The sequence below is a fragment of the Helicoverpa armigera genome, chromosome 21, assembly GCF_030705265.1.
Source record: "Helicoverpa armigera isolate CAAS_96S chromosome 21, ASM3070526v1, whole genome shotgun sequence".
Lineage (NCBI taxonomy): Eukaryota > Metazoa > Arthropoda > Insecta > Lepidoptera > Noctuidae > Helicoverpa > Helicoverpa armigera.
Window position 1 is genome coordinate 4,783,266 of NC_087140.1, and position 288,358 is coordinate 5,071,623.

The following is a 288,358-nucleotide window of genomic DNA, read 5'->3' on the forward strand; positions in this document are numbered from 1 at the left end:
TCAAAGTTCGATACAATACTTATGTTGCGTGGGGGTTATATTTGTTTATGTTTTGTATGAAGCTATACTAAAGATATAATGTTGTTTCCATATTTGATTATAACCACTTTTGTATACCAGTATAAAAAGTAACCTATAGCCTCCCTTGCTAAATAGGCTATCTATCACTGAACGGGTTTTTTCAAAAATCAAAAATCAAAATCAAAACTTATTTATTCAAACTTGGCTGCAAAACAGCACTTTTCGAACGTCAGAAAAAAATTACATAAGACAGTCCCCAAAACGCCCACCCTTCACCACTTCCTATGTGTTTTTGCTGGGAAGAAGAAGTGGCGCAACAAACTCCCCAGCAACACATGTCTGTCTGTAGGTTAAAAGAACCTTTCAACAAAGTACAGTGAGTATATTGCAGTATGCAATACGCAATATTGTCATAAAATAAAATTACATTTAAAAATGATTTACAAAATCGACCACATGCTAGCTAGCACTCACCCTACGTAACTTGTCTAACTCAAGCATTGAATAAATATGTGAAAAAAAAAATAAAAATTGTATAGCCTCCAATATTTATAATAGTTTATGAGGGAGTGCCCACCTTCATGTGATATTCTATTGCAACCTTATGTCATGTACAACATACATAGGTAAGTAATGAATCTAGTAAATTGGACCGCTCAGCCAGAAAAAAAAAGAAGTATAAGAAAAGAGTTTACAAAATTATATAATACTACTTATAGTATAGTCAGTAAGACGACCTGGCACCACAAGCAGCACCCGTTCAAATCGGAAATTTAGTTTCTGAGATTAGCGCGTCCAAGCAAACGAACAAACTTGTCATCTTTATATCATTACTTCCCGCACCTGGACAAGAACTATTCTAAAAGTTATTTTAATTCATTCCTATAGTCGTATCTTACTTTAATTTAGAATCCTTTTTTTTCTGATATGTATCTTGTTTCAAATGACCAGTGTTAACCTTTCCGTGAGTGATAGCCTGCAGACTCGTGTAATCTCACAGCGACTATAAAAAGTTAACCCGTCATCGCTCTCAGTTACACACATTACTCAGACACTTGAAACTGAGTTCAGAATGAAGAACGCGTCAAAAACATCAATATTAAGTAGGAACGGTTCCGTAAATTGTATTTATTATAATTTATTTTTTCTTATATTTCTTTTTGATATATTGTCATTGCTTAAAACACAGTATGAAACCGATAGATTTAACGGTTATTCACAATTTACTGACACAACACAGCAGATAAAAAGTAGATAATGTGTCGTGTCATTGTCTGAAAAAATTGCGGGAGAATTGTAACTACATTAGCAATTAATGATCTCCAAACTAGTGTCTAATTTTAAGTCAAAAGCCACACATATAACGAGACACGTACATATAAATTAAACGTAATATATGTATTTACTGCGTCCCTCATACATCATGACAAAAGCCTAAGTATATCAAATAGGTATACTATGTCCCAAAGTCGTGCTCCTTGAAATCTCGTAGGAATTCTAACGTGAATGATTTATTTGTTTGTATAGAAAGTTCGTAAGTATAGGTAAATCTGCCTTGTCGTATTAGCGAAGTTTTTTATGTGAATTACATGAATATTAAAACAGGTTGTGATGGGATGTTTTTCGCCAATATCCTGAATTGGTTATATTGATATATTTTTGGTTTAATTTATTTATTAAGCACTAAAGGGAAGTCCTCCGTACTCTTCCAAAATAAGTGTGACCTCATGACCTATCAAAGAACATTGAAAACTCAGATCGATTACTTAAAGCTAGCCATGAAATGTCCCAAAATGAATCATCATGAAGTTACGGACCCCTGAAATGTGAAGTTCCCAAAAATATGTTAGACAAATGATCTTTATGTCGTAGGAGTAAATACCTATAGGTAAACCTATTGAACGTGTTGTTCAAGAGAATAGCAATTTATTCCAGTGGCAACCTGCCAAGAAACATGCTGTCAGAACCTATAATAATTAAGGTTTTTAAAAATTCGGGAAAAATATGAGACTGATCACTGAATAAAGAAAAATTGGGGCAAAATTTACTGATTCAAAACTTACTCCAAAGTAGTCCAAAGTCACAACTAACTGCAAAGTTATTCGATGTGAATCATCTATTTTGGGATGAAGAAATGATGGCAAGACCAATGGCGTAAGGAAATACAGGCGTTCTATCAACGATCATTCCAAGTCATAGAACAAATTGCCATTATTTAAAATCGATTCAGAAGTTTTGTACTATTTTGGATACAAACACTTAACAGTTAAACAACTGTAAACAAGGTACTAGCTAGAGTTACCACATTATTTACAAAAATGCTACCACCATGATGTCTCCCTTTCTATCAACTCTCACATTTTTTCGTACACGAACCAGTTTCATTTCGGATATATGTAGTCGTGACGCGTCGAGATTGCGAACCAAACTCGATTCCCGAACAGTTTGTGAACGTCACAATAGGGTTCGTTTCCGATACTCGTGAAGGAAAACTCTGATTTCGCTAAATACACCAATAAGCGAAGGGTTTTGTTTAGTTGGACGACGGACGAAGATATAGTTACAACATCGATTACAACTGGTTCAAATGCATCTAAATATATATCTACGTCTGTACTTATGTACCAACGTGTTTCGTTCGTAAATTTTATAGGGCACTTCGTAGATTGTATAGAGCATATTTATCGAGTGAGCTGCAGGCAAGTTTAATCACCTAACAAGCTATATCAGAGTTTTATCAAACCCAGCCTCTGATGTGGAATTGTAATAAGAGTAGGTACTACTGAGCACCTAGCATTCGGCGTTACCTGCCCTCCTAAATAAGCTTGTAGAACTCAAAGCAATAAAAACAAGCGTACTTGTGAACACATGAATATGCTGACTCAACTTTCTAACCTATTTAGCATGGAAATGCATTCCTCTATTATAAAATTTATGAAACTCCATGAAGTTACAGGGAACTTTAAGCATTAATAAGACTACAGTACCTACGACTTACTCTTCCGGTACTTACATACCCAATAATGGACCTTTTCTATCACAATTGCTCATTTTTTGCATTTTTTTCCGTCTATAGAAAATGTTCGACAAATTAAATGAAGTGTTAACGATTCCATTATAAGAAAACAGACATCAATGTTAAAAACAAATTTCTTTTCGAAAGTGATATCAATATGAGACATTGGAAGCTGTCTCCATTATATTGTGTCCTATAAGGGATGTAAAGATTTTCGATGCGACAGATACAGATGGGAGAACCACTTTAAATATACCGAGTTTTTACCTTAGAAAAGTCAAGGTACTCGCTAGCATTCTATCATGTTACCTACTGCACAAAATCTTTTTTATTTTTTCTAAAGTATCGCCCACAATATCGTCACATCGCTTCACAAAACCACCTAGGACATCGCCTCAGCCATTAACACAATCATTGTTGTAATTTATCTTCCTTCTCCGCTATTGATTCTCTAAGCAGTATTCTTTATCGGGAACTCTTTATACGTATTGAGTTTTGTGGCTTAAATGTAACACTTTTATCTCCATTGAATGTTGGAAGTTGTGTACCTACTTTTCTTTGTTCTTTAAATGTCAGACAGGATATTTGATGTCAGAACCAAGAACCAATGGCAAGTATAGATTTTTGTCTTGATACCTTAGTATACTTACTTAGTGCTTTTTTGTACCTTCGTGTGTAGGTGTAGTAGATACCTAATACTCTGGTACTCTTTGTGGTGTTGTGTAGCCACTGGCACTTTATTGAAAGAAATTGAATTCACAAATAGGTTTTCTTGTTCATTCATTTGTTTTCTTCCTCAACATGTTGTAAAATTACGTTCCCTACTTATTGCATGATTGCCCTATTAATTATATACTCATATTCCCTTCTACGTTAATCTATACAAATATTATACTTGTGACTGAATCCGGAATTACTAGCCTGATTTGAAACGGTCTTTCAGTGTTAGATAGCCCATTAATCGAGTAAGACTATCAGCTAATTTATATCCGAGTGCACGAAGTAGTTTCGAGTGGTAGAAACTAAGTTAGTTATGCCATCGTATATACTTATTCGCTACACTTATGCTCGTCTGAGTAAAAATGTCTATATGTTGTAGACCTATGATGGATAATTTATAAAGGATGAGCAGGTATGCTCGTTTTAACAGAAAAATATTCCTGTTTTACACCAATACCGCATCACGAAATATCGGTACACTTCAGAAGCGTTGAATAAATACAATTTGGAGGTCAAAATTGGGTCAAGTTTATTACTGACTTGGAGTTTTATTATAAAACCGATATGACCGATCGTTCGTATTTAAGTGTTTCATTTTATTTCGTACATCGAACGACCCTAATCGGCTTCAACACGTAAAAAGAAAATAGAGGTCTTGAGTTAGAAGCACTTTATTCTGCGCTCCAGTGTAACCACATTAAATGTAACACCTAGTAAATAAATCCGACGAAGTGCGAATCGTTCTCTAAAACAAGCAAAGTTGTAAAGAAGTAAAACATTTATTTTGAAAACGATCAACTGATTTACTATCACGGTTTATGAGACACCTATAGTCTGTTTTTTAATCTCGTAGACTAAATTGACGCTTGCAAAATGTCAAACTTTCTAATAATTTTGCTAGCTCTGTGGTGCAGTGTTGTACTTACGATGCCGGTTCGTTGAATCGTAACTTTTTATCTATAATAGACGAATTTAATATTTATTCAAAGTTTTATATTTAAAATTCACGTACGTACACATGGCTGTACGACGTGCTACAAACTGCCAGGGATATCTGACCACGCAAAGCCTTGCGTAATCATCAAGGATAAGCCCATTATTTCAGGATGACTTATTGTAAAAAGTTACGATTCAACGAACCGGTATCGTAAGTACAACACTGCACCACGGAGCTAGCAAAATTATTAGAAAGTTTGACATTTTGCAAGTGTCAATTTAGTCTACGAGATTAAAAAACAGACTATAAGTCTGGTGACAAACAGACAACGAAGTCTGAATAATGTGGTCCTATTTTACCCTTTAGGTACCTACTGCACCGTAAAAAAACAAAGATCCGACGAACTGAGAACCTCCTCCTTTTTGGGAAATCGGTTGAAAAGGTTTTTAATATTATTTTGTACGTAAATGTATTTTTAATTATTAAAAAAAAAATATTATATTAGCAGCCTTACTAAAAAACTTTAAATGACAAATTATGACGTTGCAATAAGGTCCGTTTTGCACCCACACTTTTTTTAGACAAGTGTTCAACAGATGTTTAAGTTTTTGTAGTAAGGGGGTAAATGTTTAATGAGCAAACTGATGCATGCTCATTTATTATGCACGACAGTGTAAGCGTATAAAGCATTGTCACTATTACAATCGCGTGCAAAATTAACGACCCAGTCCACATGGTATTACACTGTCGTTCAATTTTATAGTTATTGCCTGTTACTGTTACCTAGGTACATAATTGGAATTTTAACTGCAGTTTAGTTAAATGAGAATGTTTTTCATACTTTGTTGAAGCGTTAATGACATGCATCAATGTTTTTTATAGGTACCTATACCTTTTGTTTTAACTTTCTTTTTCAAATATTAGTGATTCCTGAGATTAACGCGTTCGAGCCAAAGAATCACCCATAATAAGTAACTTATAATAAAGGCATATTCTATTTAAAAAAAAACACTTCTCAATTCGAATATCTAGCCACTCTTTTATACAATCTAAAACACCACGAAATCAATTCACCCACTCACAACAAAAATCTCGATACACCAAACGTTCAAAACATTTCCTATCATAGGTAATCAGGAATAACATTCCTTTTTCAAAAGTCTTCTTAAATCTGGCAACACGGTTTAATCAAAGCCCAGTGGAACTGTAAAAGCTTTCTTGCTTCGTTCTAAACATGTACAATTTCATTTTGTGTTTGTACAATTGTGAGTGGATCGCCGCTCATCGAATTAAGTCCACAGAAAAGGTAGGAATAGGGAAGCGAATGAGTTAGTCGATTTTTTCACTTTGCATTTGCAAACGAGTGAATATATCGATTCTTTTTTTCTGGTATTCGATTTTGGAGTTACTTGAAACGAATAGGTTTTTAAAGCATTTTTGTAAATGTTTTCAACCATGTCCCGTGTTGAAATTACTAAGTGCACGCGGATAAAAAGCGTAGACCTCGTTAAATGGGATATCTAACACTGTCAGAATTTTCCAAAAATCTTAAGCTTATAAAACTTATATTAGTTCACTGGTAATTTTACTGACACACTTTGACCATTACCGTTAACCTACTTACCTCTGACCGCACAATATAAAGCCAATATCATCAAAATACCCGCTGTCAAACTTTAGTGCTAAGTTGCACCTACCCGGGCTCAGCTGGTGCCATTAATACATTGCGTAAGTGTAGGTGCACATTAGCCGTTATAAATGACGTAATGGTAGTGACGTTTAGTGGTCATCAAGATGTGGATAAGTGTCAATGTATTTATGTAATGTGCAACTGTCTTGATGGAGGTATCGATTAGTGACCAATCGATACATAAAATAATTTCTGAGAGTTATCTTTTGGCTTTAAATCATTTATTATTTGGTAGTGGTAGTGAGCACATAATTATACCTCAGGTAGGTATCGAATAGGTACATACCTACTTAATTTAAAACATTTGCTCAGTAGGTACCGTAAATTGCCTCCAAATAATCTTATATCATGACTATGAAGCATCAAAAAAAAGTGGCACTAGAAAGTGTTTAAATTACCTACATATCTATCGTTAAAACAAAGCAAATAAAAAGACACAAAAACCAGAGCTACTCGATACCCGATTCAACCTAAAGGCGATTCACAAAACGAACACGATGTATCGATACTCGGATATCTGATATCGATAGCCAACACTATTTGGTCCGAAGATTTTGTGGGTAATCCACAGTGTAATTTAAGATGAAACTTCTCTATTTAACGTTTTATGTCGTCGCAAATCGACAAATGCATTTTCTTTAACGTTGAAAGCAATTTAGTGCTCATTGACTTTCAATCAGTCGATATTAAAGTATTTTATTGATTCTACTAGCTTCTGCCAGCAGTTTTACTCATGCAGTGAGAAATACTTCAGGCACTCCGATAAAATGTTTCACGTAGTAGTCTTCCTCGATAAATGGGCAATTTGATATTGATTTTTCTTTTATCCAGAGGTTCCTGAGATTGGCGTGTTCGAACAAACACTTCAGTTTAAAATATTTTAGCAGATCGGAAGGTATAACCGTTAAGATAATTATGCAAATATGTTTAAATAGCGAAATTTTTTTTTTAAGCTTTTACAGAGTCTGGGCATTACAAACACTTATCAAGTAGATTTTTTAAGTTATTAGGATTAGGAGTAGGAATGTGCAAGCCAATAGGAATAAAATTCGGTTTATATCAATTGTGTATTTTATAATAAAAGTTCTAGCGAGGGGAGTCGCATTTCGTCTTCTAAAAGTGAGCCGCTGTCCTGTTCTCCATTCCTTAAGGCCTCCACTTTATGATCTGAAACAGAATATAATAATCAATTACCTATTAAATTAACACTGGGTAATTTAATTTTGAATAGAGATTGTAATTATGAACATGTTTTTTTTTTTATAAGACAGACCGACGTGACTTTTGTTGCTAGGGAGTTTGTTGCGCCACTTCTTCTTCCTCACAATAACACATAGGAAGTGGCATTTTTGGAGCTGTCTCATGTAATTTTGACGTTCGAAAATTGCTGTTTTGCGGCCTATTTTGAAACGATATACTAATTAAGTAGGTAAGAAATTATTGTAGGTATTCTTTTTCAGCGGCTTTCGTGGACTTTCGTATAAAAAGTATGCGTAGCTGAAAGTGTCCAGGGCTCGCGTTTCTATAGCAAAACTCAGGGTTTTTTTGCGGTTTCACCCACGTACTGCTATTTCCCGCACCAGAATAAAAGTAGTATATTTTGATTTATTTATATGTTATGATATATCGGTTCAATAGGTTTGTTGCGGTCTGATAGAGAGAGTAATGCCCATTTTCACTAACAAATACCTAAATTTAGGGATCCCCTAAGCGCATTTAGGGAACACTTAATATGAATTTCGGGCACGGGCATAACTCTCGCATTTAGGTAAAATATTACCCAGTAAAATATACCCACCCAAAACAAAAATGTGAAAGACTGCCAAGTTCGATAATATGGGAATGCTTCGCCTATAAAAGAAGTGAGATCTGAATAAGTACCAAGTTCCATACACATACCTCAGTTAAAAATAGTTACTTTTTAATGATGTTACTTGGCAAGTTTTCATACACCTTGTTATAAACCTACTAAACGCAATGAATCAAGTATTTAATTTTCTATTAAAACTTGCCAAGTAATCATCATTAAAAAGTAACTATTTTTAACTGAGGTATGTGTATGGAACTTGGTACTTATTCAGATCTCACTTCTTTATAGGCGAAGCATTCCCATATTATCGAACTTGGCAGTCTTTCACATTTTTGTTTTGGGTGGGATTTCATTTATTTTTGTAAGGTTGTTTATTTTATTTTTTTCTTATGATGAAGTTAGTTAAAGAAATGTCTCATTTATACTATCTTTTAGATTTTTTAATATGCACTATGTTTCTTACAAAGAAATGAACTAGATTAACTATGACTAGATTTACCAACTGACTGACATGACATGTTATCATATATTATGTTCGTGGATCAAAGTTACACATTCGTTATTTTCGAAAGTGATTCACACTTGGCCGTTTTCAGATTTTTACTTTACTTTGACTAAATACAAACCTTTGTACCATTCGAAGATATATTATATAAATATAGATAAATTTAGTTCGTTTTAGTTCCGTATAAATTTACACCGGGTATAAAACACCTTCATTACTTTGAAACCGACTCACACTTGGCCATTTTCAGATTTTTCCCTTTACCTTGACATAAAGACCTACCTCCATGCCAAATTTCAAGTCAATACGACCATTGGAAGTGGTCTAGGTTTTTGATGAGTGAGTCAGTGAATCAGTGAATCAGTCAGTGAGTGTATAGTAAAAATAGCGATTTTCTGACGTCAATATCTCAAGACCTACAATAGGTATATTAATGAAATTTTGTATTTTAGATAAGTGATGGGGTTTCAACAGATACTAGAAATTTGATATGCGTAAATAAAATAGATTTTGAGTTACAGGGGGGTCGAATTTGGCCCGAAATGGTTCGTGTAATATAACCCACGGCCGGTGTGTCGCCTTTTTTGCTCGAACTTGGCGGACACACTGCCGTGTGTCTAGATATAGAGGTAAAGAATTGAAGTCCGGTCCTAATAGTGATAAGATTGACTAAAACAAATGAGCATCTAAGCTAATTTGGTGAACGTTGCCGCGTTCGTTACTTGCCTTTACTTGATTTCTTCTTTTTCTTTTCCTTCTTTTCTTTCTTTAATTCAGTGTAGTTTATTGATATTTCACCTATACCAAAACATTTTTATTGTCATCAAATAAGTAGGTATACCATAAACCAATAGATATAACATTATCTGTCTAGCCTTTTCCCAACAATGTTGGGGTCGACTTCCAGTCTGAAGGGATACAGCTGAGTATAATCATCGGCAAGGATATTGAGCCCTGACCTTCACCTGCGCAGAAGTGTTAGAGTTTATTGCCATAAGTGTACAGTGCGCAAAGCGATCCCCACTCTTCCGCCGAGAGCTCATTATCCGTGCCGATAACTATACCAGGGTTTTACATGGAGCTTCCGCCTAACTGACTTCTTCAAACAAGTTACCCGGGCAACCCAATATCACTTGGTATGTAGGCGGCGGGCGTTCGAAATGCGGAGACACTGATACGGTTACCCATCCATTAAACGACCGCTCCAAGAGTTGCGTAACCTTATGATGATTAAACTGAATTGTGAAATTAAATCTTACCATATTGATCCACTACAAAACAAACAAAAATAATGTTAAAATGTTGTTATGAATAGAGCCTGACAATTAGTTTTTTTTAACATTAAGATTTTTTGAAAGTTAACAATATTAATACGTTACCATCAATATCGTTTATTTTCACATCATGTTTCTTTTCTATTGCTGAAATGAATACATTTTCTAATTAGTATTCTTCTTTCATACAAAAACTACTGGTTGGATTTTGATGAAACTTGGCAGTAGTGTCGGTAGGTAGATTATAGGTTGGCAATGGTTCCTTCAGAATGCGTGGGGAATCTCGGGGAACAGCCTGTCCTGTAGGAGTAATGTTATATTTTTAGGAACTAGTAGAAGTATATTATTATGAAATAGCCTTACATGCAATAATAGGATTCGTGTAACTTGCTATATCTTGCTGTTTGAAGCGTGTGGTGAGGTCCTTTAAGTAATCTTTGAGTTCCCTTACCCAAACAGGGTCCGAATTGTTTGCTTAAAAATAAAGGTATATGAGATTGCCGGTAAATCTGCAAAGCTAAAACGTGAGTATAAGCATCGAAAAATTTATACTTACGTTTCTTTTCCTTAGAGTTTTCTAAAAAAATGCATTAAAGTAAGTAACTTTAATTCAAGTATATTATTGAATTTATTCTATTGAATATTACATACTTTTCTTGTGTTTTTTATGTGGCTTTTCTCCTTCCGCTGGAATAAACATAAAATCGTTATTAAATTACAGACACTCAAGAATTTAGAAATATGTAGCTCGAAAACGTATAGCTTACACGTCAGAATAACTTATAGCTACTTTTTAGGCATATGCGGGAAGCAGTTAAGTCTGACACCAGTCTAACCAAGGGGTATTGAGTTGCCCGGGTAACTGGGTTGAGGGGGTCAGATAGGGCAGTCGCTCCTTGTAAAGCACTGGTACTCAGCTACATCCGGTTAGACTGGAAGCCGACCCCAACATAGTCGGGAAAAAGGCTCGGAGGATGATGGGAAGCTGTTCTCTTAGGAAGGGGGTGAAACCTATGTCGGAATATAGTAATAAAATAAAACAAACGCACTGTTATGCTTCCTGGCTGTCGCCAGGTCATATCCGAAGTTATCTTCAAGCCATTCAATAAGGATTCCCACGTCTTTCACCATCTTTGCATCTTCTCTATTAGTTTGGCTTGGAGGAAGATCTTCTTCTGGTTCTAATAAATTAAAATATTTTTAAACAATTTAAATATCGATAAAAAAGGCGAGGTCACTTCACTACGACCGACTAAGTTTAGGTACAGAAAACCAAAGTTATGATTATAATGTAGGTAGGTATAGTACACATACAAAGACAGATACATAGGTACGTATTGAATACTTGGAATTTTTCCAAGGCTATTCTTTATACCACTACAACACATCCTTCACACCTACCTTTTAAATGCCAACAATACCGAAATAAGTAGTCCCGGAATCTAGGCTCTGAAACCTGGTGTGGTGACGTCACAGTAGTATCAAGGTACATACAATCTACTATTTCGCACAACACTTTCAAGTTTCCGTAGTGTAGCGGTTATCACGTGTGCTTCACACGCACAAGGCCCCCGGTTCGATCCCGGGCGGAAACAGGTTGCTTTTTGCTCATCATTATTATTTCAATATTTATTACTTAACTTTTTTTTTGTACTTTTATTTTTAAAGAATATGCTAATATGTATATGATAGTAGGACAAACCTGATTCTGAATTAGGGGGCATCCGAAGTATCGGCTTATCTCCATCCATGACACCTATATAAAAATAATTAAATTAGTGATGTGGTTCAATCATTGTTACAAAAGAAATAAGCATCAACTAATTTTAATCATTAAAAGAAGTACATAAACAATCCCACGGACTTTCGTCTTTCATCATCACAGTAAAGAACATTTTGGTTATTAAAAATGTATTAGAAAAAAACAACTCACTAGATCGATAACTGGGTGCATAATTATCACTTGCTTTAATTAATGGTATCTACAACAAAATATAAAATATTCTTTATGTCTTTTCCTTAATTAAGGAAAAAAATATAATAATTAAGTACACTTAAAAAAGGTGCAGGTTAGCTTTCTCACCAAAACAAAAATATAAAATAAAAACATATTTTTAAGATATAAAACACAAACACGACTTTATCCCCTCATTTTTATTTTCAAATACAATTTGAAATTAAATTAAAATTCAATTTAAAAGTTACCCATCTGTTGGATTGCCATTTGCTATAAAATCGATATTCACGTGAAGTCACAATTTTTATGTACGTACATTGGCCATTTTTATATTTTTTCTTCATCCAAAACGGTTGTTTGGAAATAATTTTTTTTTTATGTGACAAGATGCAAACGTCCCCAAAAAATTTACGTCAAATTTCATAAAAAAACGCGTTTTTGGTACTTTAAGAGGGGTATATCTCTAAATCCCGACGTGCAAGTGCAACTTTATGTTCTGGATTTCGATTACGTATCAAATATTCTACAAGAAACGTAGTTTAATTATGAGCGTATTAATAATAATAAAACAAAAGATTTCTCATCACATTTTCTATATAATACAAACATTCTTATCAACAACTATGTATAAAATGTAAAATATTACATAAATCTATACAAAAACAAAAAGCACCTTCTAAAAAAGAAATAAAAAAAAATCTGCTTCGTTTAAATTAACATTTGACGAATCATATCTTTGAAAAATAAATACATCTCCTATTGTCGATAAAGCGCCTATTTTGTGACAATCAGGCTTCGTGAAAAAGGTTATATTTTTAGTTGAGTTTTCAAGAGAGAAAAAAACGATGTGATTATGATATTGAACACTGTATTTCACCAGGCATATCTATCACAAAAAAACATTCACTTGATAACCAAATCAAATATTCTACGTCTTTTCAAATCCGATATTTTTGTCGATAATCAGCCGTGCATCACTAGTGTAGGTACATAAGTAGTATACACCAAAAAGAAACATTCTGTATACACTGTATAGAGAATATTTTTTATATAGTAATAACAGAGTGAGCAATATCTTACAATTACATATTTGCACCACTGGCATATAGATACAGGTGTTTATTTATAACATTTGACTATCCTTGTTAACAGTTTCTAGAAGATATTTCTATCAGTGTAGTTCTGGTGTAACTGTGAGCGCGATTCGCTGGCGCCCTCTAACGACTTCTATGCGTAAACTGCCGCTAGTGTTCTCTAGTAACATGTAGATGTCGCTAGCTGTCCTCACTGGTTTGTTGTTTATACTTGTCACTATGTCGCCGGGTTGGAGACCACCACTGGAAAATAGAGTTGACTGTTTTACAAAAAAGTTCAGTTTTAAAGACCTTAGTACAGTCAATTTATATTCTTATGCTACTTGAGATCGTTATTACACTTGGTGATTATGTCTCAATATTAGTCAGTAAAAGTAGAACTCACTTGTAAGCTGGTGATCCGATGATAACTTTCCACACTAATATTCCGTGTTCAATGTCTGTCGGCATCTGAAAATTATAAAACAACACATTCATTAATAAAGTAACTACACATAATAACAGTCGATTTTTATTTACTAACTCTGAATACAATATTTAATATTTTTTACATTTGATGACAACAATAAAGCGTTCATTTTTTTTCTCATCACATACTACTTGACCTTAAACTAATAAACAACTAGTTTACGTACCTCAGGATTCCTCATTCTCAACTCCATCAGTATATTGGGCGTGAGTGAGAGCATCGTGATGCCGAGGTACCGCCGCGACACTTGCGGAGACTTCGTCGTCCCTGTTGAACGTTCTAAATTACCCATTTGTATTATTATAAAGTAAAAAAAATGTGGAGGACAATTACAGTGTAAAAGGTTATAGGAATAGTAAAAAGTATGATTTCATTGAATAAAATCAATATGCAATTAAAAAAATATAGAAAAAATAGAATATTACAATATGATTGTTTAAAATAGAATAACTTAACAATATCTTAAAACGGAAAACTCTGACAGATACCTAAGGATTAAGTAATAGAAAAATTATACAAACAAAAGCAACACAAGCAAACATACAAACATATTAGTTACAAATTATGCAGTTATTCATAATTTTCCAGTTTATCAAAAATATTAAAAAACCCACTTATCAAGATAATCCTTCAATTTAACATACTTATTACGATAAGGTACAAAGCTGACTAAGGACAATGCTCATGAAGTATGAGAAAAAAACCCAGGCCCGGCGCAAAAGAAATGTAACTCAAAATATAGGTAAAAATAAGTAATTAAATATTACATAGGGGGCATCATCGAAATCAGTGGCTATATGTGTGAAATTGCTATTTTAATTTTGAAATCTGCGGTACATTGCTACGCAAGATTTTAGAGGTAACATAATGTATTAGTAAAAGGAACAGCAAACAGATACAGTTGTGGTTTAAGAGTGTACATAATGACATGTTTATAGCAACTTCTCCACTATTCTACCTACTTTTACAAGATAATAGGATGATAGAACTAAAACAGGATATGGATGTACTTTTCATTTTAATAATAACGCTTAAAAGTCATCGATTCTTTATTTCTAACACGACGAGATCCAAAAATGTTACGGGATGCGCGAACTGTTCCTCATGTCTAGCCCACCCTAAGTAATGTAAAACGCTCATGACGCGATGACGTGGGCGCTGCAGCCTGTACTTCGGTATTGATTTATCTTTTTGGAGAAGCTTATTACTTGTTTGTTGTTTCAGATAGCACTTTAATTAAACTATAAGCCCCAGCTGCTCATGTTACCCCTTTAAAAAATCAAATAGCAATTTCACACATATAGCCACTGATTTCGATGATGCCTCCTATGCAGTATTTCATTACTTATTATTACCTATAATTTGAGTTACTTTTCGTTTGCGCCGGGCTTGGGTTTTTTTTGAGCATTGTCCTTTGTTGTAACAATCTTCTTAAGTAAATTACATAAAACAACTTCAGTAGAATTCAAATGAACACCACATACACAGAAAAACACCACTCAACCTTAATTAATTTAAGTTGACTTGTAATTAGGACTTTAAAATGCATCAATATTCAGTTCTGATGACAATACATAATACAAACCTGATGTTAGACCATTTGTTAACATTCAACATTGACCGTTAGTTGCACCATTTAACTTAAACAATATGTACGAGCAAAGCCGTACATTATACTAGTATTAGTTTTATGCTGACATCGACGCGCAGCGAAATACATAAAAACGTGTAATCGAGCAGTAATCGAGCAGTAGTTGCATTTCGTTGGTTCTATTGGGCATTTTTTCCGGCCCTTTTCGCCGCGGGTCTATCATTTTTATCATTATTAATTGTGTAACTGAGTGTAAGTGAACAGACAATATAAGACATTATCATTTCTATCAGTTTATCATTTCTAAATGTACCTTACCCGTACACAATAACCAAACCTATTTCAGTTGTCAACTCGCCGATGGGCGGAGAGTATACAACTTGTTATCATTATAGTCAAATCATGCACCTGGATATTAGTAGCATTCACATAAACACAAAATTTTACACAGCTCATTAAAAATAAAAAAACAAAAACTTACTCTTAGCCAGAAACTCCTTGACGTAATCAATGGGTATAGCAAACGATATACCGGATGTGACCTTCATACTATTGATGCCTATCGCTTCACCGTCCAAGTTCACTAGTGGACCGCCGCTGTTACCAAATGTGATCGGAGCATCTGTTTGTATGTATACCATGTCTTTTCCTGGAATTTAAGATATTGTTATGATTAACTTTAATTTTTTAAACACACGTTTATTAGGTCAAACTCTTATGCGACTATGTAATGTGAATCTTAGGTACAGGCAATAAGTAATTTAACCATCTTTCAAGGATTGCAGCATCCTGATATTGCCTTTTGCATTTAGTATTGATAACAATACACTAATATGATAAAATATTAACTGGAATTTGTTGGTTTTGTGTGTGCAGTAATAAAAGCATGATATGGAGTATACAATGAAATCATATCTTACCTCTTAAACCAAGTTCTTCACTGGCTCTCTGAGTGGAACTCACAACTCCAGCGGTCACTGTGTTACTGAGGGCTAGAGGACTACCCATCGCCACTACCTGAAATTATATTGAACAAAATATAGGGATTTTTTATATATAATAGGAATTATATTAAGATTTTCAGTCTTTTAGTGAAATTACTGGCAGGAAGTAGTTAATAAATTATTGTTTCTGAATGCCAACATTATGACAGTATCACAAATCATTAGAAATTAACACTTGGTCTTCTGCCAAATCTAAAGCAGCAAAGGATTCAAACTATACTTCGAACTCTTAATTATTAAAATAAATTAACCAGATTGCAACATGGCATTTTATATCCCTTTCTATACACCAAGACATAGTTTACCATTTAGCTTCTGGCATATGAGGATTAAAATAATTTTGAAATTAATATCTGCAACGATGAGTGATAGACAAGGAAAATGCAATACAAACCCACTCGCCAGGCTGTATATCTGATGATGAACCTAATTTCATAACAGGTAACCCCTTCACGGGGATGCGAAGTGTTGCTAAATCCGATTTGAGGTCCACATCTTCAACAAAACCAGTGTGAATGGATCCATCCTGAAAACATAGTAAAAAAATAATCAGAAAAATTTACGCAGAAACCAAATAAACATAAAAATTTGCTACATGTCGGTACTTTTAGATAAAACTGTGTGCAAGAATGTATACCTAAGTATCACATGACAGAATTTACCAAAACATAGTCGAATTGAAGCTACAAATCATTTCTTTCGTCATATTACATCAGTATCTGACAACTCTTATAATGAAAATTATCTCTGAAAACATGACTTACATATAACCGCACGTTCACTATAGCGTTAGGCTTGTTCACCACAACGTGAGCATTCGTCAATATGAGCCCATCTTCCTTCACGATGAAGCCTGAGCCATTCGACAGAGTCACGGGCTGACCAGAAAACAAGTCCAAACGACGACCGTCTTTTATCTCTATATACACCACGGACGGCGCCGACACAGCAACCACATCAGCTATAAAGTTAAACTGCTCTCTCCTACCTTTTAAATCATTATTTATTACAGTCGCAGCTAACAATTTTTCTTTCAAACTAATATAACCTATCACCCCGGCCGCCACTGCCAATATTCCACTATAATAACTGTTCTTGGTATCATTTCTATTGTTATGGCTATTAGGAGCTTCTATTGCACGGCTAGAACATCTAAGGTTTTTAATTATAACGGGTTTTATCTGAAATATACGAGAAAATCTCGAAATATTCATTGTTGATGATCAAATTGTCAAAACGACGGTGTTGAATGATTGAATGAAAAGTTTTGTGTCAAAGTTTGACAGTCAAACTGACACTAGCGCAATAGTGGTGTGGCAAATAAACGTGATAAATAACTAGTTACAACTACTTTGTAACGGTTACTTGTTACAGATAATAAAGATTGATTGAATGGAATTAAACGCGGCCAATATCTTAGGCCTTAAAAAAAAAAACAAAATACTATCCCGATTTAGATGAACTTTCCCGGCTGCTGCATCTCTCATTGTGTACGGCATGGATTTACAATGGCAAGGGCTTAATAGCATAATGGTCACATTAAAACTGCGTGATAAAACCAAATAGTGAAAAACATTTACAAGTTCCTGTCTCGTGAGTAGCTTATGGGCTGCGAGTGGTTTCTCACTAGGTACCTAATCGAAAGCGCGAGCGCGAGGCGTCGCATAGCTAATTTCAGATCTTCAAAGTTACAAGAACCGTAGAAGAGTAGGTATACATACATACTGATACCTACCTACTAGTTTGTTTACTTTTCCATTTTAAATGACCTTGCTTACTCTCAACTTGACCGAAGGCGGGAACTGAATCAATATTGAACTGGTTTGTCAACTTTGTTTAATTTATTAGATACTAAAACAACAAAACGGGATAAAAATGTAGGTTTTACCACGTTTAAAACTACCTACTTACTAAAATTGTATTTAAATGTTCTAGTTTTTGTTATATAATTTTTATTACATTAAAATGCTTAGAACCAGTTTCCTTATTTGTGATACTACTTATGCAGGTGAATTTAAAACGGAATATGATTATAATAGTTTTGTAGATATATTGCACCTAATTGTTACAGGGAACAACTACAAAGAAAAATATCGAATAGGTATGGATAAAAGGTATATTCATAATAATTGTATAAGTATATTTTTTAATGATTATTACAATATTTTGCATTACCTTACCAATTGATTCTATCATAAACAAATGAAACTTACCTCTAAATAAAAAATAGGAACTATATCTATTTACATGGACTTATTTTTTATATACAATATTATTTATATCTAACAAAGACTTAGTGAAATGACCCATGGATTTTTAACTGGAATGACTAATTTACCTTTTGATTGCTAAACGTGACTATTAAGTACCTAGGTATTGAAAATAGTCATACACACAGCATACAGCTAATGCTATGTATTCACATTTCATTAAAATATACAAGTAGTAAATTATATTAATGATCTTTAAGGTGCTTATTAGAAGCGAGCTACCGACTGTACTTGCAGCGACTGCACGAAATCGATCGGTAGATGAGGGCGACTGCACATGCTGCTGCTACGATCCTATCGGCGTTTGCAGTCGTCAGATCGCTTCTAAAACGTACCTTAACACATCCTGTTTTAATATTTCTTGATCTGTATTTTCATATTATGGGTCATTAAACATAAAGAGCTATAAACAATATTTCCCGCCTTTTCAAAGTCAATCAGATCGATATGTATGTGCTGTGGCAAATGTCAGATCGTTCTGCAACCGCTATTTCTAGATTATAAATATTACATTATATTAATACGCTTTCATAATATTCTCTTGCCAAATATTTAAGTCTATCGAATTGGTTTATTGTATAAATCTTTTAGAGTATATTTTTCTAATGTAGACACGTATTTAGTCATTGTATATTTAGTAGATAATTACGTCCTTACAGGTCGTCTAAAAGGTTGTCAAATATGTTGACATCGAAATCATTGTTGTTTTTGCCGCTTCGATGTTAGTCATTAGACGCCTATGGTTACACATAAGTATTTACGTGTAATAGTATTAATTCGTACATTTTGACCATCGTGAAGTCACTGTTAGCCAACTTCGGAGCGGCAAAATTACACTTCGCGTGAAATAACTTTTCATTTTTGAAGTTAGCCATTTGTCTCTTTGCGAATTGATCCGTATAGATGGCTAACTTCACAAAGTAAATATACCTGTATTGTGTTTGAAACTCATTGTAAACAGTTACATTAAAACAAAAATGTGAATTTTGCGACTAGCATTGGCAGAATTATCACAAATTCCTACTACCATCACTATATTCTTGGTCAACATTCCATTTGGTATATTAAATTCATTAAGGTAACTTAACATTAAACTATACTTAAAACGTAGTTTTCACAAAAATCTGTACCTTAAATAACGGTCCAAAATAAGTAGATATGTCAATACAATTTTAGGTAGGTACTTTGAATATTCTTTTTGGGAATACTACGTATATTTTCACAGCTCGGCAAAAAGAATAGAAACAAAACAAATCTTTTTGAGACTTCTTTATGAATGAACTGGAGTTCATTTAAAAATCAATAGTCGCCAGGCATATAGGATATAGTCTGTGTTGCCAGCCCTCACAAAATGTTACCAGAAAAAATAAGCTATACAAATCCTAATCTTTTTGGCAAGCTGTACTATAACTAAGCCTATCATTAGCTCCAATCTTCGGCAAGAATGCTGCCATTACCATTGGCAATGCCATTGCCATTAAGTTTGCCGTTCAGGGTTTTGCCATTAACGACATTGCCATTGCCGTTGACGATTTCTTCAGGGTGGTAAGTGTAGAAAACTTTGCAGAATGCCGTGTCATCTCTGGGTAACTCGAAACCCACGTGTTTGGCGGCTAGCCAAGCTGCCCCCATTGCACTTGATACTCGAAGTGTTACAAGTTCGAGCTCGGTTTTAACCTGTAAAAAATAATGATAGTTTTGATTATTAAATATTCTACCCACTGTGTGATTAAGAACTATACGAAACCTATATCTTTTACTTTGCAAGTTGGTCAGTACATCGCTTTTATAGGTCAAGTTATTTTAAGAACGTTGGGACCGGCATTTCCTGACTATCCCTGTGAAGAAATGCCGGAACTGTAGGTGGCCTTTTAGAGTTCAAACAATGTCAAAATATAAAATGAATTTCATGTGATTGTAACTGTATACCACTTCAGGTCTTTTTAACCACTTGAGCTGGTTTAAAATACTAACCTTCCTATGCTTCAACTGCTTCAAGAACCCAGGTTTCAATATATCCCAGCTCTTCCACACCGATCCAACGCAGACGACGCGAATACGTCGGGTCTCACAGTGCACGGCGAGCGCAGCTACGTGCGAAGCTAGTGTAACTCCGGCTTGAGAGAATAAGTGGCGGGAGAGCTCGTCGCCTTTGTAAGCTAGGGACGACAGTTTTGATGTTACTCCTGTGGACAATGAAGAAATAAATTATGTCTACCTCTGTGATAGTTGTGCCTAATTCCTTTTGTTTAAAAAATATTTTTTTTATATATATATTTTTTTGTTAATTGATATTTTTAGTGTCAGGTTACATACATTTCAGTAAATATCAAGAACTTTAATAAAAAAAGGTTTGTCTCTTGAATTCGTGATTTCTCCACCGTTATTGTAAATGTAAAGGCAACATTCCACCGGTGTGTAGCAATGTGACGCACACAAATGTTTCTTGTGATCTACTCGTTCTAACGAATAGTAACAAATTGCGAGTGAATAGTATTTCTAAAATGTTAGCAAAGTTGCAATTTTTGAGTGGGCACGTTTTTTTGATCGCGATCAAATGTGCGCTGAAACTGTTTGGCACATCGTAAAACGTTCCACTACCAATTTTAGAAATATTTTAAAAATAAAACTTACCAGCAAACATGGACTTGTCGAAGTGTTTATAAGCATGTGGCAGTAGATCAGCTCTCGTGTCAGCATCAAAATGTTCCCGTATTACCTCCCAAACCCTGTCAGTTGGGTATGGTGAAGGATTTAAGCCGTCTACGTCGTCGAAGACCGTTTTCACTGCTTTGTGGGCTATCCAGTATGCTAGAAAATAGATTAAGGTTATTTTGGTAGCTAGGAAGACATATGTTAAAAAATATTCATAAAAAACCATGTTTTGACTGGTTGTGCATTTTTTAAACGCTAACGAAACGTTTTTTATATTTTTTTTATTGAGTATTTTAGAGCCGAGAAAAAGTTATGCCACTGCAGATTGTGAACAAGAGATCGATATCAGAGATAAGTTTGTTAAACCAGTACTCAAAATTAAAACTGGATAATTCTGATTCCTTTGTTGAAGTAGATCACTAGATTTTAGTTTTTGGAAAGGCAGATTACGAACTAAAATGATACATACCACCGCCTTCGTCTCCCAGAAGGTATCCCCAGCCTCCACAACCGTGTTGCTCTCCATTAGGAGTTCTCAGCAGAGCGTTGGAGCCAGTTCCTGGAATCAAAATTACCATAAAATGTTTAATGATAATGGACAATGAGCAGATTTCAATGGCCGGTGGTCCAAAAAGCTGCAATTGTGAGCAAAAATATCCCATAAGATTCATTTATTTTCCACTAGCTGTTCTTTAAGGTTCTACCTATGTCCCGAGGGAACTACTTCCCGCACTCGAATAAAAGTAACCTGTGTTCTTTTTCAGGTTGTACTGCTACAAAAAATTTAAAACAGTTTTGGTTTGAAAGCGCGACAGACAGGCGGGGGTCTAAGTTTGTTCAGAGTTAATTTACTAGTTTAACTGTTCTAAATATAAACAGCAAATATTTAATCCTAATAATACATTCTTATCAGGTCTGCTTTTATAATTCAAACTGATAACTATAAGCTCGACATAAAACATTAATATTCATACAACATAACTAAGTAGGTCAGTACATTAATAACAATGAAAGAATGCGTAATTATTTTTTGGTACATATTGTTTATGAGTGCACACACATAGCCTTGCCTAAGTCCCGTGAGAATGGATTATCATTGAAGAATTGAGGACTTGCCAGCAGTTACCAAAGCCTTCGGGGACCATATCATAAAGATGAAGATCAGAAACTACCGGTCCTATTTCAAAATATATTTCAGTGTTAGACAGCCCATTTAATAGTTTAATCCAGGTGCATGGAGTAGTTCCCATGGGTAAAAAGCCAGTAATTAATATTAGTCTAGTGTAGAAATAGTAACTTTAAAATTCAGTTTTCTCATTTCACTCTCGGTAAGAAATCGTCTTTTTAACTATTTAAACTACAAGTCAATATTTAATACTTTATTTTCAAACGAATTCGTTATTTTCCATTAAACAGTGTGCATTGTCAACAATCAAGGCTAATAAAGTGGGCGTGCTTGATAAACAGGTTTCATACTACAATTTAACATTCCATTACAATTTACTATTTTTATCGATACCTATGTATTGAAAAGAAAGAATTACAGTTGGACCTTGCTATTTTCCGGTACATTCAATATTTTATAGACCAGAAATCTAGACGAAATTTTAACTTAGGCATTTGGATGACCTTCACAAACCGGTCGACACGATAGAAAACAAATCACCGTTTCAATTATTTTTTTCTTCTTTAAAGTCATATTTTAAGTCCAGGTTTCCTCATCCTCAAATATCTTTTGCTTTGCCATCAGTCATTGATATACATAAGTTATATTTAGAAAGAACACAACAATTTGACGTTTGAAAAGTTACACTGGTTATTATCTAACCCGGAATCGAACCCTATTGTACTGAACAGAGTCATCTATGCATGCTAACCGAAGTTTTCAAAAGAGTTACGGGGGCCCTGATTCATAAAGGGCTTAAGAAGGAACATGGTGGGTTTTTATAAGACACACCCCTTTACGCTGCACCCACAGCGGGGTCATTTGATGAATTCCAATAAAATAAAAAGAGGATGACACAAACTTTGCAGGACTTGCGTTTGAACTCCCTGTATAATCAGCATTGTTGACGCACTGTTAGCATGAAGGTCAAGGGTTATCTACCAGCCTCGTTGGACGTCCTATTTCAATACGACCTACTTCTATATCATAACATTACCACAGACAAGATGGCGATCAATCTAAGAGAATGCCATTGGTCATTGACTGATAGCCAAGAAATATTTTCAAAATAAGGAAAAAATACCACAAAATATTGTTTATACAAAAACAAAAATATGATAATAAAATTATACTGATTTTGAAGACAGCAACTTTGTGGATCGCAATGGATCAGTAGAAACAATTGAAAGTAGATAGGGGTTAAGAATACTTTTTATCTGACTTCCCAAAAAGAGGGATGTTCTCAATTCAACCACGAACTTTTTTCTGCATGTTTCGCATTCCATGATCCATGCATAGTCATCCAGAAACAAGTTCGAGCAAAATTAGAATAAGCCTGTAGGCTACTTATAACGAGAATGATTCACAAAATAATCATAAAAAGTTGCATCATCATATTCATAACACATTATTTATTACTTTGTAACCAAAAGGAGAACTCGTTATTTTGATGAAAAAATCTGCATTAATTTAAATTAATTTACACGTCAAATATTTGCACGTATTCAAAGCATGAAAGATGACTGCTTGACCGATATATTTTTTTTTATACATTGGAAATATGTTATACGCGAAATACTTATGGCATTTTCAATTTCATTTGTATTGAAAAGAGAGTCTATGGAGTTTCTTACTGGTTCCTCTCCATGAGACCCACACTTTGGAACCATGCACCTAGCTATTGACGTTCTGCAGGAACTTTTAATAGGTCTACATGAAAAACGAATTATTTTAAAGTTAATAAAAATCATTGCATTGTACATGGACGAGAAAATCCAAAACATAAAAATACCGCCATGCGAACTAGGCAATAATAAGTGATTACAATTTGACTGGTGAACTGGTCGCCGTGATTGAAATTAACTGTGTCAGGGTCTAACTAGCTTCCTCGTGTAAATACGTACATTCTTATTAAGTAATCCACAACTAGTATTTGTGAAACTATATATTTCAAAGCCTAAATAGAAGTAATGAGAATTTAGTGCGTAATTAAGAACCTGATTTCTCATTGTTTAGCTAATGGCTGTCTGTTTTGCGTATTTTTTGGTTAATTAGAAACTATTGCAGTTTAAGTAAAATTGATACTTACATTTCATCAATTCATAACATTGTCAATCGTAAATCAGGTAACACTATACAATGCATCTAGTTTCAAAACCACTTTATTCTATTAATACAGTCGCAAAGACTAGATAAAAGATCTTCAAAAAGCTTTTAATCTCAGAGACTCAATGCTAATCACTTGTAGATTTGCCTTTACTGCATTCAATAGTAGGTGTTCGCTTGTAATCTATTTTGTAACGTTATGGCGAGTTTCCACCAAATTGTTCGCGCACATTTGTTCGCGAACCAAAAGAATGTACGCGTCCACTGCTAGCATGCGTTCGCAAATAAAGGTTGCAATTTCGCGGTCATTTTGGAATGGTACGCAATGTGTTACTGTTTGCTAGAGCGAGTAGACCAGAAGAAACATTGATATGCGTCACAGTGCTGCACATCGGTGGAATCTCGCCTTCAGAGGTCCTTAACCTTTTCCATTTAACCTTTTATATTTGTGTTTGATAAATAATATCTGTTTAATGTCATCCGTACTTAAATGCCATTTTGAAACTTGTCTATCTTCATTTGGCAGTAGGTAGGTACATCGATATATTCGTATTTTACTAGGTATTGAGTAATCTGGTTCTTAGGTTTTCTCAACTAAATGAAGCACTTCCTTAGGCATTTAGGTGTCATCTCTCTCCCTGTGTCCTGCTATTTATCCCATATGGTAGTGTAAGCTTCAGGAGATTTCTTCTCTATATCTCATCTCTTCTCTATCTCATATTTTAATAATACAGGGTTTTGTTCAATAAGGAATGCAATTCCGAACAAAAACATTTTTTACTAGTAAGTACTGTCACTCATAAAATATTATTTACTCTGCTAGTGTAAAATATACTTACAACAGCTGTTTACAATCTAATCGCAAAAAGAAAAACATCCGATCGATGAATCACAATGTTTTTATGCACTCGAAAATTAATTATTTTTATACATTTTATGTATTGGTGTCTATCGTGGCTCTTAATATGTTTTATAAAAAATAATCAATGATTAAATTTTATTATTTTTTTCATTTTTCCCCATAATGGTTTACTCATTTAATCCTATAAGGAAAATGTTTTATTCCACTTTCTGGCACAAATTAAACCTCAACTCCGTGCCTATAATAATTTCCTATCTATTGTTAAGTTAGTTCTATTACCCTGCAACACGAAACCTTTATAGGACCTTTATATTTTCACAATAGCAATAGGCCAATGTTCAACAGTTAGGTACAGTTATTGTTCCTAACAGCTAGAGTTCAATAGCAGCCAATTAGGTACGTACTCTCAATTGAAAAGGAAAGTAAGAAACCGTTATACAAACCGTTCGTTTAAGTTTATTGTACTAGCATTTGTGACTGAGGATGACTAGATGTGACTAAGCAGCCACGCAATTCGATCCTTCTTAAGGTTAAGCAACGCTTGGCTCGATTGGTCCTCGGATGGGTGGCCATATTGAGATGTATGTTCTTCAGTTGCGAAGGAACTTATTTTTTTTTTTACTTTTGCACTCGTAGTCAGTCAGTAGAAGCCACAAAATGTGAAAACCAGTCTTACCTAGAGTTATCGGGTTGGCCGGGTAACTGAGAGGTCAAATATACAGTCACTCCATGTAAACACTACCAGTGTTACTCGTCCGTATGCGGTAAGACTAGAAGCCGACCCCAGCATCGTTGGGAAAAGGCTAGAATGTGACTCACCAGCAATAAGCACCATTCCTCCATTAGTGGCTCCCGTAAACAAGGACCCAGCAGTATCAGAGCCAACATAAATCTCTTTCGCAGCAGTTGCATCCTTTTCTCTAACACGGGTAGCCAGTTCTGCATTACTGCTCTCTTGCTCGCAGCCAGACAAAGTCAGGCCCTGCAAGTGAAGGTTGAATTAATAATTGGCGATAGAAACTGATTGAATGAATGGGGTATTTAGTTTACCAAGAATTGATGACCACTCCTAGAATGTTCGCGCTATTTTTAAGTAGCTTTATTGTTATTAATGGGCACGTTTATTCTGTGTGACAATATGCCTTTGCTTGTCAGTTGTAGGTCACTTTTTTGTAACTGTCAGTTAGGTAGACTAATTACTGAAAGGGAATGCAAAAAACAAACCACTTTAAGCTTTCTGTTTGTTATCAAACTGGACTCTGCCTAATTACTGTTTTTTTAACTCAAAACCTTCTTTATTTTCAATTAGATTTTTCATAATTATCTTGGATTCTTTTCTGTATCTCCAATATGACTTTCCAGCATTATCATCAGCGTTTGTGACGATATCTAAAACTGTTGATTCTGCCTATTACCTATATAGTAATAAATTGGACCAACTTAAGGATCTGTTTGTATTAAGCTAAGCATGTAACTGTTTTTTGTCCCAAATAAATAAAATATCTTACCAAAGAATCCAAAGGCTGGTCCTTCGGTATACCAGCTTCTTCCTTAGCAGATTGCACCATAGCTATGATGCGTCTTGCACACTCCTCGATACCCAGTGTCCAATGATTCGTGCCTGGCCCCTCGGCCCTGCCCACGACTCTGCCGAGCTGGTCGCATATCACGAGATTTGAATGTGTCGCACCCCTGGAAAAAGTAATGATTTTTGTTACTAGACAATTTTGACCGTTACATAGGTATTACTTCGAATAACTTGCTAGTCCAAAGTTGGAAAATGTATAAACAGACGCCCAATGGCTAACTTCGGTGAAAAATAGCTTTGCCGGAAATTGTAACTAACATTTAGGCCGTACGCAGAAAGAACACTAGTAGCGATGCCTATCTACATTGCATAGTTACATACCAGCTTTCTTTCTTTCTGTATGCTGTCTTACGTGGGATTGTAGGTGAACAAGCATCTTTCATAAGTCATATGTAACTCTATTGTTACATATTATATTACAGCTATGGTTATGATTAGTATGAATGTACCTTACTATGTAGTTATTGAGTTCTAGGTTTTGTCCTCAATACTGATAGTATTATATTATATTTCCTTATTACACTCTAACAGCATATATTCAAATCTTACAATTGACCTGACAGGCAAGACAATAATCTTCAACGCATCATCATTTGGGGGCACGGCAGTGGAACCTGCCAAGTTCGGGGCAGATAAAATTCTACAAGAACAACGTCGGTTTCATTTATGACGCATCAGACCTCTTTGCAGGTATTTCATAAGCCTTTTTAAGTATTTTTTCACATAACGTTTGTATCGTTTTTTATTGTATGTGGGGGTCACGGTCATTTAATTCGGTATACATTCAAACTGGCAGATGGGCCGAAAACCAACTAAGGGTTATATTTAGCGCTTGATTAATCAACCGTTTAAGGTTCATTGGATATTTAAGTTTTCAATATTTTGAACCAGGTGTGTTCAACACCTGTAGGTATACTTCCAAAAATGTAAACTAGAGGTACACTTCATTTGCTGTTTAGTACATATGTGTCACAATACTAGTGAATTCGATTGAGAAGTCCTAGGTTGGATTTTAGAACCGAGTTTGCAAATGATCCACTTTACGCGACTGATCAAGACTGGATTATTTCAACTACGAAGTTCAAACAAACCTTGGTCTACGTCACTAAGTTATATCTTGTGAATCGAGTGTGTAATTTTTAGAAACGTAATCATTGTAGAACTAGGGGTTAAAATATCATCATCCTCCTGCCCTTATCCCAATTTTATTTGGGGTCGGCGCAGCATGTTTTCTTCTTCCATACGCTTCTATCTGCCGTCATCTCACAAGTAACATTCTTTCTTACCATATCTACTTTCACACAGTCCATCCATCGTATAACTTACAATTGCTGCACAAATAGTAGGTACGTCTTTTTAATTCAATTGTCAATATCGATAAGCACATGTTATTACTGCCTACATAATTGTTACCTGCATTATATAATAATAACAAGTACTTATTAAGTGCATGTGCATATTGTTTATGCAAAACGATTCGTAGTCATCATTTAAGTCTAACAGCTGTTTGCCTGTTTTGCCATTGCCAAGGACGAAATGACAACGGCCGTTGTTATTATCATGCATGTTAGACGTCATAGATAAAAACAGTACATTTTGTACTCATATGGGAAAGTTGCTTAATATTCGGTACTGATGCTTCATGTAAATTGAAGTGTGGGCGTTTGTATATTGTTTTCGAGATTATGAGGTGCACTTCAGAGCACTTTAGTTTGGGTGCATATTACTGAAGTACATGTGGTACCTGTATACTTTTTTGTTTGGACAGTTTCTGAGTTCCATAGTCTAATTATTTTTATGGCGATAGAATACATATGGTTGGTTGATACAAAGCATGTACCATTTAATTGAAGGGCTTCTGCTTAGTACCTACTTAGGTACTTACCTAAATTAGTTTTTAACGTCTCAGAAACCGACATCTTTTTCAGAAATATTCACATGCTGAAAATTATATACCATATACCTAGCTAGATATTGTTTCTTTCTCAATTTGCACACTTTATCTTCGTGATAACTGATAATGATAATACTATCATCAAATAAGAAAACTGCAAAACAGACTAAGTTCAATAGAGAACAGTGTTATCGGGAAACTAAAGAAATAGGTAAGTGGCAAAATTTTTATTATTTTGAAAATGATAGTGTAAAATGTCCCTTTCCCGATAAGCATGGGGACTTCCCTGTCCAATCTTTATGAGATATGACTTAGGTAGGTATACCTACATAAACCTATGAAAAGTGTAAACAACAATCATTCACTTTGTAGCGAATTGTGATTGAAACCATAATAGCTGCATAGTTTTTAAACGTCCATAACAAAAAAATATTCAGATTGTAAAATGATTGATTAAATGTCAGTATGTAGCGGATTTGATTGTATCATTTGCTGATATGCCCATTGTGCACGTTCCATACACTCAACAGCTGATTGTATCAAGTTACTCAGGCCATTGACATTCATATCACTTAACAATAACATTTTTCACTTAGCCACAAAACAATTTTCCTCTACATGTGTAAAATGTACCATGAAGAACAAAATGAGTAGCGGAGATGTCACAATGCAAAATCTCCTAAGAAAGTAGTGCGTCAAAATGCGGGCTTTCAGGAGACGAGGAACGTTACTAGCTCCAGCCACATGCGCCTTCTTTAGAACCAAAGCTTTTCTTTAAGCCGAATCTTTAAAGCCAAATTTTTGACAGATTCGTCTTGATCCGAAAAGGAACTTGAACGCCTCGTTAGATCACGTTGCGTACGTTGCTTGACCAACAAGGTGTCTGACCTACCTGCCTTATGGCATCTCCGCTCGTCTTTCCGTCCTCCGTGAAAATGTACCTACACGTGTGCATGACGCATGCGCACACACACATTCAACATCAGTTACTTAGTACACAATACAGGTAGGATTTCATGTCGAATCGTGAGTCGATTTTTAAGCCTGCATTTTATCTCCTAGATGGAATGTTTCTTTGGTATTTTAACCTTTCACTGTGTTATTCGTAATTACAGTTTTGTCTGGGTATTTGAGAATCTCGATTTATCGTTTAATCGATTTCGTTCCACTCTAGTTTAAATGCTTGTTTGTCCTTTTTATTTTCGCGAAGACGGTCTGACAAGAGATAGGTTTCTGAGTTTTTGGTTTTTAGATCCAGATGCAGCAGTAGACTTTATAAAATGAAAAAGAACTATATAAGAAAATAAATGCAGCCAGGAAAACTTTTCGACAATGCTTTATGGAACAATAACAATGTTATTGGATCTATCATATCGTAGGTACACAACACTTCAAATGGAGTGGACGTGTACGATAGCGAAAACAATTGCACTACTTAAAGGAAGAGGAAATCGTTTTCAAGTGAATTATTACTCATATGAACCAGACTACCTAATTTAAGAAAAATATTTAGTTCTAGTAATTCATCACGCACATAATGTAGCAAGACAAAAACTGTGGGCAAGACAAAAACTGCAGTTCACTCGATAAGAAGTAGGTATCTTCTGTTCGAAGTTGAACGAACGATATTGCTGCACAAGTTTGTATCCTTAAGTACAACTACACTATAACCAGTCTACGATTGGACAACTTTCTGTTTCACTAACTTGTTTTCATTGCCTATAGACTACTTTACTTACGGAGAAACGTATTGATTGATAGGTAGGAACCTACTTTAAAACAGAACCATACAGGTGGTTTAAAAAATATTTTTTGATAGGTATTTTAAACAATATTATTTGAGATAATACCTAATACCATTACACAACTCATTACTTAACAACAAGTTAAAGATTTTACTTTGATTTAGTATGGTTCTAGCTGCCTGAAATAAATACATCTATACTAATATTATAAAGAGGAAAACTTTGTTTGTTTGTTTGGTTGTAATGGATAAACTCAAAAACTACTGGACCGATTTTAAATATTCTTTCACCATTAGAAAGCTATATTATCTGCGAGTAACATAGGCCATATTTTATCCCGGTGCGGGCGGTAGCTCCCACGGGACGCGGGTGAAACCGCGAGAAAACGGCTAGTAAATAATAAATTCCACAGCTAAGTTACCAGACGCCCAGCCTTCAAGTTTGGCGCAATGACAGATAACAAACAGACAGTTTTAATTGTATCAAGGATATTATTGTGGCTTATCGTATTATCATGCGGGTGATTCACGGAAACAACCTCCAAATTGGCGAAATCAACATGACCTATATTGGTTGAAATAAGTATAAAATGACTGAAAAATGTACATGGTGTATTTTCTGTAACGCTAGTTTCTAACAAGCAAAATGGCTCACTGATTAGAACCATTTTCTTTGTCCGGGGTGCTCCCCAATAGGTATTCAGTTTATCCTGTTTTTTTTTTGCGAGTTACTTAAGATGTCTATGGAATAATAAATCCCCCAATCCTCTCGACTTAATGAATATCTGAAGTTTAGTTTTAGTAATTTTATCCTTGTATGAAATACTTGATGATCCAAGTACCCATACATCAGAAATAGCTCTTAGTATGCGTGAGCCAAAGTAATGTCGGGCGACTGAAAAAACAAACAAGGCTTGGTCCGATTAAAGTAGGGTAAGACTCATTTGTTGACCGACAATAAAACATACGTAAGACGTTTCTTTTCAATCGAAAGCAACTTAAACTGTGGACATAACCTTATTTGAATTGATGAATGAACTTGGCGCTATTTTTACTAGTGTTATTTATTTTCGTAGTTTGTCAGATCAGAAAGTTTCCGTTCATCCGCTAAACTACTGCGCGACCTAATTTTGTCACTCACTCACATTTTACGCGAAAAATATGTTTATGTCAGTTCTGGCGTTTGTGTTATTAAGCAATTTATTTTCGCTTCGTTGTTTAAGTTTTGGGGATGTGTTCATCGACTTTTGGGGTTGACTGTACTTACATACTTTCCAATTACTCGACTAGGCTCAATTTATGCATGCAATACTCGCTCTGATAAACAGGTTGCATGTATTGTAATCTCGCATGTTATTATTTTGTATCTACAGGTAATACAATATCATTATCTTATCTGGTTATTCAGTTCGATGTTTAATTACTTTCATGATGACCGCGTAAACATCGAAAGTCAACAAGGAGTAGTAAAAGTTTATCCTATCAGACCCCCTTTATGGCTTTATTTGATGAAAACACCATAGGTGGCCATAGAATGATGATAACGCTCTATGTACTTAGGTATTATTTATTGAAACTAGTGTTATGAAGTGTTTTTTCATTTAGTTTTTTTTTATATACCTAGGTAGGTAAATAAAAAAATCTTTCACTTTTGGAAAGCAGTTTACAAGAATAGGATAGCAGGAATATTAATCTGCTACTTCCAAATACTTACGAAAAGAAGTTTAAGAAGAATACTGCATTCAGAAAAAAAAGTTTTAAATAGGAACTTGGCTTGTTTAGGTACACACACTCTAAGTGAATAAGTGAAGTGGATTTAATTCCTGCCAGTATTGTTGGAGGTGTGTCTGCAATTATTTTTAGCCTTTCAATAGTTGCTTATTTACCTCTTTCAAGTCTCGAGAACTGCATCAAAACCAGTTGACATTTATAACAATTTCAATCAAAAGTAAGCGTTATAAAAATTCAAGGCCGTCCACGGATGGGGATAATGAAATAACTTGAATTCCTTAACGCAGGACAATTGCAAATTATAACGTAATTGCTTGCAATAAAGTTAAATTTTGCATGCTGATATTTTGTCGGCGTGGCTGACGAGCCGATTGAATGCTGATCTCTGATTGGTTGTTAGTTATGCTCGTGAATGTAGGCATGTGAAATGCATTGTTTGTTTTTTACACACTAAGGACGAAGTTTTTCGTGTGAATTTGGTTTTGGCGCATTTTTTTGTGAACAAAATATAGCCGAAAATTATTTTAAAAAAATGCATAGGATATAGAATACCTCCCTACTTATAGGTACATAAATAAAAATGTATGCCCCTAAAATTTAAACAATTCGGTAAAATTGGAAAAGTGAAACTTGTTGATACAATTTTTAGATAGGCAAGGAATTAGTGCAAAAAATTGCGATATGATATGATACTAGAAACACTACAAGGCTCCTAAATTTAATTAATATACATTTAGCATTGAAATTAGATTTTAGTTTTAAAGATTTTGCATTACTAACATCGGCATTGACATTTCGACGGCCGGAAATATTTCAACGAAATTAGGCAAAGTTGACGTTTTTGTAAATTAAATACTTAGTACCTAATTATTAGCTTGTACCAACGCATTATTATGGACTGTTACGAAACATAAGAATTCTATATTCTCAAGGCGAGCCTTTCAACTTTCGATATTAACAGCAGCCCGTGGAATAAACATTCAGGCAAATACAACAAAAACTCACCCTTCTACGCCTCCGAAAAACATTTTGATATCACTGATAAGTAATATTCCACAGGAAATTATAAGTGATTAGTGTAGCACAATAAATAATTGACGATTTATTACTTTCTCGATAAAATAATACGTCGCGTATTCTATTCACAAATACATCCCAGCGCAGCGAAAGCGGGCGCTCAACTGAATGAAATTAACATAATTGAACGAATGAAGGTTCTGGCCTGTTGAATGAATGGCAATAAGAACCATAGACTATATTCGGTAATCGATGACGATAGTGCTGTACAACGCTCTTGCGTGTTCGTTACGATAACCGTTGCTGAATAACCGTTATTTTATAATAATAAATATAATAACGTGTAACATTTATATACACTTTATACAGAATCAGAATCAGAATCAGAATGCTTTATTTGTAAACATAGGTCAAATTACAGCAATGTGAGATGTTACAGTAACAAGTACTATTTTATTCACATAACATAAATAATTACACACACTTAACGAGTGGTAACGTATTTTTCCCGTTCTTTTATATTTTGCTTTGACGACCATATATTAATTTTAAAAACTTTAGCGTTCTTATATCAGTGTAGCTAAAACTGAAATGTATTTTTTTTTTACTGTTTTTATCCTTTCTTGTTTTCAAAAAAAGTACCTACTGCTGATCACATATTTCTTTGTGTCAATTTAGTGTGGCTTCCAAACATTTTTGATCAATTTCCAACTTACTTGGTTTTTTATATTAAACTAGCTTCTGCCAGCGGTTTCACCCGCATCCCGTGGGAACCTCTGCATGAACCCGTAAAAAGTAGCCTATAGCCTTCCTCGATAAATGGGCTATCTAACACTGAAAGAATTGTTTAAATTGGACCAGTAGTTCCTGAGATTAGCGCGTTCAAACAAACAAACGAACTCTTCAGCTTTATAATATTAGTTTAGATTAAGCGATAATATTATTTTTGTAGGGATTTGGAAAGTAAAAAAAAATCTTTTTTGCAGAGATAGGGAAAATAAAACAACAAATAGGTAACATCTCATATATTAATTCATAGTAATGTTGATATCGCTCACACATAAACATACAACTCTCGCCTAACGAATATAATGTTAAAACATCGAATACACAATCGAATAAACTTGAGGAACGTTGAGATCTTTATTTATTTATTAATACTTTCCACGATTTAAATACCCGTTTATACTAATCGTAAGTTGGTAGGCAAGTCATTAGTTAGTAGAATGAGAAATTTTATATGAAGACTAGGCTTTTCCCGCTCTGGCGGCTTTTTCATGCGTTTTTTGGGAACTGTTTTACGCCCTAAGATTGTTTCTACATTTTTATCTCCAGGTAAGCTGTCCAACTGAAAGCATGACCAACTTCCGCATTTATATGATTAGTTATGACTGACTAAGGTATACTAGTTGAAAAGCCGAATGAGTTACTAACTCGATCAGCCTATCCTATGTAATCTCTCTAGAAGTTTTGTACATTTGCCTTATATAAGTAATCTTTGATTTATATTTTCTTTTATTTCACAGTATAGTATAAGTCCAAAGATACAGTTTACTTACAAAAAACAGGCACTGTCGACCACCGATATATGGTAAGTTTTCAAACTACAAGTACAGCTTAGTATATTGACTTACTTTGAATATTAGTATTAGATCGAATATTGCTTACTTGCATATGCCTATGTCTATTAAATATTTTATAACAAAACCTGTTTTTCTTTGTCAATAAGGCATTACATAATATTGATCCTGTTTAAATAACCTCTTTGTTTAAGGGTAATACAATTAACTTTTATTGTATTTGTAGTCTGAACAGCTTAAAATAGATTGATGAATGATCAGAATTGAAGAAGGGTAAGGTATTTTTGAAGAACTAAAAATGCCTTGACCAAGATTTTGTTTCTGTCTATTCTTCACTGGTTACGGGCAACAAGTACAACATGGATACAATAATTGACTTGGCCAAAGTCATTTGATTTTCAGAGACATAAATAATTAGGTATTCAATAGTTTGAAGGGATCAATGTAGGGGTCCGAATCATTAGCCTTAAAGGGCCTCTAGCTTAACTACTTATGGGAAAGGTAGGTACATGTCTATTCGTAGGCATTAGGCAATAATGTACTAGGTAGGTACTCTTTAGAGTAAAGTGAGGAAAAACTAACTAGGACAAGTAGGTACTAAGATTGTATCAGTTATAAGCGTTTTAATTTTGGAGTTACTAGAGTCGACTCAGAGCGTAAATAAACACGAATATTACAATATCCTTTAAAGTTCACGCTCATAAGTCAAATTAGATCTACCTTATTTACCTAACTTAATATTTTAAAGTTCCTCATTATAACAAGATATTGGTTATTTGACATCATTTATTACATAATATTAGGTACAATTAAGTTCTGACAGTCTTTTCAATAAATAAATTCACTTTTAAAAAACATACACTGAAGTACACACATTAATATTTTTTAAATAGCTCTTTTAAGCTATCCCTTACATTATAACGATCAAACAACTAAGTTATTTATACGTTACAACAATACACACATTTAATGCTAACAATTATTTTGACTTTTCTACAGTAGGACGCGTTTAGTAACAATATACAGATAAAAAACGGTTTCATAGACTGTATTGCGTTACATTAACGGTTATTATATCGTTATTTCAGATATTTGCTATACACACGCGACGGTTGACTGGAACTGTGGGTTCTGCCGTCGCATAGCTTGCCGTCACCTGTAAAACAAATAAAACGTAAGTAATTTAATACCTTCACAATTCAATATCTGACTAAAACAACATTGAACGCCATCTGTTGAAGAAATAATGCAGCTAAGTTAAAGATAACCAAGGAGGTTGCAAAGCGCAAAGTAGATAGTAATCGAAAATAAATAAAGATGGCGCTATTTCGTATTACGTGATATGTAGTTTTTTCTCAATAATTAATTTGAGAAAGTTATTAGTCATATTTTTATAAACAATGAAAAGAACTCAATCATCCAAATAAAAACAAAGAGAACGTAAGCGTAACACCAAGAAATAACAAGAAGGCAATTTCTTGACTTGCATCCGATAGTGACTGTCATGCATTTCTGCTATAAAATCACGCGACAAAAAATCGCTAGGCCTAATAAACATCATCAAAAGTAGTTTTTACCTGTCTGCAGCAGTGGTAGTCGTAGTAGTGGTATGGTTGTTAGCGTCATGTTCTTCTAAAGAGTGAGAGTGAGTGGGCCGATTGTTCTGCCGCCGTGAGCCTTCGCCGTCTGACTCTCGTCTCGGACCTCCACCGCCGCAGAAGCACTTGCAGATTATGCGTTTGAATGCAAATCTGGAGATAGAATATGCAAAGGATTAATAGGCTTTTAAGAAAATATTTAACGGTGTGAAGTTGTTACTTTGAACCCACAACAAAATAATTAGGTAGATAATTATATTGGTGTCAACCTAGTCTTTTTCTCCTCCGTGTGTCAACTAACAGATATTTTTGTCGAGCAATCGAGTATACGGATATAAACGCCCATGGTCACATTGCTTTCAAAAAGGCTTATACTTTGCTGTAACTTCAGTCTGCTCATACTATGCGGTGGAAGATTTTGCTTCCTAATTCCTAATCTCATAAAAAATCCGGAAAAAGATGCTCACCTAAAGTCCTTAGAAAACAGCGCATAAATCAGCGGGTTGATAGCAGAATTGCAGTACCCCAACCAGAAGAGAACTGAGAAGACTATAGGGCTGACACACTCGCCACAGAACGCTCTCACGACGTACACGCTGAAGAATGGAAGCCAGCAGAAGACGAACCCTCCTACGATGATGCCGAGGGTCTTGGCAGCTTTGGTTTCCATGCGGAAACGTTTCACCTGGAATCAAGTACATGAACCATTAAGAAAATGGCAAGAAAATCTGCTACGCGTTTGAGATTACCCGGAAAGCAAAATAACCCATATGCCTATTTAAATTGTGTATTTTTTATATTTACCTTTATTGAAGTTTAAGGAAAACGACGAATTTTCTTTAGATGGAATAAAATGTGATCGGAATTGAAAAGAATTCTAACAAGGATAAATATGGCCAATTTAAACAAAAACTGCATCTATTACCTGAGCCTTAATATTCCGTTTCCCCATCCTCCTGGTAGTTCTAGGCTTATCATCGTACTCATCATACAAAGGTCCTGGCGCCAAATGATGAGAAGGTCGCACCCTCAACCTGCTTTCCGTCAGCTCCCTCCCATCTCTTTCATAATGTACAGCATAGAGGGAAGGACTGGGGGATCTACTTGAAGACCTGGAGTTCTCGTGGGCAGGACAGATCTGCTCTGATGAGGGGTAACTCACGGAGATCTTAACTTTTTCATGAGCTCTTCTTGCACTTGAATGTCTGGAATATTTAGGGTTGGCTTGGAATCACATTTAACAAAAGCTTAAAATATGACACGAATTAACGATAAATGAATTAGATGATACAATAGAGTAGTAAAATACGTGTCCATCTCCAGCTTGGTCTAAAACACTCCAACCAAATTCAAGTAAAATTGTCCTTTGTTTTTGAAGTCGGATAAAAACATAGACGTACCTTCGTAATCTTTCAGGAGAAGCGCTAAGAGAAGTGCTAGTTGAGTGGTTGGAAGCATTTGACAGTGGAGAGCCATGGGGCCGGTTAGACCCTCGACCCCTATGTATTCGGAGCGTCAGTCGGTTGTCGTCGAAACGACTACCCATGCCTTTGCCTGCAAATTGAGAACAAGCTGATAATACAAATTACATTGCTCTCGGACAGAAATATTGTGAATTTTACTAAAGAGAATTTTGATCACTGATTAATTTTATATATTTTAGTCCAGATTTAATAAAATACCAACGACTGCTGACAGTAATAAAGTGATGATTAACAGCTGCCATTTAAACATCTTTGGTAGTCGTTACGGGTAGTCAGAAGCCAGAAAGTCTGACAACCAGTCTTACCAAGGGGTATCGGGTTGCCCAGGTAACTGGGTTGAGGAGGTCAGATAGGCAGTCGCTCCTTGTAAAACCCTGGAACTCAGCTGCATCCGGTTAGACTGGAAGCCGACCCCAACATAGTTGGGAAAAGGCTAGGCAGGCAGATGATGCCATAGCATATTACTATACCCTACTGAAAAATCACTATGTATGTAACATGTGCATACGATAAATCAATATCCTCACCTTTTGTAGTCCTAAAACCCTGATTAATAGCTTTGGTAGTTCTGACAGCAGCTTTGTATATCCTCCAATAGAAGAACAGCATGACAAACATGGGTATGTAGAAGGACCCGAGGGCTGAGTAGACGACGTAACCAGCATCGTTGGTCAGCTCGCAGGTCCATTCACAGGGGGGGTTGGGCACCCAACCGTCTTTCATGTCTGCTTCTTCAGGCTGAAAGAATAAAACAATTAAAGGGTTATTGGGTTATTGGTCGTCATGGTCTTGTGTTAAAAGTACCTACTAGCCTCTTAAGTACCAGCCTTAAACACAATAATAAATAGACAATAAAAATCATAAAATTAGCAACAACTTATCGAACAAAAGTCACGTTCATTTTACACCTATAAATAGCGCACAATGACCAAGCCAAACAAAGCAAAATCTTTCAATCATAAAAATAATATACCCATCAATTAATACGCCATTTCATCAACCATAGTTGACCTCAAGATCCCAATAGACAGTAATTAATTAGCGTTTAATAAAAGACGAATCGGAACCGGAACGCGTATGAACGGAACAGAAGTTAACAAAGGGACTTCAAACAAGACATGTGCGTTACGTCCCGGAACCCGGTCGCCGCATCGGACAAGCAGAAAATGATGCCTTTTGTGATACACCCTTTTGCTTCAATGCTCGGGCAATTTCCATTTTTCGAATGGAAATTGTGGTCGGCCTTTATGGTCCTGATCTTTTGTTTTCATTCCAGAGTTTTCTCCAATATCACATTGGAACTTGGAACCATAATTTTACATGCTGCAATTTTCTTAGGACCGTATTATAACTGAAAGCGCTAATTTATCCGTAGTTGTTGGACAGTAGGTATCACATTGTCATAAACTCGACCGTCTAGTACTATAAAGTCTTCTAAGACTCCTTTCCAAGCACGAAAGGGCTAATTAAAATGAAGCTGGTTGCAAACTTTGAAAACCAAATCTATTCAGAGTAAACGATGTAGACATAGACGTGTAGGTACAAATAGCTTTTTGAAACGTCGATAACGAGAGACTTCATTTCAAGTATTATCTGACTTTCTAAGTACTTTTTTTTTTTTTTTTATATTTAAAAGCACTCGAAAACCAATTTCTTATAAGAAACCACTACAGTTTATTATTTCTTGGGTATTTGAATCCCGCAAATCTATCTCCTTTTTTCAATGTACTAAGTGACAAGTAGCTTCGCATTTAAATAGCTGAATCGATCTGGGACAGCAATTAATTAACATTTGAATTACATAGATAGGTATCACAAATATCCAAAAAGGTAAAACATTTCCCTCAGTATACAGAACTGAAAGAACCAACAAGCCATTTAAAACTCACCTTTTTATCCTTCCACCCAACTAGAGGTGGGAAGCAGATGACGAAAGACAAGACCCACAGACCAGCAATTAGGGCTTTAGCTCTTTTCCTACTCATGATGCTAGGATAGCTGACAGGTCTGGTGACAGCTACGTAGCGGTCCAGGGAGATGGCGCACAGGTTCAGGATCGAAGCTGTGCACATCCACACGTCGACAGCCAGCCATACTGAGCACCAGACGTCTCCGAATATCCATACCTGGAATTAAGAGTATTTTTGGTCGTTAGATAGGTAATTATTATTTCAATATTTGATATTTTTTTGGTGACATTTTGGTACTGATGAAAATTCTGCCGAAGTGTTTGAAATAATTGGGAGTCAATAATACCTAATATTTTTAATGTGGTCGTGGCAAAACTTTTTTAAATACTTCTGAAAAAATAAAATTATTTTCTGTAGAAGTTTAGATTAGATTAGATTATTCTTTATTGTACACCAAGACACAACACAGGACATCACAACATACAAAAACACAGTACAATCGGCGGTCTTATTGCTAAATAGCAATTTCTTCCAGACAACCTTTGGATGGAGTTTATCTGTAGAATACAGTGAAAAACGGGCAGTTTGGGGTGTACATACATATAGGTTATATATAATTGACAAATACCAAAGATATAAACAAAAAGAAAGAATAAAAAAAATAAATAAAAATAAATAATAGTCAATAAACGGAAAGTAAAGATAGAAGATTAAAGATAAAAGAATAACAATACAGCGATAGTAGTCAATGAGCCAAGTAGTGATCCTTGACCATTTTTTTAAATACTGCAATCGACTGCGCTCGCCTTATTGCCACTGGCAGTGCATTCCACAGACGAGTGGCCTGTACAACAAACGATTTATCATAAAATGATGTGGAATGCACTGGCATCTTAAGTTTTAGGTTTTCTGATGACCTGAGTGATCTTGAATGCGTATCACAAACAAACTCAAAACGACTCTTAAGATAAGAAGGGGAAGTAGGGTGAAAAAGAATACTATATAGCAAGGAGAGTATGTGAGCGTTCCGACGAAGTCTTATTGGAAGCCACTTGAGCTTAACACGAAATTCTGACACATGATCATATTTGCGTAATCCAAATATGAATCTTATACAAACATTCTGAAGGCGCTCAAGTTTATTTAGCTGGTCCTCTCTGAGATCAAGATAGCTGGCGTCAGCATAGTCAAGAATAGGAAGAAGAAGAGACTGTGCAAGCGCAATTTTTGTGGCAATGGGTAAGAAATTTCGCAGCCGTCTTAAGGATCCTGCAGATGCAAATAACCGTCGACTGGTTTCCTGAATCTGCGGCTCCCAGGACATTCGGCTATCAAAGTATACACCCAAGTTCTTAACCTTAGTGCTAAAGGGAATTTGGACACCGTCATACATGACTTGAGGGAGTTCAAACCAATCAATTTTAGAAACCATCCGAGAGCTGCCGATGACAATCAGCTGAGTTTTTAACGGGTTGATTTGAAGCCCGTAGAACCTGCTCCACTCAGCTATTTGGGAAAGGTCTTTATTAATTTTTTCGATAGCTAGTTTAGTTAACGGAACGAACATCAGCCCTAACTTAACAATACTACTTGAAAAGCCATCAAAAATTCACTAAAGAAACTAGGAAGTACTTCAACTTACATCTACGATATTGGTTGGCGCTATGCAAATAAAAAAAGTTCTCAAACTTTTCCTGTATTACCGTCGTTCGATGAAAAAACTCCAGCTAATATTACGAGGTACGAGAACCGGAGGCATCGTAAAGTCGAAGTGAAGTTTCAAAATTGCAATATAAATGGTGACAGGTTGCAAAGTTCAGCGATGTATCATCTTAACGACCCATTTCCCTCATCTGGTCCTTATTGCTTTTTAGGGATAAAAAAAACTGTTGTGTTGAATGTTTTTGTGTTTTGTAAGGAGCTTACGCCATTTTTTCCCTCAAGGGTATAAGCTAAAAGGGTACAGGTCAGGATTAACATTTGTTATAGCCATGTGGGTTTTGTTAAGAATACTTAGGTGCAGCCTTTATCATAGTTACGTCAACTGCCCTTTGATAAATGCATCAAACTACGAGCCTTTAAGAATATTGAGTAATTCTGGAGTTTAACATCATTACCACAAAAAGACAGTGTCCAAAACGTAACTAATTAACGAGTGGGTAATGTTTAATCATGCAAATCGTTATTGAATCCCGGCCGTTCAATCTGTCGTCCAACACACCTCTTTACTGCCTCTGGGGAATATCAATGAGCTGTGACGTCAACCTATACTAGTTGTATTTTGTCATATATACGGACTGTAGTAGGCGAAATAGGTTACAAAAATATAAACGCAAGTGCAAACCTCCTCCTTTTTAGGAATTCTGTTAAAAATATAAGTTGTAAACCAGGAGAAACAGTAAAATAAAAAGCCTTATGTAGGTGTAAGTATAATTAGTCCAATCAGGTTCAATCGCCATTCTTTTCCAGACGTATAGGAATAGAGGGTGCATCTGTGTCTGCGCAAATTGGAATAGATAAGGCACATGGGAAAGATGTCATGTGATCTCCCATGTGCGATATCAATGCCAGTAATAAAAATATCCTAGTATCTAATCTTAAAAATACCTATTTCATTGGGTGGGCCCGGATTCATTGAGTGTATTTCAGCCAAGTTCTTCTATCAAGAAAGGTTTTGCAATTGTGCGTTCTGTACAATAAATAAAGCATTGTATACTTTTTACAGTACTTATTAGCTCTTGAATGTAAATGAAAAGTTCCGTGCAATCGTAACAGAACTACGTAAATAAGAATCGATTGTGCGCAGGTAAGTATTGTGGTATCTAGGGTTGTCACTGAAAAAATATATTCATAAACGTTTTATTTTTATGGAAGAAATGAATCTCGAGGAAACTTGGATTACGCATAAGCATAAGCGTCCTTCTCTGTGTGAGAGGAAGCCTGTGCCCAGCAGTGGGACGATATAAATATGATCAAAATGAATTAATTTATCTGGATTGCATGAAAGCGATCATAAATAAAAAGGGAGTGAATAATTCTGAATAAGGCAGGAAGAGTTATTTTAATTTAATGCTGAACACAGTTTGCATTAAAAAGTTTTATTTTACTAAGACTTCGGTCAACCCTAGCAATGAACATAGTTAAAACCCCCAATAGTCAATATTTAACTACTGTTGCATTTTTTAAAGCTAATACCTTATTGTTCTGAGCTAAGCTGAGCAAAAGGTTTAGTAAGGTGTATCACACACTACATTGTAAAAAAACGCGTCGACCCATATTGTTAGTACCTAATGTATTGCACTAAGTGACTTTTGCGCATGTCTTGTATATAGCAACAGCAAATTGCATCGCTCCGTTACGTTCATAATTTTCTTAAATCTTTGTTAAAAAATCGTGCTTTTCACGATCTTTAAGTTTCATAAAAACAACACAAATCAGTTTTAAGCAGGATAAAATCATTAAATCATTAAATAGCCAATTTAAACTTCCATAACGTATGGAATAAAAGTAGATACTTACCTACTAACAAAGCGTTCCGAACAGACTGACCTGTGGTAGTGTGTGAAACTCCTAAAGCTGAATACCAACAACGCATTCTGAGGCTACATTAAAAATTTCGAAGATTTTCGTCGAGCAGGCGAATTGGTTTTTAGAAATACGATTGCCTCAGTAAAGTCAGGTAAATTGTCGCACTGGTTTTGGGTTGTTTATTGTACTGAAGTTCGAAAAGCAATTTGGTTTTCGATTTCAATTGTGGGGATTGGAAAAAAGGCTATTGGCATTCCAAAGATAGATACGACACGAAATATTATTAGAATTTTAGATTGACCTGCTCAACTTTCAACTGTTTTGGATTAGATGTTAGGTAGATTTGGAAGATATACCTGAATAATAAGACCACCTTTATCATTTTGCGATTATTAATTATACATAGAAATCAAAATTAGGAGCCGAGGATTACAATGAGAATTATTTTGGCATAATTCAGTGTTAAAGAAAAACTATTTTAGACCTTCCCATAAAACTCTAGTCCACATTAATATTCAGCCACATCTGCTTAGACTAGAATACAATCCTACATTTCTAGGAAAAGGTTCGAAGGCAAGTAATCTCTCACTATACAGATAGTGTAGTTACTATAATAAATTACCAAGTACTTACCATTAGTAGAGATTAATCATAATTACGACGGCAACAGATGTACAGATTAAATTTAATTGCCACTAATTAAAGTTAATGCGACGTAAATATAATATGAACTGTTGATATAATTAGTGGTTTATATAATTTTGTGACGTCATGGCAAAGACACCTGGATTTACTCATTAAACAGATGTATGTATAAATAAAATACTCTTTCTTTCCTACTTTCTTGTTTATTTTGCTTTCAATAGATTTGTAAATTAACAGATACGATAACGTTAAGTTAATCAATATAATCCTTTATGGCATTTTCCCTTTCTCATTATTTAATATCGAATGGTAAATTTACCCCACATCTAATCATCTGCTTAGCCTTTTTCCAATTATTTGGGGTCAGCTTTTAGTTCAACCGGATACACCTGAATACCAGTGTTTTACATGGAGCACCTGCCTCTCTCACCCTAATATGTCTTGATAAGACTGGTTGTCAGACTTTCTGGATTCTGACTACCCTTAATCGACTGCCAAAGATGTTCAAATGATAGCTGGTTCCTACCGATTTCTCGAGCCCTTTGGAACACGGAAGAACAAGAACCCATCAACGGACTGCGCCAAGCGTTACTTAACCTTTTCCATTTTAATCGATCCACACGGCTTTGACTAAACCACGAGCCCTTGTGTACCCATATCTCCCTCTCTAATGACTATAAGTCGCCAACAAAACTAATAGTCCACTTCAGCACAAAGCGTAAAATGTCAAATAAATCGCGTTACTGTACCAAATTAACCCTTGTCATGCTGACACCTTATTTCCGTGTGTTTATAGCTGACAAAGTATCAAGTGTAAGGGGTCTAAAGGGCCTGCTTTACGATTGGCGCGAGACGACATACCTCGGCATTTATAGGGTTAACATCTCTTATTTAATTGGTCAGTACATAATGGGTTACTTTGGGAATTAAAGTTTAAAAACTGAATGTAACTTTTCAGAACCGAAGGAATTCAGGCACAAATCTATGCCTATAACGTATCCAGTACCTAGGATTGTGTCTAGGACTTAGCGCTTCAATAAGTCTATCATAAATCAAGCGACATGAAAATGTCAACGCAAAAGTCAAATGTCAACTAAGTTAGGGTGTGTCTGACCTATGGATTTTTAATTACCTACGTCTATTGTTTTGTAATACAGTGTTTTTTAACCTGTGAACCGAACCCTTGCCTATTAGGAAGGAAAACACCATCATGAAAAAAGTTTCTCAATACGGATTACATACAGCTCAAGGTAGCTCTCTTATTTAATTCTTACTCATTAAAAGAGTAAAAACTGTGACTATTTTAATTAAGGTAAAGATAAAAAGCTAGCCACAGAAATACTATCTTACAAATGGAAAAAAAAAACTGGAAAAAAGTAAGAAATAAAATCTTTTTATATCGCGAACATAAAGTTGGACAATTTTGTACCTCAACATTGAAATTAAACATTATGAAAAGCTGACACGGCTCCTAGGAGTGTAGTCATAAATTACTGAGAATAGGCTTTTTATAACGTGAGAACATTACTAAGCTAGGTCGCCTAGGTGAAGATAATATTAATGTTCTTAGTGAACCACTCAGCTAGTTGACGGATTTCACACTACCACTTGCCGCGTCAAGGAACGTTACGTTGAATGTACATAGATAAGTTTAAGTTCTTTAGTTTATATTCATGAAATGCATGGTGTGATGGTTCGGTAGCTAGTGAACGTGGTAGTGTGTTATCCGCCTTAGCTGCTGATATAATGTGTTTACGATTTCTCCAGAAACGTGTTTGTGTAAGAAAAACATATATATTTATTTATGGAAGATAACCTAAAAATAAATCTTTTTCTAGAGCTTGTGCTAGAGCATGTAATGTAATGATGACACCTTTGAACAATTCATTAATATGTAGGAAAATATAACTCTTACGTACCTACTAAACATTATGTTAAATTATTAACAAAAGTCCTTTTTAATCTGTAAACTAATTAAAGATACCAGTTAATTAACACAGAGGACGGTAGTTTCAAAGTCTTAACTTGACTACAGTATGCCAACTATTTCAATCTTAGTTGTTACATACGGTAGGATCGCATTATGTATGTAAAAGGAACGTTAGGTTTCCCCTAAATTTGCCTACGTAGGCACTTATTATATTTGAGCTAAATATCTTTTGGTTTTCGTAGGTGTCAGGTATAGAAAAGGGTTTGGTTTGAAGGTATTTTGGGGTTATTGAAATTATTGATTTAATTTGAATTAACAATACTGTTTTTACACTGAGATATGGGGCTGAGAGATTAAGTACAAATAAAAAGTAACATTTTTAGTCATTCGTTTTATTTATTTTTACAACTGGTACAACAATTTGGTACATAGTATTGTATGTGTTTTAATTAATCAATAGTCAAACATTAAAATCTGAACAAAAATTATTTCGTTTTTTTGATAAGTGAAAAGATTCATTTTAATATGAATTCAATAAAGAATATGTACACTACTTTATACGGACCTATATAGTAAAATACAACTTACACCACAAAATATTAAATTAAGAAACATGATACACAGGGAAGTAGGTGCAAATATTTCTGTAACAAATAGAAGCCTGATATTTTGGACATAGACACAAGATATCCGGATATCAAGAACCTTCACTGAAGCCCTGTAAATAAGCTCTTGTTACGTTATCCAATAGAAGCCTTACTTATATGTTTCAGAGCTTTGCCATATTTAGGAACTATATTTCCCTGTTTTGGTTTGATTTTGTGAAATTGGTGGGTCCAGGTTGTCATTTGAACAATTTTGGCAGTCATTATGGGTATCTAGTCAGAAGCCAGAAAATTAGACAACCAGTTTTGCCAAGGGGTACCCGGGTAACTAGGTGGGCTGATAAGGTCAGATATGCAGTCACTCCATGTAAAACATGAGTACTTCGCTGCATTCAGTCACATTGGAAGCTGACATCAATGTGGTCAGGAAAATGACTGGAGAGATTATGATGCCTACATATTAAAGCAGTAAAATTAAACTGAATAAAATTGAATAATCTAGAAAAAACTGTACTGCACTGTTGACCTACTTAAGACCTTACCTACCTTTGTATATCTTTTATACCTACACCAAAGATAATATTAAGTTATCTTTTACAAACCTAAGTCTATTGCCAGCGGCCTAGTTTCGCGGGGGCTATGCAAATTCAGGTAGCTATGTCGGAACAAATGTTTAGAATAGTTCTGTAAACACAAGTTTTGTGAATGCCTGCACGATTCAACGGTTGGACTGAGGTTCTCAAAGTATTTGCGTAAAAATGTTTGCCGGTTCAACTATTTCAGTGGCTGCTTGAAAGGTCACATTGAAGTCAGAAGTAAAGCTACTTATTTTATGTGCTAATGCTTATTTTGGGAAATTATACGTAAAAAAAGCTTCTGAAAATAAGCTACAGAATATTATTACGTAAAATTCACAAGAGTGCCTAAGAGTGTAATCATTCTGCCATAAATCTTTTTACGTATTTCAATTCGACCACACAATACCAGGAATCTTGAAATCAATTTGCTATTTTGAGAAATGTAGGTTATTCCTAAAAAAACGTGTATAACTTTGGGTCACGTGATGCAATTATTTCGCTCCACGTGTTTTCCCTAATCTGAGTTGCTCGATTTTTGTTCGGTTTTACTAATCTGATTTCAGCTTAGAGCGATTAACCTACTAGAGACGGTCCTTGCTGTACCTTGTCAGCCAAAGGTATAAAAGCTCTGCATAAATTTAAATATGTGCGTCAAGTTCATGCTTTTGTTAAGCTGAAATCTTCATAAAAACGAGTTATTCCCAATTTGTCATTAGTACCGATTGGTCACCAACTATTTCTTCCATACACCAAATCCCGATTGGTCATTCGAGCAAAATAAATAATTTAACACATTCACTGCGGCAGCGTTAAATCTAAACTTTCTACTAGTGCGATACGAGACAAATGCTGCCCGTATCTATATTTCCTGATATGCGTTACGGCTTCTATTTTGCCGTACCAGAACCTGACTTTCAAAGCCTATACAGACGTGGAAACCACCTATATCAATGGTTTTTATCAACAAATCGATAGACTATATCCTTGTATACACCTAGCTGCAGTCGCCCCGGGTTCTCTGTTATACTTTGAAAGATACAGAGATTTTTCAAAATCTTTCATTCGCGGCAATATATATGCCGTACAGCGTAGAAGTGAAAAAATGCTAGGGATGGGGTTTACTTCTGGAATGATAGTCGATAGTTTAAAAATATTTTTTATTGTAGATAAAATATTCATATTTATCAGTGTTATATTATTATATAAATCAACATAATTATGTAACCTAATTATATAATATGTATAAATATGTATTTATATTCTACCACAATCACACTATAGCGCTACCTAGTCACAAAAACATATAATGCATATTATAGTTAGAAAATACACCCAGACCAAGACAACTAGACAAAGAATGTTTGATTTGTGTGGGAATCGAACCCACAACCACTACGCCAACAGACCAATTTAAAAAAAAACTAAAAACTATTAAAGGACGTGTATGAAACTTAGTAAGTAGGTAGTTATTCCACTGAATTATTTTCACACTTGACATCTTTGGTGGCATCAAGATGATGATTTCCCCTCTCTCTCTCTACTCAAATCCAGTTTTTTATGTGAACGTCTCATTGTAGCAGAACCGCGTAATATTTTTCACAAAAAATATTGTTACGTCTTGCTTACGGCCAGCACTAGCGCACACTGAACCGCCGCGCGGACGCATACAGTGTGGTGCGGGGTTGGGGGGGTACGGCAAGATATTCGCCGTACCGCACTGAATGAAAATAATTATTTTACTGTGCGTTACGGCAACTATTTTGCCGTATATTTTTAGTGTACAATATTATTATATTAAAAGCAACAATATTGAAAATATCACTATCTCATTCCTACGCGCAAGGGAACTTAGATAAATCGCCCCCGCACAGTACGCAAAACAAGGACAACGAGCTACCGCACTGGCTGAAAGTCAAATACGGCCAAATACTTGCCGTAACGCAGTGAATGTGTTAATATTTAAATTTTGAGTTCCGATTCGTCACCCGCATAAAATTTCACGTATCAGAGTACCGTCAGAAATAAAAGTGTTAGAATAAATTTTAAATGAAAAACTTCTATGTAGGTAAAGGTTTTAATACCTCTCATATAAATATAATAAAATTTACATTAAAACACAGGTGAAGAAAACATGGGCATTTTATAAACCCGAAAATGTGATTCGATACTTTTTGTACCGGTAACAAAAGTACCAGGAGCCCATAACTAGCAAAGAGATTGTATAAATATATAAAATTTAATTAACAAAAATAATTTGAATGTAGTCTGCAGTTGTGTTGTACATACTGCAGTTTTACTTTTAAATTGGTCCTTGTTCGGTTAAACAGAACGTTTCAGTTCAATTATCTTCTTAAACTTCTTGTTCTTACTATCCATACACTTCTTCCTCCGAGCCTTTTTCCCAAACTGTGTTGGGGTCGGCTTCCAGTCTAACCGGATGTAGCTGAGTACCAGTGCTTTACTATCCATACACAATTGAGAAAATATATTTATTTTATTTATGTATATGTGCTTAAGTTTTTGTCACAAGTCACATACACTTCCAGGGCACTCAATAACCAACTAATAATGCATTTACACCACATGTTTTTTTGCTAATACCGATAATAGTAAATAGTTACTTACACAAAACAATAGAAACCGGACCATACTTTGCCCCTTCTATATATTGTCTCTTTCTAGAAAATAAAAGGCTTCTGTTTTATTACCTGACTAGCTTTTGCCCGCGGCTTCGCTCCCGTCAACTGACTTCTCTACTTTACCCTATTTTTTTTTCATAAGAACCTTCTCCTGACAATAACAAACACAACAAAAAAAGAATTAGCCAAATTGGTCCAGGCGTTGTTGAGTTATGCGCTTACCAACACATTTTGCGATTCATTTTTATATTATAAGATTTTATATATAAAATAAGTTATACCGGGGATTTTCAAAAAATTGGGAAAAAAACGTAAAATCCTGACACTCTTGACTGCTATACTCCTGTAAGTTATGCGGTCCTAGTACACGATGGGCAGTTCCATGGACACTCGTTGATTGGTATATTACTCAGATGATTTATCCTGGTATTTAGGTTTTGGAAGTGCGTTGTGTGACGCCGTTGAAATCGCGATTTTATTAGTAGCGTCTTGCCATAATCGGAAAAAAACATAACCGACATAAATAAAAAAAAAACATATCACAATATTGTAAAGCTTATCTTGTTGACAGTACTTTTTACAAAATAAAGTACGGATGACCAATTGGGACTAGGCAAAATAAAATATTTTATTGAATGACAAATCGGGACACGTTTTTTATGGATGCCAAATCACTAAAATGACGAATCGGGCATAACTCATAAAAACATAACCTTTTTAAGCAATCCAAATCCAAATCCAAAGTTCTTTGTTTTGAACTCGAATAAATGGAACAATATAATCCTAGCTGGCCAAAGAGGGTTTCATACAGATATACATCTGGGAACAAATTATATGAACTCTTGTTAACATGCTTAGAACGCGTAATACAGTTACTGAATCAGACAATTTTAAGTATGTATGTAGGCCATCATCGTCCTCCTACCCTTATCCCAATTTTTACTTGAGGTCGGCGCAGCATGTTTTCTTATTCCATACTCTACTGTCTGCCGTGTCATCTCACAAGTAACGTTCTTTCGTTTAGCACTAAAGAAATATAGAACAGATTTCAAAAATCACGACAATAGAATCGGCCGCCACATCGTCCCACCAAACTTGTCCTACTCCACTATTAGCGATTATGACGTCACAGCCCGTCACGCAATTCCAGCGACCCATAAAAATCTTGTAAGATCAATATCAGTGAAGAAAATAACATTAACAACGAACATTAATTTTGTAAGCCATGAATAAAGAAAAGGTTTTTATCGTGCCCTTTTAGTTTTCATGAATGAAAATTCGAGGGTCTCCAAATGTAAGAGGTAAAAGCAATGACCTCTTATAATAATTAATGCATTCGGTTTGTACAGTACAAATGTATCTGCTAACTGTATGCACTTAAGTACCATTCTTGACTATCTGGCTACCGAATACGTAAGGGCCAACTGCATATTTTTAAGTCGACTCATAGTTTGAGCAGCCTCTTAACCAGTGCTTGCTTAATAAATAATAGTGCCTACATTACAACGGTCAAGTATCTATATAGTATACATTAAATTGTTAGCCAACCGTCGGGCCGACTTTTGGCTGACACTTTAGTCTGTGGTAAGCTAGAACTCTCAAGGTAAAAGGGTACCTAGGGAGACTCTAGGATTATGGTAGACTAGCATTTACTGAGTTTAGAGATTCTTGAAGGTCTTAGAAAATTACGAGATACGAAAAACAGGTTAAGCGACATCTCACCCACATCAAATCTAGCCTGCGGGCGTGTTGTACCCTTTTGTCAGATGTTGGGGCCACAATCATTTTCATGACTGGGCCAGGTTTTCCACAGGAAAAATCACGTTGAGACACGTGGTCCACTGAGGAGGGTTTGGGTTATGCAGTACTTGTGATTTTATCCAATCCCAATAGAATTTGCATAATTTTTTGCTAAATTATTGAATCAGGCGTAACTTTGCGAAAATCCATGACATAAAATGGTGACAGTAAATCAAGCCTCGCATGCTGCAAGGGTCCCATCTCCTACCTACTTAACGCTACATATTTTTCCTATCATTTTATTATTGTTTGCCTCCTCTTGTAAATTGTGCTCATTTGGAAGCATAATTTTTGAAGCGACATGGAAGGCAAAACTGGAATGCAATTAATCAGAGTAAACCCGTGCACGTATTTAGTAGCACATAACTTTCAATGAAAGTGCAGCCTATCTGCATGTTTATCTGTCCATGTAAAGCGGAATGGAGCGGAAACATCGGCGGTGGCTACCGATAGGCCGATACGTTATTATCCAGCACGTTTATTGCATAATTCTGCTATTTATAAGCAGCTTTGGTCACCTAGTTTCACGGGGTTTTAGTGCTGTGTAGTTTGTTTCAGGTTTTTAACGATTAGGTTGATAGATGGAAATAAAATGATGCTGATTTTGAGCCTCATGTTCTTTAACTTTAAGGATTTCTTTAACTTACTTCAATTATTATAACTCTTTTTAAACTGTTTTAAAATTGTTTGGCTTTCACTGGATTTATTTATACCGTTGGATTTGTTATGAAGGAAAAATAAACTACACTGTGTAAGAACAAATAGGTTATGATGAGTTCCCTGGGAACTAATGAATTTAAGTAACTTACAAATTCAACAAAACTTTGAGATGCAACTATGAAAAACCATTTTTTGTGCAAAAAAGTGGTAATAATAAAACCTAACCTTTGCGAATGAGGGTTAAGTACGGTCTGTATTGTATTAAATAATAATGAAGAAGGACGAAAAGGGTTAGCGCATGCATTAGTTAGTAGACTGCGAATCCAGCGTTTAACTGTATTCTGTGGAAATATAAATAGAACTGTATTATCGACCAACTTTTGGATAATGGTTTAATCCAAAAATACTGGCTATATGTAGAGGTAGACTAACGCATGTTCATTTGAAACGATGTTACATTTTTGTGACTATTGTAAGCAGTGTCGTTCAGAGATATTAATAGATTTTTTGATAAGTTTGTCTGTTCCTCTGGACCTATTAGCGAAGGATCAAAACGTTATTACTAAAAACGTCAAAAAAATCCTCCTCATCGCTGTCGACTGTCAGCGTGCCCAAAATGCTGGCAGCATTGCCACACTGGTTGGCAATGTTTATTCTTTGTCCAAGGTAATAAACGGCCTTTTGGTCACGAGAAACGAAATATATTTTTGTTGCAAATATTGATCAAGTTCTACTTTTAAACTTTCTAACAAATAATATACATAGATATTATTCGACAAAAAAATCTGAGCCCTATAATCATGACAAAACAAACCTTACACATTCTTTTTGCTAACAGTTCTAAATGACAACGGCGATACTCACAAATCCTATATACGAAAAGGATCTCAATTTGCCTTTGTAGGAAATCCTCTTATTGCTTTCAAAGCGTATTGTATGTACCGACTAGCGAGCACAAATCTTTGAATCAAGATCATGGGTACAAATTGATTTTATCAGCCGACTGTACTGGTTGTTAAGTTTCTGTTTTATCCTGTTTTTTCTTGTTGTAAAGGTGAATGAGGGTTAAATGGCCCTTTTTGAGAGTCCAATGACAATAAGGATCACTATACAAGTTGCCACCAAATAATATAATGTTTTATTGACATACCAAGCCTACCTTTATCGTTGTTAAAATTAGAAACAAAAAGGTAAATGATCTAGACACACGGCAGTGTGTCCGCCAAGTTCGAGCAAAAAAAGCGACACACCGGCCGTGGGTTATATTACACGATCCATTTCGGGCCAAATTCGACCCCCCTGTAACTCAAAATCTATTTTATTTACGCATATCAAATTTCTAGTATCTGTTGAGACCCCCTCACTTATCTAAAATACAAAATTTCATTAATATACCCATTGTAGGTCTTGAGATATTGACGTCAGAAAATCGCTATTTTTACTATACACTCACTGACTGATTCACTTATTCACTTATTCACTGATTCACTGATTCACTGACTGACTCATCAAAAACCTAGACCACTTCCAATGGTCGTATTGACTTGAAATTTGGCATGGAGGTAGGTCTTTATGTCAAGGTAAAGGAAAAAATCTGAAAATGGCCAAGTGTGAGTCGGTTTCAAAATAATGAAGGTGTAAAATACCCAGTGTAAATTTATACCCCTAAGGAACTAAAACGAACTAAATTTATCTATATTTATATAATATATCTTCGAATGGTCGTACCGATCTGAAATTCGTTACAAAGGTTTGTATTTAGTCAAAGTAAAAATCTGAAAACGGCCAAGTGTGAGTCACTTTCGAAAATAACGAATGTGTAACTTTGATCCACGAACATAATATATGATAAAATGTCATGTCAGTCAGTTGGTAAATCTAGTCCATTTAGTTAATCTAGTTCATTTCTTTGTAAGAAGCATAGTGCATATTTAAAAATCTGAAAGATAGTATAAATGAGACATTTACTTAACTAACTTAATCATAAGAAAAAAATAAAATAAACAGCCTTACAAAAATAAATGAAATCCCACCCAAAACAAAAATGTGAAAGACTGCCAAGTTCGATAATATGGGAATGCTTCGCCTGTACAAGAAGTGAGATCTGAATAAGTACCAAGTTCCATACACATACCTCAGTTAAAAATAGTTACTTTTTAATGATGATTACTTGGCAAGTTTTAATAGAAAATTAAATACTTGATTCATTGCGTTTAGTAGGTTTATAACAAGGTGTATGAAAACTTGCCAAGTAACATCATTAAAAAGTAACTATTTTTAACTGAGGTATGTGTATGGAACTTGGTACTTATTCAGATCTCACTTCTTTTATAGGCGAAGCATTCCCATATTATCGAACTTGGCAGTCTTTCACATTTTTGTTTTGGGTGGGATTATATTTTACACTCACAGTCTAAAATTTGCCTATAATTATAATTGAAAATACCCACGAATGGACGCTTTCATTCTCCACGGTATCACCCATATCTATATCCATAAGAAAATAAATTTCAACGGCAGCAGTTTTTCCCTGAAAGCAGAAAAAATACTCGCTTTCGCATCTATATTTTCAGCAACTATTATTTAGCCACAACTTCAAGTAGCTCGTTATATCAACAATCGTTTTTTGAATTTCTTATACTCCCACAATGACCTAATCAAGATCAGATTTTTACCTAAAATCTACCTTCATCACCCACCCTATCTAAACCAATCAAGGGACCATAAAGCGAGGCACTTTACGGCCTAGACTTAAAACTTGAACCTAGTAAAGCAGTTTAGCGCAACTAAAAGCTCAGTTAGCCTCAAACCTAAAGGTTATTACGATAACGAACTTGCAGGCGTAAGCTTTAAGGCTGTAACAACGCAAAGCCGCAAAGGTTCTGACGGGAGAACTTAGTTACGGCTTTGTAAGAACTTTTTGTGTCTATGGCTATGTTACAAATGAGTATTTTTGAGGCAATTTTGCAAAAATATTTGTAATCTATATTAATATACTAGTTGTTCGTCTTGAGGAAATTTCTTTAGGCACTAATATAAAAAGTAGGATATGTCTGTTCTCACGTTTAGACTGTCTATGAACTTGCCAAATTACATTGTTATCGCTTCAGTAGTTTTGGTATAAAAGACAGACGGACAATTTCTCGTATTGATAATTCATAGTAACGATTACAAAACTGAAATGATTGTTAGGTAGAGCCAGTTTGTTCTTATTAACATTAAGGAAATTACTTATTTTGACCAAGTGTTGCGTTTAGGAATATTGAGTTCCCCTGTCACTAACAATTTAATATCTGAATGACACTTACAATTAATTTTAACCGTAACCAGTAAATTATTTGTGGCCTTGTGCCCTATTCTGTTCCATTAATTAACAAACGCCAGATTTAAGAAAATGAATTGAAAGCAATTGTTTAAATCGACAGGCCATTTATTTGATTTGAGGGCTTATCAAAAGTAATGAGAGCCAATATTTCAAATAGATAAGGATTATTTAGAGTTATTGTCAATTGAACGGTCAATTGGCTCCAAAATTCTTGTTATGATTTATGTTAAGTAATTTTGGAGAAAGGTTATTGAAATGGAGGTTGAATAATGGATTTATTTAATTATTGTTTTGATTCAGTCAATTCGGACGGTATTCCAAGTTTCGTTCCTATCGTAATGGCATTGCGCACCAAGATAAAACTACTACCGTAAATTAATCTGAAGAGCGTTTGATTCATATAAGTGTTAGATTAATGATGATGATGATGATGTCCTCCTAGCCGATTATCGGCTACGGCGGCTGTTCTCATTTAAGGAGATCAGCCAATTGCGCAGGACATATTATAGTGCACAAACATTTGCGCAGACACAGGTGCACTCCCTATTCCTTCACTCTCATAACCCGATGGGACGGCAAATCCGACACGACCGGAGAGAGATCAGGCGCAGGACCGACATTTACGTGCTCTCCGATGCACTGATGTATCAATCACCAACTTCCAGGCTCCGGGCTGCTTTGTGAAAGTCTTCTAAAACCCACAAAGCGATTTCGGCCCGACTCGGGAATCGAACCCGAGACCTCGTGCTCAGCAGCCGCACTTGCGACAGCTAGACCAACGAGGCAGTTAGATTAATACTTTTTATCCGAGTGCGTGGAGTGGTTCCCAAAGGACGTGGTCCTGGATTTGATTTAGGGTTTTTTTTTTAAAGCAATACTTTGTACTGTCTACCTCATTTTATTAACAACTTCGAAGGTACATTTTTCTTATCAAGACCACCCATGGGTTTACTTGCAGGCAACAGATAAACGATGCCACGTTGTATATGATACAAATATTGACATAAATCAGCTGAGCATATGGAGCTCCCCGCAGTGAAAACTGTTTTACCATAGAGTTAATAAACAATAGAACTTACTGGTGTGTCCTTAAGGACCAATTTAGTAAAGTTTGAATGCAATTTGTGTGTCGGCTAGAAATTTTGATAAGTTTTTGGGTAGATACTGAAAAGTCAAAATTTTTTAGAAATTCTTTAATCGCCTTCTTCGTAGATTTTAGTTTATTTCGTTTATTTATCTTCGATTTTTTTAAAGATATTTAATAGGCTTAATTTTATAGGGATTTAAGAATGACCAAATTCAGTTTCTCATCTAATTACTAGTCAAACAATAAAACAATAACTGAGAGATATACGAAAAAAAAATAGTCATGTTAAATGATTACCTTACTACATTTTATTGCTAGTGCTATTCTATACTATCAATAGAAAAAAACATATTTGGATTAACATTTGAAATCCGCAATAGTTACTAAGCAAGTAAATATAGGTTAACTGTAAGTGGTGTAATATCTCTATATGTTTGAACGCTCTGTGGTTGTATCCTACGATATTGGCTACCCGCTTCCAATGATACTTTTTTTCCTTAGAAAATAGACTAAACGTTCAGTACAAGGGATGAACTTATTACATATTTATTTCTTTAGGAAAATATTTTGTCTCTGCTAATAAGAATCATTAGATACCGACTCCCACTGTGCGTGCAGCGTGAGGGAGTGTCAGATTCTTACTAACTAAAACCCAGCATGTTCCTTCTGAAGCCCTTTATGTACCAGGGCCGCGGTAACTCTTACGAATAATCCCGCAGCTCATCTCTGTATAAAAAAAATGTACGTTTTATTTAAAACGTTACTTGTATGTTCTGTGATCCTCAAAAGAAGAGTCATGAAAGTGGTTTCTATCAAAAACTTTCCTATATTTACTAATATTCCAATAGGATACTATGAAGTATGTTTGAATTCTATTTACTCTCATTGGGCCTAAATCAAAAACAAAATATTCTGTTGTAGAACTTTTAATGAGCTGTATAATTAAAGGGTTGCCTACTAGTTTAGAAAACAAATAGGTTTGTTTCGAATAGTCGAATGAAATTCTTAATTTAGATCATTATTTTGTTGCTAAACTAAGCTTCTTTCGTTACATAATTTCAGAGTTGATCAGTTCTATGAATCTATAATTTGATAAAATAATATGTACACAAAATAGAGATTAAATACCGGCAACTTTCTAATACAATAATATTGATATTGATTTTCACCCTACATGTATAACATTTTAACTCGCTAATAAGTTAACGAGAAATTACAATCAAAGGGTTTATTGTAACATCAAATGAAAGCGTTTACAACACATTTCGTTATTTGACAATTAAAGATATATTTTTATCAAAATAATTGTATCGCGAATTCCTCTAACTTGTACCACACGCCATCGTCTCAACCGATTGCGTCCCACACCGATAGATACGGAGCAGTTTAATGTAAATCCGAGCGTGTGCTAAATAATTTAGCCAACAGTACATACCGTGGATCCAACCCAGTCTGACTGCCAAATTGTTGGCTTTGAGCATTGATATGCTGAATTATGTCATATTTATGTCACATTAGATTTGAAATGCGAATTTTCCATTTCTATTTCTGCTATGGGTTTTGTTTTGAAAGATTTACTGCATTGAAGCACGATGGATTCCAGAATAATATGAGTGAGTTTTACTCAGTAATAGTCGGACACTCCCTGTTTCCATAGAGGATGACTCATTTGATGATTTCCCAACTTAAAAAAAAAACTCACTTTTCCTTACATGTAGACTATTGGAAATTGCAAAACTATTGCTCTTATGATATTTGTATTGAAATAATGGTCTTTAAATCAATATTTTATACATTTCCTAGGAACTGTTAAGAATCACGGATTTCGCACATTCCCTTGAATATTATGCAAATAAATTGGCACTCGATGTGCAATTGTTAATCTTGGCAATCCCTATTGATAATGTTTATAGTTTTAGTTATTATAATTGAATGGTTTAAGTGGTGTAAAAGTGATTTATGTTAGATGTAGTTGAAAGACAATTGTTTGTTTTACATATAAAGTGGTAACTAGTGTAATTATTTGAGAGATGGAAGTGATGTTACAATGAGTAATGGATACGTCTATCAATCGAGTATGTGCTCGGTGAAATATAGTTTGTCAGTGAGGCAAAAGTACTCAAAATCATTTTCTAAATACTCGACTGTTCACCGTTTATATAGCCAATAAATTATGCATCATTTTCAGTAGTAATTTAAGCAATTTTACAACTACTAGAGTACTGTTCACTAGCCGACTATCAACGCGTAACAAAAGTCGCTATTGTAAAATACTGTAAAGCTTGTGGCACATTATAGCAGCACGGCAACAGCACGGCAGCAGCACGGCGTCGATTCGAATTAAGACTACGGCTAGCTGCCAGCGCGCCAACCACGCGCTGTCCGCTCGCCGTCGGCGCGCCGTCCGCTCGCCGTCGGCACGCCGGCCGCGCGCCGGCCGCGAGGTGTAAGCTTGCTGTCACCGCAAACTCAATATTATTTAAAGACGATTATGATTGATGTTATGATTGAACACGACGTAATGACGTTGTTTCGCTGCCGGCTCGGAGTCGGCGCGCAATTAGTACGCCGTCGGCGCGCTGTACGCATGAGGACCGCTCGCTTGCAGCACGCGGGCGGCGAGTCGAGTTGTGTGGAAGCGGCAAGCACGCTGACTGCTCGCCGTTGGCTTTTTCATATTGATATTACGAAATATATTATAATATACACGATTTAATGCTCTAAATTGAATGACAACTTAAATGCTGGTGTGGAGCCGTGCTGTTGCCGTGCTGCTGTAATGTGCCACGTCCTTAAGATACCTTTATACGAAAAATTATTTTCTAATTAAAGGTTCATTAAAGTTTTGAAAACAAATCTTATTAAAACTGACTTTTAAAAATACAAGATTTAATTCAATCTAAAAATAAACTAGGTAGCATTCGACTTCTTTTCACAAAATCGACTCGATTCAAAAGCAACATTGAAATTAAATCGATTAGAAGGACCTTTTTAGAAACCTTTCACGAATGTGCGATTGACCACCAAACTTGAATGAAAGTTGAAAAGTTTTGGGTTTTACTTTTAATTTACATAGTTCAGTGGACATGGGTTACCGTGGGACGATGTTATGGTTAAATGATGTGAAACTGGAATTTTCTTAAAACACATAAATAAATGTTAATGGGTTAGAATGTTACGCTATTGTCGGTGATTTGAGAATTATTGTTTCATCATCATCCTCCGAGCCTTTTTCCCAATCATGTTGGGGTCGGCTTCCAGTCTAACCGGATTCAGCTGAGTACCAGTGCTTTACAAGAAGCGACTGCCTATCTGACCTCCTCAACCCAGTTACCCGGGCAACCCGATACCCCTTGGTTAGACTGGTGTTAGACTTACTGGCTTCTGACTACCCGTAACGACTGCCAAGGATGTTCAATGACAGCGGTTTCATGCGTCATGAATAAATAGCTATGTTGTTGGTTGAGTGATTACTAGCTCTTAAAGTTGAGAATATCTTGGTCTAGTACAATTCAATTTTAGTTTTTTTTCTCAATTAGAATGTTTAACCGACTTCAAAAAAAGGAGGTTCTCAAATCGACTGCATATTTTTATATGGGTTCACGGATATTTCTTATTCAACATGCAATGAATCCAGTGAAAATTATTTTTTTTGTGTAACACAAAAGTGTCAACGAGTTCCGTTAAGCAGTCTTATTAATACCTAATCCTTCTTGGTAAAAGTCTCACAAACTGAAAGCCCCTTTGGATACAAAACACTCTTAATTTAAATTTCGAATACAATTCCAATAATCCAATTCTAAAAATACCCTCCCCATAGTGTCCGAACTTGAAGCTACTGTGTGAAGGTCAAGTTAGCTCAAGGTTGAAGACAAAGCTCTCGTGAACCGCGTTTTGAATGTGAGAGCGATGACGTCATTCGATCACTCCACAGGTTTAAGTATGTATGAATAGACATTTACACAGTGCATTTTCATTCTGTGTGTGAATTGAGCATTTGTAGGGGTGTATGAAGATAAGAAAAAGTACAAAATTAAAAATCTTGTCTGCAAACGCGAATCTGTAATTGACGAGAAAGCTTATGAAGTATTTTTTAAAGTTCTAATGTTAATCAATTAATATTTTAAATGTGAAAGTTTCTATGGACAGATGTAAGGACGTTTGTTCCTGTTTCATGCAAAAATAACTAAATGTTTATGATGTAGCTTGACAGTATCTAATATAGCTCAATCAAAATAACATATAGGTAATTTTTTTCCACGTGCGAGAAGGAGTTCCCTCGGGACGCGAGAGAAACCACGTGCGGAAGCCAGCTTTTGAGTCGAAGGGATTGGTTGCAACCGTAGACCATTATTTAACCTGTGCACAGCCATAGTACACATTTAAATATTTAATAATGTCAAATTTCGTAATTGCACTTTATCATTGCATAAATGTGAGTTCCTAGTTTATTTAAGTTCAAAGTTACACAGCAATGACCAGTTAATATAAATTGCTTGAGTATTGCAAATAATTATCGATTATTTTGCAGTAGGCTGATGTTTTTAATAACTTAATTTATGTGGGAATGCACAACTGGTGCATTGCTTTGGATTGGCGATGAAATACTTTTAACCGACTTCCCAAAAAGGAGGAAGCTCTCACTTCGTTGGGATCTTTGTTTTTTATGAACTGATAACTACTTAGTTGACTTTATTTACTAAGATTTTTAATATTCTTTTTATGTTGACGAATATTATTAATTCGCGAGTTTGTTTCTAAAGCTTTCACGCTAAAACGACTGTGATGGTTTGAGTGAAATGAGGCGCAAAGATTGATAGTACTTTGGAGATGGGAGAGACTACTTTTTATCCGGACAGGCACGGTTACTTCTGAACTTGAACAGACTATCTCTACTTGATGTTTGTTTCTAGAAAAATAGCGTAAGAATGTCGATAAAGCTGTAAATAGGTTTTGTCAATCCAGAAAGTGTTTTGAAAAAACTAATGTAAATACACTAGTATTGGTGGAGAACAGCATACATATATTTACGTACCTTATATTATGTCCTACTACATAATTCTAACTTAGGTCTTAAACCCTTGTAAGCGTTAAGTCGTTTTACTGAATAATTCAGAGTTAGTTATTGTAGGTCAAACTTAAATAAAAGTCATTAATTTTAATAATGAAATTGTAACAGCATTCATCTCAAAATCTGTTCAAAACACAAACTATTTTAACCTTACTCACAATTTGAATGACAAACTGGCAACTTTAAAAATATTTACCTCCTTCAAGCTTCAATGAACGCGAAAGCCTAGAAATAGCCGTTTACCGCGCTCTAATAATGTCATTGAAAACACCGCCTAGATAGAATATAAATTCACAGCAAACTGAATCTTATTTCCTAGCGCATAAATTTCAAATTCCCTTACCACCTTCATAGAATTCCATTCCATTACACAGAAAACGAGCGTCTATATCTTCGCGAACTAAGTTTAAAATCAGTTAAAATGATATCAAATAGTAGGATGTTTGAATAAGGACCTTATTAATGGGCTTTAAAGTTCAGAATCATTATATTTCAATCCTTTACATCCACGGCATCTGGCGTAGGGTTCTTTACGCATCTAATTACTGAAAATGATGGTACCTTGCGATATTTCATGAGGTTTATGGCGATCATTTGTTATTTTGTAACTCCTTGCAGTTAATGTATTACGGAGATAGAAGGGACATATTATAATAGTAGTTAATAAAGTAATGATTATTTATTTCTTAATAAACAGCCGGTTTTGAATTGAAAATCAAAGGCAAGTGAAAAGATTGTATGCTTTTCAAATTACAAATGCTTCCTCCAACATAACTTTTTACTTTAAAAATTGCTAATTCCAAATTCAAACTCGTTCGTAAATTCAAATAACGAAAGTAGTAAATATAAAAAAGCGGCCAGTGTTATATAAAATATCTAAAACACCCTCGAGAAAAAAAACGGCAAGTATATTCCGAATGTCAGTCAAAGGTGATACAAAAAAGGTTTTATCAAAATCCCAGAGTACTTCACAAATCCAGCACTTGATAACTCACTGCGTATCTACTGAATAATATAGCTGTGCAATAAAACTATCTTTATAGCCTACGGAGTTTATTTAACTTTTTTCATCACACCGCTTGGAGGGTGGTAATATCCAAATCTGACAGTTATTACGTAGTTCAGATTTGCTTTCATTTTTGTTCGTACGGCTGAGTGAAAAGCTACTGTATGTCATACATATTTAATGGTTCGAAGAGGTTTTGTAACGGTGAAGGGCAAGTTCGAGACGTATAACATTCGTGTATTTTATTATTTAAAAGAATACGAAATGGAAAAAGAAAAATCGAATCTAATTGTAAACGGACTCGTTTGAATGAAATAACATGGTTAAAAAGAACTGGTGCATATATATTTACAGCCCATTCACACTGGCGGATTTTTATGTGACACATACCGAGCGGAAGAAATCTGTCGCGCGTTTTCTATTTCTTTTCATCTTTTGTATCAGTAGTTGTCAATTGTTTGCTGTCATTCGTATAAAAATGCGGCAACAACTTCCGTACGATCACAGCCTTATTGCGGGGAAAACCGAGCCAAAAATCCACTAATTTGATAGCACTGTAAAATTATAATAATAAAAGTTTATCAATTACCTCAAAAACTTCTCTGGTAGCGGAGAATGGCAGTACGGCGACGCCGACCAATAGATCAGCGACGGCCAGCGACACGATGAACAGATTCGTGACACTGCGCAGCTTGGACGAACACAACACTGCCGCTATGACTAGGCAGTTACCTGGAAGAGAAAACGTGTTATGAGAACAAAATAATTACACGAAAATGTAAGTAGCTGTGACTTTTATTAGTGTAGTGGCTTACACGCCAGAACTGCTGGAGCGCTTTAATTAAAAAAAAACTGCAGACAGTCTTTAGCCTGAGAAAGGATATGTATCCGGGTGTCGAAAATAGTTCTAAATTACAGGGAATAGGTAATATTTTTTAAAATGTTATAAATATACCACTAATTTACAAATGAGGTATATTCGTTTTTACTTAACAAGTTATGTATTGGTTAGTTCATATACCATTTATTTAAATGAAACAAACATCTAACGTGACATGTTGTGGAAATAAGTAAGCATACCATATAATTGAAATCTAAAAATATTATTGTGACCTCCATCAACCACATTGAGTGATATGACAATTTTGTTTTCAAAGAAACGACATCTGTCTGATCCGCGTACCTGCCCGCAGGATAATACCTACATTGTTTTAAAAAGATCCTTTTCCACAAGTTACAAAAATAGATCACATGACACTTGTTGGTGGAATATACATCAAACACAACCCGTGTCAAATACAGATAAAATAGGTTTTCATGATGGAAAGAAAACAATCCCTTGAGTGGAGCCAAAAGGTAATAATAATAATGGTATCCAGACCGATTGTTAGCCACGGCGGCTGTTTTCTCTTAGGAGATCAGGTAGCTGCTCGGGACATATTATAGTGCATTAATTGTACAGACACAGGTGCACTTTCTATTCCTTCACTCTCATAGCCCGATGGGACGGAAATCCAACATGCTAGATCGGAGAGAGACCACAGGTGCAGGATTGACATTTACGTGCTATCTGTTGCACTGACAAATCAATCCCCAACTTTCAGACTCTGGGCAACTTTTTTGTTTCTTAAAATCCTCCAAGGGATTTCGGCCCGACCCGAGTACGGAACCCGAAATCCGTGCCGATAACGACGCAAAGTCCAAAAAGTATACAGAAACTTAATATTGTATTGTGTTCAAAAGTAAATCGCCCTGCAATAATTTTTAAAACAATATAAAAATAACACTTCAAAAAGAAATTCAACACCGAAAAGCTCCACTCAAAGTATCAAAGAAAGTGACGAATTTAAAACATTGTAGGGGATTGAAAAAAACCTTTTGAAATGGTACATTAAATTCGCTAACGAGATGGCAGAGGCGTGAAAAGCCGACTCCGAGAATGACCTGCATTTAATGCTCTTTCAGATACTTCCAATTTACTTTAGTGTAATTACTACCTCAAGTAAAGTGCCCCTTTTTGAACGGCTGAGATTCTGTGAAGTATAATTTTTTGTTTCTGTTTTTTTGTACACGAGAGGGTCGGTTTTGGGAGACAATTAAAAGAAAAACGTTGGAACGATGACCTTTCTCACGCACTGCTGTATTTTATTTGCAATTACATTAAATATAGAAACAGCTTAACAAGCGAAGCGATAAAAAGTTATCTCAAGAACTCCATATAAAACTGTTCAGAAATAACATCGTTATAAATTCTTGCAATGTAAGAAACGCTAATTTATTACGAGAAGAAATCGAAGCAAAAGTTTCCTCCTCAATTATTCCGCGAATATATCGAATAGCAAAAGTTTCGATGAAGTTAGTTCCAGGGATCGAGTAGGTGATTTTAATCGATTTCCCGAAAGAAAATTGTATTTTTTCTGACATATCGTTAGGAAAGTTTGAGTGAGTTGGCAGTTTTCGGTGATATCAATTATATTGGAGCGTTATGGATGACTCAATTTTGTTCGAAAGAGTATAACTTGGTGGGGGTTTTTAGAAACTCTGAAATTACTCGCTTCTGTATATAGTGTTGTAACTATAGTTCGGCCGTTCAGAGAATGCGTTCCTGACACCTATCAGTTAGTCAGGACTAGTGATGGGCACAACATAACACTGAGTTCGTTACCGTTCCCCCAAAATAAACCGCCGCATTATTTTAAGATTATTTTCGTTTTAAATTGGCGGAATCATTTAAAATTTATATTTTAGTTATTTAAGTGGAAACCAAAAAAAGGTAATATTCATATAATAAAATCGTTTTATTTATTCTTTGTTACAAAGTTACAATCTGTATTTCTATGCAATAAAGTAAGTACATTGAATTGAATGTGCGTACAGAATGTTAATCAGACTCCGATTCGCTTGAGGAGGTGGTGTCTTCATCATCATCTTCGCCTACGTGTATATTACGTGTATATTAGGTATTATCAATAACAGAATCAATCCTGATATCTCGGTCAAAATCTTCCAAAATCAGGTTTTTAGAGCTCTACCTCACTGGGACGCCATGGCGACGTCGCCAGCGGCACAGGTCTGGCTACTTCTGGCATCCAAATGTCGCCAAGTCGAGTGGCCATGGCGTCTCGACAGTCAATTGTTTACGTCGTCGCTCAAGAAATTGCAAGCTGACTGGCGACCACATTGGCGACTGTGTGAGGGAGGTGCGCTTTACCGTGTACATTATAGTGGCTACTGTGGCCACGTCGCCAAGTTGCCACGGTAGCCAGAAGCCACATAGGGAACTGTAGCTCGTGGCCACGCCTCCAATTTGGCGACGTTACCAAACCGTCGCCAAGTGAGTTAGGTTCCATACATTTCAATACTAACTGCTTGGATACGTAGCCGGCGACGTCGCCATTGGCGTCCTAATGAGGCAGGGCACTTAGTCTTAGCGCACGAAACGACAACAAATGACTATTTAGCGTCACAAAATGACGGCCCATGATGCCATTTGGGGTTACCATTTTCAACCTAAATATAAAAATGCTACTTTCTTTCGCGCGTTCAGTTTGATCATAGTTTTATTTTTATATTTCATAAAAGTTATCCTATAGTCCATTATTTTCAAATTCTTAAAAAGAAAAACAAAACGTATTATTTTATATTATAAGTATAACTGTATAAGAACCATCAACCAGAACAGATTACGATACTTGCCTGTTATTTTTAGCACAGCACTACAAATATAAAGCGCTGACATAACCTTGTAATAGCGCAGTATAGATTTAGAAAAATATTGTTTACCAAGTTATTTGACACTCAATTTGGCACAAAATTACAACATTCATTGATTATTATTGATATAATAATGTTGTTTTAATGCTCAACAATTGTTAAAACGATAAACAACCAGCAAAAATATTTTTATCGTACTGCAACGTCATTACAAAGTTACGTCGTCAGTTCAATCGCGATGTGTCAGAAACGCATTCTCTGAGCGGCCGAACTATAATAACTAAGATAATATATGTATTTTTAAATGCATATATCTTTTATCGATTTATTTTTCACGAGCTGAATGTATAAAAAGGCATTTCGTTTTTTATTGGCAATCTAAATGGGGAAACAAGACCTGTTGGGAATACAGCCTACCTTTCCTAGGCAAAAGCATTTCCATGTATAAATCGGAAAAAATCATTATTTAAAACACTGGCCCTCCCATTTCAGTTATCCTGACAACGTTTACCTAAAGGATAAAGCTTTGCCTACACCTTTATACCAATAAATATTTTAAAGAGAAAACATTTGTTTGTTCGTTTTTAACCTTTAAGGCTTCGACACTGTTGAACCGATTTGAATATTCTTCCACTGTTGGGAAGCTACATTATCCCTATACATAGGCATATTTTATCCGAGTACGGCGAATAATTTCTACAGGATGCGGGCGAAACCGCGGGAGACAGTTTGTTCTACACATATATAGGTATAATACGGGGGATGACACCAGGCCATATTAGGGGTTTGCTCACTAATACCGTCATACGGTTATCACGCAGCTTCGTTGCACGGTAATTATAGCAATTTGCAGCCAGGGCCCATTATGGGACCTGTACTATAGGTACCGTATTTTCGGCACGGGACAATTTCCGACAGATAAGGGGTTATGCTGAAAGGCACAGTTAAGTGCATAAGTACCTGCGTGCGTTATAATATGAGCGTGAATTTGTTAACGGTCATTGGCTCAATGTAGTGTTATGGGGATTATCGTGCGTTGTTACGGTGTTACGGTAAACCGTAATTTCGTACGGTTTATCGAATTTTAATGTTAAAAGTCTAAAAAGTTTATATCTCAAAAATATGTTTATTTTTCATCCGGGTGCGCGAGTCGCTACGGGATGGCAAGTAAAATGGATGGCAGAAGCTCTTTTTATAATACTAACTGAAAATAAACTATAAAGCAAACGGGTTAAAAATAAACAAAACACAGGTATATCATTCACATCGATCACCCTTATCACTCAAACGTATAACTCCAAAGAGACCCAACTCCAAACAATCTGTTTTCTTTTCATGAACTAATATAAACAGATGCTGGTGACAAGAAAAACGGGAAATATTGGAAAAGTTCAAAATAACTAAATAAAGTATCCGACGTTGGGTTTTTAGGGTTCCGTACCCAAAAGGACAAAATCCTATCCATCCGTTTGTCACCAAGCTGTATTTCAAGAACTGTAATATAATTAGACACGTGTTTTCGTACAGGATGTAGGTATTATACAAAAATACTGAAAACTGCAACAAATTAAATATTTTAATGAGCTTTTTATTTAAAGAGTGATGATGATTTTTTTTGGCCATTTTTCACATACTACGGAACCCTTTTTGCGCAAGTCCGACTCCCTCTTTGCCGGGTTTTTGAGACCCTTGTTACTATCAATAGTATCAAAAGGATTTTATTGAGCCTTTGTACTCGATAGGTTGGTAAACAAAGGTTTTAAATTATGAATGATATGGCTATTAGTGGGTTGAATATGGTTGAATTTTTATGTGAGCTCGTAAAGGCCATGTTTGATTGTCCGGTGTCCCGCATACATGAGCTTGAATCAATAGTCGAAGTTCGCGTTTGTAGTTCAAAGCAAACTGTTTCACAGATTTCAGTGTAAAATTATGTTGTGTTTCAATAGCTTGTGCTCAGAGACTTTACGAAATTAAATAATTGTCTGCATCAGGACCGCCGTCACAAATCACCGATCCTCTCGAAATCCATATAGAGAGTTGCTACCTTATTGCTACCAGCCACCATTAGTTGCTACCAATTGCTACCCTCGTGGTTTTGAAGATATTCAGCATCCTAAGGTGACAGCCATTCTGATATCAGGATGGCTGTCACTTTTCCCAGTGTGAAGAAACGGCGCAAAAGTATTGAGTTTTTTTTTTCACCCAGAGTTGCTACCTTATTGCTACCCTCCAGAGTTAAATTTTGGACCACATCGATTCTGTGGATAAAAAGATATTTAAAAAATGAGTTTTTGCGCCTAACAAAAATAAATAGAACGTATTGCGCCGATCCCAAATTACTTAGGAACAAGGCAAGGAGTAAAAAAGAGATGCTGCAGACAGGCAAACATACACACAGACAGACCAACACGTCGAACTTATAATAGTCCTCAGCTGCATACTTTTGAGACATAAGTTGGAAAAAGGTCAGGCATATGAATTGGGACAAAAATATGACATAGATAGAAAATTCAAATTACCTTGATTATGGTTAAGCATGAACATTATTGCAACCATCACATGTATTGATTGGATAGGCATTGTCGCTACCCACAACCGCAGTTTGCGATGACCGTGTCATGAACCGCGGTTAAAATGAATGAGTTTTGTAATCATCAGGTTTTAATTCATTTATATTGTTAATGTCTACTTTGATATTTGTGGTTTCATCACAATATATGTTTTATCTGTGATCATCATATAATTATCTACATAAGTTTTGTAAGCATGAAATCTTTGTCAAAGCCCGAAAGTCTGATAACTTGTCTTCCCGAAAGGTATTGGTTTGCCAGGGTAACTGGGTTGAGGAGGTAATACAGGCAGTCGCTCCTTGTAATACACACAGGTTTTCAGCTACATGCAATTAGATTCTGAGCCAACTCGAACTTACTAGGGAAAAGGCTAGTCAGATAATATTATAATAACAAATACATCTTGATATTTTACGATCCAATAAAACATTGATGGGTAAACCATAAAATGTAATGTATTCGACTGTTATAAAACTGACAAATCTATTACCATTTGTATTGGTATAGCAAATCAGCATTTTCACATTTCAATTCGAATACCTTTTACCTATAAACCATCTATTATTGCTTGCTAGTCACGCGAATCTATTTGGCTTTTACTTTTGTAGAGAAAAAACGTTTTCTAAAAAAGGTTTCAATGATAATAGGAAATAATAAGATTACTTTTGGTGTACCTTTGGAAAGTTCGTATTCTGAATAAGATGGTTTTGGTTTTGTATTCATTACACGCACCTGAATGTATGTAGATATCAATACTTTAATTAAAGGGACATCTGATTTTAAAATTCTACATGACAACCGGATTCCATGCGACTTCTCTGTTCGCCCTTACACCTACAAGCATTTCAAATGTTAGTACAGAAACAAATGAATAACACATGTTTAATTATAAAGTACATACATTCACATTAACATACAATATTTCTCTCTACATACATAAGCAATACTCTACTAATAAGTATGACCAGTATCTCAAAAACATTATTTATTTCCCCTTTGTATAAACATACATGCTTCAGACAACAATAGGTCCCTATCCGCATGCTATACTTCAACTCTTCGATAAAGATTCGTTCAAAGAAAATACAGGCCCGCAATAAATAATGGTATACAATGCTCTGTGGTGCCTTGATAAGCAAAATGTGGAGTGGCAATATGTCGCTCGTATGTACAGAATAGCTTGTGTTTTGTGGGAAATTAATGGCGTTTTTTGATAGGTTATTAACATGGTTCAAGTAATAGCAGATTAGGTACCTTTTTATCAGAGAGAGTTAGTTTTAAATTAATATAGTGTGACTTCAAAAAATGAGATATTAAAACGTAGACATTAGATATAATGCAAAAAGCTACCTTCTGGAACTAATGTCGTAATATTGATTTTTAGACTAAGAAGTGAAAGACTTTTTTAAGAATTTTTAACTTGTAGGCTTGATCCACGGAGGACAGAAGACTAGCGGAGATGCCCTAAAGCAGGTAGGTCACGCGCCTTCAGGTAGGTCAAATACGTCACGACTACGTCACGGCAGGCGTGGATGGACAACGCCCACATACCGTCCTTCACTTCAAATTGACATCTTGTCATCTAGTCGTATTTTACCGCAATTTGAATATATTTTATTTTTTATTTGATAAAAACGATGAAGTGTGCTGTTATAAATTGTAGAAATTGCTCAGGATCCAAACTCAAACATACTGACAGGATAACATTTCACGTGTAAGTAATATTTTAACTCTAAAACATATTTTTTGCTAGAGACATCTGTCGTCGAATAGCTGAATTTTTAGAAGTTTTTAGTGAATTTGTATTATTTTCGTATCAATGCATACTATTAGTACCAATTTTGCAGCTAAAATAGCAGCTTCATTTTTACTTGCATGCTAAAAGCTTTTTTATACCTTATTTACCAACCAAAACAAATAAAAAACATGAAATTTAAAAATTTCTAAAATACGCCATCTTTCGGTAAGTAGTTGACTTAATATTTGAAGTAAAATTGCGTTCGTCAGGCCAGATAGACCACGTTGCAATAATAATAAGTATTAATTTATGAAAATATTATTTCATAAATTAATTATTATTTCCTTTTTTAGATTTCCCGTTAACCATGATATAAGAAACACATGGATACGCATCATAAATAAACCAAACTGGATACCTACGAAATATTCCAAAATATGTTCCATACATTTTGAAGAAACTGATTTCTATGAAACAAACTGATTTTTGGAAGGCGAACGTGGGGCTAAAGCCAACACGCTGAAGCCCTTTAGAGACAACTTTAATGAAATGGCAACACCGGCAACAATGGCAAAAACCGACGATTATCCCTGTATACACTATAGAAATGTACCCAAGGACAATCCCCGGTTCTGTGTTAAACTATTGCTAATTATGGAATAAAACTACTAGGGCTATTGGGATGGGATGCTAATGGACTGGGAATGGGGATAATTATGGTACTATGGCACCTGCCGATAACAATATTTGCACACGTAAAAATGGCAGGTGGAGACTTATTATTTTACGAAAAATAATAATCACGTAACCTAAATCCAATATGGCGGCCGTCCCAAAGTGGCGGATTGGCTAATGAAATGCAGCCCTATGAATTCGGTATGAAAAATAAAAATAATAGTTTTTAAACTATTATTTTTTACCTTTACAAGTGGTTCAGCCACCTTGATGGTTTTGCGTTCAAAACTACAGATGTAGTTTTATCAGTGTTACCAGTCGTAGAAAATTCAATCACCCATACTTAAAAGAGGTTTTATTTGAAAGCTACAATTATTTTAAAAATTATCACAACTTTTATTTTTTATCTAAAAACATGTTTTTGTTGAAGATTACTCGATAAGTGAATATGAATATCTTTGTTATGATGGATGAACAAGGATGTTCCTGTCTATAGCTTTATAGAATATTTTTCTGTTAATACCTACTGTGTTATTTTAAATAAAACTTTTTACGAAAATTTTTACACATTTATTTATTTTGATCCTCAGCAATATTTAACCTATATCTCTCTTCCCTTACACACTTTTTGACTGTACTTTTACTCAGGATAACATTCGACGCACATAAAATACCTCAACTAGTGGATGCGTCAATATGATATAGTTGTGAAAATTCTAATTTGAATAACGCTGTCCCTAAAAGGTTTAATAAAATTTCCATTGTTCTTGGTGAATTTCATAATATGGCAACATCGAAAAGAACAACAGTCATCATCAGTAAGGTTCTAGAACAAAAAGAACAAATTTTCGTGCTTGTGACGCCATAGTGGCTAGTAGACGAACTAACACAATGACATAAGTTGATACTTAAGTAACACCATGGGGGTATTTTAGACCCGTGGTGAATAAAAATGATTTTTAATCGAGTCTCCGTTTAATGGTTCCTAGTAGAATCATACCTATTTCATTTCTGAGCGGGTAAATGAATTGTTGTGGGGCAAGTTCTCTGCACCCGATAATACTTGTATAAGTATTATTTTTCTAACTTTTTTTATCTCTCTCTTTTTCTTTGGTCATTTCAAATGAATGCTTCTTCAAACTTTCTAATTCAATTACTATTTGTAAAGAATTATTAAGTTTGAGTATTTACTTCACTTTTTAGTGGTCGGTGTTAGTTTAGGGTTAGACCTTAATTGTCCTATTCCACGCTAGATGGATTTACAAATTATGGGTGGCTTCCCATAAAAGGCGTATAAGGGTGGAGCACGGGTGGAGCCAGTAACGTTCCTCGTCCCCCGCTCACCCGAATTTTGGCGCGTTGCTTTGTTAGGAGATTTTACGTTAGGGCACCTCCGCTAGTCTTCTGTCCTCCGTGGCTTGATCGGTCATGTTGCAAAGGTTTCGTTTCACGGGTATAGACAAGAGCAGAGTCCGCATAAATTCATAAACCCTGTAGGTACAGTATAGAGTATACCTCTATAAAATCTTCAACAATCCTGTATGCTAACCCTACAAACGATAAGACCCGGTATCGACATCCACAATAATAGGTCTGTACGACCGATATACAACGCTCGATTGATTCCATACAATTTATATTTAGACGGCTTTCGTGGGCCACTTATTGCCTTTTGTGTACGTAAAATATTATTATTTTTGGACACAGAAGTATTCTATAGAAGAATGAGATTTGGTGGGAGTCTATTAAGCAATGGGTGTCACTTTATAAATGGCTGTTATAAAAAAAAAACCTGAAAGCTGAAATTCATACAAAAAATAAAAGTGTTTTTATGATTTGACTAGATATCATAACTTTTTCCACCAACCAAAGAAGACTGATAGAAAATTCCTGACATGTTAAGTCTACCGTTATACATAGGGCAAGATGTATGATATGAATGATGCATTCATTTACTGCACATCATCCTCCGAGCCTTTTTTCCAATCATGTTGGGGTCGGCTTCCAGTCTAACCAGATTCAGCTGAGTACCAGTGCTTTACAAGAAGCGACTGCCTATCTGACCTCCTCATCCCAGTTACCCGGCCAACTCGATACCCCTTGGTTAGACTGGCATTCATTTACTGCACATGACAGATGATTTCAAGTAATACAAAAATATATAATTCCCATATCAGTTTATTGGCCCAAAAACATCACACTTCAGGAACTCACGCAAAAATCAGAAAGTAAAACTGTAATAGTATAACATTTGTACAATGTAAACAGTGGACATGTTTACTTAGCGATTGAAACGTATAGTCCCCGATGTAATCGCCTAATGGAGTCTTCTCGTCCGAACGGGCTGTGAGGACTGGCAGTGAGGGTAGAAGGACCAGTCTGGACAACTATCCAACGAGTTTGGAGTAACTGTTCATTTTCTCAGCCTTCTCTTCCATCTATGTTCGGCTTCCATTCTAGAGTTCGAAGTAACCGTCAAACCAAATAATAACTTTGAGGGTAATGAAATTGACAAAAACTAGATTAATCAGGATGTTATAAATGTGGATGGATGGAGAAGCAAAGGAGCAAGGCAGTTAATTATCGGAGGAGGACGTGAATAAAAAGAGAGTGGATATTGTGACGGCTGACAGAGAGACATGGAAGCGGAAAACATTGTACGCCCAATCCAAATAACTTAGTTATACAGCAGGGTGAAGAAAATTAGTCAGGACATTTGTGACTACTCCGATTGGAAGGCAATCTCAAATGCTTTCAGACTCAGGGCTGCTTTAAAAGAGCCCGGAATATAACCTGAGATCCTACGATAGCTTGACAAGTGGGCCAGTCTCAAAGATAATACTTGTTGAACTTCTGTAATTTTCTCTGCCTTACAACAGGTGTAAATGAATGCTGGCTACATAAAGCCCATGCTTTTATTCTAAAGCGTGGCGAAATGTTGCGACTTTCAGATTTGTTTCGCGCAAATATATTTGAAGTCGGTGTCCTTTTTGAAGGACTCGTGTTTTGAGTTGGAAATGTGAATGGAATTTGTAAAATGTTGGGTATGGTAATGGACTAGGGAGAGAACATTGAGACTTTTAGTTAAATACAGTAATTAATTAATTAACGTCTAGTGAGTACTTATTTTAAAGGTTAGTAATTAGCGTCTTAATTTAGGATAGAATAGGTTAGGGCCTAGGTCTTTTCAAAGACTATAATTACATAGGCTGTCTGCTTGTCTGTCATCGATTGAATAGAATATAAAATTGGAAATGTAGTGATTTTATAAAAATACTGTTGGTTGGTTGGTTGGTTGCTCTTGTTACGATACTGCTAAACAAATTAATTAAATCATATTTTAATATAAATAAACATGGATCTACAACTCCTGCACAGTTGTAGGAAGTTCAATATTTAACTTTAAAATAGCATCGTAGCTTACGTAACAAAGAGACTTATTTACATTCATTTATAACCTGGAAATCTAAACCGGACCATTCTCCCGGATAAAACCTAAACAAGGCTTTATTTTTACTCCATTATTTACAGTTTATTTCCTCATCCGTTCTAACGGACGATACTCGATACTTTTTAATTACATTATGCTTACAAAGCAAACATTTCCTTTAAAAATCCATTTTATACTAAAGAAAAATCTACTAAAGTGCATGTGCTACATAAATCTCGTAGCACCGTAGCCTCGTAGCACGTACTACGACGTAGCCCGTAGCCAGATACAATAGAGGGAATAGGATTAAAAGGGGACGAATGTGTTAAGACCACGGAGTAAGAAATGATCAGAGGAGATAATGCAGGTAGGTCAGGCGCCTTCTTCTAGGTCAAGTACGTATGGTGGATGTGTCAAAACGATCAGTTACGAGTGAATTAACGCGACCCAAACGTCGCGTTAATTCACTCGGTCTTTGAGGTCGGGTCACAGTACCATTCCTCGTCCCCCACATACCTGTATCTTATCGCGCTGCTTTCTTAGGAGATTTTTCGTTACGGCTCCTCCGCTAGTTATTTTGTTCTCCATGGTTAAGATGAAAGGGGTAGAAAACGAAAACGCTTGAGAAGAACTTGTGGATGGGAGAAGAGGGGGGGGGAGGTAGGGGTAATGATTAAAGTACTTAATTCGCTGCCTTGTTACCTTTAGATTTCAATTTAGAATTACACGTTTGAATTTTGCTTTGTTTAATCCGTAGACTGTTTTAGATAAGCATTTCATGCGGTGTTCAGGAATATGCTCGGCTAAATATGTTTCATATTAAATTGTTCGGTTAAAAGGAGATATTTTTGGATCTTAAAGCCAGTTCGTTGTATCTGACGCTAAAGAATATTTTAGTACCACCCTAAGTTTTAATATTGTCATTAAACACATTTTGACTGTCGGCTATATTGATTGACGTGTTTTGCTTTACTTAATACTATAAACGCATAATATATAACAGCTGGTTTTATATTATTTCAATAACTCTGGTTACCTATTAGGTTAGAATCGATACGCAGAATCGATTAATCGTTGCGATGTCATGTTAATTGGTGGGCGTATCACTGTCGTTTAGATTTGCTGTATAATTATGTTACGAGGTATATATTCCTGTCGTTATTTCAAATATGATTTGCGTCAGCAGTTGCAGATTTATTAATCACTTTAGTTTGATAGTACGTTCAATTGTTGGTTCGTGTAAGAGCGCTGTCACACTAGCGGTTTTCCGAGTGACACTGCTCGGTTCATAAGGGTGTCGTCACGCGTATACGAGTGTCATCAAACAATTGAAAACTATCAGTACCTACGAAAGATGCCGCGCTAGAACGACGCGACAGTTTTCTTTCACTCGGTAGGTATGTGTTTAGATACGAGCGACAAAAATCTGCTAGTGTAAAATATACGCGTATTACTATGTATTACACATAGGTTGAGTTACTATCCTCTAAATTATACACATATATTACACATATTACCGGCCGTTCGTTAGTAAAGACAGACATTAGTTTTCATTCAGAGGTGACAGAAATTAGTGTGGCCTAATAAAAAAAAACAGTCTTACCTGCAATAACAAGGACATCAATAAGAGCCAATATAGCTAAACTGACGAGGCTGACGGGTTCGTCCCATCTGACATCTTCTAACAGCGCCTGGCACGCTGTTTCATTCAATGAGCGCATATGACAATAAACAATTGCCGGTACCTTGAAAAGATGCCACCTTCGCGCGACTGATTATTTCCGTACGGAATATATCGCGCGGATACGGTGCGGTTTTGCATCGGACGACAAAAACCCGCTAGTGTAAAATCGCTGTTAAACGTCATCTTTTGCACACAGATATATGTATGTTTAAAAAAATTACTAGACTAACAAGACATTAAGAAAGAAATCAGCCTTACCTGCGATAACAAGGACATCAATAAGAGCCAGTATAGCTAAACTGACAAGGCTGACGGGTTCGTCCCATCTGACATCTTCCAACAGCGCCTGGCACGCTGTTTCATTCAATGAGCGCATATTAGGCGCGTCGCACCGCGCGCGCTCGCCGCCGCGCGGCGCATCGCCCGCTCGCCTTCAGGTGGTTACTGCCATAGTGATCTGTAACAAGGGAGTTTGATCCTTAGTAGGTGGGCTTAAGGTTCAAATTAAAAGGTAACACTTTTACAGCGCCCGCACGCCAGTAAAATTTCCGTTCGATTTTTAAACGTGCTGTTACGAGCGACAAAAACCTGTCGCTCTACACCGATCCTATACGATCGGAAAATTTGCTTGAATAAAATAAATTATATTTTCGGACAAGGTTTTTTAATACGTCTTATGAGAAGTATATATTTTTTTCGCTTAAGAAATTAGACAAAGCTGTACGCTTTTCTTGCATCTTTCACTGTTCTGTGGCAGTATCATAATATAAGCAGACCGTTCATGACGAAGATTCGGCACGTTTCAAGACTGCTCATCTAATAAGGTCCATTTTAAAAACAAAAATAAACCTTACAAATAATAAAAGGAGAGAAAATATCAAGCTTGGAGCTAGTAATTGCGAACGCGTAGGTTTGTTTTCGAAGCGTGCATGTCAGCCTAGAGCGACGGATGTCTGTATTCTATCGCAAAGTTACTGCGTCATACAATTGTACGTAGCTTCTGTGTTTTTATATGACGATTGGAACGTTCTGGATGGCTATTTTAAGGTTTAAAAAAAATTGGTATGTATTTATTTATATAATGGAGGATAGTTTAAATACCACACGTATTTAAACTATCACTCCTTATTGAAGTTAGTGTAACCATATTCCATGAAATATTAGTAATTTCATTTAAGTAAACGTAAAATGTTTGGTAAATAAACATGTTTGGGTCGTTAACGTAACAGAAACTTATGCACATACAATAAAAAATATATTACACTTGTAATATTTACGCATTATTGACTATGGTCACCTTATTTTAAACACTTTAAAAACCAAATACTCATCTTTTTGGCGTGTTCTAGTAGTTTTTGCGATTACATAGAAAGAGTTATTTTCTTATTTATAATAATTAATCAGTAAGGATCATCTCACCACTATTTTATCTACCGCTAACTAACTAACTAACCCAAAATTATCCTCCCACCCAAAATTGACAAGACCATGTCTCGAACTTCATTAATATTAATATCCCACACACCCTGTTAAAACCTCCTTGTAAATACATCTTGTTACTTCAAAGGCCTATAGGATAGCATACAGATTCCCAATTAAACTAAACTCGGATTAAGAACCTACACACACTGCAAACTTTAAGTCGGCTGATAGTTTTGATAAGGCTCATAAATCAGTTTGGATGTAATGTATAGCTATCGGCACGAATCTTGTGCGCTGACCTATATCTGCGCAGAAGTGATTTATTAGCAAAGAACCAATCCCTAGTGACGGCTATGATGCGATGCGCTGCGGGCCAATCACCGCTTTAGCCCGCCCCCGCTCCTTACTTCATACCACAAAAGGGACCCAATAAATTACTTCTGCGCAGGTAAAGGTCAGCGCTCAAGCTTCATGCCGATGACCATAGCGCGTATTACAACGATCAGGTATCCGACTGATTAAATACTTTGATTGGATTCACAATTACCTTCAAAATAAACTGTCAGCCAACCAAACTATCTGCCGACAATTTAGTCTACAGTGTATGGAGGTTCTTACAAATAGGTATTCGTGTTACGTGCTGCGGAGGGTGGTACAAGTTGACTAGCTTAATGTACTTAATTTTAAATAAATAGCCCAAAGTAACCAAAAGAAAATTCACCCTGCCACCGCAACTATAAAAAATCTTTTTCTGTGTAGCCAGGTAAAACTGCATACAATGCCAACCCTCCAGCAACCCCATTGAGGTGTTAGTTTCAACCTCTTACAACCGCGAATGGGTCAAGTGTGCCACTACGTTAATTAACCCCCCACCGCTCAACGCCTTTTGTTTGACTTTCTAATCGTTCAGAACTATGTTTTTGGTCAGGCTATCGCAGGATTAGCAGCGTAATTGTAGGGTTAACCTTTTAATTGAGTTTACGAATATTTTGATTGAGTGGTATTAACGAAGTGTTCATTTTGTTTGTTCTGTGGTATGGATATTTGACCGAAGTTAATTAATAGGATTAAGTCGATTCACAAACGGCACTGTTCACCACCGTGGTTAGCGGTTCTCATGTTGCATGAAAATATTTTTTTAACGCCCGGGGGGTAGTCATGTTGTGAAAAATAGGATTCGGTGTAATTTTTTTTTTCGGTATTAGAAAATTGAAATTGTGTAGCGGTAAATGTATAAAAAAAAATTCGTTCCTCTAATAATAGTTAACGCTAATCAATTTTGTATTATTTCACTTTTATAAGTACATACTAAACGTGACCTAACAATCCCTCACTTCCTAATCATAGCTCTGTTTTAATGTCTTGTTATAAATGCGAAAGTATCTCTGTCTGTCTGTTACGCTTTCACGTCTAAACCACTGATGTGATGACTGAGTTGACCTTGAGAAAGAACATAGGATAGTTTTTATTTCGCGACTTTTGAAGAATTCTCTTGGAAATGCGATATAACCGAACTCTACGCGGACGAAGCCGCGGGCGGAAGCTATTATGAAATAAAACATCTCCAATATTTCTTGCAAATCTGGCTGGTTAATTAGAATCTCTATATTTTCACCTTATCATCACGCCTATTCTCTTTAGATTCTGTCTCTATACTTAATTTGCGTAACTAGAAGACATAATAATCTCCAGGTTGGTTAGCTCGGCAACAGATGCTTGCGGGTGACGCTCTCAGTCAACGCTCGCATCATGGCGGCTTACTGCACACATTGTAGCTGACGTAGACGCATTGTCGTATTAGATTTAATCTACACCTGCATATACAACATGTAACTTAATTAACGCACATCCTGAAATTAGTTTGTTCAGAATCGTTTACTGAATCGATTTATATCATTTTTAATACAGGTAATTTTTTATCCCAAAAAATAATTAAAACTACGGAAATTATTGTCATATTAAAACAAAAAAAAGAAAACTGTTATAGGGTGGAACTTACATGTTGGCGATGCACACAGGGAAGCTAAGCAGAAATTTAATTTGTGGTGTTGGTTTGGCAAACCAAGTTCGGGTATAATTTACAGCAAGATGTGTGAGGCCAGGAAGATCTTTAAGAGCCGTCTGAAATGGTGTCAGAACCACGAAGAACAGGTGAAAATGGACATTCTGGCCTCTCATCACTCTAAAAACGAGTTTCGATCATTTTGGAAAGCTACAAGTAAACTTAATAGTAAACCAGCTAGTCCTGTGTGTATCGACGGCGTAAGCGATGCCGGTGAAATAGCTGAACTGTTTCGCCAACAGTTTACTGTTAAATCGCCATTGGGGTCCTCGCAGTCGGTGTTCAATGTTAAGAACGGTGAAAAGACCGGTTTTAGATGTACGTCAAGTGAAATAAAATTGATAATAAAATCAATGACTAGAGGCAAATCACCCGGCCATGACAATTTGAGTATTGAGCACTTGCAGCATGCGGGGCCCCACTTACCGAGATTGTTGGCAATGCTATTTAACCTTTGTCTGAGTCACTCGTATTTGCCTGAAGAGATGATTAAAACAATTGTTGTTCCAATCGTTAAAAATAAGACAGCTGATTTATCGGATAGTAGTAACTACAGACCTATCTCGCTTGCCACAGTAGTATCAAAGGTATTTGACAGCATGTTGAACTCACAGCTGACCAAACACATCGAACTGCACGATAATCAGTTTGGCTTTCGGGCAGGACTATCTACTGAAAGTGCAGTTTTGTGTGTTAAACATGCTGTCAGATACTATACAAGACGTCAAACTGCCGTTCACGCATGCTTTCTCGATCTTTCGAAAGCTTTTGACCTGGTTTCTTACGATAGTCTATGGACAAAATTAGAAAATACTAGTCTTCCACCAGATCTCATCAACATCTTTAAGTACTGGTACAGAAATCAGGTCAATAGTGTTAGATGGTCGGGAAGCATATCGCACGCGTACAGGTTGGAGTGCGGGGTGAGGCAGGGGGGACTGTCCTCGCCAACCCTGTTCAACCTGTACATGAACGATCTGATTGTGGCACTCAGTAACACCCGGGTAGGTTGTCACATAGATGGGGTTAATGTTAACAACATAAGTTATGCTGATGACATGGTGTTACTGAGTGCATCGGTATGTGGCCTTAAGAGACTGCTTGCAATCTGTGAAGCGTATGCCAAGCAGCACGGATTAAAATATAATCCACTTAAAAGTGAGATCATGGTCTTTGAGGCCAGGGGAAGCGGTACATGCAAAGTGTTTCCCAACATTGTGCTAAACGGCACAGCCTTGCGAAGGGTGTTTAAATTTAAATACTTGGGACATGTGCTGACCCCTGACCTCAGGGACAATGATGACATCGAAAGGGAACGGAGGGCGCTGGCAGTAAGAGCGAATATGATAGCTCGCAGGTTTGCACGTTGTTCGATAGACGTAAAGGTTACACTTTTTAGGTCTTATTGTACCTCTTTCTACACGTGCAGCCTGTGGGCCGACTATACTCAAAAGTCTTACAGTGCCCTCCGAGTCCAGTTTAATAATGCTTTCAGGGTTCTGATGGGGCTGCCGCGATTCTGTAGTGCATCGGGGATGTTTGCTGAACATCGCGTCGACTGCTTTTACGCTACAATGCGTAAAAGATGCGCATCCCTGGTGCATAGATTACGTGGCAGCGCCAACAGCATCCTTAGCATGATCGCTAGTCGGTTAGATTGTACTTACGTCAATCATTGCAGCGCCATTTGTCATGGAATGGCGCTGCAATGATTGACTTTTGTGAGAGGAGTCTCTTTTTAATTTGATTTTGGTTATCTGGTAGTTTTTAAGCATTACTAACACTAGTGTATAAGAATATTGTTACTAACAAAATGGACACCATGGTCTGAAATAAAGAAATTTATTATTATTATTATTATATTAACCCTGTACAGTCAAAACAAATTCAAATAGACCGTAACTCAAAGTAATAAGACTTCGTGTATTGTCGGCTTTTTCCGTAGTTTCGTTATGTTGTGTCGAGCCAACGGCGCTCGGCGCGATATTTGCGTGCGTAGTAGTATGACCAAAAAGTTCTCCAAGAATTGGTATAACTAATTTAGTAAATAACAATGCATATACATGTTAAATTAAAAATTCAGTGTATGTATTATGATTATGACCTAATATTCTAATTGGGGTGTTTGAGGGTGTGCGTTAATTACGTTACATGTTGTAGATAAAACTACTATTCCTTCTTGGATCAAATCTAGATACTGTCCTATTATTTTTCCCACATTCGCACAAAGCCCTAGTCAATCATCATTATATCTTCTTCACCACATGAGACTTTCGATTAAAAACAATTTTTTTTTTCTCGAATATATTTTTTGTTTTGTAAATTAATAAACCTGGGCTAATTTTTAAAACAAATAAATTTTTATTTATTTGATTCTATAAATACCTATATCCATTTGTAAAATAAAAGCTTTGAATAAAATCTAGGGCACGACTGACCTCAAAATAATAAGTATTGACACAAAAAAGTCTTATCAAAGGTTCTAAAATATTTGACATTGACATTTAAACCCAAACAGACATCAATATTCCATTAGGCTTTTGTTTTCGGTGTTTATTTGTAATTTTGTGTATGTCCTGACTACGTCAATACCTTTTTTAGCCGACTGCCAGAGAGGGCTAAGTTTTTTAAAGACTTAATTGCCTTAACAAGTTTCATTCGTTTTACAGGATTTTGAAATGTCGCTATTGGGCTTATTGTTTTCATCCTTAAATTAATCATAACGGGTTGAAAATGCACACTAACTTCACGCTGCACATTATGCTCAAAAGCTACGCTATCCTACGCTATAATTTATTTGTTTGTATATACCACCAAGCATCGTTTTATCAATGAATATGATTACGTATAGCCGGCTGTCATTTGCCAGCGAAGCCTTCGAAAGCATAAAGTGTTGGCGTCGAGCTATAATTGAAAACGTGGGCGGTTCGAGAAATTGTTCCAGATAATATTATAGTAGATGCACGGGGCGCAAGTTGTGGGTAGTGCGTTAGGGATCTTGGACTATCAATCTTGGTGCCATTTTATGTTGTGGAAATTAGTTTGCTTTGTGGATTGATTGAAGATTTTCAATAAATAAAGCTACAGTTTCAGTTTTACTTGAAAATATTATCTACTAAAACATTTTCTAAATATAAGTATTTTTTTATAATACTTCGAATAATGTGAGGTTGTGAAATGAATAAATAAGATTCATTCAAATCTAAACATAGCTTTCAGTTTCTATTAAGTCACATAAATTCTTCTCTTCTAATAAAACTTAAAAGTAAAAAAAGAAAACCTGAAATAAAATTACCTTTCTTACTTTTTATGTTAGAAACTTAAGACATTTCTACCTTAATTTTAGCACAAAATTTTAGTCTCAACGCTACTTAACCGTAGCTAAAAGCAGGTCTCTTTAACCTAAATAGCTAGGCTCTTCCACAATTTTATTAGCTAAATTTTACTATCCGCTCTAGTCTTAAAGTACCCGCACACTTAAGACTAAACAATCGGCCGACAGTTGCCCCGATGGTTGGCAAACACCTTTTTAACACGCTTCACTTGTATGTAAAATAATAACTAAGTATGTAAAATAATAGAATAGAATATTCCTTATTTTACACTAATAACAAACATAACAAACAAGTGGTAGACGAGTACAGTAGGCGGTCTTATCACTAAAAGCGATCTCTTCCAGACAACCTTTGGATGGAGTGGATCTGTAAAGAAGTAGATTACGGGTAGTATAATAATCTTGGAATCTTAATTTGACCCACTTCCCGGTCTTCGATTAGGATAAAATTTTGTACACGCTCTGAGTTCTGATGACAATAAGTAGATGTCTAGCTAAGAAACGACGCGTGTTTTTTAAACTATTTTTTTTAAACTTGCTTCTAATCTTTGCAGTCCTTCTGATACTGGCAAAATACTTGATCGTTTTTAAGTGCGTATTACCATTCATTTCCTTACTGATTTATGAGACCGAACGAACAGTCAGTCAACTAAAAGTTTCCAGTGTGCCGGTAATTCTAGTCTTACAGATGAACGGTAATAAAATTCCGTATTCACAATACAATAATGTAATATCTACCTTTACTTTATCGAGAGACAATAAAAGCTATCGATACAGTTTCGAAAGTATCGATATTCGATATTGAAAGCTATAAAAATGTTTTCGACCGAAAATTGAGATGCGATAAAAATGAATTGAAATGCGATCGCGGTGGAATATGAAAGTCAGTTGTGCATTTTACTTTTATAATGATATAAATAAATATTTTTGTACGATATGGTGGTTTACATAATTTCAGACACTAAGTACGTTTTAATGTGCAAGAGTCCCATTATCATGGTGTTTACAGAGCAGCAGCTTTATCTAAAAAGCATTTGGAACTTTTGCATATTTTATGATGTTAAAATAAATAATAATATAAGACAAACTTAGTAGCATTAAGTTAAAACAAAACTAAATAAAAATAGCAGAGCTAGACTACACTTATCTTCTTCAAAACGAATAAATTAAATACAGTGAGTATAAAATCCACCTTTTGTTTGCAATTTATTCAGTGTTAAAAATAGAGGTCTATTTTTGTCGTATAGTTAGAAAAGCATTAACTTTTAAGCCATTTATCTAATGACAAACAGCCACTTGCTTTATAGAGTTAAGTAATTCAGATTTAAGACTTAAGACTTATTTGATTCTGAATTTATGTTAATTAGTACGTAATTAATTAAAGTGTTTCACAAAATTTGTGAAATGTATTACATGGGGAGAAAATTGTTAACCGAGAAAAATATAAAGAAAATTTATTTCTTTTCTACATGTAAAGGAAAGGATTATCATATACCTATGCAGCATTGAAAGTGTTATAAACCTTTTATTACGATTAAAGTTGAATCATTGAAAACTGTTTTTCTAAGGTAGGTACAGATTAAACAAACAATGCTTATCCAACAGAAATAAAATAGGCACCAAGAATTCCTCGCAATTTCCAATGCAAGTAGGCTCTAAGTCTCATTGTTTATTCCTCTAATTGCTTTCCGGCAATTTCTAAGAAGACCTCTTCAGTAAAACGTAAACAGTTTTAAGCTAAACGGGCCTGGAGTAGGGTGAATTCAGACCAACGTCTTTTTAACGTTATACGCTTTTTTAAATCGTAGATGTAAATACACACCCTTTTTAGTTTTTGATAGGAAATCATCAAATGCCCCCTTGCGCTGTGGGTTAGCAGCGTGAGGAAGCGTCAGACTTACTGACTTTGCCCACCATGTTCCTTCTCAAGCCTTTTGTGGACAATGGCCGCAGTAACTCTTTCGAACAATCCCGCAGATCCGAGTCAATACGCACCCCTCATTTTGCACTAAAATCACTTATTGATCAGGTGATCAATAAATTAAAATACGGATGTTTATACATATTATAGCGTATGTGTTCATTGTACGAGGTGCAAAGATATATGGAAAAGAGGTACCAGCAGTAGACTTTACACGTGCTTCCAAAAACGCTTCCACGCGCCAGTCTGAAACTTCCCTTATATAAAATGTATTGAATTGCCGTGAAAGCCTTCTCAGAGACGCTGAAACAATCGCGGATAATCACGTTAATGCTGAAGTACTGAGACAGGCCGAGTTTTATGTTATGTTAGAACGTGTTATACACACGAGGGATTTTCTAAGGAGGAATTACATATTATGTGTTTTTTGGAATAATACTCGTGTGAGTAATTGGATTCTGTGTTTGTAAGGAAACTTGTTGCTATGCGTGGAATAGTAAATAAGGTCGTGATGATTCGTTAATTATGTTTTTGTGAAGAAGCGATAAAAAATAATTTCAAAATTCTTGAGATATTAAAAATCAAAAGCTGAAAATAAAACGGAATCCTTAGAGGGTGGTAATTGAATTAATCCATCTTGTAAGAACCGAAATTCTCAACTAATCCATATTCATGAAGATAAAACCTAAAAAAAGTTGTTAAAAATCGTCTCGAAAAATTTGGTGTCATTAATGATAAATAGGCATGCGCCGCAGCGCCTATCGACCTATCGATAAGAAAGTTTAATTCGATAAGTTGCTACGCGAACTTTGGTGGGCGGATGAATTAATGTGTGTGTCGATAAGGACCGCCATTTTAATTGGTACTATATATTTGAAGTTCACCTGTAAATTGACTGTTGATTAACCCGATTTCGGTTTGGTTCCCAGTTTAATTTTGTTTGAAGTTTATAATAACATTTTGTGTGCGCGTCAATCAGTTACAGATATTGGTTTACTTACGATTAATTATTACTTTATTAGAAAGGGTTATGGTTACTTAATTGCGTGGTAGGAAGTTTAAGTAAACAGGCGTTGTATTAAAGTTCAATTGTGAAATTTACTGTAGAAAATTACTATATTTAAACTTTGTAGGAATAATAGTGTTGTGAAAAAAAAAAAAAACAATGACTGTTCAGAAAGATGAAAAACGGAAAAACAAAAGATGAACGTTGCTTTTGACTAGCATTTCGAAATGCAATGTAACATCGAGTAAATAACATGTTTAACATTCTAAGTTCTCTTCAACTGAGTCTGCATTGTCTAAACGGTATAATGCCACATTTTTCATATTGTTGTTGGCATAATATTTTCGTTTGTAACAAAACAATCGGACAGGTCTCAGCGGATGAGTTCCCTTGCGGCTGGTTTTTCAATTAACTCGACTGTTAATGGAAGAAACGCTCCGACGGGTACAGTCGCTGACTAGCTATCGATATGTCGACTTGTAATGCACAACACTATGCATATTTTTCTTAATAGAATTTGTCGAAATTGAGAACTAATGGTAGCTATGATTTTTCGGTGAAGAAGATAACAAATAGTAAGTAGAATTTTGAATTTATTCAAAGTTTAAAAATGTAATATATCAGTTTCACACCTGCATCCGAGGGAATACTTTCCGCACCCTTAAACAGTTGCCTCTCTGTTTTTTCAATCGCTAGACTAGTCTAGACTATCTGTCTACCTTTTATTAATAAGTTGAACAGTTTTGGCATGAAAGGACGACAGACAGTCAGAGTGACACTCGCATTTAGAGTATTAAAAGTAAGTTTTCATCATAATTTTATCTTAATGAGGTCAATATAAAAACGGGCCCTGTGATTATCTCAAAGAGTTTCTAGTGAAAGAGGTTTCATTCGAAGAGAAGGTGTATGGAAAAAGTTTTAGAATATTCTTACACTGTAGACCGGTCAGTTACTTACTTTGCTATTTAATTAGAAAGGTTCACGGGATAATATTATAGCAGAAATGTAACGCATAGGCAGTTTGCACACTTCGATGAATTGGTTGTACATAGCGATTCCAAAATCGTACGAACCTGGCCTTAGTGCATGTATTCGTGACCAATTCTTTGATTTATAATTATTTATAACCAGCATTATGTGTCTAAAAGTATTTTGAAATGTTTTATATTTCAAGACTTTTTAAAGCGTCAACAAATCTATTCTATGAAAGTAACACAAAAAGTGGTATCATTGATACTTAATGGAATATAATTGGACATTCATTTATTATTTATATGTCTACCACCTTGACTTTTTAGATGTAAGTACCTAGATATTTCGATAGTATTGAAATTTGGTTAAATTGGATTCTTACTACGTTCTCATTATTAACATCCGCACGGGTCGGTCGACAAGGTCGGTCCGTGGATGAGTAGGTATTTTAGTGGGCTGAACATCTTTGGTAGTCGTTACGAGTAGCCAGCATTACCAGGAGTTAGGGAAGCACGAGTAACTGGGCTGAGGACGTCAGAGAGGCAAAAAGATATTTCCCTCTTTTGGTGATAAGGTAAAAAGAAATAAATAACATATTGCTTGTATATACCAACTGCTTCAATTTAACGTTCATCAACATCGTTTACAATAAACTCATCACTATTGTGAACAGCATTCCTTTGGGTGTTAAGATATGCAATCACTTGACAGTTTGTCTGTCTCAATATCTGTTGGTGGCAGCATTCATCTCAAGTTTAGATATAGTTGTAATAAGTTTAGCTTATTTAGTTTATTGAGATATCTGTTTCTGTTTCCTAGCTAATTAACTCTTAATTAGCCGAATATTAAAAACATTTAAAACTGTCACACTTACGTAAATTGCTGAGACTGAAATAACTATTAAGTAAATTTTTAAGTATCATTTGAGTAATTTGGGGTTAGCGGAATAGGTACAAATCCTATGTATCAACAACCATTTTTTTCTTACTTCTTTTACTAACAGTAAGTATCATTTTCACCTTTATTGAGTGCACTTTGACCTAATTTCAAAATGAGTTAAATAAACATGAAGTCAAGTGATTACGTATAGCTTCACAGCTGGCCACCACCTGTCATCGATATCGATTGCCTAGCCTTGACACGTCACTAGTCATTGCTTCTTGGGAGAATTTTCCATTACCTTCCTCACTTGAAGTCAGAAGGAACAGGAATTTAGCTTATTTTCATCAGAGTGCTAGAGGTGATACTTTTCAATGTACCTATATGTAAACATAAATAATTTAAATGTCGAACAGAAATATTTACTTACCTAAGATTGTTGCGTGCTAGGTTGCGCATTATATTGCACTGTATAAACAACCACCAAAAGCTGGACTCAGTTGTAGAAGAGTTACATAACATAAAATAAATAAATAAAATCCACGATGTAAACCACTATTTACATAGAAAATCTATGTATAATAAAATTAAATTGCCTTGTAAATCGTGTTGTCATAACTGAATTAGAGCCGGCAAAAACGTCGCGTCTTGCCCGGTTATACCGGCCGGGTAGCACGGATAACCCGGTCTGAAGCCGGTAATTAACTTAAGAATTTCCTTGCGCAGATCCAGATTTCATCGTTCAGGAATGACAATGAATCTAGGACATACGGGCGGGGCAGATTTCTAATTTGTACTAGTTTTACGTTTTGCAAAATGTCCGACAAAGTGTGAAGCTTGTTTACGTGCATAATTCATAGACGTGCTAGTTACCGAAAATGCAGACTTAAAAAATCTTTTGAACATAATGACAATTGACAGATAAGGTAGAAAGTAGGGAAATGTATGTATATTTACGCGAATGGTCGACCATAGGAACAGCCATTACATTGCATTCAGCGGATTTTCCGCTCATAGAACCCAGCAGAAAATTCGTTCCGAAAATCCGCCAGTAATTAAAGACTTATTGTATTTTAATATCAGTAAAGAAACAAGCTTATAGTAGGTCAAAAAACTTATTAATTGTAGCACATGTAATGCACTTTAAAGTCGAACTATAACACACTGTCTAACTTCTACCCATGAACTCGACTTCTTGCTCAAACTTCTTCGCAAACGAGATACACTTTAGAACAAGCGTGGGCGTCCAGTCTAACCACCTAGAACGGTACTATTAATGACGTCACAACTATCTTCTACGTCAAACGTTAACATTTAGTGGGAGACAGCAGTTTGAATATTTTATCTGCTCAAGTTACTTTAGACAATAAAGCTGGGTTTCTGTTTGATGAAAAGAAAAACCTTTGCCATTTGAAATTCTATTTTTGTTTAATTTTTAACATTACAATAATTTACTTTTGGTAAGTACAGTCTGCGTCAATTTACTTAACATTTCTGAGATTAGCGTTTGACTCGATGCGTATTTGTTCGTACAGATCTTATTAAAAAGCTTTTCTTGTCCGATAGCGGATACTACCAAGTGTCTGCCGAAACCGTGCCTTATTTGCAAAAAAACATTTTAAAACATTAACATCGCTTTATAAATACTTAGTAAACCTACGAAATCCACGTATCATTAAAACTTCGACTTGAACTCTAAATAACCAATTAAAATTACGATCCTATAAAAGCAAATAAACTCAAAGTTTGTAAGCCTTCATTTCAGAACACAATTAAACGAAACCATAATAATAACTAGTTTGACAATAAAATAAAATAGCGGACAACATTATAAAGCAGTTTTGTACACCGCCGCTGACCCTAATTTAATTTTATTGCAACGATTTGTTGAAATTGCTTGTAATAGAAGCTTTGTTATACAGAGAACACAGAAGGACCAGTTACCAATCTAACTACTTGTAAACTATGAATCGAAAATAGTTCAGTGTCAAAGGTAGGTGCAAAGTAAAAATGTATCAGTAGAAAGTAGCGTCTCGCTGTCTTTTGTCTGTCTGTATATGTGTGTGATAAGGTAAATATAACGATCCATCCATCCATCCATCACAGCCCCTAGGTTGTCCGTCTTCGGACGTAGGCCTCCTCCAAATCTTTCCATTTCTGCCTACTTCTTGCCACTTTCATCCAATTTGGTCCGGCTATTTTGGAAAGACCCGTGTTAAAGACGTTGTTGTGGCAATAGAGCAACAGAAGTGGAGACGGGCAGGACACATTGCCAGAATGGAGCAGTTCAAGTGGACCAGGAGGCTAATGGAATGGCGACCGTGGGAGAATCGTCGCGGCAGAGGACGTCCCCCTATGAGATGGGTCGATGACATATCCAAAATATAACGATAAACGTCATTAATTCAAGAGGAAAGTTTTTGAAGTACTTATATAACATACATAATATGTAGTAGAATGTTGCGAGATAGTGTGTAACTAATGCAGTTGTGTTAACTGTACCTTCTGAACATTTTTATCTTGTGGAACCATTGTGCGTGAGGCAGTCGTAACATTTTATTTAAAGGGATAGCCGCATTGTTTGGTAGACTAGCACGGCAATGTATGTCCAAATTGATGACTATTACAGGATATTGCTCTAGAACACGTCAAACTTGTAACTAACCAACCGACCGAGTTGCATTGAGGGTTAAAAATAATAGTTTAAAAAAAACTAAAAAACACGCTTTTTATAGAAAACCGAACTAAAAAGTAGAAAATAAATTTAAATTAAGAAAATAGTGTTCAAAATTTCAATGAATATAAATTAATAATATCTAGAGTGAATACAAAAAAAAAATATTTAAAAAAAAGCGTGGGGTGCATGGTGTCAATAGTTATAAATATTTTATTGACAGATATGGGTAGAGTGATTTTCATTTCGATAATACCTTAAAAAGCACCCCACGCTTTTTTTAAATATTTTTTTTGTATTCACTCTATTATTAATTTATATTCATTGAAATTTTGAACACTATTTTCTTAATTTAAATTTATTTTCTACTTTTTAGTTCGGTTTTCTATAAAAAGCGTGTTTTTTAGTTTTTTTTAAACTATTATTTATTTTCTACTTTTTAGTTTTTTTGTTTAAAGCTTTTTCAGTGATACGAATAGTTACTATCTAGAGACTATATAGAGTAGTAACTATCCATACAAGTGGGAAGTTCTCATCAATACAAAGAATATAAGCCCAAACACGAGGTAGTTTACATATTCAGTTGTCGAGTTCCCTCGACTTTCTCTGGTCTCCATCATCAGGTCAGCTCCAAACATTCACTGTTGCAAAGGTCTTGTCAATACAAATAATTTAAGCCCAAACACGAGGTAGTTTACATATTCAGTTGTCGAGTTCCCTCGACCCTCTCTGGTCTCCATCATCAGGTCAATTCCAAATCTTCACAGTTGAATAGTGCTTTTAGGCGTACACCTGAGTGTCAAGTTTTTACCCTATGTATGCCTACAACTTTTGAAGGTTGCCATCGATTTCTCAGGGTTTCCATCATCAGATCCTGACCTGATGACTATGGGACCAACTGGCAGCTATTCCGAGTCAAACAAAAAAAGAATCACGTAAATCGGTCTATAAACCTCGGAGTAATCGATGTGTATGTGTAACCTCCTCCTTTTTGGGAAGTCGGTTAAAAATGGAATAATTTTATCAAATTAGTGTATTGTCATCGGTCTTCAATAAATCTACAAAGTTTGAACGAAATCTGGCCGTTTAAAGTGGGTCAAAATCGCGCCCAAAGAAGTCGGTTACAAACAAACCTACAAACATACAAACATACAGGTGAAGCTAATAAAAAGCGTGTAAAATTAGATATTTATCGTAATTTTTCTAGGGCATCATTCTTAGATCATCTTTTCTTTTAATTCGGGGAGTTATCTACAAAAAGAAAAAGAAAGTAGGTACATAATTTCGACTGTAAAAAAATCATTTTTGTTATTCAAAATACATGAATCAAGCTGCGTTTAGTGCACTTAACAACACAAATTAATAGTATTTTGTAAAAACAAACAGCAAAAATAAAATTACCACAAAAACAATTCACTCAAAAAATAATGAACCATTAAAATTAAATATGAATGAACAATTTAGCCGACCTCAGCTCTTGTAATAAAGCTAATCGTCCAGTGGGAGATGACAATGATAGCTTCAATATCGCATCGTACTTTAGCACAAAGCATTTTTGAAGAGAAGAAAATTGTTTCAACAAATCAATACTTATGTAACAAAGGTCAGGCTTTATTTAAATAAAGACAAACAGAACATGTTACAAAAAATATAAATCATAGAGCTACATATGCTTAAAGCTTAAATATAACTTTGTAAAGATAAAACTGTGTTACTACAAAATGGCTGTTGAAAAAGTTTCGCTGAAAACATTAATTGAACAAATGAAAGTTGTGTAAAAAGGAACGTTAACATCAAGGGATCAGTTACTCAATGCTCACGTTGTTCAAGCTCTATTTTTGTGTTACAAAACACTAAATAACTGAACAAACGTTTATCTGTTAAAAAGTTGAAGAAGTCTATTCTTTAGTTGGAGTAGAGGCAATATTGTCCCTCAGCTTTGGTAAAAGTACATAGGTAGATGTGAATCATTCAAATTATATTCCAATTTTAAATCGTGGATGACCACGACTAGGAACAATTAAAAAAATCTTATGAATTGTGGTTCAGATGTAGTGAATCGGCAAAAAACGGACAGAGTTTCAATCAATGAGGTAACAAAAAATTAGATTTAACAAAGTCAAATGTTTACGTTTCAAATAGAACAAGAATAATAAAACCACATAAAACAAACGGATCTATTTAAACGAGCGGACGTTACCTGATTTATAAATCAACTTCAATAAAGGTTTTGATTCTATTGCCGGACCTACAACATCAAAAAAGTAGACCTTTTCGAAACTTCACAAATAGCCACAATCATTTATTCAGGGCACATGTGCTTAGGGTCACCACATATTTGCGGAAAGGTCCAAATTAACGTTGAAAAGTAAATTGAAAATCGATGTTTTGAACGGAATGCATTAATCTTACCTTTAAGTGTAGCCGAGTGAATGGAAAGTTAGTAATACGTGTATGTGAATTTGTGCTCGTTCATGGAACGGCGAAGATTAATTAGTCAAATGTACTGTGAATTGCTAATTAGGAAGTTACAAGTGCTTTGGTGTTTTGTATAAGAGCAGGTTTGGATTGAGTGCTTTCAAACGCGTGTTTTGAGAATTAGGATTTCTGTTGAAGTGAGTGTCAATAATTAACTAAACAAGGAAATCGAATTCGCATCGACGATTAATTTTGGTTTGGTTAGCGTTAAGTTCAAGGGTGTAACGTGCAACGCACCCTGGGTTACAAAATTCTTTATCTCAAGCGATAAAGACCCATAGACAGAAAACAAAAGAAAAATAAAAAGCGTATTGTATATCTACCACTGGCGGCGTACCCTAACGCCATTAATAGCCATTACCAGCGGTTATTAAACGTAAAGAGCCCTCAAGAATATCTCGTTTTGTCAGAAAAAGAAATTATTCAATATTTGAGAGTTTTGACAAAATGGCTCTAAATTATATAATTTTAAACAGCAATTTGTCTTCCATTTTGATGAATTCTAACGAGACAATTTTAAGGGTGAACCGTTTTGTTTTAATAAAATAGAAATACTTTTTTTAAAAAGATATAGCAGATTCTTTACGTTATTCTAAATTTAAAGTTTATAAGGGCATACATATATAGGCGTGTGTGTTTATTACTTTTTACGTACCTTTAATATAGTGAAATATAGACATCAACTGTGTCTGCCTATTTTCGACAAACTCAAAAACTACACCGTAATTTTTATTTTACCTAATAGATAGAAGGGTTTTTTAAACTTGATTTGGCATGTTATGTAATTACCTACTACGATCTTACACAAACAGTATCGCGTGGTACAAATATTGACTTTAGAGTGATATGAGTCAGTTAACCATACACAGTTAGTTTTAACGGTCAGTTACACTAGAAATAGACTGCGGTTTGTTTAACTCTGAAACTTCTAAAAGTTTGACTTTGATTTTGACATTTGAAAGTGGTTCGCAATTGGTAGATTTGGTTTCAGAAAATGAATAGAGATGTTATGAATTATTAACGTAGCAAAAATTTGAAAACAGGCGCTTTAAAATCTATGTGTACGCACTATCCTATATAAATATAATAAGTTTTTCGCGACAGACAGACAACTTATAAGAAAAAATGTTACTTCGCGCTTTTATAATATGAGTAAAGTCAAATTGACCCACAATTTTATTTCACTCATTTAAATATGTTATTTCCTTATGCACCGAAAATATTAGGTACATTTTCTTTTGACTTTTATCCATGTAACACTTTAACTTAACAAAGCATTGCGTACTTAAAAAACTATGTAAAAATATGCTTCTAAAACTTAAATCTGCAGCCGAAATCAATCACTTAAGTCAATCGCAGCACAACCGAGCTAAGTTCTATCATGTCGAGTGGCGTGCAAACCCGTGATTAGCTGCCAATACGATAATGAGTGTCTGATCTATACTGCCTGTGAATCATACATACCTATTCTGTCCTTATAAGCGCGGCTTATAAAGCGGTATATCAGTGATAGCTAGCTTTAAGGAAATTGATGTTTTTTTAAAATTAGGTTTTCGTTAATTTATCGTTTGTTCTTTTTGGTCATTTATGCATAATATTAGGTAAGTTTTCTATTAAAATATCAATTTGCATCTTATGAAATATATTTTTTTAATTTTACTTTATATTTATTTATTTTAAGGTAAGTTATCTATGGAAATGCCATAACCATGAGTTGTAGTTACAGCTTAGTAATAATAAACTTAAGAATTGGCTTATTAGGACAGTATTGGAGTACCTAATATGTTAGGCTATTTTGAATTTTTGTTTTAGTGATGTTGAAGGTTAACATTCTTAGTTTATCGTGTTGCCCGGGTAAACGAAGTAAAAGAGGTCAGTTAGGCAGTCATCATAATTTAGGAATCAGACTAGACAGATGATGATTTTAGTGATGTTATATGGCTCAGGAAAAAATATATGAAAATTATTCTTGTAGATAAGATCGGTCGATGTTGCTCTGTAATATTTGAAATAGTTGCTTGTTTTTCAAACAGTACCTACGGTTTATTATTATAATTTTCGAGGGCAAATGTTGGGTGGTGGCCACGTGTCTGAAAGATTAGCCACTTATACATCCAACGTCCATCGCATTAAAAAATAACCGTAAAAATCTGTATTTTATAAGTACATTAAACCATGATCATATTACACGTGTCGTTGACCGATTGATTGCATTACATACTTAATTGTCCTTCAATACAGTTCATTGACATTTCAAGTGGCTTGTTTGAAATACTAATCACTTCATTACTAGATGTTTCTCGTTAGTTTAAGTCCTTCTGGAGATAGTAAGTACGAATAAAATAGTTTAAAAAACATGTTTTTTGTAACGTTTGTTAGCTTTGTCAGCGTGTGCCCAAATTTCATCGTTATTGAAAATCGGGAAGTTGGTCAAATTAAGATTCCAAGATTTTCTGAGTGAAACTAATATAAGCGTGTTAAAAATAAAATACTCTATTAAACAATACAGACTTGCGCTTGTCTCCACACTAAAGTTCATCTAAATCGAATCAGCCGTTTTCCTATAAGATCGTGACAAACAAACAAGGTCACTAATTGATTGGTCGTATAACTTTCTGTACTGACCGACTACATCCGATTGAATACATTAAGGGCCCCCTTTGTCAGGTGGCAAGTGATCCAGTCAAATGCAATGATGTGTACATTTACACGTCAGTGCACTTAAACTGAGTCACAGTAAACAAAAGACTGCCTATTCGGTGTAGTAGAACTATTGCTAAACATTGATATATTTTGCGTATACCTATGCGTGACAGCAAACAATTACTACTACTCATAGAAAAATGACGTTTAAAGCCGAGTGACATATTTTTATCACTGTGATTAAGTCGCTCGTGTACGCTTGGTTTTGCTGTTGACAAAAATCCGTAAATGTGAAAACGCTGTAAATATTTCGATGGAGAATTTCTACTATGTGAAATTGCACTGAGTTGACTTATTACTAAATTACTTGGAAGTTCTAAAAAACTGTCAACAAATAACCAAAAGTAAAACTTTCAATGCTCACGTTGACATACATTTTGTGACTGCCTTTATTAAAAGAAATATTCGGTAATTTACAAAAAAACCTCGTCACTACTTCCTTGAGCTTTGACAAATGAGGTGCTATCCGATTCATATCGGTCACGAAAGTGGTATGTTTTTATGGCCTCCAGTGTATTTAGCTGCGCCAACATGCCAATAGTTCATCGTAATTATTTCCACGTAAATACGGCACGCTATTTTGTTTATAAGCTACAATGTGAATGCTGGCCCGTTTAATTTGCAAGGTTGTTTACAGTGTTGTTCTGCGAAATACCTTTGCCACCAGACTAATTACAGTTAATTAATTGCAATTGGAGGAGACTGATGTTTTCTACACTAATATAAAAGAGGAAATATTTTTTTGTGCCCTAAAGGCTCCGAAACTACTGAACCAATTTCAAAAACTCTTTCACTTGGTTGGCTAGGGTAGACTATCCCCGAGTAATATAAAGTATATTTTATTCCAGTACGGGCCTAATTCCCCCGGGACGAGAGTCGGGGTGGCCCAGTGGTTGAAGTACCTGTCTTTCAAGTACGAGTGGGTTCGATTCCAGATCAGGCATGTACATCACTTTCATAAGTCGTATGTTCTTTCCAAGAGTATCGAAATTAGCTCATTAGCTAATAACCCCATTAAATTACTCATCCTGCAAAAACAAAATGTTGTGACATCATTTTGCCAATCTATTCTCAAAGAGAGTTAAAGAGACAAAGCTTCATTTTCCTTACGTCCTTAGCCAAATAGTCACAAGGTATTAACTTAAACGTTATTTGACAGTAAATTGTCAAGTTAAACCTCTATAAAGTTAGTGCAGATAGGCTCACAAGTAGATCACAGTCCGTGGCATTATGGGGGGCTTAGTACGAGATTCCAGGGGGTCTTTATGAGGCCCTCCTAGTTTTATGGCTTGAGATCTACGAGTCTCAGGTGTTGGAGGTACTAGACTTAGTATGTTAGTTCAAAGTTTGAGATATATGAGATGTTGTACCTATAGATGATAATAAACAGGTGAATAGAAAAATATAATAATTAATACTTCAATGCCTATATTTTGCAAACTAATATTTAGTTATGTCTACATAGGGGGAATAAAATCATTTTGTCAGTAAAATTTTAAACACATAATATAATTGAAATAAATAATGGTTTTAGTGTCAAAATCACCGATTAACAAATGAACCGATAATTGCATTATGATAAGTGGTTGATGGGGTAAGGTGCTTACCCGGTTATTTCAATTAATATCTCTATTTTAATAGAATGCTGCATTTCCAAATGCAGATGATTCGTTATCAATAGTTCTGTATGTGCTACGGCGCAGCTTGGGGTCTTTTTGCTACGGCGTAGCGCTACGAGCGTGTAGCATTTTATTAGGAAAACAAATAAGTGACACCAAATATAGGGTACTATAAAGTTAAGTCAATCTTCATTATGTACATTTCAAAGCGGTGCGGTGATAATTCGATAACTTTTAACTTGAAATACAAGTGATTTGCTGACCATCGCTATCGCTACTGCTCTAAGAAATGACAATGACCTTATAAATATAGTTTTTTTTCACAATATTAATTTACTCAGCACAGTTTCCTTTTTCTAGTGATTTTGTATAAAATTATTCAAAGTCAGCAAATACCAACTTATTGTGTTATTGTTCCGAGCCAAAATCCCTTCAACCAAACGTATTTATAAGCTATATCTTAGGTATAATCTTTAAAGAAGCCTTCGCTGAGATAATTTTGCATTCTACAGGTAGTCAGCTTATGAATTTTCATTCATCACATTCCCTCTCAATCGCGTCACGTACAAGATAAGCCAATAAGATTTCCTGCTTAACAATATTATCATGGAAACCGTTTTATACTGATCAGGTTTTAATCTAAACTCGCATAATAAGATTCTTCCGAGACTTTTGGGTATGAATGCGACAAGCCATACAAGTGATATGGTTTGGTTTTGTAGAAATGGTTGTAACTATGGGTATGAATCACATATGCGCATTTATTTTCTGAATTAAGTTGCAGACCGCCATACAGTTTTGCGAAAACTATAAACTTTTTCATTTTTTCAACGCACAGTTTTTTAATTAATTTCATAAATTTTAATTTAAACAAGAAATTAAGAGTTAATTTACTTAGATAAAAACTTTTTTTGGAAAAGTTGTATTTATTCGAAAAATGAATTTTATTTTTTATTTCAGGAGCATTCCTGGAAAGCATTTTCTTATATTAAAAAAAATGCGCTGTAGGTATAATATTTATTCCACAGCCGCAGGTTTCTACTTCGACGCATTCATACCCAAACGTTTGTATCTTAATTCGGGGACATTCGGATAATTCAAATCAGTTGGATGTTAGCAGAATCACCCGAGGCTGTTGTTCCTCAATATTGACGTCCTATTTATTTTTAGCTATCTGATAACAATTTTCAAATTGTTCACTTTGTTTTTTTACGGGAAAAACAGTTTTCGCCTGTGGTAAAAAGCAGCTTATGCCAATTCTCAGGCTTTAGACTATCTGTGGGCAATATACGTTAATAGTCAGAGTTACTTTCAGATTTATAATATTAATTATGTATTTAGAAGAATTAGGGATGAAAAAGTATGAGATTATTTTAATGTAAAGCTTATTATGTTGTGTAAAAGATTATCTTCACTGCAAAACCCTTATGTTATTTTCAAGGTATTCTGTTGAGCTTCCCTATAACTGACAGTGACCATAGTCAGCATTTTTAAAACCCTACACTTACATTTCTCTTAATTAAGTATCGACAATAACGATAAATAATGCCTAATCAAACATTGATGCCTTTATGTATGTTTTGTATATATGTAGTATTTTATTTTTTCTATAAATGTGATATAGAATCGTAATACTCAATAAAAGTATAAAAGAAAACGAAGTCAAATTACTTATTCATTTTTCAGTGTTATAAGAATATAACTTACCGGCTTTTTCATGAGTAATTAATTGAGCGAGCTCTTACCTGAAAAAAATATTAATTACATTAATGTGGAGAGCATTAAGAGTAAATATTAATTTGTATTTATTATCTACTTAATAGACAAGTTCAAGGACTTGGGTAAATAATACAGACATCGACCTGGTATTGCAATTGGAAACATTTTAATTCGATTAATGTGGTACATTCGAGTATTTTTCAGTTTATTTGTTTAGAAAACGATATTGGAATTAATGTGAAAGTTATAATTATTCTAATTACATTAACGGTATTTTTTGTGCTATATTTTCTCGGCCTACTGAGGGTTTTTCTGTCTTGACTACAACTAAATATAAAAATAAAAAATTAATTACACTTAAAAAACCAGTAACACAAAGTAGAAACAAAACAAATAATATTGTTATAAACTATTACGTCAAAATTTGTACCTACTCACGCTTGACCACTTCCATTACATTGCATTTATTTTGAGTTCCGTTGTAAAGCAATGGATCGTAAAATAATTTCCATTCGAGTGATTATTTTAATTATTACGTTGGTTTTAATGAGTGTAAACTTTCATAATAATGTAGATATTAATAATTTTCATTTGTTGAGCAAATTAAAAAATAATGCTGGGTAAAATTATTATATGGTTGAATACTGTTCCGCGGTTCCACACACATCCCGGAAATACCACTTTCCGCAACCGGGTAAAGTTTAGCCATATTCCATATTCCATTTAAACCGATTCAATAGTTTTAGCGTGAAGGCGTGACTTCCAACCTATTATTATCGCATTTAAAATATAAGTAAAGATTTTTCAAGTTTCCCATATAAATGTACCTACGAGAAACCTTTTGTTAAATTAAAGCAGGGTTTACATTAACATAGTACAGAGGACATCAGTCAGATGATCACGTTCAAGCGACCCTTGTTACTTGCTTCGTTATGTACATAATAACACACCACTATTACGTCCCCGTTTCATTTGTATACTGAAGAGATAATTTGGAACAGTTTCAGAATTTTAAGGCATTTTTATTGTGAAAACTATATATATTTTTTCAGTATGGGTTTCTATTGTAAAAATTGCACCACAGTAATTTATGAAACACCCATATTTGCATAGCTTTTGTCTCCTTAACTAAGCCAATAAAAAACTTGTTGACTATAAGATGATGCATTTATTTATAGTGAAAAACAGCAAAACTTTTAACCACATAAAAATACGCATTCAGTAAGAAGAAAAAAAATAATCGATAACACTTCAAAAGATTTACACTCGGCACCTAAAAAATACAATCATATTTAAAGTGATGTCCACAAAAAAAATCTAAAGAAAGGTTTTCATAAAAACCCCACCAATTTCACTACTAGTCTTAAAGTCGACCCCAAAAGCCTTTGTAATCTTAAATTGATGTTAGCAAGTTCAAAATCATAAAACTTTGGGTTGCAAATCAACCCTACGCCGGCCATGCGTAAGTGGGACCTTTTTCATCCCCAATTTTAACCCGTGACTTGCCCTATGCTGGGGGCAAATGTTCCCCGTAGGTTATTGAGTGGTTGAAGATATAACTTGGGAGCGGGTTATAAGATTATGCGATGATAACATCATTTTTTATCCGACTTCCTTTAATAAATTGCTTTGTAAAACTGGATTGAAATTGGAAGGTCATCCTTTTGACAGGCACGCGACGAAATCAAAAACGGACATACTTAGGTATAATTTGGAAATATATGTTTTTCGACCTAGCTCACATCTCATAATGTATGTTTATTTTAACATCGTTTATTTACGACTGTACCTATATTTATTTTAATCTTTTCATATTTTATGTAACTGGTTTAAACTGCAGTAAATCACAGTAATTCAGAACTATTGTATCTAAGATATTTTCGTAATGTAGATAATACGTATTTGACATTTACTAGGTATACCTATAAGGTAGTCAGTTCGTCACTCACACCACAAACCGAAGGTGTACGGTCGGCATATTAAGGCGGTACGGAAATAAGCAACGTCCCCGTATCTCAGCCGGTTCGTACTTGACCCTATTCCAGCTTATACCAGTTCGTTAACCAACACAGCTGTGTCCCCTAAATGAATTAATGTCAAACATTTATTTAATTAAACAATTTTGTTGGAACAAAATGTGACGGCTTTTATTTTATTTTGACGCCTTTTTTGATACGTGTGTGTTGAAGGGTTGAATTGAAGCCGTGTTTATTTTGTTATATTTTTAAACAGCGCTAGAAAGTTTAAGCAGATGTTACATATACTACTCTCAAAATGGACTTCACTCTAGGATTGATAACATCGTGAATCAATTTCATAATAACTAACTTTCTTAGTTTTACGAAGGGGTAAAAATTAAAGTTAGTCCTCATAAATAACTTGAATGAAACAATTTTCCTCAGCATGGAATAATTTCGTAAATTGGTTACCTACAATAATAGTATACCGATATTTTTTTTTGTCTTTTTAATCATATCATATACTAGTCCTGTTTTCAATTAATTAACGCCCACACAATATTTTCTTATAAATAATAAAGTAGATAGCACTCTAAAACTAAATAATAATCCTAAGTGAATATCACCAAGTTACTTACGAAGGAATAAATAAATTAGTTTGCGTCGCCTCGCTCCAAGACTCACAGCTTTCTTAAGAACTTGTAATTTATTTTCTTTTAATTATATAAAGTATATTTTCTCGTGAAAAGGAAATATTTTATAACGACTAGTTCTTTTTTCATACTTCAGTTTTGTTTCCATAGTCATTAAAATGAGAACGTCTCGTCGTTTGTTTGTATTTTTTGTTAAAATCATGAAAATAACCTAAGTAAAATATGCACAACTGGAATACACTACCGCCTGAACGCCACTAGGTTACTTTTTGATTTGAGGTTATTATTCGTTAGAAAAAATACTCTTTCAAAGGCTATAAGCAGTAGCCTTTAAATAAACGATAATATGCTTTCTTACCAGGTTAAATCTATAAAGGGTTTTCTTTTAATAGCGTTGTAGGATTTTAACGCAAAAATTCACTAGTGGTAAGGTGGAAAAGTCCGCATAGAGTATTAAACTGAATTCTTATATACCACTAATGGAAAAAATATGAATGTCAAACCTGTTGGCTGGAATTTATTAATGGCTTATAAAATTAAAAAAAAAGAAAACTTTGGTGTATTTTTGAATGAAAAACAGAATACAAACTTTTAGAGTGTACCTGAAAAAGAACTATATTTTAAACTAGCTGTACTCTCATTCTAGAAAGTCATAGTTTCAGTGCAAATATATATGCCAAAAAATATGTCAAATGTAAACATTATACTTACTAACAAGTATAACAAGCACCCAAAGTTATATAGGTATAACTGTAAAAATATTTCAGCAAGCGTTATATAAAAAACCGGCCAAGTGCGAGTCGGACTCGCAAACGCAGGATTCCGTATCTACCATAATTTATAAAACAAGCAAAAGATGGATGGGATGGGGTTTTCAGTATTTATTGTTATAGCGGCTACAGAAATACATCATTTGTGAAAATTTCAACTCTCTAACCATCGCGGTTCATCAGATACAGCCTGGTGACAGACGGACGGACGGACGGACAGCGGAGCGAAAACAATAGGGTCCCGTTTTACCCTTTGGGTACGGAACCCTAAAAATGAGCACAACAATTGTAATAAAACCTCTAGGGACCTTAGTTTTGAGTCTCGTTTACAAAAACAACGCTAATTGTGAGATTTGTCTCTATTTAAGTTTACAAAGCATGTAATTGTGCAAAGAGTTCAGGGAACAACATTTTTTTGGGTTTAAAGTAATGGCACTTTTTAAGTAGGCGTTGTACTTAATTACCTTGCTAAACTAATTTTTTTTTTTGCTTTTTGGGAGTATTGTTTTTATTCCGCAATGTTTCTTATTCTGTGATTGTTTTTAAATAGTTTAGGATGCTTAAGTAAATATTTTTGTGCTTAGTACTGTTGTGACATCTATTATTTTCATACGTACTTTTCACATGCAAACTACATACTTCAGTGACAGTAACTGCAAATCGAGCCTAACAGTTAGGTATCTAAACATTTCATAAAACCAATATCAAGTTAACCATTAACAAGACTAAACTTTTTCTGTTCATATGGACTTCCTTTCAAGGCTTAGAGCTCATAAAGGTATGGTCGTAAAAATTAAATAAACCTTCGTTTAAGTAGATAAGCGTGGCGATAAATAATGTTTTTCGAAGAGCAGGTAAAGCCGACATCCGCAACTATAACCTATTTACAGATTAATTATTTCCAAGATAATGCAAGACAATTAAATATATGAAGATGTCACTAATGTTGAGTGATGAAACCATCTTCATCATCTTGAAACCATCTGTAGACCCAAATCATTAATTTTAATATTAATTCGAATGGCCATTTGATGTACCTAATGACCGGTATTATTATAACAGGCATGATTATTATCTATTTGCATGGATAGTTTACTTGTTTATAATAGGCACCTATAATATCTCCGCACTTTCATCTGCTTGTATAATAAGTTAGTTCTAGATTATCACATCTTCAATTTATTTTTCTCAAAGTCGATTCATCGTCTTAGAACACCACAAGAACCAATTAATTTTGCAAAAGTTTCGAAAGTCTAATATTTTTCTTTGGAGACCAACCTTTGTTACTTTGAAAAATAAACCTAATTACTTACTAACTTTTGGCTTTAAATAAAACATCAAACTTTTAAGTCGACCTGCAAAAAGACCTGTGATTTTTTGGCAATTAGTAGGTAATTGTTATTATAACACTTTTATCAATAAAAAATATCTTTCCATTCGCAGTTCTAAAGCTTGATAAAATATTTGACTGTGCAAATTATTTGTTTGCTTTAACCCTAACAGGCTCACGGATATTGTAAAATTCCGAAAAAGAGAAAGTTTCACCGAGCTACACAATACATTGACATCATTTGGATCAGCTGCTACTTGTTCTAGACATCTTTCGCATCGCAATCGCCTAGATTCCACTACAACACAAAACTAGTATAAAGTCTGTTCGTTCATAAATGATGAAATTTCTTGTCAGTTAATTAAACTGATGCCTCTATGAAGGGCTGTCAATAAAACGGTATAGATGGTTTACTAACTTGCTTAGACACTTTAGAGCGTAAGTTTAGTGAAAGTTGTACTTCCCAAGATCTGGAACGACTGCCTATATGACCGTTTCAACCCACTTTCGAGCATCACAAAACCCTTGGTAAGACTGGGTGTCAGACTTTTTGGCTTGAGACTACCCGAAATATCTCGATAGACAAAGATGAAACAATAACAGTCGGGACTTATAGTTATGGTGGTCACCCATTCACGGACCGATCGAAGCGTTGCTTATTCTTGTGATCAATCGACCCGTGTGGCTACTACTTAACCATTTAGTCACTAGAGCTACTTACACAGGAGGTTATTTACCAGGAAATTTTATTAAAGCCCTTTCAAAGGGCTTAAGCGTGTTAGCTTTGGGCTCACGTTCGCTTTTCAAAGGTCTGAGACCCCGTAGTCTTTCCCAGTACACTCACATGTTATTAAGAACATAATAAAATTGTTGCCAAGTACGCAAGTGTAACGTTTTCGCTTATTTAGACAAGAAGTTATTTTATGCAAATTGGATGTAAGCAACAGGTTGGGAGCTGAGTAGGAAATAAATTAGTAATTTTTGGAGCGTAAAAACTCAATAACAATGAAACGATAAATTACTTTCCTTGGCATAACGATGACGTAGGAAAATTTAACGAAGCTGAAATATTTTTCTGTATTGGAGCAAAAGTTTGAACAAAAATAATTACTGAAATATTTTAATGGTCCTATTTTTAGTTGTGTGGTGTACGTAATGATAAAATATAACGTAAAATGTATCTAATGTACCTGAATAAATAATGAATACGAAGAAGCTTAAGTCTGAATATTTAAAATTAGTTTTCATATTTGTCTAAACTTTTTTATGGAGTTCGAATAAAATAATTGATTGTGTATGCAGTCTTCTTGAATAGTTTTAACAAATTACATTAACTGTCAATTTTCCGTTTAGTGACTCTACTGGCATTATAATAGCATTTTATTTTCGAGCATCATCTGACACTAAAATATGTTCCTTCTTAAAAACTACTGTTATGACTAAACTCAATCAAGAGAAGAAAAAAAAATGACAATACAGCCAATAACCAATTACCAGTCAATCAATTATAATCCGTACTCCAACGCATTAATGCACACATTAGCATGTCAGGAGCATCAGTCTCATCGATCAGACACGGCCTGGCAATCCAGCTAATTTGTTCCCACTTACACGGATTGGATTCCGAATTACCGCCCTAAGGTTGGTCTAGTAGTTAGTCTACATTATGATTCGAATAGATTTGATCGCTTTTGTGAACGACCTTCTAATGGTACACCATTTTTTTCACCGTGATTCGGTAATTGGTACCTATTGATTTTGTTTTGTTTTATTCGACTTTTATTTCATAGGAACCCGTTGTTCAGTCAAACATACCAACATGTTGTTTGAAATTCAATACTGAGACTTGACTATAATTAGAATCAGTCAGCTATGATGTTATTTTGTTCGCAGTACAAAAAATACTCTAAATAATATAAAAGGGTCATTTTTTTTTCCTTTCCACTCTGTCTTGAAGTTGTGAAGATGGCGATACACACATATAAATTAACAGCGATTACAGACTACATATAAAAAAACATGATTTTCTACTTCTCTAGGACCCATTACGACAACTGCTAGTAAAAGCTATATCAACATTGTTCTAGCCATGAAAATCACATAGACCAACGTCAATTTTCACTAACATTAATAAAAAATTACATGTTTTGATCCAGATTTACATAAAATATTGATACTCAGTGTGTACATTCCTATATGAATCAATATTACTTATCACGGTAATTTAACTGAATTTTGTTTCGACACGTTCACACTAAATAATTCAGTGATCTTTTCACGTGGTTTCAATATGTCTTTCAGTTGACCGTGACCTTATGAAGTTTGAATTAACAATATGCTGAACTTTAAGACAATATAAAGCTTTACGTTGAGACGAAAGCTTTTACATGATTTGTTAGAAGAAAAAAAACATATATCATCATCTCCCGAACCTTTACCAAACTAAGTTGGGGTCGGCTTCCAGTAAAACCGGAAGCAGCTGGGTACGAGTGTTAAAAAAAAAAACAAATGAAATAGTAAAAATAAATCGGGCAAATGCAAGGGTCCTTTTTGGTAAAGAACTATAAAAATGAAATTTCAAATAACTATTACTAATATTTTTATTATATTTATATGGGTTTGGTTTTCCATGTACGGATACTAATTACAATGTATATATCTTGTTTACACAAAATAAATAAGAGCATTATTGAATATTCGGACATTTTTAAGCACGCGATAGACGTCTGTTTAACTTTTTTCTTACAACACTGCTATGTTTAGTTTGGATTCACTCTATAAATAGCATATATCCTTATAACTTCTCAAACTTTTGTCATATTATTTTGGAGACATCCAAATATAAACCTTTATAAGTCTCTAATGTTAATTAACAAACTTTGTTACTAAATACTTATGAGATCTTCTACCGACATTAAGAGCTTGGTCCTTATATAATTTGCATTTAATTACAAACTCGCGAAAGTGTTCATATTCTGGGACCCCTAACGATTAGAATGTGGATTCACCACGGAAAATGTTAAGCACGGGATACGAAATCCAAAATCAAAATCTAGACTTCAGAAACAAAAAGTCTGTGATTAGAAGAGAGATATCTAAACCTATCTGTAGTACCTTAAGATACGAGAATAATTTCTTTACTATACTTAATATCCCGATAATCTATGTTTATCATCATCATGACCATTTCCATTAATAATTAAAGTTAGTTATCAGTAACACAGAAAAATACCATCATACATCTAGAAAAATAAAAACACTTTTGTAGAGAGCTTACATATTTCAGAGGTTTCGTGTCCAGTGATTAGTGTGTCCTTGGAACAACCATTGGAGCAGGGTGTTAAAATTGTTTATGCGTGAAGGTAACTGTATGTTAATTCCATTTTAAAGGTAATCAGATTAACATAACAATATTAACTTAAACGTTTATGTTATCACGTTTAACTCTGAAATTAAAATTAATAAAAAATAATTAAGCATAATTTATTTTTATTTCAATGACTACTTAGGTACCTTATAATAATGAAATAATCTATTTAAATGGGTATATTAAAATAACATAAATCTCTTTTTTTATGTAATTTTTCAAATCTCTCAGCACTAGGAATTTTACATGAAGCATAAAATATTATACGGGTATTGAAATATACCTCACTAGCGAGTATATTCAACAAAAAAACTGTTTGAACAATACCCCGAATGATTAAAATACAGCGCCAATAAAATAAATTCTTTCACAAAAATATAGCAATCAAACAAAATCCGACCGTTATTTCAACATTTAAACACGTTCGAATGACGTAAGCTCTCTCCATTGGCCCGTTCAAATTGTATTGAAAGCTGATTGGTTGTGACGTCAATATTGTTTCGCCGTCAGCCTATCAGAAAGAAGACATGGAAAATAACTTATCTCCTTTCTGACGGCTGTTTTCGATGTTTGCTTAAGACGGAGGAAGAAAGTAATTTAATATGAGGTATAAAAATATGAGGAAAAAAAATCTTGTTATTTTTCAAAATTTCATTGAATTCATTTTGTACGTTTCGTTTGAGTATATGTATATGCGATTTGTAAGTAGAGATGAGTAAAGAGTTATTGCGTTTTTCCGCCCGGAATTAACGCAAAGTAGTCCGGAGATTGGGTTTTAATAGCTAGCAATCGGCTTGCTTCCATTACTGAAAGGAAAAAGAAACACATTTTGTAACGCCAGTAAAGTTTTGTAATAACTAAAAAAGTGTGAAATACTTATTTATTAAAAAGTCGTGGTGGCCTAGTGGGTAAAGGACCAACCTCTCAAGTATGAGGGCGCGGGTTCGATCCCAGGTCAGGCAAGTACCAATGCAACTTTTCTAAGTTTGTATGTACTTTCTAAGTATATCTAAGGGTCAATTCCCACTGAAAGAGCAGCGGCCGTAAGAGCACGGCAAATGTAAGAGCGCGGCGCGGTGCGGCGCCGCGCGGCGCCGCGCGGCCCGCCGCGCTCGCGCTCAATCCCTTGCAATTACGGCCGCTGCCGGCCGCTGCCGGCCGCTGCTCTTTCAGTGGGAATTGACCCTTAGACACCATTGACTGTGTTTCGGATGGCACGTTAAACTGTAGGTCCCGGCTGTCATTGAACATCCTTGGCAGTCGTTACGGGTAGTCAGAAGCCAGTAAGTCTGACACCAGTCTTACCAAGGGGTATCGGGTTGCCTGGGTAACTGGGTTGAGGATGTCAGATAGGCAGTCGCTTCTTGTAAAGCACTGGTACTCAGCTGAATCCGGTTAGACTGGAAGCCGACCCCAACATGATTGGGAAAAAGGCTTGGAAGATGGATGACTTATTTATTAAATGCAGATGTCGTACAATAACTTTGCCTAAGTATTTGATTCGTAGTTTACTAGTTTCAAGTCACTAATTGTCAACTTGCAGGCGGTAAAGTTAATCGACCAAAACTGTATTTACTTTTATTGCTGCAAAGTTAAATAATTCTTTTTAATTAAAGTACACTTAATTTGGTAAAAAAAAATATTTTAACTAATTGCTATCACAACAAAGTAATTTTTATGTAATACTATAGTCGTACTTTAATAGTATTACTGCTATCTAAAGCAAGCTCATAAAACCAACCTACACCAACACTTTTACAGTTAAATAATTGTCCATGAAAGTCAAGCAAACCAAAATGGTAATAGACTGTACCAAAATAGTTTTGACCTAAATTGGAATACTAGTAATAAATGTCGTGGCCAGTACATTTAAATTTTAATGTTAGGGTTCGCTAGACTTATATAGGCATTTTCTTACGCAGCTACCTATTATTTTATGCCTTTTATTGTAAATCCGAACTAATAGATTAAATGCGAAAGTTACTTTGTCTGTATGGCTTTAACGACAAAACTACTGAATGGACAATGAAAAATTACTCAAGCTTCTTTTTATCCAAGTGTAGAAAGTAGTTCCTGCGGAACGCGGGTGGAACCGTGGCAAACAGCATATTGCACACATATTTAACCTTAAATTAAGTACTCAAAAAGGTCATAACTCTTGTCCTAACCTCAAGAGAACCTCAAAGTCATAAGAACAAAAGCATTTAATTATCAACTCTAACCAAATGAGGCGTGTAATCTTTTGTGCGGAACCCTTCATTATAAAAGGTGTTCACACTTGACCGATCCTTGTTTGGTAAACCTTTTGTACCGGCGTGGATTTAAATAATGTCCCGCTATTATGTAAAAGGTAGCTTTTATTGCAAGTGGACACGGTTAAAAGACTGTGCTGTGTTGCCCATTGTTTTCTTTTTGTGTGATTGTGAGAGACATATAAATAATGTTGTTTGTACGTAATAGTATACTGATGTTATAAATGACAAAGTATCTCGGTCTGTCTATCACACTTTCACACCAAAACCACCAGATTTTATCAATGTTTAACAAACACATAGTCTAGAGCGAGAGGAAGAACATGAGTAGGTTTTCTATCCAGGCGTGATAATGAAACTCTGGAAACAGTTACTATATTCTCATATAAAACACTAAACTGATAAAGCCCAGCTTCAGTCTAGAGACTACATCGTTAGGTCTCACTTTATCGCTCAGGACCAGATCATAAAGTCCGCCTAAAAGACGTATGACAGACATTAAAGGTTCCTGACCTCTGAGCCAAAGCCGGGTCCTTTAGCACAAAGTATATTAGACAGTGGGCTTTTATCAAACCTTTACTTTCATAAAAAAAAAATGGTAATATCCTCAGATCAAAGGAGTACCCATAATAATATTTGCACGACGATAATTTAAGACTTATTGTCAAGGCAACGGCCTCTTTATTATAGAATGGAGCATTAATCATCTAGGTTTTTTATTACTATTTAAGAAATTTTAGGTTTTGTGCAGTTCTTTTGTTGATTAGCTTGAGATGTAGCTCTTGAACTTTACTGTGACGTCAAATCAAACCTATAAAATATTTTTTAAGACTCAACCAGCTTTCCATGATCTACTTACTATTTATATAGACACGTTATTGAGCCCGTAGGGTATTACAACATTTAATGACCATCCTATATTTGAACCCTAAGACTGCAGACTAAACAGTCGACCAACTTTTCATTGGCTGATAGTTGGCTTAGAGTTTACTATAGAAAGTCCTGAATCCCATCAAATATTTTAGTCTGGCAATACCCGATGGTTATGTTGGCACTATCATTTCCATGCTAACCAAGTGACTAATGTATGCAACCTGCGAAGGTAATAGTGAAAATCTCCTGGATTCAACAATTCATTAATTTCAACGGAACACTAGTAAAGTTGCTAGAAATAGCTATTTTTTATATGAAAGCTATGCAATCCACCAATTTCAGTTCAAACAAGCCTACACAAAATCCAGCGATTATTTGAAATAACCCAGCGGTACGGATCACGCTATATTACGATCGCATTGACTGCACTGGTTGCTCAACTGTGCTTATATTTTGCATACAAATAGCAATATTACATACAAATAGGCCTAAGTCAACTAGGCTACTGCGACACCAATTTGGATAGACAAAAAAAGAGGAAATTTTGACACAAACTGGGTAGAATGGGTAGTCAAAAAAGAAAATTTTGACACAAACTGGGTAGTATATGAGTTTGAAAGAGTAATGGAATTCTGGCCTTTGGGAGTTTTGGATCCGCAGTAAAAAAGCCCCGGAAAACGAAGTGTTGTGTTGCATCACAATTTGAATTGCAGTTTTTACAAAAGCATACAATAGGGTAGTGTCCAGGGTCGAAATAATGAAATAATATTTAGTCCGCTTTTTAGATAATCAAAAAATATTGGATACGTATTTTTTCTTTTTTTAATTAAACATAAAATGACAAAGATAATACGCTTCAAAAATTAGGAGTGGGGGCCTTTTACGTCACAGTGTCCTGAAAATTGTAGCAACTTGTGACGTCACACTCAACTTTAACACGCTATATCTTAACAAGTTCTGATCCAATTTAAAAAAGGAAAAATACGTATCGCTTAATTTTGGACAATCTACAAGACGGACTAATTATTATTTTTTAGGAAACTAGCCTATTCAATGAAGGTTTGACTTTTCCTACTCTCTTAATTTACATATTCAATTAATTGTACATGTTAGAATCTATGGAACTAATGCTTTACTGCTATTTTATAAAAAACTGAACAATTGGATTTAAGTCAAGTTAGTGTATCTGCCCATGCTAGAGGTCGTGGATTCGATTTTCGCATAAGTCAAACAGTTTGGAGTATGAACGAGGGTCTATGATTTAGCAGTACAAGCTCTTATATCATGGTGTGAATGTATGAGGTATATTTTATGTATATTGTTCAGTGATTTTCAAGATTCATTCAGAAAGAACATTGGCTAAATTCACATTTAGTACTTACTATAGGATAAAAACTAGTGCTATAATTATAGTTACGAACAAGTCATAATCATACAAGTTAATCATAATTAATCTATGTCTTACAATAAATAACGAATAACGAGACACACAGACAAATAATAATATCATAAATTAGGAACATTAATCTGGAAATTAACGCCCAGAAAGTGATTAGATACTGACAATTAATTACGTCTCAGGTTGTTCTCAAACAAATAATACGAATCAGAACACATCGCACTATTTGCCAAAGAACTTTGGCACTTATTGCTGACGACATACGGACAGATTCGAGTATTCGTCAATCACTATCATCAGCTGTGACATTTTGATACTGAGTTTTACAAAACCAATTTTCGACTTTATTCTAAACGCGGTAAGGTGTAATTTGGTATGGTAATTTTAGGTGTTAGGAATGATAGAGGTAATTTGGCGTACAGCAGCGAATAGTTGGCCATCTTACAAGATTGCCAAAGGAATTGTTTTAGTTTAAGTGGTTTGTACACTCTAAGCGGAACTGTGGTAATGTAATAGCTAGATAACTAGTTTTGAATTTCGATATATCTTTAGAACTGAAGGAATGTGCGGAAAATTTCAGGCATTACAGTATCAACTAAGTATATTTTAAGCGCCAACCAAACACTGTAAAATAGAATTTAAATATTTATTTATGACTTTATCTGAGGGCACGGCAGTGCCCCAGCCAAGACTCGAGCAAAGCGGGCACGGCCGTAATATCTTTTCTCGAAGCGTTTCGCGGCTATTTCAGCCCCCTGTAACTTCCATGTGAACAAAGCTATGAGTTTAGGTTTTCGATGACCAAGAGTAAGTATTAGAACAAGCTCAGTCTCAAAATTACAAGACATTTGAATAAATAGTTTACGAGTTATGAGCGATCAAAGTTACACCATTTTGTCACTGACTCACTCACTGACCGATCATCAAAAGTCTAAGGTACTTCTAGCAAACTTAGAACCTTCAAATTTGGCACCAAGATAGGTTACTAGCTACATATAAAGGGAAAATTATAAAAACCTTAAAACTTAATAAAAAAATAGAAAACAAATTTATATTTGCGGTTTTTCAAGAACATTGTGTATGAATTTTGACTGCATTGATAACTTTGTTATTTATTTATGTAGGTACAAAATGTTACTATTTGTTTTATTGTTACGTAGTGTGGTATATTGTTATTATGTATTAAATATACATACATATGAATAAAAAAGCTAGGTTAAAATGAAATGAACAATGATAAAATCTTTCATATTAATGCAGTGCGATACATACTGCATGCTCGCTCGATAGATGGCGTTGTCCTGGTCTAAATCGCGCTATGGTTTCGTTACATAGCTTAGTATAAGTAGTACTTAAAAAAAATCAAATAATTACATGTGATAGCGCCATCTAGTATCTACCTCTGAAATAAATCTCTTTTGTTCTAAAAGATATTTGATTCAAAAATTCGTCAATTTCGAAAATTATTAGTTTATTTTAAAAAAAATTTGTTTACGTGCTACTTTAGGTGTACATATTTAGTTTGTTATATATTTAGTTAGTTGCATGTAAGTTAATTTAATTTGTTATATACTATAGAAGAAAGAGACCTACAAAAAATAAATTAGATCCCATCAAAAACATTAAATGTAAAAAAAGCCAATCCTCTACGCAGTTCCTCCACCGTAAAAAGTTTTGAGATCGCATAGAAGCCAAGTCCTGTTCAACTTTAATTGTAATAATAAATCAATATTTTGTGACTATATCAATTAAATAGTTTTGTTCATATTACAATAATATTGTCTTGGCCATGTGCACAAGTTAAAAGTCGCTCCTTGTAATAATGTGTAAATACCATTGAATTGATAAATTCTATATGGACATGATTTTACGATTGGACTGATTATGCACTGAAGAACTTAGACAAGGACTTAAAAGACTTAGAATTTGAGATCACCATGGACTAAACATCCGCCAAAGTACACGTGCAGTTCAGTGATGGATGATACTGACTGTCATTTAGTAACGATTGAATAAACTAAATGTATTTAATTCTGTGATATTAAACTCCATGTTTGACTTTCACCTCTCCAAGATATGCTGTATTATATTTGTAGTTTATTGTGCTCATGGCCAAGTCAATATTATTGTAATATGAACAAAACTATTTAATTGATATAGTCACAAAATATTGATTTATTATTACAATTAAAGTTGAACAGGACGTGGCTTCTATGCGATCTCAAAACTTTTTACGGTGGAGGAACTGCGTAGAGGATTGGCTTTTTTTACATTTAATGTTTTTGATGGGATTTGATTTACCCGTGGGTCTTTCCGAGGGAATCACTTCTAGGTAAAAAGGAGTCTTTGCCCAAATTATAATAATTTCATTCATATAAAAGCAATTTTTTATGGTTTTCAGACTGGAATGTCATAAAAAAAATATTTTGTAGAATTATATTTTTTTGGCTAAGAATATTTATTTTTGTAACCAACGCTATTTATATTTGGATACTATAATAAGCCATAATCTAATAATTCTATCTTTCCATATTACGTCTCTTGAGAGAGGGGGCGGGATGCCAATTCCAATATATAATTGAGTCAGAAAAATCCAATTATTTTGTTTATCCGTCCTGTAAATCGAAGGATGGGACATCACGAACAAACTCGGGGCTTTATGCTTGTATCCACTGAAGCGTAAGAACCTATCCTTTGACGACAGAAAATCTTGACCGATACTTGAAACCTTTAGTTCAAAGCGAAGAAAAAGGGAATCCCATCAAAAACATTAAATGTAAAAAAAGCCAATCCTCTACGCAGTTCCTCCACCGTAAAAAGTTTTGAGATCGCATAGAAGCCACGTCCTGTTCAACTTTAATTGTAATAATAAATCAATATTTTGTGACTATATCAATTAAATAGTTTTGTTCATATTACAATAATATTGACTTGGCCATGAGCACAATAAACTACAAATATAATACAGCATATCTTGGAGAGGTGAAAGTCAAACATGGAGTTTAATATCACAGAATTAAATACATTTAGTTTATTCAATCGTTACTAAATGACAGTCAGTATCATCCATCACTGAACTGCACGTGTACTTTGGCGGATGTTTAGTCCATGGTGATCTCAAATTCTAAGTCTTTTAAGTCCTTGTCTAAGTTCTTCAGTGCATAATCAGTCCAATCGTAAAATCATGTCCATATAGAATTTATCAATTCAATGGTATTTACACATTATTACAAGGAGCGACTTTTAACTTGTGCACATGGCCAAGACAATATTATTGTAATATGAACAAAACTATTTAATTGATATAGTCACAAAATATTGATTTATTATTACAATTAAAGTTGAACAGGACTTGGCTTCTATGCGATCTCAAAACTTTTTACGGTGGAGGAACTGCGTAGAGGATTGGCTTTTTTTACATTTAATGTTTTTGATGGGATCTAATTTATTTTTTGTAGGTCTCTTTCTTCTATAGTATATAACAAATTAAATTAACTTACATGCAACTAACTAAATATATAACAAACTAAATATGTACACCTAAAGTAGCACGTAAACAAATTTTTTTTAAAATAAACTAATAATTTTCGAAATTGACGAATTTTTGAATCAAATATCTTTTAGAACAAAAGAGATTTATTTCAGAGGTAGATACTAGATGGCGCTATCACATGTAATTATTTGATTTTTTTTAAGTACTACTTATACTAAGCTATGTAACGAAACCATAGCGCGATTTAGACCAGGACAACGCCATCTATCGAGCGAGCATGCAGTATGTATCGCACTGCATTAATATGAAAGATTTTATCATTGTTCATTTCATTTTAACCTAGCTTTTTTATTCATATGTATGTATATTTAATACATAATAACAATATACCACACTACGTAACAATAAAACAAATAGTAACATTTTGTACCTACATAAATAAATAACAAAGTTATCAATGCAGTCAAAATTCATACACAATGTTCTTGAAAAACCGCAAATATAAATTTGTTTTCTATTTTTTTATTAAGTTTTAAGGTTTTTATAATTTTCCCTTTATATGTAGCTAGTAACCTATCTTGGTGCCAAATTTGAAGGTTCTAAGTTTGCTAGAAGTACCTTAGACTTTTGATGATCGGTCAGTGAGTGAGTCAGTGACAAAATGGTGTAACTTTGATCGCTCATAACTCGTAAACTATTTATTCAAATGTCTTGTAATTTTGAGACTGAGCTTGTTCTAATACTTACTCTTGGTCATCGAAAACCTAAACTCATAGCTTTGTTCACATGGAAGTTACAGGGGGCTGAAATAGCCGCGAAACGCTTCGAGAAAAGATATTACGGCCGTGCCCGCTTTGCTCGAGTCTTGGCTGGGGCACTGCCGTGCCCTCAGATAAGTATTTGAAAAATATTGCTTTAGATAGCTAGTATCTGCGACTTTGTTCAAATTGTATATTAATCATGTTTTGCAATATAATCAGGTAATTATTCCAATATGGTCATCGTGGGTTTTGAAAATGTTCAGAATTACCTAATGCTACTCAGAAGCAGTAGTATTTAGAATTCCACGTCAGAGTCCGAGATGCGGATTTAAGAAAACTCTGAAGGTGACTTACCTGAACCTACGTAAGAAGAAAACACAAATGCACTAACTAATCTACATTTATGAAGATTTCAAAATCTAATTCTCTATTTCGGTAAAAACAAATTAGGTCCTAGAATATAGTTATATATAAACAATAACGTTGATGAATTTAATTTTAGTATCAGAATGACAGGCGAGACATATAGTGAACTATAAGTTATTTATTGTTGTTTGAATTATCGATAAAATGTTGGAAACAAACAGATTGCTTTGACTTTGAGAATAAACACACCTCAATGTCAGTATTGAAAACTCATACTGACTACAAGTTTCTAGAGCAACCAACTTTATGACGATAAACATAAAACAATTGAAGTACTTATCTGTTTGTAGGTTTGTAATCCTTTCTTACACTATAAATGAGAAAGTACATAACTCTGTCTGTCAGAGCTTTGGCTATAAAACTACTGAACTGATTTAAATGAAATCTGCTACGCATATAGTTTCGAGCCTAAAAAAGGATATACATATGTGTATAAGTAAGCTGCGATGTAGGCTAGACACTATAGGCTTTTTATATAGGTGCTGGAAGTAGTTTCCTCGAGACGCAGATAGTCCGCAGGTAGTATTGCGGTTGTAAACTAGAATTTAAAAAAAAAAAAAACATCAACCTGAGAAAACCAAAAAATTTTAAAAAGTACTTCAAATATTACTCATTCTGACAGCATAACGCCCTATCGTTCTAGCATGCCTGAAATTCAGCGATTTCAAAATGGCTGGCCGACCGCCCGGCATTTCTTGGCAGTTCGTGTATCAACTTAGTGTTCGCTACCTACTTGATACATTGTGTTTTGAATTTAAAGTATGATGTGGTTTATTTCGAGTCGAGAAATTTTTGGAGTTGTGTTGACAGTTGCAATATTTTTTTGGATGTTCGTACTAAGGAACTTTTATACTCCATAACTTCAACGTCGTCTTTACTTTCTTTTCGGTTCGGTTTCTTTACGTCTTTGAGCTTTCGGTTGCTACAGAGGATTATTGAGTACCTACTTTGACTTGCTTACCAAGTGTCTAATTAGTTTACTACACCTTTTATTACTCGCAACTAATTAATTGATAAACCATAGCGTGTATTTAAACTAACTGTATTTAAACTATAACTATAACTGTATTTAAACTAACTGGCTTTACTCTAGCAATATTTGAACAAAGGTTTACGTCACTAACTCATAATGGATGTTTTTAAATATCATATTACGAAACAGTTAGATTTTCTTATTCTGTTGAATATAAATATTATAAGCTCGACATTACATGATGTATTGTTTTAATTTAGGTTAGTAATATTGATATTGAAAATGGGTAATATGAGATAGACGATAGATATTTATAGAAGATTCATCATTACAAAAAGAAAAGTTATATAAAGGAAAATATTCGACATCATTATTTTTTACATATTTACGATACAACCGTAGTCTAATGAGAGATTTAATAAAACAATAGGTACTAGATAAATAAACTTTGCAACTCTGAAGCTAGCCATTTGCTTCATTAGACAATTGTTATAGAACATAACTTTTTGAGAGACTATGCCCTGAAGTTGAATACTTGAGTTTATATTATCGATAGTCATGCGCGATACGTCAAATGGCTAACTTCAAAGACGCAAAGCTATATGGCGAAAACTGTATAACGTACTGGGTAAAATCAACTGTAATATGTCTGAACAAAACATGTTGGGCGAAATGCACTTTGACGTTTCACTGTTATCAACCGATGCACTGAATGACGTCATACACACGCCATGACGGCGTCTGTTCAAACTGGTATTCATTGTTAACTTAATTAAATTGATGCAAGTCATAAAAAATAAGTAATAAATTACCTAGTTAACGTAGAATCTCCTATTCTCGAGGGTGTGGTGGCCAGCGGGAACTGTGTCACACCATGAAGCTTTGTGTACCTGAAAAAATAAATTACTATTAGCAAAATAAAAGTAGCCTTAAACTTTGAATGAAAGTTATAAGCTACAAATTCGTTTAATATCTTATCGTCATTATGGCGTCTTAAGCCTCATAATATCTCAACTGCGTTTCGTGGTATATTCAAGGTCAAAGGTCACAAATATACTTTATAGTTAAATAGCTTTTCGATTTTAATGTTCTGGACTATAAATACATAGAAATTGTTTTTGAAGAGCAAAGTAGTATTATGGAAATTGTTGTGTTACAAATAAAAATACCATGTTAATCTATTTCTGTCTTCCACAGTTACAAAGCAATATATCATCCCTCCTTTATATACGAGAATACAGGCTGATTCTTTATCTGTTTAATAATACAGCACGCGTCCTTCGAAGCAGCGGCTAATTACAGTGGTGACGTCATGAAATCACTGAAGTATGACGTCAGATAGCGTGAGCCTGATCGGAAGCTTGTTAGGGGTGTATACAGAAGGTCTATTAAGTCTGAGGTGTTGAGAAATTCTTATTTTTATTTAATAAGGAAATATAAGTACGGTTCCCGTCATATTAGAGAGACATCGTTACTGGTGGATAATTTCATGTGGATATGGCTTGTAGTTTTTTAGTGCGAAATTCCGGCAACCAAAAATGGTATTGATTTAGCTAAAATCCATAACAACTTGCAAAATCTTAGTCACACACCGCCTTTAACCGACTTAGAAAATTCAGCCAACATAACACTTTTTTTGCCAAAAAAATAACCTCTTGTGCAAAATTAGAAGTGTTCTATTTTACTGGGTATAGTCAAGCGATTTCCTTATCAGGGGCTGAATAGGCCTTCTATATCTCTTTTATTATGTAATAGGAAGGCCCGTTTCAGCCGCTCTATGTTGATATCGAAGTGATAATAAACAGCTCTGATTTAAGACTGGGGGCGTGAGAGAATTGTGTTTTTCTGTGTTCTTTTGTGTTCGGAAAATTAGGCGGATTGATCAATTTTCTTATGAAATATTCCTTGTGGAACGTGATTATTATTTAGGAAGACTAAATTATTTTGATTTTGTACGCTAGTTACAACATTGTATACTATACTATTTTGTCTTCAACATGCACGGGGTCCTAATTAACAGTACAGCAATTTACTATTATGTTCTGTTAGGCATAAATTAAGTGGCATTAACAACCAAATTGCTACTTAAATACATTACTTTATTACTGAGCCCATTATCTCCTAAACTTTACGTAAGTACTTTACATTAATATTGCAAGCTTACCCATCTCAGGAGCTAAACACATCGTTCTAAAAACACTCACACACATCACCGATATATGTATTTATACATCTGTCTTTGACCGTAACTTTTAAACGAAACACAGGGTTGTCAAGCAAAGAGCAAACTAGTAAATCAATAAGCCAGTCTGTCGACAGTGGCGTCAGAAAATCTTATTCCTCTTTCGTAATTTAATATATCCCTGATCGAGTTAGGAGTCGCTTTTTGGCGCCCTCTGTTTTTCTTCAAAAAACGTATATAAAAAGATGGATGTATTATTGTTTGTGAGTCGACTGGAAATATTTAAGAAGGCTTTCGGATAGTCTTGCGGGATTAGATCATATTTTTCTGTGGGCGTTGCGTTGTTTTGGTAATGTAAGATACAATTATGGACAAAAATAGCTTCTAAATAAACTTTTTAGTAACTTTTCTGTTACGTGCCTACGTTGTGTTGTTGTAACAATTTGGGGTATGAAATGGATTTGTTATTTGTATTTTAATAAAATCGGTGAAAGTTTATTTTTTTTCAACCTCGCAATACCTTTTGAAGACAAATTCTTACTCAGAAATTAAGACCACCAAATAACCTGCAGAAGCCTATAAGAAATAAAAACATTTGATTTTTTCTCTTCATTAAAACGTGACATAAACACTTGACAAAATAATGCAAACTACTTCAGCTGAAGTGCGTTTATCTCCCAAAACGTGCCATTCGTTCTGATACTCATAGACTCGTACCAACATGGACTGTGACGTCACGGTTGCCGACCAGATTATGGTGAGAGCACACCTATCAGAATCAACCGCAGCCACAGCGGTAAAGGAAGGACGCCTTGCTAAACTTATTCGAGCAGAACGAGTCGAAGAAATCCTTTATAACTGTCATTAGGCGTCATCCTTATGCGTCTGCAATTTCTGTAAGTCTACTAGATTTTGATGATTTGATCGATTCGCCATTGACTTCGAGCAACTGTGCCAGGTTTCTTACGATGTCTTCAAAACTATTCAATCGCCCGCGCCGCGGTCACCGCGCTCGATTCTGACAAGTGTGCGATCACCGTTACACGGAACAGTTGAACTTCAATTAACGTTATCATTCGCAGCGTGGGTCGTTCCCGAACACTTGATCTGCTTTTGTTATTGACCTTGAAAGATTGCTGAATATGTTTCGATCAGCTGGTAAATGCAAGTATGTTGTTACGAGTAATTTTAGACTAGCTTCCAATCGCGGCTTTGCCTACGTCCAATAGAAACCAATTCGCGTATCCAAATAAAACGAAGAGTAGAAATTCCACTTAACGAATTGTTGAATTGGAACGGCTACTTCTTGAGATTAGCATTCAAGGGAATCAAAAAACTTTTCAGCTTTATAATATCATACGTTTTTAATATAATTTTTTGAGGTTTGTAATGGTATAGCATCAATATCTATGAGAATTCGGGATCTAAATATATCATCAAAATTATCTCCATGTAATGTTTCGACGGATACTACTGTACCTAAACATGTAGGTAGGTACTGTATATGGTAACCTTTGGATAAATCGTTTGCCAATTCCACTCGACCTTGAAATATGCATTACAAGATCTATTAAAATTAATCTATTTTATTAGCCATTTATTTATCTAAAAGATATTACTTATCGAACGAATTGTTCAATTGTTCGAGAGGAATAAATGATATTTCTCAGCTTCATGATATACCTATTGTTAACCACGTGTTAGTTACTTATTTATTCATCTAATTATTTATTTATTAGGGTGCGTCAACAGTACAACAACAAAACATAATAAATATAAAACAAAAAATGCTTTACATTTATATTTGCCCACATTACAGTGCGTTACAGACGGACAATAAAAAAAGCTAATGATTATATATTAATTACCTATTCACTGTTTTAAATGTTTGTTATTTAATATATGACGGTATCGTGCCTAAATCTTAAAGCAGAAAATATTCATAAATAATAATTTTCAGTTCATTTTGACAACCTATTTGGGAGTAGGCAAAGATTTGGTGCACATTTGACTACGAAAAATAAACTAGAATTCTGCCAGCATGTCAAATAATAATAATATTTTTACTAGAACTTTTACTAACGTAAAACTTTTGAGACAATTGAATTTAAAGTTCATATAATTTCTATCATTGCACGTGACTGGTTTTAAATTAGTTCACTTCAATGCCTTATTGAATTTTAAAAGACTTTAAATATTACAATTTTCTCAAAAATTGAGAAATCACGAAAGCTTAAAATAATAATGCCCTTATCTAAAAAATAAATAATGTTAAATCTATTTACGCATCTTTAAAGTGTCGTGGGAAGAAAATGTTATTAACATTTTTGAAACAAAAATTGCCTAATTTTACTTAGGAAAAATCACTGTCTGCCTAATTAGGACATTTTTGACACTAATCTCGTAAAGTTGGACAAGTTATCCCATTTAGGCTTGTCAACTTAGCGAAATAAACTTAATTCTTCAAAGCAGATTATTTAAGGAAGTATTAAGTGGCTGAACCGTAAAAAATACTTTTACTTTCTGGGAAATGAGATGTGGGCATTTGTTATTGGCATTATATGTTTTATAAAATACACAAACATTACACAAAACATTGTAGTTTTTAATGAATGTTCACTTTTTATTACAAAAAACAATTATTATAAAAGAAAAACTGCATACATATTAGTAAATCCGTAGGTAATACTCGTTCAGGCAGACATACAAATGAAAAATATTCAATTTAACATAGCCTATTTAATATTGCTGAAAAAGTTCCGAGCACTACTTAAAATTTTCGAGACTATCTCAGACAGCAGATAATAGTTGTCTCCTTACGTGTCGAAGTAACACAATTTACACTTCAACTGTTTCAGTGTCTCAAGTAACATTTTATAGGCGATAAAATCTATCTCCAGTTTATTGGACTACCGGAAAATACGGGTGCAATTCTAGGTCTTCTACAGAACTAGCTATTTAATATAAAGACTTATTTGAACAGAAGAACTAGTCTTTGAACATTCCTTTTTTTAACTTTTTAATCTTTACTACACTGACTTTAGTTCAGAAACTATTCTTTAAATTAAGAAGAAATTAATAATTACGGATTGTAATCAAGATAAATTGATGTCACTAACACCAATTTATTGAAGGATTTATTTATAGCTCTCCGCCAGCAGTTTCACCCATTTCCCAAGGCAACTATTTTTCGAACCAAAATAAAAAAATATCTGTAGGTATATTAGTCTCATGTGTAAGTTGTTGTATTGCTAAATTTCATCAAAATTGATTGAGATTTTTCGAAACACAACGAATATTCACCTTTATAATATTAGTGAAACAGGCAGGTGAATAAAATTTAACAAACCAAGACTTCCACTAATTACAAAAAAGTGATAACAAGCTACTAAATGAAATAATATACCTACCATCTATTTCTCCTTTGTAACATAATTACTATTCTCCGTTATAACACGCAGTTGCTCTCAAAAGCCCTTCAGAAGTGTTATGACACAAATACTAAGATAATTACCTTGTAGCGAGTGGCAAGCCTCCAATAATTAAGTTACCATCCACCATGGAGAACAAAATGACTAGCGGAGGTGCCATAACATAAATCTCCTTAGAAAGTAGCGCGCCAAAATACCGCACCTTCCCCCTTATACGCTTTTTTCAGACCCGCCCATTTTATCTACCAAAATCCGTTGACGTTAGTTCACTCGTAACTAATCGTTTTAGCAGGCTCACCGCACGTATTTGACATAGAAGAAGGCCCCTGACCTACCTGCATTATGGTATCTCCGCTCATCTTTCTTTACTCCGTGCTCTCCACCCTGAGGCGAATCACGCGAAATGTTAAGCTTTTGATACACGTAAGAGCCCCTTTTGCCTTCAAGAGCCTTATTTTGTTTTGATTTTTGGTGAGGTCGAAAGGCTATTGAGATCGATTGAGAGATAATTAGTAATTTTTGTAAGTGGGATTTTTCTTTGTTTTAAATAAAATAAAAAAAAAATGTTAAAAAACTTGTCTGCCTAAACTTTTCCCAAATAGTTGATTGGGGTCAGCTTCCGGCCTAAGCGTCATCATCATCATTATCATCCTCCTGCCCTTATCCCAATTTTATTTGGAATCATTGTAGCATGTCTTTCTCCTCAACCCATTATTCAGAAAAAAAATATAAGCAATACTCCTTTGCCATAAGTTTTGTAACATAAATGAAACACAAGCTATGTTTTATACCAGTATTTCCCGACATTATATAGCCCTATCATACAACTTTTTCTTTGCCATAAGACGAAAAAGTCTTGATCATTTCAATAGTTCTACAAGGCGAAGGAACTTCACCGTACAGCCTGGTATGCGAACTCTCCTTAATTACCTCCTTTGAACGCAGAGATTACACCGAGCGTAAAGAATATCATAATCATTACTTAGTACGTTTAGCGAATTTATTCATTAAATATATCTAATGTTTTAAGAATTAGAAGATTTTTTTGTTACTAACTAGCAACCGGTCTTGGGTATTACAAGTAATTACACTAGGTATTCTATTAGTATGTGGTAGATTTTGGTCGTCTATTCAAACGCAGGAACTACTATCTAATATTAGGGTATGGATCGCGAGATCACACTAGCTTAAATCAAATTTTTATATTACAAGCGTGAAGCAAAAACTACTGCACTGATTTTGAGGAAACTTGGACCCGCAGGCTTTTAGAAGTAAATAAGTACCTAGTTTGATTTAGAAGCAAGTTATACCGCCGGGAACAGCTAGTATGAAAGAAAAAAAAATAAGTATTGCCTATCAGTTTACCTAACGTTTACATTAAATACTGATATTTAAAAACACATGAATATGTTTTTGTTGACGACAGTAACTTCAACACAAATGCCAATGTAAAATAAACAAGCATAACTTTTTAATGCTGCAAGCTGGATTTTGGCCTAACACAACTTTGCGTTTACTTTGTGAAAAAGCCATTTTTTCAGCTAAAATACATTCTACTTTTACCTGATCCCGGTTTTAAGGATTAAGGCCATTATCCTTGCCTTTAATATTGCTGGACTTTGCTCTATGCTGATAATACAGTTATTCATTGCTACTGGTTTTTGTAAGTAAGTACATAAGCATATTAAAGGTCGGCCTTGCTTCCAAATTGGAATTTGTATTTCGACTTTTATGCTGTCGTTTTTGAGCAAATATTTGGATCTTGAACACAAAATGCTCTGGGTTTTAGTTAGTAAGCCTCTATTGCACCCACAAAAGGATGATATCCCATCGCAAAACCATAACAGTAATAAAAAGTTAGGCTATAGTGAGCCCACTTCTTTTTTCTAAGCTTTTAGGGAAGCAACGTACTTAAATAAAGCTGCTTTCAAGGAATTACTAAAGACAGTCAAAATAAAACATGAGAAATTCGCACGGAATAATTTAATAGACAAAAATGGCAAAACAATTTTTATTGTGGTCTTGACCAATTTGAAGCCATTAAGAGCAGGAAAAACAAAAGCATTGTTACGAAATACGTAAAAAGGTTTCTGTATAAATTCATAATCTTTTCTAAGAGATGAAAACGCGAACGAATCTTTTTATTTCGTCCCTTCGCATTAGAATAATAATGATTTTTAATAAAGCCGAAGTAAATGGATGGCTTAATTAAAAAGAACCGTAGATATAATAAAATGGAGCCACCGGTCATAATAGCCTTAAATTAAAAGTTAAAGTATTATAATAACCATGACAAAAGATTGGAAAGTGAAATTGGAATAGGCTTGACTTTAAAATGCGATCTACGTTCAATAATTTTATTATCGTACTGTAGTAGAAAGCTTACAGCTTTCTATTAAATCTCAAAATACAAGAACTTCGATAATATTACAGACGGAATAAAGGCGAACTTGATATTGATATAATCATATAACTATACCTACATCAGAACAACAGGTTTTATAAGTTTTAGAACATAATACTGCTTAGAAACCTTAGTGTTCCAAACTTTTAACTTTTTTGTTACAACTACATACCTCGTGAAGTTCATACACACACACACACATACACAGTTAACGAGCCAAGCGAGCTTTACGTAAACGGATTACAAGCAATCCACCGACTGTTTGAAGAGTTCAAGTTAAGCAAACTGATTCAAGACTTTAAAAAAGCTATGTACAGACTTTAAAGAGATTTTGAACAGATGTTTTTAAGTGTAGGGGAATTACACACTGTGTTTTTATGAAGTGTTAAATTATTATCCAACTATCTTTTGCTAGTGGTTTTACCGGTATCCCGTGGGGATTATTTCGCGCACCTGGACAAATAATAGCCTTCCATAATAAATGGGCTAACAACGTTTAAAGACTTTTTCAAATCGGTTCAGTACTTTCTGAGATCAGCGGGTTCAAAAACACAAACAATAGAAATTATAAGTACAGCTTGTATACCAATTATAGATTCACGCATCATTGTTTCGTGTGCGGTACCTTAAAATTCAGTTCAAACTCTTGAAGAATTAAAGCAATAATGTTGAACCCATCAGAGTTTCAAAGAAAAAAAAAACGATAAATTCCTTACTTGGTTGCGCCCAGCTCAACTTTGTGGGATTATAACCGCAGCGAGTTTCTTGGAACAGAACCACGGAATAAGGCCAGAGGAGCGGAGATACCATAACGCAGGTAGGCCAGACGCCTTCTTCTAGGTCAAATTCGTACGGCTACGCCCAATAGCCAAAACGATTAGTTACGAGTGAACTAACGAGGCATTTGTGGCGTATTCGAGGCATCCGTCAACGAATTTTGGTATTAAAAAAAAATCGGGTCCAAAGAAGGCGTATAAGGGCGAAGATAGTAACGTTCCTTGTCCTTGCCACTTTCATAGGAGATTTTCTGTTGTGGCACCTCCGCTAGTCGTTTTGTTATCCATGAACATAAGCTAGTAAGTATGTATAACAAAGCATTCGTAGAAAGTACATCAAAGACTTAAGTCTTGGAGTCCGATGCGGTGGAACTATTGTTTTATATAAGTTTTGGCTCCACTTAACAGCTGTAGGGTTGTCGGTTTTGGTATTTACTCTGCATGCTTTGCTTTGCTTAAAGTCGTATTCGAAATGCCTGTTTGAAAATAGGTATGTTTCTTTACAGAGTTTTGGACCAGCTCAACAATTTTTTGGATGAGAAATGATTCGTCTATGTCCTCGTTTCAGTCGAAAGATGTACCCTACAGACCAAAAGCCCCCCATAAGGTTCACCACTTTTCTCAGACTTCAACAACCCGCATTCACAGGAATACCAGCGATATTAGCCAGATTGTCCGTAATCGATGGTCATCAGTCTGTGTGTCAGGCTTTTACTGACCCACATTGTAATTCTGGAGTCCTTTCGAACAATTTCCTAGTCCCAGCAGGCGCTGAGGGTCAATAGCCTAAATAATTCTGATAAATTTTGACTTTCTGACTATTTCGGCATAAAACTTCTAAATGTTATGCAAACCTGGTACAATAAATACTCACGAAGTTTCCTTTTATCTCCTGCCTTCAAACAGTAAAGTAATCAAGACCGCAAAATAGTCGGCGTCTCGCTCTGAATATAAAATCTTCTGCCGAAGTGCTTTAAAATAAAAGAAACACGTACAACTTAACATCTGTCATAAAGCCAACCTCACACTAGCGCGTGAAGAATTGCCAGGTATGCATTATAATACGTATAGCTTTATTAGAATGGCTGCCAGACTGGTAGCCGACCCAACATATGTATTTAGAAAAAGGCTAGGCAGATGACAACAGCAATGTCTAGTTCTGGAAGGATTCCTGAAATCCATATCAATTGCTAACCCCAGGAATTACTAGACCGATTTGCAAAATTCTTTCAATATATAGACAGCTCATTTTGTACATGTTTACCGAGTGATTCCAACATGGGAGAAAATGCTGGTGGAAGCTAGTGCATTACTGAGAAATCATTGTGCTGCACGCGTTTTATTTTATTTTTTAATAACTTATTGCAGGTTTCTACAAGATATATTTTAAGTCATACATCTTCGTACCTGAATGGTTTAGTTATATATCTGGTGTCGCTTTGTATCTGAGTATGGCACGTGGTAGTGTGAGACCTGACTCGACTGTGTTGAAAGTTTGCGAACGTCTTTCTATAAAATACTTTATGGAAAGTGTGTTTCGTGAGCGATGGAGTTAATAACATTGTATTGTTTACACTAAAGGCTTCTTAGTTGCATTACTTTGTCATGAAACTTCAGTAGCTTGTTTAGACTGTTAATAAATGTTAAGAAGAGAGTCGGCTAGTCTTTTTATGAAGCACAAGAAGTAACAAGGAATAACTCGACGTTTAGATGTTGTTACGGTCGGGTAATAACTTGTATAAAATAACATCTGATGTGAGCTGAAAATTGGTAAGTTATTTTAGTGTTTTATACAGCAAAAATTACAATAAAACATGACTATGAGTAAACAATTTTTGATCGTCTGAAAACTAACTAAAAAAAAGAGTAAAATAAAAAAAGTCGTTACAGAAAAATACACTTACAAAGCTTGAGACCCAATCGTTGAAATCAACGCTATCGGAATAAAATCTTGTTCTAGATATAGACAGACATTCGGTCCGAACGTTTTAGTATCGGCACCGGTAGGTCGGAACGACGGTAGATCTAAAAATCACAATCTGCTCCTAATGAACGGAGGGAATGGTGAAAATCGTTGAGATTTTATTATTTTGAATAAGGTATGTAGATATAATCAGTTCAAATATTAGAATGTTCCTATAGATTTAGTTAATGATGATTAGAGAGGAAAAATTGACAGAGAATATTGTTGTCTTTCCATAAATCATGCAAATAGATCGAGTATTAAAAATATTAATATATTAAAAAGGTGAAGGAAAACATCTTGAGGAAACCTGGACTATTTAGTCTGAAATCACCAACCCGCATTGAGCAAACGTGGTGATTAAGGCTCAATCTTTCTCCGTGCGAGAGGAGGCCTGTGTCCAGCAGTGTGACGATAAAAAGGCTGTAACAGTAATATATTAAAGTGCTTTGTTAGTAAACCAATTATTTTTTAAAAATATAAGTGTATGCGTTATGTTTCTCAGAAAAACTAAATAATTGATTCCATGGACTGATAAGTTAACTGATTTTAGTGTGCTATGCAATATTTGCTAATACACCTGTTAAACGCTTACTCGAAAAAAAAAAAGAAAAATCAGGAAAGCTGACCCCACCACCATGTGGGATAAATAGCTAGAAAGAGAGAGAAACGCTTACTCGAAAACAATAATTAATAGGTAGTAGGAACTAAGTCGAGTAGCCGAACAAAAGACATTCAAGTTTATTCTTTTCACCCATAGAAATCAACATAATTCCTGAGTGACCCGCGTATACTTTTCTTTATGTCCTCACAATAGCAATGACACCGCAGACATCAGTTAGTATAATATATTATCATATTCCGACGTCGTGTGTCGTCCTTATTGTGCCGAGGTGTAGTGGGGCTTCACCCTTAGAAGGCTCATGGAAAAAGTTATATAGATGTGGTATAGTGTCTGTTTAATGTATGTTATAGAAGACTGTTTTGTGAGAACTCTGTTTTGGAACTTTTGGATGGTATTAGAAATCATGAAAAGATTTAAAAAAACTCTTGGGATCTTTCACATCTGATTATGTTCTTTATTAGAATTAAAATCATTTAGTTTCATTTACCGGCTGTCGTGGTATGGGCATGTGATGCGGAGGAATGAGAGTCATGTTGTGAGGAAGGTAATGAGTATGAACGTGGACGGATATAGTGGAAGAGGAAGACCAAAGAAACGATGGATGGATTGTGTGAAAGTAGATATGGTAAGAAAGAATGTTACTTGTGAGATGACGGCAGATAGAAGCGTATGGAAGAAGAAAACATGCTGCGCCGACCCCAAATAAAATTGGGATAAGGGCAGGAGGATGATGATGAGTTTCATCATCATCAGTAGTCATTATTTAGTAAAACGTGTCTATTGCATTAAAGATTCATTGAAGAGTTGAGATGTTATTATTGCCTATACACCACGACTCTATATAAAATACTCGCAAGACAAAAAAAAAATGTTTGCTAAGAATCCAAAAAGGTTCTATTTTAAAAGACAATACCAGCACTGTGTAAGTAGGTTGCGGAGTAAAAGAGGTCAGATTGCAGTTGCACCGTGCTAATCATATGCACGGCTATCTGATAAGACTCAGCTTTAATGTAGAAAGAGTACAAAGTCTAGTTCTTTGTAGCCCGGATTGTAGACTTTCCATGTACATTTTAAACCAACTTCAACACTGTCGGTGTTAGTACAAAAAGTTGAACAGACGTTTGAAACGTTTTTAAGAAAATGTTGTATGGGAACTTAAACACCTGTCGAACGTAGGTTGTTGTGTATGATTGACTTTTTCGGGTTAACAACACCAAGTATGGATATTCAATCAACAGTATTTTTTTAGTGTCTCACTGCAGGGCAGATGCCTCTTCTCATGCAGAGGAGGAATGAGCGTTAGTCACCACTCTTGCTTGATGGTTTCAGAACAGGTTACCACAAGAAGTTCCCCTTCTTTATTGTCTAAGATATACATAGAAAGTACATACTACTTGGATAAGTGACATCTGTACTTGTCTGACCTAGAATAGAACCTAACACTACTACTACCAATCGTACTTAAGAAGCAGGTGCTTTAACAACTAGGCCACCACGTTGTTAGGACTTTAGTGAAAGCTTGAGCAATGTTATTAAATGGATTATTATACTACGTCATATTTTACTACTTAGGGTGCTTTCATTTCTAATATCTTTTTATTATTTCCTTCATAGCTTCCGACATATCTTGATTAGTCAGTTGTTTTTACTAGCTGTAATATATGAATGTTTGTCATAAAACAAAAGTTTCCCCTAGCTATTCCACCCCATATACATTTTATTCCCTTACTCATTATATCCTTTGTTAGTGAACAGTAAATCAATGCGACAGTATGACGCCTCTGATCTGTTTAAGAGCATCCGCACACTGGAGACTAAACTGTCGGCTGATGGTTGATCTGACAGTTTATTTTGAAGGTAATTGTGAATCCAAATCAACTCTCTAGTTGATCAAATTCAAATTAATGTTTATTTGCTAGAGATGATTGTTTTTTTGTAAAGATACCGATCCTTTATGTACATCGATATTTAATTAAGTTGAAGGTCTGATTTCGATCTAAAACCTCATTCATCTCCATACAAATTTTTGAGATCGACCAAACTGTTGGCCGATAAAAAGTTTCCAGTTTGCAGGCTCTAAATATACCAGGTCCATACATATAAATGAGTGAGTTTAGATTTGAAACAAGCAAACATAACATTCTGATGAATATGGTAAAATGTTACATGCATATTTATGCACGGTGATGTATTGTAATACGGAATCATCCTTAAAATTCATGAATGCAGTTGTGTGGATAGATATATGGAGCAGTCTTTTTCAGTTTCTGGTGGTAGATTGCCTCTTCAGAATATGTTTCGTATTTACGTTTTATTTTTTAATTTTAATATTTGAAAATGTTAAACGGACGACAGATTTCTAACAATAAATACACGTCCAGAATTTTGGTTAACTGTGTTTAGGTTATCGTTTTTAATTACACTAGTCCTAGTCGAAAATTCACCTTGAGCAAGCGAAGTGATTAACGCTCAATCCTTCTCCTTATAAGCGAAAAAATATGAAAAAATAATATAAATCTGTCCCAGTTTTTACAAACTACATCAGTAGAACGAAACGTCGAGATTTAGTATTATCGCGCCGAGACGCTGCGCCGTATAAAAATCATTCGAGTGCGAAATAGGACGGGAGACGGACGCGGCAACCGCAGGTCATGGGAATTTCAACTTATTGGTGATGGAGGAATTTGGGTAAAATAGGTTAGTTTATGTGCTTTTGGTAAGAGAGTAATAAGTGGCGATTATATCTTGTTCCGCTAATATACAACAACATTTATTGGGAGAATAAAATGAGCAACTTTAAATTTAATTATTAAATAAATATTTTTCGTTTATTTTACACTTACAGAATTATCGTCACTTTATTTTAATGATTAAAGTTGAAACAATTCATTGGAATCGTAAATTCTTGCTTCAATAAGTCCGGAGATAATGAAAAACACCTATCTAAATTAAATTACTCTGTAAGGAATGGAGCAAATGAAAATTATTTGAAGTACCGATTTCATGTAAGAGTCATATGATTTTCATCACACTATTTCTTTGTTTGCAAATTAGTTGAACACCGGAAGATTTTGCCTCTTGATTCTTAACCCTTCAATGGTCAACATAACAACTGTTTACTTTATTCTAAACAGACAATAACTCTTATCTGTTGAACTGTAGAGGTTAGGCTTAATGCAGTTGTTATAAGATCAGCGCATAAACACAGTAATAGTTGTAATAATAGTCATTTATTTGCTGTTTATGCGTCGTCACGTTTTACGATATCTCGTAAACATATACGTGTTTAATTACTGTACTACATGTTTTGTTCCTTGTTTTGTTTATGAGTATGTGGTTCATAAGCAATTGCAAATCTTAAGTTCTCTGCTGGTATAATAAAGAGGTATTTTTATGTTACATGGTATGAAGTACATAAACCTTCTGGGCTGGGAAGTAATCATAAAGGCCTTAATAACTGACAAATATTGCGGCTTCAACGAAACTACAATTGCTACGGAACTTAGAAAAGCGTAAATTATTAAAATTAGTGATATAAACTACATTAGCTTCCTTTTGCCGTTATGGTTGATAGGTATCAACCATAACAATTTTTGAAGCAACCCCTATATTATTAAAACTTGTAGATAAAGGTGTAGAGGTAGATCAAGTTCGTAGGAACGTTGACCTTGTGACATAAAAAAAGGAAAAGAGCAGACAATCCATTAGCTATCCAACCTTAAAAAAATATGCATACCTATAGTATTTCACGCTCCCTTTATATCTACACCTATTTTGTCGGAAGCCGATATAATCCCAAGGCTGCTACAAAATCCCTGAAGATTTTACATGAAAATAAGTCCAGTTCTTAACACGGTGTATATTTAAGGCTCATTATTTACCCCGTGACAGCTTAACGATCCACATGATATACTGTTCCGTTAATTTGTGCAAAAAAAAACCACGGTCAAGTGCGAGTCGGGTTCGCGAACGAAGGGTTTTTTGAAACTTTAGAAAAGTCTTGGGTGCAATTCGCAATTGTTTTCTCCTATCAATATTGATTTTAATTGCGAAAATATTTTATTACACTTCTAGTTAATAAATCATAACAAATTTTTTATGTTGCTCATTATTATTTTATGTATATTATGAAACTTAATGATTTAATTTTTACTGTTATTTTCTTCATAAACAATATTAAAGAATGTTCTTTTGCAACTTATTCCAAGAAGGGGGTATTTTTAAGGTGGTTTCTTTATGTTTTTTGATACAGATTGTTGTTTTGCTGTTTTTGACATTTTGCCCTGGACCCCTAAAACCTCGCAAAGTGATTTTTTATCCGAACATGAGGGCTTAGATAATTTTTATTATTATCGTTATTTTTTGCTACTGCGTATAAAAAGTTTTCGCGAATAATGACTTAGGATTTCGCATATAATTTCGATGGAAAATAATATCTTCGCGAAGTTTATTTACAGACTTTGGAAAGAAAGTCTGTTAAGTACCAATTCGATGGATTATGAGAATTTTTCTTTTGAAGAGAAAAGTTTTATTGAAGATATCGATTCGTATAAAATCCTGTAAGCTTAGCTAATGGATGTAATAGGTATAGAATGTGACTTAGAGATCTGAAATATCTAGTATCGATCAGAACACTCTAGTATCGTATTTTTACAAGAGCTCCTGAACATTGCAAACGTGGAACCGCCGGGAATAGGCAGACTTCAATAAGCTCAACAGGTTGCAGAATCAACCTGTATGTGTATCAATAGCCTTTAGAAAAAATATCCTGTTGTTGAAAATATGAAAATACTTCTAAGTTATTACATAAGTGTTTACTTTTTGAAAAGTAAAAGTTTGTCACCGCGTCTATCCGTCTTTTTCTTCGTAGTAAAGTCAGAAATGAATGCACGCATTTTCAAGCGGTTTTAACCAGCAGATAAAATGATTCATTAGGAAGCGGCGCCTAGGTGCACCCTTAATGGACTGAAAGTTTTGACTATCAAAACTACAACAAACTACAAAAAAAATTCAGTTAGGTATATTGACTTCATAATAAAAACAACTGAGTATCTAAAACGCAACAAATCCGTTGTCTTAATAGGATATTTTTCACGCCAGTTTACGACCAATAAATCTGCCGAACTGGGAATCGAACGCGCCATTTCATTGTAACACTTTTTAATGCGACGTACGATTAAACATTTGAAAGAAACAGCATGTATTTCTGAATGAACACAAAAGTACTATAATTAATATGCCATTTTGACTACTACTTATTCAACGGCGGATCCAGGGGGTAGGTCACAAGGTCATGACCCCCCCCTGGGCCAGGTTCAGGACTTAAGAGGACCAATAATTGAAATGGTTAAACACGATGTTTTATGTTTTTGTTATAAGTATAAGATAATTTTTATTCCGAGTGAATAGGTAGATACCTACATAGTTACAGGTAGAGTAGTTTTGCTGAAGAATTCGTGCTCGCAACGCTCGCTCTCTATTCTTTATTTACTCTTTATCCGTACCCAAAAGGAGGAAACGGGACCCTGTTACTAAGAATCCGCTGTCCGGGTTGTCTACATTACATGCTGTATCTCATGCAGGGCTGTCTTAACCTATGGTGCAGGGTGTGCGAATAACCTGGGCGCCTCAATATCAGGGGCGCCGCGGGACGCCCCACCACCACGAAATTTCGAAGAAATTACACCCGATTGATAAGGAAGTTCCACATTGTATCATGATACTGACAAAAAAGTCGCCTTCGCTTTGTTGGATTGATCATTTTGATTATTTTTAACTTTTAACATCCTCCAACTAAGTGAAAAAATTCTAGCTCGCTACGCTCGCGAGAAAATGACTATGTCTGTACTGTATTTCTGATTGTTTATTATTGTTATTGACGAACCGAAACAACGAACACAAATGGCACTCGCTCTAATCACGGTTCCTTTTTATTTGTACGTAATTCCCAGTCTGATTTGTGAGTCTTCAAACAAATAATTTAAAAAGTTCGCGCTCGCTGCGCTCGCGGCTACTTGTTGCTTTACAATGTACTTAATCAGGTGCTTTTGTGTCGTAGGCTCAAAAAAATTCGTGCTCGCTTCGCTCGCGCAATATTATATCTGCCTTGCCTTGATAAATTCACAAGTCAAATATAGCAGAAAAAAAATTTAATGGAGTCCTCAAAAACAAAACGCGCTTCCGACTGCTTGTTACTTTACAGCGCTTTTTAAAACTTATGAACTTTTTGTGTCCCAAAATTAAAAAAAATTGAGCAAATTTTTACAATTACGTTGTCCTGTCTCGACTTTCATAACTTAAATCTGGCCAACAGTTTGAGCCTACAATGATTTGGAAACATTTTTTAAGTCCTTTACCTACCTACTTGGGTGATGATTGCACCCAGGCGCTACATCATAGCTAGAGACGGCCCTGATCTCATGAACCCTTACCAATAGTAAGTCAGTTGAAGTTTTCACAGAAAATGTTTTACTGTTGCTGTAATAAAAAACGTACGCGCCCTTTTCTGCGTACACAATACTTTTCAAATTCTCGCGCTTTCTTGTATTTGTTATACAGCAAGAAAGCGTAATCTACGTTTAGTCCTCGAACTGAAAAAAAATTTTCGCGCTCGCTTCGCTCGCGCTTTCTTTTATTTCGCGACTGGGATTATGTCCAAGAAATCGCGTTCGCTCACCTCGGACCATTTTCTACATTATAACACTTTTTTTTTCCTTAGTCCTCGACCTGAACAAATATTGTCGCTTTTTTATTTGGCGTGTGTGTAGTATAAATACGAGAAATTGCGCTCACTCGGCTTGGGCCATTTTCTACATGAAGACACTTTTCTTAACATTCGTAAAAATTTCGAGCTCGCTACGATCGCGCTTATTGTATTTATACTACTACTTTTAATATGAAAAGAAGTAAACGCTACAATATAAAAAAAATTGTGACTTGACCACGACTGTGTGACCCCCCCCTGGTGCCGAAGCTGGATCCGCCCTTGTACTTATTATGAAATTCATCATCTGCCTATCCAATTCCTGCTATTTAAATAATCATTTAGGTACAGTTGAGTATCAGTGTGTTATGGAATAATTTTTAAGGTACTAAATAGGCGATATTAATCATGCTTTTTTTATTAAAATATTTTTCATCCCCTGCTTAACTTATAAACATGAGTTTTAACTGTGGACCCTAAATCTATTCTTATCCCACTTGAAACTCATATTATGCACGAACACTTTCATATCACATTCTTGCCACCCACATACCTACTAGAACTACTTATGAAGTAGCTCACGCGGTCACAAATGCATCTAAGTACCCTCATTCATCATGGTGACAAGCTCTACTGAATCATTGCTTTACGAGGATTACCGCAGTCGGCTCTCCAGCTATGATTACCTTCCTCGGAGTAAGGAAAGACTGAAGATGCCATAATGCAGGTAGGTCACGCGCCTTCATCTAGGTCAAATAGATACGGGGGCGCGGCGTGACCTAAGTGATCAGTTAAAAGTGAACTAACCAGACCTAACAGGGTTCTGTGAGACATCTGTCAACATTTTTGCTATTACAAAAAATGGTCGGGTTCAATGAAGGCGTATAAGGGAACAGACAGTAACGTCCTTCGCCGCTCACCCGCATTTTGGCGCGCTACTCTTGTTAGGAGATATTCCGTTATGGCACCTCCGCTAGATTTTGTCCTCCATGTTACCTTCAGTGTTTAGGATCTGCCCTAAGTATAGTTTAGACGTGGACATATTAACTGTGAAGCGCTGTCAGAAAATATGTTAGAGGATACCTATCATTTATCTTTCTATGGAATAGAAATTCAACTTGAAATTCTGTGTGTTTTCATACACTTACCTCAGTTAAAATAATGGTGATGTTCTAGGTTCGATTTGACCGTCGAACACAAAATATTTAAAAGCTTTTAAAGAATGTCTCAACTTTAGCTTTTTTGGCATTGTTATTGAATTTATTATCCAGAAAGTTCAATTTCATTTGAGATTTATTTTTATTTTTATTTTATTTTATTTATTTTGGTTTACCAACAATTGTATACACTGACACAAACAAAGAAACAAGCAACAAATAAGAGTAAAGTGTAACAACCACTTACAGGTAAACACTGCATGCACACAAATCGTTGCCGTAACTTACAATTTTAAATACTTATAGGTATATAAAAAGATAACAAAATAAATTAAAGAAATTAAACAAAAAAAAATTGTTATCTTATAGTACCTAGGTACTATAAGATAACAATTTTATAACAAATCCTTCCCAGCGAGACAATGCGGGAAGGGAAAGGAGCTCAGTGATCGGAGAGATACTTGTGAAAGCTGGCTTTCAATTTTCCCAATCCATCAAAGTGGAGGTCGATACGGTCACTGCAGCTGTTAACAACCCCGCAAAACCTCGCGTAGGGAGAATTTGCACCCAGAACAGTTCTTCTCTGCGGAGGACATAGTGGTGTTATAGGACTGCGAGGAATTCTCGAGGGGGCACGGAAGCCAATTTTTTTCAATATTGGCGGACAGTCAATTTTATGGGCCAAAACCTTGCAAACAAACATTGCGTCATTCAGACGTCTGCGTTTGTCTAGGGTAACCATATTAAAATACTTTAGCCTATCCTTATATGAGCGTATTTTTCTAGATAAACCATTAACAAAGGCCAAGTGCCCTAAGAATCGTTTTTGGATACGTTCAATACGCAATGAGTGAGTAGCATAGTGTGGCCGCCAAACTACGCTACAATATTCTAATATGCTTCGAATCAAACTGTTATATAATATTATTTTTGTTTTGTAGTTTCTAAATTGTTTTGTGTTTCTGATAACAAAACCTAAAATTTTAGAGGACTTTTTTACTATATTATCTATGTGTGGGGCGAAAGTTAGTTTCCGATCAAATATAACACCAAGGTCCCTTATAGCGTCCAGTTCTTTTAGTTTTTCTCCTTCAATGTAATAATCTCGGGCAATGGGATGATGTTTCCTAGTAAATTTAATGTGGTAACATTTGCCAGGGTTTAGTAGCATCTGGTTTGTTTGGCACCAGGTTACCAGTTCGTCCAAATCACTTTGTAATTCGGAAGCGTCGTGTTCAGATTTAACTATTTTGAGGAATTTTAGGTCGTCGGCAAACATAAAAATATGACAGTGGCGAAAGCAGTTCGGAATATCATTAATAAAAAAGTTGAATAGTACCGGCCCCATATGGGAACCTTGTGGCACGCCCGAAGATATATTTCTAACGGTTGATCGAAAACCATTAACAACTACGAAAAAACTTCTATTTTCGAGATATGATTTGAGCCATGACAAAAGTGTTTCAGAAACACCATACCTTTTTAACTTGGAAATGAGAATTTTATGCGAAACCCGATCAAACGCTTTGCTGAAGTCCGTGTATATAACATTAGCTTGGTATCCAGAGTCTATTGCTGTCGTTAATAGCTCAGTAAAAAGCACCAGGTTGGTATTAGTCGATCGGGATTCCACAAAACCATGTTGCTCCTCACTTAGGAAAATTTTGAGATGGTTTTGAAAATGGGGGCAGATCTAGATCAGATATAGACTCAAAGATTTTGCCAAAGGTTGATAAAATTGAAATCGGTCTGTAGTTCGAAACTAAGTTCTCTTTGTCGGATTTATGGATGGGGATAACTTTCGCTTCCTTCCACATTGACGGGAAGGTTCCGGTAGATAAAGATCTGTTAAAAATACGCAACAAAGGTATGACCAGCTCATTCGCACATTCATATATGAATACTGGTGGAATGCCATCTGGGCCAGCACCCTTGTTGCGGTCTAAACTTTTTAGTTTTTTATATAACGCTTCACCGTCGATAAATGGAATGTGCAAGGCCATGCTACTATCTTGAATATTATTAAAACTAGTAGTGTCATAAGTTCTGCACCTGGTTTCAGTAGGACTATATACGGAAGAGAAGTAAGAGGCAAAAAACTCACATATCTGTGTTCCATCTGATGATGTAGCTGTACCATCCGTCATAGATAAAGGATACGAGCTAGATCCACCCCGCTTAGTTTTAACATAGGTCCAAAATGATTATTTTAGGATTGTTGGCCAAAGCTTCTTCAAGGTTTTTCAAATAATTATTATAGCAAGTCATAGCAAGTGAATCACAACGTTTGTTAATTATCTTCAGCTCAACCCTGTCCAATGGGTTATGGTAAGTATTATATCGTTTTCTTATCTTGTTTTTGGTATTTAACATTTTAATGAGAGTTTTGTTAAACCATGGGGGGTATCTACTATTTTTGGGTTTTTTAACAGGGATAAATCTTTGGATGGCATCATTGATGATGGTATAAAATGCCAGCAACATATCATTGACGTTATGCTTCGCCTCAAATAATTCCTCTCAGTCCTGTTCCATTAGGTATTTTTTTATATTTACGTAGCTAGCTTTATGGAAATCACGTAACTCATATGTGATATTATATGGAAGTTTGGCTGCTTTTTTAAGACGAATATTTACGTTCAAAGGCGGATGATACAGATCTATATTACATAAGGTGCCAATACTTTTTTCTACATTACACAATGGATAGTCAGTTAAAACAAGATCTAGTACGCGTGAGGAGGCATTATATACATTATTACATTGATTCAGCTTGTTAACATAAGTAAAGTCCAGCAGAGCTTCACAAGTATTACTCAGTTTTTGACTTTTATTCAAATTACTGTCAAGTTTCCAATCTATGCAGCCCAAATTGAAATCACCTATAATACATGTACATGAATCGTTTAGTTGTTCCAATACATTGTTACAATTATCCAGAAAACAATCCAGCTGAGACATGCGTACTGGTGGTGGCAAGTATACAGCGCAGAAAGTTATTCGACGAAAGCATTCGTTAGAAGGAAGATCCAAAGTAACCCAGACATCCTCACATCCACTCTCAAAATGTTCTGATCGTTTAGGATTAAATATCTTTTTGGCTGCTATTAGAACTCCCCCACCTTCTTTACCAGCAAGTTGGCAGGTCTCTCTATCTCTCCTGTGGACCGTATATCTGTCATCGAATAATTCATTGCTGTGTATGGAACTGTTAAGCCAGGTTTCAGTAAGAATTATAACGTCATAGTAATTAATACACACATTACGGAAAATCATATTCGTTTTTGTTCGCAATCCTCTGCAGTTCTGATAGTATATATTTAAGTTATCGAATTGTTCACATTTTAAATTTCACAGGAGCATGCATTTTGTACTTAAAAACGAATAAGATTCTCTTTGAAAACTATACTAACTTAGTTAGGGAATCTAGGTTCTTTATCAAAATATGTTCGTCTTCGGTGGTTTTTCGAACAAAAATCCTGCTGTTTCTCACCCAGACAAATTTATACCCTTTGTCTTTAGCTTTTTGTCGAGTGGCTGCATGTAGCATTTTGTTAGCCGGCGAAAGATGTTCAACTACAAATACCGGTGTTTTATCGCCAGCAATGCCCAGATCCGCAGTATTGAGTTTCTCTGAGTTAACCTTCTTGTTTTTGTTATGATTTATTACCGAGGCCAGGAGAGTATCGCGAGTCCTTGGAGAGGCAAGCTGAACAACGATGGATCTGGGACGGTTGTTACCGGCTTGCTGTTTGGCAACACGAGTACAGTGATGAATGTCGCTGTCATTCAGGCTGCATCCCACAACAGCTCCCAGCTGCTTCACGACATTGTATAGGTTCTCATGTTTGTTTTCAGGAAGACACTGAATTTCGAGGTTGTTGGAACGAGTCTGTTGCTCCATGTAATTGACCCGGTGACTTAGGTCCGTCACTAACATATTTAACTTGGAATTTTGTTCAGATAAGTCCTTAACCGTTCTTTCTAGTAATTTATGTCCTGTTTGAAGTTCTTCGAATTCCTTCGTGTGAAATGTTAACGATGACGTCAACTCCCGGATCTCATTTTTAATAGGCGCCAATTCCTTGATGACAACGCTGATTATGGTGCTATTAAGTTTTTGGAGCATGGCAGTGAACTCAGATTCGACCACCTCTTGCACTATAGTACGCACATCTTCAGCCGTAATTGCTGCGGTCTGAGGTGGCGAATTCAATGCCATTCTTTTGTTTCCTCTTGTAGTAGAAACATTCCTGTTCGGTTTAGCGGTCTTAGAAGCATTAGAAATCGCAATTGTGCAACCCGAACAATTCCACTTGTAGTAAGCCTCCTCCTCAATAGGGATTTCAGGCATAGACAGACAGGCAAAATGAAAAGACCTTTTGCATTTCATACAATTTATAAATTCTTTGTCATCCTCCAATTGCAAACGATCACTGGTACAACAGCCCCACGATTGTATTGATGAAGCCATATCCTCTATTTATTTTCGGTAATTAAAAACAGCACAGCAATAAAGACCCTCCCACAGTTTCGAAGAAAAGTAAGTTGGCAGTAATAGTGGTAAGCAAAACCAAAAGCACACTAATAAAGGCCGCAGCACCGTCCGTTCAACAGAGTTCGCGAGAAGAATGTCATAAGCGCCGTGCAAGACGCGGCGTTTACGCGTTTTAGCACCACGCACAGATATAAAACAACTGTCGGTAGGCTGGATAAATAGTGTGTGATTATTTTGTCTATTATTTCTAAAAAATTACACTATAGCACAAAATTATTAGCACAAGTTTATAGCAGTGGACACCTTCTGCCAGGTTAACACTATCACCAGCACTTTTTATAAGTTTATGCACTGATTTCAAAATACATTAGCGGAGCGACAACAAAGTAGCAGTTACGCAGGCAACGTCCGATAACTATGCTGAGATTAAATCGTATTAGGTTCTAAATACAATTTCTGAGTGCTGATGCTGTCTTTGTAGGACGATAGTCATTTTCAATACTTAGATTGAATTAATAATCCTTATGTACCTTAGTATCATAGAGTAGTACCAGTGTCTAAAATACGCTCAGAGATCACATCAGTTCTACACCAACCTTCTAAGAAGTAACATTACAGCAACATACCTAATACCCGGCGCATTAAATAAAATATAACAACGCCGTTCCGACGAGTATTTTTATCTTCACTTTCAGAACAGCCTACGTTGTATGGTCGGAACAAATGGCGACGATTAGGGGGTTGAGAGGAGGGAGGGGGGGGGGCTGGACCCTGGACCCTGGTCGTAATTGATACTAGTCATTTTGCGTAATGATTCTGAAACCTTGAAGGTGTAAATGAAAGACGGGTGGCCTGAAAATTGTGGTGGTTAGCGAGAACTTAGGAAATTGAGTTTTGTAATAAATTAATGGAATAAATAACAGGTACAAATTTTGAGCCTGATCAAAATCAACTAAAACTCAAAAAAATCTCACTTATCAATTAATAAAAAGCACGACAAGGAAAAGAATATAATTACGGTTAAAATACGGAATGTAATGCAATCAAGGCTTCGCTTTTGATGAAGAAAACCGTCTCCGTAGAAAACCCTATCACACGGTTCAGTGCTTCCTGAGATTAACAAACACATCTGTACTAACGATTTGTTTATCGAAGTATCGACTATAGTGATAAAGATAGCAATCTGTTGACATTGCTATTCCTGTGCATTACGATTTTCTATAACTAAATGGAAAGATGTTTTTCAATTTTCAATTGATTAACCATGTTTGTAACATAATAGTATGTCATTGTAATAGAGAATTATTTTTAAGCTAATACGAATTAGTAGAGGCGTTCAACAATAAAATATATCAAAGAGTCACTATATATGTCAAGTATACACCACATACTGGATAATAGCGAGGTCAATAGCCTACATACTCATATACACTACACCCCACTTGAGAAGCCCGGCCGTCTTTTGATGTCTTTAATCCATGACCTACAAGGTTCGCAGGTAACGTAGGTTTTACTAGTCTTCATGATGTAAAGGAATATTTATATAGCTGAGATTTTTTGCCACAAATTTAAAGGACATATCGTTATTATTCGCAAATAAATTATTCTATTCTATTTCTATCAAAAAGAAAACTTGATCTTGAGTTCATTAACTTATAATTTCATCTTTAGGTACCTCCTTGATTTGAATTTTATCTTACTCAAAATAAAGTTAATTTTTATAATATGTAATGGGATACCACACGAAAGTAGAAGGTAAAAAATGGCACGAAAGTAGAAGGTACAAAAATAGCACTACAAAAAACTATATTAAAATACCTTTGAAAATCACGCTACACCGAAAAACATAATATACTAGGTATAGTTCACATCATACGTCAAAAAGATCACCAAAACTGACACTTATGACGAAGCAAGACACTAACTAGTTTAAGTAAGAAACTGCAAAGCTCAAACGTGGGCGATTTGCATTGCAAATGACGCCACAAGTCAGGTCTCTGCATACGGGCTGCATCGCAACAGTAGGTGATTTTAGTACCTTTGCAAAGTTCATGTCAAGCCTAGCCTAGTTGTGAAGCTTTGCCTTCCAAAGTCTTTGATGTCTAGCTTTTTACTGATAGTATATTTAGTGAAGTACATGCTTGCATTTTTATGGACCATTGAAAGAACGAAAGAGTGTTGTTTTATGATCCTCGTGTTCTTTGCACGTGGCCTGAACGTGGCGAAAAGAGGTCTTTGCTCAAATATAAATAGGATGCCGATGATGCCAAAAAATAATGACATTGTACCTACGTTCTATCTGTCCGTGCGTTGTACGTTCTATCGGTCTACGTTCCTGTATATTGTGTATTTGCTGCAGGATTGTTCTAAAGAGTTACCGGCCCTCGTACAGAAGGGGCTTTAGAAGTAAAGTCGTCAGTACAATTCAGATACTCCGTCCAAATTCACCCACAGTGCGAGAAATCATGTGATGATTTCTCATCTCAAAAACAGAAGCCTCTCATCCCAAAATTTACATCCCAAAATTCCCATCTCAAAAGCACATTACACATTATTAACATAAAATAGAAAACCAAGACTAACCAATGCCAATGCCATCTCTTCATCCCAAAATCGATGGAAATCAAGTCAAACTCGAGTCTACCAATTGGGAAAGACAATCACATTCGCAGTGCAGATGCAGCACCCTTATAATTTGACCACATGGATCTAGTCACGGAGTAAGGAAAGATGAGCGGAGATGCCACAAGGCGGGTAGGTCAAGCGCCTTCTTGTCGGTCAAAAATGTACGATGGGCGTGACCAAAACTATCAATTACTAGTGAACTAACGAGGCATTTGTGTTCTTGGAGAAATCTGACAACGATTTCTGGTATTGCAAAAAAATATAGACAGTAACGTCCCGCACACCCGCATTTTGATACGCTACTTTGTTAGGCGATTTTCCGTTATGGCACCTCCGCGCGTCATTTTGGTTCTCCATGGATCTAGCAAGCGATCTAATGCCGAGAGATCTCGCCACAATAGCCCTCCTGTGAGTACGACAGGTAAATAATTGAATGAAGCTACTGGTGTAGGTGTGTTTTAAGGGTAAGGAATGATATAGAGTCGACTGAACGTAACGTGGTGTTTCGTGTTATTAATGATGAACTGATAAAGATAAGGATTTCATTTAATTTAGACAAAACATATATGTAAAAGTTGGAGGCTTTTCACTAATTTATTTAAAGCGGATCAGTAGTTTCTTAGAATTAGGGCGCAAAAAAAAACAAAATGTTTCCGCAAAATGTTATCGTACTAGTAAAGATGTAAAAGGAAGATTTTCTCACGATAATAAAACCACTGTTGAAGCTAAGTAGAAAATAAAAACCGCAGTTAACAAGCAGTTATATAATACAACGTGCAAACATAAAAAAATATCCTATTACCACAAATAAACTTTCTTACGTACGTTATTAGGTACTCCATTCCTTACTTATCCTTGGTACAAGTTAAATCCGTACCACCTCGTACAGATAGTTTGCATGCAGAATACGACGGACAATCGAATGATAAACAGATGGATCGGATTAGTTTAAGCGTGTATTGTGATGTGGTACACTATGTGCATAGCTATGGGTGATTAGAAATTACATTCGAATATGGTAAGCCTTACTAATATTATGAATGCGAAAATAACTCTCGTCTAATAGGCTTTCAAGCTGAAACTACTGAACTTTAAATAAGTTCTTTAAACTTTAAACTGTTTTCTAAAGATACACAGAAGTAAATAAAACGTGAGATATGAGATATACCTATATACATAAGTTCCTTTTTATCCGATTGCAAAAAGTGATTCTCCCAAAATGTAAGGGAATGAGCTAGTAATATTAATGCGAAAGTAACTATATCTATCTGTGGTGCTTTTAGTCTTAAGCTACTGAACCGATTTAAATGATATTAAAAAGACAGGTAGTCCAGAAACTGACAAAGGACGTATGCTTATTTTTACCCGGGTAAGGGAAGTAGTTCTTCCAGAACGTGGTTGAAACCGCAAATAACAGCTAAAATTAAACATACATAGTTGTTTCCACCAAGATTTCATGTTGTAAGAACCTTGAGGGGTAGCCGTGACTGCCAGACTTTTCCGCCTATCGGTCATGGTCGCTTGCATTACTTGGAGCATAGAGCATAGCGTGTTATGAACTGATTGCACCCATTAGCCTGTACAAACTAGAGTGAGGCGGGTAAAAATAGTTTAATGGTTTAGAGGCCGTCGGTTGCTTATTTATTTAAGCTGTGTTTGAACTTTGGTGGTTGTGTTTAGTTTTACGTGTATGAAAATATGTGGCTTCTAAGGTAGGTAGTATTCGAATGCAAAAAACGAAAATAATAATTTGTCAATACTAAACAAACCCCAACCCCAACTTCCCCAACATAACTTCTTCAACAAATGCTTTAAGGTGTCTTTAGTTTCTCAAGATCTCTGGTCTAAGTTCAAATTTGACATTTCAAGATCGTGGCTTGTGTTAGTTTACCTGTCTACCACAGTCATAAAGATATTGTATGTATAAATAAATTTTGTATACATGCGGTGTTTCGTCGTACTATCAGAGGTGTATCTCGGAATTACTCGTCACATCCAATTTGTAACAAGTTGAATGATTTGCTTTAATTAGATCAAAGTCATTGTTCTCGCTAAATTTATCGTAGGTGTTATAGGATTCTGTTAAGATTTGTCGACAATATGTTTACATTGAAATCTAAGTGCAGATTCAGATATGATTTTTATTTTTCATAAAATATGGAGTTTTCAGAAAAGTATTTAGAACAAAACAAAACTTTTTTTTTGTTTGTATCTTATTTTTTTATTGATATCCCCACGAGAGAAAGGAATTTTATGTTTAGCCAAAATGATACCACACGATGTTTTACACAAGATTATGAAAAAAATACATACATTTATCATCTATTGTTTCACTAGGCATTAAATGTGTGACATCAGCATCACAGTCGACTGATTTTTTAACAAATGATGTGTTTCAAAAATAACCGCTCACTCAAAAATAACACCAAACAAAACGTTTTGAAACGCAATTCTTTTATAATAAATGAAACGTGACATTGTTATTCGTATGTGTAAACAAACAATGTTTTTTTGGTTCCATTCCGTTTCATTCTACTCATCATGACGAGTTAAACCCATCCTTTGAAGTTTCAATTTTAGACGCAATATCGGTCATCCGGGATATGACTAAGGTATCTTATAATTCGGATGTGATAAAATATAATTTACTATTTTTAGGTTTCAGATACGTCTGGATAACGTAAATGAGGAATTTTTTTTTGAAATAAAACACTAACCCTCGTCACTCTTAGTGACATTTTTGAGTCGCTAAACAAGCCTATATTTATTGCCTCTTCTATTCTGTTGTATATAGATTTTCACTATTCACCTCGTTTGATGTTTTTTTTAATATGTCATACACAGTAGAAAGTACATAATTTGATATGTTATCAGACAGAGAAGAATTAAAGAAGATATAAGAAGATAATAGATTAAAGAAGATATCGTTCCAATTTTATGTTGGGTCAACCCCAAATAAAATTGGAACGATAGACCAAGGGATCATTATGAATACCTACGGTAGATATCGGAAAACAAACGCTTGATATAAAGAACGTCAACATTTTTTTGATAATTAGTTTTTTACCACTTCTAAACTTCAGTAAAGTTTCGTTCAAATAAAGCTCGAATGTTTATAGAAACTACCGCATTCACATGCATTGTTTTTACGTATAACCAAAAACGAATACTGGCGGTTTTTATGCGGTATCCAGCTCAAACATTCAATACTAAAAATGCAGGCCCATCAATCATGCATAACCATTACCTACACTAGTGGGCATACAAATAAAACTAAAAACTAACCTATGTATAGATTTTAGTGTAAACACAAATAGTGTTTCAATATCCATCGTATTTGCCAATGTGATGTATTTATAAACGTTGACGACATTTTTTTTATTTGGTTACACGACATGAATTTGCAATAACCACATATTGCGATACAATATATTTACAACCAAACTATTTTAAACTAACACCACTCACAAATAATAACATTAGTCACTGCTTAAAAGGCAGCAAGAATCACTGCTGTAATTTAAAATATACTTTACAACTACAATAGTTTCCCACGGAAAAGATAACTTTTAACTGTCAAAATTTGAGTGAAGCATTTTACGTACACCTACATAAGTAACTAGCTGATTTTCCCATGGTTTCACCAGCGATCCGTGGGAACTACCTACTGCTCGTACCGGGATAAAATATAACCTATATTACTCAGGGATAATTTAGCTTTCTAATAGAGAAAGATTTTTTCAAATCGCTTTAGTAGCCTTTTGGGTACAAACAAACAAAAAAAAATCCTCTTTACTATATGAGTAAATATAAAACTGATAAGCAAATGACCTATATTAATGTATATTACATACCTACTTATAAAGTGACGTAAGTATAACCGAGTCCCATGCGTGGGCGATACCCCTTCCAGCAAACGGACAATAATGTATTGTTACGTCTAAAAAATAATATGAATGGAAGTTTAACCAATGGCCTGAATAGAAAATAATCGATGAAAATAAATGTGGGTAGGTCAATGCTTGTCAGTACGTTGTAGCTTACAGATACATGTATTTGTGACAAGATAATTATTGAACTTCGTACAGTGATGGTATTTTTCTCATGGGAACTGTTGGGTTTCAATCATCATAGTCGTTTATTAGGTGTCGATTTAAGACTATGCTTAGAATTCAGTATGCAATGAGAAATTTTGGCTCATTGTCAGTGCCAAATTTTTTTAGCAGTTTCTAAGACCGATTTTTGTTATGGCATTAACTTTGTAAAGTACAATAGATAATTAACAAGCACTAACGTAAATTCATAGATTCTCTTTTCTGTAACTGAAAACATTATAAACTTTAAATACTTACGTCCTATTATTGGTGGAACTTTTCAGAGTTGAAAGTCTCATAACATTATCTTCAGTTATAAAAATAGGTAGGTTTCAGGCATTTCAGCACACGTGGGCACCAGGTGGTCGCTTAATGACTTATAAAATGTTACAGGCTCATAATAAACGTTGATAACAATGTACCGTTCAGCCGCAGTATCACATCGGAAAATAATAAAGTACTGCCCCTTTTTTTTTCGCCTGAAAATATAGGAAATTTACGGTCTTCGGGTTTTGTACCTAAATGATACCTATTCGTCGTTTGTGTTTTTTGAAAGTAAGTTTGATTTGGATGAGAAAAAGCTATTTTTTTAAACTAGAATGGTTTATAATACTATCTTTGCGAAAATTCTACGTAGCAACATTCGTCGTCCAATTCCGACATTCACTGCCTTTATTTTAATTTAAATCGCAACTGACGGACAGAGTTAATTTAACATTTAGCTTATTAGTAATTTACAAGTAGCAAGGTCATATTTAAATCTTTTAAAAATAAATAATTTAAACTCATTCTTAAAGTTACATTCAAGTTGCAACTTAACGGCACTTGAAGTTTAAGTTCTAAAACTAGAAAGGAGCGTGCATTGTTTCGCATCATTGCTCGAACAAGTGGCTCCTACAGTTCATGTAACTCAGCTTTGAAGAGTACTTTATATTGAACTCATTTGTACTGAAGTACATCTTGAATTTATTCTAATTTAATTTAGCATAAAATAGTGCTTTATTCTTTTCGAGGAGTTGAGCAGAGGTGTACAAACTACAAGATCAGGCTAAGTGTGTATTCAATAAATCTTTTCGAATCAAGAATGGCAAACATTACTTAATTTTAAGGCTTATTTAAACTGTGCACTGATATAAAAAAGAGCCCATTAATAGACTATCTATCACTGAAAGATTTTTTCAAATCGGAGCAGTAGTTTTTAAGATTAACGCATTCAAGCAAACAAACAAACAAATGACTTTAAGTAAGGATTCACTATAAATTAATTCTAAATGTAGGTAATCGCCGAGAAGGACTTTTAACTTTCGCATTTATCAATTGAGGCGGTATAGAGTAACAATCCACAAATAATCCAACACTTTCATGGATTCATTGCCCTCATACGCCTTGAAACCCTCAGCTGCTTGCACATTATACTTTTATATGACCAGTGAGTGAAGGCTAGGCCATGTATTGATTGGAAAGGAATACGGTAGTACCGATGAAAACTGGTGAGCTTCACTTTTGCGTGCAAATGGTGGGTCTCAGCTGTCATTTGAACATCTTTGACAATCAGAAGCCTGGAAGTCTGACTACCATACTGGCCAAGGGGTGCCGGGTCGCCCTTGTAACCGGGTTGAGGAGATCAGATAGGCAGTCGCTCCATGTACAATCCTACTGATACGCTAGTTAGAATAAAAGCAAACACTAATATAATTGGGAAAATGTTAAGCAGATGATTACAATTTCTTAGACCTTAACAGGAATTTTGACCCTTCGTGGGGCACAGACAAAGTTAGTATCATAATTATAATGTTACTTAGGCGTCGTAATAATTATTTTAATCAACATATTATTATAATAATCACAATAGCCAGTTTATTAGATGACACAAACAAACAATGATATTGTTTATGCAGATAATCAATTGTTTTCAATTCCTACGTTATTGTAGTAACCTCTGGATAAGGGGTCATTCACCTTTTGACACTGATTTCAATTGTTTGATGTTTTATGTTGTCATTATCTATTTTTTATTTTATTAAAAAGTACACGAAGGATTTTGTCATCCTGCAACATACAAATATGTTTTTCTTTCTTTTTACTGTGAATGGTCACAAATTGGTAGCAATTTCGTCTTATCGTATACATGAAAGAAGTTTTAGAAGCACAGGCTTATTGTTATACACACGTGTTTTAAAACTAATAGTGTGGAAACGCTCTTAAAGATGCCTTTGTAGTTCCAGGTGTTTAGGTAATTAACGATGACATGGCCCATCTGTTTATCAGCACGTTTCATGTCTTATAGATATCTGAACTGGCATGAATCATCACATTGTCATAAAATTAATTATCAATATTTTTATAGTCTTTTTGTATATAAATCTTAGAAAATAGCGATATTTTATATTATATTAGAAACATCATCAATATCAAATGGGTACTAATATTAGCTGAAGAATTGGTGTGAAAATGCGGGAAAATCAACTGGCAGAAAAATTATTCCAATAAACCAAAAAGAAAGAAAACTAAATCATTTATTTTATATCTACTCACGAATGTTGGTTGAATCGATTTTCAATTAGACATTTAAACAACAATTTTATTCCTTAGCAATAAACTGCAATATGCTGGTACTAACATCGTATATGTGTTTATGTGTGTGTGTACCCATTCCCGTCACCAATGTGCAACAGGTCATTGTGCTCTATATTGCATGGTGGCACCCACACAGTCCTGACGCATCGTTGCACTTGAAGTTTTGGATCTTTCCTTTTAAAGACATTTTAATTTTAGTCCACTTGTATAGTTATGTATTTAATTCTGTTAGTAGATACATATAAAACAATGAGTTACAATTTGTTACGATAAACATAAATTAGTTAAGGCATTCATAGGTTCGGGTTGAATATTTGTATAAACATATTTTGATGCAATTTGACGGTATCTATTATAATTTTTATCTAAAAAAGATATCGGGTGCGGAAAGTATTATTTCCTTTAAGTCAACGGTGTGTTAAAACCACGGAAAAAACTTATTCGTTCTTTAATAAAGGGCTCTACCAGAAAATGATTATGTGCTACGAGTATGCTTTATAATTAAATTAAATAAGTCATCACCCTATGTACCTTAGCTTCTCGTAATAAGTGTGGCTGACAAAAACAATTGCACTTACACAAAGTGAAGAAGTTTGATGCGCTAAGTTTGAGCTACTTCATTATATCTCAGCTCAACTTTTTGATGACAGCAATAAGCAGTTATCATACATTTTTAAAATCCACTTAAAGTTCCCTGAGATTGCTTGTTGCTCCGTAAACTTGAGTCCGTAATAGATGAAAGGCTGGAAGGCATTTATCTAAGGGTGGGTACAAACGTGGTGAAGTGAGGCGGAATTTTCCATATTAGTTCAATTATGTAATGCTTCCGTGTTTGGCTATTTATACATATTGCGCAATTTATATACGTAATGTGTTATAGTAGTTACATCAGTTAGCACAAACTAATCATCTTGCATAAGGCATAAAAACAAGCGTATTTCCTACACAATAAATTAAGACCAATAGTGCATCTAAAAAAGACACTAGTCAATGCATAGTGGTTAACTCTTAAGTACGAGATGATAGGCCCATAATTATCATAGGTAACGCTCCAAGAATAAATGTAATAAATAAGAGAAACAGGTTTTATAAATATGCACTTTGCCTAACTTGCCAATTTAACGTAACAGAACATGAGCTATTTTTAGCTCCATTACAAGGAAGAAATACATACCAATTCTTAAAAATATACACCTGAGTAACTCATCGAGCTACACAATATTTCTATAACATTTTTTATTATATTTCCGACATGTTTTCATAAAATATTACGAACACATTGCCAGGATTTGATCCGCATAAATGAACTGATTGTGCCACCATCAAAGAGGGTTGGTCCTCATTAAGGCCACGGCTATGTCACGTGTATATTTTATAAGGGTTTATGAAGTAGGTGAACAGGTCTTTTTCCGGAAATAGGAAAGTATTTCGATGGTTTTCAGATGACATTACGACGGTATTAGCCGCCGTTTTATAATTTTGAGAGCAATACATTTTCAAAAAGACAACAAAAATATTGAAAGGTCTACTAGCCACAATAAGAAAAGTTAAATCTAAACAATGTGATGAAATAGATGCTTTGTTATTTTTTTAATTTTGCTGTTGCAAGCAAAATGACCTACTATTCGTACTATGGTATCCAAACTTTTGCATGTATAACGATTTAAACGTAACTAAAAATGTTCCAGATTTAATTTTTATACAATATCCTCCCAATTCTAAGACATTCTTAAAAAAGATTCATTCAACTTTCAGATACTAATTACAAATGGATAAGGTTCTAAGCAAACCTTATAAATAACACTTTCAATTCAATTCATTCATATTAAACCCGTAATTCACACATTCGTATTGACTCATCATTCAGGAATGGCCTAAAAACCGAAAGCGGCTGAATGGCGTCGCATTTTGCATTCAAAGCCATCCGAAGCTCTATAGAGGTCCATTTAAGAGCAAACATTGCCGCCAGGCTCCAGGTATTAATAGATCGAAGGTTCTAGAATATAAAGGAAGAGGCAATTAGCTTAATGAAATCACCGCCAGGTGAACGTTGAAAAATTGCCCGACTTGAAAATCTTATAGCTAGATAAATTGTCTGCGAAAAACTGATTGAAAGATTGCGTAAGTTATATCTATCTAAAAATCTTAAGAACTACTTTCGTAAGTAGCAGTTTTAATTCCCTTTATTGACGAACCACTTAATTTGTGGATTTGTTTTTCTGGTAATCTGGCTTTTTGTATTTTGAAATCTATTTTAAGGGGTTCCATAAGTAACTCAAATGAAAAAAAACGGAATTCTTAGATATTCTTTTAGCTATCTGTTTCATTCATGTACATATTTAAATTAATTTGAAATGGTCAAAACTGCTAAGAAAAGCCAACTTTTCATCCATTAATGTTTGAATTTAACATAAAAGTAATTAGCTAAATGAAATCCCGTACTTAACTGGCAAACCCAACCCTTAATAAAATGAACTAGGCTGTCTTTTCACACCTTTTTAATTATGCAGTGAAAGTTAATCATGTGTTTTAATGGCCCACTGCAAGGCACAGACCTTTTCCCATAAAGAAAAATGAAGTATGAGTGATAAATTTTATTTTAGACAGATGGTTTTTATTATCTTCGCCTAAAAACGCATACTGCCTGGCAAAATCCTCACCAGGTTGGAAGGGCTTGGTGAGCATTTGTGACATATTTTTTAGCTCGAGACTACCAGCTAACAAGGCATGATACATGTTCAATACACATTTACTGTTGTGTGGTGGGTATTCCGGCACCAGTCAGTCGTCCTCGTACCTCGTCCATTTTTCGCCAGGGTGCTCCCTGCACGACTAGGTGAATGGTGCACCCTGGGGCAGGCAGTATAGGGTTGTAGTAGATAATCCTTAATTGCAAATTATTTAGACGATTAGACCCAACATTTTAGCTGTTTATCTTTCTGTAACACACTACTCTACAAAGGACTGAACATAAATTACGACCTCAGTATGACGTTTACGGATGACGAAGTTGTAAACATAAGCTATTCTACTACTACAAATAATACTAGGAATTTCTTGCATGTGTTTAGTGTACTAACATAAACACTAACAATAGTTAACCAACACAAATACTGCTACCCGTATGGAGAAGGTATTTTGTATACATATATGTACTAGGAAATGCAATACTGTATATGTACAACATTATAATATATACATGTGGGACGTGATCATGACAATTTTTAAAACTGTCAGTAGGGAGAAGTCAGTTAAATAAAAATACTGCATAGTTTAAAGATTCACAGCACACTGCAAACTTTTGTTTAGCCTATAGCGTGATCATTTATCAGTATGGAAATGACTAGTAGTGAACACTTTACAACGATCAGGTATCAGGCCGACTGATTTGATTGGATTCACGATTGTCTCCAAAATTAACCGTCATCGAGCCAACTATTGGCTGAAGTTGGTCTGTCTGTTTCAAAAATTCTGAAACGCATTTAAAACACGATAAAACAATGTATAAATCGTTCTATAATCTGAAAACCGACTATTGCAAGCGTAAAAAATCGAACAAATCGATCGATTTCCATGAGTATTGATAACCCACATATTATTGTATGTATACTCGTACTTAATTATACTGATTACTCCATTAAGAGCGCAAAACTAATTGAATGACCAAAGTTTATCGATATGTCGAGTTCGATAACAATATATTTTTGTCGCCACACACATTATGGCAGTACATTATATAAATCACGTAGGTATTGATTACAAATCACAGTCTAAAATAGTAGCTAATGGTTCTATTATAATAAACCATTAGGCCAATTATTGTAGGTAATGTGTCCATTTACCTACCGTATTGATTCGATTCTAATTCAAATAATGATTGCACTGCCTGCTTGTTTTTTCATTGCTTCCTGATTTTTTCATGCACAGTTATTACAAAAATGTTCAACATAATATTTCAATTAACAACGAAATTATGCTAATGTGTAATCAAGGTGTCCATACCATGACAGTAGGAAACGCAGCGAACAGATTGTTGTAAAGTTGCATCAAATTCCGTTTAGTCGTGTACGTGAAGAAGTAACAAACTTACAGACACAAGAACGAACTAAGCTTTTATAGGTAATATTCGTATGAACAAGTCAGCGCAACGGAGTATCTTCACACTAACAATATTAGTAGGGCTGTATGACGAAGGTACATATTAATTAACATACATAACTCTATGTAAAACCCGTTCCCCTAAAGTTTCAAGGCCTATCATAGTTATACCCATATACCCAATAAGGATAGAGTATCAAGTGCTAATCCAATCATAATAATTACAATTGGTTAGCTAAGCCGGGTACGCGAAGTTAGCAAGAGTTAGTTTGAGATAATATAGCTTTAAACCGCTGTTTGTGCGCTTTTAAGTCTGTAGTTATTGCGTGATGCCATAGTGTATTTACCTCTTCATAGATTCAAACTTTACTTTTTATCCAGACCTGAGACCTAGTAGCCTCAGAACGCGGGCGAAATCGAAAGGAAAATAAATATTGCATATAGCCTTCTTCGGTGAAAGGGCTATCTAAGAATTTGTCATATCGGACCAGTAGTTCCTGAGATTTGCACGTTCATACAAACTTTTCAGTTTTACAAGTAGTATATAAGTATTGATAGCAACAAGAAGAATTCGATGGCACACAGTAAAAGCATTACCACCAAATTCCTTCGATCTGACTCAAAATGGCTGTTTACCAAAAACATTAGCGTTACCGTATCCATTGTCAAGTACCATCGGCGCCATTATAAGCCCCTTTATGACCTTTCTAACCACGTCACGTCTTCCATGCTAGTGTATATCCGTTTTATTTGATATCCAAGACTTGGTCTTAGATAGTTTAACTAACTGGAGACGCCGTACCTTCCCCTTTGTCGAAGATACGAGAGCGTCACTCATACTTGTATTTATGAAGACCTGTGTATACATACCTGTGTAGGTCAAGATTAGGTTTGTGTTTCTCAATTTTGTCGTGTGCTTGATTATCGATGTGATCAAAAATGCATGAGTCAGATGTTAAGTACTTTTGTCGCGTCGCCCCATGCGTGAATGGACGGACTTTTTCGTATAAAGATTTGCTCATGGCGACTCTGGTTGGTTTATTCCTCTGAGCCTTAGATCGTCAAATAGCGTCGAGTACTTTCGTAGGTGAAATAGGGCGTGATTTAGGCGCTGCGTTATCGGCCAACCAATTGGGGCTGAATGCTAGCGTAATGGCTCTTTCGATTTACTTCACACAGTTACTTTGATACCCCTGATAGATATCTGTGAGGAATAAAACGGAAAAACCTACTGACTGATGTACTAAATCTATTCAAGTTCTACACTATTTACTAAGATTTTGTGTGGTAGAATAGAGGTACAGAAATAGTGGGGTGGGTCACTGGCCAAAGCTCCTGCCTCCAAAGTTCGAGTGTGCGGTGAAATTACTTAATTCTCTCGGATGAAATCGAATAACATAAATTATGTATTTCATTCGTGTATCATGATCACCAGCGACTGCATAATAGTGAAAAAGTATCATCAAACATTTTTGCGAGAACTACGTAACTAAAATCGCAGAATACGACTCGCATTATTAAACAGAAGAAAGTCTACTATTATTCAGTTTTAGTAGCAATCACGGACAGTCTATGCACCCACTTACAAAGATCTAGCTCAGCAAAGGTTACACGTGGGACGAAAATGGTAGTTTCACGCAAGTCGGAAATAAAAGGCAAACCATTAGGCATTTTATCTTTTACGCCCCATTTGGTTATAGGACAGTTGATGTCAGTACTGTGAGCTATTGTCGGGTTTTAGAATTCATGATTCTTTCTATAAAAGCTCGTGAGGAGCTCGTGGGTAAGAACTCTAAGCATGATGATGGTTCCTCTATATGAGAATAAAAAGAATTCTATAAGGGAGAAAAATTAGTCATACTATAGAAATCTTCGCCCTATTTTGGGAAATTCTCGAGTATTTCAGCTTTTTTTTTGGTCTTTTTGTAGGAACTATTATAGCTGACACAGTTTTAAGGCCTGGATTTTTTTTATTCCAAGAGTCAAAATATACTGCACTTCACAAGATATTTTACATAGCAATAAAGTCTATATAGTTGTGTGTATTACGATTTAAGCGTACCCCCATAAAGCGCTTTGTTTTTAATTAAATTTATTGGAGCAGACCACGACGTCCTATTTTGAACTCTACTTCTTAACTTTTAAAGTACAAATTGCGGTAATAAAAACGTATTCGCTAGCAATAAAACATTTCTTAGCTGAACAAAAAGGAATGTGTAACCATTTTGAACCTTTTAGTGCGAGACCACGATGTCACGAAAACGTTTTAAAACGTAAATGCGTTACGTTTATGGTCACAACAAATTCGGCCAAACAAAATATTTGTTAAGCAAAAATGAACCTTATTGCAATAGCTATAAGGTTTATGTGCATGATGCCAATTAAAGCAATTTACATTTAGGAAGGTAAGGAGTGTCAGTCACCGCTTTTGGCAAGTCAAACCCCGGAGGGAGTCTTGCTGATTTGCGGGAAGTAAATTGGTCATTTGTGATAATTGTTGGGCTGTCAGAGAAATGATATCGATGACAATTTGAAGTGAGAGAAATAACTTAATAAGTAACATTACATGCATTATTTTGACTTACGATTCAGCTATATATTAGTAATTATTAATTGTAGCATCACCACATTCACATATTGGTATATCACTTTTAGAAGGTGTATGTAAGCGTTTTTGCACACTACCTTTTACATATTATACAAATAACAACCTTTTCTACGGGATAAAATAGCTATTGACACTCACGAAATACAAAAGATTGGCTGATAAATGTACCTATGAAGAAACGGGCAAAAATCAGTACATTTACTGTTTAACTCCCTTAAATCGATCTACGAGCCTTGCAATCAAGATATATGTCCAAAAATAGTTTCGTTGTAAGTTCATTACACCGAACACTATAATATTTTAATAACCTACATTCAAAATCAGCGTCGTAAATTAATTTATGACTCATTATCGTGGCCATCTGGAAATTAAAAAGAAAACATGGAGTTCGTTGTTCGATTTTAGCTTTAACTTTCGTAGTACAAAATAGTAACATGGTTTAATAGTCGTGGCTAGTTATGTGCTAAAATGGCAATAAAATATATTATTTTTATTATATTGATCTGAAAGAGAGAATTATAATGTGCTAATCCCGTAAAAGTATTACTTGAAGTGTTTAATTAAAACAACAATTTTATCACGGTTAATACTAGGTACTCTAGATAAACGTGCTTTATTATGAAAGTAGGAGTTAATTCTTATCTATTCACACTATGATTGCATTTTCAACTAAGGTATCAATGAAAAATAAACTCTAAATTATCTATGACAAAAACCCCCGACGGTAAAAATCTTATTGAAAAATAATAAAATAACTCAAAACCCCCGACTTAACCCAATTATATAGGAATATCCGTCGGGGGCTGCCATTAACCCAGCTAAAGGATTTCTAGTGTCGTGAATACAATTATTAAAGAATTGTAGATGTTTAACGATGACATAAAATACACGCAATTAATTGTTGAAATTTCATATAGAAAAGGCAGCCCCCGACGGTTATTCCTATATAATTGGGTTAAGTCGGGGGTTTTGAGTTATTTTATTATTTTTCAATAAGATTTTTACCGTCGGGGGTTTTTTCAAAATTTTTAATTTTGCTTAATTTTATTTCAGACTTTTTAGAGAGCATATACGAATTATAGTCTATATAATATGTTATTGCAATATTATTTTGCACCGATATTGTAGCGCCCTCTAGTGAGTTACAGGCGTAATTTTTATTATTTGGGAACATGCATTAAGCACGTACATTGCTGATGAAAACAGAATTGTAATCGGACGTTTTGATTATATTGCAACATTGTTTGGCACTAATATTGTGGCGCCCCCTAGTGAGTAATAGCCATGACACCTATCTAAGAACATGAAGTCATCGAACACAAAACCGTTATTGAAAACCACATCAAAATCGGATCATTTGTTTAGAAGGTAGGTGGGAACATTACTTTGCTCTTTTGCACTAATATTGTGGCGCCCCCTAGTGAGTTACAGGCACGACACCTATCTAAGGACATGAACTCATTGAACACAAAAACGTTATTGAAAACTGCATCAAAATCGGATCATTAGCTTAGAAGGTACGTGGGAACATTACTTTGCTGTTTGGACTAATATTGTGGCGCCCCCTAGTGAGTTACAGCCATGACACCTGTCTAAGAACATGAACTGATCGAACACAAACGCTTTATTGAAAACCGCATCAAAATCAGATGATTACTTTAGAAGATATGTGGGAACATTACTTTGCACAAACGCACACACAAACGCACACACAAACGCACATCTCTCACCCTAAACGCATATACCTGCTCCGTTCCGTCGTGGGTAAAAAGTGCTCTACCCCGTTCGTTCAGAAATAAAATAATCTCTCGAATGACGAATACATTAAGCATGCAAATTGGAATTGGCTGCCGTTCGGAAACCCGCTAAGTGACGTTTTATTGTCGGATTTCAAAATTGACAATAGCTATCGGATATTAATTTTAAAATTCCGATATTGGAACGATTTAATGGTAAAAATTATGATTAATTGAAATTGACTTATTAATTTGCAACTTCTGCAAAGTTAATTTGCTTACTTACCTACGGAGTAAGACTATGCTCTATAAAAAAGTTATTATTCAGGGGTCATTTGATGACTTTCAATGATTTCCTTTGAAAAAAGAAAAAAAATACCTACTAAGTATAACTTCCAACAATTGAATGAACTAATAAAATAAAATTAACCCCCTGACAATATTGAAAAATCAATATTATTAGGCAAAAGACAGGGGAAGAGACCACGGGGCCGCAGACCAACCCGATGGACGGATTTGCTCAGTAAGACCCTGCAGAAACCATTCCAGGAGGCATACAAGCTGGCACAGGACAGAGAACGCTGGCGACAGCTAATAGTCGGCGTAGGAGATGGGGTCACGATCCTCAACGAGTGAGGGACCGACTAAAGAAGAAGAGAATAAAATTGGTCCGAACATTTGTAGGACAGTACGCGCTGTCTGGTATGCTAACATTCCTGAATTTGTTAGAGTGATCCTATCCGTATTGGACTTTGTTCCCGATCGGACAGTGTAGTGACAAAAACCCAATTAAACTTTGCTGTTATGTAATCCTGTTGTTTGAGCTACAGGTAACTAACTATTCAGGGATTAAACCAGTACTAGGAATCGGATGAAGGTATTTTGTTTTAGGATGAAAATGCTGTAACACCGAATTTTGAGCTAGACAAAATCTGTCACAAACTGTCTGCCACTTTCACTCTGAATCGATTTTAAATAATGCCTGAGAAAGGACATAGGCTGCTTTTCACCCGGTTGTGAAAATGGTTTACCAGTACGTGAGTGAAACCGCGGGGAACAGATAGTATTTTTATAATAACGTATTATTTTACGAGCATGGTTCACTATAAATTTCTACTGGAGCATGCAGCATGTTGGGTTATCATAGGCGAGGCTTGTAAGAGGAAATTGAAGGAAATGGCTCACTGAAAATGATGGCCGACAGCGCAAGGGTTAAGATTTTCCACTACTGAATATTAATATACGTTTAGTTCTTTATCCATACCGATATTATAAAGGAAAGCTTTGAAGCGTATGTTAGTTTAAACGAGCTAATCTCTGGAAAGTGACGAAAACTCAATCTGTTACACAGTAAAAAAAAAAACTAGTTTTAATTCTGCGTTTAAATTAAACATTTGCATATAACGAAATTGAATTTCGAAAGATAAGAACAAAAGTGTGCGCCATTCCCAGAATCTTTGGTCTTATTCATCCAGCAGGAAAAGTAATACTGGTTTCATAGACATTTTGTATGTGGATTTTCTCAGAAGTAAACTGAAGTCTTTCATACAGGTCAATAGAAATGCTCCTACTTGTTTGGACCCAAAATGTACTAGTATTTTTTAATTTACAAATTGAGGACTCTCAATTCAAAATTTGAATTTATTGTTCTATATTTAACCGAAGAGAAATAGCGCGATAGACAAGAGCTACTTTCGTATAAATAAATTATCGCATGACGAATTCATTATTGTTAATAAATCACATACAATATCGATCTATAAATAAATATCTGTATCTATTGCATTGGAACTGCACAGCTAATTTATTTATGCCGTTGAACTGATTCAGGTTTTATAAATATGTAATGCTATTGTTTTTATAATTATTTATAAATCTTTGTATACCATTTCCTATGAAAATGAACATATAAGTACAATATTTTAATTTATTATTTACAGAAACACTATGTATATTCCTGCATTAACCTCTAAGTTATGAGTGTTACTGTTTTACCTAAAAATACAAGTTTACAAATGTTATGACGAAGTTCAAAATTGCATACCTGTGTCTACGTACACGTCCCAATGACGTACTTTGTCTATAATTTTAAAGGTCATAAGTGCAATGTGCTTCGTAAAGGGGAATTTATTGCTTTGCCGTTTTTAAATGATTTACAAACAAATGGGTAATTTTCTTGTCGATAAATTCATCATCATCATCATCATCATCATCAGCCTATCGCAGTCCACTGCTGGACATAGGCCTCTCCAAGTGCACGCCACTGAGATCTATTTTCGGCTTCTTATGTCGATAAATTAGTATTTGAAAATAGAATGTAGATCAGTGTAACAAATTAGTGCTTTATGACGCCCAACCCTTTATTCTAGGTTTGAAAATGGAAGTCCTGCAATGAACCAGCCTGTAACAAAAGTGCTACAACCTCTAATTAGTATAAAACCTACTTTCTAATTCTTGAAGTAAAACCATATAGGTAGGTACAACTATACTGACCTAGGTCTCAAATTACAAAATGTACATAAGTATTGGCCTGTTATTACACGAATAAATACAATGCTGTAATTAAAGATAATTATAAAGCCTGCTTGTTTTGAATTCATTATTAATTTCACATAAGCAATGTTGAAAGGAGTTGCTCTTTCATTTTGCTAATTTGTATCGTTCGTGTGAATGGGAAAGTAGAAAATTAGAAGGAATTCTCGCTTGGTTGTAGGGCGCGATCAATCAAAAACCTGCGTTTTCCACGATACGTTTTTTTTTTATTATTCTATTTGGTATACCTATTAGCTTATGGTATGTTTTGGGTAGTGGGTAAAAAACCGTTAGAAGTCATAAACAGCGTTAAAAGACTATCGAAAGATGTTTTCATAAGACTGGGAAATTGACAAAATTTTCGTTATTTTTTATGTGTGAGTTTTCTTATATTAAAGTTAAATTATTTTATTTGGTTTATTTGCTAGGAGTTATTACATTGCAAATTATTTCTAATATATGAACGATGAATGACTCGAGTCATTGATGGATAGATAACCTCTTTGAGAATTCCTTAAAAGGTCATCCGTAATTAAGATAATGGGTGTAAACAATAGTACTTCACGTTTATTATTAGACACGTTTATATTAAACACGTGTTTTCTTTCAATTTAAGAAAAAAATATTTACCTATCTTATTTTAATGTATAAGTACAAATAACTCAATAAATCTTAAAATTTTATTTTAGCCGTTGAAAAAACTTGGCGCACAAATTTTTCTTAACGGCCAGTAATTTTCTTTTATTGAGCAAAGCAGTAAAAAATGTCTGAACAATTAATTGTAACTCCCTAAAATTACGAGTCATTTTAATTAGACACCACTTGTAGCTTTAATAGTCGGGAGATCGTTAAGATGTTTGTAGTTCAAAGTCGGTTTAAATTGAGGTCTTAATTAAAATTAATACTTCTGTTGTTTTTTAAGATCATCAAGTCATCAGCGTGGCTAATAATTATAATTACCACAATAAACTATTAGCTTTAGCGATGTGAATATATTTTATAAAAATATTTTTTTTAATAAAATATAAAAAAAATATAAATAATTAAAAAATAAAAATAAATACAAACCTCTATAAACAGCTATCTCGACACAGCTAAAACCTCACATAAAACACTTCACTTAAAAAAAAAAAACAATATTTCATAAAAAGAACACTTCAACAAATAAAAAAAAAAACTGTATTCCTCACACACTTTAAAAATCGGGTTCGACTTTTAAAAACCGAATCGTTCTAGTTAAAAAAAGTTTTATTCGATCCGCGAATTAGTTCACTCAGTGATGCGACGCGCGCTATGCTTGACGCTCGTTTGCCGCCACTGAAAGTAGCCGGTTCCTTTACGCGTGCGCATTGGGGAACGGGCAGAATCGCCAAATGCTTTATTTTTAGTGTATTTCTTTTACCTGCGCTTTCAATTACGAATGCATTGTGACTTCTTCGTTTTTTGTCCGGTTGAAACTTTTATCTCAAGTATTTTCCGAGACGTTTTCATTGCAGCTAATGTATTTCATCCGGCTTGTTTCTTGAGAATTTAATTTTTCTTGAGACGCTTCTTCGTGGAATGGTTTCTATTTGAATTATGTCAACAAGAGCTTTTGCGTAAAAGTAATCTAGCTTCATTTTTCCTTTACACCTATATTATTATAACATTTCTACTCATCATTTTCACATTACCTAATTAATTTGTGAATGCACTTTATCAGTAACATACACTTGATATTGAAAGGTCATGATCGTGACCTTTCAAAGTACTACAAAACTACAGCGATTGAGTATAATAGTAGACTTTGAATGCATGAGTTGCGGTGGTCATCGTTTACAATGCACTTATAATATACCAGAACGGACATCGTAGACCAATTTTGTGGATCGATGAAGTGGTGTCCACGTGCGCTCTAAAAACAATTGGACTGTAATTACTTTGATAAATCTACATTTTTATTGCGTCTTACAACCTAATGACTACACTATTCAATACATTATATCTCAATACATTCAGTATTGAGATTTGAATAGTGAAATGATTATTCTAAATAATTATTGCGATGAAGCTGAAAAAAATATATGCAGTCAAGAGAAGCCGCAAAAATATAGTTTCTTCCAATCCGATTTATACCTTAACAAATCAATCCCAATTTCTCAACTTATGTGAAACATTTGGTACCGTTGTAACTGCACATAGGTACAACATTGTTCAAAAAAAAACCTGTTGATTCTCAAATGAACACTCCAGGTTTACAAAAAGCGAAAAAAATTAAATAGGTAGGTACGCTTCCTACTGAAAAAAAAACATAATATCTATGTAGAATTTTCTAACAGACTTTTACAGATTAAAAACGTTGTGTAACAACTAGAAGTAGTTATTTCTTGTAGAGTAAACAAGACTTACAAAGTTCCCTGATTCATCGATACGAAGTCAGCAACAAAGTTCACGAACTGCATTGCAGGAAGTGACAATTTACTGCCTTATCTTTGTCGTGACGCATCATTATTTCTTGCTTTCTACAAGTTCCTTTTTTACTGTTAGTTGTCGCTTCTAGTAAGTTTTAGTTTTGTTGTCGATTATTTAGGGTGATTACATTTTTGTTCTTTCATTTTTGTACGCCTCGGCAAACGTAGTGTAGGACGTCCTCAGGCACGGTGGAGTGATGACTTGCGCAAGACGGCTGGCAGGAGCTGGATGCGAGGAGCCGAAAATCGATCTCAGTGGCGTGCGCTTGGAGAGGCCTATGTCCAGCAGTGGACTGCGATAGGCTGATGATGATGACAATTTTGTTAATATGCTTACTAGATTGTTTCTTGTTTTTCATTTGCATCACTATTAACAGCTTCCCGCATACAGTTGCTTTGTTATTCGTTATATTAGTAAGTATGACCTATGAGTTTGCTTATAAAATTTTCGTTAAGTATTTTCTAAATGCGAACATGATAATACATTTTTTTATAATTTTAAAATCTAACTCTGAATACTAAAAGTAAATGTTTTAGTTAAAGACATACTCTGCTTTGCAATAAAATATAACATGCCATTGTCCAGGCTCAGGTTTATATAAATGTATGTACAAAAAATAAAATAAACGTAGTGTAACCAATCCCGACTGCCTCAAATTCACGCTTGACTAACTTTTACCTGCGGCTTGCGGCATGCATGCGATATTTTTTTGCCGACTGTACCCGACTCATTCATATTGGTCAACTGTACTGTAGGAATAAAAAATTCATGTAAACGAAACCGTTCTTGCGTATATTTTATCGTAGGAACTACTGTTGAAAATTGCATTAATATTTTTTGCTAGCTTCCGTCCTTGGTTTTACTCGTCTCACGAGACTACATGGATAAAAGAATTGAGTAGTACAAAATCGCTTCGTATTTTGATAGGAATGTACCTAAATAGAGCTGTAATATTCATTAGTTTTTAGGACAGGCGTGTAAGGAGCGTTGTTTAACTTATTAAAATAAAGAATATATTTTTTTTATTTATTTAATAAAACATTTATCACACAACTATATCCAGTAGATTATTTATCTTACACTAACGTTATATGTTACATACAAAAAATTGTTAGTGAAAAAAATTTAATTAGATAATTATTGTAACACTTCACTTATGCGCTAATAATATCTAACCAGAAAGTCTGCCTGACATGTAAGTCCCTAATACAGCCTAAAAAATACAAAATATCAATGAACAGCCTTATAAATTATTTGTGCCCAAAAAACGAGGACTTTGGTCACAAAATTAATTTCCGGTCCAAACCATTGTAGCTTTTTCTAAAACGGCATAAAATGAAACACCCACGCAAGCAAAACTGCGGTCAAACGCTCTCACATTAAATTAATTACGTTTCAATGGGTCACATTTCATCTAACTTTAATTAAAATTTAATTTAATATTAATGCAAATTATTCAAATTGAAATATTGCATTTGTAGAATTGGTTCTTTTTTGAACTGAAAAGAGTGTCAATAAGTTTAACTGTTAAAGTGTTAGGATTTATTGAATCGAATATCTTCGATTTCGATATTTGCGAAAGTAATACAATTATTTCATTTAATTGAAGACCTTTTAGAATTTCTTAATGAGTCTAGCTTTAGACATTGGAGACTATTTTAAAAATTAATTGAAATTTACTATCACTATTTCTTAATGATTTTTTTTTAAAGTTCATTTCGATAGCATATATTATGTACATAAGCCCATATAGGTATGTAAGACTGATAGCCATGCTTTCTGGCCGCCAATGGTAACTATCCAGACCCACAATTTTCTAAACAGGGAGAAACCGACATATCACTGTCTCATCATAATCACCCATCCAAGAACTGACCGCGCCAATCGTTGCTTAGTAACCTTTGATCAGTTGAGCCATGCAACTATTACTTACCCACACACACTTTTACTTAGAGGTATATATGGGTATAAATGGCTTCTCGTAAATCGAACTACATGTATGTATTAGCACCATGTTCCGCGTCATTCATTTGTTTTCATGCAACAAGTCCCACTTCGCTCTGTTGAGTCGAACGCATTTATTTGTTACAAGCATTCTCATGTAAGAATCCTTTTGCTGTGTTTCAGAGAGTAGAATATAATTTAAGTATATCTTTATTTTCTCATACAGTGCGTCCTAAGTGAGCGATGTTGATTTGTATGTGTGGTTTCACTTTTTAATTCTTAACACAGATGACTAATACAGATGGACTGATTTTGACCTTTTAGTTAAACTCTAGGTTGAAATATTTTACCCATTACATATGTTCTACTTGATATGTACCCACTTTATCATCCAGTATTTTTTCAAAGATTTACAACATTCATAATATTCTAACAAACTTTCGCGGATATATTTTGTGGGATAAACAGTCCCATAGGTGCTAATATTAATAGCTACAGTAATTAAGAACTACACACAGCGTGAGTTAGATATTTTAACATAAATACAAACCCTCATGATTTTCTCCCAAGTGGAAATTAGACCCTTTTTACTCCGATTTTCCGTCATAAATGTGGTCATAAATTATCTGCTCATTCGCTTCTTGAATTACTACAGGACTGTACCTTTTAAAAGCGAAAAAATCTTAACTACATGACTGCACTTTTTAAAAGCTAAAAAATCTAACAATCTGTTCTTACGCTAACATATTTTTTCCAACACATGATGGCCACTGAAAAAATGTTCATTCTCAAAAGATGGAAACATACAGCACCTTAACACAAGCAGATTTTTCACTCAATTTTTCCGCTTAGAAAGTGTTGCGTGGAGAAAAACCAGAACCGAAAATTTATTACTTAGTATGTAAGCGCTCTTAGCGTACAATACCTAATTAAAGCCATAGTTACCACTCTTAAAGCCAATAGTTATTTATAACAAAGAAACTTGAAAATGTGCAAGTCTAACTTCTTGTCCCTAATAAATAATTCCAACCGTTAGAGTAGAAACAAACATGAAAGCCATATTATAGCCATTTGATATTTTTCCACCAGGAAACCCGAATAGTATAAAATATTATCTACACCTTTTCCTCGTTGATGTGTGTCAGTAACGCCACAAAAATATAACGTTTGTACGTGACTCTTCTTGTTACCAAGCTACATACAGACTAGAAGGTCCAAAGAAGAAGGTTAAGCATCAGTATTTTGAACTGCTGAATAATCGTTGGCTTTCTACGTGTAAGTCTACTACACGTAGTGGGAATGAGTAGTCTGTACATAACTTTAAATAGGTACTGAACTCGATAGTTCCACTAAGTAGTAGTTCCACTCGGTAACTGACTACCTACTCGTAAATTGGATCGCTTAGTTTGTACGGAGCCTAAATAAGCTCAATTTAAGGTGACAACCATGAGTCATCGTGCGACATCAGTAAGAAACCTAAAACAGAGCACTATATTGACTTTTAGTAAAAATCTATTTTGTTTACTATATATACCTACTAATATACTAACGGGTGATTTTTTAAGAGGTATAGGATTTGATTTTCAAAAAAAGCACAAAAAACTTGAAAAATTTGATGAAATCTTTATTGGAATCGATGGAACGATCAATATAATTTAATGTTTGAAGATGATTTCATGCAAATGCTGGCCGCGGCTCCGGTTTAGATGGCCCATTCGCAAGGCCCAATTTCGGCACTCTCTCCAACATATCAGCCGGTATATTACGAATAAATGCTTCAATATTGGCTCCCAGTGCGTCAATCGTTGCTGGCTCCACAAGAAATAGTCCAAAGGCGTTAGATCACATGATCTAGGCGGCCAATTGACGAGCCCAAAACGTGAGTTAAACTGTTCACCGAAGCCTGCTCTCAATTAGGCCATTGTTTCGCGTGCCGTGTGGCATGTGGCACCGTCTTGTTGGTACCACATGTCAGGCATGTCCAATTCTTCCATTTTGGGCAAAAAAAAATGCCAATCATCACACGGTAACGCCCGCCATTCACAGTAACGTTTCGGCCATTGTCGTCTTTGATAGTAAAATTCAATAATTTGCAAGCGTTGTTCGTTCGTAAGTTGATTCATGGTTAAATTATAGACCATACTGAACAAGTTTCACAATGACACAAGACACGATTCACGCGTGATCTACCAAAAACAGTGTTGCCAAAAAGATACCAGCTAAAAAATCACCCTTTATATATACTATACATTCTATGCGTGAAATCTTTCACTTTTCCTTTTTTGCATATGTTAATGAGTGGATCTTGGAAAATACTAGAAGTCAGAAGTTTAAGGATTGAAGAACAAACAGTCCTTTGAAGTACTGTTACTATATTTAACAGAGAATAGTACTTTGTTAATGTTAAGTTTATTTTGGTCTTCAAGTACCTGGGAAATACTTATATTGACTTTTATATTCCCTTTATTTGTTTGTAGAAGTAGGTAATTGTTCTGTTGTTTTAACAAATTTTCTTAAAAGTTAGATGAACGATCTGGACAATTTTTATAATCAACTCAGAAGCGATAAATTTATCTACCTACATATCATCATCTGCCTAGCCTTTTCCCAAGTATGTTAGGGTCGGCTTACAGTTTAAAAAGATGCAGTTGAATACCAGTGTTTTACAAAGAGCGACTGCCAATCTGACCTCCTCAATCTCAGTTACCCGGGCTACCCAATTGACGTATATGTATACTTATTGTCTAGTAGAAAATATCACAGTAAAGTGATGTTTATTAAAATCGACTGCGAATCGATTTCGCTCGATAACTCTCATCCATTTGAAAGTGTAAACAGGGTTCTGATTACAATAAACATTCGACTTGATCATTCGATGTTTAATCATTTTGAGTGGTCGCTCTGTGATCAATCGATTGAGAGGATCGGTTACTTTTCGATTCTTCTCTGATTGTTTACTGATAGTTTTATTAATTAAACTAAATTATCGGTTTGGTTGATTACTTTCCAAATATTTTTAAAATAAAATAACTGAAAAAGGAGAAACATAGCTGAAAAGACAAAAAAATATAGTAAAATAATTCAAATCGGTTTATAGATCCTTTGTTAGAGTTTAGAAGTAACTTGGTTTTGAATTTGGTTCTGCATGGGTGCAAAATATTTTCAAGGTTCCCGAAAATTTACAAAGAATTAATTCTTGCGCTAATTAAATTAATCAGTCAAAATAACTGCAATGCAAATCCAAGAGTAATGAAAACAAACCTATAAGCAAACTACAACATTGAAGAAAAACAGAGAAACTTATTCTGCTAGTTTCAACATTCAAAGAATACAGAACTTCGAAATGCGATCAAATACTAAGAACTTTAGCTATTATTAAACGTAAGAGAGACGTTTTCAGAACTAAGTTAATTTAATTGGCTGTTCCTTATAGCAGGCGCTTGGACATTATTTATCTTTGGAACTCTGTATAGCGGCGTATTATTGAAAATGAACCTTTGCATTCACTTTCATAGTCTTCATCATCAGTTTAAAGAATGTAGCTGAGAGCCAGTGTTTTACATGGAGCAGCAGTCTGTCTGATCTTCTCAACCCACCCAGTTACCAGAGCAACTTCATATGTCTTCCTAAGACTGGTTAGCAGACTTCGTGGTTTCTGATCTTTTGTAACGACTGCTAAAGATGCTCATATGACAGCTGTGACACAGCAATTTACCGAGCCTTCAGTAATTAATATGGGGGAACTCTTTATGACATATATGCAGTGGACACCCGTCTAGAGATACACATGCGCGTACATAGTGAGGTACTTTAGTGTAAAAATATATATAAATTATGATTTTATTTAACTTCTGAGGTTATCAAATTCGATACATTGTATTAAAAAGTAAATCCAAACAAAATATTGGGATAGAATTTAAGAAAACCCAATATCATTGTGTATATGTATTTTTTAGTCAAACGTGATTTATCATTTTTAATCCGATTTATAAAATAGAATAACCCCAAAATAATAATACGTAGGTATTATAAAAGTATAATAGAATTATTAAGCTCGTCAAAAAGACAATTTATATCAGTCTTTCTTAACAAAAGAAAATCTAGTGTTTTCACAATAAAACCTTTATGAAACAGATAAACTGAAGAAAGAGGGGAGATACAATGATTAATGACTTTAAAAATCAATACCTAGCTTTTGTTTCTTCCATTCCGAAGGGAATTCACTCGGGCTTTCAACGATATTTTACCATTGTTTTAAAGATATTTCATGGCTAGCTGTTCACCGTGGTTCCGCTTGTGTACCGAAGACAAAAATAGTCTATGTTAGTCAGTTTACTATCTAAGAACTAAACTAACTAACTTTCATTTACATCAGTTCTGCAGACATACAGTTAAACTTTAATATTTATAATTAGTAGGGATTACTCTTTTGGTGTATAGTAAAAAACCGACAATCTTAGAGACACAAGTGTTCGTTCTGTAGATCAATTTAATAAAGGTTCTACAAGATATTGTTAATTGTGATTTAGAAAAATATTAAATTTATTATTATCGATTTGTGGCAAGAACAAAAATAAAACTTTTTATCCATTGTTCTTCATCCCTAAAATACCCATCCATGTAAAAGAGAAATAACGTAGGTAAAAATGCATAATTTCGAATGCGAGTTTAAAAACGATGCCGCTTTTTATGTAATTCAATGGGGTAAGTTGGAAGTTGTGTCAGTCTAAACGCGGTATAACTAGATAACTTAGTTAGTTTTTATTTCAGCCAGCTTCCAGTTTAACGCACTTACCTCATTATACATCGAGTTTACAGAACTCATATTATGAATACGTTGGGAAAATGTTTGCAGTAATTTTTCTCTTAATGTCCTAAATATTCTTGGTAATTTTTGGTCTAAATTCACCTTGAAAATTAATAAGTGTAATAACCTCATAAAACCAGATCTATTGCTACTATTTTAGTTTATCGCTGAAACAATTATGTAAGGTCAAATTAAGAACATACTGCAAACTTAAGGTCTCTGCACACAGCGGGCACGGCACGGCGGGACGGGACGGCGACGCGACACTGAGCAGTTGTAATGTACTAGATATTACGGACGAGACGTTACACAGAACCGTCCCGCTCGACGCGACGCGCCCGCTGTGTGCAGAGACCTTTGTAGTCGGCCTATAGTTTGAGCGGGCCCAAAAACCTGTATGTTAGTGCGCACATACAAAAATCATCAGCATCTATTCGGCCGGTATCAGACCGACAAAAAAATTGCAAGACATCCATCGTACCTATACTATATGCTGATAGTTTAGTCTGCAGTGCTTGGGACTTCAAAAAAAAATAATGTATCCGTGAATAAAATAGCGGTGTTCTTGCAGATGAAATAATATGTCAATAATTTAATCAATTGAAAGACAAACATTTTAGAAAATGAGTCTTCACTATATTGACCCAATAAACAACCGCCGAACAGATCTAAAAATGCCAGCAAAGCAATAAAAAAAACCACGATCCAAATTTCATAGCCACTCCGAACCATCGTAAAATATCGAAAAACATTTCAATATGGCGGAAATTCTATAACCAGAGAAAACTAGATCACGTTGCAAATCGTCGTGAGTGCCTGTAAATTTTGTTACGCAGACCCGTAAAGCCGAATTAGGCCGAATCAATCCGAAACTCACGTGCTTTCGGGAAAAACGAACTAAGCTTTTTTTGCACCCCAAGCTTTTTAAGAACCCCTTGAAAATGAATATCTGATGAATATGAAATACGAAGCATTGTGGTTTCTTTTCAATTAGAGAATACTTGTTTACGGCTTTTGTTTTTTTTTTTTGCATTCCATGATTGATTCGTATTTATATAATCGAATTTAGAAGTACAAAGATTTCTGAGACATTTTTTTGTTGACAAATGGCCGAGTGCATTTAGTTTTTTTGTTATTTAAAATTATATTTAAAAGAAAAACGCGTTTATCTGAGAGCGATACAATATATTTTCATCTTTCTATATCACCATGTACTGACAAAAAATGGTTTCCCAACAGCTATTTCCATTTACCTCTATTAGTGTCGGGGTCAGATTTATATTTTTTCATTTCCAATCTACATAGAAATATGAAAGTGGCTGGCTATTTTATGCTAAATTATTTGGCAATATAGCTGGCCCCATGGTTCAATTTGTGTAATACTGCCTAGTTTATTGTAAGCCAAAATTTAAGGTCAGGTCTTATTATTCTTAACGTGGTTACGCTAGCGTTTTCCAAAGGTTTCATTTAAGGGTTTACGATGTATGATAGTGGAACTCCCTTTTGCTTACCTAGCCAAGGTTATTAAACCAGATAGTTAGGCTTAGACTCTCTCTTCCTCGTATATCTTAAAATATTTTAGACAGTTTTACCTTCGACATTGTAAGCCCAATACTCCCAGCACCTATAAACTGACAGAAGAATTTCATTCACTCCAACTACAGTCCAAATTAATCTTTATCATCAATCGAATAAAGTCCAAATTAGATCAGCACCTAATAAAAAAAGAATATAAAACTTTTTGTTGGCAGTAAATTAAAATAATCTTCCATCGTGAACACTTTACGAGCTTAAAGAATTTATTTTACACCAGGTATCAAGTTAGAGTGGTCCATAAATTACCTATTGATACTATTTAATCCATTTTTAGGGGAGTTATTTTTTACCAAGGGTCCAGGTTATATTGCATCATCTCTTCAGCTGCCTAGCTTTTTTGACATCACTTCTAGTCTAACTAGATGCAGCTGAGTTCCAGTGCCTTTAAATTGAGTGACTGCCTTTGTGACATCCTCAACTCACTAACCCGAACAATCCGTAACTTAGTAGTAAGATTGGTTGTCAGACTGTTTTGTCTTCTGACTACAAGTAATTTCTACCAAAGGTTCAAATGGCAGACATTTTTATATACCATCTCAAACAGGGAGAAGATGCTCACCCATCCTCGGACCGACTGTGTCAAGCGTTGCTTAACTGTTCGATAACTTAGTGTAACACACGATAGCACCAAAAGTTACGTCATGTTACTCCTCTTTAATCCAACATTTACCCGACTTACCGCAAAATGTAATACACCATTGAAGGGAAGCTGTGGTTTCGTATTACTTGCAGATGAAAGAATAGCCACGAACAGGGCTTTGTACGATAATAGAACTTTCAAAACCAATACCCGGTCTAAAGGCGCTTTTATAATAGAGATAAAGTCGACCTTATTGTTAGTTAACACCTGATATTTATAGGTAATTTACAAACCACCTTTAAGTAGTAAACTAAACCGCTTCTAAAAAATGATCTCTTGGTTTAGTTAATTTTAGAAGAGACTAAATTCTTTGCCGCGACGGAATAGAACCTTTTTTGACAATGTATTGGTAACATTTTTTGACAATGTATCTATATATACATATAATAAAATGATAGGAAAGTCAAAACTGTACATTGAATATTTTTTTAAAAGAATACTTGGGGGGTGATCTATTATCGATCCTGACCCCAAATATATAGTTTTTAGAATTTTTGTCTGTTTGTCTGTTTGTCTGTATGTTTGGTCTCACTGAACTCGAAAAGTACTGCACAGATTTAAATCAAATTTTGCATGAATATTACCTGGGGGCCGGTTCAACATATAGGGTATATATTATCACGCTATCAACTACGGGGGATGAGCAATGAACGATTACTTCTGTTAACATTTCTGTAGCAGCGTGCACAGTAATAACAAATATTTGAATATTGAACTTATATAAGTTGATCGGCCTATTATCAATCTTTACACAGAAAATAACGCTTTTATAAGTAACTTGGGAGAAAAAATTAATTTTATGAAATTGTTAAGGCAAGGTTAAAGTGGTTCCATCTGTGGTATATAATATAAAATACCTAAAATTTGACAAAGCAGCGAGGTGGAAAATAACATGTATTAATTACCATTTAAATTCATAGATGGAGTTGTACATTTTCCGTAATTCGCCATATTGTAACTCTGGCTGTAATTTTTCTATAGATATTTTAATAGTGTTTGTCAGTTTGCCGTGCCTCATCAAAATCTTGCTATAATTGTTATCTTAATGCAAGGAAAATTGATAATACTAAGCCAAATCTAAAACAATGCCATCTAAATGGCTTTTTGAATATTAACGTCAAAAATTTCTCGGAACCATTAACTATCTTTTAAAGTCATATATGGAGTTGTGCAAATTTTCATAAATAAATTAAGCTGGGGTTTTGTTTTAAATACTTTATCGGCTTCGGAAACGTACAAATAACGCGTCGCATGCCAGAGAAATATATTTTCATTCAACTTCTGATTAATCAGATCCGAGCTAAGTCTAAAAAAAACGCCTTTTAAATAACTATGTTGGATATCATTCAGTTACGTAGACATTGCCGTCAAACGTGTTTTGGCCAAATGTGCCCCGCCTGGGTAGAGCGCCGCCGTGTCCCCGTGGCGGCAATTGGCGCGGCGACCTCTTGCACCCGCCCCTGGTTCAAGCCATGGTCCGGTGCGAGTAACGGGATGCCGTTGCCTCCTTCTGCGTAGCAGTCATTCGGCAGCGGTACGACTGAAAATTTGCATTTCTCATCGCAAGCGCTGCGGTGGACGTGGAAGACTCCTTGGGAGCCGGGAGTCGAGAGACGACTCCCGGCCACCGTTGACGTGGGTTTGTGGGTGGTGAGTTTGGGTGGTTCGTCGTCCTTCCGTCTTCTAGGAGAGGAAGGAGAGTCAGCGAATGCCAATGGGGGCCCCACCAGGGCCAAAGCCTACTGGGGCTGTTTGAAAGAGTTACCGGTGGTCTGGTACCGGTGATATTAAGAACTTTAAAAGGAACATGGTGGGTTTTATAATGTGAGTCTGACACTGCTTCACGCTGCACCTACAGCCAGACCAGTCATCTTCAGTAAAGTGAATGTGATCATCTTCATCACGTATTTACCAACTCATAGATGATCACATCAAGCACACCCACTTCTCTAACTTTATTGAAAGATCAACAAGATTTTTTCAGTTAGGGAGTTATATTAACTAGGTACGCTACTATTTACATCAATATAAGCGTGTAATATATCGAATTTCTGTTTATGCATAGCACAAAAACCAAAGAGTCGGCCTGCTAACGGCAGCTTTTAAATTAAGCAAGTGTAAAAATATCTTCAGAATTATATTCATCGTTGAATAATTGAACACATTTTCAGAAACCACAATAACAGTAAGAACTGTCATCATCCACCCAGCCATTCTTAAATTATGTGGGTGTTGGCTTTAAGTCAAACCGAATCTGTTTGAGTACCAATATGTTACTTGGAGTGCCTATCTGATCTCCTCAACCCAGTGAACTGGACACCACGTTATCCAAAGTAAGACTGTTTGACAGACTTTTGGCTTCTGATTAGTCGCAGCTGCTGCAAAAAATGTACAAATGACAGCTTTGTCAGAACTTTGTTTCTTATGAGATTTACTAACGCCCCCTTTTTTTTAACGACGTCAAAAATCATCAAATGACCCCTCCCGCTGTGGGTTAGAAGCGGCGAGGGAGTGTCAGACTCTTACTGACTGAAATCGTCATGTTCCGTCGTTGGCCTTTTATGTACCAGGGCCGGGGTTACTCTTTCGAACAATCCCGCAGCCCCGGCAGGCCTTGGCCCTACTGGGCCCCGCTGGGGTTGCTGACATCTCTTTGAGAGGCGCGTGGAACAATGCGCCCCCAACACGCGTCTGTTGTCTATCTAAACATGAGCGATGAGCTACCTGAACTCACCGTCTCGCGACACCCGTGGTGTATACCTGGTCCAGCGCGGCGGCCGGGATGAGAGGTGCGAACTCTCTGACGTTCCGCCGCCTCCTCCTCGAGCATGACTGCTTCACAGAAGGGGGCGACGGCATCCCATTCCCTCTCACCCTGGACCATGGCCTGAACCAGGGCCGGACGCGAGAGGTCGCCGCCGCCTAAAGCCTCGACGAGGACCCGGCGGTGCCCTTCCCAGGGCACTCCTGGACTGTGTGGTCCACCGTGTCCTCGTGGCTGTCCGCACAGTGGTGTAACCCGGGCGCCTCCTCACGACCGATTCGATGCAGGTATCTCCCGAAACAGAAGTGTCAGGTGAGGACCTGCATCATGCGGTACGTGAGGGCGCCGTGACTCCTCCGGAGCCACTCCTCAAAGAGCGGACTTACCGCCAATATGGTGGCGTGCCCTATTACTTTCGCCCCTTATGTAATAATTTTCCAATCGGTTGACTAGATCCAGAGATTTCCACAACGTCACAAACTTTACTTCTTTTGTTTAGATAAATAGTCACACATCGTCGAACTACCTTGATCGATCAACCCTTGCGGCTGCTAAGTAATAATTCTAATTATACTGTCATGTGAATGGAAACACCTACGGGATAAGTAATATTTTGTCACGCAGACGAAGACGCGGGCTACAGCTAGTTGGTAATATAAAATTCGAACTAAGTATGAAATTCAAAAACAAGTGCTTCTAAAGAAAACAAGCATATGCTATGTAGTAAATAAATAGCTATTTTATATAGCTTTCATTTGGGAATCAAACCTGAAGTAGAACCGATCTTTGCAGCCACTGAACTTGAAAGTAAAACTACTATTTGAGAACATTATGTACCCAAGTTGCATGAGGAGCAAATGTGAAGGGGCCATGTAAATAAGCCCTTACATCTCATAATTACGTGTCAAGATTGTTGTTTATACATTTACCACATCAAACATAATTTGAAATCCTTAAAAGCTTTAAGGTTCAAAATGAAATTAACAGCGTAACCAAAAGCGAATCTAGCTTTTCTAAAATTATCGTGGTGAGACCCTTTTGGTAAATACAGTAGGCCAAAAGGTACGGTTGGTAATGCCTTTTGCTTGTAATTTATAGACTTGTGTAATCAAATAATAATATTATTATGTCTGTGTGGTAATCGTAATGTAACTTAACTTGTAGGTACTTAGTTCAGTTTCTTCGGATATTCTATGTGCTTTCTCTAAATTACATCATGTCATGTGTAGGTTTGGAACTACAAATAGACATTCTTTAACGTTGGTTTTGTATTTTATTAAGACGAGTTTGATTCAAACCACAAAATGTTACTAAAATAAATATTGAATACTTCTTAAAACTATTTCATTATTTAAAAAAAAAAATAGATTCTAATGTATATTTTTTGTCGGCGTAATACCAGAGCTCACAACAAAATTCCATAGTACATAAATAAATCTCCTTATTCATCAAAAAAAGTCTACATTTCGAACGAAATAACAGAAATAAAATAAAATAAATTTAAAAGGAATTCCTTAAGCCCTTCTGTGTCCTCAAAGCAATTATAAGAGATTTTAGAACCACTTACAGAATAGGTAGAAAGGTTTTAGTGTTACCATTTTTCTGTAATATCGGATTCTCTTTTAAAAATTTTATAAGGTCACGCTTGGATCCTTTTCTAAGAAGGATATAAAATACTTTTCTTTGGACAAAAGCTAGCAATTGTACTCTTATAATTAAGTTGGGATTTCTAAGCAATGTTTCTGGTTACACACAAAATAAGTGGCACCTATATCATTTCGAATCATTCATTTACCTACACAGTTAAAAAGTTAAATGATATACCTACCTAATACATACCAAAAATTACTTGTATTCATTTGTACAAAATAATATATTTAATTAAAATCCTGCCTGTAGGAAAAACGTAGTGAGAGGCTATGACCGTGATAGTAATAAACTCTTAACCACTCAAGATATTAATTTATGTATTTATGAGTCGCAGTGGAACTCTTAATTAGTGAAATGTTTCTTGTACAACTCGGTCTAGCCTTTAGGGAAAACAGACTGAATATCATGTCTACATAGTCACCAAGCTTAGAAGTCTTTATTACTAGGATAAAGCGGATCACACACTACCACTTATCACGGTCCGGTCTGCGATACTACTGTTACAACGCTCCGAGTGGACGTGTGTGATCCGCCCAACTAAATTCTCAGCCCAAAACACTTTGTTTTATTAGTTAATTTGTAAAACGGCTGAAACATGTTCAAGACGTGGGTACTCCTTGTATAAACCCTTAACTAGAAATTTGCATTTAATCATGAAATGGTACCATCTTCAGTTGTAAACGATTCTATTACGTCTTAAGTCGAAACTGTAGGCTGTATTTCAGGAATATTTGCTTTTGATATTGACTGTGGAGCGCCCTGTATAAATTGCCTTCCTCTTGAATATACAGGAGGTGGTATTTAGGCATGATTTAGTAGTTTTGACACACTTAAGTCTTTAAAAAGAATATCAAAGTTTTCTAATCATGATATTTGAAATAGAATAAATTATTTAATTTTACTGATATCATTCAAGAATACATGAAGTTGCACCACAAACCGAATTGACAAAAATATTTATCACAAATCACTGAACAATATTAGCACTCAACCAACAGCATCAATTCTTCGAATTCCTACTGAAAATATTCTCATTTATTCCGCAAAAATGTCGGATAGCCGATTTGGAATACCACGGAGTTTCCTCGAGCATTTAAGAAAAACCCAGCTAATCTGTTGTGAAGATTTTGGAAGCCATTACACGGGACTAATCCTTAATGTACTGGAAACGTACTAATGTTTTATCTTTTATAAAGAGATGTTTTTTATTCATTTTTAATCTTTTAGATGTGGTGTGAGAAATCAGTTGACTTGTTGGAATAAACAGCTTTGGATAAATATTTTTTGAATGCTTTTAGTTTTTTTTTGTATATTTTATTCGCCTCAACTATTTTACTATTGTTTTTTTTGTTGCTAATGTCCATTTAGAACATGAAGTCCGAGCATTTTCCACCAGACATCAAGAAAAAAATCCATTTAACTATATGTAAAAATTAGCCTTAGTTTTAATAATATTGAACTACCTACGAAAGTGCACGATTAAGTTAATTTTGAATCAAAACTTTAAGCAAAGTATGCATGTCATAACTCTCATGTAAATCCAAAAATTCATAAAGTACAGTTTATTTCTGTAACAAATAAAAAATGAAAAGAGAACTCATTTCATAATGGCCCCGACTCGATAACCTATGTGAGTATACAAGACTGACTAACATTAACTTTGTATAATACATTGCGTATTTTGTTCCCACACCTAATATTTTACCTCGTATAGAACAAGCAATGGTTGTGGTGTCATTATATTTTATCGTATTTTTTTCTCTGAAACAATACTCAATGTATCTTTTCATTTGGAATTAAGCATTTTGCTGTTTATTACGAACGTTATTCTCTCCGAATATATTAATTACGTTTCATGAATGTCGTTTTGGAATTGATATCGTAATACCGTTGTAATGGGCTTTTCTTTTAAATCTTTTATATTCCATTGTGTTAATTTCACAGACTCTTTTCGTAGCTTTTTGATATTATTGAGATAAGTGTCATTTAGTCACTGACATTTTATTTTTCAAGGTTTTATGTATTTTGATGTTTTTTATCTTATCTTATACCTAGGCTTGGTACCCTATTAGTTTTCAAATAAAAATAACCAAAATGCTTGCGAATTTTTAAGGTCTGCTTTTTTGTTCTAAGCAATACTGTTACTTTTGAAATGAGATAAGTAACTAAAAATGTTATTCCAATGTGATTTAAAAACTCTAAGAAACAATGTTTAAAATCGTGTTGAATTTATTTTACCTCCTCGCAGACATAGAGATAGATGTTCCCGCGTTAAGTAAATCGAATGAATGAATGCTCATTGATTGAATGAACGAATGAACAAGTGCTTATGTAATGTTTTGTAACCAGTTTTAAGTGCCATTATTGGGTAGTTTATCTTGCTGAAAACTTTGTTTGTGTGTAAGATATCGTGTTATTGCTATGAAAATATAATACAATAACGTTTTACTTACCTACTTTTATCTTGGTATAATTGCTATTTTTATACATCGTGCACAGACAAAAAGGTAAATCTAATGTAATACTTTTATGGGCGTAAAATAAATTATGTGCTCAAAATACCTGGGGGTACTTTATCAGTCCCGTTGAGCAGAAGGTAGGTACTCATGAAGAAAAATAAATAATATTTAAAAAGGAATAGGTAGGTCATAGTAATATTAAATCTTAAGCCAAATGAGAAGTGAGAATGAATTAAACAATAAAACAATCATTGCGTGTGAATAGGTAATGAAATCAAAAAAATGGCCGTCAACCATACTGGAGAGTTTTTTGACTTCCTGAAGATAAAGTGGAATAACTTAACAACAATGGTACAATTAATTTTATCTGGATCGTTTAACGGAAATAGCGAATTTGAAATCGAGCATGTACCTATGAGTAATTCTTGTTCACGTAGAAATAATTTTATATTAAGAACATAGTTCTTTTATGGCAAACTAAAACTGTTAAACGTTGCAACGTTAGAACGTGAAAAGTAGAAACTGTTTGTTTGTTTTGTTAAAAACTTCTTCCTTACTTAATTCTCTATTTAAATCCACTGTGAATGCATATTTTTAATCTATCATACTTTTCAAGTTTGCATTCAATTCAAGTTTTTGGTAGGTACGCGAATTACCTCGTTTCCTTCAGCATATTTCGAGTTACTCTGCCACCAAATCTAATCAAAAACTGTTCCGCCGTTTACCTGTAACGACATTACAAACAGTCTAGCGTATAATTTATTTTATTAAAGGGGAAATCTGATTTCAATAAAAATATAAAACTCTTTTTACAGCCTTTTTTAAATATTTATTATAACGATGAACGGAAAAGGGCAGGGGGAAGAAGAGGAATAAACATTAGAGTATCTATTTACAATAAAATCGTGTCGACACTCGTGCTACTTCTAATACTTATAGATACCTTACTTTTTCGAAATAACTGTCAATATTGTTCTGACTAGATATGTACTAGAATTTTGTCAGACAACACCAAACTGAAAATGCAATGTATACATACCTATCCCTCTAACATACTAAGTAGAAAGTATATGAGTGTGTAGGTAACAATATTTTCACGATCAAACGGCTCATCGGATTTCGATAAAACTTAGCAGTAACAAAGCTTATTAGTGTAACATATTATACGCAATTTTTATTCGGCAATAGTTCCCACGGGAAGCAGGGAAACCGCAGGCGGAAGGTAGTATGTAGGTTCACATGGATAAGCATAATGATAAATTTTAAATGTCATCACAACGTATTACAAAAATAGATTATGAATAAATAATTTGTTAAGGATAGCACCATAAAAAGGATTGTGTATCGTAAATATAATTTTGTGGTCGTATCAATCAACGTCAGTGTCGTATGTTATCAATCACCGGAGTGTGGGTAGTTCCATGTAATCGTGTCTACTGAAAGATGACGTCACATTTTATCTTTTTACAATATTGATCAGTTTTCTATGAAACTTTAAACGGATTATGTGAATTTTGTAAAAATAATGCTCTCGTTGATAAATGTAAAACAGGTTTTTGAGAATCATGCGCTTAAATTAATGGCGTCAATACTAGAGGATGACATTAATTTATAAAAAATAACTAATAAGGTAGATCATCTTTCTTATCACCCTAATTCTAACTTAGTTATGGATGAAAACAAAAATGGAGAATTGTTTAAAATAATAATATTTATAATGAGTGATATTGCGTAGACTTGGTCTCAATTGAACCTTACTTTAAACCTTTAATATCATATGTCTAGGTCTGTTAGGAGTATTTTTTTAATGTCTTATATTCTATGTCGTCTATGTATATGTATAGACTACAAAGGATACACATACAAATCCTCGTTTTCTTAACACAAATATAAATAATGATGACCAAGACTTTACTTGTAATAAAATATGGAATAATAAGTTGTAAATAATTGTTTGTCACCCGGCTATGCTTGGCAGCATACTAATGAAACATCATTTGTCATCAATGGTGAGTTCATTTATAATAATGACAGATTTGTATGAGAAATAACACCTATTAAGGGTGCATAAATATTCTGCTAGCTTCGTTTTCGTAGATAAGATAAAGTTATGAATGATGAAAAAAATCAGGTTCATATTTATTTACGTTATTGTTTATTTCGCTTCACCTTATAAATAAGCCTAAAATTGTTGTTTGGTAACCATAAAACATTTTTACAGAAAACAACATATTTTTTATTGTTAGTTTTCGAACTTTATCATCGAAAAGTCATCTTAAACGCTCGAATCACCATTATGAGAACACTTTCAGCCCAAGCGAAGTTCAAAATATCCTATTTTTAACATCCCACGCTTCGATCAGTACTAACAATTTTCTATCAAAGCATTAAATTACTCTTAGATTGACACAATCAGTTATTAACCTCTGCGGTTCAGGCGATGATGGGAATAATCTATTTGGTCCACCATCTTATGCTAGGAAAAAACGATTTACTTAATCCACGTCGCTATTTTGGTTTCAACGCTCGGCCTTACCAAACAGCGCTTTCACACTGGCAGTTTTTGGTTGCGTATAGCAATCGAGCGAATACGCGCGATATAATATCGGGTGCTAATTTATCGGTCGGTTTTATTCCTACCGGTAATTGTCAATTGTTTGATGTCGTTCGGAAAACCGTGCGGAAAACCCTCTTGTCTGAAAGCACTGTTATAGGGTGTTTTCTTTGGCGAAAACCACGTATGAGGAAACTGTTTAAATCAATTCTGTTATTTATTCTTGTGGCGTTCTCAGTGTGGATTTTTCGCAGAAATAGGTGCTGCAAGCCAGGAGTTTGAAGGAGGTCAAGTAAATTCAATATGAAATTGTGACTGTTTTGTGAAGACATCACACACAATTTAGATGTTTGTTCCATTAAGTGTCCCATAGAATCTTCTAGAATCAAACTCACAGAGAATTGCTGTTGAGCATTTCTGACTTTCAAAAACATGTTTCGTTAAGGTTCTCTAAGATTTGTTTGAAGATGAAAATTCGGAATGCAGACACATAGTAGTTTAACAATAATATCTAAAATAAATAAAAATAAATCACAAGTATTTGGTACGTGAACGAGTTTGTGGGGGTTTTCCATGTCCCCTAGATGGGGCAGAAGGCATCCACAGTGCTCCGCCATCGCGTTCGGTCTTGAGCTTCACGTTTTATTTCGCTCCACGTTCAGCCTATAGGGTTATAGGTTTTCCATATACATACATAATATTATTTATGACCGATTTATAATCATGGTAGCACGTTCACCATTCCTACCTTTTTTATATTGTGTTAGGATCTCAAATATTGATCGTGATAACATCAAAATGTTATTGTAAGCATCAATTTTTCCTTGCCAATAGTTGTCAGTAGGAAATTACTTTTTGCGATAAGCCTGCCTAGTGTAGGTCATGTTGGTTTATAATAAAGAATTGCTTTAGGCTTATTTTGCTCTTTACTGGTTTTACAGTATTTTTTTTTCGGGATACAGGCCGCATTTTTTTTGCATTTTTCTTTTTTTACATGTTACCTATGTTTCTCAAGCAGGTACTTTATATGCTTGTTACTATTTTACCTCCGTGACCTTTATAAGGGATATGTAATATCATGTAGATATTGGTTTTCATAAGAATATTTAGAGGGCATGCAACAAGTGTCATAGACCTAGATATACCATAATTATATTATTTTAGCATCTACTATAAAATGATAAAAATGGTTTGTACGTTTTTAAGGATTGTATAGATTGATACAAAATAATATGATGGCTAAATTAGTTTTCAAGATCGAACGATGTTAGTGACCAATTTTTTTTTCTGAAATAATGCTCAGACGACTATTTTAGATCTCACAATCACCTGAAAAATGTTTGCAGACAACAATATTATCTTTTAAGTAAAAACTTTGAATAAACTATTCGCGAGTCTCTAGCTTTATTCGACCAACTTTTGTCTTTGTTTTTGAAACGATTTAAAGTTGAAAGTCAAAATAAATAGAGCATAACTTTACCAATACTGACTTACCAAACCACTGATATTTTTGTAACTAATAATTCTAACCAAGTCTTTATTAACCACAGAGAAGGGATTTAACTAGTGAAGTACGTACTAACTGTTGTAGTGCAATTTAATTTGAATTAAAACCCAGTTCTCGTAGTTGGTTAACTGTTAAAATACTTTCAGCGAACAATTGTTGAAATGTTTTAGTTTGCTGGTCAAAGTTTGGTCATTTATTTGACTGTGTTTTTAGACGATTTCAAAAAAGGGAAGGTTTTGAATTCGACCACCTAGTTTTTGTTGTCTAAAATTATCTGAATTTCTTTACATTTTTAATTTATTAACTTTAGATTTTTAACATCATGTGTCTACTTACTGATTTACGATGCCGACATATGGAGACAGTAAAAACTAAATTTTACCGCTCATTAGTGAGTACAAATGAGGTTAATCTATTACTTAAAGATTAATACATGCCATAATAAAATTTCAACATGATAATGTTTTATTTTAACATAAACAGACGATATAAACGAATAATTACTGTAACATTATCTCCCCAAATTCTCGTAACATCCAAAAACTATTCAGTGTCGAAATAACTTAGCGGCTATTGTCCCAATGTCACGGTTTAACTGTCCCCGAGAGACGAGTTAATCAGTGTACGTCATAAGCGCTTACGTTGAGTCCAACGTCCACTAATTGGGACTGACAATTGTAGCTTTTAGTTTCGGTGACAGAAGGTTCTGGCTTTGTTTTATTTGTAGGTGTGTGATTTATATTGTTAATGTGGGGGATTATTGTCATGGAATTATATGCTATTGATTATGATTAATTGTCACCGTGAACTTTTATCGGCGTGCTTTTGTATGACGTACTTGAACTATCACTTCTGTCGTGATTTGCATAATTTAGGTGTACCGGATATTATTTTGTTCGCGGTTTCACTGGTTCGAGAGCTACTTGATCCCGCCCGTTGATATAAAATAGCTTTAATGTTATACTGGTACAAAGCCATTTTATTACTGTAGGTTAAATCCAAATCTATGAAGTGGTTTTTGCGAGACAGACCAAAAAACATAATTCACCACTTAGCAGTTTTAAACACTTAAGTTATCCCCCGGGAAAATATTCACAATCACGTTATAGTAACGTTGTGAAAATTTTACCTGAAACGACCTTGAACTGAAAGTAAAGTTCAACTAAAAATAAAGCACAGTTAGCCAGTCTACATAACTGCGTGGTTACTAAACCACTACCAGCTTAAAGTTAAACATTTTCCCAGTTTAAAATCGCTTTATTTCTACTAAAACGCGTTTATTCTAAGATGCTAAGTCTAGATAGTAGAATATTACTCATTCAGACTGGAAGCGGCTAACTATTTGCGTGTTTATCGCGAAATAGAAGCACCTTCCAGCGTGTTTCCTTTTGTTTCCGAAACTTTAAACAGGCAGCTTTTGGAGCTGATTTTAAATTACTCTGTTAGTTAACTAGGTGTTGAGTTATTTATGTGTTGTTAGATTAAATAAGAATAGTAGTAACAAGAGCAAGAGATAGAAAAATAAACGTTAGATAGAAGAATTAGGCCTGTTTTCAAAAATAACTGTATTTTCATCCCGGGAGCAGTAGATGTACGGAATTATTTTAATTTTAGTACTATCGAACAAACGTTGTCCGAATTTCATTTAAAAATTGTTGTTAGGTAATAAAAAAAAGGTTTTAATTAACAGACACAGTGGTACCTATTCTGTACATTTTACACGTACATTTTGTATTTTGTTCCACAAAGTTGTTAATAAGGCCCATCAGTCGGTTGTTGTCAGCTAAATAAATTGTCACACGACGCATAATTTATTCAGCCAGTTGACATAATTAGGTACCTACTAAAGGAAACAAATTGTGTGCATGAAAAATTTATAAAAAACGTTTCGCATACAAATTATACGGGACGAGTTAAAATGTGTGTTATTTTTTTATGTTGTAAAAATCTGACTGAGTTTTTCTCTAGCTTTGAGTTGTATTTACGTATCTTGTGACAACATGACAATTTATAATTACATAAAAAAAACCTCATGTATGCATTTTTTGTGGTGCCGATTTTATGTCAAAATTGTAATGCTACTAGTAGCTAAAAAAGGTTATTTGAAGCTAAGATACATCGTCTGAAGCACTGCGGTAGCTACTTAACCACAACATTAATCGAAGTACCTCCCAAAAATTACCAAAACTTTCACAAACTTTTCCCATCCATTCCCTTGCTATAAATAGTATTTTCATCGCCATAATATACAGCGTGCATCATAAATCTACCAAGGGGTGACGTCACACGGGCCGACTCAAATGTTGCGGAAATATTAAGGGCGGACCACTTCTGTCAGTTCGGTAACTTTCGACGTCAAGTAACGGGGACTGGCAGATAGATTGGATGGTTTTTATCTATAAGTTTATGAGTTAATGAGAAAAAGATGAGTCCGATGATTGATGGGGTGAAGATATTTTCTTGCGATTGGGGTGAAGTTTTGAGTTGGTGGTTAACGTATTAAGAACGTCCGCACTGGCGGATTATCCGCTTGATTTTTCCGCGTGTAATACGGAATGTGTCATTCTGACAATAATAACGTCAATAATCTCTAGCTAGGTTTTTACGTTATATTTAACGGCTGTTTTTAAATTTTTTACAACATGACACCCATACGATCCAAGCGGTGTCATTCGGAAAAACCGAGCAGAAAATCTGCCAATCTAATAAGACTGTAAATTGTCAACTAGGTAGTTCGCTGCAATTGACAAATCACGCGATTACCATGAAAGCATGTACCTACATTTTAATCCCACAAAAATACACCCTTTCAATACCGAAATAAAAAGTCTGTATAACAAAATCAATTGAAATCTAACAGGTTAGGGATTCTGTTAGGGACAGCTACACTGGTACGTTTCACGCGCTGGTGGGTACCGGGACAGCCGGGACTTTTGTTTGTTTTGCACTGTCCTTTACATAGTACGTACCTTATCTATGTTAGACTTGAGTAATATGAAGGTCAATGTGAGAAAAGGTAAAGCAGGAGTGAAACACATCTGTCCTGAATGTCCTTGACAAAGATTTGTATTTTTTTTTTGTAGTTGCTTTACTCAAACGTGTTCATCATTGATTTAGGTTCTGCTGAAGGGTAAAAATAATAATGCCAAAACAATGCTTTATCAATGCCTAATATCCAGGGTGCAAGCAAGCCAAACATACTCGTAGTTTAAAAAGAAGCTTAGAATTTCCAAAGGTATGCCTTCCCCAAGGCTTGTACAAACACCATGCATCATTGATTCGCCTCCCGTATGCCGAGCGATAGTTACCTTATATTCGCCATTATACTACAAACACAGCGTAAGGCGGAAAAACCCTTTTCTGCTCGGATATCGAAAGACGAATACACTGAAATTCAAATGAAGGCGAAACGTTCCGTTATTTTAGACTGATCTCTGACGATTCACATCACATGCAAAAACCAACCTTATATAAAATACATTAAAGTTGGTTTTGGCGTATCCTCATTCTTTATTTTTGGAACGAAATTATCTTAGGGTAGTAATTCACAATCTTTCTCGGTCCTGTACAGAGGATAAGTTAGAATTTTGGAAATAAAAAAGTTAAGGCTTAAGGTTGAGCGGAATATTTCTTATGGACGGTACTAGTGCTGCATTTTTGTTAGGGGTTTATTTCGGTCTTACTCAGGAATTTGAAGCTACTTCTTTTATTGGAGTGTAATTTTCTTTATGTTTTTGTAAGACAAGTAAATTGAAATAATTTAAGTGTACGTTGGATACTTAGAATTTAAAAGTGGTAGAGTTAGAAACGCACTCTGCAAGGATCTGAAAAGGTGTAAGAATCGTATGAAGTTTGTGAATTATCTTCATTCATCTTCAGGACATCGTGGCTAAGCAATCTGAAGTTGAGCTACTTTTTCTTCACAGCAGAAACACGTAGAAAATGGTGAAGGGTTAGCTTTTTTGGGGCAGTCTTTAGTAAATTTTGACGTTCAAAAAGTGATGTTTGCAGACAAGTTTGAAAAGGTTGTACAGCCAAGTTTGAATAAATGATTTTGAGTTTGAGATAACACCACATTGGTCTATCATCAAAGAAATAAGTATTATCAGAAGGACTTATACATAAATGTATTCGCAAAAAACAATTGGCCGCTCGTAAAACAAAATACGGTCTCCATACAATCCGAATCACTAAGAAAGAAGTGACGAAACATTCGCTCAGACATTCACATTTTATTGCTACTATTGCCCGGATAATACAAAAAGCGAGTATAAAAAGTTTAGGGTCATCCGATAGTCGGTTTGTTTAACTATACCTCGTTTATTCCGATGGAGATTCAAAGGTTTGTAACAGATCGAGTTGACCATGCAGTAACTAATGGGCTTTGTAGTTATGGATTTAGAAGTACTTACTTATGTGTAGTGGTTGCATATCGATTCAACTATATCATCATCCTCCGAGCCTTTTTCCCAATCATGTTGGGGTCGGCTTCTAGTCTAACCGGATTCAGCTGAGTACCAGTGCTTTACAAGAAGCGACTGCCTATCTGACCTCTTCAACCCAGTTACCCGGGCAACCCGATACCCCTTGGTTAGACTATAGAAATGATCAATAATAATATACCTAATATAATTATGTAATTGTGAGTTTTACTTAGTTTCTTTTCAAAGGTCAATATTAGACAATGTTAAGAAAAAAGTAAAATCACTTCAAATTCCTATATACTTAATAGCTGTATGGCAAACTGCATAGCAACAGCTAAGTACTATTAAAAATAATTAAAGGCATACATCGACTGCACCAAAGGAGCCGCAACGTTCATTCACATAATACTGAGTGAATGAAGTTGTTGCTAGCGCTACCTATAGTGAACGTAGAGTGCTATCAATGTGAGTGCTTGCGGTCGATACGAGCCAGTCGACGGGCACCTTTTGATTTCATTTATTTTATAATAATAATATGAATTTGTTTGAAAACTAGCAGCTATTTCATTTATTTTGAGTATGTGGATAAAAGTACTCTTCATATAAATCTGATGTATAAGCTATATTACTGTCCTGTTTCAACCAAATACGTTTATCAGTTACAAGACACAAACTATCCGTCTACTCTGTTGTGAATTTAAGGACATAAATATTATGTATGTTAAGTACAATGTGCATTTTGAAATGTTTCGTTTTTCTAAGCTCTATTTAACCTTTTTTCATGTTTCAGGAATCGAATGGATTGCATCGGTAAGTCATAGGTAGTTATTTATAAAGATTTTCAAAAAGTACTCAACAGCATTACTAGACATATCACGTTTTACTACGCAGAGCAATTACACCTTTAAATCTTTAAACTTAAAACTTAAATCCCCTTGTTACGACGTGGTCGTTTCGAACTTATTTATAAACATACCACGTGGCTGATGGCCGTCTTTGAGAAAAGCTAAGAAGTGGGTCAGTATAGCGGATAGGTCTAACTACCTTCCCTACCTCTTTAGTAAAGACTAACTTTCTTCAGTGGACTTTGAGTATAGCCGGCTTTTAATAATTATTTTTTATCTCAAGATAGAAGAAAATGTTGCTTCATAACTTTGCTTTTTTATGTTTCTGAGCTTTTAGAAGGCTTTCTGTAGACTTCATTTAGGTACAATGTATTTAAGCAAAGCTTTTCAACAACTCGAAACAAATGCGCAACGATTCAAAATGGCTAATTAAGTGAAGCAGTCATTTGACGCGAACTTTTACTGTAGAAATGTTTGCTGTTTTATACAAAACATCCCCTAGGTGCAACAAAGTACATTCTGTTACAAAGTACGTACATTTGTATATTAAACTACCCTAAACAAACTTGCCTAACAATAACAAAACGTGACGAGAGAAAAAATATATTAAGCAGAATATTTCCCTGAGGTGCGCAATAAAACGTGTAACATTATCGTTAGGGGCTTATGCTCTGTTTACTGTGGGCTAGTTAGTGTACTAGCTTTGTTTGATGACAACCTTTTTTGTATTGTCACCAACTTCTTCACAACTAATTCACAGTAAAAGGTATCTGTTACGATTGTACAAGATAGCAAAAACCATACTACTAAGTTGGTTATTATTTTGTTTTAAATCTATCATTAAGGCTGGCCTGTGCTTCGACCATATAATATTTACAAAGATAGAAAGCACAAATTCAAAGATTTATATTCTTGAAATTATGTATACTTACGCACAAACTGCTATGGGAAGAATGTCCCTCGAGACGCGGGCTAAGCCATGGCGAACAGCTTGTGAATAAATAAAATAACAAAAACGTAGGCAAATTACCAACTAAATTATAATTACACATATTTCCAAACCAGTGACTCATCCCTAAATCAGTCGTTCAAACGCAGCATCGCAGATGGGTACTGAAACAGAAAACAGAATAACAAAGTACCATAAAACCCTGAAACGTCCAACTTCAAAACTAGTAACGAGGAGAGTTGAAATAATACCTATTTTTTTTTATTGGACAAAATATCGCTCCGAAGGACTTTGAATCATTATCGTTAGGTTTGGGACCTCTTTTTTGGAAAACTCCGGAAGTTTCGGGTCCGGAGGAAAAATTCTGCGAGATTTTTGAAAAAGATTTTCGTGTACCTATAGTCAATGTAGTAGGCAGTATTTCAGATTTTTCTTTGGGGTATTGAAGTGCGAATAAATAATCAAGCATATTATGAAAAATACGAGTTATAATTGCAATAAAAAATCAATCAATCAATAGCACTAATCAATATATTATCTAGTCAAAGCTTATACTTACAAGACAATTCATCGACCCAGCTTGATAAACTTCCAGTAACCACTAAGCAGAAACTTTACACTATATTGCAAAAAAAAAGAAACCAATAAAATGCCCACAAAAATCTATTGACACGTTCATAAAACTGCCAAACAAGCTTTGTACACAAAATCTATTTTTGCCCACAAATACCAACAGTTTGTTCTGTTGCATGTATGTGATTCTATTTCTGCCCCAAACGGCCTGTAAACAAAGATATCGAATTGGCAATCATTTCCAACAATATTGACTCAGCGCTTAAAGATCTTTGACAATTCTCATTTCTATTATTGTAGGTACTTAATTTTGATATTTTTACCACAGTCATCGAATGTCTCTCGAAATAAAATAATTTATTTTAGGCCCCTTAGGGTGAATAGCAAAAATGGTGACTAGAATAATTTGATATGTTATTACTTTATGCCATTTCAAATAATGTTTTTTATATTCAGATTTTCATTCAAAATAGAAAATAATATGGTTTTCGAGGTGGTTGATTTCAAAAGCAATGATTTATAATCTAAACTGAATGAATGCAATTTTAATAACATTACCACGAGCTAAACAGATAACTCTTGTATTCAAACAAATATTAGCATTGCTGTACGAATGAAAATGTAATTAATTTAATTAATGTTGAGTTTGTAAAAACAATTTTTTACAGTTTTTTTTTTACTGGTCACTGACATTGCTATTAATTTTAGGTAAATGTACATATATTCTCTGTTGTTTTTTTAAGATTAAGCTTAAGCAAGTACCATTTATCTTGGCCATACCCTCATCCACTATCTTAATTGAAGGTAAAAGAATAAAAGACAAAGTTTATCCAGGCCAGCTTTTAACCGTGAAATCCCTTCGCTGGCACCACATGAATTATTAAAGCATTCCTCAATACACTTAGCCAGCGATTGAATTAAATGGTTTCTTTTAAAATGGGAGCGCTAAATGTAAAGAGCATTTTGCGCTAAAAGGTCAAAGAGCCCTGCGGCGGTTTTAGGAATTAGGAAATAAATTTGGATCCTTTTTGGAGAGTTTTAATGTGATATTGACCTTAAAGGCCTCAAAAAGGCAGGCGTGTTAACACGTGACTTATTCTAGAGGTTAACAAGTTAATTACAAAGTAAAGCTTGTATTAAACGAACCACAAGTATGAAATAATACGCCTTTTAAGCACGCTTTGAGAAAATGCAATGTTACCGTAGAACCAAAATATCTTTGTTTTCTTATGTTTATTCTCCTGTTAATGTAATGTAATGTGTCTGTGTAGCTAATAAATGGTTTAAATAAGTAAGTAACCGTTTCCTCATCATCACCATTTCAGCCATCGAACTTCTATTACTCAACAACAACAAAAATGGTTTACTGGAAAAAATATTAAAATCACAACAGAATGTAGGAGAGAACGAAAATAGAATAAAAATAGACAGGTATAACTCTATAAAAAATAAAATGTTACCGTTTTATAGAATGTTCCACGAAATAAATAAATTAATCTTCAAATAATATTTTTCCACATCTAACAATGTCACGTTTTCCAGGAAATGTACGCGAGTTCTTTTTTGATAAAAACAAAACAAACATAATCAAATCTGGTGTTCCCTAAAGTTTGGCCGTGGGTGTAATGTACGAAATTTAGTGCAAAGTTTGTACAGGATTTCGTATTAATCGAATAAGCTGGCTTAGTGTCAACCCCTAATATATAAACAAACAAAACTTTCCTTTTACACTAAGTATACAGATCATAGATATTCATTGGGACAGGACACATGGATACACACAAAACTTCAGCTTGAATCTTCCATTCTATTCTACCTCTAATCATCTTATTACCCAACGCGGATGAAATGACGAATGACATAATATAAATAAGCATACTTACTATTTTCTGAACTAACATTCATTTAAATTTTTTAAAATCATGCAAAATTATTAAAATGAAGCTGAAGAGTTTGACTGTCTGATTTCTTGCACGCGCTTATCTCAGGAAGGGCGGTTTTTAATTTTTTTTTTTTTGTAGGTTAATACCTACGTACTTATATCGAGAAAGGTTATTAGTTGAGATGCCACGGGACCCTGTCCAAAACGCTGGTGAAAGCTAGTGAATCCATAATCACGATTAAATATTAAGCACCATACTATTACAAATACACCAGTGTAACATAAAAAGCCCGCCTCCATGCGTTATACATTTAACTGTCAGGTGTAAGTAATCGCGGAACACTCCCGCCAAGTTCCTAGCCTCGGCTCGCCAACTTAAAGAAAGCCACACAATTAGGCAGGAGCGTTAAGGGGAATTACTCTTAATGCTGCTAAATTGTAGGCTAGTTTAAAGGGGACCTATTCGAATCTACTGTAGTTCATGCTTATTGTTACTATTAGCTTAATATTAAATTCGCCATTGTATACAATTTCTTAACACATAAGTTTACTCGAAAACCTACGGGTCATATTCTAAACGAAAACGTGTCGGTTTTCTTAAAAGTGCAACTCTGCTATAGGTTTACTGCTTGGTTAAAAAATTGAAAAGAAGCAAAGAATGCTGCTGTGTCGGTACTTTCTGCAATGTCCATTTGCGTACTTCTTTTAAACACTATTATGAATTATGTCATAGAACAAAAACCTTAAATTCTAAACTAAAAAAGCAGCTAATAAGCTTTTAAACCATTCTTGTTCAGACACAACATCGCCTTAACACTGAATCGCGAACTTAATTACTTAGAAGAAACCTTCCAGCACTTGGGGGTACAATATATACATATACATATGTATACATATACATGTATGTATACTACCTATCTCTTGTTATTTAATGTATGGGCCTGCGGCTGCGACTACGGTTGGCACTTCCAAACAATATAAATTAAACGTCGGTCCCGGGATGGTTAATGGGCTGGTTATCGCAACCTCGGATTAATACCCTGTATCACACGTAAGGGAGATATTGGAGAAACTTCGAAACTGCTCTTCAAGAAGTTGGGATGTTCTTTTTTATTTTTACGAGCATAATTTTCATATTGCTCTAAAAGTTGCCTTCTTTGTTTTGATTGCCAAGTTGAGTATTGCCAGTGCCGAAAACAGTTCTTTTTTTCGCAAGAAAATTTTTCCTGAACGGCTAGAGAAGAAGAACAAAATATTTTTAGCAACTTAGCATCCAGCTTTGTCATTAATTTTTCAGAGAGGACTTGGAACTGATGGTTTTCATAATTTCACACCGAAATAACCTTTAGTTTCAAGTTTAACAAATAATTTCAAAACTAAAATTGTAATACAGAATCTATTTAAATAAATGTGAAGGTCCGAAAGGTATAATAAAATTGAAAATCTTGCAGATATTTCTCAGAAATATTTTACAGGCTGATTTTATTCCGTGTCAAATAAATAAAGTGCATCTGAAAAATGAGTTCCAATAGCTTTAAAAGTCTTGAAAAACTTTTCTCCACAAACTCTTGGGGTGTTGGTATTTGTCGGCGACTGTACTCGGCGTAGATTCTGACGGAGCGTGTAGACGAACGCTTTGTGAGGCTGAACAACCTGTGTTGGACTGTACAGCCGCGTACAAAAGTGTTTGGTGTTGTTAATTATTTAATAAAGGAAATTTTGTATAGTTTTATTGAAACGAAGAAGAAAATAGTGTCGTTTGTTGTGTTTGTAAAGATTATTAATACCCCCATTTAGTGTTACCACAATTTGCATAAAAATACTTACCATAAAACAAATAGTTAGGATTTTTTTTTCCACTTCTTCAAAAATAAATAGAAAATTAAAGCAACGTATTGAAAAGGTATTCGCTCATATAAACAAATCATTAATTTATGATTAACCCGTATTCCCACCATTGTTGTTTACCTTGCCTTGAAATATTAATTTTGGTCCGCCAATTTTATAACAATTAAAAATGCGACAGCTTGTTTGTTAGCCTTTCATATGAAAACGATTTAACCTATTCAGGTGAAATTCTGTATAACTACACGTGGTCATTTAGAGATAGTAAATAGCTTCGATTTATGCAGACATAGAAAGATATTGCCCTAAATGCGAGGGAAATCGTGGCAATAAGCTATATTTTCAAATATTTACCTTTCCCTTTATGCATTAAGATTCGAGTGAAGGAAAGCCAGCTTTTGTTTCACGGGTAATTTATCTTATGATTCGATTGTACCAAGACAGTTGAGAAGAATTGACTTTCAAGCTGATTTGGCGGTATAATAATATTAAAATATTTTGCAGGTAAGAAATGGTGGGGTTTTCTTTCTAGTTAGGTATTTTAGGCGATATAACAAATTAAGTATTTACAAGAGTATTGTGTAGAAACTATAAATAAAAAAATAATGTATGTGTTTTATGATTCTAAAAGAGACATTTTAGCAGAGCGTGGTTTCGATCCACGGACCTCTGGGTTATGGGCCCAGCACGCTTCCACTGCGCCACTCTGCTTGTGTTAATATGGCTTGAAATAGGGGCTTAGTTTTTGTGGTGCAATATCATTATGAGAGAATGATGGATTCTACACCATCCATCATACTTTTGAAGATACACAAGTAGCGATCAGGAAGAGCATCAACATGATAAATGAAATAAAAAATACCTAGAAACAGAATGTACTTGTATTTTGAAAAAAAAAAAAAACATTCACTCATTGTTACGAAAAATATAATTATTTTAAAATATTCTCTACGTAATTAACACTTTTGCCCACGACGATACATTTAAAAACTTGACAAAAGTTAACACTTCTGTCGTCGCATACCCAAGAGTTTGTATGTGAATGGTTATTCCCGTCGCATTGTGAACCCAAGACTATTTCTACACTCGTCTTCGCTCCACAAAAGAATTCTGAGGCACAGGCAAACGCCGTGCAAGCTTTTGCTATGAGAATTCTAAAGTTTGTATAACACTTTACGTTTAGTTGGAATACGGTGACAGTCAAACAATTGTCAGATGCGAAATGTTGTTCTGAGAGACCCGCTTTTATTTTATTGATGCTTGGCTGGAATATAGTTCAGTATATTTTTTTTGTGGTTAGTCGTTGTCTGGTTTGGAAAAACATATTTTGCTGTGTTTAGTTTTGTTCTGAAAGAACTTTTTTTTGCAAAGTACGATTAAGTAAGAATTGAATTCAAAAACAAAGTGTGTTCAAGTTCAAGTGGAAAGACAAAACTCAATACGATGTTTTTTTTTTTTTTTTGCAAAAAGGGAAATAAATTGAAAGAGTGAATTGTATATAACCGTCTACGAAAAGTATCAAATTACCTGGATTACCTCGTAAAACATAATATTTACTGGCGCGCTATAAACCTCAGGTTTTCCGTTGACTTATAATTTAACTTGATCAATGAAATGGAAAATTAGGTACACGCAACGTACTCATTCCTGCAACGGATCAAGCAAAATGTAACATGACGTGAAACAAACAAGTGACTACATTTTTTTGCTCGTTTTTTACCTGACTTAAGTAACAAGAAAGGTTTACCTACTTATCTTACTTGGTAAGACGTATCAACCAACATGTTTATAAATGTTGCATTACATTATTTAGTCCTATTGCTTAATATTAATTCCATATTTTTTATTTAATTATACTTATGACTAATTTTCAAGCTTTTTCTGTGAAGCATATGTTAATAACTACTATCTAGGAAAACGAATCGTATTAAGTTATAACGACCAGTAATGGAGGCCTTTGTCTACAAAATATAGCTCAGTAAATGGCAAAACTGACACGAACAAAAATGTTAACTCAATCTTTTTACTGAATTCGGGTTCAAATTCAAAGTTAAATGACATAACTTTTACTGGAAGTTTAGATTAAACTGTATCAAAATAAGGATTCAAATACTTTTTTGAAAATCATCTGAAAATAAATGCAAACATTAAGAGGCATTTTCTAAAAAGAATACATAAAAATAATAAAAAGAAGAAGAATAAAGAAAAAGGTTACATATTCTCTATAAGTACCTAGTTATAAATACATAGGTCTAGTTTTCGCAGAACTGATTAGTGGTCCAACTAAATTCTAGCAGACTACTAAAAATATATTTACCTATACAAAATATTTTCTTAGGACACAGGCACAACCGCAGGAAACAGTAACTCATGTGACGAATTTAAATAATTCAAAAGCGTACTTATCGCGTCAGTAATATATGTTCGTAACGCGACTGTCACCGCTTACACGACGTAACGTACGTCACATTTTTTGTTTTATGAATACGTAAAGTTCTTTGGGCGTGTTCTTATTCCCTGTTTGTTTTTGTTAAGGCGGGATTCCACCAGAGAGTTAAAAACGTGCATGGTTGTTCACCACTACACAAATGTTCACCTGAGCAGATTGTAACAGATTGTAAGCGAACAGTTGTCATTTTTGTGCGCATATACATGCAAACTGTGGACTCGCATCGACGCGTAGTCATTTTTGATTCCACTACCAGTTCTTTTGTTGGCATGACTAGGACTAGGTTTTCCTGTTATTTTATACAAATGAAGATAGAAGCTCTGCAAGTTAACGTCATGTTGGCGTACAGATATGCTGCACTGTGCGCAAATAAGAGTCAGCACAACCTTGCCGGTAAAGTAGCGATAAAAATTACCGAGTTACTTGCTCAGTATTGCACACTGTACTGATTTCAGCACAAAATATACGCAAACAAAAGAGGCAGACACCATTTTGGTGTAATCCCGCCTTAATATTATTTGATTTAACTTGGTTATTGTTTCCAAGGCTATTTTTGGATAATGTAATTACTTATTATTTGCTTTTAGGGTTAGATATAAATATAGGCCTAACGTTAGCAAAACCGACTAACTGAGATCATTATACATTTTGGCACTCTGCATCACTTTGAACTCAAATACCAAAATACCAGTCACCAAAATAGTTACCACATACAACTAACAGTCTCGGTCTGAAATCTGGAAGTTCAAGTCTCATTACTCCTGGCTTTGTATCTAAATGAACAAAGTTATATCATTAGGCTATCCGTCACCAGTATGTTTGAATGTCAGTGTTCCAGGATAGGGGACAACCCTTGTCCTCTCGAAAGATATGCCCAGATAACATATGAGGTCTTTTCCGAGATCTCGTCTCTTTAAATTACTTTGTGTCAGTCTCATAAATTACATTTTGAGCGCTATTTTTAAGAAGTTTAAGAAATAAATCATATTTATAATTAACCATCTGGATACAAATTTCATATTTATTTTTTGTGATAATATTAAGCGACCTTTTATTATAGATCATGTTACTTTAATTAGTATTCAATGTCAAGTTTCGACGCGACTCAATTGAAATATACCTATATGAAGATTAAAAACACAAAACCACGAATAAAAATGTAAACCTGTCAAAGGAACACCCCGTATATAGAGCATCAAACATAATAATATCTTTGTTTCTTCAAAGCGCAAAGTTCCTTACATAAATTCCAGCCAACACCTTTCTTCTACTTGGGCCACAAAAGCAACGCAAAATCGAGTCAGTTCGATATAATTTGATTGTGCCCGGGATCGGACGTGAGGCGATTCTTAAGGTGGCAAATGTCCCGCCCACGGAGGAAAGAAAGTTAGTGGAGATGCTATAAAGAGGTAGGTCAGGCACCTTCTTGTAGGTCAAACACGGCAAGGGTGATTAGGTTACTATAACTAATGAAACATTCGGTTTTCTTGTCAAATCAGAAACAATTGTCAAAAAATCTGTAAAAAATTATAGGTGATATTATTTTGACAACATAGGCAGGTATTATAAAAGGAGTGTAAGAGCGGAGCTAGTAACGTACCTCATCCCCCGAACACCCGCATTTTGGCGAGCTAATTTCTTACGAGATTTTGCGTTATGACTGACATCTCCGCTAGTGATTTTGTTCTCCAATGTCCCGGCCTTTTCGTCCGCAGCCTACGTGCCACAAGCCTTGCAAATTGGAAGCGCACTTGCGAAGATACTGGCTTTCTTAACGTTCCTGTGGGTTAAAATAATTGAAGTGTCTCTGAGTACTTCTTTGGGATTAGTTAGGTCTTTTTTGCTGATTTGAGATTCTTTATTGGGGCCCTTTTATATAATAAAATCCAGGTACATTATTTTTCTTTGGAGTAAATAGACGCTATTACTCTTATAAGCAGAAGCTCAGAAGTCATCGAATGTGTTTAATTAACGAGTACTTTCATTAGACTGTGCCTTGTTGCGAGTTGCAAGAAACGCATAATATGCTTCGCTCACTATGGCAACTAAGGTCCTGAAAATGGTCGGCAGTAATTTGTTTCACTTTCAATATTTTCAGTTTTTCTACGACACTATAATAGCAACCATTATTTAAATATAATTTTGCACCGTTCGTGCTAAATTGCCACAAAATTAATGTCGTATAATTCGATTACCCACCACATTGGATAAAACCGCGTCATAAAATAAAACGCTTTCATTTCATACTTCACATTCACATAAGAACTTTTTGCAAACACAAATCCAAAATGGCGTCGTTCGATAGTCACGTTCCTGTCTTATTTTACGTCAGTCTGTTTTATCTTCGCACGTTGAATTGCTTGAATAAGGCCCAAATCATCGAAATACATGTTTTGTAACGTGCTGAATATATAGATGTTTATTTTCATTATTTCGTGGATATTAGCCATAGAATATTCTAGAGTCGTTTGAGCTACGTGTGAACTGTAAAGGATGCTTCAATTTCAGTATTGTTTGAAAGTTAAGCCTGTAAATTGGTCTTAGACATAAAATTTTACTTTTTTTTATGCTTATCTTCCTATCATCACACGATCTTGAAGCTTGTACACGTTTTTGATACTTCAAAGGCTTGTTACTTTTACTTTGTGGGAAAAATCGAGTACCTATGATAAGCGCGATTTTTTGGATTATTATATTATCGAAGAGTCTTACATAATTGAAATATTGTGCTAGCATTTACAAAATTCGACAGGTATGAGTAAGAGGCTGTAAAAGTCGAATTTAAATTTATTCCTGCAAGAAAGGTAAAATTATCTTTAACCCAAATGGGATATTATAAATTGCATATCAAATAAATAATCGCCTATCAATAAATACTCATCATTTATATTGTTTTTTACATCAAATAACTTACTTCACTACAAATAAACTAAATGTTTAACAAAACTCAAACTGCAGATAATTCGAAATTATACATCAATATGACATTACTTTTTTCTTATAATGCAATACAGTTAAATTTATTCTTGTACAAAAATACTACATGCAAGCATAAAATACTGACTGAACAGCAAATTTTCCATATTTCATAGCAAAATAACTATCCCAGTCCCATATTAACCAGTAAGTACAACAAAACCTGTTCATCATATTTGTCTTAATTTTCAAAAAGCCATGCTCGGCAAATTTTATGATTATTATAACAAAAACATCCTGTCACATTGCATTATTTCTAAAAGCAGAACAAATTAACATAAAAATTGAAGCTAGTAACGAAAACGAATCGCTGCAAAACCGACTCCACGTAGTCTTGTTTGCCCTACCCCTAGAGTGCAATTCAAAACCGCGTAGGCGCGGAGGGGCGAGGCGGCCTGCGAGCGGAGGCGCAGGTAGTTTTAACTCTGGCTCTGCCGGCCAGTAAGCCGAAGCCGCGGTGGTAAGCGTGAAAAAAACCATCTGCGACGATAAGCTCGCATGGGACCGCCGGAGCCACGAAGCGCCGGAGCCGTGACAGAAGCCATGCTGCCATGCATTGCTGCATGTTGCATGCTTCCTCCATGTTGCATGCCTGCTTACATGCTGCATGCCTGCTTGCATGCTGCATGCCTGCTTGCATGCTTCAGGCTTGTTTGCATGCTTCTTACTCTGCTTCATTATTCTTACATGCTGCATGCCTGCTTGCATGCTGCATGCCTGCTTGCATGCTTCAGGCTTGTTTGCATGCTTCTTACAGAAAAATAAAAATTCCAAAACTATGCCAAAAGATGATTCTGACTATAAACATTCTGAAACATGATAGTTCTGCCTTTTAATGACTACTTATATGAAATATATGCCAAAAGGAAGTACTGACAATGACTAAAAAGTGCCTATTGGGCCAACAAGGAAGCGTGGACGCTTATTAATAATTCAATAAATTACAATTTTGTATTTAATTTTATATTTTTTTGTTGATCTCATTATGTGGTAATTAATAAATAAAAAGATGACTGTGACTAATAAAATGCTGTTTTATTCAGAAAAACTGCTGTAAATAATATAAAAATAGAAGCTATATTTAAAAGAAAAAGAGTTTACATGTATAATGTGCATTAAGATTATTAGCTGTGCATTGATGAAAAAGCTTTTGCTTTAGGAAAAATAGCTGTACGCTGCGAAAATAAATTGTAGTGTGTTTAGTGATATTTTGAGTTGAATATTTTGCTGTGCAATCAGTAATTTTGATGGGAATTCGGAATTTTATTGCATAGAAAAAGGATATTTTTTGATTTGCGTTTAAATACTACCCAAATTAAATCAATTAAAGTTTTTAAAATGTAATAAACGTAAGTATAAATTATATAATAATTCAAGAATATCTTTAAACATTTCTTCATAGCAAAACTTTGTCTAAGTTTCAACAGTTTCATGGAATGGCCGTCGTAGATTTTTCTAATTAAATAAACAAATTCTTTTTTTTCTGTTTTGAAAGTTGCAGGTGTTCTATCAAGTTTAATATTATTGTTTTATCTATGATTTAAAGTTCCCAGATGTTTTAAAATGATAACGACGAGAATCTCTCATTTTCTAGAAATGTAATTCGTTAGTTTGAAGTTTATTTTTCACTAAGTATATAGTTTTTTTTTTATTAACATTATATATTCCCAATTACTTTTATTCACTTTTTACCATGCCTCTACCACTTCGTTTACCTAAAATTATCTTGAAGATATATTACTTATTAATATTACCCAAGATTTCCGAGTTGAATGACCGCGTTAGAATACAGCAATGAATTATTACGCTTCATACGACGTGTTTACGATCTCGTATCCGTCACTTAACTGTGAATGAGAAACGTGCGTAATAAAAAACAGGCAAAGTGCGAGTCGGATTCCGGAAGGATTTCCTTACAACTATGTAGAATATGGTCAAACAGACATGTCTGTTGTATGGGACCTTACAAATGTTTATTCTAATAGTTTTCAGTACTTTTTGAACAACAGAAAAAGATTATCTGTAAAGATTTTTACTGTCTAGCTATCACTTTTCATGAGATACAGCTTGGTGACACACGGGCAGACAAACTGTGACACTAGCTAATAAATTATGGTACGCAATCGTGAACAAAGTACCTTGAACAGTGTATGATCATTTTTACTTTAACTAAGGTATACACCAAAAATAAAAGTTACAATAGGTACAATAACTTTGGGTGGTGCAAAGCGAGAATTGAAACGATAGGAAAAGCCTTCTTCGCTTGCCTTAAAGTGGGCTCAAACATTATTTTAAGGCAGACATTTCTTTATACCTTCGGGCTCTGCAAATAATAAAAACTATAATGCTGAGAGTAAAAATGTAATAAGTACCTACAATGCTAAGAGGGTGCAGTAAAAATATTAGTTTAGGTTTACATAGTATTCCGATATTAGAATGGTTGTGATTTTAAACCATGAAATACCTATGCTCGATTTGTCAAAGTTGCAGTAATGCTTTATTTTCAGGATTACAGTTCACGAATAAAATTATAGTGGAGGGAAACATTTGTCGTAACCGCATAAAAGTAAAGTATTGTTAATGTCCGTTTTGAGGCTTCAAACTCTTAGTATACGTACTAAATATTTCAGTCGATACACATTATTAGAAGTTACCTACAAGTGTTGGGAAAATCAGATATGTATGTCAACGACCACTAGGTACAATACTCAACATAAGAGACGAAACACGTCTAAACCCCAAAGGGTTCAAATGTCAAACGCTATCTTTTATGACATTATCATATCAGTCCCTAAAGAAAATGATCCTCAGAACAAACAATTCTTGGCCAACAAAATCTTATACAAGAAACCATAACGAATTCCCTCCCGCTGTAATCCCGGGGCCATCGGAAACGACACCCGTGGGACCCCATTCAGCACAGCTCTATTCACTCGGAACAATGTTCGAAAAAATAAATCCCAAAAAACAGAGCTCACCTATTCGGTTATAAAGTTTGCGGGTATTCGTCAACCCTAGTTGTGATTCAAGGCAGTGTGACCACAACGCGTTGTGTTTGCAATAAAAGAGCACCGTGGTTTGGCCAACACTCTGATATTTGGCACCCAGAACTATAGAGTTAATCTGTGAATAGAAAGGGCTTTTAACTATTTTGCACTAGGTACTTTCTGTGTATTTTTACTTGTATGTAAATCGCATTGATTCAAAAACTGCGGCAGTTCAGAACGAAGCATGTTTGATTGAATGTTATGGTATTTTACCGTGGTGGTCATGCATTTGAATAATGTATCATATTACGTAACATTTTCGACTCCAAAATAATATTGTCTTGCGAGCGAAAAATTCGAAAACTTGAATTGAACATATAGGCATGTCAACTCATATTATATCGATGTTATCCAATCACGATTGAGGGTTGGTATTGATTGGTCGCATATTTTTCTATCAGCCGCAGTTATGACTACAATGTGCCAGTAAAACATTCCTAAGATGCCGACGGCTATCTAAGAACGGCACCTAATAGATTTATCAATCGCCGTTCTCTTCAGTCTTGTCAAAGGACTTCAAAACATTTTCAAGCATAACACGAATAGAGTATTAAAATTCAGAAATTGCTGTCCATTAACAAAATTAAAATAATACCATAAAATAAAGATTATTTAAAAATCGGTCAAATCAATCAGTCTTCCATACAAACAGGCGACATTCTCCCACACAATTGCACTTTAACCTTACACTATGAGAATGTCATATTTCCCATTGCCGCGTGTAAAATATTCTCTCGTCTACACTCTACAGCAACGGCATTGAGGAGAGAAATTGTTGCAATATTGAAAACTTTGCATTTGAACGGCAACTCCGTCCCGAGTTGGGTTTTATCCGAAGCGAGTTCGTTCATTTTCATTCTCGTTTTGCTAAAAATGCAAACGATGGACTCATTTTCGTATAATATTTAAGCTTACGTTTCGGCGTTCGGGATACGAGACCCTATTGGAAGGAACTTACATTTTGAATGAATGGTTTTATCGTAAGATATCCGTGTTCCTTTGGTTATTGAGAAAGTAACGATATTACGTTTGAGAATTTAAACCTTTCTTGATTGTTAATCTTTATTTTCTGTCTTGTAACTATTTGATCATTTTTTTTTGCTCAATTGCTGCTTTTGATCAAAGACAATCAATTTCATCTTCGACCCATTCTTGTCATATTTCTCACAGTGAAGACTCTAAAATCCCTGTAATACTCCCAGCACGAATAACCATAGCCATGCCTTATAAAGCCAAACGTAATCACCAGACAGCTTAATCACCACATCTACATCTAAGGTTACGTGCGACGGAAACAATATTGCGCCAGCGTTTGGCGTCGTATTAAAAATCGTTCAGGATACACAATGTAAAAATTGGCAGAAGGATAACTCAAGAAACTGTTGAGTAGCAATAAAAAATATAACATCATTTTTTTTATCTAAATTACATTAACCTTCAATCAAATTGAAAAGAAATCATTCAATTACTCATTTCCGTCAGTGGTTTCACCTTCTTCCCGTGGGACCTACGCGCCCGAATAAATAGTAGCCGTTGCCTTTCTCAATAAATGGGCTGTAGAACATTGAAATATTTTTTCAGATTGATACGATAGTTCCTCATAGTTACTTGTTCACCTAACTACAGTACTCGTCATATCTCCTTAGTTATTGTTTATACTAGTATAAAGCGCACCTTCTGAATATCCATGCTGCATGTCTCAATATTCGGCGTCTCATTAGCATACGGCCCTTGCTCACCGAATTTAATACCTCCCGGGAACCGAAAGAATAGCTGTTCTTAAATCTGAGGAATTTAAATAAAGTTTGCGCCAGATATTTTTGGCGTAACAGGTTGCTTCTGAAGTAAATCGTTCACGCAAATATATGCCTTATTGGTGTACTTACAGAGATGGAAATAAAGGAGCTGGTCGGGAAAATTTGAATGATAGTATCATGCGTGGTTTTGCGGTAAAGCAAGCTTCTGTCTTACAGGCTTCTGTAATGACAGGATTTCATGAAGAAAATGTATAATGTGTATCAAAAATGTGAACGTATTGGCACGAGTCCTCTACTAGCGAGTATTCAGTAAAGTTAAGTGGGTTATCTAAAGGGATCTACACACCAAAGCCGCTGACCCGGCGGCACAGCCCGGCGGCACGATTGCCGCGGCATGTGGTGTTCTAGTAATTGTCAAATACTCTATGAAAGCCGGCGGCATGATTGTACAAAATACGGCCGGCGGGTTGGGCCGCCGGGCTGTGCCGCCGGCATCAGCGGCTTTGGTGTGTAGACACCTTTACACCGAAAGATTTTTTTTTTATCTGACCAGCATTTCCTGAGTTCAAAAAACAAACTCTTCAGCCTTGTCATAATTAGTATAAACTTAATTTATTTACTGTACATATATATAAATCCGAATGAAATGAGCCATTTCATTACTTGTGCAGTCGCTAGTGACGGACACGACACGACGAACGGATGTCGATATTCAACGGTTATTGACGTTACCGGAGCTAGGAGTTTTCGAAGGAGGCAAGTTTTATTAGTAGGCCTTAATAAACAGTAGCTAATAGTAATTAGGTATATGGTTTTCTCCTAATATTACAAATGCGGGAAGAATGCGTGTGTATGTTTCTTACTCTTTCACGCTAAAACGAATGGATGGATTTTGATTAAACTTTGCAGCTTCAATATCAGAATAACATTTTTTTTTTATCTAAGAGCGGGAAACAGTTCCCTCAATACCAAGGTGAAACCGGTGGCCATTGCTCGATGTTTAAAGTAAATGTTGATTGGACATTAAAGTATGTATTTCAGAGCTTCTAAATAGGAGAGAAAAGGCAATATGGAATTGCCCTGTCCAACAACTTAGTAATTCATATTCAATATCGGAGCAATGCCTTCGTATGTCAGTGGTACATTTACATCGCATATGCATGCAAGCATACATGTCTTCATCGTTGTGTTGCGAGGTTATTTGCAGGCCACTAAATGTGATTTTGTGTGTCATATCTTGTCTACGTAGTGACAAAATGGCGTTTGATAAATCTATATTTTAATAATAAAAAGCTGAATGTTTTGTTTTTAATACTGGTCCGATTTGAAATATGCTCGTAGTGTTAGATAGCCCACTTATTAAGGGAAGCTGAAGGCTAGGGCTTAAGAAGGAACATGGTGGATTTTAGACATTTAGAGTCTGACACTCCCTCACGCTGCACCCACAGAGGAAGGGGTCATTAGATGATTTCACATAAAATTTAAAGCTGAAGCTTGCAGTAGCCCACAGTATGCGGGTGAAAGCGTTGACGCCAGCTAGTACCAACCGAATATTGTTTTTGATCACTATAGCTACGATTGCCTTCATTAATTCTTAACTACGAAGCCAAGAAATTCATTATTCTGCATTAAAACCACCATATTTCAAGGAATAGACCCCTATGAGCTTGAATTATAACGCAGTACATATCCAACTTGACTAATTTACACACTAGAACAGTAACAATACACAAATTATATTACAATTCCATTCCGCCATCTTAGCGGCCACGAAGCAACAAACTCGTGTTTGTTTGTATTGCTAATTCAATATAAGTTTATATGCACCTGCATACATTGAGCAACTGCAACTAAGTTATACGCCCACTGTTGTAAATCAATGTAGTCGTAATATAAAGTTTGAAATTAGTTATGTTTTTAAAGTAGATCATTTAAGAGTACCAACTCTAGCTAGTTTTTGTGTTGTGTCTAATGTACACAAATACAACAAAGCTTGCTTCTGGAACTTTAAAAAAAAAATGTTATTAATTTTCAGTTAATTGGTAATATTTTTGATTTTTTTTTACATTTTACCTTAAACAAATAAAATTTTTACCTTCATATTCTTATACATGTCTCTATTTGTAGCATTATAATTCTTTTTCACGCAAATCAACGTACAAACTTCGTCTATTTCCAGCATAGCTAACATTTTGTACCTAATTCGACTACCTGTAGCTACAACCTGACACTCGAGGGACACTGAAAAACAAACGAACACAGCTGGGAAGCAGAAGTTAAATAAATTGTGACGTCATCTATTTGTGCAGTAGAAACATTATGTTTGAACTTTGAATAAATACGTGTGAATTTGTACAATGTGGAACAGTGATATAGGTATACTAAAGCTATTTTTTTATTTTTTTTGAGGTCGTTAATCTTAAAAAGCTACAAGCCTGCTTTGAAAAAAAATTCAGTGTTAATACTTAGCTTATTAGATCAGGGGAAAATATATCCATATTTTTATCTGGTTACAAGGAGTAGGTAATACTCACGGGCCTAACGCCGTAAAATGGTCAGTTACGCGAAAAATTCCAACAAAACAACATTATTTGAAGTATCACCGATTGGTGCAGTCTTCACTGTTATTAATAGTTGTAATTTTCGAAATTTAAATAAAACAGGCCTTTTCATTAGCATTAATTGAATGCATAAAATTACTTAATTAAATACAAAATTCAACCCAGACGAATCACCTCAGTGTCACATTTACCTTTATCCACATACACCGATATACTCGTATGCTAAAACCTCTAATTGTCAACACTACATACGTACGTAATCAAACACGTAAACGAGAATTCCCTAAAGCAGATTCATTGAAATTCTATTAGCAGTATAAAGGCACAACTGTCGTACACACGGAGAACAAAATAACTAGTGGAGGTGCCATAACGGAAAACCTCCTAAGATGAAGACGAAGATCCAAAATGCGGGTGCCCGGGGCACGAGGAACGTTACTGTTTTCTCCCTTATACACCCTCTATGGACTCGAGCATTTTTTGTGATACTAAAAATCGTTGACAGATTCACAGAAAAATTACTCCTAAAGCTGTGGGTGAGGACTAAAACTCATTATGTTCCTTCGTAGGCCTTCTATGTACCAGGGCCGCGGTAACTCGTTCGAACGATCCCGCAGCCCCGGCAGGCCTTGGCCCTCCTGTGCCCCGCTGCACATTATGGCATCTCCACTCATCTTTCCTCACTCGATGGTCGTATACCACCGTAGTGGGAGGTGCAAATGAATCTATTCTAGTTTACGCCGTGAATCTGTAATGAATGGCTGAGCGTAGTGAGCGTATCTCATTGGTCGTTTCGCTTTTTGGCGTGGATTTGTTGTACTGTTTTATTTAGGTGGGAATGTTTTACAGCGGTTTAAAAGCTCGGGTGTGGGTAATATTTACAATGGAAATACGCCTTGATGAGTATAGATATAATATAGTAGGAACATTGTCTGTGCATTACATGTAATTCCAAATTCAACACAAAGGCATATGAGGTAAAAATTATATGAATTAATCGATACTAAGCTTAAGAGTATGGTTATTTCTAGACTTATATTTCAGCGTTCTTTTAATACCTTTAGATTGCTATAGCTTTATCCGGGTCCGCGGAGTAGTTCACAGTCATTTCGGGTAGTCAGAAGAAAGAGAGTCTGATAACCAGACTTGCCTGTGTAACTGGACTGTGGAGGTAGGCTGCATCCAGTAAGACTGGAAACTGACCCCACATTGCTGAACATTATATGGGAAAAGGTTTGGCATGAAAATTACTTATTGTGTCTGTTACAGCCTTTTTATCGTCCCACTGCCTCCTCTCACATGGAGAAGGATTAAGCATTAATCACCACGCTTGCTCAATGCGGGTTGGTGATTTCAGACTTTATTGTCCAGATTTCCTCAAGATGTTTTCCTTCACCTTTTTATCAGCCATTGGTGTCTAAGATATACTTAGACAGTACATAAAAACTTAAAAAAGTTGCATTGGTACTAGCCTGACCTGGAACCAAACCCACACCGTCATACTCGAGAGGTTGGTTCTTTACCCACTAGGCCACCACGACTTCACGACACTTATTGTGTCTGCGTACCTTAATATTCATTAACTTTTGTATGTTAACCTCAAAAAACTATGCTTTATAGTACGATACTAGATAAATCGCTGCCGTTTTGATCCTGTATCGTACAAGCCATATTATTTCGGTCACATGTGTAAACTCCCCTCTGCTCGGTTTCCCTATATTTAAATTAGGTTTACTGGTTCATTTGTTCGGCACTGCGATATTGTGACGCATTTTCCATGTGACTGACTCTTTTAGGGGTATCGGGATGTATGGTAAGTTAAAACAAATTGATCTGTCATGATTATCAGCATGGGTTGAAGTGAACTGGATATTATATACGTATATGCAGTCTATGTGTAGATTTTATTAAGTTCGCCGCAAAACAGACCAAGTTTGGACCTTGGAGGCGTGTTTGCTTCAATATTTGGGTATTTGCCTATAAAAATAAAGAAACCAGTTGTTTGTGCCGGTAAGGTAGTGCCATAATTATATAAGTTTATTTTAAGCTTACATTGGCTGTGTCATGTATCTTTTCACACTGGCAGATTTTCCGACCCATCTTTTTGCCCCATACGACCTCAAATACTCTGCCCATTGTGAAAATACAAATCCGAGATATGTCATCAAAATCAAATTGCAGACTCTGAAATGAAATTAATAAACATTATTGCAGTCACCTCGAGAATTCTAATTCTGTGCACATTAATATTCAGCATACTAGCAAAGCCGTCGGTTTCGTTGACAGACAGACAGTCGACGTAACGGCCTCGTAAATTCTGCTAATTGCCCTCGACTTGATTATTTCGTTCATTTTCAGTGGCTTTTTAAACCGTTCCCGCAAGTGGGAAGCCTTTTAAAGTCTGTTTTATTTTGTTGGGTTTTTACAATTTCTTGCTTTGATTTTGAAGTTTTTTATTATGTTGAATGCATATTTTTCTCAAAGTATTCATAATTATTTTGGACACCAGTGCCCTGTGTCTCATGGGAACTACTAAGTGCATCCGGATAAAAAAAATCCGGATACATACACAGCAATTTTCAAATCAGTCTCGTAGTCGAGATTAGTTTGCTAAAGTAAAAATAAACAAAGTTTACCAGATGCCAAAGATAAAGACTAAAGTCATATTATTGTGGCTTCTGTTAACTACTTGACGATATTAGCGTTCTTGCACAAACACAGATATGCCTTATAATCTATACACGAACCTGTCTTATAAAATGCTAATGAACTGAAATCGTATTTTCATACCAGAAAACGTTTTTCTGACAATTCCATCGTGTTTAAGTAAAATTGAAAAATTTGTAGCCACTGCATGACATTCAAACGGTTTGATATATGAGAGTGCTTATAAAGATTTATTTATTCGACACTTAACCGCTGAAATCTGTTTAGATAATAAATTGAATTTAAATTTTGTTTTACGAAGATATGTGTGACTGAAACAAGGTTTGATTATTTTCATGTTCAATCAGATATGTATATTGTGAAGTTGTTTACTTTATTTACTAAAAATCACAAGGACGAAGTGTCGTTAATTCTTAACCGACTTCCCAAAAAGGAGGAGGTTCTCAATTCGTCGGGATCTTTTTTTATAAAAAAATAATACCTTTGGTAATAGATAGGTGTATCTGTATATATATCTACCACCAGAACTATACTTTACTTTTGAACTTTACTAACATAGTAATTAAGTAAAATTGTTACTAACAAAATGAGTCATGGTCACTTGAATAAATGAATTTAATATATATATACAGATACAATATTGATTCTGAGTATGTACATAGATAGAATATCCTAACTAATAATATAAATGTGAAAGTACATAACTCTGGTAATTAGCTAATAAGTCTTTTTAATGTATTCCACTATAGCTAGTTATTCTGTATGGTAATCTGTGGATAACGTGTTGAGTAGTATATTTGTTACTTTATTATAAGCTCTATATTGTATGCCTACTGTGTAATATACTGCTGTTTGTTATTCCTTTCAAATAAAATAAAAAAAAATAAAAAAAAATAATAAAAATAAAATAAACTCTGTCTGTCTGTCTGTCTGTCTGTCTTTTCTTCACGCCTAAACTACTGAACCGATTTGTGTGAAATTTGGTACAGACATAGTTTGGAACTTGAGAAAGGACATAGGATAGTCTTTATTAAAAAAAATATAAAAATAAAAAATAAAATTTATTCCGGTCATATAGCGCCATCTATTGGTCAAACCAAAAATATGCCGGAAGTCACTATTCCATGCGAACGAAGTCGCGGGCAAAAGCTAGTATAGGTATATAAATTCAATACCAAACTTTAACTGTGGAATTAAATAAATTATTGCTGAATGAAATTGGCGTATACGTTTAAAATATTCACGTTTTACCTACCATCGAATGCCAACTGTTTTAACTTAATTATTTAATTTTGTAATACATTTATCATTGCTCTGGATTTGACAACAGATGTGAAATTTTACCATTTTCACGGTATATTTTTCGTTTGTATTTCTATTTAAATTGGACTGCAATGCTGATTTATTTTTATAGCATTTTATGTTTTTAGTACATACTAGTGGATTTTCCGCTCAGTTTTTCTGACCGGTTACAATCAATGTCAAACGAGTCAGAGACAACTACCGGTTCAAACGATGACATGTGAAACCACGCGACAGGTTTTTGCCGACAATGTTTTCTGTCAACACTGATAGTTTTCTTTTTTAATCTGTCTGTTAGTTTCTGAGGTTAGCGCATTTAAATAAACGTTTTATAAAATATCGTCATTTCAATATCTCGCTATCACTTACTGAAACAAAATGGAAGAACAGAGACACAGGCCTCGTAAATCCAGGTCCTCATAAAATATTCTCATACACTTGGAATTTTATCGCGAGCCCAATTTACCGTTCGATGTCGTAAAATATTTGGATTGGAGATAGTGCCTTATCTACATCGACGGCTTTCTGCTGTTTCGATGAATTTATGAGTATTAAAAAAGTAATGAGGAAATAGTTTAAAGTATGGCCTAAGTTTTTTTGTTTGTCGAAATATTGACATAGGCAAGAACTTTTTTCGATGTAATATAAGAAATATCATCAGCAGCAGCCTTTTATTGTTTCCCAGCAGCCTTTTTAATGCAGAACACGGGCGTCTTATTTTACAGAAAAAGAATGAGCGTTAATCATTTCAGGCTGTTAAAGTCCAGATTTTTTTGAGCGATTTTCTTGCGCCCTTAATTGATTAGTATTAAGGATATGTCTACTAATTAGCTAAATATATTCACAAATACATAGGTACATATATAACATACATTTTGACCGAGATATCCAAGGAACACTACGTAACTTATATAAGCGGTATTTCACTTTAGCCACCGCCAAAACTTGTAATAAAAACAAGGGAATACTTTTACTACTCGCATAGAATATATCACCTATATGTAGTCGTGTATGTAATATATTGTTATGTGGGTGGGCCAAATTCTTTATCTTTCTAAGTCATAAAATATTATTTGGAGCCTAGGTAGTTTTATATCAAAACTAGCTTCCGCTAGCGTTTTCGTTTGCTTCTTGGTGAAATATTTGTTATTCTTTAATTATAAACGTCAATATAGATTTTAGTGAAATTTCGCAGTAATATGGCCCCCGGAACGTAGATACACCATGGACGCAAGCTATACTTTCATGTATAATAGGCTTAAACATATGTAAGGATGCATATTATTGTAATCAAGATTTTTAAAACTACCACAGTTTTTGGAATAGTTTAATTAAACTTAACAATAGTCAGGTATCAACAAGTGCTTTAGTCTACATAAAATGTTTTTAATTATCTCACCGGATTTCACGAGAAGGCCGAACTTTTTAATAATTCCTGCTTAAATACATAAATATTTTTATGAAAACAAAAACAGTAGAGACTTTTATTAAGACACTTTAATTGTGTTTTTCTTCGTACCTTCCTAATGAAACTGAGCTTCTTAGTTTCAGAAATCGTTTCATCGTGTATATTTCCTCAATTCTACAAAATATTTGTTACACATATACATATTTTATTGTTAAAACAAAATATGTTGTATCTTGCTAATATGTATTATGAAACTGAAGACTCTTTACGATTTCTTGAATGCAATAATTTCCAGAAAAATCGATTTGATAAAATATGAAGGTGTTGGATATTTATTGAGGAAGACTTTCAATTACAATTCTTTCAATAACATTTACCTACTTAAATAGTAAAAAACATAAAGGTCCCCTATGAAAAATGTCCACCTCGCCATATTCACTTTATGAATGCCTACATTATGGCCAGCAAACACAATTTCAGCTGAAAAAACAACCTATAAATTCCAGCCCACGAATCTACGAATGATATACTGTGGGTATCTAACGTTTCCTCCGTAGATATCTATTATACTTCCTATTTCTATACTAATATTATAAAGAATATTTTTTTGTTTGTTTGTACCCTAACACGGTACTTATCGGTATTTATTAATAAACACGGAGTAAAGCTAATCCAAGTTTAAACCGATGAAAATGTGTGGTTATTCCTTTCTTAATTCTTGGTGTAACTTTAATCCGTGTTTATTAAACTCAAACTCAAAATCATTTATTCAAAAAGTTGAAAGTCAAAAAAAAAAAATGAGGAAAATTTTTCACTTTTTGGAAGTTAGGTACCTACTATCGCGAGTGACATAGATAATATTTAATCAAGAAATAGCAAGTTGTTTGCCGAAACGAGGTCCATAGTCATTTATTCAAATACAAACATGATAGGTACCAAATATACACGTTTCATTTATAAAAGTTCTCCCTAAAACCGCGGGGAACCGCTAGTACTATGTAATAAAAAATCATCGCTTCAATAAACAATGGAATGCTATAAATCTGAGGGGCAGGGGGGTCTATGTCAAAACTTACACACAAGTTTGATTAATCTTTAACCCTGCGTGTCGTGTGTTATAAAGGTCTGTTCCTACTTGAAGATAGGGTTAATCCATTTTTTTTATTGGTTTTGACGTTTTGGTGAATTGCATTAATGTTTGCTATGGGAATGATTTGAGAAATAAAAGTTCGTGATACGATTGCAACTGACGGCAATAGCCAGTTTGACAAAGATATTTTACATGCTAGCAGTCAAAAATAAAATTATATTACTGTTTTACGACCTACTCAAAAATAACAAAGTAATAAATATTTTATTATTTATTGACTGCCCCATAAGTTTATTCTCACGTTGACAGATGATGTTCAAAAGATTTATTTTAAAAACAAAAACAGAAGACTGGCGTTCGAAATTCGAACGTGAATTATTGTTTTTCTTTTAAACGTGCTGGCCGTTATTTTGGTGAATTATTCATTCGATGTGCATAAATATTCTGTTTATGGTAAATAAACACTTCTCTGTGAAGGTTTTGTTGTGTTCGCAATAAAGATATTAAACCTTTTACATCTGTTGGACGTAAAATCACGCTGTGAAGCGGGCAAAATATTCCCAAGTGGATATTGTCGCGATGAAAAGAACATTCGTGTAAAAACTGGGAAAGGAACAATTCGGGCCATTATTTTTTGTCATGTGGAGTGTATTTTAACTGAAGAAAAGTAAATATTATGTTGATCTGTGTATTATAACTGTGGCGTTATGTTAACCTTGTTTAACACTTACGTGTATACTGTTACTATAGATTACCAATTGACTGTGTTTCGGATGGCACGTTAAACTGTAGGTCCCGGCTGTCATTGAACATTCTTGGCAGTCGTTACGGGTAGTCAGAAGCCAGTAAGTCTGACGCAAGTCTAACCAAGGGCTATCGGGTTACCCGGGTAGGTAACTGAGTTGAGGAGGTCAGATAGGCAGTCGCTTCTTGTTAAGCACTGGTACTCAGCTACATCCGGTTAGACTAGAAGCCGACCCCAAAATAGTTGGGAAAAAGGCTCGGAGGATGATGATAGATTATATTACCAAATAATTAAACAGTAGGTATTAAGATTAAGTACCTACTTCCCATTAAAATACTCAAAATTACTTGTTTTTAAATAATTTTTTTAACTCAATTAAGCTTGCCGATCACGTTTTTGCTTTAGAAATTAAAATTAATTAATTTAATCAAGTCGTCCTATATGAAGAAACCTTAATTTTATTTGTCTCAAAACTTGTGTCTGCGTGCGAAGTTTTCATGACATATTACAGGGGATGTTATGGTTTTGGGTCACATGAGTAATACAAAACTAAAGACAAAGTCTTCATGGTGTTTAGTTAACTGCTAATTTAAGCTGTGTTTGTTAATTTATGGAAACTACTGTTTTCAGTTTGTTCAAGATTTTCTTTAGGAAGTGTTTTTTTAACTCAGCTTATTGCATTGTAAATAACTAGACGGAAATACATACAATACAGTGCAAACTTGGTTCAAATAAGAAAATATGCTCATTCATTTTCAAAAACAAAGTTCCGAACATAATTAAGATCGTTCCAAAAACGATCAATCTCAACGTTGACGGACTTATTAATTTAGCCTCAACACCTGGATTTAATTTCGCAAATTCTCCAGAGCGAACAAAATAATAAATCATCCAAAAATCAGTACTTGGTAACAAAACTTGAAATTAGACCCGAACAAATTCTGAAACTGCTCATTAGGAACAAAAGTTTTCATTTAATATAATTTTCGCCCACACATAGCTTTGGACTTTCAAAAAACACAGATTAATGAATGAATAAAGAATTCAATATATAAAATTAAAATTCAAGAATGTATTATTTAAATAAAAAAAATAAACTCAAAATTTATTTATTGGAAACAGTGTCTAGTCTAGTTCATTAACCCTGTTCATTGAATGTACTTCAGTTTAGATATACTCAGCATACTATGTGGTAACTTGTAATGCGATAATACTGAGATTCAAACGTGATACCACAAAGTGAATTCCTTAGTAGAGCATAAGTGTGCTTCATCCAGTGAGGTACACTCTAATAAATTTAAGTTTTTAACCGATAAAGGTGAATTTTAGATACATAGCGTGGAGCTTTTAAATACATATATTTAAAAAGATTTCCAAGGGGTATCGGGTTGCCCGGGTAACTGGGTTGAGGAGGTCAGATAGGCAGTCGCTTCTTGTAAAGCACTGGTATCCGGCTGAATCCGGTTAGACTGGAAGCCAACCCCAACATGATTGGGAAAAGGCTCGGAGGTTGACGATTTAAAAGATTTAAAAATGTGTTTTTATTTATTTCGTAGGATTACATATCTGTCACATTAAACGGTTGAATGAATTAGTTATTTGAGTACTCCAGTTATTAACGTATCTGTGAATGAAAGTGGAACAACTTAAGGCTTCTGGCGCATCGTGATCCGCTTCGTGTTTCAGCTACAATTGTGCTTATTATCACACTGACATATTTCCTTTAGCCAAGTTATTTTGTTGAGCTACGGTAGAAAAAAGACAAACTTTGACTATCTTTTTTTGGGTCCTTGCAGATATTATATCCTTTATTTTCTTATTTATTAAAGCCTTTCAGATTTATTCGTGTAATTATTATTTTATTGTGTCTGTGAGTTTCTGATAAGTCTGTCTACGACGGCCTTGCGAAGACTCAAAATCTTATTGTTTTTAAATCTGATCCAAATTAAGGTAGGATAACTTTGAAAGTCATTCTAGATTTTTGTTAACCTAGCACAGTGTTACGATTCTCTCTTATTTATATGAGAAATCCAAACCTCTATTTCACTGAAAGTAAGCAAAACCAAAATATTTTATATCACCTCAGATTTATTGAAAACATAACTCGTATTTCATACAAGGACCGCACTACCCGAGGCTAAAACAACACATCAATAATTTCGCCGACCAAAAACACACGGTGGCTTGAAAAAAGCCTCTCCACTAGAAAATAAGGGTAAAGAAAAACTACTTACGAAAAGTAACAGAAGTAGAAATATGAATGGTTCGTAGCACTTACGTGAAGGACTGGGGAAGGGAGGGGAAGGGGAGGAACTTGGACAAGTTATTGTAATATTAGTGGAAGATATCGCGAGAAAATATCTTTATTACTTGAGTATCGGCGTCGGTGAATTATAGTAGACGGTGATTTTGAAATATCGGGAGGAAAAATATGTGGCCATTTTTTTGTGCTTATTAGATAGTATGGTGGTTTATAAATGACCCTATTCGTGATATATAAGAAGTGATTTGAGTAATGTTGGTGTATGAATCTATCTGTTAGGCTTGAACGCCGAAACTATTCAACTGATTTAAATAAAATTGGAACACAGATACATAGTCTAAAGCTTAAGAAAGGATATCGGCTACTTTTTATCCTGGTAAGGGATGTTGTAGAAGGCTGGTAATTAATAAAAGTAAAAAGATTTAAAGAGAATTTGGCTTCTGGCAAGTAGCCACAAAACAAAACATTAATATTAAGGAAAAAAGCCTCCTAGATCACAAGGTATGACTAAACGAAAAACATTTCTTTGGCTCGTTCACAAATCTTTCTTTCGTTCAAGGTTTCAGCAGGTCTTAGGGTTCGTTTCACTAATAAAACTTTAATTACCTTTGTAAAAGTCGTTTTTTACTATAATACGTAGATATTTTTCTTAACTGATTTAGGCCTTTTATATACTGAAAAGGAAAGGAAGTAATATTGATTTATATTTGAAAACTTGTTTCTTTACCATTTTCCTTAAAAAAAAACTTTTGTTAAACTTGTATACAGATCAAATAGCAGCATTTTATGAATACAATTTGGATTTCTTATTTTGATAAATAAATTACAATGAACTTTTATATGATTAGTTCCTCGAACTTCCTCTTGTTCAGTGAAAACAACCCTTAGATATTATGATGCCAACTTCAGATATATAACGGTGCTGATAATTTATACGTCTGCGCCTAAAGTTGGCGCCATAGAGTCTGATCGCAGAAGGGGAGACAGTTGCCAAATCTTATGGCTTCACCGACCTTTGGGACGAAAACGAAGGTTCTGAAAACATTGGAACGAAATCCAAGGTCATATCATGTGAATTTGGTCTTAAAAGGTCAGACAGGAGCATTTGGTACACCCACATTGGTGGTTTATTTATTCTAGGTATTTGTGACTCAAAAAACATGGGACAAGGCTGTAATTCCAAACATACATGAAAAATTAAAAGATACTAAAATAAAAACTTCTGCGAATCTTTAAATAAAATCATAATAAAAAGTTGAAATGAAAATTTTGGTATTCTATTTATGATTGACTTTGCCAACCTTTGACATTGAACTAAGTCAATGAAATGTTCAAAAAATGATTGCTGAGTGCATCCATTCTTTAAAAATGTTTTGTAGCTTAAAATGCATTAAAAATCAAGTACAAAGTAATTTGTTAATGGATCTAATAAATAACGTTAAATCATAATAACGGTCATCTTTTCTTTTCATGTCAGATTTTATCTCTACGAAATTAATATTTAATCTTTATTCTTTTCTAAGTATTTGTTCTTAATGAAATCTCTTAATCAGATTATTTTGCCATTATTTAAGATTAAAAATAAATACTCAAAGATTAGAAGCAAGCAACCTTGCTCAAATTAGATGAGTATAGAAAGATTACAATGCTTTCATGCCAGCGGATTTTCCGTACGGTTTTTTTACGAGCAACATATTCCGAACGACAAAAAACCTGTCGCGCGGTTTCACGTGATATCGTTTGAATCGATAGTAGTGTCAATTGTTTGCGATCGACACCGCCCGTACTATCGAGAAGAAAATCCGCTAGTGTGAAGGCGCTAGTCGTAAAACTAAGACCCAAAAATTCACTAGCTCTCCCCCTGACCTTGTATGCATGGTTCACATTGGATCTTTGCCCGAAATCTCTGCACCAAATGTCTGACCAATAAATCATACTTTATAGAGATGTACTCTGACCTTAAGATATTGTTTTTGTCTGTATTCACAGGCCTTATTAATATGTTAATGGGTACCCGTCTACTAAGGGAGGTTACCAAATTGGTTTGGAGTTGGGCATGTAATTCAAGACTGTGATTTGAATGGTTTCTGTACGAAATAGACTGTATCTTCGAATAGAACTTAACTTTAGCTTAGTTTTCTTCTGCACACTGAATACGAAAAAGTAAGCAGTAATACACAGCTAATTTTAAGATTTTTTTCTATATAAAAGAAGACAAAAATATTGCCAACCTTTAGCATTATGTATGGTGCAGCTACAAAGCCTGGAAATATTATCAGTTCAAGGGAAATTTGGCAATGTATGAGAAATACGTGCCAAAAAACTACATTTTAGTCTAATAAGTATAAAATTGTGCTTTCAAGGGTGACATTGGATGAAAATCTTTTCGCCTGTGTTTATATAATAAGAGTCGATAGCTTTTGTCTTACACGCGTGGTTTTTCGTGAAAACCGTTTTTTAAACTGCAGAGATGGTTATTCTTTTTGTGTTTTTTGAACGTTGAATATGAAAGGTACTCAACGTTTAAAAACTAATTTTAGGTATGATAACTTTTTCCAAAAATCACCAGCATTTTTTGTGTATAATAACATACCAAAAGTATAATGCAAAAGAAATTCGTCTGAACCTCTAAGCTGTATAACGACAAAGCCAATTATTTATGGTGGCTTCAACTAATGAAAATCTTAATGGGCCATTTTCCTTAAGCTGTGAGGTATTTATGAGATTTGTCGAAATGTTTTCCTCATTGTTACATTATCTGCCACAAAGGTATTGGGGATTGCAAGATGGCCTCCTCTTGGGAAATCGTCACCTCGCTGTTGAAGTTGCTAGTTTACAATGTTCTGTAAACAAATTGTATTACCTACTTTTGAAAACTATGTACATAGTATACATTTGTTTCTGATGGCTTCTAACCTAATTTGCTACAACAAAGTATAAAATATAGATTACTGTTAAAACATCTGTGTTTATTTATTTTCAACTAAAATATTTTTATAAATGTTTCCGTATTCATTCTTTAAGTATCCGGAGCTAACTAGGTAGTACAACGTTTGTTCTCAGCTGCATCTGATTAGACTAGAAGCCAAAACCAACATAATTATGAAAAGGCTTGGCAAACCATAATTTTTGCCATTAAGTAAGGGACTTAAATAAACCTACATAATACCTCAAAGTTTTTCCTGCAGATAACAGACAGAGATGTATCTACATAGAGAACAAGTTTGAATAATGCCCACAAAACTACCTGAGAGGAAAAACAGACGGACGTAGGTAGGTATGTATTATGACGTGTTTTCTAAGCAAAAATGTGACTACATTTACGGGTAATGTTACCAGGCACGGTGTACATCAACCAAATGGATTTGAGAATGCGATATAGTGAACGCATAAGGGTGGGGATACACGAGTATTTGACGTTTCTTTTATTCATCAAAAATATAAAAAAGAGTAAAATAAAGAGAGGTTTGTCATCCCGAGGGACACGCTTTACACAATATGGATGACAAGTAGTCCATAGCCTCATTAATTGAGCTACGAAATACTGAATGACTTTCTCATCCGTTCCAATAGTTTCCGATATTAGCGCGTTGAAGCAAACAAACTTTTCACCTTTACATTATTACGCCATAAAAGTATAAAATTTAAAAATAACTGTATACTCTTTTCATTGAACATACAGTATTTGCTGATGCAATCCATTAAGAGCAACTGTACTACACAAATATGGGTTGAGTAATGGCCGCTCGTTATCACTTTTGCATCTCGACACGATATCCTTTGTGTCCACTAATTGCTTGGAAATAAAATGCATTGCAATTCACCAACTTCATGGAAAGTTTGTTTGAGAAATTAAAAGAAGATTAAAATTATTGTAAGTGCTGCAGAGGCAAGAGTTGTGTTCATTTTTACTTTCCACGATGACGTGATCACTTTAGCGTTATTATATGGAGGGAGTGGAAAGTGCTTAAGGGAAACCACGACTTCTTACTTTTTGACTAAACTACCACACGTACTGAATTATAGCCTGGTTTTGCCTCTCTCGAAAGAAGATATAATGTAAAGAGTACTATGTCCTACTACTATAGTACCTATGCCTTTTAGATCGTTAGTTACCACACCAAACTTTGCAGCACTTGAAATTTTGACTCATATTTATGGGGTCCTGATTCCATATATCCTAATAATAACCGAATTATTTACCTGTAACGAGATTTATTATATTACAGTTTCAAAACAAAACTACATAAATCGGATTCTAGTCTACTTGAAGCTTTTAATGGGTATGTCGACATTACAATCTCTCAGACCCTTAGTCTGGGTCTTACATTTATTATGCCCTTCAGTATAGAAGCAAACTCCGAAGATATTTTATTTAAACTTGGCTGCAAAATATAAATTTGTGGACTTCAAAAAGTATGAAAGATAGCTCCCAGAAATGCCATCTTAGACCACTTCTAATGAGTTTTTTGGAAAATGAAGTGGCGCAACAAACTCAAGAAGATGAAGGCTGTAACGAGGCTACTTTTTATTCAAGTGTGCGAAGTAGTTCTAAAGCTGGAGGGAGCTAGTTGATATATATAAGATATTATAGCTATAAGCAATGTAGGTAAGACTGCAGACATTTTCCAAAAATAACATCCTAAAACTGAGAAAGATAGTGCCACCTCCGAATTCCTTCTTAAATCCCAAGCTATTCCACTTTTAGGCTTTTTCTTTCGAGTCTGTGACAAACATGGAGATATTTTATGTCGTTCCTTTGTTTGCTCTTAAATATATGTTTGTTGAGACTTACAATGTTAGCTTCGGATTTATCGTAGTCTGGAGTTTGTTCTAAACTTACTTTATTATTATGGCAGGAGTTATATTTTGTGTACTGTTAGTATATTTTATACAGTAATAACATTACTGAACAATACATGTTTTCTTGTTTATAGTTACGGTTCGCAGCAATTAGGTTTTCATTTCCTGAAGTTAGCGATTTGATTCCTTGCTTTGCACATTTGTTGGTACAAATCTTGTGGAGCAGCTTTGCTTTTCCGGAGGTGGGTACTATTATTCATGATTAAATTTGGATCGTTGCAACTTCATGCAGCGAAAATTTTGACTACGTTAACAAATACAAAATTAATAAATGCGCCAACTGTAAACAGTACAGTACAGTTTGTGCTTTTAGAGAGTTTGTCTGACCTCAAGGATACAAATACTTTTAAATCAGCTTTTATTTACCTCTTTCTTTGCCTATAGAAAGCTTGAACTTCGTTGTATAGTATATGAAATTATTTAATTCCCATTATTGCCCCTATCTTCAGGTACTTCAAAATATAGACAAATTAACGAGCCTTTTCATCAAACCTAATCAATAATTGGCCGACTTTTTTTAACCCCTGCTATCTCTTAGACATCCAAGGCTTTCAGACTCCCACACATTACGTACTCAGAGCTAAACGCATACATTCCCTCTGCGGCAGTGGCGTATTTACAATTCATGAGACCATAGACAATGCTGATGGTTTATGTCAGCGTTGAGAATCAATGGTCTTATGCTCTATGATGTTTGAAAGGAATTGTGAAGCAACGTGTGGTGATCAGTCAAGCCCGTTTTGGTTCGATTGATTTCTTGATTGCCTCAGGATGCGAAAAGAAATAAAGAGAACTAATAGGATTTCGTCTATTAATATAATAAAGATGATTTTTTTTTGTTTGTTTGTACCCTAAAGACAATTAAATTGTTCTATACTTACGTATAATCAAACATTGTAACTTGCTGTCCAAATAATTTCTGACTAATTGAATGCTTTTTATACAACTACTTTCTAGGTAACTTTCCCATATTACTTTACTAACAATCTCTAATAAAACATAACAAGCTGTTGCTTATTAAACCGTGTAATTTTTCATATACAACCCTTCATAGCTGAGCAATTGCCGATGAAAAATTAAACCTTGTTCACGGAAGTGGCCTTGCGTTTGTTACACGGAATAATGTGTAAATGGAATATTCAAATGTTGAAATTCTGTCATTATTGTACGTCGTTCACTAACAACTCCGTTAAAAATAAAATGTGACAAAGTAACACCGGATTGAATGCCCATATTTTAATAAAAACTTTTTTTTACACTGATCGCACATTGATTTTGTAGATAATCACATAATCCAGTTATTGCAATAACATTCCAAATTAGGAGAACAAAATCCCGTATTTGAACTGCCGCCAGCACATAAGCCTATGGCATATTTCCAAATGACTAGCTTTGCTATAATTTTCGTGGCGTTAGTGCTTATTACTCCATATATTGACTCGATGTGGATGCTCTTGACTCGGTAGATTAGCGCGGTCTGTCCAACCAAATAGGTAAATAAATTCATGTTCATTATACAGATAAATTAATATCAACCTAACCAACATAAAATCCACCTACATCATTTTAATAAGACTAAAATGCGACGAAAAAGTAATTGGGAAAGAAATAAAAATGATTACTCCATTCATAACTTACTCCATGAAAAGTAACAAAACAAAAAGCAATTTTCTCGTAATTATATGACCCAAATATCAGGCGAATAACCCCGAGATTGAGCCCTTTCAGACCATCATTAAAAGCTCATTTTCATTCATTGGAGTGCTTCATAGTATGGAGACGAGTTGGTACTTTAATTACCATTCGTGTGGGAGGCCTTACTAACGTTGAGTTATTTTAGTACATTAGAAACTTTGCTCTGGTAAGTAATTAGTTTCGTGACGTTCTAGGTTTTGATCGTATGTTAGAGACGAATACCATTTCACCTTTTGAATGTTTTGTAGCATCCGCTAATTAATACCTTTATCTAAAAGTATATTTAGATATCTTTAGAAATACGTTTAAGTAACTATGTACATCTGTCGCGCTTTTATGCCGACACTTCTTTTGTAAACTGACAGAAAACACACTGACAAAATTATTTTACATCAAAAAGGGCTTCGCAAAGTCTCTAGCAAAGATTTATTTTTTTCCATAACCAACAACGGACCAATTTGCCCAACAGTTCTAAAACAGACAGACAATTGACAAACTATCGATTTATAAAAACGTCAAACAAACGGAACGTAATGAATGCCCGCCTGACACCCGTAGTTTCCGCCCAATCAAATGAAAGCCCTATTTTATATTGTACATTTTTATATCGGTACGGACCTCAAAAAATCCGGATAAGCAAAGAATCAGTTCATTACCCGTCTTTCCGTTTTCTTTTTTTGGAGATCCAAGAATTGTTCTTTGTAAAATGAAGGTCTATTTTTACAGACAAACTTACTTGTAATAATAATCAAGTAATGCTTTATGTTCAGTGGCTAGAAAGAAAATACTGCCCATTTTACCCATTTGCCATAGGAAAAATAAAATAGTGTGAGAACTGATTTCAATTGAGTTAATTAGTTCAAAGAAGTTACTACTATAATAACAAAATTAAAAAAAAAAAACACACACATATTATGTACTCAAATAGCATACAACACGTATTTTGTTTGAGTAAATAACAATAGTTTTCTTCTAATATTTTTTCTCAATCTATTAAATTTTTTATTTATCGATTGATATTAAAAAAAAAGTCTTTTTTAATTTTACTTTTCAAAAACCATGTCCAATCTAGAAGTCGCACAAAGCACTATGCGACTTTTACTGTCGGTCAGAACAGAACCGGGTATAAAGTCGGGAGTAAACTAGTGGGTAAATAGATTCGTAGGGCTCTCGATTTGTTTGGTCTATCAACTCTTCAAACGCCGAGCTTTAGCTGACCCTCGCTATTTGATTGTCGTGTGCTGGGTTTAACTGTGTTAGAATTTTTAGATTTTTTTGATATGCAGTGTGTTTGCTTGTGTATTAAAATTGATTTAAAATATTAGTGTTTATGTTATGAAAAGTAACCTTTACAAAAAGGAAAAGCGTTTTGTGTAAGTACAGTCGAATTCATAGAGTTTTCATAGAGTGTTTCCGCTGTAAAAAATGCAGAAAACTTAAAAGAAAAATTGGGATTTTCCATGCCACAAATGTGTTTATCCTTTCAATATTTGTCTTTAAAATAACACACATACATATTGATACGGAAATCTCCTAAATCTTCCTCATTAAAATAAAAATTCAAATAAAGCAAAAACAACGCTACAAATACTCTGAAAAAATCGCCTGTTACGCGAAAGATAATTGGCTTACACGTACGCCTTAGTAACAAGGGAAATTGCACGAGTTTTTTCATACTTTCTTTTAAGTTGTAAGACAGTTTGCAAGTTAAGAGAGTTACGGAACTTACGTATCGAAAAACATATAAAATGACAATAAGTTGTACGCAATATGGCTCCCGGCGTTTTGATTTCAGATTTCTGACAATTATTGTTTTATCTGTGCTAATATTTAAGCTGAAAAGATTTCTGTTTGTTTGCTTAAATTTGCTTTAACAAGAACTGTTACTACTTCTGAACTACTGGTTCGATTTGACAAAATCGTTCCTTGCTGGATAGCCTATTTATCAAGCCAGGTTATAGGAACTAGGTACTCACGAAACACGGGTAAACCCGCTGGAAGAACCTAGTGTAAATAAAATTGGATTAGAATGTACTTTTACATAATATTAATTTACTAGATTTGAGACGTAACTTATCAAATTATGCAAGCATAATATTACTGTATTTAAAAACGTTACATCAATGTCAACGTTTTTCCAAGTTAAATCTACCCTGCGCACCCCTTTATGAAATTAATTCTTACAATTTATTATGGTATTAAGGAAGCTTTTTACTTCCGACCATATCTACCTATCACAGGGTTAAATAGCCCAAGGCTGTAAGGATTATGGCGTTTAAGTTTGCTACACCATAATATTTTTTCAAAAACATATTTTTAAACAAAAATAATGGTGGTAATTTTGTTCAAAGTCGGGGTAAGCTCTTGAAACTTTAAACAGTCTTAAGTCGATTCTGTGATACATTTTTTTCAACATAAGAGCTGGAAAGGGAACAAAAAAAACACGATATATATAACATAAGAACCGTGTTAAATTCTTTGCAACTTTTTCAACAAAAAACAGTCACAAAAAGTCCGCTCCATATATTTCAACCCACAAGCTCTATGTACTTGCGCCGTGTCTACACTAGCCGGACTTGAAGCCACGTGACGTGAATAGAAAACCACAATCTTTGATTGTCAGCCTTTACGAATATTCCTAATACTTTGTGCTTGTAGAATATTTGATACACTTTTTGAGACTACAAAGGGAATTGATATAAAGTAGGCAATTTATTGAAAAAACTTTCTCTATATATTTTTTCTTTCTTGTGAATGTTCCAGAATTATAAATAGGAGTTGTGCCTACCAAGAAAGGCTCTGACTTTTTTGGAAAATATTATAGGCACGATTTGACTGTTATAATACTTATCAAGCTCCTTTTTATACACACAAATATAAGACGTTAGACTGATAGCTATTATAAACTTTAAGCCCATAGGGCTACCTATGTCCTACGCAGCGACAACAACATTAGTAGGTACAGTTGTGAAAAACATTGAAACATCGAAAAATATTAAGTATTCTGTAAGTTTTTTCTCTATTTAGGTAACCTCATGGGAAAACAGACGTGAAGTTTTGTATATTTTCTATTGAATAATAAACCCATTTGATTTTTATAGATAGATAATTCACTCGCAGATTAGCGGAATAAGAGCATTTCGTAACGGTCCTCCGCGCGGTCGGGCGGTATCCATAATATTAAACATTTGTGCGGTGTTCGTATAAATTAGAACAACAAGAGATCCGCTTCACCGCCATCCGCGGCGGAATGCGTTGCTGTGGGTATATTACCTTAATCTCATAAAACCAGAAGAAAAAAATATTTTGAATTGCAAGGAAGCATTTGTATGAATTAAGCTCATTTCATCGAACATAATCCCCGTCTCTCATCTTTTGGAAAAACCTGCTAATATTACATCCGTATATCCAGATTATGGGAAGGCATATAAGTGATACATCAGTATATCAAGTCGCAATTTCAACTCATTGCCTCGAATATGTCTCTTGGTTTACTGATTGAAAATCATTCAGGCAAAATAAGGAAGCATTTCAAAGTCTGTAATCCGCTGCATTAAAATAATATAAAAGTGCATAAATACATAATTATGTAAATAATTTATTTATTTGATTTACACGACTTGAAGAGCCAATTACATAAATCAAAATGAATTATGCCATCAAAATTCAAGCAATCACACTAATATTAAAAAAGTGAAAGTTTGTGAATGTTTTATTTTCATGAAACTGTAGTAATCTATATCAACATAAAATACTTCTTTTATGCGTGTGCGTTAAGTAGTAAGCGCGTGAAACCGTCGTCAGAAGCTCCTATTGATAATAATCTCACACCTTAATTTTAATCAGAGCTTAGAATAAGAGTGACATTTGCTTTTGCCGTAGTAGATTTTAGTTATTATAATCATCAATATTTCATAGAATTGCAAATCACCTGCTGAAACTGAGAACAATAGTACAATCAGTTACTTAAATCAAAAGCAATTAATTAATTTAAGAGAACAATCAGTATGATGACGTATCCTCACGATTACGTTCATAAGAAAATATCTGGGGAAAAATATGATGAGTGTTGATAACAGTAATTTTCATAGGCCATTATGTGGAACGAGCGGCAGCCATAGAAATAAACACCATTAGATAGATACGTTGCACGCAGAGAAGCTAGACATAGAAGATACGACTTTTAGTCGCACGACAAAAAAGATTCACTATATTCCATTTAAGTAAGTATTTGACAAGTAAATACTACGTCTTTTTTTTTTTTTTTTTAGCGACGTAAAATCATCAAATGACCCCTCCCGCTGTGGGTTAGCAGCGGTGAGGGAGTGTCAGACTCTTACTGACTAAAATCGTCGTGTTCCGTCATAGGCCTTTTATGTACCAGGGCCGCGGTATCTCTTTCGAACAACCCGCAGCCCCGGCAGGCCTTGGCCCTGCTGGGCCCCGCTGGGGTTGCTGACATCTCTTTGAGGAGCGCGTGGAACAACGCGCGCTGTCGACACGGGTCTGTCGTCTAGAAAGACAGAGGGACGATGAGCCACCCGAACTCACCGCCCACAGACCCACGCCTACGGTGGCCGGGAGTCATCTCGCGACACCCGGCGCCCATGGTGTCTACCTGGTCCAGCGCGGCGGCCGGGATGAGAGGTGCGAACTCTCTGGCGTTCCGCCTCCTCCTTCTCGAGCATGACCGCTTCGCAGAAGGAGGCGACGGCATCCCATTCCCTCTCGCCCCGGACCATGGCCTGAACCAGGGCCGGACGCGAGGTCGCCGCCGCCCAAAGCCTCGACGAGGACCCGGCGGTGCCCTTCCCATGCGGGGCACACCTGGATTGTGTGGTCCACCGTGTCCTCGGGGCTGTCCGCACAATGGTGACACCTGGCGCCTCCTCACGACCGATGCGGTGCAGGTACCTCCCGAAACAACCGTGTCCGGTGAGGACCTGCGTCATGCGGTACGTGAGGGCGCCGTGACTCCTCCCGAGCCACTCCTCAAAGGGGACTTACCGCCACGATGGTGGCGTGCCCTGCACTGGGTTGCGACAGTCGCTCCTCCAGGCCACCATGAGATCGCGCCGGAGCTCCGCCCGCTGCGCGACAACTTGCCGCGGCAACGGGGTTTCTCCCCGGCGCTGAGCCTCCTCGCGCCAGTCGTACAGGCGCAAGAAGACCCTCGCCTCCAGATCCCACGGTGGCAGTCCAGCAAGTAGGCCAGCTGCTTCGCGGGAAATCGTGCGGTACCCCCGGATTAGCCTAATGGCTATCACCCTTTGGGGCACGTTCAGGTAGTGTAAAGCCCGCGGCCGTACCGAACGTGCCCATACCGGGGCCCCGTAAGGGCCATGGACCGCATGACCCCCGCGTAGAGTCTGCGGCAGGGGGCGTTTGGGCCGCCCAGGTTGGGCAGGAGCCGCTTGAATGCAGCACCTGCCTTCTCCAGTTTGGGGCCCAAACGTCGGAAGTGCTCGACGAAGTTCCACCGGCCGTCGAGGACGAGTCCCAGGTATTTCATCGCCCTCTCGACGCCGATGGTAACCCCCCCCACCGTGACCTGGGAGCCTGAAGGTGGCGCGTTCCGAAGCCCATGAAAGCACATGGCCTCGGATTTGTGCAAGGCCACCTCCAGGCCCAGCAGCTGGATCCTCTCGATGACTGTCGCAACCCCGCGCGTCATTATGTCGGCCGCCTCCTGGTGCGACCTCCCTTGTGCCAGAACCAGCGTGTCGTCAGCGTAGCAGACCACGCTGACGCCGCTAGGGAGGTCGGCGCGCAGCACCCAGTCGTAGCCGATGTTCCAGTGGGCCCAGTACCGACCCCTGCGGAACACCGCACGACATCTCTCGCCGGTTCCATTCCCCATTGTGACCGGGGTAAATGATGGACCTATCCGACAGATAGGCCTCGACCACGCGACGAAGGTAGGTCGGCACCCGGTGATACCGGAGTGCCTCCCTAATGCAACTCCAGGGAAGGGTGTTGAAGGCGTTGGCGATGTCAAGAGACACCGCCAAGACGACCCCCCCCCCCGGGACACAGCATCCCCCGTCGTGAGAGCTCTCACGCGCATGATGGCGTCCACCATTGAGCGCCCCTTGCGGAAACCGAACTGGTGGTCCGCAAGGTCCGGCCCTATCCCCCCAAGGTGCGCGACGAGGCGGTGTGCGACAACTCGCTCAAAGAGCTTGCCCACCTCGTCGAGCAGCACGATGTGCCGGTATGCGGACGGAGAGTCCGCAGGGCGCCCCGGCTTCCGTATGAGGACCAGTTTCCCTGTCTTCCAACGAAGTGGGAACTGGCCCCTCTCCAAGCATGCGCTGAGAAGCCCCCTAAGTCGAGGCCCGAGAGCCTCAAGGGCCAGGACCCAGGCCTTGCCAGGCAGGCCGTCAGGCCCTGGGGCGGTGTTTTTGGCTTTCAGCCTAGCCACCGCCACTCTCAGGTCCACCCCAGTCACCTCGGGGACATCGTCGTCGTCGGAAGTGTGGTCCGTCGTTGACACCGCGGGTTGCAGAGACATGGGCGGGGGAGAGTGTTCCCCGCGCGAAGGGAACAGAGCGCTCACCACCTCCTCCACCAGCTGAGGCCGAAGACTCTGGGTCAGCGGGGGGGCCCATGGGCGGAGCTTGCCCCGCACCATTTTGTACGGGCGCCCCCACGGGTCCCTGTCCAGAGACCCCAGCAGCTCCGCATTGGCCACCTCCTTGGCCTGGATGATGGCCAATTGGAGGGCGGTCTTCGCAGCTCTGTATCCCTCGTACAGCTCCGCTTCCCTGGCTTCTGCATCCGGAGGGCGGATGCGCAGCCTGCGGTGTCTGGTGTACAGGTGCCTCGCAGCGACGCACGCCTCTCGAAGGGCGGCGATCTCGCAAGACCACCAGTACACCTGGCGTCGGGCGCGTCCTGGCGGGGCTCGGGGCATGGCCACGTCACAAATCTCGGACATGGTCTCCCGGAACCACTCCGCCTCGTCGTTGATGTCGGCGGACCTGTCCGGTGATGACACCCAGGCCTGCACGACTGAGGCTTCCAGGAGAAGCTCCCGGTCCAGGTGCCTCAGCGCCCAACGTGGACCACTCGGGGTCTGCAGGACCGGCGCGCTAGGGTTCTGGGCGGAGACGTCAAACCGGATGTACCGATGATCGGAGTAGGTCTCCACCCTCTCCTCCACGCGCCAGTCAAAGACACGCGGCAGCAGAGCGGGGCTGGCGAACGAAATGTCCACCACTGACTCGCCCCGCATCCGTACACACGTGGGGACAGAACCCCGATTGAGGACGACCAGGCCTGCTTCCAGCGCCCAGTCCTCCACCATCCTACCCCGTGCATCTGTGCGTCGGGAACCCCAGGCCAAGTTCTTGGCGTTGAAGTCCCCTAACACTATCACGGGGAGGGAATAACTTCCGACGACGACGGACAACTCCAGGAGGGAGTTGTGGAACTCGGCGAGAGTTCGGCTCGGGGAGAAGTACACCCCCACGACGACTATCTCCCCGAACCGTGCTGCGACGCAACCCCTTCCACTCTTCACCCCTTCGAGGGAAGGAGTACCAGCGGCGGCCGACGATATGATGGTCACTGAGCCGCTAAGGTCCTTAACCCAGTCATCCCTGGGAAGGACAAAGTACGGCTCAGCGACCACGGCGATGTTGATCGACCACTGCGCCATGCTTTGGAGCAACAGATCCTGGGCACGGGCGCAGTGGTTGATGTTCGCCTGGAGGAAGCGTAGTGGAGCAAGGCTAGCACTCCTTCACGTCTTCCTCCTCTTCAGACGCGGGCGCTGCGGCAGCAGCAGTGGCGACGGCGACAGCGGCGGCAGCGTTGGGGGCGGCGGCGGCCGCAGGAGCTGCGGTGGTGGCCACTGCGGAGGTGGCGGCGGTGGCAACGACGGACGGCCGACCCTTGCCCTTACTCGGCTTGGCGGGTGGGGCACAGGTCTTGCTCCCCGCCCGGTGTTCGGCCGGCTTGCCAGCAGCCGCACATGCAGAGCAGTGCGGCGTGGCGCTGCATTCCACGGCCTTGTGACCGGGCTGACCGCAGCGGAAACAGAGGGCGCTGCGGTCGACCTCCGAGGTGCAACGGACACCCACATGATGCCCGACGTGGCATCGGAAGCACCTCAGCGGTCTGGGGTCAAGCAGCTTAACCTGCGCCGACACCCAGCCGACCAGCAATCTTCGGCCGTCAACAATGTTCTTGGCCGCCGTCACGGGGCAGCTCACCGTGACGGTGACAAGTCAAGTCAAGGTGGCAAGTCGGGACGTATGGTGCCCGCCTTGACTTCGTCGGCGGAGCACCCACCCGTCCTAGCGACGGCGGCCACTACCTCCTCCGCAGTAGCTGAGTCGTCCAGGCCCATGATGCGCAGATCCGCGCACTTGTGGGGCCTGGAGACTCGGGCGTCGTCCGCACTTATGGACGCCCTAAGCCTCTCGGCTAGAGCGTCTGCGGCGGGCCCACTGGCCGCTCCTGGGACCTCCAGCATTCGGGCGCCCGTTGCGGTCACCCTGAGCCGGAGGCCGGAGGCGATACCCAGCTCCTGCAGGTTCACCGCCTCCTTTGCTTGGGCGAGCACGTCGCGGTACGACACGCCCCTTTTGACCGCGTCCGGCTGTAGTGTGACTACTACAGCCGCGGTTTTGGGGGCGCGGAGTTTCGCCGCGGCGGCTCGCTCCCTGCGCCGCTGTTTCTGGGCCTTCTTTTTGGCCGCTTTGGCCGCCCTCCGCCTCTTTTTCTTTTCCCCCACCACCTGCCACTCAGACTCAGTGGCAGAAGAGGTAGGGGCCGCAGACGGTGTCGGCTTTGGAGGGCGTTTCGCCACTGGTGCCGACGACGGAGCCGGTGCTGACGTTGGCACCGGGGGCCTCTGCGCCTGGACCGCCCTTGCGGTCTTGGGCTTTGGCTGAGCGGGCGCCCTCCTGGTCGGTCCGTTCGGCGCCGCGACAGGGGGCTTGCTCGGCGGTCCCCTTCTGGGTGGGGGTGCCGCTGCAACCGCAGCCGCATAGGAGGCCCTTTGGGCCGCTGGGGGCTTCGACGCCGCGAGGGGGGGGCGCAGAACCCTGCCCTCCAGGACTGAGAAGCGAGCCTGAAAGGCCGCCATCTCCTGACGGACTAGGGCCAGGATCTGGCTCTCAGCCGGCGCAGTCTGCGCCTGTTGCCTGGCCCCGCCGCGCTCCGCCTCCTGCTCGCGCATCTTGGCGAGGTCCGCCCGGAGACTCCTGTTCTCCTCCACGAGAGACTCCAGGGCGGCCGTCAGACGAGCCACCTCCTGCTGCAGTTTGGCCAGCTCGCTCACGGGAGCCCGGCCAAAGTTGCTCACCGCTGCGGCGGTGATGGAGGCGGTGGCGGCCTCAATGGCGCCGTCCTTGCTGGCCTTTTTTCTTTTTAGGGCCACCTGCCTGATGGCGGACTCCACCGTCTTCTCGAAGTCCGCCCTCCGCTCCCGGTCGGAGCCGATGGCCGACTCCTCCAAATACTACGTCTTAAAACGATGTTTCAATAATTGATTAGGTAATCGTATTTATATATTTTTTTGCTGAAGTGTTTTTTAAACTGAGTTTTTGATAAAAACTCAGAATTATTTATCTTTAGATTTATATTTGAAAGTGATTAGTGAAATCTCTACCTTCATGTGTAGAGGAAAAGCTTTCAAGTTATTTTTTTTTTTTATATAAATCACTTTGTCTTGCAACTGTAAATAGATATTTCTATTAAGGATAATTCCATATACACCATAGTTTGCTGATATGTTTTCAATCTGCTGTAAATCGAGACTATTTGAATGAAGACTGGTAAAATACCACTAAAAACAATGTCCCATTGCTTGGAAATATTTTTTGGCACATATTTTTAACACTCAATTGCGACAAAGTTTCAATAATTTCATTTATGTAATTACCATAACGTACTATTGTGCATTAATAACGTTTACGTGGAAACGCATAATTACACTATCACCTTCAATTAAAACGAGATATTTTGTCGCAAAATCAATTGAACAAAACTTAATTATTTCAGTTTATTAATTGAATAATTTGAGTGTGAACAATTAAAATTTTCGGGGAATATCAATTATTATATTGGGTTTTCAACAAACAGTTATTTGAGTAGCTTTTCATGGGTTTCTGACGAGTATTTTTGGAATCGAATTCATGATACCAGCTATCCACTCGCGTGCGTTGTGTATAAAAAAAATATATAGGTATTTTTTGTAATATGTTTCGTTAAATTCGTATTTTCAAGGTAACCCAAGCAAAAATATACACTAACAACAACTAATACAAATAATTATTTTTGTTTATTTCATTTATTTTTAAAAGTTCTGTGTAAAATCTTCTGATTAAGAAGAAAAGTCCTCTACTCTATTTGCATAACTAAATATTGACAAAATAATTTCCAAAAGTCATAATAAATCTTGATACTTTTTACTTCATAAATCCGCACCGTGAACAGTGCGCTTTACATACAGGGTGTGACTGTCATCAAAACACACGGTACCTATCGCGAGGCGAGGCACCTGTACATCCGCGTGTTAATGCTCACTGAGCTCATACCCTTTTATACTTATTACGTCATCTTTAATGCAAGTCATTGTTTAGTTTAAAAATAGATCTTGATGCAATTTTAGTTCAAGAAAGTTTCACCCGCTTTCTGAGGGTACTTCTTCCAGCACGTAGATAAAAAGTAGCCTGTATGTTTTTCTGTTATGTAAGCTAACTTTCTCCAAAATCCATTCAGTCCATACTTATATCTATGGATTTTTTGGTACCACAAAAAAGTCATGAATCTATGGATGTTCATTTTTCACGCTAAAACGACTGAATGGATTTTGAAGAAATTTAGCTTATACGTAACTTATATATAACTTAGCTTATATCCATAAATCTACGGATCATATATGCAAACTATCGCGTTTATAATATAAGTAGGATGTATATCCTACTAGGCAAAAAACATAAGCTTCAAGTGAATGAATACACTGTGTACACTGTACCTATCTCCAACAACACACAGATAGACAGAATGACAAGTATATCTAACTAGAATGCCTGACGACTGACATCTGCTCTCACAAAGGATATGCGGGCGGGGATTTTTAATCACTACGCATTATAAAACAAAGTTCTCTACTGAACCTATTTGAAATGGGTTTTGTATGGGTTTTAACTTACAAATATTTATGAATGAACGTATTTTTTACAAATAAAACCGCAATACATTTTCATCAAATATACTTAAGTAAATTAATAATTTTTATTAATAAACATTTGAGATTTTGAAGATGGCGATTTTTTTAATCATTTAAAAAAATCGGTATAATTAGCGAGGCAGCATTAACATTATAAAACTTGTTTATTTATGTAGATAAGCATAAATACTTTAAGTTGGTAAGTAATATTATATCAGAAGAAAAATACGAAACAATGTATGCATAGCTCTTTAACTCAACATCCAGATCTTTCAACAATACGTAGGTATTCCTCATTCAAAATCTTACTTCCCACCAATGTGACAGACAAGTCACGCCTAAAGCTATCCTTCCGACACATTCGACTGTAGCACGCAGCCGACGCTGGCAACCGCGCGCAGTTAAAGCGTCATTAATCCTAGTACGCAAATGTATAGGCTGACGTCTGTCGTCGGCTGCAGGCATCTGTTGCGTTTCTCGAGAACGATATCGTAATAATACCATTCTGTAACTATTGACGCAATGGTCGCGCGCGACTGCCGTTATCTGCGGCCGTGCGCGATAGTCGAGTGCGTCGGAAGAGAAGCTTTACCTCGACAAGTGAAACAAACGACAGTCACTTGTTCAAGTAATAAAGCACCTAATGCGGTGGCTTTGGTTAAATGTAGCGGTGACGTCACAGTGCTCTAGTTGATACCACAGCCAACACGTTGGGTTAATCCAGCCTATCACGAACTGTGAGGAATAAATGAATACAATTAAGTACAGAATAGGGTTTCAGATGTTACTGTAAAACACAACACCGAATTTGTGACATTGTGAAGGCTGAAGTTCACCCTAATTGGCAGATTTACGTCTAAATCTATCTAAATACAAACTTTTGAGCTTGTTAAGAACAGCTACTGATTAGGGGCGGCCGTAAACAAATGACTATCAATATACATATAAGCGTTCTTTTGTTTTATACAAAAATCTATTTGGAACTCCATTTTATTTTCTACCTAAAATGTGTCCATGCCAATTAATTTCCCATTTCTACCTCACACACTACAATTTTCCTATCATCAAGCCAGATATTACACATGGCGAGAGACCAGTACAAAAATTCCGTGAACATAGTTTTCCTTTGAAAACTTCGGCGTCACGCAAAATTGATTTCCCTGAGGTACAAAGTGTAAATGAGATTTTAATATTCGACCCTTTTTGTGTACATAGTGACGTCATTTTTGCATATCACTATAAGCCAAAGGCCAATGGTTAGACCCAATACACATAGGGTTTTTGAGGCATCACTTCGGGTTATGAAAGTTTGGTTAAACCCTTTTTTTATTAATACTGTGATTTACATAAGAAATCATGCCGTCATCCAGAGTATTCAGGGGTAATCGTTTGTTATGCAATTCACTTATCCAAAACGCGGCTCGCTAAATCTTTAACAGTTTTGGCACTCCAAAGGATGAATGAAAGTAGTACATCATTTTGCGACGAAAGTGTTGAGCATGGTAAGGGATGGATATAGTGGAAAAGGATGTCCAGAGAAACGATGTGAGAAATTGATTGTGAGAAAAAAGATAAAGTTGCAAAGTTTATAGTTTTTAGTTTTACTTGAAGGATGAGTTAGAGAGGAAGATATGGAAGAAGAAGAAAGGGCGCCGACCCCAAATAACAATAAATTGGGATAGGAATGATTTTAAGGGTAGGTACTTAAAATTTAAAAGTATATGAAACTAGAGTTGATACATACCTATTCCAAAATAATTCAATATTTTTGTGAACAAAAAAGAAGGCAAAGCAACAGGCAATCCTAATCTAATCAATAAGAAAGCTAATTTAATTACATTTTCCAAAAAACTCTCTTAAGTAATAAAGCTAATTTTGAAATATTTCAGACCTATAACTTGAAGGTTTCGAAACAACTTGTAAGCTGTAACTTAGGAAAACTGTACTTAGTCGTTATGTTAAGTTCGGAAGTTTTACTTGTTACGTAACTTTGAAAAATCCTCAAGGTAAATGTTTAAAAAGTTACTCGGTCATCGTTTTCGTTTTAGCGAAATATTTTTCAAGTAATAAAATGAATACTTACAGAAGTACGCTCCTGTAATTTGAACACTATTGAAAGTGCAATAATGTTGGTATTTCGTTGGCATTTTATCTGTTTTGAACCGCGCTGATTCCAAATAATACTTTAATTTATTCAGTTTTTATTTACAGAGTTTTATTTATAGTGTTTCTGATAATCTAGAAATAGCAATGGCATGATCATTTAAAAAGCAAAAAAAAAGGAAAGAAAGGAAATCTTTAACTTATGCATGACTTACTACAACATTATTTTTTAAAAGTGTCCATAGAGTGTCCGCTCTATTCGATATACTTCTTGACTTTTGAAAAGAACTTGCAAAAGCCTTATTGAAATCAAAACAAGTATAATGGGTAAGATAACGTTAATAAGTATTCCTAAATCGTCAGCATAGTTTTCAATAATGAAAAACAATACTTTCTAATGCAAAGTTATTGCATTCACTTGAGTGGAAAACGGTTAATTTCCTGCACTAAGGTTCGACCTTGAAATATATTTTTCTTTCACACCATTTAATAAGTATTTAATGTTTTGTACCTCAAGAATCATGCCACAATCTACTGCTGCAAAAGAAGGTAACCGAGTTTTTATTAAAAATAGGCATACTTTGTCTAAAATATTTATTTTGTAATCTATAAAGTTACTTAGTTTCCGTGGCCACCGCACTTAGGCACATGTTGTCATGTCATGTAGAAGGTATATTAGGATCAAACCACATGATGTGGTTGAGCTAGATGCGTGGATGACCACGAATACCATCGAGGTTAGCCGAAACACGCTTGTAAAATTTCTGCCAGATTAGTGCATACCTATCACAGTATTGTATGTACTACAGTCCAACGTGTAGATAGAAACATAAAAATACCTACCTATATATACACCTATAGTTGGAATATGTTGGTTTAAAAAAAGTTCTATGCTTAAAAGCTAAATGCCACTTTTTAGCATCAACAGAATGCGAGTGAAAACCCATAACACATGTTAATCAATACCTTTCCTTGAGCCTGGTACGCAAGGTGTCCCAAAATAGGACAAACTCATAAATAAACAGACATACCAACATCATATTCTTCATTTAATAACACAAAACCCCCTGGTATTCTAATACGAATATAAATAAAGCCGCGGTATTCCCTAAGTTTTTATGACAGGCGTATAAGGAGCATTTGCTTGCGGCTGTAAGCGAAACCAGTGGGTTTCATTTAGACACGAATGAATTTACCGTGTCTCACTGGGGGGAGGCTTTTGCTTGAATTTTGATACAAACGTTTTACATAAGTTCCACGAAGGAAAGGTAGGCGACTTTTTAGTTAAAGGAGGCAAACGTTTATTTAGTTTTTAAATAGGTACCTGAGTTCTGTAGACCCGGATTTTAGTAATCTATCGACAATGGACACTACGGCGTGTGCTCCCCATAATTTCATAAAACAACAGGTTTAACAGATTTTATAATGAAAAATATTAGATTCATACATTTAGAGATATTCATTTCAAACGTCTTCACAAGAATTATAAATTCAAAAAGTAGCACTATTTGTCCAGCCGCCAAAACTAATAAACCGATTTAAAAGTCTGTTAAGAACGGTGTCAAAATTCTGGGAAAGGACATGCTAGTTTCAATGAACTGAAAGTAATTCCCTCGGTGCAGCTGGATTCAAATAAAATAAAACACGTCATTTACAAAAGACTATTTATAGACATCCCATAGAAAAACTTCAGTCTAAAAATAACTTGGACAACAACAATTACGCCCATTATACACATCAAACATATGATTAGAATAGTTTTCCACCCTTTCATAGAATCCAATATAATAGCACTCATTATACCTAATGATAGAGGTAAACATTTGACCCAAATACCTGAAAGACATTATATAAAAGCTTCACTGACTTTTCAAATCGCTCAACCGACACATTCTATAGTTTTTTACAAGTGAAAATACAGCCCTTTATACCAACTTCCTGAATAAGACCACTTTAATTTCAACCTTAACACAAGCATCCAAAGTTCATTTTTGCACTTGACAGTTCTATATCTAATCCGACATTACCAAGTCTTATCAAATATCAGCTTTATGTTCTGGGGATAAAGTTGATTTTCAATTGGATGGCGATTCTGAAACTGGCCCCATGTTTGCTTTGCAACTAGACTCTGAACGATCGATGAGGCGTTCTCGGCTCAGATTTGCTATTTGAAATTGTACAACTTATGTTTAATGTTGCTTCGGTTTGCAGTTCGATTTCACTTTTTGCTGATTCGAAGTTTAATAAGTTAAATATCCTTTCAGTTTATTTGTGTTCTTGTACTTACATGCAATGGGCCTTTCCTTCCAATTTGAGACGTTGATTTTTAAAGACGAAGCTATTACACTAGCTTTCGCCAGCAGTTTCATTCATACTCTGCGCACACGGATAAAAAGTAGGAATCGCCTTCCCCGATAAAGCTATGTATGTAATATTGAAAGACTTTTTCAAATCGGTTCAATCTATACCTCCATCCTTCATGGTTCTAGTAGTTCCTTACATTACCACATTCAAACAGAAAAAAACCCTCACATAATCCATCCGTCTTTTCTTTAGCCCACCTCCCCACTTGAGGCAACGCTTAAAATTCTATACCTGCCTACAAAACTCTAAGTAAAAGATCTAGTGGAATTAACTGATTTATATTCCCAGCGCGAATACCTCCCTCGTCTTTTACTACATTAAGACACGTCCAGGATTGTTGGTGCTCATGTAATGGGTGATTTCCTGGGATAGCTTCCTTCCAATGATGGAATGCGTCATTTTGTGAACGCCGCCGCATACGAAAGTGAGTGTTCCATATTCAGTTTTGGGCGCTCAAGGTTTTGATATTTTTTAGGTGACGGATGATGAAATTGTTTTTGTTATGAAGTGTAGTTAGAGTTTATTTTTCTTCTTTATTTTTGTGAAATGGATACTTCTTTGGTGGTGGTTTCAAGATCCTATTTGTTAGCAGCAGGCTATCAACATAATATTTTGAAAATCTAAGTGATAATACATATTATGTAATTTGATGCTTTATGTTACAGCTAATATTAAGTAATACACTGATATTCTTACTGAGTTTTATTCGGAGAAATACCTTTTTCCACGCAGAATACACGGACGAGATATTAGTTTCAAAAACAATGACAATCTATATTCTCGTATCACGTTCAAAATATTTTATCTATGACAAAATACGTACATTTATTTCAGGACCTATACTTTCATAAATCGTTTGCAACAGCAACTTGTGGGAACGCATCGCAATACGTAAAAGTGATACATGGATGCATTTTTCAATGCTGATACGAACGTTGAAATGTTTTGTTGCATTGTGCTTGATAAACTGATGTCGAAGTTTATTCGTATTGCATACATGCTTACTCTTTTGGATTGCGATATGAATATTGCTGTTACTTTAACAAGTCTTGTTTTCATATGTGGCATATTAATTGATGATGTGTCCGAGTGACTGGTGTTTAATGCTTTTGTTTTTTTCAACAACTGTTCATCCGCGAATCTTGTTTATGACGTGGGTACATTGCTATGTTTTAAGTATGAACGTGTGATGTGTTTTAGCCAGAGAACAAGCTGCTCTACCGCAGTTTCCGGCAGTATTTGTGTTATTAAAATTTCGGTTCGGAAAGGTTCGAGAGGATTTCATAGAAGGTAATACAACATGATACCCACTTCACCAGTAACCGAAGTGCACAGTATACGTGCCTAGACCTTTAGCAACCAAAATAACTCTCCACTTACATACCCACGCAGTTCCTACGCCTACATTCAAAAGTTTTCAACACTATTTTTTCAAACAAATATCTGAACTTGCACTGGCTCAGCCTACATGAGTTATTTCTTACGGGAAATTGTTTCTTTTGCACTACCTCTTGGGAAATAACCTTCGTTTATCATACTATGACATATGCCAGCCTCTCACTACCATCTACTTATCCACGCGGGAAACGGCAGATTTCTAGGAAACTGATAAGTTTTGCCAGTTTAGTATGTAAAGAAGGGTTCTTTGGATATGGTCGGTCCTGATTAAAATTGACAGCCCCCATTCAGACAACGTTATTTATTTTATATGTCTGCTTGCGCCAAAATTGCTGGACCAAGTTGTATAAATTGTGGTAATAAATAAGCCCTAGACTGTGAGTGAAGAGTTTGAGAAAGGATATAGTCCACTTTTTACTCGGCTTCGAAAAGTAGTTCTTCCGGAAGGTGGTTGATACCGCTACCTAGTTTGGAATAATATTTCGAAGATGAGTAAATACAAACAACACTTCTTGATCTTTAAATTACATTTATTACAGTTAAAATAAATACATACATATACTAAAACTAAATTTTAACGAACACTAACAATCTGTATAACCCCTAAGTAATAATAAAAATAATTTACATTTCTCTTTAGTTTATAACATTTGTTTTGAATATAACAAAATTAAGTAGCAAATTGTAGAATTTAGAGTATTTGGTATTTCTGCAAATGTTATAAAATAAAGAGTACCTAAAATACGTATACATCTATGAATCTGGATCAGGGGACGTCTATCAAGTAATGATCCAAATCCTAACAGTCTTGATCTAAGCTTCCGAAACGCTTTCTACCTCTATAACGTGTCTATGCTTTCTCTTCTTATGAATACCTTCAAACTCATTCTGTATTTCTTGCAGAGACCGGTCTTTCGTCTCAGGCACAAAGAAGTAGACGAATACTATCCCCACTAGACAAACTATTGTAAAAGCCCAAAATGTCCATCCATGTTTTACCATATCGACCAAATTCTGGTAGAACTTCGTCACAGCGAATGCCAAAAACCAATGGAAACCGGCAGTTAAAGCTGTAGCTCTTCTAGTCATGTGTGACGGGAAAATTTCTCTTAACATCAACCAAGGAATGGGTCCAACGCCCGAAGCATAAAAACTGACGAATAAGCATAAAGTGAAGAGTGGTATCCACGTACTGCTTGGGGATAGGTTTGATGCTTTCAAATGGTAATAGATGCCTAAACCAGCTAGGTTAACAGCCATAGCTGCAAAAGAAACCATCAACAATACTCGTCTTCTTACAACTTTCAGAAGCATGGTGGAAAAGTAAGTAGATGAAACAAAACAGAATCCCAAAATGATGGCCGCACTGGGCGGGTTCAGAGATATGGCAAAGGTTTCGAAAATATTCTTGGCGTAAAAAAGGACAGGAAATATGCCGCTCATTTGTTGGAATATCATGAGTCCAAATGAGACAACAAGTGCTTTGATCGTATGTTTTGTACCAAAGAGTTCTTTGAAAGTGACTTTGATCTTCGCAGCGTTTCTGATGCGCTCTCTCAAAGCTCTGATTTCTGAGTCGATATCATTGTCAATCCCTCGGAAGTAGCGCAATGCTGCTTTCGCTTCATGGAACTTTCCTTGAGACATCAGGTAAGCTGGAGATTCTGGCAGGAAGATGAAGGCCACGAAGAAAGCTGTTGGCACACTGGCACAGAGTACGGTCAGCCAAGAAGTGTTCTCCACGAGACCTGAAAAATATAACAGTAAAAAATTTAATGGAATCTAAAGTGCAATAGTCTCATTGGAATGTTATACTATTCAGAAAAATACATCATAAGGCTTTTGCCGTCTACTACTAGACCTAGGCCATCTCCAATGAGCGCCAATCATAAAGACTTTGGGCAGCCCACATCCATCCCCTACCCTCTACTTTCTTCAAATCGGCATAACATCAAGCAGCGGCATAACAGCAACATTCACTGCGTTTGACAAATAAAAATTTTACATACCAATAATATATCCAAACAAAACTCCGCAGCTAAAGTGGACATGGTAGAAGTTGGCTAAGGTAGGTAGTATATGCGTCTCTGCTATATCTTCGACGTATGGTGGTATACCCACACTGAAGGCTCCCAGCGCCATACCACCAACAAAGCGTCCCACGTAAAGACCGTAAACGTTTGGACTGAAATTAGAAATGCCAATTAAACCTCTCTAAATCGTCTGCTACTCTGTCGGGTTTGAACTTTTTCTATCGCCAGTCTCTGTGTTATAGTCTCTTATGTGAAACTCTTTCTACTATGTAATTATCCCTATTTGGGCTCATAATCATAAGACTAATAGTAAATTTTTCCAAATTAGTTATCGTAATCGTAATAAACGTAGTTTTGAATTAGATGACATTTTGGTATTAATTTCTAGATGAGTGCTTTTTTTATGCTAGTTATTTTAGATTGTATCTAGTTATCTAAGACTCTATTACTTAGACAGTAATATCATTTTGAATGACTTGTACCTTGAAGCGACAAGTATCCACGAGACCACCAGTGGAAGGGCTAGGTAAAGTAAAGTCTTCTTTCGTCCAAAGTACTCGGAAATCAGACCAGCTGGTCCAGCACCCCACATGGCTCCCAGACACAGGAGTGATGCTACCCATGATGCTTCTGATGCTGTTAGCTGAGGAAGAAACAAAAATAGAGAGAGAAGAAGAGAAGAGAGAGTAGACTTGTATTACGAACTGAAGGTTAATCAAAGTAACACAGTGTAAGCATAGTTTGATAGCTTGCAATTTAAAACTATCACTAGGTTACTTTGGGATTAACTGACGGAGTATCTTCGGGTCCCTAACAAAAAAATTAATCATGCCATTTAGATGAACTTTAAAAGCCCGCCTTTGTACATTGTTTTTCATTTTTGTAAAATGTGTGCAAAAAGTACAATAAATAAAATAAATAATTTTTTTTTATTCATTTCGAAGCAGGATTTTGGTATGTAAATTACAAAATATGACATAAAATTCACATAAGCTTAGCTTGTATTACTTTCCAAAAGTCAAAACGTTTATTTTCCAGTTCTACTAAAACTCACCTAACAAAATACGCTAGAACCCTTCAGAATAGAAGAAACTTACCGTAAGTTTAGTATGTGTGGGACTAAGTATACTCGGTGTAGTATTCTCAATGGCGATCACGTCTCGAGTTGGCGAAGGAGGCTGAAAAACAAGAATTTATTTACTTTAATATTCATCTAATACATAAACTATAAAATATTATATTGTTACTTAAATAAATAAGGGTTTTACTGTGACAGTAATTCTGGCAGCCTTTTAAGGTGCATCTATTTCTAATCCTACTAAACAACAGAAGTGTCCTTTTCCCATATCCAGTTCCCAAATTAAACCTTAAATAAAATGCATAACCCAGGTACGTATTCACTAATTACTGCATCGTTCATGTGCATAAAACATACAAATTGTCTGCCCGCAAAACAGACGAGGTAGCTACCATAAAATAAATTTCCCTAAAGTAAGCAATTGTTTAAACGCAAATGGTATATTCTAGAAAGAAACAATTGAAAACTGCACTTTGGGCTAAATTACGACGTAAGTAATACTGGTTTCGGTACTACAGTTATATATCTTAAAGTTCTCGCCTCGAAGTTTTAGCGTTCATGATACTGTCAACAGTTTTAAAGTTTGGTTGCAAATAGTCTTGATACTTGATTGGTGCGAAACTGGTTTTTGAGTTTCTTGTAGACTGAGGTTGTGAGAATACTAAATGTCTTCAATGATAAGTAAGACTATAAGTTTTTTTCTGCAGAGATGAGTCGTTACTTAAAGGTAAAAAAAGAAACCAAATTCGGTAAAAATAATTCAGAGCGTTAGTTATCTTTTCAAACAAGACGCAAACAATTTAATCAATTGTAGAACCACCGCCAAGAAACTATGTGAATTCTGATAACATCAGAATTATTTGGCAATAGAACCCTATCTACTAGAATAAGTGTTCCGCTTTCCAACAAGATGGAAATGTTGCGGATAAAATCGTACATTGTGGACTTTGGACAAACTAAATCTTATTTTGTGTCAACAAAACATGAATTATATATCGTTGGGGAAAACTAATCTCCATGTACGTACGAACTTTTTAGATTGATCTTTTTTATTCAGCTCACGTACGAGGTAAAACAAAGGTGGGAATTTTCAGAGACAGAAAATCGACATAAATACAGCTTTATTACACAGAAAATTGGATTTAAAAATTCACTAATGACAATTCGCGTTGCATGTCCGAACGTAATTCGATTTCAGAACCGACTTCCAAACGTTCGAGTCAACTCAATAACACGTAAAAATAAAGAAGTACAGCTGCATACACCAAATATAACGGAGTCACCTGCATTGCGCATTTTGAGAGTTATAACAATATGCAAACATAAATAAACAGTTGGGACAGGCAAAAATAAACTTTGTTGCTCTCCAATTAAGAATATTGGTACGCAAATAAATTATGTTCGAAGTTGCAATATCATAACTTCATAAGTTATGGTTTCACCGCATGCGACGGGCTGTCAGTTGCTCGGAGGAGTTCGGCTAACTTCGGCAAAGTTCGTGTACTTAAAGTTTCTACTGCGTTTAGGCAACTAACAAGAAACTAAGGGCAATCATTAGAGATTGTTCAGGAATTTGATCACAGCATTAAGTTATAAGTTTCGTTGTGCTTCAATTACGCCTGTCTGTCTAGGAATTTGGAATTTATCCGGGAGAGAATTTAATTTGAGTGAACGGGAACATCTTTTATACGTAATTCACAAAATGTTTTATACAAAGTTTAGTAAACTGTCTTTAATAAATATAACCGTTGATATTTACCGAATTGAAATTTTGTTCCTAACTTTTTGAGGCCAATATATTATTAAAGTAGAAAAGTGTAAATGGTTACAACATCTTATAAAACAATTTGTCTAACAAAAAGCTCTTTGAAAGTGCCGCGTGTCACAATTGACACCTTATCTCCCAGTCTATAATTACCGCCAAAGCGTACAATAGAAACTTTCCTTACATTTTAATTGATGACAACTCATTTGTGATAATGTAGTCAGCTCATTAATAAATTTTCTTGCTGTTATCACTCGCAGACATGTCTCTTGTAATGGGGTCGATCAATGTACCAGTTTGTCGTGTGACTGACTTTTATCTATAAGTGTAGAAAAATGGTGGCAATGCTTCCAGCCTCTTGGTTATGTTAATACGTAGTTGACGGCAACGTGGAGAATTTTAGCGTCCGCCATAGTTATTTTTTTATTTGTTTGTTTATTTTCTTTCGAATACGGCGTTACTTAATCGCGAACTCGTCAATAAAAAATATGTAAGACCTAAATACAAATTCTTCGTGGGTACCTTTCTGTAAGTCGTGATTAATTTAGACTGTACCTGATCAATCTTTTGTGCCTCTATTAATCTAATAGATTAATGCCCCATCTTTGTCATTACTCTCCCTAGCAGAGATATTTATTAACCAATACGTATAAGAAACATTAATCTGGTATGAGAAAGTGGGATCATTATTTTTGTGAATGCAGAAGCCAGAATACCCGAGTTTGATTATTTTTGTACATGTGTTTTGCAAGTGTTTACATATCGAGTTCTGTGTGTTATTTTTTTGTATTTTATCTTTTTCACCTGTACTTTCAACAATCTATAATTTATATTCTTTAAGCTGTCTTTGATTTATAGTCATAATTTTCTCGCACCCTATTATTTAATTTATTATAATAATTATTTAATTATTTAACGAAATCAAGCCTACATTTAATGCAGACCGAATTTCACAACTTGTTTTTTCCAAGAAAACATAAAATACGCTTGAATAAATTCAATATAGTTCTCTCATAAATAACATCAAAAGCATTATGTAAAATTCTGTTAATAACGACCCCTTTCAAGAATATTTAAAATTCATAAAGTCGTTTAGCAGAAAAAACAATGTTAGTGAAATTCAAACGGTAGAAAAATCTATGAAATTTAATTTTGCCCGGTGGCTACTTTATGCTGTAAGCTAAGATTCATAAAGTTACAAGTTTCGGAACGAATAACGAGCCAGCTAGTTATGTGTTGGGCACAGACGGGCGGTTTTTGGGCGTAGTTCCAATATTTGGTATTCTCACAAAAGATTCGCTGATTGTAAATAACACGAGCTCGGAAAACGCTTTATATTTCAGGTCGTTTTTTGTGTAGGTATGCTATTTCTTTGTGCTTTTTTACCGTCTGATTTTTTATAGAGGATTATATGTTAACTGAACATGGAATGAGAGTTTAATTATTATTAATTTAAACAGATAAAATAATGTTAGGGACGTGTTAGTAGGTATTGGTATAAACAAAAAATATTTTATCGTTAACCAAACGCGTTATGCACTTTACGTGAAAGAGAATCAGTCAAATATTCAAAAACAAACAACTTCTTTCGGAACAGAATCCGAGCAACCAAGCTAAAACAAATGACTAACACAGCTACCTAATTTAAAATTCCTAATCAAGAGAAAGTCATTGACGTTGATAAATCAGGCGCCTGTGTTAGGCCCTCTGTATTCAAGTTGAATATAAACTTTTGTTCTTTGATTACAAGTTTCCTGAAATCTGCATAATTGCGTAAAGACGCTACCGTCATCAAAATGAAGGAAAGATTTCGTTGCGTACGAAATACGGACTTATTTTGACGTCTCAGACATTTGCTTAACCAAGCTTATTACTCATTTGTATAATGTATACGTGACGCTTCTAATCAATTCTGCGTGTTTTCTTATATTTTATACGTAAGTTATGTAAGTTATTTTAGTGGTTCTCATCATTCCACTATCCTTGTTTAATTATAGTTTGGTGTCGGCGCAACATTTTAAAATATCTAGAGTTCAGTCGCACCCGATAAACCATTTATAACTAATTTTATTCAATGTCTGACTTGTGACTTAGAATAAAATACTTCTTAACTTAATTAATATCTTCAAATTAGTCAGTAAGAAAATTACATACAATTCAAATTCTTCAAGTGTTCACTGCTCATTGTAATTAATTGTAATTAATGTGTGTTATAATTGAACTACTAATTTATTACATTGTTATTTTTTTTTCAAACATGGTTAATTTTCAAGTAACTTTTTTGCAATTGCTTTATTTATCGAAGGCAAATAATATTTCAGTTAAAAAAGCCACGTAAAAACGCAGCGTCAAAACTCCCGTTTGCACTTAACCGCAGCGGTAACACTTAACCGCGACTTAATTTATTACTGGTCGCTAATGAAAACATTATTTATGATTCCCAGTACCCCTCCCGCACACTTGCGTATAAATCTAACAGTTAAGTGGGCAACCCTTAGTACACGGCGTTTAGAATACACGGGGTATATTGTGTACTTGTTTTTCTTCCCATTGATACAGATCACCATTATTGTATGGGCAATTCGGAGGTATTTTACCTCAATGTTTTTAATTTTCTAAGGTGCAAACCGAATAGCAATTCCAATGTAGAAATCGCGGAAAAGTAAGTTAATATCTTTATAATATATAACTGTGACTGTCAGAAATACTTTAACATGCGAATAAATATTTTGAGTTCGATTCGAGTTTTCCCTCAGCCTTTACCTATTGAAAAATATACAAAATATATGTATGTACTGTAAGTCACGTCGGCTTCCTGCCACAGTATACAGAATTTAAAAGTAACTTCACTAAGATATTCTAAGTGAAGATTCGTACCTTTTATTTTGGACATAAACCGCATAACAAAACCTCAATGTCATATTCTCCGGTAGCAATGGAGCAACAAGGCATTTAAAGTTCCTCTTTCACATCTGAACCATTTCCAAAATGGACTTACCTCAAAAAGTCCAGATGTCAATAAAGGCAGTGCTGATGATGACCACGCCACACAAACACCAGCTGCAAACGCTCCGAGGTTTACTGCAAACGAAAAAAAAAATCATATTGCAGCTACTGCTACACCATATTTTTTCTTATTTATTTATTTAGAAGAACACACTGCAAAATTTTTGTCGGCTGATAGTTTGAACGACACACATTACAATCATTAGATATCCGGTCGGTGATAGTCTGTCTAAAAAGTTTTCTCGGATTCAGGATTACATTCAAAATAAACTGTCAGTAAACCATCGCACCGACTATCGGTAGTTCAGTTTGCAGCGTGTGAGGGCAATAAAACTGTCTGAATATTAGTATTTAGCCCCTATTATTTTCTGGATATAAAATCTCACCTATCCCAGTAGCAATGTATTGCGTAGTGATGCCAGAAGTGTCTCGTTTGATGTCAGGCACTGTGTCCATTCGTCGTAACATCTTCTGGTTGCCGTTCCTGTTCTGGTCTTCTGAAGGATCTTCATTTTGTGCTGCGGCCGCCTCAGCGTCGACTGTTGAAGTGCTTTGTTCGTCCACTGTTGGGAATATTTTATTTGTTATTAAGTGGTTTTTTGTCTTGATCTAGGAGACAGAGATAGCTACGTGATTAAATGGCCTTTATTCTGATAAATGGATAGTGATAGCTACTTAAAATTGCAACGAGATGGTAAAAGTAAAATCCAGAGCTATTTTATAGTAAACGTATGTAGCTTCTATAAAAAAAATGTTCTTAAGTGGCACTCACGTGGTCAAAGACTGTGGAAATAGCGTTCGACTAAATGGACAGACGACCTAGTTAGTGGCCGGCTTGTATCGCTCAATATACGTATACGGTCTATATGCCTCAAGAAAACTATGAAAATATTTGTCTAAAAGTGAAAATAGAAAGGTATGTAACTAAATACTGTGAGTATAGTTAATGAGATTATCTTCGACCACTATGTTGATCAATGAGAAATTACATCTCATTCATCATCATCATCATCATCTCAGCCATAGGACGTCCACTGCTGAACATAGGCCTCCCCCTTTGATCTCCACAGATACCTGTTAGAAGCGACCTGCATCCAGCGTCTTCTACATCTCATTACGCGTATTAATTACATAGGACTTATTTTCTTAAAAAAATAAAAAGAATCGTCAGAAAGAACAGATATTACATACAGGGTGTGTCGTTTACAATCTTAGTTTGTAATCGTTAACTAACTCAATATTAGGTAGCCGAATTTCAGACATCAAACTATTAATTCCCAGAACCGATGCACACTTTACATTTCTGTACAACCGTACATTCCATTTAATTTCCATATGAACCCAAATAAAATCTGCTTCACGCCCTCTGGCGAGAATCATTTGTCGTGTAAACTATTTCACGACCACACAAGACGCCTCAAATTGGACCTAGCTAGAACTACTGAACGTAGCTTGAATGTAGCTCACTGCAATTTGAGTAGACCGTTGAACTCTTAGAGGGTGTTTAGAGGTCTTTAGGTGATATATTTTATAGGGTACACTAAGGATCTGAAAAGGAAAGCACTATACAAAAAGCAAAATGGCCACGTTCTGTTAATGTATTGTAAGTGTCCATGAATTGAAATGAAATTTCCATTGATTATTTGAACAGGCGAATATAAAATATACACCTACTCGTATTTCGTAAGTGAAAACCTTGAAAATGCAATTTTTGCAAATTTTTTCTTACGTCTTTCTATTCTTGCCCCAGAAAATGGTAGTTTTTTACACATACAAGTTTTTGCTCTAAGGATTCAGTATATAGGTATTCAATCGGAGTGCAAATAAATAACTGATTTACTTATGCAATTTAATTACTTATGTACAATCATTGGTGTCTGGAAACGATAGCCTGGGAGTGAAGTGTCAACAATTATTATATTTTTAAACGCCATTTATCTTACGTGTAGCAAAACAATTCAACCACGAGATAGACTTGTTATGTAAGATGAGAGAATATTTTGCTTTCCTTAATGATAAAGGAAAAAAAAAACTATTTTTAGGTGCATCGGCCTAGAATTCGGTGTCTAATGGATGTTACTAAGTTAATTTTGCCACCGACTTCTAGGCCGATGCACCTAAAAATAGTTTTTGCTTTTAGTGTTTTGGGAAGTCGGTTTAATTTTTTTGTAAAAAAGTTTTTTATTTAAAGCTTTTCAGTGATACGTATAGTTGTCACTATCCATACAAGTGGGAAGTTCTCATCAATACAAAGAACATAAGTCCAAATACGAGGTATTTTACATATTCAGTTGTCGAGTTCCCTCGACTTTCTCTGATCTCCATCATCAGGTCAGCTTCAAACCTTCACTGTTGCAAAGGTCTTGTCAATACAAATAATTTAAGCCCAAACACGAGGTAGTTTACATATTCAGTTGTCGAGTTCCCTCGACCCTCTCTGGTTTCCATCTACAGATCAGCTCCAAATCTTCACTGTTGAATAGTGCTTTTAGGCGTACACCTGAGTATCAAGTTTTTACCCTATGTATGCCTACAACTTTCGAAGGTTGCTCTCGATTTCTCAGGGTTTCCATCATCAGATCCTGACCTGATGACTATGGGACCAACTGGCAGCTATTCCGAGTCGAACAAAAAAAGAATCACGTAAATCGGTCCATAAACCTCGGAGTAATCGATGTACATACATAGAAAAAAAAAAAAAACATACCGGCCGAATTGATAACCTCCTCCTTTTTGGGAAGTCGGTTAAAAATAAGTTACATGTAGGTAATTTATTTCTGTATGGCGCTTTACCATATTATTATTTTGAGGAAAATATTAAATACCTAATGATAATATATTAAGTAACCCGGATAGCTGGGATGAGGAGGTCAGATTGTTATTCAGACTGGTACCTACTCCGCTGGATCCGGTTAAACTGGAAGCTGACCCTAACATAGTTGGGAAAAGGCGAGATGACGATGATTTAATATTTTAGATATTTGGGAAAGTCCGAAGATAGTCAGGTCTATACTATCATAAGTCTATGATTCACAACGCTAACGTTTCCTGTACTTTACAAGATTACAGCGAATTGGAACAGATTTTAAGTTTTGTATTTATTTTTAAGATTTTCGCGGAGCAAAATCGGAGACTATTATTGACTACTGTAACTGATGTATCTTACGAAAGCGGATAAGCCTTTTTTGTACAAGACTTAGCATACAAAAAAGATGTACGTGCATAATTACATACAGACGTACTACTCACCCGGGAACCTGGGAACCACAAAAATAACTGAAAGTTTTATAAACGAGACTGCATATGATAAAAAAGAAAATTGCATGTATTATATATATTATGTTAGGTACATATATATAAATGCATATCTGTTATTAAACTGCGAAATGATAATAATGACATTGAACTATGGAGGACGTTGATTAAGTATAAAATGAGTAAAAAAGTCATAAAACATGCGTAAACTATAAAGATATTATTCTTTATATACACGTATATCTATCAAACGGGTGTGGTTTTGACGCCGAAATATCACTTGCTCCCTGCACATAGTTCAAGGATGATAGATAAAAAAATAATATACATAGCTACTGTATTTTGTTTGATATACCTACTTATAAAATGAACATTAGTGGGGCCTGGTGACCCATAACCCATAACGCAGGTATTTTATACCTTCATTTGGAACCAGTCTCTTAAACTCACTTTATAATAATATACCTATGTGTTCACCATAATTGTTCGATAACAATTTTCGAGAAAAAATGTGTACGCGTCTGGTTGTTCTGGAAATCACTATCATGGCACAAACATTGCAAATTCGCGGACTTTTCAGAAATGTCCGCTCGCAATTCTTTACTGTTTGCTCGCAATAAATCGCTCTATAGATATATACCAAAAGATCTTTCCTAAATAAGTAGGTATTAGATATTCCACTGCCCTACTGCCCTTTTCATTAAATAAACTTCTTCATTCACGCGTTTCAAAACATTCACTGCTATCTCCTTGAAAGTTCAACTAACATGTATCGACATAGGTGCAGATATAGCTACACTATACCGATAACATAATTACATGGTCAGGTCACCCTTACTTCCGTGGCAAAACAAGTTAATTGATACACTCTAATGTTAAAGTCCACTGATAGTGTTTTGAAAAAACCAAAGCGTGATAGCAACGTACCTACCTACTAAGTAACTATTACAGATGATTCTGGATTGAAAAGCTGAAGAGTTTGTTTGAATCTCAGAAAGTATTAGACCAAATTAAACAATTATTTCAGTGATGGATAGCCCATTAAGCAAGGAAGGCCGTAGATTAATTTTTATCCGGGTGTGCGGACTGTTTGGTAGGTAAAACTACTGGTGGCAGCTGGTTACAGATGAGCATGTTTGTCATGCTTTCACGGTAAAATGATATAACCTTTTTCGAGTTTTTATAAGAGAACATAAACGTAGATAGATAAAGAAGGGGCCGACAAAAGAAACGAAGAGTGGATCTTGGAAAATATTTTTTCTAGAGATGGAGTCAAACTGAGAAGTTTGAAAGAAGACCCCAAATAAAACAGGGATAAGGGCAGGAGGATGACGAGAGAGCCCGTTTTACGATTGCCACAATGACGATTACCAATATACCAAAAATATGACGGGGTTTGGTCAAAAGCATTTGAAAATATAGTCAGCTATGGTCTGTGCTGTTGATAATTCTGTAATTCACTACAAAAAACTTATTTTCCCTTGAAAATAGATAGCTGTCAACTGCACAAAACATTCGGTACCACTTCAAATATTTTTACAATTAATTAAAATCCACACTCACAAAATTGGGTAAAAATACGGAAAAAAATCAGTAACCCAAAAAAAACAACTCATAAATAAACTTAATTTAAAACACAATATTCTACCTAAGAAATGAGCACACAACAACAAAAAACTAAATTATCTAACACAACCCAAGGTCATGTTAAAACAAAAACAAGAAAAAATGACACCTACTTTGTTTCCAATCAAGTACACTCGTCGCCAACTGCACTAAAGATGTTTTAATAAAAAAACTCACTAACTAAAATGTCTGACAGTATACTTGCATCGACGACTGGAAGCTCAATAACATAATCTTGATAAGAACGGACGTTGGATACGTCAAAAATAACATAACAGGGATGGACAATCAGGGGTCGCGATGACACATTTCATATCACTCCGGTTTCAAGAAATAATGTTAAAAATATCTGAGATAAACCGTTGTTGCTTTACGTTCTTTTGTCTTTTAAAAATCAGTGCAGCAGTTTTTATTGTCAATCGTACACAGACAGACATATGCGCTGCAGTGCAGAGGACTTTATTGTATGAGAAGAATTTGGACAAACAATTCGATACATAGAATTTTCTAGGCTGAATGGATTCTATACTTAAGAAGTCTTAAACTAATTTAGGAGGTCTACTGACAGCAAAGACCAACTAATTACAAAAGTTAAAAACTCCTTGCCAATTTTTGTAGGTACATTGCCAAGTTCCTGAAACTAAAAATTGCTCGTTCAACCTATGTACTTTAAAATGTCTTCGCCAAAAGTTAATAAGCAGACAAAACTCAAGTCACCCGTGAAACCAATTTTCAAACTTTCGACAATTTACACCTCAGCAATTAAAATAATGCCAAAACAAATTGAATATTATTGGCAAACCAATTAAAAAATACAAGAAAACAAACTTCGGAAATCAAGTTCCGAAAAATGTTTGTACAGACAACGCTAGCACATCGAGCTTCCTGTAAAATTATCCCAATTCACATTGAACTTTAAGCCCAAGATATAAAGTTCAAAATTTATTAAAAAGAAAGACTATAGTAGCTTGATTTTCCAAAGTCTGTACGTATCTTATAGTCTTGGCTTTTGATAATTTTACGAAATTTTCCTTTGGCTTCGGAAAGTTTTCTTCAATGGAAAGTAAACCGGAACCGTTAATTTATTTATTAATTACCGATAAAAGGTGGGAACATATTTTTGGATTTATGAATTCAGATCTATTTTATTCAAACAAATTGGATTTTGGGCAAATAGAACTAATAAAAGTTTCTAACTCCTTGACTTAGTTAAGATCTATACTTGATATTTTAAAGATGAAAAGGAATTTAGTCATTTCAGGCAAATTTTTGTCCTGGTGCGTGAAGAAATCCGCAGGCAGAAGCCAGTTTTCAGATAATGATTCCTAATATGAGAAGGAAGCGTAATAAATACACAATTATAAAGGAAAACGTAGTATGTTTTTCCCATACAAGTAAGAGCAGGTTCAGATTTCATATCTCGTCAGAACAAACTTTGTTCTACTTTTTCAATTGAGTATCGAGTGTCGTGAGTTCGTTTACAAGTAAAAGTTCAATAAATATGTAAAGTTTGGTCCTGACACAATTAATAAATAAATTGAATAAGCTACACACATTTTATGCTTTTAAAAAAGTCTTGCCTGCTGATGTGCCAATGGGTTCGATTCCAGTACAGACTTATCATCCATACTAGCCTATAACTTTTCTAAGTCAAATTAAGTATGTACTTCTAAGGGTGTCAAGGACACCAAGGACTGAGTGAAGGTGAGGAACAATATCTTGAAGAAACCCTGACTTTAAATAAAGTCGCTAATCCGCGTTGAGCAAGCGTGATGATTATAGTTCATCCTGCTCTGCTTGTGAAAGATAAATAATTAAGATAAATACAAGGACTGCAACAAGCTTGACTTTTCATAAGAACCTGTATTAAATCTAAATAAAAAAATTACGTTAGCGATTGCAAAAGCTCATGGATATTCATAAAACCTTAAACGTCATGCTGGTACCCAGAGGGCAACAATGGTGTCCAAGGCCCTTTTTTTAAAATTCCCAACATTCTATAAATCTGAGCCACAGTGTGCGCGCCCCTGCCGCGATACCCCCGAGCAGTAACGTAACCCCTCGCTATCTATCTCTGCTAAACGCCCATAAACACTACAGATAAACCACGGCTATCGAAGACGTGATTTTTTATAAATAATAATACACTTATCAAATACACTTGAATAGTTTTATCGAATTTTTGTGTGTCCTGATTCCTTTCCACACATGGATAAAAAATTATCGAATGTCATTCTGATATATAAACTGTATTACTGTCAAGTTTTATCAAAATCCAAGCAGTAGTTTAAGCGTGAAATAGAGACGAACGTCCTACATCAGTAGGTACAAAGTTACTAACTTCCGCGTTTATAATATTTGTAGCCTTGCTTACTTGCCATTTTTTCACTAAACATGATTATCACGCCCGAAATTTTCACATGATTATCCCTTTCCAATAAAGAACTTCGCAAGTTTGTGGGTCCCTGTTTGCACTTATCCAAGGTGACAGTGGGACATAAACGAACCGTCCCATTATCTTCGGGACAAACAAAAACTTTTTTATCTAACCCTGTTGAGATAAACCGGGATATTTTTAAGTTTTTCTAACAATGAGTCCGTGCGTAGATAAGGGTGTGTACTTTTGTGCTTTATGTTTTGTTTTTGTATGTATTTTGTGAAGGGTATTTACAGGTTTACTTAATTAGATGTAAGTGTTAAACTGTTCTCTGTGTGGTTTTAAAACAATATGGTAATTTTTATTTAGGTTTTTTCTATAATTACTTGCTATTTTCAGTTTCCGAAGGCACTACTTCCGGCAACAGGATAAACAGTAGCTTATGTATGTCCTTTTACACGCTTTAGACTATCTATGTATCTATTCAAAGTCAGTTCACTTTTGTAACGTTACTAAGGATTAATATTAAACTTCACAGAGAAGCATTCTATTTAAAAAAGGTGTGATTCTTATGTGTTATTTTTCGGATGAATGCGGAAATATATTGTACTCAATAGATACTAAGGAGAGTACTTATTGTTTATCTAAGTGACTGATGGGAACGTAACATCTTTACGTATATCAAGTTTCAACTACTGATAGAAACACGTAAATAAAATGTTAGAGTTCTATTTATTTTCCTGGTGTAGTTGTTTGACTAGGTAAAGAATGAACGTTACTTAAGTAATAGCCGTTTGTATAACCTTAGAAATGCCAATAGACTTATGGACACACTCGGAGACATTTTGATGATTACTTAAATCCATCTTAAGTCACTCCTTAGTGACCGACTGTCAAAGAAATCCTTCACTAAGGAATGGCTTGCTTAAGTAACCATTAATTGGAAGTTAGACTCTTTAAAATAGTTTCATATCTGTGAAAATCATGTATCTGTGTTCCATAAATTATTTATCAAAAATACATAATCACGATCAACCTTTTTATTGTGCCACTACAAAGCACAGGCCTCTTCTCATACATAGAAGGAATTAGCGTTAATCATCACGTCACGCCTACTCGAGGCAGATTGGTCATTTTAGACTTTTAGATCCAGGTGTACTCAAATATATTTTCCTTCACCATAGACCATTGATGCTTAAGATCATAGAAGGTTTATGTAACTTTAGAAAAGTCAAATGGGTACTTGCTTGACATGGAAATACGACATATTAGATAAAATAGAATAAAAATCAAAAAGCCTTTTATTTCTTGCCTTAATTCTATTTACAGTTTTCTATTAAATCTAGTTTGTTTCTTATGTAGGTATGTATGTATGTATAACTAACTCAATTCTAAGTAGGTAGGTACGTGTAATTTATTTTAGTAGTTTCCTTTTCTGATTTTACTTGGTTAATACATACTAGATTATAGATACCACATATTAGATTAACAAAACTTATTATAAAACCATAACAATTTAATCAATGTATTTACATTGAACTATCATTTATTGATGAAGTGAAAATATAATCAGTGACAGAGTCTAACAGATAAATTATAATTGCATTAGATCACCATGTAAACACGATACACAACAAGAATTATTATTTTATAAAGATCAGAAACAGCTTAGTAGGATTTTAAACATAATGTAATTCTAAATACGTGAACAATAGGTATTCCAACTTATAAAACTAAGGTATATTTTCCCCATTTTAAGGATGAACTTTTCAAGCTTATACCATGAAAACACTCATAGAATAAATAATAGGCCTACAACTTTTTATAAGAGCTACAGCTATCTAACTCAAATCCATAGCAAATTCTATTCATACCAGTTAAGCCTTTTAGCGTAAGAAACAAATCATTTAAGATTTTCATTTTTATTAACACGCTTATATTCACTTAGCTTCACTTGTAACTAACTGTTTAACTAAATGTATGTAAGAAAATCTTGGAATCTTAATTTAACCCACTTCCCGGTCTTCGATTAGGATGAAATAATGTACACGCTCTGAATTCTCATTACAATACATGACTAAAGCGTGTTTTTTAGTTTTTTAAACTATTTAAAGTCCTAGTCCATTATAGTAGCCAATAATTCGTGGACATTGGTGTGGGTTATATGTTTACACTTTTTTTTAAAGATAATTGTATTGTACTATTATAACATGTGACTGTTTTTTGTCCCTAATAAATAAAATAAAAATAAAATAAAATAAAAATAAAAAAAGGTTATCAAGTAAGTGTTTAAAGGGTGTTTATTATTGAATATCTAATAGTGGGTGTTGCACTACTTGACAGATAAATAAAGTTCACGCATCCGACGTGTGTCCGTGTTTGTGCTCACGTACGCCTATCTGTGTGTTTTGCATAGTTTTTTTTTTTTATAAATTAACTTGGAAAGCTCAAGGATTAATGCATACCTGTAGTACATAAAATTACAAAAGATGTAATCGCATTATAATTACACCCATAGTTAAGAAGTTGCCACTTCATACATGGCACTGAAATTATAATGGTTCGCCGACAATATGCACCTAGGTCCGTTTTCTTAAAAACAACTGTTTAATTTGAAAATTTATAGTAAGCAGATATTTTAGGCAAACTGACGTTTATATTTTTGATGAACTTGGGCCTGAGTTAATTACGACCAAGAACCCATTGCTATCATAGTATAAATACGAATACTTATAATTGGACTATTAATCGATTTTACGAAATCAAACTGCTCGAAATTAAGTTCGAGTTGTGTGAGAAAAGGTTTTTTTAGAGATCACTTTTAAATTAAATTGAAAATTCCAGACAGTTTTTAATTTCACTATCATCTTGGTGACACTTTTTCATACTATTGTTCTCAATCATCTCATGACTTTCTAATCTCCTTTACGACTGTTTAATTTTAAAAGATAGTAATGTTTATATAACAAAAATCGATATTATTTTAATTACATGTTGATATGTAGGTGTGTATGGTGTGATTAATTTAATTAAAACATTTTTATCGCGCTAGGTATGTGACCACCTTGTAAGCAAAATAACATTGTTGTAAGAATTAAATAAATCTATGAAATCCAGAATGTACGCAGAGGGCTAACCACACCATCTTCTCATGACATCAAAAACCATTGGGAAGAAGAAAATTGTTTGAGTTTTTGAAAGCCTATTTATCGAGGAAGGTTATGGGCCACTTTTTATCTGGGTGCACGAAGAAGTTTCTATGTGACACGGGAGCAACATGGCACTGGACAGAACTGCAACCACTGAACAATCTTTTACCTACACCGAAGTCATCTAATCAATTTTTGTGACATTCACAGTAGCTACAAAACGATGATCAGAATCACACTGAATTCAATTTGAAAACACACTCTGTTTGAAAGTTGTCTATTTGGGTGTCAGTGAGGTTACCCGAATGGAGTTAGGTATGTGTCATGTTGGATGCATAGGCATATTGATTTACTAGCTTTCACACGCGGTTTTACTCATGACCCACGTTAAGCGTACCATTATAATTATGCGCCGTGATCTCTCCAGTCGTGCTGAATTTCTGTCCCATCTGACTATGACAGTAAGGGAATAGAGACTGCACTTGTGTCTGTAATGTGTCCTATGTAGCTTGTTACTCTTAAAATAGTCAGGGTAGACAGAAGCCAGAAATTCTGACAACCAGTCTTCCCAAGGGGTTTCGGGTTGCCGGGTTATGGAGTGGTACTCATCTTCATCCAGTTAGATTGGAAGCTGACACAAACATAGTTGGTAAAAGCCAAGACAAATTGCTCATGTCCTTCATGAACTGCCGCTACCGTGGACGCAACACGGCCTAGTAGCCAATCTAAATTAATTTTCATTTCAGGAACATTTTTAGCACTGATCTATAAACACCCGTCTTATTCTAAATCACAAATAAATCAAATCAAATGCATCTACTGTGAGTAAGTACCTTATTTCCTGGCGCTTGTATGCAGATAGCGTGCAAGTGATAACGCGAGGTCAAGGCTTGGTGTCTTAGACTAAACATCTTACGTAACTTGAGAACTGGGCCGGTACTTCGATCATGCCATCCAGAGAGGCGGGTCTTGGCCTGTACTACTAAAATACTTTACTATTGGCCTGTACTTATATAAAAAAAACCGACCAAGTGCGAGTCGGACTCGAGCACGAAGGGTTCCGTACCATTATTTAAAATGAGCAAAAAATCACGTTTGTTGTATGGCCCCCAAAATATTTATTTTATTCTAGTTTTCAATATTTATTGTTATAAAGGCAACAGAAATACATCATTTGTGAAAAATTTATCTCTCTAACTATCACGGTTCCGGAACCCTAAAAAAACAACCTTATTGAGGGTAATAATAACAATTCACACAAATAGGTAACTAGCTACCTCTCGCGGTTTCAACCGCGTCCGGATGAAGATAAATAGTTCTTCTCCTGGTTCTAAACTCCCTCAAATTTTCAATGACTGAGATGATGTTTCTCACAAAGGTATCCTCAAGAAAGAAATATATCATTCAGGTTAGGTAGAAAGTTTTCAGGATTATCGCAAAAATAATAGATTATTTTATATCTATGTGAGGAAAGTAGATTCCTCGTTACTTACATAGTTTTCAGCAACAGATCCAAGAAAGACCTCAGACTACTAGTTAGTTCCTTTCCAATCTTAATTGCAGTTCCGAAAAGTTTCTTCCCTAATCTTATCACAAGCGTTAACGATACCCGTAAACAAGCCACGTAGAGCTCGCAAAACTTTTGTAACTCATTAACGTACAAAAGTACGTTTTGGATAACCCTTTAGAAGGGCAAAGGGTCTGAGTAAATACTGGAAAACTTCGCCGGTTTCACGACCTGAATGATTTGCTAAGTTGTTTTTTACCCCAAAAAGAGGGGTGATACATGCACTTACCTTTGATTGTTATATTGTGTGCTTGTGGCAACATAACTCTTAAATGGGGGACCCGATTTGGATGCGATTGTTTTATCGAAGTCTAGAGTAAAATAGTTCGTTATTTTACTGCAAGCTAAATATCTACAATTTATCTTAAAAACTTGCATCAGCTAACTCTCCGTGTGCTTTATAATAATATTTTTTGTCATTTTGTGTGCTTATAACAATGCAGAATTTATTTATTTCAACTATTTGAATAAAATTATTCTGGTAATAAAACAAAACTAAGCGCCAAAAGATAGAAATAATAATTATTAGTATTGTCATTTCAAATTCTAATTTTAATCGTTTTACAAAGTTAACAATTTATGAAAAGTTTCGAACAGGTCAGATCCCCAGTCGGTAAAGTTTTGAATGATGCAATAATTTTGATCAGAAGCCAGTTAACTTTTCTTTTAATTATTTCTGTTAAATGAAGATTGTTTATGGAGCATCGGATTTGACTCTGATTGATCTAAATAAGCTGAAAGTGTAAATGCGAAAGATTTTATTATGTAGGTAGGTATGGATGCTTGCTCCTCTTTCACGCCAAAACGACTTAATGGATTTTTATAAAAGCTGGCAATAGTATAGCTAACATATCAGAATAATAATATAAAAATAAAAAATCAGAAAATAAATGTGCTATAAAACTGTAGTGAGTATATGAATAGCCCATTTACCTTATCAATTTACTCGGATTAAACACCTCTATTCAATCCCCTTTTTCTATAAATTAACTTTACTCAGCTGAACTTCGGTCAGCAATTCTAGAAAGTTTTACACGATAACAAGTTGTTACTTAATCTAAAGCTCTTTAATAGATTTAGAGTAAATACTGAAGTACTACATCAGGCTTAACTAAATCGCTGTGGTTAGTTCAGTGTAAGTAGCGCCATCTATGCTCGGAGGCGAGAACTAGTGAAGCTAGTTTGGCAGTTTCAGCCACAAGTTGAGTCTACAAACATATAAACTGAACAGATAACGCAAACTTCAATACAAGTTGTTTAGAGCAAAAAATGTATTATTTGTTTGTATCCTAAAAGCTCCAAAACTATTGAAACGATTTGAAAAAATATCTTTCTGTTGGAAAGCTCTCGCTTTCCGAGTATATTTTATTCCGATACGGGGGTGATTAGGATAAAAACAAAAATATAATATATAATAATAATGTCTGGAAGTTGATTAGTAGTCAATTAGATAATAAATAGCGCTTATATTATTATACTAACTGGGAACTTCTCTATAGCCATCCTATAGTAGGTACTTCCTGAGTATAATGCGCTCAGACAAACTGTTTAGATTTATGATATTAGTCCTACTAATATATACATCAGAATAACACATAGGCTACATTTTGTAAACATATTGTTCGAAATACTAAACCTGCGCAGACGAAGTCGCGGGCACCAGCTAGTAGTACCTACTTTGAAGTTGCCATTTAGCTTATTACACTGGTTAGTGCAACTTTATGTTCTGGACTTCGATTATATTATGTATCAAATATTCTACAAGAAATTATATATTCCGCCATTGCAACAAAAAAATAATAATTTGTAAACTTTGCACACATACCTGTAGCTAGCGGGAACATAATAAAGACAACTAGCAACACCAGTTAATACCAGATGCATCTGGATTTCGCCATGAACCCAAGAAGATATTATCTGCATTCTACGCAGAAAGTCCTACCGGTTTTTGCATAAAAAACTAATAATAAAAATTAGTTGAACTAAATTAGTCGTAAATAATTTTATTGTGTCATGTTCAAAGTTGCGTCAAATGCCATGCAACCAACGAGGATTTTTTTTAATCGGACCATTTGTTCCTGATGTTAGCTCGTTCAAGCAGAGAATCAGACTTCAGCTGTCTAATATTAGTACAGATTTCTAATACGTTTTTTGTTTTGGACGTTTAAATAATTAGGTATATATTGCTACAGCGAACAAAGTACAAATAATATGTAAAAAAAATATTCGTCCATGTAGAGAGAGCAGCTAAATATGCCGAATATTCGTTGCAAGGATATTATTATTTTTCCGTTATAATAATTATTCGGTTGATAACACAGTAGCGTGTCACAAGTGTTGATATTAAAATTCAAAATTGCTCTCCAAAAAAACTACCGTTTATTAGGATAATTTATATACAGCAAAGTATTTAAGATGTCTACATTGATAATGACAGTATCTTATTGCTCAGTTCCTACTTAAATTTTAATGCAGTCAATTCAGATATAAAAATGGTGATCAAATAACATAAATAATTTTCATAGCATAGAGCATAATTTTCTTCAGAACTTGGGTTTATTCTTATAAATAAAATATTAAAACTCTGACCGAGTCGTGATGACCTAGCTAGTGGGTAAAAAATCCTCCTAAGTATGAGTGTAGGTTCTATTTCAGGCCAAGCAATTCAACTTTTCTAAGTTTGTATGTACTTTCTAAGTGTATCTTAGACACCAAAGCCCGATAAAAGGTGAAGGAAAGATGCATCAATAAATTTATTAAAACTGATTTTACAATATTATGAAAATTACACCGAAAACTGTCGAGGTTTACGAATTTCTTCGCTATTCTGCAAAATTCCCTAAATTCAAAAGAATACACTTTTACGCGTGCGTCACTTGGTGCTACGAGAACATTTCAATCATTAAAACCATTTGAAAGTCTTTAGTCATTAAGATTTCGCACAGTTTTTTTGCAGAAGGGTTTGTTGCTATAATAGATAATGTGGAGGTGCACCTATACTAGGAACGATGCAAAAAACTTCTTACTTAGTAAGAAGTTGTTTGGTTTGAAGTGTTTATGTGTGTCTTTGTTGAAGTTTCCTTATTAGGAAGTATATTTAAATAATAATAAACTCTTTTGCAAAAAAAGCGGGCACCTATGCGAAATCTTAGTTTTAAGGACTTTACGTGTATTTCAAAGGGTTTTAATGATTGTAGTATATTTCTAGATCAAAAGGGTTAGCCAAGCATGCGTGAGAGTGTATTCTAAATTTGAATTTTGTACAATTGCTAAGAAATTGGTTAAACCTTGTTTTGGACTAATTGCTGGCAGAAAATTCGTCTGTGTTTTGAAAAGTTTTTGAAGTGATTTTCAGAAAAATTATAATGCAGTTTTAATTAATGATTAATGTACCTTTTTGTTAGATCAAAACATTTTTGGAAAACTATGCATATTTGATAAAATTTTCACCTGCTCTAAATGGGCTATACTGATGATTGATGACAATGTTAAGAGTTTCGGTATTAAAGCGTTCTATTGTTTAGATATTGTACCCACGTGTTTTAAAATATCGCTTTCTCATAAATGCACACTATTTAGAGGAGCATCAGTACTTTGGGCTGCGACAAAACCAATTTAAAGTAAGCAGTGCCGATCACAACTCGTCTCCTATCAGACTTTGACATTTTTAAAAGTCTTGAAATTCTACAAAATACAGAAAATAGCGCTTAGACTGTGAGAACGAGGTCTTAAGGCCTCGTAATCACTGATTTTTAAATAACCTTGCCTCTTGGGAAACCCCGTAGACCTCTGAAGATCTATGAGTCTGAGCGTTCAAAGAACGGGTTTTCATCCCAGGGACATTTTATTAAATAAACATGTTTGCTCCGAGGTTTTCTGGAATCTACAGCAATTTCCTGCTTAAATCATAACAATAATTCGCAAACTGATATTTTTTTTAAGAAACATACGTTGGCCAATAATAAGGAATTCATGACTCCCTTTCAGCTAAATCATCGTTTAGTAAACCGACACCTATGGAGTTATCGAGAGCTTCAACGCGGCAATAATTTGACTTTCTGGATAGCTTTGACCTTCCTCGTCATTTTTCATATTGTTAATTTAACATTTATAACAAAATTTGGTATTTTTTAGATGTCAAAGTCTGATAGGAGACGAGTTGTAAACGGCATTGCTAACTTTAAATTGGCTTTGTTGCAGCCCAAAGTACTGATACTCCTCTAAATAGTGTTTAATTATGAAAAAAGGATATTTTAAACCGCGTGGGTACAATATCTGAACAATAGAACGCTTTACACAAAAATACCGAAACTCGTAACATTGCCGGCAATCATCAGCATAGACCGTTTAGAGCAGGTGAACATTTTATCAAATACGCGTAGTTTTTCAAAAATTTTTTGATGTAACAGGAAGGTACATTAATCATTAATAAAAAGTGCATTATCAGTTTTCTGAAAATCACGTCAAAAACTTTTCAAAACGAAAACGAACTTTCTACCAAGAATTAGTCCAAAACAACGTGTAACCAGTTTCTTAGCAAATCTACAAAATTCAAATTTAGAATACACCCTCACGCATGCTTGGCTAACCCTTTTGATGCTAGTAACATACTACAGTTATTAAAACCCTTGGAAATACACATGAAATCCTTAAAACCTAGATTTCGCATAGGTGCCCGTTTTTTTTGCAAAAGAGTGTATAAGGGTCAATAATAAGTATTTCAGCGTGGAACAAGCGAACCGAGTCTAACACTACTTATAACTCAAGAATGGCTGAACCGTTTCAACTGTTAATGAGAGGGGAGGTAACTTAGACCTGGGAGAAGGACGTAAGATAGTTTTGTCACCATCCGGCTATGGGAAGCAGTTATCGCGGGTCGCGGGTGGAACCGCGGGCGGAAGCTTAAAAGGCGGAAGAATTAAATATTTATTCAAAAAGATGTTTTTATATTAATTATTCCATAAATTAAATATATTAATAGTTCAAAATGACTAAAATAACACGATTTTGAAAATGAACTTAAAAATAAAAAACCGGCTTAATCGTCAGACCTTGAAACCTTATCATGATCAAATTACATCATAAGACTTTTTGAACAAGTGCAAACACGCTATAATATGCCTGCAATGTTCAATCATGACCGACCCCAACATACACTCTTTTGCAAAAAAAGCAGGCACCTATGCGAAATCTTAGTTTTAAGGACTTTACGTGTATTTCAAAGGGTTTTAATGAGTGTAGTATGTTTCTAGCATCAAAAGGGTTAGCCAAGCATGCGTGAGAGTGTATTCTAAATTTGAATTTTGTACAATTGCTAAGAAATTGGTTAAACCTTGTTTTGGACTTATTGTTGGCAGAAAGTTCGTCGGTGTTTTGAAAAGTTTTTGAAGTGATTTTCAGAAAAATGATAATGCAGTTTTAATAAGTTATTAATGTACCTTTTTGTTAGATGAAAACATTTTTGAAAAACTATGCGTATTTGATAAAATTTTCACCTGCTCTAAATTAGCTATACTGTTGATGGCAATGTTAAGAGTTTCGGTATTTTAGTGTTTAGCGTTCTATTGTTTAAATATTGTGCCCACGTGTTTTAAAATATCGCTTTTTTATAATTAAACACTGTTAACAGGAGTATCAGTACTTTGGGCTGCCTCGATAAATGGGCTATCTAACACTGAAATAATTTTTCAAATCGGACCAGTAGTTCCTGAGATTAGCGCGTTCAAACAAACAAACAAACAAACTCTTCAGCTTTATAATATTAGTATAGATGTTTTCTTTTATTGCATAATATCGTATAGAATGAAGAAAATTCTTTAAATTGCTTATCGATTAGTCTTGTTTTCACCTTTGATTGTTTTTGGTAAGTCGTTATATATTTTATTGTCATTTATAACTAGCGGACCAAACTAGTGTATTTTTAGGATGGATGTAGGTAACTTAATATTTCAACCTAATTTATGTGTTACTTCCCTATCATATCATGCTATAACTAAGCCACAAGGTAAGCCAGTATGTTAAAAGAACTGTTTGTACATCGATGGCTTTTTAATTCCGCTTAGAGCGTCAGAGATAAAGATAGTTTATTTGTAAAAAAAACGATAATTTTGATCTTTCGTGCTTTCCAGCAGTGTGATTCTATAAGACTTCACTCTAAACTTCGCATCTGAATCCGCCGTGAGTTACTACACTAGCGCTACTCTTGCAAGCATGTTTGCGAGTTGAACTAAATTAAACTCAAGATTTTGACAGATAAAGGTATGAGATGACTTTTAGAACGTTTTGAACCGAATGTGAAGTGAGAGTGAATAGCGAAGTGAAATGCGAGTTGTTGTTCGAATTTTATAGAATCGACGTACAGTTTACGATTGCTACTACCTCTACTCTACCTCTTCATATATTATTATAAATCCTTCCATAATACCTTCTCAACCCAGCTCCATTAAGCTCCATCTCAATACACCTTAAGTGTAACTCTCTACTCAATACCTGTACAATAAAAAAACTCGCAGATCATGGGAGTGTTACTTACTAATTGGCCAAACTGTTATTACAAATCGATTTACATCTACATCATGTAAAAATAGATGTCTTCTCCAAAAATTTTGCAAGCTCCTGGGTACAGTGTCGAAAGTCCAGCGTCGTACTCAAAAAACCCGGCCAAGTGCGAGCCTCATTGTATGCTCTCCTCTAATAGCTATCCCTATATATCCTTTTCTGAATATCATCAAGATTATTTTTAATTATAGGGGAGTTCTCATAGAAGGTAACCTGCAATCATGTGGAAACGTGTTAATCTCTCTTTGCCCCAATGGTTGGCTAGGCGGGAATGTTTTCCGGCGTTAGGTACCTAATCCAATTTATAATTTTATTACATCAGTTTTAAAAAACGCTTCTTCGTAAAATTTTAGCAAAATATCTTGCTTACAGAGCTGTGGAAGGGTGAAAAACAATTTTACGAATTTTGTTTGGAAAACAATGATTTTATTCAATTTCTACTCGGAACTCATTCTGTAATCGGTAAGTATCTTTGTTTTGATCTACTATAATGGCGTACAAGGCTTATTTCAACCACATTGCATAGTCGTATTACTACAAAAACAGCTAAAGTCTGAAGTGTAATTCCAAAAGTTAGATTTTTTTTTTAATTTTTTGACGTAAACTGTGTACCTACATTATCAATATATCGGGTGTGTGGTACCTAATCACATTAAATTGAATACGGTAAATGTCGTTAATGCACAAAGAAAAAACTATTTTTTTTACGATTCGCCATAGAATATCATAAAGTACTTATATGCGTTATGATTTAATGTGATTAAGGTACGACACACCCAATATATTTGTGTACTTATATTATCATTAAATCTTTATATTATCATTGAAAGAATATAATGCTTATATTTTTTTATGTACAGTAAATTACGTGATCTAAAAATGATGTTGGGTAATTGATATCCTTGAACAGGTTTTGGTGTTAAACTATATTTAACCATATTTGGATAAGTATACCTAATGTCTACTTCTATATCTTTGCTTTAATTGGCTGCATTTTATATGCAAATTAATTAAGACCGCCAAAATGGTATAAAATATCATTAGTTTTTTAGATTTTACGCCTCCTGTACTAAGATAACCGGTTTTACCTGTACGAAATTCAAGAACCCCTGATTAACGTAGCTAAACATTATTTTTAATTAGTAATACTTAGTTGCAACTTAATACTTTATGACAATACGGTAATTTTATAATCAAAGATATTTGCATACAGCAAAATCTGGTAATGGTTTTTTATTTTACTTTTAAACATTGTAATTTCTCAATGTTCCAAGAGATGTCGTTGTACTTTAGCCTACTTCACGTTCTTTTTTCTGAGTGTAGCATCATCAGTATAAGCATCAGTTGACTCCCAAAAAACCAGTACCGAATCATGTAAATGGTTCACTATTTGCCTGTAGCACCGCCTTAAAGTCTGTTTGCGGACAAGTTTTCCTTGAGGTCGGTTTTCAGTTGTTCTCAAAACTTGCCTTTTTTAATACCATTGATAAGGAATCTTTAGTAATAAATGTATTACCATGACCTTACTACAGATCAAGTGGTATGAATAAATCCGCATGTCAAAACTTAATTTAAAAAAGCCTAAAACATTTTACTTACCAGAATTTTTGTTCTAGTCTTACTGATAGGACTAAAATGATACATTTTTAATGAAAGAAACCTAAATTATTACCTGATTCGAGTTTTCATAAGTATTTTACTCACTTCTAAAAAAAGTATGGAAACTATTTCTATCTTTTGTTTTTTTTTTTTTTTTCTAAAGTGGCCTTTAACTGTCTGTAATTAGTTAACCAGGCAAGTATCAGCTACAAAAGTTAGTGTTCATTTCCCATAGAGCGTTATATCTAAAGTATTAAAGAAAGTAAATATTTTTTGTCCTTAATTTGAAGAAAACAATGTAATGTTTGTTTTAATAATAATTACATTACAATTTATACCGTGCTCATGCTCATGTCAGTACCATAACTATTTATTTCACTTCGAGTTGGGGGGTGTCTTTAATTATGTGACCATGACTGTATGTAGGAAGGGTTCAAGATAAATAAATGTAAACTGTCATCACAACATATAATTAAAACAAAAGAGTTATATTTGTACAGTACTATATTCGAAAACATTAGCAATAGACAATAACATCCTCGTATAAAATAATTTGTACGAATACAATATCAATTTTAATAAAACAATGTTAATATCTGAGTATGAATTAACATTGGCACAAAAAATATCATGCAAGTATTGAAAGTCAACGACTCTTCGAAATTTCAGGAACGGGATTTTTCAACCACTGACATTCAGTTGCATATGGTTAGGTACACTGGATGCTGAGCTCAATCTATTCTAAAATACTGTCCTGATGGGAATAATCCATGAAGGAACTAAGTATATATTGAATAACCTTAAATCAATTCTTCTGTTGCATTGCGAGAGATATTTAGCAACCACTATTTCAATACATATACCCCGCTCAAATTATCATTGAATTATCCATATCTTCTAATTGCGCGTAGAAGTTAATTCTAGTACTTTGGATTTTTGTCAGAATAAAAGTTAAGTCAACTTTATTACACCCTCGGCTCCAAACTTATGAAATGGCCAGCCACCGGTTTTAAGAATATATCACATCGTGTCTCCAACTTCTCAAGATCACTGTGGATACGATAGTGTCGCAATATATACGCCAGAGTCGTTTTAATCAGCATCACGGCGTATAATTTACCTGTAAAGAAAGATCGTTTAGTAAACATATTTTTTGCAAGATCGTAACCAAATTTTAAAAGCTAGCCAAGATTACTTTCACAAAGACCATAAAATAAATAATTACCGATACAGTTGCGTCTGCCCATACTAAAACTGGCGAAACAGTTAGGATTTTTGGGCAATCGAGCCGGGTCTAACCACCGGTCCGGTATGAACTGATCCTTGTCCGGCCCCCACATAGCATGACGATGAAGACCGTACACACATATCATGTACGTACAATTAGCTGGTAGAGTATAGTTCTCTGAAAAATATACGAAATCATCTTGAACGTCTTTCCTAATCACGAACAATTTCAGCTTTATACACTAAACTTACTCAGCTTCACATCTACATTAGAAGTCCGAGCGAATCTTGGAACTGGGGGATATAACCTCAAAGTCTCTTTTATCACTGCTTCCATATACACCAGCTTCGGCAGATCATGTTTGTTTATATCCCTCTCTTCATCTTCAAGTACCTTTTGTAGCCTGGAGAAAATAAAATTGGTGTTAATAATGTAAATTGTGAGAATTCTACCTCCTCTCCTCTTTATTTATATTCCTAGTAAGGAGAATGCACGCTTCTCATACTTACTCTTGATACATTTTTTCCTGTACATCTGGATGCGATCCAATCACTATCAAAATGAACGTTAAAGATGTTGCGGTAGTATCGTAAGCACCTCCTACTATGGTATCTAAATGTTCCCTGATTTCATCATCAGTGAAGGCATTTTGTTTGTCAGCCAAGTACAGCATTCGATCCAATGAAGACACAAAGTCTTCTGTAACATAACCATTATTTGGTCAACAACAGTCCTCAACACAATTTTGCTCTTCTAGTGAGATTTGTTAGAAGAGACAGTTATGCTGTGTGGTTTTAAATAATCGAATTTACCTGTAGCTGATTCTCCCAATTGATCCATCTTATTAGCAGATTTCAATTCAGATTTTCGATTATTCATCACCTGTAAATACAATTCGGAAAGTTTCTTAAAATTGATGAAGTTGTAAATCATTTTAATTCATTTATTATTTAAAGCATTTTTTAAGGTTCGCTGCAGTATAATGGACAAATTACTAAACAATTACCGATTCAGTTATGTCTTTCATGATGTTAGCCAATTTATTACTTTCTCTACCGGACGTCGTCATTTTGTAGATGAAGGATAAATGTAACCAAATATTCTGTGTTCTTTCTAATATTAGCATCAATACTTTTTCAGTAGCATCTGAATATTTTTTAAGTGTCTCATTGTTCTCAACTTTTGTTCCGAATGTTGTTTCTGTTAAAATAAATTCCTGTTAATATTTTGAGTTAGGTCATGGTTGGGTGATCTCAACAAAATTGACTTTTCCATTATTCATTGAAATTAAACCTTGAATATTTAGTTGTTTTCGCCCTCCCATTCTGATTTTAGATAGAGTACTCACGGTACGCAATTTTCAATATATTGATGATCAAGTATGGCTGAATGTCAAAAGGGCCCTTTCCTGCCTCCGAGGCGAGTGCGGACACGAGAAACTTCGACTGTCTGCTGAATTTACCGACAAATGACTGCATGACTTGCAGGTTAAAAGCCGGATTCATTAGTTTGCGATGAGTTTTCCACGTATCGACTGAAATGGGGTGAGGTTGGTTTTAACAATAAACATTTTTTAGTTTTTGACCAAAATAAAAACCAGCCTTTGGGTCACTTGAAGAGTCAGCAAGTCGCTTTGCCAGATCTTTAAAAAGCAGATGAGCACTTGGACCCCACGGCCCGAGGGTTTCGACCCCAAACGGCTCAAAGGTATAGTTACCAACCAGGGTGCTATATTTGCGCCGTTTGAGGTTCTCTGCAGCCGCAGCAGCGGAACCAGCACATCGCGCCGAGCTAGGAAGGTGGGATGGTGCAAGAGTATCGACACAGGTCGCGTCCCATACTAAAGACCTGACCAGACCAGACGGTATGTCGTTGTTCCCGTGGAAGATGGGTATCTTCCACGGGAACAACGACATACCGTCTGGTCTCTTGCCATCGTCGCGTGCCAGACCACTTGCTGACTCTTCAAGTGACCCAAAGGCTGGTTTTTATTTTGGTCAAAAATTAAGCATTGCCATCCAACGTGGCAATGCTGCCAGCCTCTTGGGTACACTCCCGGTGGGCAGCGATGAGGAGTTTTTTGATGCCATTTTTTAGTTGTATATATGTATAAATAAGGTTTTTTTTTTTCGTCATGTAAATCTAACAAAAAATACCACTATACCTACTGAAGTCAACTAATTAATTTGTATGCCTTTTTTTAGTTCAATTCATAAAAAGGGATTGCCGAAAATCATTCTCATTAAAATAAAGCTGAAATTGCATTAATTTTTTATGTTAATCAGTTAGTAGTATTTTTTTGCGCGAAAGTACCTACAACAAACATGTTGACACCCTTACCTTCATACAAACTTTTGTGTTTATGATGTTAGTATTATAGTCATCATCCTCCGAGCCTTTTCCAAACTATGTTGGGGTCGGCTTCCAGTCTAACCGGATTCAGCTGATGTTAGTAGGATAGTAAGAAGTAGGTTTCATTACCGTTTGCTGTTACAAGGCCCCTGCCATAAACGTTTTCACCGTATCTGTAGACGCTTGGCTTCTCTAAACAGTTATTTGCTACTGTTAGACTATCATCTGGGTCTGTTAATACTGAAACAACAGAACAACACAAAACTAACGTTGAACTCAATTTATTTTCAAGTACTGATTTTTCAACCTTACGGTTGATCGAAATTAAATTTATAACAAACTAGCCGTTTTCCCGCGGTTTTACCCGCGTCCTGTGGTAACTACTGCCTGTACCGGGATAAAATATAGCCTATGTTACTCGAGGATAATGTAGCTTTCGAATGGTGAAAGATTTTTTAAAAACGGTCCAGTAGTTTTTGAGCCTATTCATTACAACCAAAAAAACAAACAAAGTTTTCCTCTTTATAATAAAGGGTGATTTTTTTGCTGGTATCTTTTTGGCAACACTGTTTTTGGCAGATCACGCGTGAATCGTGTCTTGTGTCATTATCAAACTTGTTCAGTATGGTCTATAATTTAACCATGAATCGACTTAGGAACGAACAACGCTTGCAAATTATAGAATTTTGCTATCAAAGACGACAATGGCCGAAACGTTACTGTGAATGGCGAGCGCTACCGTGTGATGATTGGCGTTTTTTTTGCCCAAAATGTAAGAATTGGACATGCCTGACTTGTGGTATCAACAAGACGGTGGCACATGCCACACGGCACGCGAAACAATGGCCTAATTGAGTGATAATCGGTGAACAGTTTATCTCACGTTTTGGGCCCGTCAATTGGCCGCCTAGATCGTGTGATCTAAAGCCTTTGGCCTATTTCTCGTGGAGCCATGTTAAGGCTTATGTCTACAGGGATAAACCAACAACGATTGACGCACTGGGAGCCAATATTGAAGCATTTATTCGTAATATACCGGCTGATATGTTGGAGAACCGGAGCCGCGGCCAGCATTTGCATGAAATCATCTTCAAACATTAAATTATATTGATCGTTCTATCGATTCCAATATAGATTTCATCAAATTTTTCCAATTTTTTGTGTTTTTTTTGAAAATCAAATCCTATACCACTTAAAAAATCACCCGTTATTAGTATAGAAGTTTAGATGGTTAGGAACTTACTAAACGTAGGATGAGTTCCGAGTCGTATTTGAATAAGATCATTGTTCTTCAAACAGAAGTCATAATATTGTTTTTCACACTTCCACATATCTGAAAAAAAAAGAATAATTTCATATGGTAGACCGAGGAAAAGATGGATTAATTGCCCCGAAACAGGACATGAATAAAAAGTTAGTGGATGTTAGTATGACGTCTGACAGAGAGAAAGTGGAGGAAAAGTACATATCACGCCGACCCCAATGATTTAGGAACAGTGCAAGAAGAGGAAGTTTTCGTTTGTCCTATATACTATGTTTGATGTCTTTGGTTCGCTTGTAGGCTTCGTTTTCACGGCAAAGCGGGATGCCCTTTAATCTTGGGCCATTTTGATGACATAAAATTCAAAAAAGTGTTTTCTTGAGAGTTTTGGGATGCGTAGGGGCAAAATACACGTGCTATTTCTTACTACCATTATCGTATCATATGCTCATAGTATGACAATGCACGAAAATTAATTGATGAAAGAAAATAAAATAATGAAAGTAGCTTACGCATAGCGTCGCCGATTAACTGATACCCGTGTCCTATGAGTGGCAGCCATCCAGGGTACATCGGCGGTGACTTCAGACTGCGGGGTTTAAACCAGGACACTGTCAAAAATATTGTTAAAATCAAATCCTCGTCAAAGAGAATGCTTAACCCTACGGGGTCCCTTAGGGCGAAAGTCTGCCGGGGCTGCAGAATTGTTCACACGAGATACCGCGGCCCTGGCATGGCCCTGGCCTGGCAGAGGGTTCCAAAAGGAACATGGTGGGTTTTAGTCAGTTGACTGACAGCTTGAGGGGTCTGTGTTGACCCACCACGAAGAAAAGGTTACCAATTAATAAAGTAAATATCTTAATGCCTTACGAGATGAGTCAGACCCCAATTTCCGAGGGTCCACGGCAGGAGATGGAGACCACGGCTTCACCAGTCTCCACACAGCGAACAACACACAACAAGCAATGATTAGGACTCCTAACACCATGACTAAACACAGTTACTACATCTATGTAAATTTATTTAACCAGATCATTCTTTATATACTATGATTTATTAAGGTTCCGTGTCCATTGTAACATCAAGACCGTTGCTAAGATTTCGCTGTCCGTCTGTCACGAAGAACCAACATTTTTAAAATGATCGTTGTCGTTACAGCCGGGGGACGTCCACTGCTGAAGAAAGACCTCACCGAAGCTTTGAGGTTTTTTTTTGTCCATACTCACCACGCTGGGTTTGAATTATAATAGTCTATCTATAATTAAAATAAATTCTTTTTTTCTTTCTTCTTCTTTAATAATTTGGGGGCCGCCAACAGACGTGATTTCTGGTCGTTTTACACAGAATGGTAAGGAACCCCTTTGTGCGAGTCTGATGCCCGCTTGGCCAGTTTTTTTTTTGTGTGACATCGTCTTTACCTAGGCATCTACGTTTTAGAGACTTTGATTTCGTCTATAAAACGCGATTTGTAATTATAATCTTGAAATTAATGAGAATTTAATTATTAAATAAATAAATAATTAATTATTATGAACAATAATGTGTCTTAGATTACTTCCCGAATATAATAGATATTTCTCATTCCACCTTCACTATACGTGTAAGCACTGAGTGATAAGACTGTTAGTTTGAACTTGTTTTTTCGAGGAATTCGTCAGATTATTAATATCCCTTACTCCATGAAATATTACAATCTGAGAAAAGTAGTCACGAGAAACAAATATACAATTATTTAACTAGCTTCCGCCAGCGGCTTCGCCCGCGTGGTGTGTTGATAAAATGTAGCCTATGTGTTAATCCAGGGTATCACCTATCTACATACCAAATTTCAATCAAATCGATCCAGCCGTTTTTGCGTGATTGAATAACAAACATACATAAATACATTCTCACAAACTTTCACATTTATAATGTATGTAGGAAAGTAGGATTAACAACTGCTTGTTAGCTATTGATATTTATTGTGTTTGGAAACTTTAAAATGTTTCATAATATTTTCGTCACGACGCACATAGGGGTATTTTGCATTTCTAGCCGGGCGAAACTAGAAAAACAAACTTCAACAGAAAATAAAAATTTTATGCCTATTAGAAAGCCAGGTAACTACTGAACAAAATCCGACCATTTTCAGGCTCCTAATCCCACGCCATCCAGCCACAAACCTCTCGAAACTTGATCATTGTGACATGCACTCGCGTCAGTTCTGATTACATTAAAAACGTACCGTGTTTGAAACCTCAGAACTTTTTTATTGTGAGCTATTTAACCAAAACAACTATGGATTATCATAATACAGATAAGAACAGTTTTATTTGTTAGGATTTAATAATGTTTACGTGTGTTTTTTAAGGTTCAAAATCAATTCTTAAAGTTCAAAATGTTTGAACCGTTTTTTAATGAATTGTACTTTCCACAGTGAATATAGTTATCTTCCGAGTGCTTCCGGCTAATGATTTCTGTTGTAACGTATTACAAACACTGTCAGATGATAGATATTACACACATTAGGTGCTACTTTTTGCTACTTTTGACAGAACTTAGACGTTACTGCTGGTGTAAACTAAAAACAATTAACCATTATTTTCAAGCAAATTATTAAATGTTTTCTTTTTAACACGCTTATTTATTGTCTTAGGCATACCAAGGAGCTCTAACTACAAACATTTAAGTAGAGAATACCTGTTCAATATGATTTTTATCTAATTAGTTAGTCAATAAAACCTTCTCCAAATCATGAATATTCCTTTATTTTATCATCGTATCAGCCCATAATGCTCACTTTTAAATTAAGGCCTTCTCAATGGTTTTCTGTAAATATTAGCAAGTCCTATCTACTTTACAGCAGAAAAACCCGCACTAATAGTTTCGCCCGGCTAAAAATGCCAAATACCCCTATGTGCGACGCGACGTCAGTAATTAACATTCATGTTAGGACATCTGCGCCTGAGTTTTGTGACATGTTTTTAGTGTCAAAAAGTAACCTTGACAAACTAGTTCCGTCGAAAAGTACCTAAATATTCTAATTTAATAGTCTAATGACATCAATGCCATCCTAGTTATTTTTTTATATCTACACTAAAAAGCGACCTAATGATCTGAATTCACCACTAAATTCAATTAAATCAACGAATAAATGCAAAGTATTCAAAACAGAATGAAAACAATGAGCCATTTTCTTTTTTTAATAATTATTTTCCTAGCTGATGACTAGAGGCGCTGACGCACGTACGTTGAATGCAAGATACGGAACGTCATATATCAGTCATAAAATTTTCAGGTCGTATTAAAACATTTTTGTCATCAACAATTAGAAAATAGGGGATAAAAGAAGAAAAGAAGTCAGTCAAATTATTATCCGAATGTCCCGAGAGATTTTGAAAACAATTCTCAAAAAAGAAAGATAAAGATATATTTATTTTTCAAATATGGGTACAAAGTAAATGGTGTTATAAAATAAACAAGTTCTGCCATATTTTGCCATTCGGCGTGCAAACATTTACAAATTGTTGACATTACAAACTAAGCAACTTCGCTAAGCAATTAAATTATACAAATAAGTAGCATTAAAAAACTAGATGAAACTCTAAACATAATATAAATAAATTAAAACAATGCTTTACATTATACAATTAAATAGGTACTTAGACTACTTAGCGACTAATTTAAAACCTCCCACGACGTCATTAACATAAAAATACTGACGCACTTTTAAAGGTGTATTATCTTAATATTATCACATAGAGATTAGATACATACATAGGTCAACATTAGAATCTATATGATAGGGTGATATCATCATTGATGCAAAAAGGCTGGAAGCCAAACCCAACATACATATGTAGTTGGGAAGAGGCTCGGGAGAAGTCAAACTGTTACTTTAGTATTTATAATATTACTGAGGATCTAAATCACACTTCATACCTTTTCTTAAATCGTCAACCCCAAATAAAATAAGTGATATAAAACTCTAGATTACAAAGTCGAGAATAAGTACAAACTTCGAGACCCATCAAAAACCTATCTGGCATACATAAGCTGAAGTCAAAACTCGTATCCAACAAATTGCATTAGCCGACTACAAGAGACTCGGGGTGGTTTTTAAGAAATCGCTTTAACTCAACAGCGAAATATCAATTTAACTTATCTACTCTGAAAAGAAAAACTTTCCACCAGTCGTTGTCAACTCGGTTTTCGATTACTTGTAAGGATGCCACTATTATATTTTTAGGTACGATGTAGGTAATTTTTGAATCGTAGGGTAAAGAACATGGGGTATGATGCATTGATTCAAAAGTATGTATTTTTGTCTGAAAAAAGATAAAATTCAGCTAAGTTTTTGAACAATCCAAGGAATTCTGAATGCATGCATGATGTACAGAATGCCGAACTCTAGTCACTTTATTGGAAACTGATATTTTGTGAATATATCTCGACCTTAAATAAATATTGGCCTTAAAAATCAGCGGAAAAAGATAATCACTGAAAAATGAAACGTTTGACACTTAAAACGGTCTGTATAGTCAGAATATTTTGTATATGCCCATAGAACACATCTATCACTCTTTATAATAATTGACAACCCTACAAACTTCACAAACCGGATTTCCTGAGCCTTAACTTGACTGAATTAACACCCCGCAGGTATATTTGCTGACGACACATTTATTTTCACTCTTGAAAATGGGCACCTAAGTTCCACAAGAAAGGCACTTACTAAACTATAGGCTAAGGATATTGAAAGGACTATTCACACAAAAACATATTGAACAAATTGACTACTGCTAAAAACTAATGATTCAATTGATGAAGTAGGGGAAGGTGGGGGGACACCGGACACATAAGGAAAAGACATAATAAATAAATCACTATTTGCTTTATTGAGGTGATCAATGTAATTAATGTTTGGGTATATAGTTGGCATAAGTTTGCCATAACAATACTTGTGTTCAGTCTTAGTAACTACAAAATATTTAGATTTTTCATAAAAGTTAGGAAACCGAATTCACCCCAAACCTGTGGGTCAAACCGGATAGCCATTTTATATTGATGGGGTGAATACAGATAGTGAAATACAAGCGAACTTTTATCTATATCTGTATTTTGATATTTAAACGGAGTTTTTAACTTAAAGTCATGTCAAGATTGTTTATCTTCCGTTAAATGAAATCAAATGGAAAGTCTAAGAAAGAACATGGGTTACTTTTTAAACAATTGCTGAAAATACTTATTTCCCACGGGATACAAGTAGAACCACGGAAAACATGCAATAAAATAAAATAGTAGATACTTATAGGTATTATTACTGGTATGGTGGTATTTGAAGTTATTTGTACATTTGTGGTAAAATGAAGATTGTTAATAAAGAGATTCGACACTGACTGATTAAAATATAGCGTTTTGAAGGATCACAACAGAGGATCACAACTACATTGCAATTATTCATCATTGAGTTTAATTATATTGAAAAAAAAAAAAAAAAAAACTGTTATATACCACTCGTCCATTTGCTTAGTAAAGTTACTTTGATTAAACAGCTCTACTTATTCAATTCTCTTTTCCTATAAATAAACTTTACTCAGCTGAACTTCAGTCAGCAATTCTAGAAAGTTTTACACGATAACAAGTTGTTCAGTTACTTAATCTAAAGCTCTTTAATAGATTTAGTGTAAATACTAAAGTACTACATCAGGCTTAACTAAATCGCTATGGTTAGTTTCAGTGTAAGTAACGCCATCTATGTCCAAAGGTGTGAACTAGTGAAGATGGTTTCAGCCGCAAGTTGTAGCTACAAACATGAGTCTAAAGTGATAACGTAGGTTCTAGCAAAGTCCACAATTTCTGAGGTAAGTTAAGATACGATTAAACATTATAGAAAATACGAATTCAGTCATATTGACGCATTTATAATAGTAGAAAGAATTTCACTTCACACTCTTTTTACCACATACTTTTCTAAGCGTAGGTAACCCTAAAATAAAATAACATTTAAAAACCGATATAAATAAGCGAGTCCAAAAACTATTTCAATCAAAAAATCGCTTCATACAAACTCCGAAACCCATCAAAAACCTATCTGGCATACATAAGCTGAAGTCAAAACTCGTATCCAACAAATTGCATTAGCCGACTACAAGAGACTCGGGGTGGTTTTTAAGAAATCGCTTTAACTCAACAGCGAAATATCAATTTAACTTATCTACTCTGAAAAGAAAAACTTTCCACCAGTCGTCGTCAACTCGCTTTTCGATTACTTGTAAGGATGCCACCATTAATATGTTTTTAACAATGGTGTAATTTTTGAGTCGTAAGCTATAAAAAGAATTGGGGTTCTTACATATTTGGGGGCTGTCTTTTGTTTTTGACGTTCGAAAAGTGCTGATTTATCAGCCTAATTTGAATAAACGAGTTTGAGTTTTGAGTTTGAGTTTGACCTTTAAGGAAAAAGAAAAAGCAGAAAATCCAGCTAAGTTTTTGATTTAAGATCTCGAATCAAAATCATTCTTTGGATTAAGAATTTAGATGAATAATACAAACAACAATAATGTTAGTAAGGAAACCGAGCCCCGGTCACTGTAATGGAAACAGACATTTTGTAAATACATCTTGACCTTAAATAAATATCGGACATTAGTCATGAAAAAATAGTTATTTGTTATACAAGAGTGCAAAGTTGCTTTTTAACCGCGTGCTCAATTTTGATGACCGAGCAAGCGAAGGATTCTAAAATTGAAACACTCGCTACGCTCGTGTTTCAATAATTAGAATCCTGAGCGATAGCGAGGGAATCAAAAGAGCACAAGGTGAAAAATCTTTGCACTCGAGTGCAACACGTAACTTTTCATCCCACCTCATCGAGGAAATTTCTAAATGCCAAAAAACAAAATGGCGCGCACATATGAGTATCAAATTAAAAAGAAGTGCCTAATAAGTTCATTTATTTGAAAACTCAGTTTAAAAATTAAACGAGGTTAAAAATCTATGTAAAAACAATAATAAAAATTACTTAATTAATTGAATAATTATTTTAAGCAGTATTTTATTTGTTTAATATGTATTAGTTTGAAAAGTCTTATCAAGATTGTCACAAATGGAGTATTGCACACGATGTTCTAAATTCAAATCACTTTGCCGCTCTAGAGGATAAAAACGGCTTTTGCGCTCAGATATCAAAGGGTAAAACTACTCTTTCCGAGATGGTGGGATGAAAAGATATTTTTTTTTAATAGTGCACACCTTTCTTTATTTAAATCGACAACCCTAAAAACTTCGCAAAAGGGATTGCCTGAGCCTTAACTTGGTTGAATTAACACCCCGTAGGTATATTTGCTGACGACACATTTATTTTTACTCTTGAAATAGGCACCTAACTAAGTTCCCCAAACAAGGCACTTTAACTAAAGGTAAACAATCTGGATAGCACTTTTTACACAAATACATAATTCACAAATGGAGTCTATGAAATTACATAGGCTAGTTTTTATAATAATAAAGTTTTTGTAATACTTATTCCCCTCGGGACGCTGGTAGAACTAAAGAGAACATGCAATAAAATGAAGCAATAAATAACTTGTACCTAAAATTATTGTCCTACTAAATCGTTTGACTTGAGTTCGAATGTAAACAAGACAAAATAGGCTTGCTATCTGTGAGCTATTAATACCGACTCCCATTGTAAACATTTCAATGAAAAAGATATTCATCATGCCTCATAATAATCAATGTATTGTTTAGTTAATTAATCCAGTAGACAGTGAGGGCAATTAATTAGCAGTCTTTGTAAGCTTTATTGCTCCTGAGTTATTTATGTGCATCTTGAGGAAGAGTTTGTTTTTATTATCAAACATTTTATGATCATAGAATAATCATACCCTGGGACTGATGGCACTTCAAGGGTAGCCGATCTTCTTATCGCATCTGAAATAACTTTTCAAATCTCACCAGCAGTTCCTGAGTATAACGCGTTAAGTTGCCATTTTGCTTATTATTGTAACTTAGCAAATGAAGCCTGAACTTTAAAAGCTTGTTTAAATAACTGAACAGGTACACCAGTAGGTAACAACTAGCAACACCACTTGTCATCTCATGCAATTTGATTTCGCCTTGAACATCATCATCCTCCGAGCCTTTTTCCCAAACTACGTTGGGGTCGGCATCCAGTCTAACCGGATGTAGCTGAGTACCAGTGCTTTCGCCTTGAACCCAAGAAGATATTATCTGCATCCTGCGAAGGAAGTCCTACCGGTTCTTGTATAAAAACTAATAATAAAATTAGACGAAAACAGTCATAAATGTGTGCATTTACAAAGTTGCGTCGGATCCAATGCAACTTTCTGGGAATTTTTCAAATGGGACGACTTGAGGTTAGCTACCCCAGGAACAAAATTAATTTACCAGCAACGTACGTACGGACGTTCAAGCAAACAAAGAATTTCTTAGCTTTATATTATATAGATCAAAGGGTGCAAAACTACAGCTTAAAACCAATATCAAATGCACCCTGGTTTAGCAGAATGTCAGATATTCACGAAGCACTCGGCATACCGATGGTGAAAGAGGAAGTAAATCTTCATGCTGCCAGTTACAAAATTAGACTTCAGAAGCACCCAAACCAACTTGCGGGGCAGCTCACAATACCTGAGACCATTCGTTGGCTAAAAAAGCGGCGTGATATCTTCGACATTTAGTTTACTAAATAAAAGAAAGGTCCTGCTCTATTGGGAGTAGTGACCTACCCGCCACTTAAACTTCACCTTATCTGCTTATAGTCAGAAGACTAATCGCATGATTGCAATAGGAAAAAAAAATATGTTTATAGATATCTGATAAGTTTCTTGTCTTGGATGTCTAAATAGTTATATTCAGCAGCAGCATTTTACGGCAGGGCTTATGAACGAATGAGAACATCCCGTGTATGACTTGTGCCATGAATTTACACGTGAATTACCTTCAGTAATGTGGAGCCGCCATTATTCGTAATTAATAGTCACGTGTCACAGCATCCGTCAGTCGTTGAAACATTGTATTTATTGTAAATACGTTAGCAATAAACGTTTCCTATCTTTAAAGTTACTTAAAAATCATTGATGATTTCACACACAATAATAAGTTAATTCATGATATATTGAATTTTACCTGCAAAAAAAACAACATATTTCTTAATTATTCGGTATTCAGGAATATTGGCATGCAGGCAAGCGTATTTTTTTTCCATTATACTAATTATTCGGTTAATGCCATAAGTGTTGACATTTCTAATCCAAAATTGCTTTCCAAAAAACCCACCATTCATGCGTCCATTAGAATAATTTATGTACCTACAGCAAAGTATTTAAGATGTCTACAGTGATAATGATTATAATTATCTTGTTGCTCAGTTCCTATTTATTTTTAAATCCAGTCAATATAAGAATTGTGCTCAAATAACATAAATTCGCTCAGAGCTTAATTTTTGTGGGGATACTTTTATAAATAAAGAATTAAAAGTCTGACCGAGTCGTGGTGGCCTATGCCCATTTTTACCAACAAATACCTAAATTTAGGGATCCCCTCTTAGGGGATTTAGGTAACACTTAATACGAATTTCGTTTTCACCAAAGTTTAGGTGTCCCTTATAACCTTTATTATTGGGGGAGCCCTTATTCAAAGTGACAGTTAGGGAACGTTAAGAGATTGTTGGTGAAGACGAGCACTAGTGAACCAACCTCTCAAGTATGAGCATAGGTTCTATTTTGTATAATATGTACTTTCAAAATAAAATCGTATCTCTGACACTGGTGCCTGTCTAAGGTGAAGGAAAATCCCGCGGAAACCGTCTACCACTGAAGCATATTTTTCAACAATATTTTACTAAATGTTTATAGTTTTTCAAGGTTTCGTCGGGGCGTGGGTGAAACCGCGGGCGGAAGTTAATTATTAAATATTTAGTCAAAAATATGCGTGACTTCTGTTCTTCATGTGTTGATAGGTGATCTGAATACTTAAATAAATATTAATTATTCAAAATACTTAAAAATACACGCTTTTAAAAATGCACGTAAAAATTTAAAAAAAAACCGGCTTAATTATTATTAGACCTGATCGTGATAAAATTTTATCAGAACACTGTCCAAGCTCGTCCAAACAAATGCTGCATATACGATGTTCAATCATGAAGTTTCAGTTCATGTCGACTGGCTCCAACATTAGATCAGTTTGACAGTACCGTATTATTATATTTTCATCAAAACTACATACAACTGTGCATTTTCAGGACTTTACGATCCTTTTAAGTATTCGGAAGATACTTAATTATAACTTACCCCCACTAAAAAAATTTGTTTGTCACCTAGAAATATCTAGCCATCCCCGACTCCAACATTCTTGGTTGCTACCTTAGATTCCATTACATAGTTACACATACATTTAACTATCAAATGAGACTGCCTCGTTGGTCTATTGGTCGCAAGCGCGGCTGCTGTGCTCGAGGTCTCGGGTACGATTCCCGGGTCGGGCTGAAATCGCTTTGTGGGGTTTCTTAAACTTTCACAAAGCAGCCCGTAGTCTGGAAGTTTGTTATTTAATGTCGCTCCTGCGCCTGATCTCTTTCCGGTCGTGTTGGATTGGCCACCCATTGGGTTATGAGAGTTAAGGAATAGGGAGTTCTTTAAATGATTTCCTACCATAATTTATTGTAATGTACTGTAGTAGTTCAAAATTGCAAACTATATGGCTTTGATCGATTTAGGCAAATCCTAGATCAGGTTACGGGTTTACTATAAAAAAACTGATTTAAGCCTGCTTTTACCGTATAAATAGGCTTTTTTATTTAAATATGTTGAAAATTTAAGTCTTGGTTATCAAAGTTTTATTCAGTTCGGTTTTCCTCTCGAGTCTCGTTGGGACTGGCGGTTACAGAGATTTTTTTCTAGCTCGTACAGTGGGAATTAAATAAATCTGTTTACATTAATATTGGTTGATTGATAGTGGTCTTAACTTTTTGGCTCCCAAATGTAGAGTGCCCGACACTCGAGGCCTTACTATCATGCAGACTATCATAAGAGGACACCGCATGATCTCCTTTCATGACCGCATGCTTCAGCAACGTGAGGGAGTGTCAGACTCTTACTGACTAAAACCCATCATGTTCCTTTGACTCCTCTTATCTCTCTTATATACTCCTCTTATGTATTCCCCTTATGTACTGGCTTATGTACTCCTCTTATGTATGTACTCTCTGATGTTCTCCTGTTATGTACTCTTTTATGACATTTTACTTTTGATATTGTGATTTCCAGCTGTCTATCTGTTCAATATAGGTTGTTATTCGGATGAGTTTCTTCTGTAAGGTGAAGATGGTGCGAGAGTCGGTACTACTCCTCCATAATATGATGCCATATCTAAGCTAAAATGTAAGCCAGTATGTAACAAGTGCTGTTTGTTCATTGGTGGTTTTTCAAATTCGCGAAGGGCGTAAGAAAATTTTGGTAATTTTGCAAACCACCTTTATCATGATAAAGCTTTCCTTAAGGTCCCTACTTAACTGTAGGATACATCATAAGTGTAAATCTCTCCACAATATACGCAAAAAAAAAACCCGCAGATCATTGGTGTGTCACTAACTAATTAGCCAAACTGTAAATACAAATTACTTAACATATGACAAAATAGATGTTTTCTAAAATAATAGCAAACACCTGGTTATAGAACGAAACTCCGGCTTTGTGCTCAAAAAGCCCAACAATTCCATAACATAACTAAAAAATTCAAAAATCACTGTTTGTTGTGTGGGAGCCCTCTAAAATATTAATAAGGTACATCTTAGTAACGCTACATAGATACACCTACAGACAGCAGAGTCTTGTTAATAGGGCCCTGATTTACTCGTACAATACGAAACCCAAAAAAGTTAAAATGATTTTCGTTCTTGTTTGAAATTACCGAGTAATCATAGGAGGTATATAAATAGTGAACTGGTTTTTTATTAACATATACATAGTAATCGTGATCAGACATGGTGTTGTCAGTACTGGCCATAGCTTGTTGCGTGTTGTTCGCTGTATGGAGACTGGTGAAGCCGAGGTCTCCATCATCTCTCTCAAGCCCTGAGAAGATAGCTGACTCTTTTTGTAAGACATGTACTTCATTATTTGTTTAACTTCGTTTTGAATCATATCAAGATGTACTTATTTTTTATTTATAACCACACTGGCCTTATTTTCGGCCATATAGACACATTTCTTCTTTACGTCCTCAAATTGAATGGCTGTTCATCACAGAACATCATTCAGATCTCTCTGTATGCTCTTCTATATTTTTAACTGACCTTTTGCTTCTGAATATGTTCAAGATTATTTTAAATTATAGGGCAGTTCTCATAGAAGGTAGCCCGGCTGGATACGTCTCTCTTAAAGCAAATCTTCGGAAAGTCTTCGGGCGTTAGATCCGTCCAATTTATGAATTTTGTTCATAGGTTTTAAAAAACGCTTCTTCCTTCTATACTGTAGTGCAACTTAATCCATATTTCAAAGTCAAAGTCAAATCATTTATTTCATTTAGGCCTTTGCAAGCACTTATGAACGTCAATTATAAATTAGGTTGATTCTAGTTGCTCCTTGATTGTGGGTGTATTGATTTTGAGATTTAGGGCTGTTGCAAATGTTTACATAATCTCACAGCCTACGAGTGTCCGTTGAGTCCCAAAAGTGCCTCACGGAGATGTCAGCAAAGGTAACTGAATCATCCAAAAGAGTTCCCGAAAGAATATGGGTACATTTTTTTACATAGGATCAGTAAAGGAGTAAACTTTTGACAGTGCCTTCTACTGCATTCAAAGAGGTCATTTGATTACTTGTCGCCTATCTTTTAAAACTCTACTATTTAATTATTATTTTTTATTGACAGTGTCATGCATTGCTTTGGCGCTATGGCCCTGGTTGAAACCACGGAGTGTGAAGTCACCGCCGATGTATCCTGGATGTCTGCCACTCATAGGACACGGGTATATGATAATGGGAGATGATACACGTAAGCTATCTTTATATTCTTTGCCAACTAAGGTAGGTTTTGGATAAAAATGATGGGTAAGGATGCCTCCTTTTCCTTCAATTAAAGCCTACACACCAGCTAATGAAAAGAAAAGCAGTGTTAAAAAAAATTATAATAATGTCTAATAAAATATTTTTCTTTCAGAGCTGTGGAAGGGTGAAAAACAATTTTATGACTTTTGTTTGCAGAACAATGATGTTATTCAATTTCGACTCGGAACTCATTCTGTAATTGGTAAGTTCTTCACTATGTGCAATCATTGAAATTTCTATAGTAATGGCAACCAAGGCCAAGGTTTTCATAAACGTATTACTGCAATAACCGCTAAGTCTTAAGTGCAAAAGTGTCATTTTGAAATAACTTGATTTAAAAGTTTGAGATTTTTATATAAAGACAACACCAGATGTGTGTACTATATCACTATAATATATTGTATCATTATATCACTCAAAGATTGAGTTATCGGAGATCATAATAGTCTCAAATTTCTATTAAAAATGCTTATTTTCTTTAATTATACAGTAAATTACGTGATTCTAAAAATAATGTCGCGTAATCTATGCCCTTGAACAGGTTTTGGCTGAACAACTATATTTAGACATATCTGATTAAATATAACTAGCATTTACTTCTATGTTTTTGCTTTAATTAGCTTCATTATATAATATGCAAATTAACTTAAACCCAAAAATGGTAAAAAAGATCATTATCTTTTGAGACTAATTAAGTATTTTAAAGAAACGGTAATCAACAATGGTAATTAACAAAACGGTAATTTTTTTGTCAAAAATATTTTCTTACAAAAAACTCTGGTTTTGAAAAAAATATATATGCCTAGTTATTTCTCAATGTTACGAGAATGTCGTTGTAACTTGAGCTATTTCGCTCTGTTCAGAGTTTATGGGATCGGGATATGTATGAGCTACAATCGGAAAACTGCGGAACCCTGAACTGTGGCCCGACATGCTCGTGGCCGTTTGCAGATTTTTTAAAATAATTAACACTTATTTTAAATAATAAAGAAACAAAATACATACATTGTTGTCTCGTCTAATGTTCCTACTATTTTTAATTAAAAAATAACTCTTTTGTCAGTACATTGTACAAAAACAGTTAAGCTAAAATTTTTCATATTTCATGCGGCTAAAACCGTGTCGTTATTTTTTACGATTCTTTATTTTTGAGATCTTTGTGATGATTTTCTACAACTCACCTGTTTTTTGTTTCAGTAATAACAGATCCAGATGATAGTTTAACAGTAGCAAATAACTGCTTAGAAAAACCATACTTCTACAAATTCGCTGATAATGTTTATGGCAAGGGCCTTATAACAACAAATGGTAATTATCTACATATCTATAGAGAAATTCAACATCGAGAAACTACATACATATAAAATTGTGCATGACTAAGCAAAAAGCGTCAACGCTTAATGCTGTCAGTCCATGGATTTCATTTCCATAACGTGTTCTTACGAGTTCCGGTCGGCAATTAAATTTTGTCGTTTAATGTCGATAATACACTTTGATAGAAATAAAAAAAATAGTTTAAAAATGAAAAAACACGCTAGTCATGTATTGTCATCGAAACTCAGAGCGTGTGCAAAGTTTTATCCTAATCGAAGATCGGGAAGTGTGTCAAATTAGGATTCCAAGATTTTCTTACATAAGTAAGTAGGTACAGTAAACTGCACATTAGTGGTAACTGTGACATTAACCTTGTAACTTTTTCCGATTTCAGTAAAAATGTGGAAACTTCACCGCAAGCTACTAAATCCATCGTTTAACATGCAAATGTTGCAACCATTGGTCGGTACATTCTGTAAACACGCAAAACTTCTCGTGCCTGCACTCGCTGCTCAGGCAGGGAAGGGCCCTTTTGACGTTCAGCCATACTTGATCAGCAATGTAATGAAAACTGCTTATAGTGAGTACTAAGTATAATCTTCTCAATTCGGATGATATTTTTTCAATGTTTCCCACCCGATTTCTTCGGTAAATGTCCTCCATTTTGGGAAGTTGGTTAAAAGTAAAGTTAACTGTTGCTCACCTAGTCCTGGACAGACAAGGCCCTAACAAAAAAAATATGTAGTAGTCTAATATAATAGTAATTAACCTAATATTATTTTAACAGGAGCGACATTTGGAACAAAACTTCATGAGAACAGTGAGGCGCTCAAAATCTATTCAGATGCAACTGAAAAAATATTTATGCTGATGCAAAGGAGACTGCAAAAGGTCTGGCTACATTTATCTTACATCTATAAATTGACAACGTCCTGTGGA

General features: G+C 35.3%; 7 protein-coding genes and 2 non-coding genes across 16 annotated transcripts in view; 2 read left to right on the forward strand and 7 right to left on the reverse strand.

Annotated features, from left to right (window-relative positions):
• Nucleotides 1–9,402: 9,402 nt before the first annotated feature.
• LOC110379174 (uncharacterized) lies at nt 9,403–12,369 on the reverse strand. The gene is made up of 10 exons (XM_064039997.1): nt 12,057–12,369; nt 11,907–11,955; nt 11,676–11,729; nt 11,023–11,154; nt 10,625–10,660; nt 10,530–10,550; nt 10,337–10,447; nt 10,079–10,120; nt 9,959–9,970; nt 9,403–9,497 (listed from the first exon to the last, which is right to left on the reverse strand). Exons 1-10 carry the CDS (start codon nt 12,081–12,083, stop codon nt 9,418–9,420), a joined length of 564 nt encoding a protein of 187 aa, XP_063896067.1. The 5' UTR covers nt 12,084–12,369; the 3' UTR covers nt 9,403–9,417.
• On the forward strand, nt 11,496–11,568 carry Trnav-cac (transfer RNA valine (anticodon CAC)). Its single transcript has one exon. It is a non-coding gene; the product is annotated as a tRNA-Val (tRNA).
• Nucleotides 12,370–12,506: 137 nt separating the features above from the next.
• On the reverse strand, nt 12,507–33,306 carry LOC110379176 (serine protease HTRA2, mitochondrial). Its single transcript, XM_064039998.1, has 14 exons — nt 33,109–33,306; nt 26,655–26,838; nt 25,966–26,128; nt 21,483–21,572; nt 20,993–21,169; nt 20,333–20,544; nt 19,816–20,035; nt 16,853–17,154; nt 16,483–16,614; nt 16,005–16,101; nt 15,566–15,733; nt 13,660–13,760; nt 13,410–13,474; nt 12,507–13,267 (listed from the first exon to the last, which is right to left on the reverse strand). Exons 1-14 carry the CDS (start codon nt 33,129–33,131, stop codon nt 13,102–13,104), a joined length of 2,100 nt encoding a protein of 699 aa, XP_063896068.1. The 5' UTR covers nt 33,132–33,306; the 3' UTR covers nt 12,507–13,101.
• An 824-nt stretch (nt 33,307–34,130) lies between these two features.
• Nucleotides 34,131–162,815, reverse strand: LOC110379177 (octopamine receptor Oamb). Of its 6 annotated transcripts, none has more exons than XM_064039995.1 (11): nt 162,502–162,815; nt 118,237–118,314; nt 76,639–76,837; nt 63,156–63,298; nt 39,672–39,908; nt 38,310–38,520; nt 37,699–37,852; nt 37,224–37,503; nt 36,766–36,983; nt 36,278–36,451; nt 34,131–35,856 (listed from the first exon to the last, which is right to left on the reverse strand). In XM_064039995.1, exons 3-11 carry the CDS (start codon nt 76,754–76,756, stop codon nt 35,853–35,855), a joined length of 1,539 nt encoding a protein of 512 aa, XP_063896065.1. In that variant the 5' UTR covers nt 76,757–76,837; nt 118,237–118,314; nt 162,502–162,815; the 3' UTR covers nt 34,131–35,852. The 6 variants fall into 6 exon arrangements, with proteins under 6 accessions (XP_063896065.1, XP_063896061.1, XP_063896062.1 ...); XM_064039991.1 differs by having other exon boundaries at nt 37,699–37,870; XM_064039992.1 differs by lacking the exon at nt 162,502–162,815 and adding an exon at nt 146,102–146,259 and having other exon boundaries at nt 37,699–37,870.
• A 32,147-nt stretch (nt 162,816–194,962) lies between these two features.
• Nucleotides 194,963–195,034, reverse strand: Trnam-cau (transfer RNA methionine (anticodon CAU)). The gene has a single exon. It is a non-coding gene; the product is annotated as a tRNA-Met (tRNA).
• A 35,848-nt stretch (nt 195,035–230,882) lies between these two features.
• LOC126054292 (sterile alpha motif domain-containing protein 1-like) lies at nt 230,883–232,774 on the reverse strand. Its single transcript, XM_064039965.1, has 3 exons — nt 232,769–232,774; nt 231,657–232,618; nt 230,883–231,360 (listed from the first exon to the last, which is right to left on the reverse strand). Exons 1-3 carry the CDS (start codon nt 232,772–232,774, stop codon nt 230,883–230,885), a joined length of 1,446 nt encoding a protein of 481 aa, XP_063896035.1.
• A 7,931-nt stretch (nt 232,775–240,705) lies between these two features.
• LOC110381375 (facilitated trehalose transporter Tret1) lies at nt 240,706–253,233 on the reverse strand. Its single transcript, XM_064040150.1, has 7 exons — nt 253,073–253,233; nt 248,465–248,641; nt 248,071–248,153; nt 243,327–243,407; nt 242,712–242,872; nt 242,206–242,381; nt 240,706–241,944 (listed from the first exon to the last, which is right to left on the reverse strand). Coding segments are annotated over exons 1-7 (1,614 nt in total). The 5' UTR covers nt 253,074–253,233; the 3' UTR covers nt 240,706–241,009.
• A 15,427-nt stretch (nt 253,234–268,660) lies between these two features.
• Nucleotides 268,661–274,149, reverse strand: LOC110381377 (cytochrome P450 4C1). 2 transcript variants are annotated; one of them, XM_021341684.3, is made up of 11 exons: nt 273,921–274,147; nt 273,563–273,661; nt 273,033–273,122; nt 271,919–272,029; nt 270,786–270,971; nt 270,444–270,637; nt 270,250–270,319; nt 269,947–270,136; nt 269,689–269,840; nt 269,435–269,614; nt 268,661–269,329 (listed from the first exon to the last, which is right to left on the reverse strand). In XM_021341684.3, exons 1-11 carry the CDS (start codon nt 274,036–274,038, stop codon nt 269,175–269,177), a joined length of 1,545 nt encoding a protein of 514 aa, XP_021197359.3. In that variant the 5' UTR covers nt 274,039–274,147; the 3' UTR covers nt 268,661–269,174. The 2 variants fall into 2 exon arrangements, with proteins under 2 accessions (XP_021197359.3, XP_063896133.1); XM_064040063.1 differs by lacking the exon at nt 270,786–270,971 and having other exon boundaries at nt 273,921–274,149.
• Nucleotides 274,150–285,022: 10,873 nt separating this feature from the next.
• LOC110381376 (cytochrome P450 4C1) overlaps nt 285,023–288,358 on the forward strand; it is a 5,813-nt gene continuing 2,477 nt past the window's right edge. For both annotated transcript variants that reach the window (XM_049849354.2, XM_049849355.2), the window contains exons 1-6: nt 285,023–285,154; nt 285,930–286,052; nt 286,218–286,307; nt 287,303–287,413; nt 287,814–287,999; nt 288,207–288,358. The exon at nt 288,207–288,358 is cut by the window's right edge and continues 45 nt beyond it. In XM_049849354.2, coding sequence (XP_049705311.2) covers nt 285,040–285,154; nt 285,930–286,052; nt 286,218–286,307; nt 287,303–287,413; nt 287,814–287,999; nt 288,207–288,358 — 777 coding nt within the window. In that variant the 5' untranslated portion in view covers nt 285,023–285,039. The remainder of the gene's footprint in view (nt 285,155–285,929; nt 286,053–286,217; nt 286,308–287,302; nt 287,414–287,813; nt 288,000–288,206) is intronic.

What these genes read in the sequence shown, in the direction of transcription:
- LOC126054292 (XM_064039965.1), bottom strand. An exon ending in GGTATCGCCTCCGGCCTCCG is followed by an intron (nt 231,361 to 231,656) that starts GCTCAGGGTGAC and finishes CGTCACGGTGAG; the next exon opens with CTGCCCCGTGACGGCGGCCA.
- LOC110381377 (XM_021341684.3), bottom strand. Translation starts at nt 274,038, where the DNA reads ATGGTGTTAGGAGTCCTAATCATTGCTTGTTGTGTGTTGTTCGCTGTG. An exon ending in CGGAACTCATCCTACGTTTA is followed by an intron (nt 272,030 to 273,032) that starts GTAAGTTCCTAA and finishes CTGTTGTTTCAG; the next exon opens with TATTAACAGACCCAGATGAT. An exon ending in GGGCCTTGTAACAGCAAACG is followed by an intron (nt 270,972 to 271,918) that starts GTAATGAAACCT and finishes ACCCCATTTCAG; the next exon opens with TCGATACGTGGAAAACTCAT.
- LOC110381375 (XM_064040150.1), bottom strand. An exon ending in TGACATCTGGACTTTTTGAG is followed by an intron (nt 243,408 to 248,070) that starts GTAAGTCCATTT and finishes CTTGTTTTTCAG; the next exon opens with CCTCCTTCGCCAACTCGAGA. An exon ending in CCACACATACTAAACTTACG is followed by an intron (nt 242,873 to 243,326) that starts GTAAGTTTCTTC and finishes TTTCTTCCTCAG; the next exon opens with CTAACAGCATCAGAAGCATC.
- LOC110379177 (XM_064039993.1), bottom strand. Translation starts at nt 76,756, where the DNA reads ATGCGCTCATTGAATGAAACAGCGTGCCAGGCGCTGTTGGAAGATGTC. An exon ending in TGATGTCCTTGTTATCGCAG is followed by an intron (nt 63,299 to 76,638) that starts GTAAGGCTGATT and finishes TTTCTCTTCCAG; the next exon opens with GTAACTGCCTAGTCATAGCG. An exon ending in CTGTTTTCTAAGGACTTTAG is followed by an intron (nt 36,452 to 36,765) that starts GTGAGCATCTTT and finishes TTCTATCTCCAG; the next exon opens with ATTTGCATTCAAACGCATAA.
- LOC110379174 (XM_064039997.1), bottom strand. Translation starts at nt 12,083, where the DNA reads ATGTTTTTATTTTATATTTTTGTTTTG. An exon ending in TGCACCCAGTTATCGATCTA is followed by an intron (nt 11,730 to 11,906) that starts GTGAGTTGTTTT and finishes ATTTTTATATAG; the next exon opens with GTGTCATGGATGGAGATAAG. An exon ending in GCCCCCTAATTCAGAATCAG is followed by an intron (nt 11,155 to 11,675) that starts GTTTGTCCTACT and finishes TTAATTTATTAG; the next exon opens with AACCAGAAGAAGATCTTCCT.
- LOC110379176 (XM_064039998.1), bottom strand. Translation starts at nt 33,131, where the DNA reads ATGTTTTTCGGAGGCGTAGAAGG. An exon ending in ACCAGCCTTTGGATTCTTTG is followed by an intron (nt 26,129 to 26,654) that starts GTAAGATATTTT and finishes CTTCACTTGCAG; the next exon opens with GGCCTGACTTTGTCTGGCTG. An exon ending in TAGTGAACGTGCGGTTATAT is followed by an intron (nt 16,615 to 16,852) that starts GTAAGTCATGTT and finishes CTATGTTTTCAG; the next exon opens with GATGGATCCATTCACACTGG.